The sequence below is a fragment of the Maniola hyperantus genome, chromosome 9, assembly GCF_902806685.2.
Source record: "Maniola hyperantus chromosome 9, iAphHyp1.2, whole genome shotgun sequence".
In the NCBI taxonomy this organism is placed as follows: Eukaryota; Metazoa; Arthropoda; class Insecta; order Lepidoptera; family Nymphalidae; genus Maniola; species Maniola hyperantus.
In genome coordinates this window covers 3,929,520-4,188,169 of record NC_048544.1, presented here as the reverse complement: position 1 = coordinate 4,188,169, position 258,650 = coordinate 3,929,520, and the positions used below count along the sequence as shown (strand labels likewise).

The following is a 258,650-nucleotide window of genomic DNA, read 5'->3' as shown; positions in this document are numbered from 1 at the left end:
AAAAAATAGTATAAAATATGTAGTAGACTACATAATATAATAATTACATTGCCTATCCTATAATTATATAATAATATTATGTCCTAGCTGACAGGGCTTGGCTTCACATTGTTAGGTTCCCCTATTTAAGAAGATTGATAGGTACTTAATATTATATTTAAATCCGAAAGTGTGTCTTTCTGTCTGTAACTTTTCAAGGGTCATCCATTAAACCGATTTTGACAGGTACAGAGATAGCTTGCATTCCGGAGACGGAAAATAGGTTTTTTATCCCAAAAATTAAAAGTTCCCATGATATTCTTAAAACCTAAATCCTTGTGGACTAAGTCGCAGGTGGTTAATATATTTGCGAAAGACAAGCGCGAATTGCAAGTTTAATTATGTGCTTGCTCCAATATATTTTGAGATTCTGCTCTTGGGGATATAATATAAAAATCGCATTGTCTAAAGACACGACCTTTTTAATGTCAAAATCGGTTAAACGCGGTGACTTATGAGCAACGGTGGCGGAATGCCTCGTTTTGTTACTTTTACCCTTTTTTATTATCTTGTTCAACAAAGGTTAACCTTGGTGATTCACCCGTTTCGTTCATTTCGAGTTTTTATGCCTTTTGAGTATTATTCAACTCTTTTTTTGTGGAATTTGTTTAGATCCGACCTACCACACAAATTGGGTTGCTTTTAAAAGGGTGGATAAATTTATTGATTTATCCTGTCCGATAAATTATTACCATGCAAATTAATGTTAATGCATTTTTGAATACTTACTTAGCTTACTTTTTTTTTAATTATGTGACATTCAACATTACAATAATAGAACCGGTTAAATTACTAAAATCATTTAAATGTGTAATTTTAGCCGAGATAGCCTAGTAGTTAAGAATTAAGATGTGGGTCTCCTAAGGGGTCCGCGGTACGATTCTGGGCACGCAACTCTAACTTTTCGGAGTTTTGTGCTTTTTAAACAATTAAAGTAGCACTTGCTTTAACAGTAAAGGAAAACAATGTGAGGAAACCTGCATGTGTGAGAGTTCTCCATAATCTTCTGAAAGGTGTGTGAAGTCGGTCAATCCACACTTGATGATGACGATGATGATTATTTGGTAAAATTCAAAATATACCAGAAAAAGTTATAGCACAATAAATCCACAAACGATTCATAATTGTCAAAACGCTTGGTGGGCGATTATTGTTTTCAAAATATTAATTTGAAATATTTCTTAATTAGAATCTCGCTGACAAAGGATTAATTTTGATGGGTCCCATTTTGCATAATGAAGCGTGCGAGTCGTGTTTAGGATAACCACGCGTTTTGGAAATTATTAAATGATCTCTTGAAAACCGAAAGTTTAGAATATAAGTGGGTATAGTCCGCGACAGGTCGAGATGGTAATCGGGGTAAGAGACGGGGGACGCCCCGCACACCCGCACTGCGTCAGCGCGGGGGCTGTGTGGGTGTGCAGCCTGCAGGGCGTTCCCTCCCCGATTGCTATCTTGACTTGTCGCATACTATACTGTACAGTACGTGGTAGAAAATAATGTACCTTTAGAAAGAGATAGCGGTTTCGTAGAGCATTGTCTCTCGTTGAGAGCGACAAAACATCACATAGGTATAAGTGACAGAGACAACGCTCTATAAAGCCGAAATCTCATTCTAAAGGTCAATGTACAATATTTCTTGCCGGCTACTGTACCTAGGTTATGGTACCTTTGGAATCGTCTTTACTAATTTTATTTTTTTATTCGTTTTTTTTTGACAATGTGTTTAGTTAGTCCGTCACTAAAGTTTAGCAAATTTTTTTGCATCATGAAATAAAGTTTAGATATAATATACGGTAGATAGGATACGGATACATAATATGATATTATAATATGGTATTATTTGTATTATTTATATTAATCTGTATTATTTATGTAATGTAATTTAATTTTGTTAATTAGCTTTAGGAAATGTATGTTAAGTTTATGCATGCTGTGGTTGCCTATAATAAGCTTGTCATTTTGTGAATGTATTTTACATAGTTAAAATTGTTTTTGTGACTGTATTTGTGAATGACTAAGCTGTTGGTAAACCCAATAAAGAAAATAAAATAAAAATATTAATTACCATTGCAAAATTTGTATAATCAATCATCAATATTACAATCGCAACTGTTGTGATTTGCTAAACTTATGGTATTTTTGTTATAACGATGGATTGTAACCAATACTGAGCGAGCATCGACCAATCAGAGGTGATTACGATCGTCACTCTGTAGCTGTCATTTTAGCGTAATCGGTAGGCCGATTGTCTAAAACCTGCATCAATCATTATTACAATCTCAATTGTTCTGATTGGCTGAATTTGTGAGATTCTTGTTGCAACAATGCACTGTAGCCAATAGTGAGCGAGCGTTAACCAATCAGTGATGATTGCGATCGTGATATTGTAGCTGTCACTCTCCCGCAATCGCGCAGCTGGCCCCTGATTTTTCGGCTACTGTGACATAAAGAACAAGGAAGTAATATTGCATAGTTTTTCAATATTATTTTTGTACGAATCCCTAATTTGTTAAGTACTGCATGGTAGCACTACTCATGCAAAGAATATGCGATGAACTGGTTCACAAACATTTTATTTAAGAGGTAGTAATTTTAATATTATGTATTTACTTTTACGTTTTAATCCCTTATGATTTAAAAATTATTATGAATTGTAGCTTCTGATGTACGGACTCTCCTATTATCATCATCTTCTTAATGAAAGTCCACTATTGAACATAATAATTTATTAAGTACATAGGTACCTACATCTTATCCAATATACTTATATGTTGCCTTCCCGTCCCGTCCCGTTGTTCCCGTCACCTTCTTTATGTCTCTGTACGTTATACAGTAGGTATATTATTATGATCTGTTGTTCATATGTGCTCTTCACTCTACGACTTTTCGCCATAGGTACAGTGCGACAAGGCTCTTTTGGTACTTGAATGACATTGACAGGGGGCGTTAGTTGTAGAACAAAGGCTTCTAGGCTTCTAAGCCTTAGAATATTCAAACAAGAACAAAGGGGACACTTGACGGCAACGTTAGTTCCGATTTTCGCCACGCGCCAAAAGAGCCTTGTCGCACTGTAACAGCTAACGTTTTCCAGTGAACAACAATTATTATGAACTTTAGTACCTGCCTAATGGTATAGTTGAAAGATTAGTTGCCTTACTAATGTGAATCACTGACTAATATCTTGCAAAAACCCATACTAATATTATAAATGAGAAAGTGTGTCTGTCTGTCTGTCTGCTAGCCTTTCACGGCCCATCTGTTCAACCGATTTTGACGAAATTTGGTACAGCCCGTACAGCGATAGCTTGCATTCCGGGGAAGGACATAAGCTACTTTTTATCCCGGAAAATCAAAGAGTTCCCACGGGATTTTCAAAAACCTAAATCCATGCGGACGTAGTCGCCGGCATCATCTAGTAAAAAAATAAATCTATTCAATGTATTGCAAATTCAGCAAGTGAACAGAAATTATACCTACTACAGTAACGTATAGTAGGTACCCAATTTGAATAAATGATTTGATTTTTGACTTTTGGTACTACGTATTACTACCAGTAGTTGTACCTACCTACGTAGCCCTACAGTGTTTTATTTAATTAAAAATTGCTTGATTTTCTTCTTCCTATTAGGTATGTAAAACGACCCATAAAAGGTTGCCTGCAGATAGATAGATAGATAGATAGAAATACTTTATTGCACACAAAAAATATTACATAACTATTACAGAAACTTAAACTAACAAAATTATTGTATGCAAAGGCGGCCTTATTGCTCACAGCAATCTCTTCCAGGCAACCTTTGGTGAAAGGAGAAACTAGGTGTGTTGGATAGTACTTACACGCAATACAGAAAAATGAAGTAGTATAATATTATATAATATAATTAACTATTTCAGTAATACATACATAACTATCATACATATACAGATTGAAAAGCAGTTAGAAAATTGCTCAGTATATTATCTACTTACAGAAATGAGGTTGCCTTTACATTCCTTTTGAATAGGTATACCCACCTACTACTTACTAGCTGTTACTAATTAACTTCTAAGTATTTCTAAGCCCAGAGACTAACTCAAGAATCCAGAAAGATAAGTACATAAGGTGGTTTACTATTGCTATGCATTAGTAATAATAAAAAAAAAAAAAATTAATTAAATATATCTTATGTATAAAAACGATAAGAACGGTAATCTAACGATTACCCCGTACCTACATCTAAATCAATTCAGGAGTTTAGGAGTTACGGTGGAATAAAGAAACTCACATACATTCATAGGTACATACATAATACGTCATGAACTCTGAAAACATTAGGTACACTCCTTTTTTCCGCAGTCGTGTGAATACTACAAACTTCTGCTACCTATATAATGCGTAAAAAATGACTCCTCACGCGCTATTTTAATTTATGTGTACTTGTCAAAAGTACGATTTTAGTCTTTTATTTTAAAGGTGAACCGTACTTCTAACATAGAGTTAAAATGGTGCGTGAGGAGACATTTTTTACGGACTATATACCGATGTCAAACTATTTAACTATTGCTAACATGTATCAGTAAATATCGTCGTTTATTCTTGTATGAGCCTGCCCTTAACACATTAATTAAAGTCAAAATCACGTCATTTGTACCCGTCCGTCTGTCCGTGCGCGACTGAATGCCAATTTTTCACATTATAATATTACAATAATTATTGCGAATGAAAATAAACTCCCAGCGGGAAACAAATAGAGACATTGTTGTCATGAAATGTGAATAATAATAATATATTGAATTTATAAGTCGTGGTTTTTATAATGTTAAAACTAGGGAAGCCCGACTTTATCCGCGTGGATAAAACCTCTTTAAAAACCCATGGGAACTCTTTAATTTTGCATGCAAAAGTTACATCGATCCTTTGCTTCGTTACGGCGTGATTGAAGAACAAACCACACCTAACCACTTTCGCATTTATAATGGGTAGTATGAGAAAACCATTAGAATCGACGCCACTGTGGCTATTTCTGTTGTAGATATAGTACGCAACAGGTTGAGACTTGAGATGGCAATCGGGGTATGAGGAAGGGGGACGCCCTGCACACCCGCAAAACCACACGCGCCGGAACTGTGTGGGTGTGCTGGACGTTCCCTCCCCGATTGCCATTTCGACCTGTCGCGGACTATAACATAATCTCTAAGCTAAACAAAAATGGTAGGTCTAAAAAGTATTGTTTGTAGTCACGAGGTTTGACAGTTTTTAATTAAATTATGATTGTATGTCCTTTTCTTATTACATTGGTAAGTAAAAGATATGAATACTATAAAATTTAGTTGCTACCAGAATCAGTACCAATGTCACTTCAAGGAAAAGGCGGCAACTTGGTTTCCAACAAAGTTGCAGAGTACGATGTCAATTTCGTAGTTACACTCACATAATCAATACCCTTATTATAAATGCTAAAACGTGTTTGCTTGTTGGTTTGTTCTTCAATTACGTCGCAACGGAGCAACGGATCGACGTGATTTTTTGCATGGGTAGATATAGTTTAAGTAAGACCTGGAGAGTGACATAGGTTACTTTATATCCCGGAAAATCAAAGAGTTCCCATGGGATTTTTAAAACCTAAATCCACGCGTACGAAGTCGCAGGCATGCTCGTAGCTTTAGTTTTAAGTTTGCGTAATAATTATCACCACTATATCTTACAAATGTAACACCATACCAGACCATCAATACGAGTAATTTATTACCTATTTTGAATAAATCATTTGACTTTGACTTTGACTTTGACATGAACTAGTAATTTTTATTATTACGCTTGCTAATTTTCACTTTAATCTCTTAAAACCTAATTAATAATTACACAACCGACGTACAAGATTCTAGGAAACTACAGAAAAACCGACAGAAATCGTCGCTGCATTAAAATAATTATAATAACGCTGTACCTACCTACTTACCTCTGCACTCAGTTCACAAAACTGCATTTAAGCTATAGGCAAAAACCGGGCTTTTCTTGCCTTAAACGAAAAACAATCTGAAAAATCCTGACCAACCGTTAAACACTATCATAACTGACTGCCAGGTACGAAAGATTTTGGAGGCGGCACTAGAAAAGGTAAGTATCTAAATATATTAGATATGTATAAGATATAGGATACTAGCTAAAATATTAAGAGCCGATTATTCAATCGTCGAATACTTTAGATTTTCTATACAAAAACTGTCAAAACCTCAGAATTACTCAGATAAAAGTTATTCGACGATTGAAAAATCGTAAATTGAAGCTAATACCCAGTATGCATTGCAAATTGCAATGCGACTAGGGCACCACCTATTTATAGATTGATGGTATTATATCACAAACCTACCCGCGAGTTTCAACATCTATACAAAGTTTCAACTCAATCAGATGTAGGTACGATGCGCGAATGCATAGCTAAAAAACCGACAGATAAGTAGTATAGGTACATATATTATGTTATAAGCGTTCTATATAATATAATTATACCTACTTATTATTCAACTTTACACCGCTGTGATTTTTTAAAATTGCGGGATGAGAAAAATGGAGGCGAAAAGGACGTTTGTAGCGCGCCCACAGAAAAGTCTATGTCCAACCTTGGACGAAAATAGACTGATGGTGATGATAAAGTGAGATTCTGTTTACATAGAGATCTGTTTCACACCTAACTATCTAGGTAGCTAGGTAAGTACGACCTAATCTATCTTTAAGAAATTTAGAAAGTACACATTCCGCTATACTCAGCAACAACAAGGTTCCCTATTAATTATTATAACGACCAAACAATATATTGGCTGTTGTAGTTATAACTAAGTATAAACTCGAAGTTACTTAAGTAGAGAAACAGGAGTTGATGTCACGTTGGTGTAGACGTTTGAAAGCAAACTTTTGTAATACCCACTCAATTTTTACCGACTCCATGTGCCCAACCAAATAATTCCGCCAAAGAAACGTATATCAAAAAACAATGACATACCGACAGACAGAACAAAATGAGCCTAATTACCTGCAATTGAGGCAACCAGTTCCCGACAAACTCAATTATGACTTGAAAACTGGTTTTTTCACCAAAAGAGATCTTATTTCTTACGCTACAAGACTTACAAAAAAGTTTTTCGACGGTCAAGTAATATTTTTGTACGCGTATTACAATTTTAAGCTCCACCCAAGATAGTTTTTTGTTGAAAATTTTTCGGGGCACAGGCGTGGCCTAAACGAAGCCAGCCCAAGTAATTGCGTTAAAAAAATTCCCGAAATTACTTTGAACATGGCGATTTGCGATGTTTTTTTTAATTTCCTTTTTCTCTCTGGCATTTTCCGGCCGGTTTTTATGCGGACCGTCCTCAGTCCTCACATCACACATTACATTTCAAAGTGTTGTGTCAAAAACGTTTAAGAATTAGGTGCATGCAATGTACATCTCGTGTAAGTACATGATATTATCTTTAAACGTGAAACATTTTACTTTGTTTTAGTAACAAAACGAGTTTTGTTAACTGTCAAATCAAGCGTTGATCAAGAAAACGGGAAACAGATTCTTTAATTTAACGAATCCTTGCTGCGTTACACATTTTGTACTTAATTGAAACAAATTTAAAAACACGGCTAACCTACCAAAAAACGCACTAAAAAGCAAAAAACAAAATCACATATTATTGTGTAAATATGACACCACCTCAGAATAAGGACTGTTAGAAGTAGCCCTATTGTGACACTTACTGTTAGACCGAGATAGCTAAATGCATTTAAGCTCTTGTTAGAACGTGACAAAATGATTATGTTTTGTCCTTATCACCGTGGCCACTTTTTTTTGTTTGTCAAAATGTATTTGTACGTGAGTATTTAACAAACAACGTGAAGTGTAGAAGGAATGACATTTCACAAGTAAGAAAATCTGCTTGAGCGAGAGGGACTGAGGGGGCCACGCTAGTTGCAAATCTGGACATATCTGTGGACGCCACACTGTCTCCATATTTAATTTTTTCAAAAAAAAAATGATAGCCGGTGTTACTCGAAATGATGTAAGGATTCTAACGATGCCACGTACGTCTAAATCTGTACAGGCATATGGAAGTCATAGTGGAATAAAAAACTCAGATAAGTACATAAAACATACCTTCATGAACCCTAAAAAGTCAAAACATTTACACTTCTTATTTTGGACAGTCGTGATAATACTTTTTTGAGCATTCGGTACTATAACGGTGAAGATAAATAAGCTCTATCCAAAAAATCACCAGCTTCGATGTCTGGACAAAAGCGTTGTAAGAGTATAGAATCTTCTATCCGATTGGCAGTCACATCGATGTTTTTAGCACATCGATATCTTCAAAGCTCACAACATAAAGTACCAACATTCGATCTGATAAAACTACTATGGTGTTGAAGACACTGAATCTCAACAACCGATTGCCTATCAATTTATAGCAATCAAATTTATATTGTTGGATAGATTTTCATGCTGGCTGAGTTTCACACGTTTTTTTTACATTTCGTATCTGTTTAAGTTATAGCGAGTTACTCTACATACAAGTTTGGCTTTATGATCTAGACTAGCTGGAGAGAAAATATTCATAGTTACCTATACCTACTTGACAAACAGGCTGCACTTTTGAATGAGTTCTAAGTTTTCTCTACAATCATTGCAATTATTTCTTTTCTTCCTAAAGTTTTGCAGAGATATCCGGATACTTACCTAAGTACTTGTAAATGTGTAAAATACTTAGAAACCTGCCTTATGGTATGCTCCTAATTATGGTTAAAACCGTATTCAAATCCACCCAAGAAGTTCAGAAATTATCGACAAACGCTAATTGTGGCTTGGTTTTTTTTTTATACCAAGTGATTTAGAGAAAAGAAGTATCTATTGATAAGTAGTTTTCAAACTTAGTCGTAGTTCAAAATATGCCCTTTAAATAAATAGCTCATTTGTACTTAAGTCTGAGTTACAGGTAACTTCGTACTTAGAATAAGCACGATGTTTGTAATTTGTATGACATTTTAAAGTTAGTTTCAAGAGTAGATTTTAATCCAAAGTGCAATAAGTGTTATTAATGTTACCGTGGGGAGACCGTGAGATCGTAGATCAGATCCCACTACGAGTGTGACTCTCTTTTTATTTTGTTATTATTTTACACTTTTTCAGGTTTTAAAGGAAGACTAAACAAAATTGTCCTGGATATGAATAATAACCATAGATATGTCACTACTTAGCACTCAGCACTTAGCAGGGTCCATACAAAGCGTAGCAGCACAAAATAAAATATTATTTTATAAAAAATAATTTACTTATTACGGCAATTTATAAAAAACCCGGAGAATTTTTTTCGAACCGGTTTTTGTTTCAACGGGTTTTGAAGTTGGGAGTTGGGACATCTTGCATATAGGATGGACGTACCCACTGCGGCCCTGAAGCCCGTCAAAGCCTCAGTTCAATAATATACCGACAACGAAAAAACAAGAGCAGACTAGTGCCTAGTGCTTAACCGGTGCTCTTATTGTTTTTCCTGCAACAATAAACAGTCTAGACTGTACCGAGGACAACATTGTAAATATAGCCTTTATGTTCTACAGCGCAACGCCTCATACCAATCTTTAGTAGATACATATTAAGTAAGTATGTTACTGTGATATCTATGACACATCCAAAGATATGCGAGTAAGACCTAAGATAGCCTGAGTATACACGAGATATACCTACTCTATCCGCGGAAAGAAATTATCTTCTTCTTAATTTACTTTATGGCTTTCAGTAGTGCCACACCGAAAGAAATTATTAGTATAGCGCACTTTCTGTTACGTAATCCTATACAAATGATAGAGTCAAAAACCAGAATGGGCGCTAACCATTTTGAGACACCAATCAATCACAAACAAAACTATGTTTTCTAATTAAATTTTGATTGTTTTTGAAAACATTTTCTAATTGAATTTCGAATGTTTTTTGAGAACATGTTTGTGATTTTGTTGGTGACTCCAAATTGGTTAGGTAGGTTTAGGTCAGTTAGAAAGGTTCAGTTATAAACTATATTTTCTAATTGAATTTCAAATGTTTTTTGAAAAATGATTAACACCCACTGAGATTTTTGCTTCTATCATTTGCGTGGATTTCAATAATAGAGAGAGAGCGCTATACTAACTTTTTTCTGTGGATAGAGTATAGCCGTTTAGGATTAAGTGTACCAAAATTAGATTTAGATTAGGCACTGTGACTTGAAACTATAGTAGGTACCATCTATTTGTATTTGATGTAGTTATTTTGCAATAAATAAATTCCGACTCTAATGTTTTTTCATAACCATAAACCAATTTATATTATTCAACGAGGCTCTTTCAATTTCCGGGATAAAAAGTAGTCCATATCCGCCTCCAGGATGTAAGGTACATAATCATCTCTGTAGATGAAGCGCGCAAGTTCATCTATGTGGATTTAAGTTTTTTTTTTAATCTCTTGGGATTTGGGAACACTCCGATGTTTATTTATATATTTTTCATGTTCCAAAATTGTAGTTACAAAGTAATAATAAATTAAGTTACATTGGAAATGCTTATCTCTAATCAGAAATTTCTTCAAGCTTCCCTGCGTCCTTCTCCGGAACGCAATCAACCTTTGTATCAAATTTCATAACAATCGGTAAACTCTGTCTGTCTGCTAGCTTCATCATGGATTTGACATCTTCCTAGGGTTTACGAGTCAAACCTAAGCCTTACATCCATTCAACCTTTTACAGTAACATATACAAAACAAATGTACAAGATGTCGGTACGTACAGGATCTGATGTAACTATTAAACGTAAGCCGCTTAGCGCCGGTTCGGTTCTCGAGTGAATCAAATAAAACCATTGCACGTGGTAGGGGCTACGGCAGAAGAGGTGGCGATTATAAAGGCTTTCTTGAATAGTAATCAAAAAGTAATTACTAGACACCCGTGACGCGACCAAAAAGCTGTGATAGCGTAGTGGTTAGGACGTCCGCCTTCTAATCGGAGATCGGGGGTTCGATCTCGGGCACGCACGTCTAACTTTTCGGAGTTATGTGCGTTTTAAGTAATTAAAGTTGGCCAGATCTCGTTTTTTATTACTTTTCCGTGAATTTTCTCTCCCCCAGTCGAGTTTTTTTGTTATTCTTATGTTTAGTCAAGGGCTAACTTGCATCTGAAAAAAAAATTCAATCTGTGAAAACTTGTCATTAGCTTTAATCTTCTTCTGTTTTTACCTATTCATTTTTTCATATTAGCTGTAAGTTTTCCTGTTAAATAAAATAAAATAAAAAATAAAATATCACTTGCTTTAACGGTGAAGGAAAATATCGTGAGGAAACCTGCATGCCTGAGAGTTCTCCATAATGTTCTCAAAGGTGTGTTAAGTCTACCAATCCGCACATGGCCAGCGTGGTAGACTATGGCCAAAACCCTTCTCACTCTGAGAGGAGACCCGTGCTCTGTAGTAGGCATTACGTTACGTGATAGGTAGGTACTTAAGTAATAGTTCAATATTGCATGGCATGAGTTAGTGGTTTGATTTCGTTTATGAATTAATTACCAAATAAGTAATATCGTTCTCAACGCAGTTCATTCAACTCACCTGGTGATAGTATTTGCTGCACATTTAAATAAATTTATTATTTAAAAAATGCTAATCAAAGTCTCTTCCGCCTACTACTTAAAGCTCACCCTTTATCTCTTAATAAATTAGTCGTAAGTGCTCATTTGACATTACGAGTAGAGATGTTGTTTTACTCAATGATACAAACATTTGTTTGTCCGTCTATTTATCTGTATTAAGCGCTCTATCTCGTTAACGCGAACTTTTTGATGTTGCTTTTTTGCTTCGTTATATCTTAAGAATGTTTATCCAACGAATACAGTGAAAGGATTTTTTGTTAAGCCTCGGTTTTAAAATTTAATCACGATTTATGTGTGTGTGAATATGATATTTTTATAAAGACAGTTTGGACGAAACGTTGATCTGTAGGTATTAGGTATCTACTTTATGCGCATTTTTCAAGCAAGCTTACTGCAATTATTATCATAATATCTTTAGGTACCTATGCGTGTGACGGTGCTTGGAGTTACTCTACGTGATCAAACCAGAAATAAGGAGATCCGTAAGAAAACCAGAGTAACCGACTCAGCGGGTTGCGAAGCTGAAGTGGCAATAGGCAGGGTACATAGTTCTAAAAACCGATAGACGTTGGGGTTCCAAAGACCTGGACTGGCAACCTCGCTCCGGAAAGTGCAGCGTTGAAAAACCCCCCATTAGATGGACGGAAGACATCAGAGAGCTGCTAGATTCAGGCGGCGCAAAAAAGTATTCCATGTCTACAGAGCCTACCTATGTCAATCTCCAGTGGTATACCCATGCAAAAAATTACGCCGAACCGTTGTTTCGTTGCGGCGTGATTGAAGGACGAACCAAAAAACCAAGAACCAAAAACACTTTTGCATTTATAATATGAGTAGTTAATTATGGGAAGTGACTAGTGGGGAATAGTGAGGTAGTGATGAGTAGTGATTAAGAAACAATCTCCTAAAAAATCAAATAGCAAATCTAAGTACAATGTATGTACTTAGATTTGCTATTTGATTTTTTAGGAGATTGTTTCTTAAGTATGTAAATAATTTTTTGAATATGTTTTTATTTTACACCTGACTCGCCTCAGCTTCAATGGGCTTACCTTGTTTATAAACTGGTTCCGATCTATTCTGGTATGAGGCTTTGGTCATGGCTAGTTACTACCCCACAGCAAAGCCATGACACCATAGCGTAGAAACCAATTAGTGGTATGGTAGGTAAGGGTTAAATATTACCTTCCAAGTTCCACTACCATCTTAAACAGCTATATCTTTATAAACCACCAAGTGAGATTGCAGTCGAGGAACAACGTTAGGTATTAAAAAACTTCATAAGTACAACTACAAACAACGCCATTTATTTAATCCAAATCAACGTTAGACAAATCTTCTGTTATCTTCTTGATCTCCGCCTCGCTTCGCTTCTTCTCCACTAATTTCTTTGCTTCTTCTTTCTTTTCCCCATATAACCTCTTCAGGCTATCCAGCACATACTGCGGCATGTGACCGGGTTTCGGCTGGTGTATCTCATACTCCCCTTTTTCGTTCTTAACTAGTTCTACCACGGAATCTTCTAGATTTATGACATCACCGGGTCTTGGAGCTGGCCTTTTCACAGGTTTTGGAGGATTTTTCATCTTCTGGGCCCAATTTTGTAAGTATTTCCCCGCATCAGTTTGAAGGAACTGTAACGGAGTAACAATAAATAGGATGATAAAAAGCGCGTGTATGTTTAGTATTCTTTTGTTTTGTGTGTGTTACTTAGTAGCGTTACTTAGTGGTGTTATATTATGTAAAGCTTAGATCTGACTCCTAAACCATAGTAAGATGTAAAATCCATACTCATATATTTTGCGAAAATAGTCTGCTAGCTTTTCACGGCCCATAATATGTTCATCCCATGTTGACAAAATTTGGTACAGAGTTCCGAGTGACTGAAGTCACGAGCATCACTTATTTTGTACAGAGATAACTACAAACTTAATTGCGTCTTGGAGACGGTTACTTAGGCATATCTGTTACTTATTATCTCGGAAAAGTTTTTGCAGGATATTTGAAAAATAAAGTTCAAAATGGATGGAAGTTCAAAAGTTAAAAAACCGGCCAAGTGCAAGTCAGGCTCGCGCAACGAGGGTTTCTTACTACAGTCGTATTTTTTCGACATTTTGCACGATAATTCAAAAACTATGATGCATAAAAATAAATAAAAATCTGTTTTAGAATGTAACGGTGAAGACCTTTCATATGATACCCCACTTAATATAGTTATCTTACTTCGAAAATTGAAAATATGTAGGTACTAATTATTAGTTCATGACCACAATTTTTTTTTGTGTGATGTAACCACAAATTCACGGTTTTAAGATTTTCCCCGAATGTCAGCTATAAGACCTACCTACCTGCCAAATTTCATGATTCTATAGGTCAACGGGAAAGAACCTACCCTGTAGGTTTCTTGATAGACCGACAGAGAGACAGACAGACAGACCGACAGACAGACAGACAGACAGACAACAAAGTGATCCTACAAGGGTTCCGTTGTTCCTTTTGAGGCACAGAACCCTAAAAAAGGTTTGCAGTTTGGTATATTGTGTTTGATTTGGGGCTTACCTTTTCTCTGTTCTTGTTTATTTTCGCTGGTGGTGACGGTGCTTGCCGTTTGCTGTTACTATTGCCACTCTTAGGGAACGGCTGCCCATCTGAAAAACATTGATTACAATTAATTAGAAATATGTACCTAAGTAGTACAGTTATTCATAAATAAGGAGTAGGACCTAGTTAGGTAAATATTGCATATAAGAGGTAAAATAGATAAATATTATACTTAATTTTCTAAAATAATACATTTATTGAATGTAGACAACTTGAGAAAATATGACACGTCAAGACTCTAGCACCGCACCGGTTAGGAAAGCAGATTATACAGAAAAGAGCAGGCAAGAAACTCAAGAAAAGCAGTTACTCTTTTCAAATTGCAAAATGTAACCAAATGTATTTCGAGTAGGTACCTATTACCTACGTATCGTCTCTATATATAAAAATGAATCGCTGAATGTGTTGCTGATCGCAAATCGAGCTCAGCTGAACCAATTTCGCTAATTCTTTTTTCGTAATATTCCTTGAAGTCCTACGGGGATAGTTATTACAGACCGAAATTTTTTAAAAAAATCCTGAAAAAGAATCGAGTGTTAGGCGGTACGAAGTTCGCCGGGTCAGCTAGTCTCTATATAATATATAAAAATGAATCGCTGAATGTGTTGCTGATCGCAAATCTCGAGAACAGCAGAACCGATTTCGCTAATTCTTTTTTCATAATATTCTTTGAAGTACGGGGATGGTTCTTATGGAGAGAAAATTTAAAAAAATGCCTGAAAAAGAATCGAGCGGTACGAAGTTCGCCGGGTCAGCTAGTTGGAGATAAAATTAAGTTTTCATTGTAGCATTTTAGAAAAACTCGTCCCTTTACTTCCACTTTGCCAAATGCCACAATATATTATCCTACGCTATAAAATCATAAAAACTATCCTCACTTAAACTCATCGTGTCAGTCTGTGGACCGAGCTCCAACAAAACTTGAACGTCAGCATGGTTGCCAAAAGCGAAGCCAAAGCCTACCCTCGAGTCTGTACCTGGAAATTAAAAAAAATCTTAAATATATAAATGCATAGGGTGACTGACTGACTGACTAACTGACTGACTGACTGATCTATTAACGCACAGCTCAAACTACTGGACGGATCGGGCTGAAATTTGGCATGCAGATAGCTATTATAACGTAGGCATCCGCTAAGAAAGGATATTTGAAAATTCAACCCCTAAGGAGGTTACGGGTTTGAAATTTGTGTAGTCCACGCGGACGAAGTCGCGAGCATAAGCTAGTATTACTATAATGAGAAAAGAAGAGAGGATGTTAAAACTCCACATATAAAAGTAACTTATACCTATTACAGGAATCGAAGCTGTTTTTAGAATACCTTCGTTGGTCTACACTAAAACAATAACTAGTTCATAAATCCGAAAGTGCTTGTGGATTTGTTGGTCAGTTAGTTTATCCTTCAATCACACCGCAACGAAGCAACGAATCGACATGATTTTTTTGAATGGATACCTAGATGGATAGATGGATACATAGATGAATACCTGGAGAGTGACATACCTTTTTTTTTATTCAGATACAAGTTAGCCCTCAATCTTGCAATCTTAGCTGATGGTAAGTGATGATGCATTCTAAGATGATAGCGGGCTAACCTGGAAGAGGTATGGCAGTTTTTATTAAACTCATACCCCTTCGGTTTCTACACGGCATCGTACCGGAACGCTAAATCGCTTGGCGGCACGGCTTTGCTGGTAGGGTGATAACTAGCCACTGCCGAAGCCTCCCACCAGACCAGACCAGAAATTTAGAAATTATAAAATTCCAAACCCCTGCCAGGAATCGAACCCGGGACCTCCCACTAATAAGACCACAGCGCTCACCACTGCGCCAGGGAGGTCGTCAAGACCTAGATTACCTAGTCATTTTTATCCCGAAAAATCTAAGATTTCTAATGGTTTTTTTAAAAACTAAATCGAAGGCTTAGTGCGTGCATAAAATCCTGCTCCTATTAGTTTTATAGTCATATCAAAAAACGAGGTTTACTTGTATTCTAGATAATAATCCAGCGCGGTAAAACCGAAGGTCGCGAAAAAGTTGTTTTAACTAACATCCTTTGTTTGAATGCGGTTCAAAACAACTTATTACGTAAAAAACATTAGCCTTTAAATTTGACCTTGACCTTGTAATATTAATATTTCATACCTACATGATAGCCTACTTAAGCGTGCATCCAATGATCACTAGATGATCTTTTTTCAGGTCTTTAACTAAACGTATGCAAAAAATCTAGTCGATCCACTGCTCCGTTGCGACATAATTGAAGGACAAACCAACAAACACATTTTCGCAATAAATAATATGGGTAGTGATATTAAGGTGACGCAGTATGCTCGACCGACTCTGTTTGCTTTTCACTTGACATTGTATGAGAAAGGTGAGGAGGCACGATAATTTTCACCGAAATCAAGGGTTCAGGAAAAATATTTTTGAGAAAAAACTACTAACTTTATGTTTGCAAAGTATACTTATTTCAACTAATGAATAAATAAACTATGTCTAATGTTAAATTTCTTTAGAATTTTCATACCCCTAATCTTATTTATTTACGCCCAAAGTGGTCATAAATTTAGTGTTAAAATAGGAATCTTTTGAGGCTCGTAACTTTAAAATCAATATTTTATTCATATATATCAATAAACCTAGATAATGACGAGATTAATCGATATAATACTTAGTTTTGAGCGAACAGTATCAAATAATGTAGTAATTACCCTCCTACGTTTGTATGAAGAAAGCACCGGCCTGAGCCCCTTTAAAGTAAATAGGTACCTTTCTTTATAGGTGGGATGTTGGAATACGCTACTGACAGCAAAGATGGCAGCTCTTCAGGAATTATAACGGCACATGCAGCTGGAAACAAAAAAAAAGCCAGTAGGTACCTATTAACTTTCACGTTATTTATTTTGATGTTGACAGTTTCACAAAATAAAATAAAATCGGTGAAGTGCGAGTCGGAATCGCGCACGAAGGATTCCGTACCATCGTAAAAGAAAACTCAAACCAGTAGGTATAGTCCACGACAGGTTGAGATGGCAATCGGGGTATGAGGCAGGGGGACGCCCCGCACACGCGCACGTCCCCCACGCTCGCCCGCACCGGGTTAGCGCGGGGGCTGCGAGGGTGTTCGGAGTGTTCCCTCCCCGATTGCCATTTCAACCTGTCGCGTACTGTATATGTATTAAAAATTTGCAATTTAATGACAGACATTATTCACCACCATCTTAGCAGCTATTTTGAAATTTTTATTAAGTACTAGATGATGCCCGCGACTTCGTCCGCGTGGATTTAGGTTTTTAAAATTCCCGTGGGAACTCTTTCTTTCTATCCGGGATAAAAAGTAGCCTATGTCCTTCCCCGGGATGCAAGCTATATCTGTACCAAATTTCGTCAAAATCAGTTGGACTGATGGGCCGTGAAAGGCTAGCAGACAGACAGACTGACAGACAGACAGACACACTTTCACATTTATAAAATTAAGTATGGATTTATTGCTATAGCGACAATAGAAATTTTCTCTAAAAATTACGGTTCACGAGATACAGCCCGCTGACAGACGGACGGACGGATGGATGGACAACGGAGGCTTAGTAACTAGTAAAGTACTACGGGTCCCGTTGGCACCCTGACGTACGGAACGCTAAAAATACCCGTTTTTTTGCAATATCCTATCACATAACGGGTTCCCAGTAAGTAGATATGTAATTAAAATTAATGTCAGTGGGTTAAGGTGAGGTGGACGCGCTCACGTAACTTTTAAGAAAACTTTATTTACTTAGGTAAGTACTTATTTTCAAGATAACTTTGCTTTGCACACCTTACTTAGTAATTGTCCTTCGATTTTATTACTAGTTATGTCACAGTGAAAAAACTATTTTTTAGAAAACCTCTAGGATCTTACTGGCCATCCTAGATCCGTATTTATATAATCTACGGATTAATCCATACTAATATTATAAATGCGAAAGTGTGTCTGTCTGTCTGCTAGCTTTTCACGGCCCATCCGTTCAACCGATATTAATGATATAAACAGAGATAGCTTGCAACCTGGGGAAGGACATAGGCTACTTGTCATCCCGGACAATCAAAGAGTTCCCACGGGATTTTTAAAAACGTAAATCAACGCGGACGAAGTCGCGGGCATCCTCTAGTTTCTAATATTTTTTTGACAATAATAATGCTATGCTATAAAGCGGTGGTAGCCTAGTGGTTAAGACGTCTGCCTTCTTTTCGGGAAGTCAGGGGTTCGATCCCGGGCACGCACCACTAACTTTTCAGAGCTATGTGCGTTTTAAAACAAGTAAATATCACTTGCTTTAACGGTGAAGGAAAACATCATGAGGAAACTCTGCATGCCTGAGAGTTTTCCATGTTCTCAGAGGTGTGTGAAGTCTAGCAATCCGCATTGGGCCAGCGTGACAGACTATGGCCTAAACCCTTCTCAGTCTGAGAGGATACCCGGCTCAGTAGTGGGCCGGTTAAGGGTCCGATCATAAATAATGCTATTCAGCGATATTTTTGTTACAAACTTACGCTTTGCAGTTTAAATATTAAGTAGATAAGTATAACTACTAGCAAAAAATAATCTTTTTTTTTTAAATGCCTACTTTGCTAAACGAAAGATACATAAGTACTTAATTCGTTTAGAATCTAGACTAAGCGCCTAGATTAGCTTAAAACTAGACACCTTATGGTTGTAGAGAACTCACCGAAAGAAAGTAAGAAACAGGAAATAACCAGTTGAATTTCCATATTGAATATTTCAATACAAAAAGTTTTACTATGAACACATTTTCACAACACTCGCACTTAGCTTTTTAGCAAAAATTAAAAACAAACTGTCATCGACGAGATTTGCCGCCAAACTGACCGCGCATGTATGACAAAACTTTCACTATTGCGACAAGGTTTTATCTAATGTAAAAACCTATTAAATTTCGACTCTATTACATAACATTTGGGTCGACATTCTTTTATAATGAATCATGCTTTAATCCCTTTTGATTGTCATCGGCTATTCCATAAGTTCGAAACTCTAAATCCCGAAGTGCAAATAAGGATTTTATTACAATCAATTTAAACCTTAATGCATTACTCTTTGGTTTATTTTCAGTTGCATACACATATAAAATGCACTCTTCATGTGTGCGTATCCATTCACTACTCGAACCATGATTGTATTGTAAAGCAAAATTAATTTAGTTTAAGCTTTGAGTTATTATGTTAAGGAACATTATTGATTGCGTTAATGATTGTCTTAGGATGTTCTGTCACGACATTTTCCACCACTTTCATATTTGTGAAACCAAGAGTGGTGGACGTATTTCAACTAGCTAGAAAGGTTACACACTAATTCAATATTATAAGAGACAAAATGGCACAATACGACACGGTGTCTCCGTGTCTGTTCATCAAAAGTAATTCTAGTCTCCTATTTCCGCGTAATTTTAAAGAAAGAAGATTTGTAATATTTATCTTACCGGTATAATTAAGTATATAAAAAGTTATCTAGCTCTCAGTTTAAAATGTAGTGCTTACTCACTACTTCAATCATAATGACTAATGACTTCTATATAGTACTTATACATAGAAGTCATTGCATATGACTTTACATTGGCTTTATTTTTCTCAAGCATCGATAGTGATTTACGAGAAGGCCCATGCACAGATAAACTTATTTCTGTAGGCATTGCTAATGCTGAGCCAAGGGTAGGCCAAGGTCTTTTTTATAATAGAAATAGAAATAATTTTTATTCAAATAAACTTTTACAAGAACTTTTAATGCTCAAAAATGCATCTCTGGAAATGGTTTGGAATGTCTTTCCTACCGAGAAAAACCTTGTTTTCTTAAGAGTAAAAAAAAATAAAGGGCCATTAGCATATTTCTATTCTATTCAGTCAACCTCAGTCAACATTGCACTCTCTATAATGGTATTCACCTCACATTTACTGTCCGTTTATCGTAACTTGATACGTGAGTAATATGTTGGCACCATTGCTTTGTTTGCTTTATTCCTTAAAATTTAGGGTTTATTATTGTGTGATTTGCAATGGTGCCAACATATTACTCACGCGTCAAGTTACGATGAACGGACCATAGGTCATAAGTTCAATTATAGAGCAGCAGACATTAATTAGTCGTTAAAAAACATTGATATAAAATGCCTAACAATTAGAGGAACATACAACACTTGTCCGACCGCCGACGATTAGCGACACACAAGTTGAGCTAAAAACTAGAAACGAGTTGGCGATCAACTAGAATCTATTGTATAGCTGTGATAGTTTCGCTGGGCTTTGAGCGAATGTCCGAGTTTGAAGGGCTCGTACCGATCGTCGAGATATAGGCACATACATATTTTTAATTCGTATGCGAACTGCTTGAGTATTTTAATCGCTAAAACCGCGAGTTTGCGCTGATAGCTCTTGTCGCTGCGACAAACTAGTGGTGAGCAGTTTATATATAGAAATCTTTATTGCACACACATAATTTATACAGGAAAATCTTACAAGAGCTTTTTGCTTTTTTTTAGTTTCAACTACTTAATGCAGAAACCATGATTCACATATTAAGTTTATTTTATTTTCCTTAAAATATTTAATGTGTCCTACGAGTCTTTGTTTTTTGAAATAAACTTCTATTTCTTTATATGTGAGAGGTTCGTTAAATGCCGTAACAATGTATGATAAATGATAATACATAGTCTATGCGTGCGAAAACGTGCATTATGTGTTGATTAATTACCTTTATATACCTTTGAAGGTAATCAATGTGAGAATAGCCAGGACAATACCAAACTTAAATAATAGCTAAAAATCTCACCATTAGGAATCTATCCTTCATAGATGACAGTTTAACTTTACCATTAAAATAAAATAAAATAAATTTGAAAGCTTTTAGTTGTTCGTGGTATAAAAATGGCGCGTAAAATAGTTTTCATTTCTGTTATCATTTTGATTTTGTACTGTAAGTATATCTTTTTATCATTAAATAATAAGTATTATGTGTATAATTTGTTTATCTTATACTCATACTTATACAGAATACAGGATATTTTATGTGAGATATTCTGATTTTATCCTGGATCAGCATATTAAATTAATATTGTTCTTTGCCTGAAAGAGATCACTTTAGTGATAACATCACTCTTTGTTTTACTATATTATATTTTCGGTCGTTTATTCTATAAGGTAAGCAATAAATGGCGTGTTTTTTAATTACTACCCGTAAATAAATAAAAACACGCCATTTATTGGTCAGTTAAGTTAAATTAAGCTTTAAAAAGTTGAAAAAGGTAAAGTTTTTAAAAGTTAATAATGAAATAATTTTCTTTAAAATTTCGACCACTGGAGACATTTACGTAAAGAATCTCCTATCTATTTAAAGACCTATCTATTTAAAGACTAGGTATCTAATTGCTTAGGGAAAAAATCAATGAATATTCTATCCATCCAACACAACATTACTATTGGCTTATCATTTTCTACAAAAAGAGTCGTGATAACCGTTAGATAGAGTCGACGTCCTCGTGCCTCCTACTTGGGAGGTACAGGTTCGATCCCGGGTTAACTTTTGGACTTTGGTATGTGCGTTTTAAGCAATCAAATATCACTTGCTTTAACGGTAAAGCTGAAAACACGTAAGGAAATCTGCATGCCTGAGAGTTCTCCATAATTTTCCCAAAGTGTGTGATGTCTGCTCATCCACACTTGGTCAGCGTGGCTGAATCCTTCTCATTTTAAGAGAATTTTTGTGCTCAGTAGGTACTGAGTTGATGATGGTGTGATCATGATGATGGTGATGATGATGATGATGAAAATGATGTTCAACATTTTTATGTCACCGAAACCGCGAATAAAAAAAAACGTAAACCCACGCATCACGCATGTCCACACACTATGCCAAGGTTATTTGCAATCTAGCCATTGCTACATTGTAAAAATTATGTTAAGTTACCAAACCCTGTTTTCTAAATTAAGAAAATGGTGTTAAGTTACAAAATCCATACTTATATTTTATGCATAATGGTGAAAGTAACTCTGCTTGTCTGTTACATTCTCATGTCTCAACCGCTGAACCGATCTTGATGAAATTTCAAACACAGGTAGGTGAAGTCAGATATACCTAGGACACTTTATTTCACAAAATCAAAATTTTTGAAAAACTAAAATACTCGGACAAACGCGATGTTTAGATATACAAAGAAAAGACTTCAACGCGCACGAAGCTGCCACAGATTTTAATATGAAACCGAAATTTTTCGAATAAAGATCTCCCAATATCTAATCATATTTTTTCCAGGCTCTCCCAGCTGTTGTTTTTTCCTGGTTATACCTGAAGATGTTGCTATGGGTTTCACTACATACTACGGATTTGCTCCGCGTATATTTAAAGGTTAGAAAAGATGTTGATCTACGAAGGTACCTATCTACTAGTTAATTTTTCTAAATACCTAATAAACATTTACTTGAATAATAATCTATAATCGTCTTTAATGTGCTTTTGATGCTACTTCTTTTTAGTCCAGTCAATAGGTAAGGTATTAACTTTACTAATAACCTGCCTAGATAGAAGAAAGAAAGAACTCTTGTGTTATGTTGGGTTTAAAAAAAAGCTCTAAAGGTCTAGGTAAGGTATATATTTACCTAGACCTTTTGTGCTATCTCGTTCACGATTTTCTATAGTTCTATACGGACAATGATGGCAATCTCTATCAAAGGTGAATAGGTCTACTTGCTACTCACTTCAGTTACATTTTTACATTCAGGAAATGATCATCGAGTTGGATTCGGTTTCCGGTTTGGTGAGCACGCTGATCTTCAGATTCTATACGAGTTCGGTCCCCAGACGTCGACCGCTCCTCTAATAGCTAAGGGTTTGTATGAAAAAATATTATATTAATATGTACATTTCTAAAAATAAAAACTTGTTGGCTTTAATCGTTCAGAAAATTATTTCCAGTCTACCCGTCGTAATGTGCCATGTTTAAATTAAAAAGACAAAAATGCCCGAACTGCCTTTGATAAAAAAATATCTGATGTCCCTACCTATCCATGAATTTTTGAATTACCTACAAGACTAATTATTTAGAACTTAGAATGATAGTTTAGAAAGTTATCTTTTGTGCTTAGATAAATAGTATAGTACGATATCCATAGTAGGTATCTCGGATTAAAACTATTGGTATTTTATTTGCAGTCGTACCAGGAACCCGTTCAGCACCGCAAAGACGCCGCACCATACACCGTCCTTTCCTGGAACTATTAATCAGAGCTGGCTTGCTCAAGGGACCTTCGTATCAGTACAATATTGTCCATGAAATTAAAACGAAAGATGAACCTCGATAATATCACTACCCATATAAATGTGAAAGTGTGTTTCACCTTTTGTCCTTCAATCACGTCACAACAGAGCAACGGAGCGACGTGATTTTTGCGGGTATAGTTAAAGACCTGGAGAGTGACATAGGCTGATTTTTATCCCGGAAAATCAAAGTTCCCACGGAATTTTAAAAACCCTAAATCCACGCGGACGAAGTCGCGGGCATATATCTAGTAGGTAGATAAAAAAACAAGCTTCTAAATTTTTTTCATGTTTTTATTTCTTATAAAAATGTTCGTCTTACTCTATAGTAACTATATACATTAAACAAGATTAATGTAATAAATAGCCCTTTTCAAAGTAGGTTAAAAAGAGTAACATCGCGAGTTAGTCTAGTTTCAACTACGTATTCATTAGTAAGTTAATATTAGGTATAATAAATACTTGGGTATAAAATGTAGAGCATGGACTTAAGATTTCGAGTGATGAAACAAATAAATAAGCGCAAGTAAATATACCTACTTATATATTTTCTTTTTAAAATAATTTACATACTTTTTTATTCCTCTTTATTTTATACGTATTCCACCATTTTAAAGCCTACGCAGAGGACGGACTATTACCACAAACATTTAGAATAGCGTCGCATAACGCACACGAGCGATGAATAGTACGTACGTAGCGCGAAATCCGTAGTTAGACGACAGACTTTTGTCCTCCGCGTAGTCCCTCGTCTACGCAGGCTCTTATTTTCAAGAGGTTATAGATATGGTGGTGAAGCCATGGATGATGTTGCAACTTGCTAGTAAAGATTATTATTGTATATAAGTGGTAATTTACATAATATGTAGATAGGTACATGAACTTGGCGGCTTACTGTTTTGGCGGAGGTCGCGAGGATAGGATGGTGTGAAGCGAGCAAAGATGTAGTGTAGGGTCGTTCTTATTTGTTATATGGACATCATAATCATCATCGGACAAATGTCTATTTTTTTTCGTTTTGTTCTATTTAACTATAAACTAACGTTAAGCCCGAGCATGCTATAGTCGAATTATATAATTAAACAAAGCAAATTATTGACAATTCCTTGCCTTACCTGGGCTTCCAAACTTTTTCTGCCAAATACTTAAATAGTGTTGGTGAAAGAGGTCAGCCGTCGAATTCAACTCGGTTGGGCAGCGTTCAGGAAGCTTCGAGATGTCTTATTCTCCAAAATTCCTCAGTGCTTGAAGACCAAAGTCTTCGAACAGTGCGTGCAAGCCAATTGCCATTGATGACATATGGTCCTCACAACCCGACCATTTCACATCACTATTATTTTAATGGCAATATCATTATTTTACAATTTGAGATTAGCTTATGTCAAAATGCTTTGTTTAATTAAAAATTCGAGCATAGTTTTGGAACCCTAGCTAGATCCATTTCTAAAAAGCAGCTTACCGCTTTTTAGAAGTAGTAACAACAATAATTGCAGTAAAAAAATAAGATGATATTTAAGTGTTCATTCTATGTCAAATTTATAGTTATAATATAAGCTAAATATCAGCAAACAGTTAGTCATACTCGTGGTTTAAAATAACCATAGATATGAGATAATCACAATATTGTTAAAAAAATAACAAGTATGCGTAGATATAAGATAAATTATACCTACATATTAATGTAAAGTTATGCTTCATACATAAAGCGTGCAATAAATAAATGATTGTGAACCAGTTTCTCATTTCCCGCACAATTCCATATTCATTTCAATCCTTTAAAATTAATAAATCGTTCATTAATCGGACGTAAACAGTATATTAACTTACATGTGTTATTTTACTTACCTACTTTCCCTATCATCTCAAGATCAAGATGTAATCCATGTCAATTCATACTGGATGTATGCTTACGCTGGCCATACACGATCAAGTTTACCGTCAAGTTTGCAGCGGACTTGAAGCGGCGCGGTCCACAGCCATAGCCATACACCGTTAAGTTTACTAGACGCCACTTCAAGTCCAACGCAAAACTTGACCGTGTTTGGCCAGCCTTAGTAGGTATATGACTTTATATATCACCAACGTTGATAGAGTTCAAGAGTCGAAACACTTCAGTGTAAACTAGACCTTAACTGGCTCGTTTTAAAGCTCAACTTTATCTATATATCTACATAATTGCCAACGAGCTAACGCACCAATAATTGGAAACGTCAAAATTGTAAATCGGTGGTAACGTATTTTTTACATTAAATTAAGAGTGTTTAGATCCATTTTAACTCTGCCGGTGTTGTTTCGACGCTCGAATACTAGTAACGCTGCGAGTTAGATGAAAAATCTTGTACTAAGCACATTGTTAGTTCTTAAAGATGCTGGTATACTGTTTGATAAATAAAGTCAACACAGAAGTTTTAAACCTGAGCAGTAGGCAAGTGTTATAACCTTATATTATAATAATTGCAAATCCAAGATAAATTCCTACAAGTTCCACCGTAAACGTTACCATTAAAATTTAAAGTGTGTAAGTAATAAAAAAAACTTGGTGTCATTAATAAAATGAAAAATAATTTCAAATAAAGCAATAACTGTAACCAAAAAGTTAACTGTAATAGTTTTGAAAACTACCCTCAATAAAAGGAAAATAAAGTGTAAAAAAGAAACAAAAAAATACTCTCGTAATAATTATTATTGTGTAATATCGTACATAATACTTCTAAACATTATTTATATAACATTAGTCTTTTTCATAAATGGCATTACATTTTTGAACATTAAATAAAAACATTAATTAATTATCTACAATGTCAGGTCAACGACCTTTCGTATAGTTGTTAATGTACATTTTTGAACTGTCAAATATGTTTTTACTCTTTACACCATTGTGGCTAATTCCTTTGTACACAATCTCTAAACTAAACTAAAATATCACGTATAAATCTATTGCTATCCCTTTCATAATGTTGCTGCTTGCGGAAAAGGAAAGCACTAGATTTAGACCTGTTAATTTAGTTTAGTTTAGAGATTGTGTACTAGAGAATCGGCCCCATTGTTTCTTTAAAATTAAAATGAACGTTAAATACAAAAAAAAGTGTACTGGTGAGTACTTGTAAATAATGTAATACAAAAAAATCTCACCACCTTTATTACCTTTGCTCGTCCTAAAAATGTAAAATTCTTTGATAAAATATAATCATTTACACTTAAAATTATAATCATTACTATTATTATATTACTAAATCCGTAAAATACTATTAACATTTACATATAACTTAACCTTTACAGGGCCGTCAAACTTTAAAAATATATTTGACAGTTATCAAAAAATTATCTATAATGCGTAAATTAAGATAAAGTACTTGCCATATTTAACATGACAGGAGAGCAAATATGGCGAGTCCTTTCTCAAAATTTACGCACTATATAATGCTTACAAAATAACTTCTCACGCGCCATTTTAACAAACTTCATGTCAAAAGTACGATTTTAGTCCTTATTTTAAAGGTGAACCGTACTTTTGGCATGACAGTTGACCCATGGAGTTAAAATGGCGCGTGAGTAGTCATTTAGTACGGACTATAACGTATACTCCATCCGAGTTTGTAAATAACAAAAGTTTTTATTATTAAGAATAATAATATGACAGTGAATTTAAATAAAACCAAGAAATAGCAGAGTTAAACCACTTTTTATGAAAATAGTTCAAAGAAAAGAAGTTTGTTAACCCACTTGGAATATAAGTACTACAAGTAACTAACGTAACAAATATCTCTCATGCCATCTCTTTCAGTAAATGAACAAAACGTCAGTATTAAGCTAAACAGGCATTCGGCTAATTTATTTCTATACACTCTTAACTAAATTAATCAATTCTTCTCATTCAGGAAAGTCAATTAGTTAATTGAACTTAACTATATCATTTACTAAAGCTTTCATTGATTACAGTTGTGGCGCTATTTTTCTTTTTAATTTATAGACTAGCGCTTTGCTGCTATCAGATTTGCAGACAAGTGATGATGCAGCCTAAGAAAGCGCGCTTGCCAAGAAGATGCCTATTCACTCTTAACTTGAAGTTAGCCATATTAAAATTGGAGGAGAAAACTGACGCTGGAACGGCGTCCCATATCCTAGCGGCTCGAATTAGAAACGTGGAGGAAAATCGCTCCGTACGTGTAAATGGAAAGTACTGACAAAGATAAACAAAGTTTCGAAAGAGGGACACTATCCGAGAGATATTCTACGCAACAATAATATTAATTAATAAAATGAATAAATAAGTAAAAACAGTTTGTAAATTGTGACATATCGAGACCTTACAATATAATGATAACATTGACTCGTGGGCGTTATTTACATTGACTGTTGACGGGCAAAGCTCGTACTGGCCGAGATGTCAGTCATACTGGGAAAATAATAATAATTGACAGTTATTTAAGCCGTCAATGACCGTCAAATAATCAAGACGCTCACCTGAAGAGTGGGGTGGAGTCGCAGCTTCTTTTTTGAAAACAACTCAAGGCTGAAATCTATAGAGCGTACTTTGACTTTGCTCAGATAGTGTTAAAACCAGACAGCGTTATATCACTAGCATAAATCCGTCTCGTTTTAACTGTATCCTAAGTCTGAGCAAAGTCAAAGTCAAAGTATAGATCTCAGCCTAGCTAAGACCGAGATCCGAAGAGCGCATTTTGACTTTGCTCAGACTTGAGAGTGTTAACACGACACAAACTTATGTAGAAACATATATCTGACTCGTCTTAACAAATTCTGCAGTGTAAGCAAAGCTAAAGTACCATCTATAGATCCCTGCACAAGCTTTATTAATTTTGGCACAGCGGCAGCGATTCCACCGCACACTCTTTGGATCTCTTCCGTGTTTTATTCACATCATACCAATTTCAACCGTATGAAGAAAAAATAAAGATTAATTTTTTTATCAAAAAATAATGGTTCACTCCAGAGTCGTCCGTAGACATGCGTCAAACCTGAAACCCAACCACGATACTTTTAAAACTTGATTACTTTTGGGAAGCTGAAACTGTCTATTGAACTCTCTAACCCACAGATATGCTCGTTACTATTAGAACGAATAAGTTTTAAACCAACAAATGAAATACAGTAGGAGTTTAAAAAAAAGGTACAGTAGTACCAAGAATATATGTAGTGCTGAAAATCGGAGTTAGTATATAACTAATAACTTTAGTATAAGACAAGTATAAAATATACTTAAAAAATGCTTCGCCGTTTATTTTGGAATGAACAATTTAAATGCTACGAATGACTTTAGGTGAATCTTCACAATACACCGAAATAACACATACGCCTTAAAAGAAATTCCTTCCACATTATTTTTACCGTTGAAAATATCAGGTGTTAATAAAAATTATTATTTAATAATATGATCAAATTTTGCCGCCTCTGTTAGACGATTGTGGTTGTAGAAAATGTATGATTTGTATAGTTATATACGAAATTATTTGCAAAATAACGTCTTTTTAGATTTACAACGTTTATTCTTATCTGGAGTTACCACGACCGATTATTTTTGTGAAAGGTTTCACTTTTAGTTTTTGAAAAAGCGTAAAAAAAATATTTGCAAATAACAATAATTCGAATTTTACCAATAAGCTGATGGTATTTTAAAAATACATGTTCTTCGTTACCTAATTTTCACAATTTTTCGAAGTAAAATTTTACTATCGTTCAATTATATTATTAACTAGCTTATGCTCGCGACTTCGTCCGCGTGGACTACATAAATTTCAAACCCCTATTTCACCCCCTTAGGGGTTGAATTTTCAAAAATCCTTTCTTAGCGAATGCCTACGTCATAATAGCTATCTGCATTCCAAATTTCAGCCCGATCCGTCCAGTAGTTTGAGCTGTGCGTTGATAGATCCGTCAGTCAATCAGTCAGTCAGTCAGTCACCTTTTCCTTTTATATATTTAGATACACAATAATCGAAAATACAATCAGCGAAATTTATGTCACAAATTTTCTAATAACATTGATTTTATTATTAACATTAGTCACATTAATTATTCCACAATCACAAATTTCACAATTCCAAGATCCAATTATTGAAAACATTTTGGAAGTTAATACTTCAACAACATACATCATATTTTATGTTTTAAACTCATGATATAGCATCTACAGATATACCAACTTCCAACACTGAGTTTGAGGGTAGGATCGATAAATAAACCATCTGGCCTAACTAGACTGGGCATAGTTTCCGGCAGCCAAATAGTCGTGTCTGACCTACGATGCGAGTGCACGCTCGTAAAGATATTGTTCCACGCGCTCGTGTACTCTGTACGGATGAGCACTCACACTAATGCAGATGGCGAACGCAGGGTGCGGCACGACGCGCGGGCTGGTATGTTCCGCTCCCTTGCATCGTTCACCCCACTGACGCCTAAAAATACTATTACAACGTTAATAGGCTAGCCGACCTTTAATTGGTATATCTATAATTGCTACAATTATATGCACATTTTCATAAGATTTTTGATAACATTTAATTTTTATTGAACTTTAACGATCATACAAAGTCGCCAACGTTAAAAGAACATCGAAACTCTTTGAAGTCAAAGTAAAACGGATGTTAATTTAATTACTTTAAAATCGTTTTTTCAATATCGGATATTCTTTTACCATGTTTCTGCTTTGGACGATGGCGATAAATGTATGAGCTAATTCAAACCTTAAAACAATCGCTGTTAGGTTCATTTTACTCTTTACCAGAATTTTATTTTGCACGGTTCTGAATGCCGTATTACGAGTAGTTTATTTCCAGCCAAACAGTATAATGTGCCCGTGTGTTTATCATACACGTATTTAACACCACTACCCGTTGTTCATACTCAAAAACAATGTTTATAATCGTCATATTTTCGAAAAGTTAACACTACGATTTAACACATAGTCTATTCGTTCACATTTCACATGTACTAGCTGTTCTGGTCTCTAGGAGTAGGGGGGAGACTCTGTGGACTTTGCGGGAATTGGTTGACCATTTTGCTCTGCATCATGTTCAGCAAAATGTCGGAATACTGTTCGATCAGGGACATCGCTGGGTTCCCAGAGTCGTTTGGGTCTGGGAAAAAATATGGTGTATTAAAATTGGTATCTAAGGGCTCTTTTCTGGAAACGCGGCGCGTTGCGCGTCGCGTGGTACGTCACGTCGCGCTGTTAACTCAAACGTTATTAAGGCCATGTATGAAAGCGTTTATGCAGAAGCGTTTGCTTGTTATATGGCGTAGATGACGCGCGACGCAACGCACCACACGACGAGCAACGCGCCGCGTCTAAAGAAAAGAGCAATAGTTTTAAGGTTAGGAACTGACAAATTAATGGAACAAGTCATTTAAAAAGTTTTCAAAAACCCGACTGGTTTACACTGCATCTTTTTCAGCCCGCATATTAAAGCACATAATATCCGCCATTTTGATTTTTTAAGATTTTTATGTACCTACCATTTAGTAGTTAACCATTAGTCTTACGCACCATCTCAACGGACGAAAGAATCGCGGCGATAGTCTCGCCGTGCCACCAAAGTCGATACAACTCTTACAGACCAATCTTCACAGGGCGATACTATCGCCGACGATAGTAGGTCGGACTGGTTGCAATTCCCTCCCCGTGAAGGTGGAGATGGCGCCGAGATGGCGCCTTGATGGCAGTGTCAGCTACCTATTACCGCACACGGGCATTTTCGGAGATTCTTCTTCATTTTTCTGGTTGCGGTTTAAGAGATATTTTTCTCGAGATAAAACGAATACGTGAACTAACCTCTGTTGTTCAGATGCTCCCCTTCACCATTAGTCGCTCGCACCGCGCCGCGGAGTACTTTCTGCGTCTCCAGGATTGCAGCTTCGAGCCCTGTTGGATGGCAAAACACATAAGCAACGTTAATAACGTTTCTGATACAAATCGCTAAGGTTGGGAATGTCCCTCCGGCGTCCGTATTTCCTGCCAAGTATACTTAGGTACGTTCAAGGTGAAAGCGCAAGGCAAGCTCCAACTTAGACCTCGACCATGAAGCGTAAGCCTATCCTGTCATAAAAAGCGACACGATTCTGAGAAAATATTAGATCAGTAGGAGTCAAAGCAGTATATGTTAGCACGTGAGTAAGAGTGCTTTTCACAGAAAAAAACGGTGAAGCAGAGACGTTTTTCATAGACCAATTAGATAATTGGTAAATTACGTGATAACTTTATTACGTCATCTCTCATAATCTGATTAGTCGAAAACACGTCTCCGCTCCGCTTCGCTTCAGTTTGTCTATGTAAAGGGCTTCTGAGCTCAAGCACGTAATTTCGTTTTCCTTGCTCAAGCAGCTTAATGCGCCCGTCAAGCAGCTTAAGCGTTGACCTCTCATTTCGTACTTGATCGTCCGTACTCATATGTGGTCAAACAAAGTGACGCGCGATTGAGCTATGCTTGATCAAAACGGTCGCGAACACTGTCCAACGTCGTGTCAAGCAAAAAATATAAAAACGCGTCAATAACGGGGCAAACGGGGCAATAACGTAAATGCTTGACTCAAGCATCAAGCAAGCATTGTAGATAGTCAACATACTTGGCTCGATCAAAAATTTTGTGCTTGCCATCAAGCCACTGGACGGTCTCGGGAGCCCTATATAATAAGTGAAGTCTCACCGCTAATATCCGCCGCGCAGTCGGGCTCCCTTTGCAAGGTGCGGTACAATTGAACCACTTTGCTGGCCGTCTTCGTCAACTGCTCCGTCAACGCCGAACAGAGCTGAGACGACGACACTAATCGAATTGAAACACGACATTTTAAATTAATATCAGATTAAACACAAGAGTTTCTTGTAGCGCAAAGTTGAAAACATTACATAACCTAAAAAGTCTCTAAATAGTTATTTGTGAGGCTGAAATCTGAAAAGTCAGAATATAATTTAGACTACTATATCGTACTGAGCTATAAGTGAGGCAAAGTAAATACCATATTTAAACAAACATTATGGCTCATCTCTAAACTAAATTCACAGGTCTAAATGTAGTGCTATTGTTTTGCACTGGAAGCGTTATGAAAGCAATAAAGATAGCAATGTATTTAGACCTGTCATTTTATTTAAGAAATTATGGACGAGAATAAAATATCAAATAAAGTAACAAAGGGACATAATTCAACAACAAAAATTAAGTAGTAAGTTTATATTAAAACTTAAATGAAATGATATTGTGAGTGTTAAGAATATAAATGATGTTCATGTTTCTGTACTAAGATGTATTTCAATTTGTTTTCGAAACCGGGTGCTAAAAGTAATGCGACTAATTATGTTAATATTTCTAACAATTTTACGTGAGTTTTGCGTTAGTATAAAGCTGGGTTATCTACTATATTCGCGAACCTTTATCATTTCTGATGAGAGGCTATGGCTGTAGCTAGTTACCACCCTACCGGCAAAGCCGTGCCGCCAAGTGACTTACCGTTCCGGCATCTCAAAAAGAAAGCGCAGTACCTATGCCTGCGAAAGGACGTAGACGTTTACATGAGAGAAATTTAATAGCGCGCAAGTGTGCATTCCCACTCTGTCGTGACGATAAATAGTCGTGCAGAGTTTACAGCGTCATGGCATATTATTTGAATGGAGGTGTTCACATTTAGGACAGCACGACTCATTTCTAACAACGCTACAACGATAAATTACGGTGACGACATAGTGGGGACGCGCCGTAAGACTATAGATTTGCAATTGCCTGCGTGTATAGTACAACGTTCTACGTGCTGTTAGTGATGAAAATGAAGACATACAATTCGCGTCTCCCGGTGACTCCTGCTTCGGGCGTTGCGGTTTGTTGTTAGACGTTAACCGCGCGGTTACCTCGCGAGCCTTGGCCGATATATCGCGCTCACTGCCGCTCCGACCTGAGACAAGGAGTCGGTAAGGAATGTCCGAACTACCATTACTATAAGAACTCTGTCGTGCCTACATGCAAAGCGCATGGGGCATGGCGTCGCGCAAGAGAGGTACCGGCGCACGTTCGTAAGTTCCCGGAGCCTCTTACCATACGCTGAAGATGGCCACCAAGGGAGTTTTAGTTTAGTGTGTAGAAATCCCACATAACCCGATCTCTCCTCAAAGATATTGGGTATCTTAAGATTTCCCTTCCGTCAGAAAAAAATGTATAAGTATACTTTATTTTTCCTTAGTTTGCTTAAGAGATAAACAAATCGCAGAAACCTTCTTGTAGGAACAAGTAAACCTCCTGGAGTTAGCTTTTTTTTTCACTCATATTATGATGATTTAAACTATGGCAAGAGGGATAGCTGTTAAAATATGTTTTCTTGTGTTACTGCGAGTAGAAGAATGGTCGTTAGAGTAATAAATACAGAAATAACTGAAAAGAATCAAAATAATAAAATAAAATCAGAATTTTATGACAGACAACTTCTAATAATATGCAGCCAGACTAAAACTGAATAGGTAACCGCACACTTTTTTCCTTTCATAACGCCTAGCCTACCTACCTATACATCGAAAATGGTTATGGTTGTTATGCAGTTTATTTCGAAGGGTTACTTTCATGTACGATTGTGACGATGCGATGATGATTGATTCCCAAATAGTCAATATCAGCATCAAAACTAATCTTACCTAATCTCCTCGTCCCTCGATCAGCAGAAGCGGCCCTCGGTCTCTGCACTTCTCCCTCAGCTTCTGAACTGGACTCGGAACGCGCGACGCTCGCTGAAACAGTCCTTATGCAGTGCGACATAAAGGCGACTATCGCGTGCGTGCACGTGTAGGCCACTATGTTAGCATGTTAGCGGTATAAATGAATTTAGCTTGTTTATGTCTAGATTGAATGACTCCAGTCTGTGGCTAATTATGTAGATATTTGTTGCTTGTGTTCAGAAACTTATTTCTTTATTGGCACGAGTTATAGGTACTAAGCGTTAATCAGAGAGTATAAAATAAAATAAAAATATTTTTTATGCAATTAAACTTGTACTAGAACTTTTGAATCGTCAAATGCATCTACCACTGGTTCGGAATACAATCATTTTCAGTAACTTATTAAAACCCTATCACAAAAAAAAACCGTCATCCAAAGATGAATTCTAAATTGATTTTCGTTAATTTATAGATAAGCGCTTGGCTGCAATCAGACTTGCTCGCAAGTGATGATGTAGCCTAAGAAATTATAATATTAAAAAGGTAGGTTTTCCTTGGTTCGTATGAACGCAACCCAATACACGCAATGTACGAACGCAGAAGTCGAAACCTATTAAATAGCTATAGTCTATAGTTGGGTTGTTTGGTACACACGAATGCACTGCGTACCGTGATAAAAACGCTGTGTTTTCGTTACACAGCGTTGCGTTTGTACGCACCAAGGAAACCCTACCTTAAGTAAGATTTTAGACATGTTAGGACTGAACTACTGTGAACTTAACAAATAAATCTTATTTGTAACCTAACCTTCCTCACCTGTGCTGTATGAGTTAGATAAGCCACGCCGCCTGGCTGTGTTCGCGGCGGCCTTATTGGCCGAGCTAATGGTGGGTCTCATCAGACCCCCAACGCGGGGAGGCTGCGTACGAGAGGGGGTGGGGTCGGATTCAGAATCGCTCTGTGGACAAAATGGAAAGTTTGAAGTTTGACGGACGTTTTTATCAGTTCTGGGATAGACTTGCCGCTTATACCTAAAGGTACGCTTATATAGGCAACTGAGTTTCCTCAATTCCAGGCAATTTAGTCATTATGACGTATTACTGCAATACTCAGCAATACCTGAAACTTTCAGCAATGATAAGCAAAATAATTGCTCCAGATTAATCCATACGTGTTGCCGAGCAACAATTGCTTAAAAAATTGCCCATGAAAGCGCACCATAAGAAATTTCACGTAAAATAACAAAATTACTTAGATTCACAGCCGTATTCTGTACGGTTGTAATACTTAACAACTTTTAGATTACTCTAAAGACCTATGTCCAGCAGTAGACGTCTATCGGTTGATGATGATGATGATGATGATGATTCAAGGGACGGACTAACAAATTCCTGAAAGGCCGGCAACGCATTGGCGGTTCCTCTGGTGCTGCTAATGTTCATGAGCGGCGGTAATCACTTAACATCAGGTGACCCGCCTGCTCGTTTGCTCGCTATTTTGATTTAAAAAAAGGTAGTATCTCACTTGGTTGTTCAAAACGCCGACACTGGAACTCCTAGTCATGTTGGACTTGTTGTTATACCGCGGTGCCGGTCGCACGAAGCCACTCGGCGATTTGCTCGAGTTCTGGTTGATTTGTTGGGTGGGTTTGGTTGACGCTACATAAAAATCACACATTAAAACATGTACTCTATTATATTTACAGCAAGGTACGGTGTAAAGGCGGCCTTATCACTTCTAGTGATCTCTTCTAGGCAACATATGTGAAATGAAAGGAAATTCGGTTGGAGGAGGTTGCATGGAAAATGGTTAGTGTACTTAGCAGGCGATGGATGAAATGTAGTAATAAAATTATTATGTGCCAAAGTCAAAGTCAAACGATTTATTCAAAATAGGTAATAAATTACTCTTTTTGATAGTCAGATATTGGATTTGTAAGGTATAGTGGTGATAATTATTACCCAAACGTAAAACTAAAGCTACGAGGGTTCCAAACGCGCCCAGGTCTGAGTAGAGCCCACAACAAACTCAGCCAGGTATTCTTTTTATTATCACCACTTTACAAAATTATTTAATTATTTAAATCCATCCATTTGTGCCATCTCAACCTGTCGCGGACTATACCTATAACTCTATATTATTATAATATACTAAATGATGCCAGCGCTTTCGTTCGCGTTGATTTAGTTTTTTCTAAAGAAAGGCCCGTCTCCAGGGTGAGCTTTCTCTGTACCAAATAGATAATGCCCGCGCTGCGATCTCATGCCCGTGGATTTAGGGTTTTGAAGAATCTCGTGGAAACTCTTTGATTTGCACACTTTCGCATTTATGATATTTTTATGGAGTATAGATTTTCATCATAGGTTTTGCCCGAATTATTCGTAGGTTACTCCGCAGAAACCTTTTATTTCGGGATAAAAGGCAGTCTTTAACGATATCATATCCATGCACATTGCACAATCATATCGATCGTTGCTCAGTTACTGGATTAAAGGACAACCCAACAAACATAGACAACAATTTTTTTTTAGTGGGAATAAATTTTTTTATAAAGTTTATTAGTAATTAACTAAATTAAAAGATAAAGATATTTTATAATTAGTATAAAACCATGCACAATCCACATACATGCTAAGCTTGGTAAACGGTAACGAACACAAAGATATTGTATAAAAAGACCTGGCAAAAAATTCAGATGCGGAATTCGGTTTCAACCGAAAAAAACATGTTTCCAAAGTACATATGTTATTTTTATTTCCCAACACCAAAATGACTGCCTAAGAAAATAAAAAAGTTACCCTGTTTCTTCATACTGTTACCTAATAATGTGGTAAAAAGACCGAAAATCCCAATCACCAGTAAACTAATGTCATAGGTTACGAAAGGAGAAATATTTAACTCGAGAGAAAATTAAAAAAAATAGGTGATGTGTTTGAATTTTTAGAGGTTGTTACTTGGGAGTTAACATATTAGGTTGAGTCAAATGCTATACTCTATCGGCGGAAAGAAGTTAGTCTAGCACTCTCTTAGTTACGTAATCCCATACAAATGATAAGAGCTCAAAACCTCAGAGGTTGTTAACCATTTTGAGTCACCAATTGTTTCAAAACTCATTCGAAATTCAATTCGAAAAAGTTTTGAAAAGAACATTGCAAATTCAATTGGAAAACATAGTTTCGTTTGTGATTGGTTAGTGTATCAAAATGATTAGCGCCCACTGAGATTTTTGGCTCTATCATTTGTATGAGAATATGTAAAAGAGAAAATGCTATACCAACTTGTTTCCGTGGATAGGGTATAGGAGGAAGATAGGTGTTATCTAATGCTGTGTATCCAGAATCCCACCACCACAATTACCTTGCGGCGTCCGTGGTGCCGGCACGGGTTTGGCGGCGAGGTCCGACAGTGATATGGCGCGCCTCATCCCCGTCTCTTCGGGCTCCGAAGAGGACAGGTGGTTGCGCGCTGCTGCACACGGCTTTCGTTAAACCACATGCATGGTTCATTAAACCCAACTTGGTCAAATATCATGCTAGTTACTGTTTACGCCAATCTTTTATAACGCTCAACGCCTGTTATACTATTTTCTATTGAACACATTACTAGTATTTCGGTGACGTTAAAATAGAAAAAATACTGATTTTGCGATTTCGACTGTGGACAAAAATTTGAAGTAACTTGCAATTATTATTTTTTCGATTTATTGTACGCGTAGCAGCATCTATCGAGAACAAAGTCTGTGACGTAAACTTTAATAAAACTGCACCAACAATTTACTCAATTTTCTAAACAATAATTTATTGCGTTAACTAAAAAATAATGCAATGGTTGAATAGAAAATAGATTGATAGAAGATCAAGAAGTCTATTAATAAACGTAATACAACTAGAAATTTAAATTTGACCAATTTGAGACACAGGCAACAGCAATATTGCTTTCAATAATCATAAAAAAATCGTGCGATGACAATACAAAAATGACATGCTAACATCGCAATGAAGCCATGATTTGTGATGTGTTGTGATCAGTGAAATCAAATAAACGGGGTACTGTTTCGGTCTATAGGGGAGTCACAAGATATCACAAATATAGCTAAAGCTAGACCTATAAACAAACTTAGAACCAAAGTAAAATCTAGAAGCGCAAAAAAGGATCGCCACGACATCTATGTCTCATGCGAGTCCAACCTGTTATTGGTGAAAATTTCGACGGCAGAACGGGAGTTATGGGCAACTTTCGAACTAAACCCCTTAGGACATGTCCCGAATTTAAAACCGGTCGTATTCTACTAGACGATGCAACATATTGATTTTCCGCATACATTCTGGGTGGTTCTCGAATTATTTTTCTGAACGGCACTTTTGGCCTGTTAAAACCGTAAAAAGTCATCCTTTTAGGTGAATTTGTACAGCTAGAACTTGTTGTCGACGATTCGTAGTTTTCACTGTCCAAGTGTACATCAGTTTTCGGTATTACCATTTCGTTATAAACCCTCTGTGGTAGCGACTTTCGCGGTTTCGGTACGTTTTGAAACGTATTATTTAACTGTGCCTTAGGTTCAGGGTCACTGACTTCGATATTTTCATTACCAGCGTCGTTGGATACATCTACGCCCCCAACAGTCAAACCGATTTGATCCGTATCCAATATATCTGGTAAACTCAAATTCCGTTTGATTTCTTTATTTTCGGAATTTTCAGTATCTGTATCAGCTTCTTCTAAAGTTAGAGAAGCAAAGTTTGGAACAGTATTTTGTTTATTCGCTAACTTTTCAAACTTTCTAGACAAAACTTTAACTAGACCTTTTCCATCGTTAATATTGGTTTTCAAAGGTTTCATACGCCACTCTTTTAATATTTTCTCCTGTAACATTTTTCGTTCTTCCATTTCTACCAACTTGTTAATGATTTCTAGCTTACGCTCGATATATTTGTATTTTTCGAAATCGTCATTTCCCGGAGCTATATTTTCTTTGGCTTTAATATTTTGGCCGCTATGAGAAGGGATGGGTTTATCTAGTTGATTTTTGGCGAACTTCAGATTGGTCTGATCTTTAATAGTCTTGCTATATTTTTTATTCTCTTGTTCTGCGTAGTAATCTAATGAATCTTTTGCAAAATCATGACTGTCTTCAATAACATCTAAAGAATCCATACTCACGTGAGTCATCTTTTCTGCCCTTTGCTGCATAGCACAAACTTCTAGACTATCCATTTGCATTTCAGACCTATTTTCATTTACATCCTTTTCTTTGACAAAAACATCAAAAGTTTTCTCTGTATTATCATGTGTATCTTCTACGTTTGAATTCTTGTCTTCTTGTTTCCTATTAGATATATAATTTTTATTTTGCAATCCATCCAGTTTAGCTTTGTATTGGGAGGTTATGGAAGAACTAAGTGTAGATTTTTCTAAACCGGCTTTTAATCGGTTATTAAGCTTAATGGAAGACGTTCTTTTAATGGGTTTAGGAGGTTTATGTGGCACAAATTCCATCGTTATTTTGGCATCATTATTATTTTTATTCTTTTGACTGGAATCCCTCTCTAGGCTCTTTGTTGTGTTATTATATTTAGAAACGTTGGCTTTCTCTTTGTTTTGTTGGTTCTTATTAATTTTAGTTTGAGTATTCTTTCTAATTTGTTCTTCAAATTTTTCTAGATTCTTTTTTACATGAGAATTCCGCTTTTCCATTAAATTTTTTAATGGATTTGGTTTGGATGCTGGTTCTAAGACAACTTCAAAGCTACAGCTTTGGGATTTCACCATTGCATTTGAATCGCAGCCTTCCATTTCACTCTTGTACTTATGTTTATCGATGAATTTTGGTTGGAGTGATTTACTTGTATTTATCATATAATCTGCTTTTTTCAACCTTGGTATTTCATCAACCTGTTTCTTTTCTTTGCTATACTGTTGAATGTTATTTCCATCAAAGTAATATGCAATATTTTTAGCTGGTGGTGGTTGTTTCGAAGCAGAGTCATATAAGCTTTTGGAACGCGTAATAGTTTTATGACCAGAATATTCTCCGGCTGGAACATCAAATCCATAGATTTTCTGTGCTGACGGCTTTTGACTAATAACGACTGGTGCTTGATCTTTATAATCTATTTTTGGACTACATCTTTCAGCAAGGTAATTATTATACATATACCCGGTTAAGTATGGCACATTGTTTGGACTTGAGCCATAACTTTTTGATGTATTATCAAATTCGTAACAGCTTTGGCTATTCGGGACTCCTGTAGGGTTATTTTTGTGGCGGATCGGCCTGGTTCCTTCAAAGAGCATTTCCAAGGGAGCACTTTTTGTACATTCAGAGTCATCAGATAAAACACTTTCCAGGGAGTTACAATTAGTTCTTGACATCGGATTGTCGTTGTCGAGAAATTCATCTGACAAGATTGATTCTTGACTACAACTTGGTTTCATATATTTTTTCTGGTTCAAGAAGAAACTAGCACTGCTATGTCTGTGACTTTCTAAATATTTCATGTCAGGTTCATTAATGTTTTCGGACGAACAATTTTGAGAATCATTCAAATTGTATCGACTTTCTGTGAATTTAGCTTGTTGGAATGCAACCTCATTGCCATATTTAAGGAATATTTCATTAGATACAGTAGAACAGTTAGAATGATCACTTAACACTGACTCATTGGATCGAGTTATACATCGCTTAGTTAGAACGCTTTGACATCTATACATATTGTAATTTGGATACATGTCTTCATCTATAATATCATCTAGATTCGATGGCATATTTCGTGGCAAAGTTGAACTTTTCTGAGAAGTATAAACCATTTTGACAGGCACTGCAGGTTTGTCATAATTCCCATAAATTTCATAATCGGAAACTGCTCTTCGAGGCATAGTGTTTCTTTTATTATGTTTTCTGCAAACTTTCTTAGAATAAAGTTTATTCTTGCAACTAACATCTTGGCTTAAACTACAATCTTCAAGGGAATCTGATGAGAAATTCCCATCATCTTTTTCCTCGAATTCTTTAGTCGGTTGTAAATCTAAATCACTTTGAACATTTGGTTCAAATTCATCTAAATCACCATACTTTTTTGTTATTTCTGCAATCATTTTTTCTGTATCACTCTTAATAGTGTCTACAATGTTTCTGCTATCTTTAATTTTACTATCAAGACCTATAAAAAAGCTAAGTGAATTTCTTTTTCTCGTGTCAATAGCACGTTCTTTTGGATTTTCTTTCTTTTGATTATTTTCATGTTCCGCAATTTTGTCCCCCCATTTACATTCTTCCGATACGGGTGAAACGGGACACGATTTATAATTTTTAAATATACTCCTAGCATTGGGCTTTGGAGTTTTCAGTTTGGGTTTTTCATTAAGATTTAAATAAAAATTTCGTGGCGGCAATTTAGGAGGTTCTTTTTCTTCACAAGCAGTGGGAAATAGGCGGTTAAAAACTTTGGATCCTGGTTTCTTACTCATGTCAACTGTAAATGATAAGTTCTGCTTCTTCGGTATATTATCTTTAGAAATTACTATGGGCTTCGTGTTTAATGGTACGTTCATGTTTCGTCTGTGATTTTGGCTTGAATCTAAGTTAACTCTTGGCGGTACATACGGCGGAGCGTTGTCAAAATATTCCGGTATGACTTTGTGGTTTAAATTCGCAGGAATGGCGTAGGGGTTTTTATTCCGAAAGTCCAAATTTACATTCTGATAGTTTAAGCTATCAAAGAAGTTAGTCGACAAGCTATCTAGATTCTCTTCGTGGCAAACGGGAGGGTTAGAAAATCCTGGTCAGCATTAAGGGGGAATACATGTGGTTAGTAACAGTGTATTGCTTCATTAACGATATTACATGAAAATGATTTCATAGCAATTTTGTTAAATAGTGACTGATTATAAGATAATCTTAGATATTATCATATTATAATTTTATTTTTGTTTTATAACCAGTCACATTAGCAACAGCAAACAATATACGTCTGCGAATTAACTTACCATAAGGTCTGGAATTGCTTGGTATGGCCATAGAGACTGGTCTATTGCGTCGCGAGCCATCCTTCTCTGGGATGTAGGAGAGATCTGTGGTGGACTGACTCGATTTAAGATTCGACCGGAACGCCACCTGGTGACAAAAGTAAAGCACAACATTCAAGGAAAGAAAGAGATTTTTTTTCAAGTTTCACTCCCTTCACACTATTTAGTCGGACTATATGTTTTGCTGATCGTGCGATATTGAGCAAATTGTAACGTATTTTTCAAAACGTACTGAAAATTCGGCCAATACGTGACGCCATCAGCGTATTTTCAAAACTGCAAATGCAGATCTTGCTGTTCTAGGAATTAATTTGTGACCTGCTAAAGCAGGTCACAAATTAATTAGGTTTTTAGGAGACCTTTTAAGGTCTCCTAAAAACCTAACAATTTTTAGTATGTTTTATACGATATACAATACACGGTGCCTGGTATTTGTAAACTATCCATTGTTACTAAGAAAGGATGATTCCTTCAACGTACTTGTAAATTGTGATAGCAACTCCACAGTATAGGGTAATGCAAGTGGTAGATAAACAAATTCCTAAAAAGCCGGTAACACATTGACGGTTTCTGTGACGCTGCAAATATTTATGGACTGCGGTAATAACTTAACATCACATGATCCGCCTGCTCGTTTTCTCGGTATTCAACACTGATAACTGCAATACTACTTCATTCCAAGACGACTATGACTGTTCATTATCACCGCCGGTATTCTCGCCAACCTGGAAACTGCACAAATACATACACTTTCTAGCTGTCTCCTAGTCTCCAATATCCTCCTTTGTAGTTCTTCTCGTCTTCTGGCCGCCTCGGGGTCCACCCTCGGCGCTGGACCACGGGACAAGTGCTGAGCTGATAATGAGTTGTTACCTGCAAAGATCATAAAAATGCCCTCAATAAGCGCAGCATGGTCTGCCAATGCTGCACTAGATGAAAAGACAACATTACACGAGATGCAGGGAGCCGCTGGATCCAAACGGCGCAAGACCTTGGCGTGTGGAAGCCTCTACAAGAGATATATGTCCAGCAGTGGACGTCCATCGGTTGATGATGACGACAAGCTATCAAAATCATTACGATCGTAATGTGTAAACGACAATTTGGATACCGAGTTTAATAAGTTGAAATTCACACGGCTAACATAGAACATGCACATTTACATATTAAGTATCCAGCAGCTGGACTTGGTTATTTTTTACAAACTCATGAGCGAAGGCTATACATTCAATATTTATCACGATCCGTGGAATGAAAATCCGGAATTTGGAAATCTAGGAATCCTGTGTTAATTGACATTATTAATCATTAATTGTTAAAAACCGAACTTAATTTAAGTTATCTATTGTTTTACTCACTGGTGATATGTGTGTCCGCTTCAAGACCACTAAGACTGTCGAAGGCTGACTTGATGTAACTTTCCCTTCGGCCCAAAGCGTCGATAGACTCACAGGAGCCCGACAGTGGGTTCCGTTCCGCATTGTCGCCTGATGGTGTCGATACCTGGACAAAACAAGCCAAAATAATGTTATAAATCTAAACATTTATTTGTTTGGTTGTTATTTTTTACGTTTTAACTATTCAATCATTAAATCATAATGGATTAAGACCTCGTCGTCTTCGGAGTCGTGCGGCGAGCCGCTGAGAGAGGCCGAGGCGGCGGGGATGTCGAGCCTGTTCTCTGCTCCCCAGTGCCGCGCGCGGCGCACAGACTGCCGCAACTCCAGCTGATCCATCGCGTTCACCATAAACTTACTGTGGGGAATAAATAGTAAGGTTAATTGGCTATTGGGTAAATTGGCTATTTTACATTTCGAAATTATTAAAATGGTTTTAAATAATAAAGTAAAAAGCCCAGCTTTGGTGAACTCTTTGATGTTCTCGGATGCAACTTATGCAAGGGTTTTTCAACTTTTTCGTCGTGCCAGTTATTTTATACAAAATTGAAGCGAAAAAAAAACCATTTTAGCCACTGACCTCGCAGTCTCTTCGTCATTGTTGCCAGGGTAGTAGGTGGGTCTGTTCCTGCTCTCTGACGACGATGTCCTTTCGCCGTCCGAGATGTCTTCTATATCGCCGTCGTGTTCCGTCGACTCCTGATCCTGTAAACAAAGCGAAAATTATGAACAATTGAGTGTTTCGATTATATTTATCGAGATTTCACTTACTTTCTTAAGTGTTTTACTTACAAATGTCCTGCCTCTGTTCAAATGTTATTCCTAACACTCTAATAGAGGCCCTTTGAATTTTCCACCTACCCTATCCTTTTTAATATTGAACTACAAGATGCTATAAGATATTGAAAAGGAAGAAATGGGAATGGAAAAATGGATGGGAAAAAACGTTACACAGATGGGTTTACTATAGGGCGCACACGTCAGCGTTTTTTAACGTGACGGTTTTTTCGCTTTGTTGGAATTTCAACGCTTTGCAGTACGCATTGAATTGAATTTGGCTTGTGTTTCATACTTTTTAATACATTATGTTAAAGTGTTCGGTGAACAAGGGCTAAAGAAAGTAGTTTCTAAAGAAACCAAATTGAAGCTAGCTCAAAACTATAATATATTTCTCTTATTGACAGCTACCTTAGTCACAACTTACAAATTAAACAAACAAAGAGTGCTTAAATAAAATGAAAATAAAATCAAACCTCAAATTTAAAACTGCCGAGGGACGAGTCGTCTGTGTGGTGACGCGTCCGTGCGTCCGTTGTTCGATTTTTCGATAAATTTAACGTCACCTACAATTGCCGCAAAAAATTAAATTTGAACTAAAATAAATTAAAAAAAACTGGCCGGAGTCGCACACGGGGGGGTTCCGTACCATGGTACAAGAAATCTCAACCAGTAGAATTAAATTTTGCAAGTTAATGACAGACAGCGCCATCTAGATTTATTAAACCAATTATTTGGTCAGGAACACAAATCTTTAAAATTTTTTGTGCTGTAACTACAAATTCACGGTTTTCAGATTTTTTTCCCTTACTTGTGCTATAAGATATTCTTTCATAATTCTAGATCAACAGGAAGTACCCTACAGGTTTTGATGCCCCCGAATTGAAAGACGCGACAGACAGACAACGAAGTCAAGAAGAGTTTCTTTTTTCCTTTTGAGGTACGGAACCTTAAAAAAATAAAAGTTCAAAAAAAAATTTAAACCGTAAATAATATGTTAATGTGATTTAAATAAACGACGATGTGCGTGCGCTGATGATATCAGTTGCGAACATTTTTTACATTAAGCAAGCAAATATAATACCTGCCATTTCAATATTATGTCCCCTATAGAAGCAAGCCTTGTTAAAATATTAAGTTTAAAATATTAAGTTAAAATATTATTATCTCGTATAAAATTAATTATATCAAGTTAACTTTCCCTATTCCTTTTTTAACTCTGCATACATGAATAAAGCATAAATTTTTTATTTAAATGACTTGTATTACCAAATTCCGCAGGAATTAGCGTACTGAGGTATGCGCAAGGTACAAAATAACTAAGCGAATACTTTATGAAAAAGCGTAAATACATGGAAAGCGAATGATGTGACTAAAGCGTATGAGTTTTTCAAAGCTCTAATAATCAAGAACTACCTGACGTTTGATGGTATTTTTTTTTAATTAAAATGATGCCCATGTCCTACTAAACCTGATTACGACTCTTCGAATAATAACCTTACCTTAAACTTAAATCTAAATGAACAATTTGATGTACAAGTACATTTTTACACGACTGTCCAGAAAAAGACTGAGTTATTGGATGTTCAGGTATCTTTAGAATCCTTACATCATCCCGAGAAAAAATTCAATATGGCAGAGCAGTCGTGTTTTTATTTCTTAGGTATGTACTTGTTTTAATTGGCTCAATTTACTAATCAGTACCTTTATTATAAATGCGAAAGTGTGTTTGTTTGTTGATTTGTCCTTCAATCACGGTGCAACGGAGCAACGGATTGACGTGTTTTTTGCATGGGTATAGTCAAAGACCTGGAGAGTGACATAGGCTACTTTTATCCCGAAAATCAACGAGTTCCCACGGGATTTTTAAAATCCTAAATCCACGCGAACGAAGTTGCGGGCATCAGCTAGTTACGATATAAAAAAACAACACAATCTAATTATCTCAATCAAAGTCTAATTTTAAAATGATAATAATGATGTGACAGCAAACAAGTGACACACATGATGCCAAATGCGAACAAAATCAAACCAAATGCGACAAACGTGTGAAATCAAAATTGCGGAACGAACATACAACAAATGCGATAATCGAAAAAGCGAAAATCAATCACAATGCGAAATTATAGAAAAGTAAAACCTTCTCGACCCTCGGCGATATTGACAAGATATCGTACGTTGTTTTCATGGTGGCGTCAAAATTGCGGAAGAGCGCCTCAACGCCACGCAGTTGGGATAAGTTGAGCGATTTCGGCCTCTATTTTGTATGGAATAAGGACCACAACCTTGTGAGATATGTATGTTTGGGGTACGCTATTTGAATTTCATTGATAGTAGAACTACACCGGACCCTCAGTGTAACTGAAGTTTGCAAAGTTACGTTACGGTTACCATTGACCGTCAATAAAAGCAAACTTGATTGCACAAGTAGGTTTTGTTAACTTTGAACTTTTAACCATAATCAATCGTACGTCTAAACGGATGAATACTGATTTAATGTTTACTTACTTTTCTTTTTATTGATAGTCAAAGTTTAACGGTAACCGTAACTTAACTTTAATCGCCTGTCACGCAACTGAGTCTTAGTGGTAAGACGTCAAATCACGACGGATTACGATATACTATAATTACGTTAATATAATGTGACAGATTTAACTCTAACGCCGTAGTTACGTGCAAACACGAAAAATTACCTCAATCGGATCGAATATACAGATCGTGTCGATCTCTATATCTTCTCTTTTTGGCTTAATAAATTAATCAATTTTGCGAAAAAACATGAAATAAAAAAACAAAATGAAATTCAAAGCGTACCAAAAAAAAATTAACCAAAACCACATCCAAATATTACATTACGTACAAAATATACAAAAACTTTTATTGTAATGTTCAGATGTTCCATAATATAGTTTAATGTGTACAAAGGAAAATAACAGTTATACAAATTAACGAATAAAAACCTCCACCACAATGCTTTGTGAGTGATTAGACAGCACAAGTTAGTGACTATGTTATACAACTATATACATTACGTACGCATTGAGGGTCAAACCTCTGTGGTTTTTTACAATGCGTGCTACCTATTATGTGTAATTTTTTCTTGTATGTTAATAATAAATTTTAAAAAAAAACATATTTTGTACAAGAAAGTAGGATGCTTTGTTTAACCGACTTCCAAAAAGGAGGTGGTTCTCATTTAGGCCCGTGTTTTTATCATGTGTGTACATCAAATCGAATCAATCAATCAATGTGAAATCAGTGTACCGATTTCTCCGAGATTTCAAATTAACTGCTAAATAATAAAAGTGCAAATCATCTGCAAAATTAAAATATAATTTTGCAATAAAAATTAAACGTTCTGTGCGTACATAAAAGCAAGAAGTGCACATTATATGGAAATAAAATTCTAGTGATGTACCTAACCAAATTGCATAACTTTTTGCATCTTGAAAAAAATTCAAACTACAAAAAATAAATTTAAAAAAATAGAATAAGTCGGCACAAGGTTTTTATCATAATTATCATGTACTTAAAAAAATAACTTTTAATCTATAACTACTAGGTACCACCTCGCTTAAAGATGGTCGCCTCAAAAAAAAATTTTTGTTTGGTGGCTATTTTCGGCAGAAGTGACGTATGAAAGTTACTTTCGTACGAAAAAACGTCCGAGTTTATCTCAAGCAATCTCTCAACCTAATGAGGTATTGCTTCAATAAAAATTAGTAGTTTTTTTTTTGCCTCTACCTATATTATTTTTTCCTGTAACATTAACAATACTACATCCATTGTTCACAAACATATAAACAACACACACTATTTGTGTTATCGGATAAACAATACATACCTGTTTGCCTCCCGGCTCTCTTCGCTTGTCATTATACCTTGTGTCCGTACCACTGTCGATAGAACTGTCTTTGGATCCATCTGAATCACCGCGTTTATCTGCAAAAATAAAATTAAAATTGTGGATAATTCTGTTGTATACAATCTCTAAACTACAAGTTTTAAATCCAATGCCATCCTTTTCCGCAGGGAGCATTACGAAAGGGATAGCAATATATTTAACCCTGTGATGTGAGTAAACTAACCATATTGTCACAAATACCAAATACCTACGTACCGAACATCAAGTGTCAGTAAAATTATGTGTGAGTTAATTGATTAAACAAAAATAGTGCATTTAACTTTCATGCACTTCTGGATTTCATTATTAAAAACGAGTTTGCGAAAGCCTTTTATCTAAGTAGAAAATAGCGCTTTTAATTTATGGCACTAACGACTTGGCTCTTTGAAATACCCGCTGAAATATGGCTGTCTCAAAACAGCTGTTCTGTTTGGCGGCATTGAAAACGAATCGGCGCGGCGAAAGATTTTTATCTTAGTAAAACATAGAGCTTTTAATTTATGGATTTAACGACTTGATACTTTGAAACACCTCGTTAAAAAAAGCTCAAAACAGCTGTTCTGTTTGGCAGCCATCTTAAATAATGGACGGTAATAACGTATTTTGAACTAATTTTCTTCCATCCGAAAAATAATTGATTTACTATCAGCCTTAAGTCCTAGTTTTATTACAAAAAATTACTTTCGAGACACTTTAAAGAATTTTTTTATCAAGATTGAAATCTAAATATATAAAAGGAAAAGGTGACTGACTGACTGACTGACTGACTGCAGATAGCTATTATGACGTAGGCATCCGCTAAGAAAGGATTTTTGAAAATTCAACCCCTAAGAGGGTGAAATAGAGGTTTGCAATTTATGTAGTCCACGCGGACGAAGTCGCGAGCATAAGCTAGTGGAACATAAATTGTAAAGGTACGCTCACATGGGCAATTGAAATTCCGCAATTCCAGGCAATTTAGTTAGTTATGACGTCACGACCACTTGAAGCAATTTACTGCAATACCCAGCAATACCTGAAAATTTCATCAATCTTATGCTCAGCAAAATTATTGCTCCAGATTGCTCCACTTATTGCTCCAGGTCCAATTTCAATGGTCCGTGTGAGCGTACCTTTAGGTATGGCAATTATTTTCTTACCGGGATTAGGAAATATTCTCGTAGCCCACTTCCCTCTAGAGGGTGGTTGTGGGGGCACCTGGCCGGGCGCGGGCCGCGGGATGTCCGGGGATAGCTCATCGCCCAGACTCTTCTTGGCCCAGGAAGGTAAACGGCCTATTCGAAGCCTGAAAATGTAATACGTACTTAATCCATACTGATCCATACTAATATTATAAATGCGAAAGTGTGTCTGTCTGTCTGTCTGCTAGCTTTTCACGGCCCAAAAGTTTAATATATTTTTTTAAATAGGCCCTATTTTTTTTTCAAATAAGAATATTAGCCATGTTAATTGAGTAATATTTCCCTTTCCCATCCAACTAAGTGAAAAGCTTGTGCTAGGAGTGGGTACGACAATAGTGCAACGGTTGGGATTTGAACCGGCGACCTTTCGGAATTCAGTCCGCTCCTTAACCGTTGAGCTGTTAGGGCATAATAATATGAACTTACGTATAATCCGGCACAAGGGGCGTAGTGAATTTGTCTTCCTCTACGAGTTCTCGTGGAGGCGATCCGAGATGCGAGTCTGTTTCGCTCTCCAATCCTGATACGCCATTTGTGGGTGCCACTTTCCTGTAAAAAAATATCATTCGTATATTAGCTACATTCATCATCACCATGATCAACCCATCGCCGGCCCACTACTGAGCACGGGTCTCCTCTCAGAATGAGAAGGGCCATTTATGCAACACTCCGCCACGCTGGCCTAGTGCGAATTGACAGACTTCACGCACCTTTGAGAACATTATGGAAAACTCTCAGGCATGCAGGTTTCCTCACGTATGTAGTTGCTAAACTCGCGCATTAGAGGAGAAAGGCGTGCCCAAGATCGAACCTCCGACCTCCCGAATAAAATGGCAGTTGGCACACACTGAGAAAAATTATGGTGACTTTCAAAATCTGAGATATGGTGCTCTGATTTTTCGAAACATAATATAGCTTTAACTATTGGGTATATAAACTTGAGATTCATTTTTTAATGGAAAGTAGGTTTTCAAAGTATTTTTAAAACTGTATTTAGGTGATTAGCTAGTAAAATAATCGCGTTTCTGCATTTCTTACCTTCCCTGCCGTATCGCCTGCTGTGCGAGGCGCGCTCTCATGGTCACCACCATGTCGTGCGGCACGCGCCACACGAAGATGCAGCCGTCTCCCGATGCCGATATTAAATGCTGACAGTCTGGAGTGAACCTAGAAAATAATCATCTAGGTGTTACATAGGTTGTTAAGTGATTTAGTATTTTTTAAACCTGCAATGTATAGCGTGCAAAACTCGGGTCAATGCTCCGCCTACGACGCTGCATTGACTACGAATGGCCTACTTAAACAACGTTAGTTTACCTCTAGCGTTAGTCAGATTTTTTATTTGCAATATATCGTGAACTTTAGGATTGTAAATTGTAAGGAAATGTAGGAATTTTAAGTTTTTTTTTCAGTTTTTTTTTGTGGTATCATACATCGTCATCATCAGTACTACCACCTGTCTTCGTTTTGCTAGGGTTCTGGTTACACCCTCTAAGTAGTGAAATTTGATAAAAAAATACACGATTTACATGGATGGAAGACACTCATTGAACTACCCCCTTACCTCAATCCAGTGACTATTTCAGAATGGCCATACATAGTGGCCATACATTCGCCGGAGTAGTAGTCGTATACACTGAGGATTTTGTCCGTACTTGAGGTAGCCAAGTAGATTCCGCTACTATCCAATGCCACCTGGGTACCAAACAGATAAAAGTATAAGAAAAAATTACACATAGACAAAACACTGAAAATTAAATTTGGCAACACTAATACCCTGTCATAAAATAATATGTGATTCACATTCATCATCATTATCATGATCGACGCATCGCCGGCTCACTACAGAGAACGGGTCTCCTCTCAGAGTGAGAAGGGTTTTGGCCATAGTCTATCACGCTGTCCATGTGCGGATTAGTATACTTCACACACCTTTGAGAACATTATTGAGAACTCTCAGGCATGCAGGTTTCCTCACGATGTTTTCCTTCACCGGTAGAGCAAGTGACATTTATTTATTTATTTAAAACTCCGAAATAACTCTGAAAATTAGAAGTGCGTGCCCGGGATCGAACCCCCGGCCTCCGATTAGAAGGTGGACGTCCTAACCACTAGGCTATCATAGCTTACGCTTGACTGGCGTTTGGCTGCAATCAGACCTGCTGGCAAGTGTTGATGCAGCTAAAATGGAGCGCGTTTATTTAGAAGATGCCTATTTACTCTTGACTTGAAGGTACCGATGTTAAAATTTGAAAAGAAAATTGATGCTGGAAGGACCTTCTATGCTAAAGATGGCTATTTAACATTAGAACCTGCGCAAAATCTGGCCATTTTATGCACTTATGAACCAGTTTTTGCGCTTAACATAAGAAAACATTTAAATGAAATTAAAATAGCTAGGAACCTTTATTAGGGTGCCATCTTCGGCCGTGGTCCCTCGGAAGGTTTTCGTGTGTCTGCCGTGCGCTGCGCTGTATACACGGACGTTGCGATCCTAGAAATAAATGAACTGATAAAATATTGAATAAATTGATAAACAGTTGAATAAGAATGTAGGTTTAGTTTAGTTTAGAATTTAGGAAAAAAGACAAAAAGTAACACAAAATAGAAGTACTATTAGCTGCCTTATTGCTTTGAAGCGATCTCTACCAAGCAACCATGTTGAAGAGGATTCAATGAGGAAAACTGACTGACTGATCTATCAACTCACAGCTTAAACTACTGGATGGATCTGGCTGTAATTCGGCATGCAATTAAAAGTCACGGGCATCATATAGTCCAAAATAATGTTCAGAATAAAAAACATGCTTACCTGACAAGCCGTCAGTATATGCCTTCCACCCGCGTCCACTTCCATATCGTAGAGCGTCGTCCTTCCCGACACGTTCTGTCCTCGCGCAAACTGGTAACTGCCGTCTTGCGTCTGAACAACAAACGTATATGCATTTAATGGTATTTAGAAAGAAAGAAAGAAAGAAAAACGTTTATTTTCGAAAGTTGTGCCCACACATCACCAGTTACAGCCCTTTCACACGGCGCGCAGTTTTTTGGAGGATCCCGTTTTCTGCAGGATCCCGTTTGATGGCGAATGTGTTTATTATATGCTAGCGAGCATATAAACACATTCGCCAACACATTGGCCAACACATTGGCCACTGCCAAAGTTATAAACTAAAAGTGGTCAGAGCGTCACGTCGGGCGCAATCCCAGGAGACGCGGGTTCGATTCCTGCCGGTTCGCAATTTTTGATGTGTTTAAAAATGATTAAGAGACTAAAAGTAAGTTAAGGGAGGATTATTTTTATTTTTTATTATTCAGTGGCAATTCAGCCCTTGAATGCGTCCTCACCTGATGGTAAGTGATGATGCAACCGATGAAGCACTCTAGCTTGGACGTGATATGACAACTACCAGTGTCGCGCACGTCATAGAAGCCTAAAATAACTGCTTACCCTAATTTTAATAGCCCAATTTAAGAGCCTCAATAGCTTAACCGGTAAAAGGAGTGGACTGAAAACCGAAAGGTCGACGGATCAAACCCCGCCCGTTGCACTATTGTCGTACCTTGCTTGCTTAGTTGGAGAGGAAAGGGGAATATTAGTCATTTAACATGGCTAATATGCTTTTAAAAAAATGCCATTTTTCACCATGAGCTGCCAGTAAAAAGATAACTACTTATACCTATGATTACCCTGGCTTACTCACAGTTCTGAGTTGCCTAAACAGTATAGTTTTGTCCGCACCACACGACACCATCTGCAGGCCGCTGCCGGAACTTATGAATCTGACTGCCGTGATGGAAGACGAGTGCTCATCTAGTGTCTGCAGGATTTGGTAGCCCTGCAACAAACATTTTATTTAAGAGGATAAAATAAAAGTTTATTGGTATGTAAGTGTATGTCACTTGCTTTAATGGTGAAGGAAAACATCGTGGAGAAATCTGCATGCCTGAGAGTTCTCCATAATGTTCTCAAAGACGTGTGATCCGTACTTGGCCAGCGAGGTAGACTATGGCCAAACCCTTCTCACTTTGAGAGAAGACATGTGCAAGTGTATGACTGAAGATAAATCTTCGAACAGTGCATGTTACCAAAGAAGACATGGCCCTGAACACAGAATTTTGTAGCACCGAAAAATGGTTGTTATGGCCTAATAATAGAGCTCAAGGTCACTTGGCGGATAATAGACAGAGCCATACTCAGAGTATCTCTATATGTGATGTGATGATGAAATGTACAGTACTAAAGTGGCATCGGCAAAATTCGTTTGCGTAGAAAAGCGCAACCTTACGCCGGCCAAAACCTCTAATGAAATACAGACCTTATTGCTTGACGTTAAGATTGCAAACAAGAGTGACTTGTGATCTCACTCATAATTCGCGCGTACAAAACATACCGAGTAGGCCAAATTTCTGCGCAGGTACATCGACGTAACTTACAAAAGTGGCCGTACCTGTACTTTTGTGTCTGATCTCATACACTCACCCGTTCAACAAGGAAAACGTGCACGAGGCGATCCCTTGAGGCCGAGGCGAGTAATCGAGGCGAAGCCGCATACTCGAGGCATAAAACTTCAGCGTCGTGCGCCTCGAGAGTGTGTAACAAAGACCCCGAGCTGTCGTATATCCACACGTTTCCCGCCCGGTCGCCCGCCGCTATGTGTCGCCCGCACGGCGATACACGCACGCATCTGAAAATAGAGTGTTGTTATACAGAATCACTAAGAGCCTTTTCACAATACTTCCGATGAAATTCGCACGCACAACGCATCGAGAGAATTTACATAATATGAATTACACTAAGCATTTGCTTAATTACTCTCTATGCGTGTTCTATCGCCTGTATAATGGGGAGTGCTCTGAAGAGCTTTTTGACCGCATTGCACCCTCATTTTTCTACAACCGCACCGCGCGCCACCGTAAGGAATTTCACCCTCACCCCCTGGGTGTCTGGTGCACTTCGACCGTCTGCTGTGCCAGATCCTTCTTTCCACGCACATGCAAACTGTGGAACCAACTCCCATCGGCGGCGTTCCCACTAGATTACAGTTGGGCCGTGAAAGACTAGCCAGACAGACAGGCAGACAGACACACTTTCGCATTTATAATATTAGTATGATGGATAAGTAATGCAATAAAGTACATAGCTAAAATTAAATAAAATGTATAAATGAATTTATTTTATAATGAATACACATACCTGACGCCGGTCTTGTCGTCATAGGTCTTAGATTTATCCTTATCACTAGTGGCCGTCAGATCCACGTCCTTGAGGAACTTCATCTCGGGGTCAATATACAGTACTTTGGTTAGTTCCTGTTGAAAACATACAATAATTCAGTTAAATTTAAATTTTATTATATTTTTTGTCAGTTTATATTATACTATCTTATGCTCGCGACTTCGTCCGCGTGGACTACACAAATTTCAAATCCCTATTTCACTCCCTTAGGGGTTGAGTTTTCAGAAATCTTTTATTAGCGGATGCCTATGTCATAATAGCTATCTGCATGCCAAATTTCAGCCCGATCTGTCCAGTAGTTTGAGCTGTGCGTTGATAGATCAGTCAGTCAGTCACCTTTTCCTTTTATATATTTAGATTTTTGAAATCATAAAAGTTTTCCTTTGAGAAGATATTTTAGATTGCAAAATATTGAGTGACAAGGCCTCCAAATTGGTCGGCTCAGGGCTCTTTTTTATTATGAAGCCCTCGCACCAAGCATGGGTTATCAAGTAATATCTTTTTCGATGGACAAAGAGAGGAAGGCCCTTAGAGGAAGGGCCACAGCTGATCATGTCTACTCTATACGTACACGGCGGGTACAGTGTGATTGCTTACTTACAATATTAGGTCGGTTGGGGTTGATCGCCCGCGTTAACGCTGGAGCAAGATAGGAAGGCCTCGCAGACGTCCTGTCTGCGAGGCCTTTCTGACTGACAATTTCCACTCTCCATAAACACATTAGTGGTATAACGCTGAACGTGACTGTTCACTTACATTGCTATAAATATTAGTTTGGTTGGGTTTGAGCGCCCACAGTCGCACGGTATCGTCGCTGGAGCAAGAGAGGAAGGCCCCCGCGCCGAGGGGGCCCTGGCTGATCATGTCCACTCCCCATATACACGCAGAGTGGTACAGCGCTGAGTGAGATTTGCCTACCTGTCAAAAAAAACGCCCAATTAGAAGTTTTACACAGAAAATCCACTAAGTAATTACCCTTGTATATCACTAAATTTAATACTCAAGTCACATTTTTAAACAGATTGACTGAAATCATACTTCACGACAGTTAGGAAACTCGTAACAAAACGTCGAGGCTTCACCTACACTGGCAGGCGTCAAAAATATGTTACCTACATTTGACGCTCGGTAGGCTATGGAACAACTAGGTATCTTTGATTTCACGTCACCTTAACATTGATTCAGGACCAAAACCGAGAGTTTCTTCACTCTAGTTCACTCTGCTGAAGTTCATTCTTCCATTCTTGAAACATTTTAGAAAAGACGTCTCACTTTGATTTTACTGTGCATCCATGTGTTGTAAGCCAAAGAGTCATCAACTCATCATATCATATTAATTTCCACATAGGAAAATGATCTAAACTAAATTTTGAACAGTAAACTTTATCAATACATACCCTCTTAATATCTCTGACGTCCCACACATATAAACTGTGGTCGTTATAGACACAGGTCAGCTTGTAATTGCGTTCGTCGTAGGTCAAGGCTATCGCGTCGGGGTACCTCGCGTTGTTCGGCTGACTGAACATATGGCTGCAACAATATTGAGAGCTGTTATGTGATAGCCTAGTGATTAGGCCTTCTATTCGGGAGGTCGGGAGTTCAATCCCGGGCACGCACCTTTAACTTTTCGGAGTCATTTTAAGTAATGAATATCACTCGCTTTAACGGTGAAGGAAAACATCGTGAGGAAACCTGCATGCCTGAGAGGTCTCCATAATGTTCTACAAGGTGTGTGAAGTCTGCCAATCCGCACTTGGCCAGCGTGGCGTACTAAGGCCAAACCCTTCTTATACTGAGAGGAGATCCGTGCTCTGTTATTTAATCGAAATTAGAGGTATAAAAAAAACATTCAAAAGAAAATCCAATGGTACTATCGAATGGTAATAGAAAATATATAAATATGATTAGGTACTGATAAATATGATGATGAAATTGTGAATGATTCGATTCAAATCGCAATAATTCGCCACGTATATGTTTACTATAATAACTGCGTCGATCAACAACGCGGCGCAGTGCACCGAATCGATTTGTTTGCCATATAAATTTCAATTAACGCGTTTCAGCTTGATTCAGTGCGACTCAGGCCTCGGATTGACTCCGGGTTTAAAAGTTTATAACATAGTTTAGCAAACATCCCATTGGACGTCGCTATTGATACAGTCTCAATGCGTCATGGATATTCGAATATTTCAAAACAAGCTGAAGTCTTCTTTGTGTGTTTAATAGGTAATATTGGTGATCATGGCCCATTCGCATTGATAAGACCCCAAGTACATTAGTTACAGTACTGTATGGTTGCTAAACTGTGACGTAAAAGTCCCAGTGTAGCTTTAAAATAATATGTACTACAATAATATATTGATGACTATTAATTTAAATTACTTGAATTAAAAAAATATTAATGAGCAGTAAGTTTAAGTTACATTAATTCAATTACTCAGTAACATACTTGATATTATGCCCCTGTGCAACATCGACGCCGAGGTAGTGGGTTCGAGGCAACGTTGTGACATATCGCAGCGACGCGGGCGCGAAACATCGCACGATACCATCCGCGCATCCAACGAATATGTACTCCGATCCTATCGCCATGCAGTTTGCTGATGTTGTCTGTGAAAAAATGTAAAAATGTGGAACCTTTTTTAAGAAACTCTTTAAGTACCTCATACAGACGAGTAGAGCAGACCCTGTTTGATAACAACAGAACTCAACTTTATATACTTGAAATTAGTTAACTGAAAACAAAACAAGAACACTCAAAGAACGCGCGGCACGTTAGTCTTGTACGAAGTCAATTGATTTTTTACTTAGAAATTTCGCTACTCACCCACAGATGGCGCTACATGTATCAAAACAGACTTATCTAAAAATATATTTAAATCTGTTCTGTTGTTAGCAGCCTCGTAAGTTTGATAGTTGCTGCTGACTTCACTTACAACTTTATTATGTTATCAACATTTATAGAAATATTACAGTCTGAGGCTGAGATTTATAGAGCGCACTTTGACTTTGCTCCAACTTAAGCTTCAGTTAAAACGAGACAGATTTATGCCAGCGATATAGCGCTGTCTCGTTTAAATAGTGTCTTAAGTCTGAGCAAAGTCAAAGTGCGCTATATAGATTTCAACCCGAAAGCTGGAAATAAGGACCAATGTCATCTCTTACCCGCAACTCCACCCATTTGTCGAGCAGCCTCCTGCTGTTGAATTCACACAGCAACCCTCCCCTTGTGATGGCATACGTGCTGTCAGCCGCCTCGCCTCGGCCGCATACAACGTCACAGAACTCATTGTCTTTTTGCTCGCCGAGGATGGCTGACCTCCCCATGAGAGGTACAGGTTCTTTGAACTGTAAAGAAATATCGAATTAGATTTTATTTGTTTCTCAACTGCCTAGTAGCTCAGCGAAGTGATTCGCTAACGCATTTTACATTGGATGATTCTACATTGTTGCTTCACTGAGTGATATTAAAATATTTTTTTCGTAGAAAACGTTCAATAGATAAAAATACAATTCTAGCAATACTGAGTTTGCAAATCATCCTGTTGAACAAAATAATTTAACCTGCTTCCTTTAATGTGATCTATACTATTCATGTAATGTATGATTAGTTAATTTTTGTCGAAGTATTTCATAGGTTAAGTTATGACATAATTATCAGATAATGGTAGATGGTTTTCTCGGGATAATAATGAAGTGGGCTCTATATACGAATACGACTCGACTGAGGCTGAAATCTATAGAGCACACTTTGACTTTGCTCAGACTTAAGACACTGTTAAAACGAGACAGCGATATAAATGGCACAATTGTGTCTCGTTTTAACAGTGTTTTAAGTCTGAGCAGTCAAAGTGCGACTAGACTAGACAAAGACTACAATTATTACGACTCCTAGGTTAAACAATTTTTATTAGATGTGATATGATAATAACTGGGACCAACAGTGCTTTATGAATGGTAAATGCCACATTCGGATCTCCAAAGTAGTTCACCCATCTTCATGATTTGGTCAGGTGCTTAGCCAGCATAATCGATTACTATGTGTTGTAAACATATAGTAATCGCTGTGTTTACAACGCATGACAATCGAGTACTATAACGCAGTACTAAACTATCCTCCCATCAAAATTCAATCACGTGTCTAACACACTTTAGATAAGAAATTGAGCTGATCAAAATTGTGTTTACATGTGGTTATGATATTATCACAGTAAAAAAGATTTCATGAATTACGTAATTATATAATCAAAAAGTTGCACCAACTAATGAGAATTAATCATGTAGATAACTTTATTACTGTCTAGCTTATCAGTACAAGCAAAATATATTTCATGTTTGCATAATACCACTGATAACAATTTTATAACTGCAAATTCTAGGATTTTGCTATTACGAGTATGTAAAGCCATTGTTTGAATAGCATAGAGATACCTACTGACTAGTGCAGAATATAAATATTAATAACTATATGATGCCCGCGACTTCGTCCGCGTGGATTTGGATTTTTAAAAATCCCGTGGGAACTCTTAAATTTTCTGGGATAAAAAATAGCCTATGTCCTTCCCTGGGGATGCAAGCTATCTCTGTACCAAATTTTATCAATATCGGTTTAACGGATGGGCCGTGAAAGGCTAGCAGACCACCAGATAGACAGACAGGCACACTTTCGTATTTATAATATTAAGGATTTCAGTATTCTTTGACAGTGTGGCTAATCCTGTTGTACACAATCGCCAAAATAAACTAAAATGACAGGTCTAAGGATTGTTATCCCTTTCATAATGCTCGTTACGGAAAAGGTTAGCACTACATTTTACAACTGTTAGTTTGTTTCAGAGATTGTGTGCAATTTGCTACAATGTAAATAATTAGATTAAGCAAAAATAAAACAACATGACAAACCTTAGCATTTCTAGAATATTCCAGATACCAAAACTTCACGTGCCTAAAGCCGACTGTTACAAAGTAGTTCCCACTTTCTGAGAAACTGACTGCTTTGACTCGAGATGACACCTGAAGAATAATAACATAATTTTACACTTCGACAATTACAATTGGGTATTTTACTACTTTTGAATTTGATAAATATTATAGTAATTTTGGTTTAGACTTAATAGTAATAATATTACCTTATTGCTAGCAAGTTTAAGGTTGGCGCGCCAGTCCCAAACATTGACTATCATGTCATGTTGCGAACCGACCGACACCAGGTACTTGGAAGATGTTGAAAACGCCTGGAAAAAAAATATGCATATAACAAAATTATCACTACCACTAGATACCACCGAGTCCCAAAGGGACCTCTTGAGGCCCTTTTTTTAACACTTACATCTAGCCTTACAGGATAGTTCCTAATTCGTTAGTGTAACAACAAAAATCGTATATAATATAAATAGGGGTGGCATATCGAGCCAAAACTTAGAATCCTATATAACCTGCTCTTTAACCCCATATGATTCACTAGATGATACCCGCGACTTCATCCGCGCGAATTTCAGTCTTTTAAAAATCCCGTGCTAACTCTTTGATTTTCCGGGATTAAAGATAGGCTATGTCCATCCCCGGGATGTAAGCTAACTCTACCTTTCATCAAAATCGGTTAATCTCTTGGGCCGTGAAAAGCTAGCAGACAGACGGACACACTTTCGCATTTATAATATTACTATGGAAGTATGTATTATGTACACATTAACTTTAATACCTTTGGATGGCCCCCTGAAAAAGGTACGCTTGTTCTGACATGATACACTTATTGCGATATCCAATTAAAATATAAAACTCACTACACAATTAACTCCATGCGTATGCCCCGGAAACTCGCCAATCTGAACCGCACCAGATGCGCCTGGATACTGTAAAAAAATTTAAATATTGTCTTTGCCTACTCAACACTAGATGGCGTTAGTGCATGCCTGTTAGGAACTTTAGTTAACTTGGTATAGTACGCGACATGTTGAGATGGCAATCGGCAATGCACAGGAAAAGACAGGTCCCGCGGGAAGTGAACTAAATCACGAGCAACAGCTAGTCTATCTCTTCTCTATATATAAAAATGAATCGCTAAATGTGTTGCTGATCGCAAATCTCGAGCTGCACCGATGCTAAACAGCTGAACCGATTTCGCTAATTCTTTTTTTATAATATTCCTTGAAGTACGAGGATGGTTCTTACGGAGAGAAAAATTTAAAAAATTTGAATCGACTGTTAAAATTTTTTTTTTTTTAAATTATCAATTACTGATATACTGGACTGAAATTTTTTAGGCAACCCGTATGCAATATATTTATTGACATATTAAATTGAATATAAAATACGTTTCATCCATTAACCAGTTCGGTGAAGGTCGTTCTATAGCGGGATCTTAGACCACTAGCACTGAATGATAGCCACCGAATTTGGTTGGTTCTACATTGCTGCTTCACTGGGTGATATTAAAATATTTTTTCGTAGAAAACCTTCAACAGAATAAATATGAGCTCGGTGGCTATCATTCAGTGTTAGACACTGAGTTTGCGAATCACCCGCAGGTACCTATAGTTTATGTGTGTTTCCGTATTTAAACAACAATAATAATATTAATGTTCGCAAGTAGATATTATGAAATATCTATAGACTGACCGCTCCGTTGGAATAGGCCTCTGTTCGCTAATAACATGCAAGTCACGTTCGGTTTGTGTCTAAGACAATCTTAGCGTTCCTAAGAAAACAACTATATTTGTCTCGTACATTTGTACTTTTTGCACGTGCAAATTGTGGTGATGTGGTCTAAGGTTGGAGGTTCTAAAGCCTTTAAACTAAATAATATTAAGTATATCAACTTTTTTATAATCTAAATATTATACGTTTACGAATTTGTCAATAAACAGGCATTTTTTATTATTTTTTTGTGTAACGCCTGAACAAAAACATAAGGCAATATTTTGGTGTTAGCCATTGATTTCGAATATAAAAAATATATAATTTAACTATATAAAAAATAACAAAAACCTCGGGTTTCTGTCGGGTCTGGGTCACAGATGATCCTTCTTCTTTGTGCAATTCTTGTTGCAACAATGCATTGTAGCCAATAGTGAGCGAGCGTCAACCAATCAGAGGTGATGGCGATCGTGACATTGTAGCTGTCAATCTCCCACAATCGCGCAGCTGTATATTATGAGACTTGCTTCATCGAGTGGCGAACATTGCATAGAGACAGAAAGGCACTAGCTAGTTTAACGTAGCTCACCTGAAGGTCCCAAACGCGCACGGCGGGCGCATGGCCGCACTCCCCAGTGGCCAAGTACCGGCCGTCCGGGGAAAACGCAACACATGTGACGCTCTTCCTTGACGCGTTGAGCACGTGAGTCTGCCGGTTCTTGCGTGAGTTGTATAGAACCACCGTACATCTAGAAATTAAATGAACTATGTTTAGTGAACTGGCCTTATATCTACTTAATGCCTAAGAGGTTTTATAAAGGTTAATCAAACATTGGTACTGATTCTGAGCACAACAAAATTTTAGAGTATTCGCATCCTCCTCTTACTCCTCTTAATATAATATGAAAAGAATAGGTACAGTTTTAAATTTAATTTAGAGCTGTCAAACCTCCTGACTTTAGCAGCCAATCGCGAACGTATTGTTTAAATTTGTGGTGTGCACTAAAATTTTCAGTCTTTAAATGTAAAATTCATGTACCGTCCTTTTTTAGCAATATTAAAAAGACGAGGATGCAGATACTCTAAATTTAGTTTAGAGAAAGACAACAGAATCGGCGCCATTGTACTATACACTGTAGTCTGTGATTGTACCTATAAGCACAGAATATATTGCTATAAGGTAAACAAAATAGAAGTGTCAGATACTCCCTAACACTTAGGTATACTGTTTCACTTATAATACTTGTTTTGTTATATCTTTGCACAAGGCTTATAAGACTAAAATGTCCTTGTGAATTATTTCAACCCAGACCTAGCGCCTAACTCTAATAATATAGTCATTAAAAGTATTCGTGGTTCCAGCAACAGACACGATGGCATCCGTCCGTGAGAAAGGCCACACATTCGGCATACATACAAATAAGGCTGTTCTGTAATAAGCGCAGTTCACATTAATGTCTAGAGCGGATATAAAAGGAGAGACAGCATAAATAATGCCAATCATATCCTAGCATACCTTTTATGGTCCGCAATATTTTTCGTCCCTACCACCATTTTGGATTTTACGGCCACTATTTTAGTTTTATAAAAATAAAACCTAGCCCAAAACCATCGCATTGTTTAAACTTTAAACGTACTGATACCACCACATTGATTAAAGTCTATCCAGCCGTTGGAATGTTTCAAGCGTTTATAAGCTCCCACAGAATCCCACATTCATATCCTAATAATGTTATTTATAATTCGATGCCTATAACATGGTTCAACATGAGTACAAGGTTACTGTTAAGAGCAGCGCTGAACAAAATCCAGTAAGCCTTAATGACTGGCAAACTCTGGTAGGAGATGACACTAGAAGAAGATAACATGGCTGTCGAGGCAAACAAATAGGCATGGAATTGAGAACCCCTGCCTCTTTTATGTCGGTTAAAAAATAACTCGCTTCTCTTATCACTAACACCATACTAGACCATAACCTAAACCATGGTAAGTTCATGTAAATATTCACATACTGGCGGACGGTTAACCACTTTGTATGTATTGCATAACGTCGCGCCATGGGACGTGTGTGGACTGTGGTGGTATATGGTACCTTAATACTATTAAAAGGTGGTTACTTTTTCGACACTAACTAATATTTAAGCGGTGATAGCCTAGTGGTTAAGACGTCTGCCTCCTATTCGGGAGGTCAGGGATTCGATCCCGGGTTACACACCTCTAACTTTTCGGAATTATGTGTTTCTTGCTTTATCGGTGAAGGAAAACATCGTAAGGAAACCAGGATACCTGAGAATTCTCAATTATGCTCTCAAAGGTGTGTGAAGGCTGCCAATCCGCAATTGGCCAGCGTGGTAGACTATGGCCAAAACCCTTCTCATTCTGAGAGAAACTCCTTTGTTTAAAGAACTTTCACATTTAGAATATGGGTAGTTGGATAATGATTATTTAGAACGTTTTACTCGTCTTGCATTCCAATTAAAAAAAAAACACAAAACTTGGGCAGGTGTATTTGGGTTAACTAGGAGAATATTTTTGTTAAGAACCACGTGAACAAAATCTTTTCAACACTGAGTTCTCAAAATAGCTTAATTTAAAAAAAAACGATACAACTGTGAACCTAGAAATAAAATATAACTTCGAATTAAATAGAAACTGCATTCAAATCGGTCAAGCCAGAAGCGAGATATGCGAGCATAGAAAATAACCTCTTTTTTAGAATGTTTGAACTTTGAAATCTGGTAAATAGGTACGTAGTGCACACTATCATTATTTATTTGTATTGACGGAACCCAACTTTATGTTCTCATTTTGAGTTCTCGTGCTGAGTCGTAATCACGGAATAGCCTCTCAAACCGCATAGTTACAGTTGATCCCTGCGCGCCGTGAAACTCTGGTCAATTTTACGGAAGAGGAAGTCGCTGGGGTCGTTAAACTGAGCCAAGTCGTATTGTGTGCTCGTTATTATGACGTTTTGTTGACATTGTTTACTCGGTTATTATGGAAAAACACTAATTTTGTTTATTTACAAGCTACAAATCGTCCAACATTTTTTAAACATGATTTTTTTAAGTTTGACGGACCAAGGAAGGTGGATGTGCTGGAAGACAAGATAGTTTTTTTGTAGTGATGTGATATCAGTATTATCTAGAACTGGGTGAGTGGATAGATCATATCTACATGCTTATGATGACTGAGGAATGTCTGGTGGCTATTTATGTGACTACGAGAAACCCGCCCCGGGTTGGCACGGGTAGCTTATTACAATGTTCGTAGGGATCTCTAATTTTTTTGAAATAAAATATACCCAATGTCACTCAGGAATAACGTAGCTTTCTACTGGTGAAAGAATTTTCAAAATAGGTTTACCCCCTATAAGCAAACTTACAAACTTTACCTCTATTAAGCCATTTTCGCAGCAAAAATATTCTACGGGATCATTTTGTGATAATGATAAGTGATAACATACACGACCTACGTTTTTTGTAAAGTCACTGTTTATGATTTATATAATTTAAAATTAATAAAAGCAATCTAAGTATTTACTAAAGTAAAGCAGCGTTTTAAGTAGATCAGTTTAAATAATTACAAAAATATCTATGTAGATCTTAGGTAGGTATACATGGTGTAACCAGAACGCTGGCAAAAACGAAGACAGATGATAGTACTGATGATTACTGATCTGATACCATAAAAAACAAGAAAAAATCTGTATTTTGTAAAAAAAATCACGATATATTGCAAATAAAACATCTGATTAGCTAGAAGTCAACGAACCTAACGTAAGTAGGTAGGTCATTCGAAGTCAATGCCGCGTCGTAGTTGGGGCATTGACCCGATTTTTGCACGCTATACATTGCGGGTTTGAAAAATTCTAAGGCACTAAAACTACAAAATGAGGCAAATGGTTATTGGTGTTAGATTGTGTTTAGGTAGTATAACAATAACGCTAAGTTTTTGCTAGCGTTCTGGTTAGTCCTTAAGTCGTATTTTGAAATAAAACTTCACTATAAAGTCGGCTACCTATTGATTTAAGGGCGCGCCCACCGCGCCCCCGGCCACACCCGCCTGTCTGTATGTACCTACTCAATTACCTACTCTAAAAGTCTAAACTATCCAACCCCTGCCAGTCCATCATTAAATACTCCGAAAACACTCATGGGGTTCGTAGCGTGGCCTGGGGTGAAATAATGAAGTGCTTGATTTTTTAAGTCTATTGTTGTGCGTTTAAATAATAAAATATAGAATAGAATAGAATAGAATAATGTTTATTCGAGGTATATAGGTGGTACATGGTGTAGGCAATATCGTCCTGTACAGCAGTGCAACACCTCGAACAGGTAGGCCACTCAGCTTGTGTTGAGACGTCGGGCCCCTCAGACACAAACCTCTAGAGCAAATATCTGAGGTACCAGTTGCCCCAACGCTGATTTTCAGTGACCGCCTTTTAAATATTACCTAAACGTCAGTGGCATAGAATACATAAAGTTGGCGAGTAAATGGATAAATAAAATGAAAAGTGTTTACAGTTTTTAAATTTAAAGTGATATAGGACATAAAAGAAGAAATAAGAAATAATACATTGAAATAGATGTTGTAAATTGTAAGAATAGGAAAATTGTACGATAGTTTTTTTTTTTGTAAGTATAATAAAGAAAAAATAAAATAAAATAAAATAGCTCGCAAGGTGTGGATGAGAAAGTAAAGTTTGGTAAGATAAATAAATTAAATAAATTTTGACTAAATCTGTAACTTTTGAATATTTAAAAGATGTTTTTTGAATTTTACTTTAAAAGCGCCAGAAGTCTGGCATAGGCTTGGCAGGAAAAACGTTTTCTTTATTATAACAAGGTAAATATCTAAATATATAAAAGGAAAAGATGACTGACTGACTGAAATTAGTTCTCACACGCCATTTTCACTTAATGTGTCAACATATCAAGCGTACGATTTTAGTCCTTGTTTTAAAGGTGAACCGTACTTTTGACTTGTAGTTGACACATACCGTTAAAATAGCGAGAAGTTCTCATTTTATTATCCCGAGATGCCCCTAATGTAATGAATAGCTGTAGCATTCAGAACCGGCGGAAAGTCGATCACGTAGGCTCGGATGACTCGGACACGGCACGGTCTAGCGTAAATCATCCCTAATTCATAAACATGTTAAAGATGACGTACTATTCTGCTTTCCCCTCCGACTAAGCGAAGAGCATAATCGAGAATTAGGCAAGACATCAGTACAATGGCTGCGATTATATCCTAAGCTATGCTTAAACTGACGACATTTGAACATTCTTTAAAACCACAAAGCAAGTCGTCATATTAAAACCTTCCGTGCCCTATGTATGGCGTCTCTTACTGTTAAGACGTTAGGTGGTCAAATGCGGTCGATGACCATGCATCGCATAACAATGATGCAATACAGCGTCACAATCACATCCGTGCCCTAAACTTTATGCTAACCCAAGAGAAAACGTGGACTGCATGAGAAGCAATTATTTTGATTAATATTTAGAATATTGTTTGTAAATTGAAGACTCAATAGCTGAGCGGTCAGGGACAAGACTAAAATCAGAAAGGAAGACGGTTCAAAGCCCACGCTTTGCACTGTTCGTACTTACCTACGCTTAGTAAGGAAGGAAAAAGGGAATATTAGTTCCGTATCTCAGCGATCTAAAGTGGATACATATATTCACATAGATAGTTCTGCGCCACTTCGCGTCGCTCCAATCGACCCTTCCGAGGACTTGAAGGTCTTTCTACGTTTATTTCATTCAACGACACCTGACGTCGAACAGGGCCTCTTCCCCTCCTAATCATAGATAGAATTCATCATCATAATTAAACGGAACTGGGCAGATAATGCAACTGTATGCCACATGATAGGTAAAATCTGCGTCTTGACGTCCCAAAATCATTGACGCCACCGTGCCATGATGGATGATGGCGTAATAACCCCAAGAGGCACAGAATAGGCAATTATGGAGAAATCGGAGGGAAGTCTTTGCCAAGCACAGATAATTCAACCTCAAGAGTACGCATATACAAAGTTTTGCATGAAAACAAAATCGTAAAATGTTGGCGGGGTACAGGGGAGAATGCTTTGTTGTTATTGGTGGACTCAAAAGTCACGTAATCAAGACAATGTGCGGAATGACGGTACCGAGCCGGCGTGGGTCGACTTTTATGCTACGCAACTGCCTAAGCTTGGCGATCGGGGGTATCCGGCTATTAGGCGTCTATAGGTGATAGTAGGTATGTGTTGCCAAGTCATGGGACAGTATAGACTAATTTAGATTACATTAGATAAAATCCTAAACAATTATTATTTGCAGCCAATCGTATGCTTAAAATCCTCGAATATTTCATCTATTCCAAGTGAAATCAAATAGTTAAGTAAAAGCATAATTATTCCGCAAGTTTGAGCTGCTGTTTGTTAGCCTCTTTTTGAAAGTCGGCCACAACAAGTACGTGGGTCAACAGCTTTATCCACTCACTTTAATATTAAAAGTGCTTGCTAGGTTGTTCCGCGGATTCGTTTCAATAGACTTTAAATATATAATAGGTTGGTATCTACCTACCGAATCACTTAAAAAATCTTGTAAACAAACATGTCAAATATATGTATTGTAACGATATATGTATGTAATGAACATTGTCATTATTTTAAATATATTTTATTTTGTGTAACTTTAACAGACTTTTAGAGCCAAGTAAAGTTTTTTATTACCTGTTACAAAATGTATTTCTCAAATAGTAAAAACGTGTTAAAAATGGCACACTACATATAGTACAGGTTACATGTTTTAGACGACGATACGTATTTCCAATAATTGTTTCTACGTAGCAAGTAACAGAAGCCCGAATGCAGAAGAATAAGTGTTAGAACCATTAAGCAACGTAAAATCTGGGCGATATTTACAGATACGATACCTGCCTGCCTGCTACATAATAATGATGGGTTAAATCGCAGGAATAATAAGAGTAGAAGAAGGTAAAAGTCATGGCTAAACGGGGAGTGGACCGGAATAAAAACAGTCGGAGAACTATTTACTATTATTCTAATAACTAGTAAGTTAGTTGTAGCTATGAGAGAAGTAATTTCCTAAGGTACGTCCGCAATATGCGATTACGGGCGCTAGATGAAACTGTGATAAGCTCTACATACTAAAAGAGTCACTATAGACATAGAGTATAGGTATCTACAAATAGCGGACGAAATGATTGCCACAATATTCCTCAATTCCAGAAACTCAATTTTTTTAGAAGAGTCTTGGGAAGTTGGAAATCATCCAACATATTCGCTGCTTAGAAATAAACAGCGCAATAAAATCTGGGAGGCCTAGCATTGGCCCAGTAACCTTTAACTGCTATATAACGGAGATAACAAGTTTAATCTTAGAAGCACGGTTACTATACCGTACCTATAAACTATATTCATCGTTTAAATTAAAAGATAACAAGACAGTAGTGCAAGTTTTTGGGCCGAACAAAACTAGGTCATTGAAGGGTAAGTACTGTCAATAAAATCAAAATAGCAGATCCTGAAAAATCATGAATTTTTAAGCAGCCAAGGGCACTGTCACGTTCCCATAAATGATAAAGGTTTCCTTCGCTAAGTGACGAGTCTAATGTGTGTGTTTTATTAAACGTGACAGTGACTCTGGGTGAATTACGAATTGTTGTGTGTGTACGAACAAATTGTCAAGTTACGACGTCCACATGACATGACTTCAAAGCCGATGTCCCGTTTGTTAACTTGAAAACTAACAACAGTGAACACCAGCCTACTCTTTCGCTTCTAACACTGAATGATAGCCAAAGAACTCATTTGACATTTAATTTTAGTCCATTGAAGGTTTTCTACGAAAATTTATTTTAATATCACTCAATGTAGAGCCAACCAATGGCAAATGAGCTCGGTGGCTATTATTCAGTGTTAGACACTGAGTTAGCGAATCACCCCGCAGACCTCCGACCTGAGTAAGTATATCTCTAAGAATCCAATAAAATTCCTTACCCTGCAGGATAAGCCACCAGTTCGGTGTTGGGATTGCAGTCTAGTGCGGCATTATTGCTGACTGTTATCCCGAGGACGGTTTCTAACTTGATCTGTAAACAAAAAAAACAGCACGTTATTACAAGTGTCTAGTAACTTATATTTGAGAAATATTTATTCGATGGTTCTTTTGCAGATACAAATCATTAATAATATCATGTCCCATCTTTCCGTCAGGTGTGCTTATGGTCAAGCGTGTACCAATAGTAAATTTAAAAAAAAACATTATCATGATATGCAAATTTCATTTTGTATTTCACAAAGCCATATCATCATGTTTGGATTCCTAGATAAGAAATCATACAAGATATTTCGAAAAGTTAAGTATGGCTTGTTTAGTAAAGGTTAGATAACACAGGGCCTCGAAGGTTACCTGAAAACTACAACGCGTATGTAGATTAGGTGCAAATAGAGGTGCAAGGTTATCCTCAGTATTCAAACATCCTACACCTTGAGTGTAAGGACAAGTTCACAAATTTTAGGTGGGTATCCAGTATACCCACATCTGTCTTGGTAAGGAGATAATAAATAGGTCTACCATGCAATTAGCAATACCGGCACATGTTGATGTTTAATTTGGCAAGCGCAAAATTCTCTGAAACAACGGTATGACCGTCTCTAAATCAAGAAATTATGTAATATCCCGAATCCCGAGGATTAGGATATTATTTCTTCTGAAATTGGCACACGTTTTAGAAGACGGGTACGGAGGAAGCAAGAACGTAACCTTATCTTCTTTCAGAAAGAATGCTTTTTTAAAAATCGCGAACAAACGAGCAGGCAGGTCCCCTGAAATAACTACCAATGAACATTTGCAGCACTAGAGTAACTATCAATTTAGTAAGTAATGAATAATGATGTCACTGTCCCGCATCTTTCGCACCAAGGACGCCCGGTCGCAATTCTGTACCCGTATCGTGTTACCCGACCTTGAGAGTCGAGGCCCAGCTGTTTTTTGCAAGTCATATATTTTTAGAAATGATTTTGGGCTTATTTGAAAGTCAAAGTTAAATATACCTAATACTCAATTAACAGACATACTTATAACACCAAGTTGATATTTGTTTGGTTAATAATGCAGTATGGAGAACTAATATTGTTAGTGTTAACCAGTAACCTAGAATGTAAACAGAAATACTTACATTTAGATGAATACATAATAAACCAACTTTTATTCCTTTTACTTAGGTTTATAATGTTCCTATATTAGTAAACCGGGTATCAGAAACATTAATTATGTTGAGATATCAAATGAAACTGGACTGGATCTAACATAATCCGGTCATCCTTCACACATTCAAAGGCATTATAAAGGCGAGATGAGCGTCCTTGCCATTCTTGCCGTATTATATTATGATCATACATTGTATTTAAGTCCTTGAAGCACTTCTCAAGGTTTAGCTTTGTTAGAGACAAGCAAGCGTCTATACTATCTTAATACCTATTCCTTTTATATGTAATAAAGGGGATGTTATTTTAGATAGATCCTAAACGTGTTTGAATGTAATGTTCAAAGGCTAGAGACATTATTTTAAGCAGCCTTATTTTCTGTAGTTACATATTATATACCTACCTACTTATTGCAAAGAAAGGATGCTGCGTCTACCTGTCTGTTTGATATCTCACCAAAAAATGAGCTTTTTGCCAAGCTTGAAAAGTCAGCTAGTTCGTCATGGTCATAAATAATTTGTAATTTAATAATTCAGTCATTATTTTTTATACTTATATCATGATAAGCCCTTTAAGTTATCAATAGTAGGTACATAACTACAGAACTAAATAAATAACTATTTTACTTTCAAATTGTAAATCAAGAGTTAAAAGATTATTTTTAGTATTGAATCAAATAGGAAAACAATTTTATAAAATAAACTTAAATCTAAATTTAGTCAAACAAAAAAAAAACGGCCAAGTGCGAGTCAGGCTCGCACAACGAGCGGAACCGTACTACAGTCGTATTTTTTCGACATTTTGCACGATAATTCAAAAACTATGATGCATAAAAATAAATAAAAATCTGTTTTAGAATGCACTGGGGAAGACCTTTCATATGATACCCCACTTGATATAGTTATCTTACTTCGAAAATTGAAAATACTAATTATTAGTTCATGACCACAATTTAATTTTTTTGTATGATGTAATCACAAATTCACGGTTTGCAGATTTTTCCCCAAATGTCAGCTATAAGACCTACCTACCTGCCAAACATGATTCTAGGACAACGGGAAGTAACCTGTAGGTTTCTTGACAGACCGACATACAGACAGACAGACAACAAAGTAATCCTATAAGGGTTCCGTTTTTCCTTTTGAGGTATAGTGCCCGGCAAACAACTTGGGCCTGCAGCAGCGTAGTGGGAGAAAGATGGCGAATCCGGGAAGTGAAAGTCAACGTATCAACCAATCGCGTGCACCCGCCATTCGCCAGCCAATCGCGTCAATACTCAAGTTGTTTGCCGGGCACTATACGGAACCCTAAAAATTTTTTAAAATCAATTAAATCTGTCTAGAGTTAAGTAATAACAATTTAACTAGTTATCAGCAGAATTTATACTTATACCACAGAATATATTATTATAACACACTAAGCACCGAATAAAAAGAAATATCAGGGACCATAACTTTGCTACAGAATGCGAAGTGTCACTATTAAACAAGAAACCACTCGATCCAAAGCAAAACCGGTCGTCCTTAGCACTTTCAAAGGCCTTATAACGACTCCGCGTCCTTGCTGTGGTGGGTAACTCAAGGTCTTTGTTATAAGTTACTTAACAACTTCAAACTTTAATTTAATAGCTCGTTATATTTGAAAACTTTAGATTTTAATTTAATTTTCAAGGCTTATCGCGAAAATACTCTCTTATTCTTGCAGTGCCGGTCCCTCTCGTAAGTTGGCAACCTTTACACTCTGAAGGTAGCTCTAAAAGAGCTACGTTGCATTCAAACGTTGTTGTAGAAAATAATGTTCAGAGGTCGTCGGATACTTTTTCCGTACTATTGGCGGAGATTCCAAGCAAGATTGTTTTCTCCGACAAGGTGGGTATAAAGCAATATTTACTCCGATTTTATTGGTTCAAGGTCACATTTGCTTTTTTTCTGTTGCTTCTCTAGCTTTGTTTCTAAAAGGCTTTCAGTTTTACCTAACTAATGGTCTTTTAGAATATTTTAATCACCTACGTTTCAAAGGACAATTTCATTATAGGAACGAAAAAAGTCAATCGACAGTATTGATTTTAACAACCCAACGCCAATGTCTAATGATACCGTAGCTTTTTCTATAGATTGTAAACTTTCGAACGATTGTTGAATGGTAATTAAATTAATAATAATCATAACGGAATCAGACTACTTTCACTCGTGAATCAAGATCATGATGCACCATTACCCAGGTTATGTACACCGCTATTTTGTTTTAATGTAATTTTAAAAATTCCTTTCGTCGATTTAAATTTTCAGCAAGTCCACATAGCTGGGCTGCATCAAAACTTACATGCTGCAAGATATTCGAGTGGTCATGTCACTCGTATATTTTGCAATGTTAACATGATGTTGCAAATTACATTGCCAGCTACTGTTGGCTAGTTCAACAAATATTTCCGAAGCGCTTTGCTTTAAGTAGCGTTGATTTAGTTCAATTCAGTTGAGTTCAGGAGATGATTTTTTTTAATGAAACTCGGCATGTTTTGATGGTATTTTTATAAATTTTATAAGTAACTGGAACTTGGAAGAATGACGATTCTTAATTAGGAAGAAGCGTAGAAGACTAACTTTTTAAATGATATCTATCGAGCGTGTTCAAGGAAACATTAGTTTCAATTTGGCTTTCCGAGAATGAACTTGTGATAAGCTAAATGTTGAGCTTTTGAACCTGCAAAATTGCGAAGCAGTGCAGATGGAATAATATTTATCAGAACAAACCTATTAAAACTCAGAAGTCAAAAAATAGAAAGCTCTCAGATAAATCCCGCGTGGGCGATCATGGTCAACTAATTTGTCTCGATGTGCGTCTGTTGAAACTATTCTCTCGGCATTTCGTCACATGTTATTGAATGGACCTTCAGATTTGCATAACTTGTTATGTTGATTACATAATTCCTACTTAATAGTTAAGTTTACCTACTGGTTTAATATTTTGAACATTCTTGTAAGAGTCAAAAAAGGACATGTTGTGTTTATAACTAAGGTTTAATATTTTGGCCTATATACATATTTAGACTAATATTGATCCTTTTAAAAAACTTTTTAATAGGTTGTTTTGTTCGTTATGTGTTCACTGTCGAAATTGGTAACTGTTTTTTTTTGCCTAATTCCAAGTGTTCGACTGAGTTAAAAAGTGGCAAACACGTGTGGTTTGGATGACAATAGATGATTATGGTTCCATTATATCTCATGATGGACATAGGAAGTGGACATTGGAACACTGTGATGGCATATGGCAAATCAGTCAAAGTACTCATTTGCTCTGCATATTAGTATTTTTCAAAAAATACAAGGATAAGAGCTTGATGATAGAGCTGGAAGGTGGGCGCTTGAACATCCTATCTAATATATATGAAAGGAAAAGCTGACTGACTGATCTATCAACGCACAGCTCAAACTACTGGACGGAATGAGTTGAAAGTTGGCATGCAGATAGCTATTATGACGTAGACGTCCGCTAAGAAATAATTTTTGAAAATTTAAACCCTTTGGGGTTAAAATAAGGGTTTGAAATTTGTGTAGTCCACGCGAACGAAGTCACGAGCATATGCTAGTAGCTTATATGATAGGATCATATAGGTCACACAGCATTTCTTTCTAAAAGTATTTTGTGATAATAGGTACTAACTCATATCAAAGCCCATTTAGACATAATATGTTCGTTTTCTAGATTAACAAGGAATTCAAATCGGGATGTCTTGCTCCGTTAGGTAATACAAGATGCTAATCTAGCTACTTGTCAGCCAGCCATCATCCAGGTGTTATTATTTACGCCTAAATGAAAGCAAGTGCTCCTATTGGTCATTGACACGGAACATACTCATTACGGTGTGCCCATTACGTAATGTAGATTCTACATTAAAAGAAGCTACTATTTATCGATTGCAAACTTGATATTTAGATAAACGTGTGAAGTCGTTGTTTGCATTTGAATACCGGTGTAATTTGTTATGTAAAACAGGTAACTTCGAAAAATTGCAAATTCGGGTCGAGTAGATACGAGAAGTTATAATTGAAACGGGTAACACTGAGAGCACGAGAGCGAAAGGTTAATATATTATAAATACTAAATAAAATGATCGGGACCAGTAGCTAGTCCATTTATAAAGGTCAATGGAAAAATCTGACCCCCCTTGGCCCCTCGAGGCTAGAATCGCGCCAGAGCCACGGTCTTCAGTCATAAAAGAACGAATAGAAAGAGAGAGAGAGATACGAAGAAAAATAACACGCAACTGCCGCAAAAATCAAGCATCGGAAAAGAAAATGATAATACCTTACGAAAGTGCAAGATAATAAATGGACTAAAGCCAAAAAAGTGATAAAAAGAAACTCACGAAACTGACCAAAGACGAAGTATTTCTTACTAGGTACAATACATTGCTGAAAAATAGATATATAATCACAAACTATGATCAACAACATAGCATTGCAGCTAATTTTACATAAGACTACAAGTGAAATATTATGGAAGGTCAAATTACTTCCGCAAGATAAGTAACTAAACTAAGTTCTACATCTGACGCATTGACGTGATAAAATAGTAAAACATAGTACTTTTTAAGTGAACTTATTTGTTTAGCAGCGAAACCTTAGCAATGGCTTATAGTAAATAGCTAATTCCAATCCATCCGATTAGCTTCCGTTACAAATCGATTATGCGCATCGACAATGGGTAAATTATTTTGCGACCTTGCTATGTGTCAGCAGAAAACGAGAAAACATTTTTAATTAATCCTTTTATTAGATACGCTCACTAAGACAATTCGAGAAGTGCTATTAGCTATAAGTCCTGCAAATTGCTAATGCGCGTGGCCGTGACGTCGTTTCGATGTTAATGAGACATGATTCCAGCGCAATAGCAATTTGCGGAACTTATAAGCGATTTTATTCTCATACAATAATTGTTTTTAGTTTCTTTGTTTATCTCATGTTTTGTGTGCAATAAAGCATTTCTATCTATCTATCTATCATTTGTGGTACATATGGCCACTGTAGCTAGCTGGTTGTTATATACAGTTCTAGAATCATTTCTTAAAGTATTTCTATCTATCTATTTATCTATCTTTGGTGGCACATACTGGCCACTGTAGCAAGCTGGTCGTTATAAAGTTCTGGAATTATTTCATTTAAATGCTAAGGCATGATTGATTGATGACGTATTTCATTTACATCGCGTCGTGTATTCGATCAGCTCAATGGCATAACAAAAAGAAGTCCTCATCGAATATAAAGTGCAGGTGACAATAGTTATTTATTTATTGTTATCTGGAGTTGGCATGTTGAAGGTCATGAATTATACAATCTTATCTTAGGTAACTAAGTAGTTTAAATATCAACGGATTTTTTAACATTGGTTCATTCTCTTGATAACTCTCGATATAATTTATGTAGTAGGTACCTGAATAGCGATTACCTACTGAAATACAGTACCTATAGGTAACTAAGATTCGTTATTTTTCTTTGCCTTATAATATCATTTTCTCGATATTTAAAAGTCAAGGTTTATACTTCAAATTAAATATTTTTTAGGTCATAGAGCATACTTTATAAGACAAGTCGTCCAATTTGAAGTTGCATCGTGATTTATGGCGTCTGTCTTGAGCAGGTAAATAGAATTATGCCTAACTAGCTGCCCTGGCAAACTTCGTTCCGCCTAACAGTCAATTCAAATTTTTTTAAATTTTTCTCTCCGTAAGAACTATCCTCGTACTTCAAGGAATATTTTAAAAAAGAATTAGCGAAATCGGTTCAGCTGTTCTCGAGCTTTGCGATGACCAACACATTTAGTGATTCATTTTTATATTATAGAAGATTTCACCAAGCAAATTAAGCATGGTTTAGTTTCAGCAGCATTCGATTTTAACTATGAGAAATGTAGCAGTAAATAAAGTACGTTTTGCGTTCAATTTCAATATAACAGGTTGTCGGTTACGGTCAATTGATGACAAACACACCTATAAATGGTAGATCCACCCACCAGACCACATTCCTCGCGGCACCGTGGAAGGAATTCATAGAATTTGCCGTAGGACTTCTGATATAGACTATAGTAGGACTGAATGGTAGCGACATTACAGTTACAAAATACCTATCGGAATTATGCAATTCAACTTTAAGTCTCCCAAGATACCATGATTATGTACTAACAATATTATAATAATATAAATATAGCATTGGGAGAGGATTTTAATTTTTAGTCCCTATAACTTAAAAATATAAGTTTACAGTATAGCCATAAAGGCATTTCAAATCAGCCAATTACCGAAGATTTTTTTGTCAATTTTTTATGTAAAAAATCTGTAACAAAATTCCCATAGATAGAAGATTGATTTCATGTTGTAGTATCAAAATTCCAAATATTATATCATAAGTCATTTTAGTCATTTTACGATAATGACGATTAGTCTTTGATAGTTACTTACTATTAGTCTATAATGATTCAATTTGATTTCCAATCAAACACCTAATATGCTCTTCTACTGAATTTAATTTACATCCACATTTCATAACCATCATAACCATTCAACTAATTCTGTAGGCAGTAGGGCAAACTCTAGATTGTCAGTCTATCCTTGGCACACTCACTTATCTCTCAAACATTGAATATTCATTAGACACGAGACCTACTTACGAAATAAAAGAACTGCATAAACCCACTCACACTTGACCGGATTTTGCACTAACGCTATTCGGATTTGATTGGTTTACAGTAGGTACACAATAGGTAATATCATTTTAAAGACTACCCATGTGTTTAAGTTACATCATCTTCGTTTAGTTAGGTAGTGATGTAAAGCAATTATTTACCAATCATGAACAGGTACACGCATAGTTAGTTATCTGCAAGATTGCAAAATTTTAATTTCTGCCATCCTATATGTATCCAAAAAGCCGTTAACTGCAAAAGATAGTTAGTTTGTTAGTTTTTTGAGTTATCGCCAAAAAACGTACGAATTTTCAAATACTATTGTATCCAATAAAGAAGGCTACGAGCGACCAATATTTGTAGTTAGATTTTAGTTTACCTCTACTACACAGCAAACAAAAAACATCAGTTTTTCCAAATTAACATTTTTTGGCGATAACTCTTGTCCTGACTGACAGACTGATCTATCAACGCACAACCTGAGCCGCTGCGGTGACATGAACATGAAATTTTAACAGTAGGTTCCTTTTATAACGTATCACCCTCTAAGAAAGGATTTTTGGAAGTTCAATGCCTAAGTTAGATGAAAGTTTGTATGAAAGTCTTTTTTAAAGTTAGATCGATGAATATTTAGGCTTTCGGTTAAAATAAAAATATGTATTACACGATTTTTGAAAATTCGACTACCAAGGAGGTTAAATAGGAGATGAAAGTTTGTATGAAAGTCCGTCATTTTTCAAGTTATTTCCATGAAAATTGGGTTTGGGTTTTCGGTGACAGGAAATACGTGTTTCGAGATTTTTAGAAATTTCACCTCCACGCTGATTTACTAAATTCCACCTGAGCGAAGCTAGTCAGCTAGTATACAACGGTCAGCTAGTATATGATAAGAAACAGGTGTAGAAGAGTAGATGAATGAAATTAATAATGTTTTATATTAAGTAATTAGGGAAGTCAAATTACAAGTTCCAAAGTCAGTCCTATGTGAGCAAACGTAAAGACGTAAATATTTTTTTAATATACATTTAATAATAAACAGATATTTCATACAGAAAAGAATACAATATAATTTTTTGCCGTTCGTTGAATTGAAAACATTATTAAGTAACAATAATAAAATAAAATTAACGTAATATTATACAATTAGATACCAGCAATAATTTAATACATAACAGTCGTATTATTATCAACGTTACAAACAAAACAAAGAACACGTAATGCCATTCAAATCGTGATAAAATGATAATAATCAAAAAGAGTAATGAAAAAAACTCAATTTTTGCTTTAATAACGCTTATTTTAGATAAGGAAATAAGAGTAGGTAGTGGTCATATTAATAACCTATGTAGAATAAGTCAAACCTGGTTAAAATCGCTTGCTCACACTTAGTACAATATATATCATTAAAATCATCGATGTATAAACAAAATATTATACTAATTTGTTGCCAGTGCATAGTGCTAGTAACATACTCGTAGAACAGAACATACCTAACAAAACAAATCTTTACTGTGCGAGAATTGAGCATACAATTCGTCAAATAAACATTCAGAAGTAAAACCTATTAAGCTGGTCACTCACTGGACGGAATGAGGTCACTTGAAGCTAGTGTAACCACAGTAATAGTCTTGAAGAATTTATTATTGATAAGAAGTAATGCAAAGAAATGCATCAGTAATTCGGGAACTTTAAGACTTAGGAAACAAAAAAATCCATAGCTATTAGTTCAAAACACACGCCATTGTGTCCAGCCAAGTTCTAATAAGTAGTATATACTTATAGGCTTCAAAATGAAGAGAATGTTTAAGAAACTTTCGATTTCCAAAACAAAATAATTGTGAAATCTACAATAATGATATTTTAAAAAATCGATATTTTTTATATATGGTCAACCTATTCTCGAGAACAAGCAAACCGTCATAAACGGAATGAAGTGTGGGCGTTGCACTTGAAATAGCAGCTGATTCAACGTAAATAGGATAATGAGATGCATTATCAAAGTGCTATCATCCTGCTTAGGGTGACAATCTGTTTGTAGGCAACACAGAAAACCTGCCATCTGTCACCCGTGAGTGGAGGTGTGACAGTGGTAGCGGCGTCGGACGGACGGAGCGAGAAAAAAAAGATGGACGATATAAAAGTAATTAAGCGAGATATAAGTACTAGGTGATTAATTAAGCTAGATATAAACTAAGTGGATGTTACAAGTGTACCTGAATATAAGACTGTGGACATCGGAACTGCGTTTGATTCATATTAGGGTCATCCCAAGACTAATAAACCCGGATTGGAGGTTAAGTTGTTTATATCAGAAGATTGGATGTGATTCATGCCCAAAAATGCGGGTCTATCCTGGAAGATGTTAAAAGTGCCTGTACAAGACGCATAGCAACATATTTATTAGGTACTTATATCGGAAATTATATGAAGAAACCTACCTGAACGAATAACAAAGTGAATATGAAATATATACAAACTGCAATGGTGCTACACTATTACTTTGGGAGTACTTGAGTAGACCTGTATCGAGTTGGAGGGCTTGTCTCCAACGCAACTACTCAAGAGATTGGTTTGAGGAAAGCACCTTATACTGTCTGGAACAAGCAGAAGTACGTAGGTCGATGGGTCCAATGCATCCATAGGTTGTATTGAAACGGTGAATCTGTGTACTTACCTTCTTACAGTGGATGTTCATTAAAGCATGGGTGAATATTAAGAGTGCCTAATGTTAGATTACTGCATCAAAATACCTAAGTAGGTATTTGATAAGTTACAATATTACCAATTGATACTTTTAGAACAGAGTAAGTGAAGGCTATAATTATTAATAGTAAGTAGATATCAGCATTATGACTTATTTGAGAGTTCAAAGTAAGGGATTATAGTTTTGTTCTGACCGCTTTAATGGATTATTATGTAGGGACATACCTAGCCCAAGATTTGATCTATGAAGTTATAAGTAGTTTAATTTCAAGACTGGATGCAACGCACCGTAGTACTAACACCTTGTATTTTAAAATCGAAATAAGGTAATAAGTGATATGAAATACTTTAAACCAAATAGGCACCTACCTATATTAAAGTAGAATCAAGAAAACAATTAGATTATTATGTAGGTAAGTACTTGATACATGAGCTAGTGTAGAAATATAAAAAATAGAGTTTATTTGCTAGAATGTGGTACAATTTGGTCTTAAATCTGTTTTGATCTAACACATTCAACCAATAACTGAGTGTGCAAATTATTACCTATAGTACATTATCATAGCATAATAAAATGTGAAAATTTAGAATGAATATCTACTTAACTTTATCTATCTAGGAAGTAATGTTAACAGTATAATTTTATTCAAGTCTTAATTTAAATCATTCAACAATCATTTTAAAAAAAGAAATATGTACATGTGCTTTAGTTAAAAATAGAAATAATAATCTTACAATAACAACGGTCATATCTACATCAATGGGTCAATCAATGGTTTTAGTGCAAAATTTGGGTTATATACAGGGGTCTGATATAATCAAGTAGGTATGTACTTGATACTGGTGTCACTTAAATGAAATATTTCCGAGATTATTCAACTGTTACCATTTTTTTCATGTTTTGACAACTTTTCTGATGATGTCCACGACCCTGTGACCCCGACTTGACGATGAGGTCGACGAATGTGAGATGAACAAGTGGTTTTGGCCTGCATCTGTGGTGGAGAAGTGCACATAACCTTCAAGTTGTGATTGGAAGCAGTCATGTACCTGCATGGATCGGATAAGAACACAGTAACTCTTGGTGTGAGGCCTGTTGTAATGATACAAAAGAAAAAAAAGCCATCCCGGCCTGCCTCATTATGATGGAGGCTGTAACCTCAAGGTATTGTTATGTAATACAGTAATAAGAAGGTAAGAAACATCTGAATACTACTATGGTTAATTGAGGCAAATCTAGTTTACCTAGTAACTAAAATAAAGTCTTAAAACTTTGAATTGAATAGTCTCAATATGAGTAGTTATTCTTCTTTAATTAAATAATTACATACTTAACTATACACATAGTAATATTTTAGTACAATTTAAGGATAGAATGCCTGAAATATGTGTCAGGTGCATGTGTTTTCATTACCTACCATTTAATGTAAGATTTTTGGATTTGGGTCTATGGTAGGCATGGTATGGTTGTGAGAATGATAGACAGTGATAGGGAGACTAATAGAGTCGATTGCCAGATGCACCCATTGAATACCTATCTACCGACTGAATAGTCTGTATTATGTACTGACAGACATAGATCAACCCGCAGGCCCTGCATAATCAAATATGATTTGAGTTCTCTACTAAGCTACTACTGGACATAAAGAAAAGATTTTGGAAAATTAGACCTGGGGTGGATCAGCTAATAAATAATTAATTGGTCCACTAGATAAAGTAGGTAACATTGAACCTATTTTGAATCTGTAGGTTTACTTATTCGACCAAATTAGAGTTATTAGATTACTTTGAATACCTAGTAAGTATAGGGTATGAAATATCAGGTTTGAATTAATCTAACTATGTACATACCAGAAACAGAAAGACATACAACACTCATGCTCACGAAAGTAGCCATGTGGATGTTGGAATTTTATTTGATTCTTATACCAATAAAATTTATATTAAGTGCTAGTATGTACTTTTGTTCCGTTTGCTCACCCTTGTGGAAATTATAAATTACATTTGCTGCAACCACCATTTAAGGAGAGGTGAGGTTATGAAAGGAAAATGAATTGAATCATTATTATATTAACCTAAAGTGAATTTAACTGATCAGATCAGATGAAAATAAATAAATGGACTTGAATTAAAATATTTATTTATCAGCATAACAGTGGTTCTTTCAAATGTTCTTAGAGTTTTATAATTAAAAAAGGTAAAATTATGTGAGCTATCACATTCATATAAAGTCACTAGTAGCTGACATCCTCTTATACTAATAGATGACATGCATTCGTGATTTTAGAATTTGGAAAATAAAAATAATAATAAAATAAAAACACGTTTCCACTTCTCATGCTCGTAAGGTTCTATTTTACGCAGGCTATAAGAGGACTAAAGTGCGTTTCATGCTGTTATACACAAGGTATTTAGAGGTAAACAACAGTCTCTCTGAATGACATATGGATGAGAAAGAATTTATGTAATTTCTATGGTGCCAGTGAACTTTTGCACTTGTATTGAGGTTGCGACCTATACCTACCTACAAACTCATTACAGCACCCTCATTTAATCCCTACTCTTTTCGGTCAATCTATAGATATGTACTTATAGTAATATTATATTGTTACATTTCCTCGCAATCGAAGTGAAAATCAGTGTTTATAACTCGGCTCAAGTGGCTTGTTTGGTGCCCTTGTTGTACAATCTGCTTTCATAAATCAAAGCCTTTAGGTACTTACTACCTCGGAAAAACACACACTGAACAACAGGTTAACTACCAAGTACATCATATTTACTGTTGTTATTATTGGATTGGCTTACCAACTTAATAGATGATACTATCTGCTGTAATAATAGAAATTAGAAAGAAATACTAAGTTACGAAGTTCAATTTTTATGTACGAGTAAAGGAAACTTTAAAAGATGTGTCTCTAATAACAAAAGAGAGTTACGAAGGTGTTATTAAATGAAGCGGCAATGACTGTGGCAATGTTATGTATAACAGGGTCTGGATTGTTGTATTTCTTTATATAGCCTACTAACACATAATTTTATCATATCGTTGTTTCTCGGGTATAAATAATGCACGAATAATTCGATCTCTGACTTAGGTTTAGATCTGAAATAAGAAATGAAATTGTCAGTATACAGAGAAGTGTAAATCTTAACCTTGCAAGCCCCATCGGATAAATAGTGGAGAAACGGATTCCCTACCTTTACTGCCCAAATTTTGACTAGCTATTTGACTTTGGAAAAAGGAGCTTATGAGATGCATATTTTTACTAAATAAATAAATTATTAATATAATTATTATAAACAAAAGACGGATTTGTCTCTTGTGTGTGTGCCCTTAAATTATATTAAAATTTCAAACGAGTTGCACAATTATTATCACCTGCAGACATTACACGTAGGGCGATTGTCTAAAACCTGCATCAATCATTATTGTTCTGATTGGCTGAATTTGTGCGATTCTTGTTGCAACAATGCATTGTGGCCAATAGTGAGCGAGCATTAACCAATCAGAGATGATTGCGATCGTGACATTGTAGCTGTCAAACAACCGCGGTAGAGCCCACGGTGAACTAAAGATGTTTACTACTGTAGATACTCCACAAATAGTTGAGAATATCGATTTGAGTGTTGAGTTCAATAGTCTCGATAACTAGTCTTTCAAATCATTAATCAAATTACTGAAAGCCATAAAGCAAATTAAGAAGAAGATTAATCAAATGAGATATTAAGGGAGCAAACACTTAGCGGGTTTGCCATAAACGTTGACACTATAATATTCATTCTATTGACTGTACACAAATAATCGCTTCTGGTGGCTGTCTTGGGGAAGCTAATATAAAAAAAAATGGTGTTTAATATTGTTATGATATAACGTGTCATTGTTATGAATGTGATTATTATTTTTAGACTCTAAACGAACTGACAACCAGTGAATAAGAGAAAAGGATACCGACTTATGTATGGACTTAGTCCTGGTGCGATAAGCGGTGATCCCTGAGAATATTAGAAACGAATACCGACTTATGTATGGACTTACTCCTGGTGCGATAAGCGGTGATTCCTGAGAATATCTGAAAAGAATACCGACTTATGTATGGACTTATTCCTAGTGTGATAAGCGGTGATTCTTGAGAGTATTTTATGATAACCTAACGAGCAAATAAGAGAGAAGAATACCGACTTATGTATGGACTTATTCCTGGTGTGATAAGCGGTGATTCTTGAGAGTATTTTATGATAACCTAACAAGCAAATAAGGGAAACGAATACCGACTTATGTATGGACTTATTCCTGGTGCGATAAGCGGTGATTCCTGAGAATAGTTGAAAAGAATACCGACTTATGTATGGATTTATTCCTGGTGTGATAAGCGGTGATTCTTGAGAGTATTTTATGATAACCTAACGAGCAAATAAGAGAGAAGAATACCGACTTATGTATGGACTTATTCCTGGTGTGATAAGCGGCGATTCTTGAGAGTATTTTATGATAACCTAACAAGCAAATAAGGGAAACGAATACCGACTTATGTATGGACTTATTCCTGGTGCGATAAGCGGTGATTCCTGAGAATAGTTGAAAAGAATACCGACTTATGTATGGATTTATTCCTGGTGTGATAAGCGGTGATTCCTGAGAATATTTTATGATGAACCAACCGGCAAATGAGAGAAAAGAATACCGACTTATGTATGGACTTATTCCTGGTGAGATAAGCGGTGATTCTTGAGAATAGTTTATGATAAGCCAACAAGCAAATAGGGGAAACGAATACCGACTTATGTATGGACTTATTCCTCGTGTGATAAGCGGTGATTCCTGAGAATATTTTATGATGAACCAAGTGGCAAATGGGAGAAAAGAATACCGACTTATGTATGGACTTATTCCTGGTGTGATAAGCGGTAATTACTGAGAATAGTTTATGTAATATAACTTGTCCCAATTGTGTCAAAGCAATCGTGCCAAAGGAGGGCAGCATTGACTATAATATAGACCTAAGAATAAGGAATCAAGAATGACAAATGGAAGGTGGCAATACTGACGTAAACAATGGATCGTATTCCGGTGACAAAAGCTGGTCCTAGTAAGAACCAACAAACGAATTGGAAAACGGCTGACGAAGCGTCTGAAAAATGACGAACAATAATAGTCTGGTAAAACCTGATTCGATAATCCCGATGCGAGTGGACGGTGATCTTCAGTATGAACTTCAGCAACTGATCGGGTCGCGATGGTGACAAGAGGGAGTCTAGTTAATTTGATGGAAAACAAGCAGACTAATTCGGGGTCGGCAAGTGGAAAGGGTGTATCCTTTTTATTAATAATAATAGATTTATCTACAGAATAGAGGTACAGAAGTAGATATCATGGTTGGAAATCACTTTACCTGTTCTAGCAGATACTCACTAATGTTCAAGGGTTACTTAAATTCAAATTAAAGTTCTTATAATTGACGTATTCCGTAATGATATATTAATTATGTCTTGCTGAATTCGGTACGTAGTAGCTAGAAGTTGTATAGACCCTTTAAAGTAGATCTAAAATGGCATGCTGATTGTAAATGCTAAATATCGGTTCATGTTAATGTACATCTTCGCAGTCACTCATTGTATTACGTTGATGTTTGGTGGAAACAGCACAGTAAAGAGCAAATTCTTAAATACTATTTCAAGTAACATCTATTCCAATAGACTATATAAGCAGTTCGCGCACGAAGGCTTGCTTACTTCACTCGCTAGGTATTAATGTATGGATCGCTGATATGTTATTAAAGCGTATAAGTACACCAATGTATCACGAAATAATTTCCTACATCTTTGTCATTCATTTGTTACACACTGACACGAGACAAGCAACGGTGACCGATGCGGCAATTCACGGCTCAGCATGACGCTGGGTTGGTGCAGCGTTTGGTGCTGTTTGTCCTCAATCACCGTGTTCAAGTTAACCATATTATCATAAGAGGACGAGGGTCTCTGGCATCGTTCGTCCTTACGCGCTCAAGAATGTACAAGAATGGAAGTTTCCAGAAATCAGATTTTATTGTATGTTACATCAATTAAGTCTATAGTGCCATGAAGGACTCGTTGCTTGCGAGACAATAAAATGGGGCAACAAAACGCCGTCTGTTGCGCTCTCTATCGCACTTACGGGGCTTATGGTAGACACAGTTATGCATGCATCTGCCCCTAGTGCAAGGATGATATGGGGCATCACAGGTAACGAGTTTATAATAATACAATAATACCTTGGCTAACATCATTGTGACTTATTTTGTTATATTAATAATAGTATTTGTTGTGCTACAATCGAGATACAGTCAGAGGCAGTCGTCTCAGTTATTTGAAAATATAGGATTACATTTTACACATTGTAGATCTCATAGTGATCTGTACTGTGTGTATCATTATCAATTAGTGGATTCATGTTTCTTTAAATTTCTGGAATAATATGATTATTGGGGTCTCCTTAGAATACATTGTGGTTTGTTTCGATCTTAGTACTTATTAATAATAACAACTACATTTAACCATATTATTTATCTTGACTTCGTAGACATAGGTTCAATATTCAATAACTCAATTTGATAGGTAATTATCTTTTATTGTTATTCAAGTAGAGTACAAAATATGGTCACATAATATCTGTGCCGACATCTCTGCCTTTCTGGTCTGCAAAATTATTTTACAATCATTATTCATATACTTACCGATATTGCTTAGTATAATACTACATATATGCAATTAAAGATTGGCATATTGTTTTCTTATTATTTGTTTTACGTTACATACTTATATTGTAATATATATATATATTTTTTTTATTTTATTTTTTTTTCAACGGTGTCAATCAGTAGGTACCACTTGAGAATAATTAAATGTCAATTCACGATAATCAAATTGGTAATGCATGAAACACTACAAAGACATTATAATCAAGGTCAACTCATATCAAATATTCATCAATTGTATGAGAACATTGGATTATAAGATATTCTTTTAATTTATTTTTAAGTTTAAAGAAATTATGAAGTCTACAGAAGTAGTTAGGTTCATTAGTATATTGTAAAACTTTGTGATTAATTTTGTATAAAGTGTTAGTAATGGTCAATGGGATCCAACAACTCTTACCATATCTCTTAAAATGTATATACTAGTGAAAATATTGTAATTTGTGTTGCATTAGAGCATTATGTAGGATTAGAATTCATGTCATTACAGTGGTAAGAAGGAAAGGGCAAACAAACTTACTTTAATTGAAAACTGATAGTGACATTGTTTAAAATCATAGAGTACTTAGCACTCAGAATTCAAGTTGGTGATAATTCACTATCCTTCTTTTCTTTCCTCGTTGTTGTTTTGTTTAAGGTTGATTATATTTTATTCGCTTTAAATGCAAATTACCAAAGATGTTTTATAATTCTCATAATTAGTATTGCCACATTTGCCATGCAAATATTTATTCACGTATTACTAAATACAAATACAAACTTGAAGAATATGTAGTTCATAATAATATTTAAAAATAAAATTATTGATTTCACTATAATTTCCTTGTATTAAGTATTAACATAAATTGTGTTGATTTCAATATTTGATTATACTATTGTGAATTGGTTGTATACGTATATCACTAACAATAACTAGATCATACAATTTTCTTAATATCAAGCTTAAATCAGAATGACTTATAGTATTTACTATTTACTTATCTCAGTGTGATTTGTTGTGTATTTATAAGAATTAGACTTAAAGATGTTGATTGCAATGTACATAATGATTATTGATACCAGTATTTTGTAGGTCTCATTGGCACTTGTTTTGTGCACTTGTTAAATCTAACAATGTTAGCTTTGATCTGTTAGAGGAATTATTATACTAATCATATTAATTATAATATAGGACTGTTAAGGTATTCTATGTTGCTCCTATTGAGTTATGGGTATGAGGGCATTACCCTCGGTTGGAAGGCCGAGTGGTCAGATATGAGGACATATCTGGAGCAGGATGGACGACTGTAGGCAACACAGAAAACCTGCCATCTGTCACCCGTGAGTGGAGGTGTGACAGTGGTAGCGGCGTCGGACGGACGGAGCGAGAAAAAAAAGATGGACGATATAAAAGTAATTAAGCGAGATATAAGTACTAGGTGATTAATTAAGCTAGATATAAACTAAGTGGATGTTACAAGTGTACCTGAATATAAGACTGTGGACATCGGAACTGCGTTTGATTCATATTAGGGTCATCCCAAGACTAATAAACCCGGATTGGAGGTTAAGTTGTTTATATGTTGTTATCTGTTGTTATAGCAAAGAAATTACGCTTGTCTTATTTAAGATCAAGTAAAAACAAGCATGTGAGTACTAAGGCTGAGACATATAAACTACTAGCTTATGCTCGCGGCTTCGTCCGCGTGGACTACACGTATTTCAAGCACCTATTTCACCCCCTTAGGGGTTGAATTTTCAAAAATCCTTTCTTAGCAGATGCCTACGGCATAATAGCTATCTGCATGCCCAGCCCGATCCTACCAGTAGTTTGAGCTGTGCGTTGATAGACCAGTCAGTCAGTCAGTCAGTCACCTTTTCCTTTTACATATTTAGATAAAGCGCACTTTGACTTTCTCAGCCAGTCAAAACTAAACAGATTTATGTAGAGACAAGTTACTGGTAGAGTTATTGAAACGAGAAAAAATTATGCGACAAATTGACATCTGTCTCGTTTTAAATCTGAGCAAAGTCAAAGTGCGCTCTATACATAGATTTCAGACTAAGCATCCAGTTCACGTTACCCCAAAGCGTGCCAGCCAACAAGTGACTGATGTTTGTGAATTACGTCAAGATCATTATGTTAATGTGTGCGCCGAATCTGATACCAGGCGTCTTTATTTTATGTGACCCTGACAAAACTCGTCGAGCTCGTTGTGGCAACGTTAGGCTATGCGACAGCAATAGTGATTGTTGCTGTCGCGTGGTCTACTTAATTTCAACATTTGGACGCATCTATTGTCTATGTATAATACGGACCCAGCCGTAGATCAAAATGTCCTAAAGCAAGCAGCTTCCAAAATCTCTCGAAGAAATCTGTTAACTAAAACTTTAAAACTTCTACAAGTTTTATATTACTAAAATATTGCAGAGAAATTGCCATTGACATAACAATGACAGCGTATCTGCAAGTTTTATTACTAGTGGCACAGTTCACGACAGTAAGGCCTGGTATCCACCTAAGCGGAGCGGAGAGGAGATGTGTACAATGTAAACCAATCCGATTTTTAAAAAATGACGTGATATTTTTTTCACGTCATCTATTTTGAATCAGTGGCCCTACCGCGGTTGTTTGACAGCTACAATGTCACGATCGCAATCATCTCTGATTGGTTAATGCTCGCTCACTATTGGCCACAATGCATTGTGGCAACAAGAGTCGCACAAATTCAGCCAATCAGAACAATTGAGATTGTAATAATGATTGATGCAGGTTTTAGACAATCGCCCCGCTGATTGGTCGATTGAACGCATCTCCTCTCCTCTCCGCTTAGGTGGATACCGGGCCTTAGGGAACTTCTAACCACGTCGAGGCTTCCACGTCACTGGCAGGTGTCAAAATGTTAGTACATTTAAAGCAGGTAGCCCTAAAGCATTAATCAGCTAGGTAGAGTGTTAACAAATCTTTTTAATAACATCCTAGAGCAAGAAACTGTCCCTACCGAATGGCTGAACTCTACAATTATATTACTATTTAAAAAAGGAAGTATCAATGACGTTAACGATTATCGCCCAATAACTCTGACCAGCAACATATACAAGATCTTTGCAAAAGTTTTACTGTCACGTTTAACACCTATCTTAGATTCACAACAACCGGTCGAGCAAGCAGGATTTCGTAAGGGCTACAGTACGAGCGATCATCTACATACAATGCAACAACTGGTTGAGAAGGTCCAGGAGTATAAACAACCGCTCTACATCGCCTTCATTGATTTTACTAAAGCCTTCGACTCAATAGAGCACTGTTACCTCTGGCAAGCCCTAGAGAGAGACGGAATACCACATAAATATATCCGGCTGCTAAAAAACATGTATGAGCATAGTACAGCAAGAATACAACTTGATCAGTTAGGACATCCGCTGAAAATAGAGAGAGGTATAAAGCAAGGCGACTGCTTATCACCAAAATTCTTCAACTGCGTGCTGGAGTATATTTTCCGAGAGTTAAAGTGGCAACACAGAGGTATAAGAATCAATGGCAGATATATGAGCAATATAAGATTCGCAGACGACATCGCGTTGTTTAGTAACAATGAAAAAGAGTTACAAGAAATGTTAGACGAACTAAATACATATTGTGGTAAAGTTGGCTTACAAATGAATAAAAGTAAAACTAAGATCATGTCCAACACAGGTTGCTCGACCTCTATAAGTCTGGAAAATAATGTCTTAGAAACAGTAGATAGTTTTACATATTTAGGAAAAACTATATCGTTCAAGAGCTCTACCCAAGTCGACGAACTAAACAAAAGAATATCGAATGCGTGGAAAAGATACTGGAGTCTGAAATACATTTTTAAAAACAAAAAAATATCACTTTCCATTAAATCGAAGGTATTTAATACGTGTATACTGCCAATTCTGATATATGGAGCACAGACCTGGGCACTAAATAAAGATGAGGTAAAGAAAGTTAAGATAGCGCAAAGGAAAATGGAAAGGAGTATTCTTGGAGTGAAGTTGGCGGATAAATTAAGGAAGGAATGTCTAAGGAACAAAACCAAGTTGATCGATGCTATAAGACAAGCAAGAAAACTGAAGTGGAAATGGGCAGGTCACGTTATGCGACAGTGGTACAATAGGTGGACGCAGGAGAGCACAGTCTGGTGTCCACGCTACATAACGCGTCGCCGTGGCAGGCCCCGCACGCGCTGGCGCGCAGATCTGGAGGATTTTGATGGCCTTGGTGCGCTCTGGACGCGTCTGATCGCTAACAGGGATACCTGGAAGAAAAAGGGGGAGGCCTTTGCCCGCGTTTGGGATGACCTCTGAAAACAAAAAAAAAACAAAAAAAAAAAAAAAAAAGGTACTAATAATTTGAAAAAAAAAAAAAAAAAAAAAAAACCTAATAATTTGAAAAAAAAAAAAAAAAAAAAAGTATATTTATACAAAAAAAAAAAAAAAAAATTTAGAGGTAGGCTTATTTATTTATTTATTTATAGCCCTAAAGTAGCCCTATTTTTCTTTGATTTTACGTCACGATAGCCTAAAATTTGACATATTATTATCGTCGATTCAGGATCAAACCTAAGAGAAAGTTCTCTCACTCTAGCTCACTCTGCTAGTAGGCCCTTAGCTTTGCTTTAAATATTTACAATAAACGCACCCAAGTCACCCGAGATCATCAGAAACTTAATATCTCACATTCAAACTGAAATTATCGAAATCGGTCACCCATCAGAAACAACTTCCCATAATGGTGTAACTTAACCCGTTCCGCTTGGCCGCAATGGAAGACAGGTGAACGAACTTACGTGATAGAATGCGAACAATTTATATTAATCTTGCCTAGGTCTCGGTGGATGCACTTGATGATTTTGTTTCGGAAGAGATCACAACTCTTGCGGTTTAGAGTTTAACCAATATTCGTTCCAATTTTCTTACTACTTTGTCGTGTCTAGAAACTAGGTGATGTCCGCGACTTCGTCCGCGTGGATTTAGGTTTTTAAAAATCCCTTGGGAACTCTTTCCTTTTCCGGGATGTAAGCTAACTCTATACAAAATTTCATCAAAATCGGTTAAACTGTTTTGCTGTTGGAAAAGCTAGCAGACAGACAGACACACTTTGCATTTATAATATCAGTATGGATTCAAGAAAAGTTTTGCTGTATTCGAAGATTGGAGTTCATCCGTATGAACTCATTACGAGTACATGTTATAACAAAGTAAGCGGCCACAATAATTACATTGCCCGAGAAATTCTAAAGCTCTAATTATATATCACCTTTTTATCACATTCACTATCGCCGGCCCAGTACTGAGCACAGGTCTCCTCTCAGAATGAGAAGGGTCATCACACTTATCATTGATAACAAATTGCAGGTGACGCCTCTTTTTTGTAAATTCTGACTGAACGTTTTTATTTTTTTATAAGCAGAATTTTATAAGCAAGTAAATGTCATGTGTGTCTCGATATAATATGTCGTCTCGTCTCGTATTCAGTTGGTAAATCCAAGGGTTCAGTTGGTAAATCAAACTAAAAATTTCTTCAGCGTTGTGTCCGCGCAAATATGGCGCTGATTTTATTGCAGAGAACTTTCGCTAGATTTGTCGATGGCTTACACCTTAAAAAATGTGGATCGTTAAAGAAGAGTCATCTCACCTCATAGGCCGGCATATGCAGGCTGTCCTTAATGACAGGCATGCTGTTCCGTGGCCCGATGATCGCCATTTTCTCATTTTACTCGCGCTCACATTGATATCACTAGCACACACAAAACCGCGCGTTTTCACTGTTTTCACTGCACAACACACTATCACTTATTGGATATTGATATGTTACGGTGCTCACAAGAGATTTCAATGCTGGTTGACTAGAAAATTATTTTTATGAGAAAAATAAGTCTTCTTCGTCTTAGCAGTTCCCGGTATTTAACCAGGTTGCTAAAGCGAAGAGGAATGGAATTAAAGAAAACAATGAGATTTATTAGTCTTAGGTTTTAACCACTAGAAAGTGGAAATGGTAATGTAGAACCAGGATCAATTATTACTATTCGGATTTCAGTCCTCCGGCACAGCTAACACTTTTGATAAATTATTTAGAAAGCATAAATATAACTCAAGAATTGTTTTTTTACGTGGACTAGTGTCGTGTCGCGTCGGTAAATAATAATATTACAATAAAATATGAGGCGCCTTTTATTTCCTCATAGAGGGTGATGAAAAGTAGAGTGTATCACTCGGACGCAAAATATATTTTTGGCTCGGGCGACGTACTTTGAATCCCTCGCTACGTTCAGGATTGTACTAAGGAATCCCTCGCTACGCTCTGGATTCAAACAAGCGCCCTCGCCGTAATAATATTATTTTGTTCCCTTATGATACAATCTACTATTTTATTCCGTCACAAATTAGCCCTTGAGTGCGATCTCACCTGGTGGAAAGTGATGATGAAACTTGGAAGGGTATGGCAGTTTTATTAAACCTTATACCTCTAGGTAGATATAAAACAATTTGCAGCGAGTTGCTGCACACAAGCGGCACGAGAAAGTGCAATATGGAAATCCCTTCAAGAGATCGTAGAGCCCCCATCATCCTAAGAAATGCTCTATTTAACTTCCTACAAATGTACATAGCTTAAGCTTTTTAGTGTTAGTCATCACGGTTTGGCAGTATAATACGGTCCAATTTGTAATTTTCACGGTCTTTACCACTATCTGGCGATTACGATTTTAGCACTCGTATGACCTAGTGATCGGAATCGCATTAATACGGTGCTCAATCGAGCGTGACGGCTACGATTTTGAATTTAGGTTAAAATTGGAGCTGGTATTTGACAAATCGTGATGAGACGAACTTCAGCTAGATCGATATGGTGATATTTTCAAAATGACGTTAGATTGAACGTGGATAACATCTGATTGTATGATGTTCCGGGGAGTTAGCACGGTAGTTGTGATTAATGATTATCTTATTAAAACTTTTGTAATTTAACCGAATTTATCGTATTGTTGGTGCAACTGTTTTTCGCCAATAGAAAGAAAATGTCGTCCATTTAGAAGCGATTGCGATCACTGTAACTGTTAGGCTGAGTAGCGTTCTTCGCATTTGCTCAGATTTGTTACAATTAAAATGAGACAGATTTATGTCTCTGAGATAAATTGAAACCTATGTCTTGCTTTAACTCTAAGTAAAGCTGAGCAAAGGCAGAGTACGCTTTATAAAGCTTCAGACTTCAGTGACAAGCCTGGCACGCTAAAGGAATTTAATGTTAATTTACACCAGTTTTACAATTTCATGTCGATCAGATCGTCAGATTTCTTTAGTTCACGGTCATGGACTGAACTAATGCCAAACTGAGCGTGTTACCTTCGTCTGGGGTTTTATTGAACTTGATTTACTTTTGATTTTTTATAAATAACATAATGTTTTAAGGGTTATGTACCTCAAAAGGAAAAACGGAACCCTTATAGGATCACTTTGTCGTCTGTTCGTCTGTCTATCTGTCAAGAAACCCGTACTTCCCGTTGATTTAGAATAAAATTATGAAATTTGGCAGGTAGGCAGGTCTTATTGCACACGTAAGGGGAAAAATCCGAAAAACGTGAATTTGTGGTTACATCACAAAAAAAACTTTCAAAGTTAGCAAGTGGGGTATCATATGAAAAGGCTTTATCTGTTCATTTTAAAACAGATTTTTATTTATTTTTATGCATTACAGTTTTTGATTTACCGTGCAAAATGTCGAAAAATACGACTGAAGTAGGTACGGAACTCTCGGTGCCCGAGTCTGACTCGCACTTGGCGGGAATTTTTTACAAAGAAGCTACACGTAATCTGACAAATATTATCTTCTTATGTGCTAGTAGGTAGTATACTAAACAGTTCCTTTAATACTTATCTCTAACATTGACCAAGGCCAGAGGAAATTAACACTTTTTGCTAACACCTATGCTGTAATCAAGTGTTTATTTAAGCACTTTGCTTTTAATAATGTAGAGTTGAAAAAAAAACAAGAAATCATCCTGATCATGCCTATTAATATTTAAGCTGTAAAAAATAAGCTCCGATTACGAATTGTGCCCATTAAGAACGTTGAAAATGCGCAGTACGCGCCAGAAAATAATGTACATCGATCTTTAGAATGACATTTCGGCTTTGTAGAGCGTTGTCTCTGTCACTCATACCTATGTGGCGTTTTGTCGGTCTCAACGACAGAGACAATGCTCTACAAATCCGCTATGTCGTTCTTAAGGTCGATGTGACATTATTTTCTGCCGCGTACTGTACTTGAGACGTCCGTTGGCTACTATCATCTGAGCGATCATTATGACTGTATGGAGCCTTATTTTGAGCAGTTTAAGCTTCCATCGAGATACTCAGAAGCCAATTGGTTGATAGGACTTCAGACGGAAGCATTTGATAGCTGACGCGGTTCTTCTGTGACGCTCGCTTCTTCGAGAGGATTAGATGCAATAATAGCCAATGTGCGCTAAAACTCAAGGACATTTCCAGTGCAACCCACCCGGTTATACAAACCATATCAAGAATCCTGCACTATTCAGCTCTCATTTTGTGATGTCTGTTACGACCTAACAAACATCACAAAATTACTTGTTACACAATGTAACACATAATCCATCCATACTAATATTATAAATGCGAAAGTGTGTCTGGCTGTCTGTCTGCTAGCTTTTCACGGCCCAACCAGTCAACCGATTTTGATGAAATGCTACTTTTCATCCCGGAAAATTGATGAGTTCCCACGGGATTTTTAAAAACCTAAATCCACGCGTACGAAGTCGCGGGCATCAGCTAGTATCTTTATAAGGTTAATTAGAACGTGCAACTCCTGGAGGCAACGACGTTAGATCGAGAAAGTGTTTCAATTTAACCTACCTACTAGGTTTCTCCGGTGAAAGTCTGCACAACTCTAGGGTGCTTACAACCTTTTATGGGTAGAGCGGTATATTGCAATTTCCGATTATTATTTTATGGAATTTTACTAGATACGGTCCTTTCACATTTTAGGTCCTAGCACCGGTATAAAAAAATCTATTCATCCTATTACTTAATCTTCAGATAAAAGAGCAGGAAATCCAAAACAAGATTCTGACTACACCATAATAATATAGCCTTTAGGTTTTGGCTGGTCCTGTCCTTCGATTAGTACAGTCACCGACCCCTCGCTCACTTACACAAACAAGTTCGACCCCTGTCGAATACTGAGCAGTGATCAGTGAGGGCATATCAAAAAGTTGCCACAAATAACCGCCACCGGTGCCACGTATAGTCCGTACAAAATGAGAACTCATTCGCCATTTTAACTCTATCAACTGAAATGTCAAAAGTACGATTTTAGGTGGATTTTAGTTCTTATTTTAAAGGTGAACTGTACTTTTGACATGACAGTTGACACATAGTCTGTCTTATCTATATTAATGTGCACTAGTGCTAACTCGTGCTTAGAAACAATGTAACGTACGAAAAAAGATATTTTGTTCTATTCTAAACCTTATTCTATAAACGGTAAGGACTACCAACAAGGCGACAAAGTCATTACTCAAGAATCAGAACAATCGTATCGGGTCAAGTGCTTGAAAGGCGTTTTGCGTGTGGGTTGCCACTTGGATACCAGATTTTTCAGATGTAGGTAGCTGTAAAACGTATGTCTTAAAATGGCGAATCAGTATCGAGCATTGTCGCGCGTAAATTGCATAAAAACACGTAACCTAGGCAACTGATAAATAGTCAATAATTTACGGAAGACTTCATTTCGCTAACTATGGGCCTCATAAGAAAGCTCAGAGGCAGCGGGCGATGGAGAGAGCTCTTCTTGGAGTTTCATCATATCAGAAATGAGGAGATCCGTAGGAGAACCAGAGTAACCGACATAGCTCAGCGGGCTGCGAAGTTGAAGTGGCAATGGGCAAGGCACATAGTTCAAAAATCGATAAACGTTGGGGTCCCAAGGTGCTAGAATGTCGACCTCGCACTGGAAAGCGCAGCGTTGGAAGACCCCCACTAGGTGGACAAACGACATCAAACGAGTCGCAGGAAGCTGCTGGAATCGGGCAGCGCAAGTCCCTTGCGTGTAGAAGTCCCTACAAGAGACCTATATCCAGTGGACGTCTACCCGGTCGATAATACAGGATTACTCAGTATGGATAATTGAGATTTTCTAAAGAAAATATTTAGAGTACTGCACCACACTGCAGTTGAGCGAAATACACGTGTACAGGTAGAGAACTGTAGATTTCAAAAGCCTTTTCATTTGCATTTAATAAACGAGCTACAGCGAGTTGTGTGAGAAGTAATTTATTAAGTTGTGCAAATGGAAGAAACTAAAAATTGTTATGTGGTAATGATTGTTCATGTGCGAGTTGGACCGTGGAATTAAAATGGATAGTTAATTAGTGTACTCTCACGGGACGAAATTCGACTTTAAAAACTTTGACATTTTCCCTTTACCTCTATTTAGTCTTTATCATAATTAGTTGGGGGGAGTCAATGGACAGAAGCGGCATAGGACAGTGTTTCCTGTCAATTATAATACGGGTATCTTTAAATCAAGAGTGAATAGGCACCTTCTAGGCAAACGCGTCCCATCTTAGGCCACATCATCACTTCCCATCAGGTGTGATCGTGGTCAAGCGCTATAACGAATAAAAAAAAAAAAAAAAAGTTGCAAGAGATCCATATTCAACAGTGGATGTCTATCGATAAAGAAGAACGACGACCCACCTGTACGTCACCCGCGCTATCCCGCACCGGGTTAGCGCGGGGGCTGTGCGGGTGTGCAGGGCGTCCCCACCCCGATTGCTATCTCAATCGCGTCGCGTACTACACATTTCTGACATGAATGTAAGAATCCCGTCAATCGAATAGCAATCGCGTCTTTTACGCATGATCGACTCGGTCGTGAATCGCAACTTGCTCTCTCGGTCTCGGTGATCAATAGCGGATAAATCGTCGAGGAGAGAACTCACTAACTGTATCATGAATAATCTGAATTACCTACTTAACAGTCTGTTTGTTCGTTACTAACAAGTAAATCTACTCTATTAATATATCAAAGGATTGCATACATTAGGTATTGCTACCGAGATGTCAATACCGACTCAATAAATTGTAACTAAATCGTTTTAAGATCTGATTAAAACACGGACCTGGAAGAAATTTTTGGATTAGATTCATCCAGAAACCACGGACAACACGGACCTGGAAGAGATCATTGGATTTTTAGATTGGATTCATCCAGAAACCTACCTCTTGTAATTGATATGTAACATATTATAAATTCCACGAGGTTTCCAAAACTAAATTGAATTTTAATAGCATAACTTAGTTCTGAAAAGGTTCTTCAACGCTGGGTGTAGATGTATGGGCAGACTTGAGCGTTACAACATGTAAAAACAGTAAAGGCCGTTTTACTTTAACTCTGAAGTGTTTCGATGCTCGAATTCAAAGATGTGAGATTAAAATCTTCTCACTACTAAAGCCTACTGAGCACATCAAATAACTCGTTCGCTCGTCTATATCAGCAACAATATAAATAGCAAACCTTGTGCAACAAGCTAGCAATATGAAACACGCTCATCAAGCATCGCTATTTATTATGCGATTTCAAGTAGACATGTCACGATTACGGCCGCGGTCACGAATACGATTCTCTTGCCACGCCTGTGATGATGATCTATTTTGATCTGAGATATATATCTGACAATGACTGCTATGCGTATGAGAAAGGTACAACCTTTATTGGAAGTTAAGTACCTACTACATACTACAATATTCCATTACTAAGCATAAACGCCAAGAAATGTTTCACGGGGGGGATTCGATAACGGGATGAATCATCTTGCACGGTTTTTTCAATGAAGCGACGTATCTGTGATATAGATCGTTCTGGCGCTAATCTTTGGTGCCACTTATAAGAATTTCAAGATAGATACTCAAGCAATAAGGCTAGTAAAGTTTTAAGTAAGTAGTTACTTAAAGTAGAATTTATTGATAAAACTACTGGCAAAAGCAAGTCCTAATAAGTTACACCTCTATAGGTATTCTCTAGTGCAACGTACCACGGAAGTGTAGTAACATAAGACAACAAAACCTGACGGATTGCGTAGACACTCAGCAGGTAGGTACGACTTTCTGATTGCCAGAAGGTATTTCCGGCGCCAGCGCGGAAGTCATATCTGTACGCATCGTGCCTACGTTATGAACTTTTCCATCTAACTTATAAATTACAGCTACGACTAAATTGTAGAAGTTGAATTGTAAAAGTTTCTTTCCGGCAAGGAATATAAAATTTTTGTTGAAAAGAGTTATAAAATACGATAGCGAATGGGAAAATGCTGCGAGGTAAAGTTTGAATGCAAAAAAACACGATCGAATTTTTTCCCCTTTTGCTTTGGGGACTTTCTTTTCTTTTTCTAACATAACATGAATAGCAAGCAAGCACGTCAGGTAATGAATACCTGATGCTAGGTGTTTGCCCGTCATCATACATGAACAATATTGCAGAACAAGAACCGCATTTAAAGGAGATATCTATACTAATAAATAAAATTGACGCTGTAATTTCGAAATAACTACTTCATATTAAGTTCGAATGGTTATTTGAACGGTACCATAACTGAATCACATATTTTTAAAATTTTTGTGTCTGTCTGTTTGTACCTAGCAAGTAGAGACTTTATCGTTGAACTCGAGGACCCAACTTCTCAACCCTAATGCTGTAAGGGATTGTATTCCTAAATCGTTATGATCCCATTTGATTTTTAAAGAATCATATGTTTAAATGTTTTTACGAAATTTGGTACAGAGATACCTTGCATCCCGGGGACGGGCTGCTACGTATAGGCTGCTTTTTGTCCTGGCAAATCAAAAGTTCCCACGGGAATTTCAAAAACATAAATCCACGCGGGCGAAGCCGCGGGCATCATCTAGTTTCAAAATAAAACGTTTGAACCTTTCACTAAACGTGCTACATTCCAATGAATTGAACAGGTCACGAGAATTTGGTATCACATAAGTAACTATTGCACCTTTTCAGATATAATATTATCCAGCACTCGAGAGACTAACGACTATACTGCACACATACAACAAGAAATCAACAAAAACTGTTGTGTACAAGGCGAGATCGAAAGTGGTTTGCAAGTTGTAAGCAAACAATTTAATAAAAAGGTAAGTTCACTCTCGAGTAGGTACCCAGTATATTACATTTGTATATACAATGTAGCTACATACAACATATAACATATTATTATTTTTCATGAATACAATAAAAGGACAAAGACAAATTATTATTTAATGGTTAGACACAACTAAGTTAGTGAATGAGACAAAGAAATAAATATTCGTTTCGTAGTAAAATATCAATGGGCTCGTCTTGGCCGTCGCGAGGGCCACCGTGCCCCCTGATTTCGTATTTTATGTCAACTTCAGGCTGATTTACAACGATCACATCATCACTAAAAAGGATACCTAAATCAGGCACTCTGTATTTAATATACCTATTTCAAAAGAGCTACTAATATAAGTAAGCAATAAGTTTAATTTCAAATAGTGTTTAAAGAGTTTTATCCAATAAAACTTTTTCAGCACTACCTAACCGTGCAATACTTTACTACTTAAGTCACACGTATTGTCATATATACAAGCACGGTGTATACAAGCCTACTATTAATGTATTGTACACTTGTAATAGAACAAGATTAGAATTGGTTTCCTATTAATACTGTTGGGCAGTTAGTCGAAACCGAAAGTGACGGACAAGTAGCAATCTAATCTGTTAAAAGCAAGCTCACTTTGAACCGGTAAGACCGCTGGATATCGATGTTTCACACTTTCTATCGTTTAATTAGATTGTCTTACTCGTTTTGTCTGCATTTATTTTGTAAATTATTGAGACTGAAAATTATTGTGATTTGATTCGCTAAATTTATGAATCAGAATAAAAGTATGATCACATTTTTAGGGAAAAACGACATCCGAAGTTTTTTAGGGTTCCGTACCTTAAAATGAAAAACGGAACCCTTATAGGATCACTTTGTTGTCTGCCTGTCTGTCAAGAAACCTACAGGGTACTTCCCGTTGACCTAGAATCATGAAATTTGGCAGGTAGGTAGGTCTTACAGCAGACATTCGGGGAAAAATCTGAAAACCGTTAGGGTTACATCATACAAAAAAAATTAAATTATGGTCATGAACTAATAAATTAATTAGTATTTTCAACTTTTGAAGTAAGATAACTATGTATCAAGTGGGGTATCATATGAAAGAAACAGGTTTTCATTTGTTTTTATGCGTCATAGTTTTTGATTATCGTGCAAAATGACGAATAAATACGACTGCAGTACGGAACCCTCTTTGCGCGAGCCTGACTCGCACTTTGTACTGTAACAATTGTATTGCATGAATGAGGATAATAACAGCAATCACATGCCTAAATTGATAAAATAATGATTATAAATAACTGCAATCACAGTAGTAAGCCCATAAAGGCTTTATAAAGGTGATTCCGCAGAGCCAAGTCTCCAAATAGGGTTTTATAGGGTCCTAAAATGGAGGTTTAGGTTGACCAGTTCGGAGCTGGTGTATCCGGCACCAAGATAGCAATGTTTCCGGTCGTCTGTCGCCATCGCCGTTAATGGTCGGGTTAACGGTATTGTCAGAGTCAGTTTACTGTAGCGTGTCTTATTGTTTTGTTTTCTCCAGTTTTATTGCTAAGCTAGAATACTAAGCAATATTTGAAAGTTATATAGATAAGTTGTGGATGTACTGGTAACAGCATTAGATTATGAGCGTACTCCATCTATTTTAGCTGACTGACTCAACGGCCCGGCAGAGTGAACTAGAGTTAGTAAACTCTCGGTTTGATCCTGAAATCTATATCTTTCAAATATTAGGCTAGGAGTGAAGTTAAATCATGGAAGTAGAAAGTAATAATTCTTATCGTGGAATCAAAGATACCTAGGTCCTAGTCATTTTATACCTACCTAGCGTATGTAGGTAACATTTGACGCCTGTCAGTGTAGGTGAAGCGCAAGTTTCATAACTGTCGTGAACTATGCCGTCCGACGACGGCAAAATCACAGATTACATCTGTGAATAAAAAAATATATTCAAAGCCTGATCAGCAGACCTTAGTTGAAACCAATTCAAAATTCGTCAGCGTGATATAATTTATAGCCTATAATAGCACTCGAGGATAATGTAGCCATCTATGTATGTAACCAGTTAAAAAATTCAGAATCGAATCTGGAGATTACCCATAGGTATTAGTGTAGATTTAGTTAGTAGTTACTGACTATAATAATTCCTACTCGAAGTCATGATGGTTCTTGGCAACCGATAAGTTACATATACTTTAACCATATTTCTCGAACACACACACTGGCACCATTGTCTGAGAAGCATATTGTTTAACATACACGCACATTAAAAAAGAAAGTCTACGTAAAAGTGTATTCGATCATCTGTTAAAAACTACAGCAAAAGTGAAAGACAATGTACGATGATGAGGCATACAACTGAATCTAATAACTTACGAGTACTTTTTGCATGATTGACGCGGGCGATGCATTTTTCATTAAGAATTTTTCCGATAATTACGAATAGTTTATCAAGTTCTTATAACTCTAAATAAGTGTGTTAAATTCAACTTGTTGGAGGGTTTACGATATTACTTTAAGGACTAAAAGCTATTAGATACTAAGCAAACTGAGCTTGAGTCAATTAAGAAGCAATTTATAAATCACCACACCCTTCTGTAGTCGAGTAAAAAGAAAAATCTGTTTCTTTAATCAATAGCAATTTTTTAAAAGATAAAATAATCCTATGGTAATCAAAAAAAGAATTCATCACATAATCCTCCACACAATCTATTCATTCGTCCATTCACAGATGGCGCAAAAAAAAACACCTGAATGGGTACTAACGAGATGCGCGACCTTGTACGCTTCACTGCTCCCACATGGGAGAGCCAGTGAAAAGCGCAATAGAGTTCTAAAAGATAAGTCAATAGGTATATTGAATCGATAGTAATTTATTAATAGACAAAATAATCCAATACGAATCAAAAGAAAATATTAATTCATCACATAATCCTCCACACAATCTATTCATTCGTTCATTCACAGATGGCGCAAAGGAAAACACCTGAATGGGCACTAACGAGATGCGGTGACCTTGTACGCTTACACCCACATGGGAGAGCTAGCCGGTGAAAAGCACAATAGAATTCTAAAAGATAAAAAACTCACCTTTACGGTTTATTCATTACTTTTTTTTTCAGAGAATAGTGAACTTTGATATTTGATCCTCAGCTACTTTATCTTTAAAAAATTATCAATTTAATTTAACCCATTAGTAGTTAGTCTTAGTACAACTCGAGGTATGACTAGAGCGTAGGTAAATTTTCTTATTAAAATCTAAGTCTCCTAAAAAACTTTAACTCCAAATTTCACCAGTATTATTAAACAAGCCTTCGATGGATTGGGCCCTGGGGGATCCTTGCAATCGATGTGATTAGCTCGCTGGTTGTCATCTCTGGGAATTCAAGCCAATAGAGCAACGAGAGGTGGGAAATTGTAAGCAGTGAAAATACCACAATGTATGAAGAAATCTGACCTATGTCGACCCTATGTCTATTTTAAAATACCTTACCCGCGCTAATGTAAAACCGATTCTAGGAGCTTATAAAAGTGGGTTAGAATCGTGCTTACCGCTGACATTTCACAGTTCACCCGGCTGTATGATTGCTTGTAAAATTGCCTCCAGTTAGGTTCAATTTAACTGAAATGTATTTTAAAAACTAATAATACCTTAGTAGGTACTATCATATTAATACTCTACATGATAATGCTGATGATTTTTATTTTAGGTCCTGTGTATCGAATCCGTGAAAATACGTTACGAAGTAGTCACAACTATTTGTATGGTAGCTTACGCACTAGCTCCGACTTTCATCATCTGAGTTCTCTCCGACTTCCATCAACCGAGTTCTCTCTGACATCCTTGAAAATATCTCGAATGTGCCTCGGATTCAAATCGTACATATGACGTAGGTCGTAGATATGTCAAAGATGTCTACTGAATAGCTAGGTTTTCGATTAGAGATCGGATTAGTGCGTAAGCAATATCCGGGTTCGGTCCGAGTTTTTTATATCCGTATTTTCACGGACTCGGATCGGGTAAGTGCGTAACCGCTCTTAGGCAGTGCTATTCGGTAACTATCTTACGTCACCTCTAGTGTAATTATAGACCATTTTTAGATTTGCAATTCATTCACATTATTGTTCTCACTGTATTGAATTTTTATCTTAAAGATTACTTAAGTTCAGTGCGAATTTATCTATATTATCAACTAGTTACTTAATAACTTAAATAATTAGATGCATTAAAACTACCGCATATTACTGGCTATTCTATTACTTAGATATCGCTAATCACTGTTATGCCCATTGTTATAGTTTTTCGTCGGGTTTTTGTCACCATTGGCAATTCGGAAAAAGACTAGTAGGTATTTGATAAACTATCCTTCATTAAGATTTGAGAATACTGCATTATCTATCTAAACCAGGTGTATAACCCATGGAAATAATAATGTACACGTAACATATTCTAACAAAATGAATGATTATGATTACAATAATTATTGCAAAATCACAGAACATGGTAAGCTAAGCTGTCTTAATTCCAGTTATTTTTAAACGCAAACGTTCATAAAGGAATCTAAGACATTAGAAAAGTAAAAGTAAAAGTAAAAATGAAATATGGGATTTTCTCAAAAAACTTATGTTTCATACAGAATATTTCGTAGAACCAAACCAAGAACAAGTTTTGTACAGAACATTTCGTAGAACCAAACTAAGAACTAACTAAAAATCTTGCCTTACAAAAGCATTATTTTTTTAGAAACAATCAGTTTTTGAATGATCCCACGTTTTTTGGATATACCTAACTCTAAAACTACTTTATGCAGTTAACGGCTTTTAGTAATAGGACGGCAGATAGTTAATAAGCACTGTAACAGTTATTACATGTTACGTAGTGAGGCTTTTTGTTTCTCGTGTAACTCCAGTTACTTCACGCTCAATTATAATGCGAAATTATTCAATTGCCTTCCGTCCTATCTACTGTGACTACGTGGGCGTATGTACGCACTACGGGGGCTTCATAATTAAGTATAGTTAAGTAATAGCTTGGTCGCTAACTATGGGCCTCATAAGAAAGCTTAGAGTCACTCAGCGGGCGATGGAGAGAGCTATGCTTGGAGTTTCTCTACGTGATCAAATCAGAAATGAGGAGATCCGTAGGAGAACTAGAGTAACCGACATAGCTCAATGTAAGGTTTAGCCAGTAGGCTGCATTGCCATTTTAAAGTAACAATAATGGACCGACACTTTTTGCATTGGAACCTCCAATTACAATTTCCGAGTAATTTCAGATTACATCAAATTGTCAATTTCCATGTAATCGGGTATAAATACGTAGTTACGAGAAATTATCGATATCGGGAATTCATTAGAAGCGTACTAGTAACCAGCCAGTAAATTATTCAAATGCTTCAGGCACCAAAACGTATAATTAAGATCGAATGAAGTCTCGACATGCCTCTCGAGTACACCTCGTTAGGATATATGACGTAACGAATCTATCACAGAATGCTAATTTTTGAAGAGCCGACAGGAAATTTAATGAACTGAAGGAACTCTACATATAAAATATATTGTAAGGGTAATGTACTGAAAAGAGAACGTTAATAACTCACAAATTGTAACTCCAGATAACGAACTAGAACGATGATGTCCTAAACAGCCCAAATGGTTACGTAATGTGGGTAGTAAGTAATTCTTTTGCAGACTTCCAACTACACTAAAATGACAGGTCTTAAATATTGGTATCCCTTACATAATATGCTATATCAGCTCGTAAGCCAGCATTGGGGCGATGCTGAAGAGCACTGAAAGCTTTCCAATTCCATGTTCAATAGTACCCAATGATAACAAATCAAAATGGCGACCTTGCAGACGGCCTCTAGTTGCAAGGCGGGAACTACTTGGTGCATAACAGCATAACTCACTGTCTTCACACGTCACGGTCTGGTGCGTCGCTTGCGTGAGTGCGGACTACTTTTTACTTAGTTGTTTTAACTGCTAAAAGATAGTTTAGAATGAGCAATCGCGTTCTTAGTAAAGTGACTAAGGCTGAGATCTATAGAACGCACTTTGACTTTTCTCAGATTTAAGTTTTATTTAAAACGAGACAGATAGACAGGCGATATAATTCTTTTAACAGTATCTTAAGTTTGAACAAAGTCAAAGTGCGCTCTATGAACTCAAATCTATAGAGACGCTAATGGGACTCTATTACTATGCCTCCGCTGTCCGTCCGTCCGTCCATCTATAACAACAAATATTTTATAATATTTTCAAAATGACCGCCATGAAAATTCAAAAAAAAAGTAAGAACTAAGTGTTATTTCTTGTACGATGGTACGTAACCCTTCGCGTGCGAGTCCGACTCGCACTTGACAGATTTTGATTGGAATATGAACAAATCACATACGACAAACAACGCAGGTACATAATATATATATATAGTAACTGCGATGATCAATATTCCGCTGAGCAAATCTTCGAATTACTCTAATGAGAGCTGCAATTTTAAAACTCATTTTTTTTTATCCTCACGCCGACCTTCCTTCGTTTAACAGGAAGCATCATATAAAATGGTGGAGCTGTAAACAAATTGAGATAAGTGGGGTTAGATCATATCTATCTAGGGAGATGCGAATTTTATTGCGTTTGTTTTGTCTGATAACCAGTAGGTAGGTGAATGAATAATGTGTACGGCTCTACCTTACTTTTAACGCCAAAAATCAAAATCAAAATATTTTTATTCAGTACTTTTGAATCGTCAAATACATCTTCCACTGGATCGGAAATCGGAATGGAATACCTTGTCTTACATTTCTATTTTTTTTATTTTTTTTTATTTAATATAGACAAGACATCAAGAACAAGATATCCTTAATTGTTAAGTTATAAAAACCTTATTATAGAAAATAACAAAATATTCAATTGTAGTAAATAACATAACCACATCAGAAACATTTATCCTAATATAATTTTTGCGCATTATTATTAAATTAAATGGGCAGTTATTTTTAACCGACTTCAAAAAAGTAGGAGGTTCTCAATTCGTCGGAATCTTTTTTTTAGTTATTGGCGCATTGCAGATAAAATATGTGCACACAACCTATTAACCTAAAGCTTGCTTAATCGAAATGGTTCTTAGCTATGGTGTAGAAAACTGTTCAATCATGAGGATTATTATCAGTTTTTTTTCAGCCGGTTTTTTTTTCAGGGACCTCATCACCTCAGTCAACAAACTGTTATTTTTTTATATGCACGTATCTTATGCACACAGTACTTAAAGCAAGCATTTTTAATATATTATATTCAGTAGTGGCAGGTAGTGTATTAGAATATTTTGGAAATCAGAACACCTGTTAAAACGCCAGTTTTATTTATGCATAGAAATATAAGTCAACTTCACATACCGGGATCGGAATGTCGGACGCAACTACCTTGTATTCAATAGTGTAGATTACAATATGAATATATAGCATTCATCGTATTTCACTAGAATATTTTGGAATTTAGAATACCTGAAAAAACGCTGATTCAGTAGATAACTTCCGATTCCAGGGGCGTAATGGCGGACGCAACTACCATCCTAATCTTCATAGAAAAGAAATAGGTTAATAGCTATTATAATCATCACAATATTAAATGACATCACACTAGATCACTACGCAGCACCATTAATTTAATAGTGGTCGGCGCTTGGAAATAATGGATTTTATTACGGGTTTAACGTAGCTTGAAATATTTAAATGAACACCTGCTCATAACGTCTTATATAATTTTATAACTTATCGATGCTTAGTTTAAATACTATGTTCGTAGATATATGTAAAGTAACGAGTTATTTAAGTAGGTATTTGAACATAACACAAGAACTGAATGATCTAAGCTAAATACCTACTTAACTATTATGAAACGAGAAACTTACTATTTTACATATTGTATCGATATACAACTGCTCTAGCAAAAAAAACCAGTCAAGTGAGAGTCGCACTCGCATCACGAAAGGTTCCGTGCCATCGCACAAGATATAACACTGGGTATATTTTTTTACTTGCATATGAACATTTTAACGCCTACCTAGTATAGACTACGGTTCATGAGATACAGCCCGCTGAAAGACAGACGGACGGACATCGGAGGCTTAGTAATAGGGTCCCGTGTAGTAAGTAGTTAGAACCTTTCGGATACGGATTACGGAACCCTAAAAACTTGTGATTTTTTTTATTGGTTTTTAATGTAGATCCCACCAGAAGGATTTTCATAGACATAGGTAGCTAAGCTTAGCAACTCAGTGATACGAATACACGCCACACAATATAATTATTTGAAAAGAGCAACCGCCGAGTTTCTTGCTGGTTCTTCTCGGCAGGAAAGGCATTCCGAACCAGTGGTAGATGCATCCGACTATTCGTAAGCACTTGTAAAAGTTTATACGAATAAAAAGGAAGATTCTTGCCAATACCGTAAGATCTCAAAACACATCGCTCGGTACCGGAACTCGTCAAAGATCTTTACGGCAGACTCCCTCTCACGGAGTGTAGCCAAGCGGATTCGAGATAAGACTGACCAATCACTTTACCACTTGAAAAGATACCCAGTTATCCAGAGAGAAAAATCAAATAAAAAAGATACAACTTCATTTTACAAAGTTTTGCGTGCGACGATAACAATCCTCGTCCATCCCACAGCATGCATCTACTGTTGGAGATTGGGCTATTAGATATTAGGTATACGGTCTATCCAATCCGCACTTGGCCAGTAGACTATGGCCAAAACCCTTCTCGCTCTGAGAGGAGACCCGTGCTTTGTAGTGAGCCGGCGATGGGTTAATCATGATGATGATGATACGGTCTATACTTGAATGCGCCGCCAAACAAACCGTCGCATTTATTAACATCATAAATTCAGATAAAACGATGATTGTAATTTGCAATTAATTATTCTACTTGCTTAATCTGTATTATAAAATTTAAAGTCCTGACTGACTTATATATATCGACGCACAGCCTAAACGGCTTGTCCTAGAGACATGGAAAATGTGTTCTTTGTAAAGAGTAGGTATCAACTAAGAAAGGATATTTCGAAATTCTACCCCAAAGTGGGTTCAATGGGGGTTTGAAATTTATGTAGTCCAAGCGGACGAAGTAGCGAGTATAAGCTAGTAAAATTAATAAATATGCGAAAGTGTGCTTGTTTAAGCTGTGTAAGTTGGTGTTTCCTTCAATCACTGTCATAACGGAGTAATACGTAAACTTATTTTTTTGATTTGCGATATATAGGTTACAGACCTGGAGAGTAACTTAGGCTACTTTTTATCCCTGAAAAGTGAAATGTTTCCACGGAAATCTAAATCCATGCAGACGACACGGAATTAAAAGTTGTCTAGTGCTAAACGCTAATCAAGTTTTATAACCGACAAGGTTGGGTGGGTCACTTAGATCAACTTCTTATCAAAAAGCCAAATAAGACTACAGTTTTTTTTTAACGAATATTAGCCAAGTTTTCTTACAACTCTTTTGTTTTCAGTTTCCTATATTGCCCGAGTTAATTAAATACGTTATACAAAGCAGTGCATTTTAACTATTAACCATTTAAATACTTCTTTACCAAGTAAATCATGTACCTACCTACCTACTTTACATTTCAACAAGTAATTTCATTAATTCTTCCGTATAACTAACACAAGCAAACAGACCTATATAAGGCAGTAAGCACTGTACGCATTCTAAGTGTAAACACAACTCCCAGGTCTAATTATGGCGTATAGGAAGTCATTCAAACGCCATTAATTATGTGTTTTGCCTTCTTATGGAACATGGAGCTAAGAATCAGCATGGAATCACCTTCAAATTACTTATTAAGGTATTTTTATTTTTGCAAAAATGGAACGCATGATATCTTTGGTCTTCACTTCCTTCAGCACTGAATATTAATCTAGTTACCAAGGATTATAATCTAAATATATTTAAAAAGGTGACTGACTGACTGACTGACTGATCAACGCACAATTCAAACTACTTACTGGACGGATCGGGTCGAAATTTGGCATGCAGATAATAGCTACCACGACGCCGACATCTGCTGAGAAAGGATTGTTGAAAATTCAACTCTAACGGCGATTACGCACTGCACTTCCGTCATCCGAGTTCTATCCGTAATCCGTGAGAATGCCAGCGATTATGTACGACATATGTCACAAGCTGTCATACAAAACAAAAAGGAGCGTATTTTCACGGACTCGGATCGGATGAGTCCGTAACCGCCGTTAGGCTAATTTAAATTATAAACACGCGTAACTCATATTGTGAACGTTCTATCATAAACTGTAAACCTGACGTCGTACTAAGTCAATTTCACAGCTTTTCATGTGACAACTTTCAGTCTTCACGCGACGCGTTCAAAGCCTTATTAGCGAAGGGATGTGTGATCATAAATCGTGATAAATTGCAAGCTTGCCAATGATAAGCCAAAGTATTCGGAGGACGACCTCGACAGGAAATGGGTCATAGACGCGAATATCCCACACAAAACGATGCTATTAGTATGTCATTATTAAATAGCAATACATCATCGTTTAACAAATACGCACCTAATGGAAGGCCCGACCTTAGAGACACGCCAAAATATCAACCTACTAGGTTAGCTACTAGGTTATTAAAGCCCACAGGTTGAGGAATGTCCCTACAATAACACTGTATTTATTGTAATATCTTACACAATAATACAATATTATTCAATCTAACGATATAGGTACATTTGTTTAGTCCCAAGTCCCAACGCATACCTACAGAGTACAGACGGAGTGGAATGGGAACGAGTCTTTTTGATAGGTCAACTTAAACCCAGCTTGAGTCGTTATAGGTAGACCTGAATCTCATGAAAAATCGGGAAATGCGCTTTATCTCTAAATATATGGTTTGTTTATGTGTATATATATATAGTACTATGTGGTGAATTTATTAATATTCACAGAGTACAGTGTTGCTAACTTTGGAATTGCATTTCCCTATTTTTCATAAGATTCTAGTCTACCTACATATCGTTATGCAAAAATAAAGAAAGCTTAATTAGTTTTGAGTTATATCTAGGTACCAGTCAGCATCGACTTTAAAAAAAATTCAGAGTTGAGAAGCTGATTTCTATTTCAAACCATATATTTAGAGATAAATACCCCGCATTATAATAGAATACCGCGTGACACATAGCAAATAGGTCCCATGGGTCAGTTTCTGGTTAAACGATATTTAGTAGGTAGACCCAAAGGTCGACAACCTCTCAAAGTCGCTAATTGGATAAAATTAGTCTTAGGTCAATGTTGCATAAAACGCAATCGTTTGTGATAATTTAAGCACTGACGTTATATTCCTTGCGCGTGAAGGAACCCACAAAATAAAACGACATCTACGCGTTTTATTTTAGTATCAATATTATATAATAATCCGCCGTAGATTTTCTAGGTAGGCACTCGTATCATCTCTTCTCTGACATTGGGGCCGATTCTCTTGAACACAATCTCTAAACTAAACTAAATTAATCGGTCTAAATCTAGTGCTATCCTTTTCCGCAAGCAACAATATGACAGGGATAGCAATAGATTTAGACGTATCATTTTAGTTTTGTTTAGATATTGTGTACAAGGGAATCGGCCCCATTATATCATTTAACGTTGTGCCTACTCCCAAGTCCCACCTATACGTGAGGTTCACTTTTCTGCATATTCTAGACATCTAAAAAAATCCCGGTCTTAAGCATCCGATTTTAAATTGACCATAACATAATATTCCTACCTACAATTTAATTATTCAGTAGGTACTAAGTATATGACATTAAGTAACTGCAGATTTATTTTCGTGGCCTCCTTAACCGTAGGATATTTGCGAACGTTATCGGTATTTGCTCACCATCTTCGTATTGTTTCGTTATGGCTCGAAACGGTTACCTAAAGCTAGGCTCAGACAAATGAACCCAAGATATGTACGTAGTACGTACGCGGCCAAAAGTGATGAACATCGGCCTTTCGAATGACATTTCATCTTTGCAAAGCGTTGTCTCTGTCACTCATACCCACATGACGCTTTGTCGGTCTCTACGACCGAGACAGTGTTCTACAAATCTGTTGTCTGTACTTTTGGCCGCGTACTGTACGTCTTATTCTTACAATTATCCGTCTGCCCGATGGTATAGTGCGCGCAAAACAAGTAGTTCAGTCTGAACACGACGCGTTTGACTGCGCATTGTACAAAAACAGATCTCAGCCGGCCTGTGTATCCTTAATCTATGCAAACGGCCATGTTGCAACTTCAGATTGGACTAAGTAAATACTTGTTTTGGCGCGCACAATATTTATCATCATCCCCTATTAAACCCTCCAAGGGTTGATTCACACTGGCAGAGAACCAAACCGAGCAAATAAAGTCGCGCGAAAATTGTTAAGTAACAAACTACATATAGGGCCGATTTTCTTGTACACAATCTCTAAACTAAACTAAATTAACAGGTCTAAATCTCGTGCTATCCTTTTCCGCAAGCAACATTATGAATGGGATAGCCATAGATTTAGACATGCCATTTTAGTTTAGTTTAGAGATTGTGTACAAGGGAATTAGCCACACTATAGAAGTAAATGGGAGCAGAGGTCCTCTTGGACCTTGGAGAGAGCTGTCGGTAACCGGTGTCGAGTGGATGCCAGGGACACTATTTTTTACCTGTTTTTGTACATAAATTCTGTTCAGGCTTTTTATAGAAAGCCCTTTAAAAATAGGTAGGTACATTTCCTGAGAATAATAGGAAAAATTATGAAGTAATTAAGTAAGTAACTATAGATTAGTTAAGTAGTAAGTAAGTACCAACTTACAGCGGAAGTAAAACTTAGTGTTATAACTTTAAACTTAAGCAGGCAAGAAAATATCTCCTTAACAGTGTATACTAACCTTAACTCTCATAGTTATCTCAAGCGAAAATGATCTATTTTATAACGCTGCGAAATTACAATATACAGCTTGAGGAAATTAAAGCTAAACATTGAGATTTTAAAGGCTAAAATCGTGTGGTCATGTGTTGAATTCCTAAATACATTAGAAAAATTGTGTTTACCCGATAAAATAGAGACTGTTTGGTCTTATTCAACTCATATCTTTATAGCGAAACTGTTACATTTTTTATTACTTATGAATTTTTATAATTTCATCATGTTAGGAATTGAATCAAAGTTGGAAACGACTGCCATTTATATCGTAATCTTAAAGTAGGTGGGTACTCGAGTAAATTATACGATTCTTTATTACGAAGAAATTAAAAAGATTTAAAATTTAAGTAACTTAGGCCCACTTGCACAAGGACTGAACTGCACCTCGATTGCGATAAACAGACAGCTACAATGTCACGATCGCAATCACCTCTGATTGGTTGATGCTCGCTCAGTATTGGGTACAATGCATTGTTGCAACAAGAATACTATAAATTCAGCCAACCACAAGAATTGCGATTGTAATAATGATTGATGCAGGTTTTGCGGAATCGACCTACTGATTTACCTACTTAGCTAATTTTTTTCATGCTGTGTCACTTTTTGGCAACCGCATTTTTTTTAATGTGTTCCTCCCTTTTTTTCCTCCGACATGGCGGTCGCAGACTGTTCTAGGCATTATGCTGTTGCCAAAAAGCACCAAAAAGTGACAGCGTTAATAAATTTAACTACATCAATCAGTAGAGTCCTTGTGCAAGTGGGTCTAAGTAAGTTAGCAGTTATTTACATCTTTGAGTGTGATCCAATGAAGTATTTACTTAAGAACATAGATTTAATTTAAATATTACTGCGTACATTAACATCGATGTATATGAAGATACAATTACAAGTAGGTACCTAGCATAGAGCAGAAACAAAGAGGAGATGTTGTATTAAGATTTCCCTATGAAATATCGAGTGACATTTTGCGGGGTGAGGGGTTGTGGAACGCCGCCCACTTCTCAATTTTCCATCTGCGGGTTAGTAGCAAAACTACTCACTTAGCGACCTAACATCGATATATTGATGTCACTACATAGTTCAGCTATCTCACACTAGATGTCAATAATCTAGAACTATTTTAATAATTACGTATAAAATTACTTACAAATGAAATGTGATACCATTCATAGCATCAGAACGTCTGTCTGAATAACTTTGACACGATAAAACACAACACTTCATCCTTTTGTTCTTAAAAACGCGAAAACACACCGATAATACGAGTCTCAATATATGTGAACCTGACGAACGCAGACAGCATACTAACTAAGGCCCCGCCCACAGTGATGACGTCAGGACCTAGTTGAAAATCACAGTGCACAGTTGCTTAGGCCAACTCCTCTTTGTTTCTGCTCTATGGTACCTAGTCACGAGAAACTAAGTACAACTGTTATCATTTTATGTGACCTTTTTACAAAGAATTTGACCCATAAGATAATAAGCACACAATATGTTTGAACGCCCCCTTATGTGCTGTCTATCAACTAAAACGACCACGTGTGAGTTATTAGGATACGCAGCTTAACTGAAGGATTATATTGAGGTGAAGGTCCGATATAAAATATAGCAGTGAACTACCTATACCTCGTAAGTACTAGGTGGTGGCGCCCATCTTTGGCTACTTTTGGATAAACATAATTTGACAAGGTGTTCACGATTATTTTATCCAACTACCCTCCATTTTTCCCTTCGTGCATTTTTGCCTATCTTCGGGGCGCTAAGTTGCAACGCCCCGATGTCCGCGTCATAGAGACACCAGTATGTTCTGCACGCTCCACGATGACGCACGTTGACAATTGAGTCGCGCCTTCGCGTTCGTTTCCACCCCATAAGGATGGTAAATCCGTGTTCGCCGCTGTTCGTCTGAGAAAACGCCCCGAATTGACCCGTGATGATGCATACGCATACTGATGATATTGATAGATAGTTGGGTCTATGTTGTTATGTTCATATTATTTTCTGAAGCATTTATTAGTAGATGTAATTTATTTAGGCAAAAACGAGTTATGTGAGAGAGCCTTGAAGCTAATAATGTCGCAAAAACAATGAATGCGTATAAAATGAGTTTTCGCGCGCCATTTTAACTTTTTGTGTTAACTGTCATGCCCAATGTACGATTTTAGTCCTTATTTTAAAGGTGAACAGTTGACACGGAGTTAAAATGGCGTATGACTACTCATTTTGTACGGACTATGCATATCTATACCTACCTCTTTGTAAAAAAATGCTCATAAACTAATGATGAGCGCTATTCAAATTGATTAATTCTTTAGAAATAATAATTGCGTCTCTAAACTTTTTGCTGCTTAAGGAAAATTATCTTCAACAATAAATATCTAATAATTACGTAAAATTCTAAGGAATTCTTGGTTATCATTGGCATATTTTATAATTGATTTTTGGAACAGCGTACACATTACTAGATAGTAAAAGAATAGATTGAAATCCGAATAAATTGATCCAAGAACCTTTCTGATCCCAGTCCGTCAAATTATTTTGTATACCAAAACAAATTACAGTAATAACATCATAGTTAAAGAAACAAACCAATTCCATATGGCTTAAAAACAGTACATCAATGACCACTGTAAACTCAGTACCTAAGAACTTTTCGGCACAAAACTCAACTGCACTGAAGATCACTTTATCCGAGCAATTGTCATCAGCGCGGGTAACTTTGTTCGATTCGATTTTCAGCAGCAATAAAAATCCGTGTGCGATTCGATTTTTAAAAGCAATTATAAAATCTGTGTCCGATTAGATTCGATTTACAAACTACTCGCAAGGAGCAATTATTTTCGAATATTGTGAGGCACCGTGTGGCGCGCGCGGCGCTTATAGCTACACTGGTTGGTACTCCGCAGTCCGCTAGGTTCAGTGGGAGCTAAGTTATTATGGAGTTTGTTTTAAGCTAGGTTTACATATGGCAGGTTTTAATAACAACTCTGTTGTACCTTTGAATGTTTATCTTTAATATAATACTTCTGTAACATGGATGTATGTAGTCACGTCGTTTGCCAAGAATCTTGGGTGGTAGGTGGAAGTGGTCCCCTGCGCAGCGAGGTGATTCGCTAACTCAGTGATCATCACCGAATGAAAGCCACCAAGCTCAATTGACGTTTATTTTTCATCCATTGAAAGTTACGAAATATTACTTTATGCAGTGATAGCCTAGTGGTAAAGACATCCGCTTTCTTTACGGGAGTCAGGAATTCGATCCCAGGCACGGATCTCTCACTCTGCTGTCTGTCTGTATGTCTGTCTGTCCGCCAGACACGGGTCTTTAGCTCAAAAACAAAATGAGCAAACCTGTAGTATTTGGTGTAGAACGTTGACCCAAAACCGAATATTGAATTAGAAACATACCCGTTAGTATGGATAAATTGAAAAAATAAATGTCTCAAGATTTTAAATAATAAGCGAGACTAATATAACAGAATAATATAATGGAAAAGAAATGTGGAATGGAGAGGAATCTTACTTTATAGTATCGGCTAAATAGCGCCAGTTAAACCTCAGAAATGCCTCTAAACGTGAAGCTGAGATTAGCTTAACTAAAAACAACCCTCTAGAATATTTTCAAGATGACCCCTTCATCAGTTGAAGTGCTCTCCTGTCCGCCAAAGGCCGGCCTTTAGCTTTACTTTGTATCTTTGTAAAGAGTTATAGTTAAATCGTGTCACCTTACCGAGTCGGAGAGTGTATACTTATTTCACTTACCTACCTTTAAGTCCCGCAAATTTCTAATGCGCGTGACCGCCATTTTAGTGATGTCAGCACTAGACTGAAGTTTCGAGCTGATGGTATATTTTTACTTAAATATACGTCAAATGACGTCATTTCGATGTTAATGAGACATGGTTCCAGCGCAAAAGCAATTTGCGGGACTTACTTATTTTTATATCGATTTATCGACGAAAATACTAGTTTTAAATATATACTCCCCAAAAATAGGAGTAGTGTCAAAAGAAATGAAATTTTTCAGTAGATGCTATTTCACAGGGCTAATTTTTCAATCGCTAAATAAATTTTTAGTCACAAAAAAAATTCACATTTTGTCAGAATTCCAATACAAAACGTCTTTATTCTTCGTTTATAGTTACGTTTATTACTGACGATTTAAAACGCTGTCTCAGTTAAACATTTATATTTATCGGCAATAATAAATGTGTAACCGAGATTAATTTAAAGAGAAACGTCTCAAAATACAGGGTGAAATTTTGAGAAGGGTCAGTGAACAAAAAATAATCTATATTATCTACTCCTCCAAATTTCTATAACTATAAAAATATATGAAAAAATGTATGTAGCATACATAATATATTATGTATAATAACTTACCCGATCCGAAATAGCTTCTTCCATTTTTCCGCGTTTCAGCCCCGGAGCGCGAATTACGTTCACCGGTGGCGCCACGACGGCGGGCGGCGGAACAGTCCCGCCTACATTCCCCGCCGTCACCGGTATGAAACCGGCCTCCATTCTCAAGTTAACATCACCACTCGACAATAGATGGCGTTGTACACGAACCGCGCGAACAAATCAATTTCCCATAACGAAATTACAACAAATAAACTACAACTAGCACTTTAATTCACTTGTAAAAACACTTCAATTCACTGTATGGACGTATTAAAATATGTAAGTCACTAGCCATGATAAGGAACTGCTTTTGTTTAGCTGTATCGAGATTTGAGATCGACGTTTGCGTAAACGAATTTGAGCGTATTAGGAACGGAATGCGACGTTTTTAACAATTAGAAAATCACTATACTACGTCTCATATACTGGAATCACTGTTAAAAACACATTTCACTTATATTTATAGCAAAATATTATTTTTTTCACAACGAAAACAACGCGTTTACAGGGCAGCGGCGAATCGTATTCTGCAATTTGGCGAGACGAACGATCGCTTTCTCTTTCTACTGGCCGTACCTGGAAAAGAGACAGACATATCATTATAATAATTGACAAACTAATGTGAATGGGACAGGTTCTTCGAATAATAATACCATAAATTCTACGATTATTATTTTATCGAAGATCAAGGCTTTTCAGATGAATTGTGTCTTATGAATACCTTGGATCACAATATTGAGCTTGAGATGGAAGGTCATATTGAAATCAGCGAGTTTTCTAGGTTGACAATTTTTTTAGGTACCTACCTAAATAATTTTACCAGAAGCTGTTCATTTGGATGTTATACCTATTATAATTAGGGTAATTACGAGCAATTTTTATATTAATATTTAGGTACTGCATGCTGCAAGATGCCTAGTTTAAATTAATAACCTTATCGTATCTTCTAAAAAAAGTAATATAGGTAGGTATATGAAATAATTTGGAATATATAAGTATCTTGAACTTTACGAAATAATATATTCACCTTGAATTTAATACGACCTACGTTCGATGTTGAAATCGAACCATATGAATAAAACAATCTACCATCTCAAATATATCGGGTTTTTCCTATATTTATGTTATATTTTTGTTTAATAATAATGTTGACTATGATTGGAAGTCGTGTTTTTAAAAATTATCACACTTTAACACATTTTGCCTAAAAATCAAACCTCTACCATTCCGAAAATGGCACCCCGTACAAAACTAAATAGCAAACTGTACGTCATAGAAAATGCGTTATTTTACTGTAAATGTATACTGCGTAGTCTAAGTAGTATTTAAAAAATAACCAATAACGCACCCTTATAGGATCACTTTGTTGTCTGTCTGTCTGTCAAGAAACCTACGGGGTACTTCCCGTTGACCTAGATTTAGAATCATGAAATTTGGCAGGTAGGTAGATCTTATAGCTGACATTTGGGAAAAAATCTGAAAACCGTGAATTTAGGCTTACATCACACAAAATAAATTCCAGATCACTTCAAAAAACCTGTTTTGTCTTTATAATAATATGGTAAGTTTGTCATTCTCAATTCTCATGCATTTCACCCATTATTATTTGAATAGTAATATTTATTCCTCTTTATTGTCTTTTAATTGACGATTGTCTTTCTAATAATTTGGTCAATAAGACGTCTAGTACGTTGAGATGAAGTAGTGCGTGGAACTCACAAATACGCATTTTGATGTAAAAAAACCGGTCAAGTGCGAGTCGGACTCGCACACGAAGGGTACCGTACCATCATACAAAAAATAACACTTTTAAATTTTTGTACGTAACCACAAAATTCACGGTTTTCAGGTTTACTTCCCTTTACTTGTGCTAGTATAAGATATTGATTGCTACCTAGTAACTACCATCATGATTCTAAGTTAACGGGAAGTAGGTACAATATAGGTTTTGATTCCCTTAACGGTTCTTGGCAGACAGACAACGAAGTGATACCATAGCATAAGGGTTCCTTATTTTCACTAAAGATACGGAATCCTAAAAACGTATAAATAAATATGAAGTTTTTTTTAATTAATAAATTCACACTTCACGCAACATTTCTTCCGCTACGCTCTACAAAACTCATAATATAAATGACATAGCTTATCTGTAAACTTAAAAAAAGTCTTAACTTGTGACTATCTAAACAGAACAATCAACTTTTGTATTTTTTTATTATTCAAAAATAAATTGCCTTTATAAATAAATAGGAAATTGGTGTCTTTCGGTAACAGTTGAGTCTCGTGAGAGAAGATAGCATCTGATCAATTTTAACGATAGCGTATCCGGCGAACATGAAACTTTCACTTTTAGCGAACGATTTAGAAACTGTTCAGCCTAATGGCCATTATTGAGTTTAATCTGTTATATGGATCTACTTACTTTCTTATAAAATCAATGTAGAGTACGACTTGCGAGTACAATATCGCGATTCGCGGGCTTCTAACCACGAACTTATCCGCATTGTATCTACCCTTACTTTTCAGGAGATACAAACTCTCAATAACTTAGTTGTTGTAACAATCATACGTAAAAAAATATTAACTAATATTTTTTTACGTATGACAGAAGGGCTGGCTCATTTTTTGCGCAACGGATCAGCCTGGCTGTCCAGCGCGGAAATGCAGCCAGTATTCTTGGCACCATTCCACGTGGGCATGATTTGTATAGTAATTAGATAAGGCTAGCTTTAAGTTTTATTGTAATAAAACTAATATTTAATAAAAATATATTAACTAATTTTTGTTATACTTTACTTGGTTTTAAAAAGGCAAATACAAATCTATTAAATAAACTTAAATCTAAATTGACCTCGACCTTGGGGCCGTGGGGCCCGGGGGCTCGAGCTCTTTTTGAGGGAATTTCGAAAAGGGTTATCGAGTCAACCGGGGGCCATATTGTGTTAAACCACGGAAAATAAACCACGGAAAATAAAAATGCATAAGAAATATGAGTAGACTCGCTACATAAGAGTTAAATCAATTTTCTTTCTACATAAGAGTTACATATGTATAAATAAAGCACACATACCCCACATTATTATAATCGAATAATATGTATGACTGCAGTGGCGTGCAACTCATAGAGGCATAAAAGCGCTGCTTACCCAAGAAATAGTTAACTCTGTTGAAATTGCTTAATGCTCATTATTCTTTGACTTGCTTACCTAACTACTGCTTACCCTGGCTTTAAACCCTATGCACGCCACTGTGTATGAGGTATGTACTCGTCGTTCGTACAATCGAATTAAGAATAGAGCTGAAAGACAGTATCTATGTGCAGCCACATCGATTACAAAATCGAATACTATTCAGCTTAGTCTATTGTTCCGGTCTTGCTACAGTAAACTGAAACTCTAACCGTAAGATCAAGATGAATATATGATGAGTTAAGAATTAGGATTGCGTAGTTGTTTGAAATTAAGTACACATAACAGGCATCCGTAGTACCTACTTGTTATTCTATTTAAAGTTTTGTCATTTTATGCAATGAACCAAAAGTTTCGCATGCTGCATGTTGCATCATACAGATTCGACCTGTTTCAGCGGATTACAGCAAATTAAGTTTTTGGTTCATTGCATATCATGGACTTCCGCAAAGTAACGCCTGCTTCTATACAACATTTTGTTATTTTGTTTTATTTTCTTCCAGATCTTATTTTTCTACATCATCATCATCATCATGATCAACCCATCGCCAGCCCACTAGTGTGCACAAGTCTCCTCTCAGAATGAAAGGGGTTTAGGCTACAGTCACACTGGCGAAGTGCGGATTGGCAGCTTCACACAACTTTGAGAACATTATGAAAAACTCTAAGGCATGCCAGTTTCCTCACGATATTTCACCTTCACCTTTAAAGCAAGTGATATTAAATCTCTGAATACATAAAAGGAAAACTGTTTTATTTATCAACGCACAGCTCAAACTACTGGACGGATCGGGCTGAAATTTAGCATGCAGATAGATATTTTGACGTAGGCATCCGCTATGAAAGGATTTTAGAAAATTCAAGTCCACGTGGGCGAAGTCGCGGGCATAAGCTAGTTGCTTAATAAAACGCACACAACTCCGAAAAGTTAAAGGTGCGTGCCCGGATCGAACCTCCGACCTCCCGAATCGGAGGCGGACATCTTAATCACTAGTCCAGCACGGCTCTATAATAGCACTAGGGTCTAGTATAAAATAATATAAAAAATAAGATGACTAGACTAGCCTAGTGACTAGGCTATCTTATTTTCATGAATCGTAAATACATTGTTTTAAAAATTCAACCGTATTGAAGCAATCACACATGTCCGTCGAGACGTGTCTGTCTATCCGCCCACAGCTTCCTGCTTTTACCGGGCATCGAACGCGCTATAGGTCAATGAAAGTTTTTCTAAACAGATCGCATAGAACTTTTTCTTCCGCACTTTCCTTATAAAAACAATGTGGGTGTAATCGATAATGTACATAAATATTAAATACAGGTACTTGTTGGGGTGGTACTACGGCCTATACTCTATCCACGGAAAGAAGTAAATATACTGCTTTCTCTGTTACATATTTCAATACAAATGACAGAGACAAAAACTCAGTTGGCGTTAACCACTTTGAGTGACCAACCAATAACAAAAGGAGCCTATGTTTTCCCTCTGGACACTGACTTTTTTGCCTTTGTCTTTTATATGGCATTGCGTAACAGAGATAGCCCTATATTAACTTCTTTCCGTGGATCAGTACCCTTATTATAGATGCGAAAGTGTGTATGTTTGTTGGTTTGTCCTTCAATCACGTCGCAACGGTGCAGCGGATTGGCGTGACTTTTCGCATGGGTATAGATAAAGACCTGGAGAGTGACATAGGCTACTTTTTATCCCCGAAACTCAAAGAGTTCCCACAGGATTTAAAAAAAAACCTAATTCGACGCAGACGAAGTCGCAGGCATCAGCTAGCAATCAGTACCCTTATTATAAATGCGAAAGTGTGTTTGTTTGTTGGTTTGTCCTTCAATCACGTCGCAACGGTGCAACGGATTGACGTGTTTTTTTTGCATGGGTATAGATAAAGACCTGGAGAGTGACATAGGCTAATCCCCGGAAAATCAAAGAGTTCCCACAGGATTTTTAAAAACCTAATTCCACGCGGACGAAGTCGCGGGCATCAGCTAGTTAATAATAAGATATGCGCCTTATCAATTTTTGCCTCATACATATTTAAGTATAATATACATAAAATGCATATTTAAATGACCTAGACAGGACAAAGGATATTTAAATTGGAAATTAAATTATTATATTCAATACAGACTAACTTTTCCTGTTAAAGCTGGTCATTTTAAGTTTTAACACATCTGCGTCAATTGAAAATTGCAAGCAAGGCAAGCCTAACGCTGGCCATGTACATTGTACGATCAAGTTTACCGGTCAAGTATGCAGAGGACTTGAAGCGTGGCGTCCAGGGGCCCTATAACCACCGCTTAAGTAATAATGTTTCAATATTGTTTTGACATTTTCATACAAGTCTAAATATATAAAAGGAAAAGGTGACTGACTAACTGACTGATCTATCAACGCACAGCTCAAATTACTCAACGGATCGGGCTGAAATTTGGCATGCAAATAGCTATTAAGACGTAGGCATCCTCTAAGAAAGGATTTTTGAAAATTCAAGTGAAAAAGGGTTTGAAATTTGTGTAGTCCATGCGGACGATGTCGCGAGCATGAACTAGTTTTGTTTAAGAATGTCAAAACAATATTAAAAAAATACTACTTTAAGCGACGGTAGTAGGGCACCAGTTAACTTGACGGTGTATGGCTATCAGTTGACTGAACCGCTTCAAGTCCGCTTCAAACTTGACAGTAAACTTGATCGTGTATGACCAGCGTAATAAAATCATGTAGCTGTATCGTCGTCATCTCAATTGATATACCTACGTGCATAGTAGAACATAGGTCTCTGATACAGATTTTCATAATCCAAGTCTTGTAAAAACCGTTACAAAATATGATTTCTTGAACCAAACACAGCGATAAATTAAGCAATACGTTTCAGTTTATTTCAGTTCAGTCCGCGGTTCAAGAGGGACGGCTATTTTTTTTTTTATAAAGAATATTAGCCATGTTAAATGACTAATATTCCCCTTTCCTCTCCAATTAAGCATCAGGCTTGTGCTAGGAGTAGGTACGACAATAGTGCAACGGGCGGGGTTTGAACCGTCGACCTTTCGGTTTTCAGTCCACTCCTTTACACGTTGAGCTATTGAAAATTTTAATGGCAAAATTCCGTCCATTTTGAGTCTGTATTATATAAAGGTGAGAGTAAACAACCTATTTCCTTTCAAACCTCAAGAGTCAAGATAGATATACAATCGGATTCAGTTAGAATAAAGACATATCTGCTTTAATATCCTAGATTGACATTTTATTCTAAGTTTAAGCCGTTTAGTCTAGTTTGATTTCAGATAATATTCATCATCATCATCGCGTGCCTTCTTCGAAATGAAGTTATCGGTCATCATGCGAAATGCTTCTCTATTTAATGCCGCCTCTTTTAACTTTGGGTAACTAAGCCCTGTCCACTCTTATATCGTCCAACCATTTGCGTCTTTGGCTAGTAATATATCTCGTCTTCGGCTAATAATATATCTGGCTAATAATAATATATCTCTCAGATAATATTATCTGTGAGATTACAATTTTGCTATTTCGGACGTATCACTTTTAGGGTTCCATACCCGAAAGGTGCCAACGAGACTATTACTAAGCCTCCGTTGTCCGTCCGTCCGTCTGTCCGTCTGTCTACCAGCGGGCTGTATCTCGTGAACCGTAACAGGTAGAGAGAATTTTCTTGTAAGACGGTACGGAACCCTTCATGTGCGAGCCGACTCGCACTTGACCGATTTTCCAACCTGTGTGTACCGTTACCTATCATATTATATGGATGCTGGCATCTATCCAGCAAAGTTTAAGCCCTTAGATATCAATTTCTGGTACAAATTTGCATAGTAAACCAAATTAAACATTAAATCCAATGCGGCAGAATTCATTTTACCAAATTGGAATCACCTATTATGTTGCCATATCAAATTCAAGAGAATTCATACCTTAATGCATTGAAATACGACAGCAATTATAACTGGCATATTAATAACAGCTGATATTATATTTCAATTTGGATCAGCGAAATTTTGACTTTAATTATGCACCGATAGAGATTAAATTGGTTTGAATATGTAACATGGATCTTTGTTTAATTCCAATCTAATGAGAGATTCGAGTTCAATTTTGCTACATTAGCGCTTTGGTTATTCTGGCTCGATACCTAAAGCAATATAATTACCCTGTATGTTTTACACACTGTTTGTATTATTAATAAGAGAAAATGAGTTTATCAAAGGCATTAAGATTTTCTAGACAAAAATTAGACACAGGGACATCTTGCACCCTGAAGACATATACATAGGATACTTTTATCCTAGAAAAAACAAAGAGTTTCACGGGATTTGTATAAATCTGAATCAACGCGGACGACGACGTCCGCGTCGCGAGCAAAAGCGAGTACCTATAGTCTATAAACTTTGCTCTCAGGCAACTGCTAAATCTGTCCACACGATTTGTAGCTATGATGCCAAAAACAAACAGACACAAAAAGATCAATAAGGAATCCTGTGCGCCGGGGGTTATAAATGTCGTCTATCAATAATGTCCCCAGCGGCATCGATCAACTTACATCAATAATAATTAGATTAACAATGCTTCATTGTCTCACGTCGCATGCATGTATGTCTGTATGCCTGTTACACAATACACAATAAACCGCGATGGTTAGCGAAGCGAGTAAACACAAAGGCAGGATATGGACGGGGTAATAAATTTTTAATGCAATCTCTTAGGGGGGATCGGGTTCCAAAGCAAGTGCTATGCTATATGAGACTAAGGTGATGCTATACAATCACTACCCATATTATAAATGCGAAAGTGTGTTTGTTTGTTTGGTTTGTTGGTTTATTAGTTTGTTCTTCAATCACGCCGCAACGGAGCAACGGTTTGATCTGATTTTTTATTTACATAATATATAGTTGAAAACTTGGAGAGTGATATAGCCTATTTTTTATTCCAAAAAATCAAAGCGTTTCCACGGGATTTTTAAAATGTTAATCCACGCGGACAAAGTTGCGGGCATCAGCAACTAAGTAATAAAAACTTCCACGTAACGCTATTTACATACGTGAGATGACATGTACAGCTGCAGAATGCAGTAGAGCCGAGGCGCAGCGTATTTTTTCATGACAACTCAAACTAAACTTTATTTACTTTGCCATAATGAGAGGCGTGGGCGAGCGGACCTTTTTTTATTTTACTCACATTCAATTAATTAATTTTTTTAAAGTATGGTAGGTACAATGAAAGTCAAATAGGTGAACTAATATAAGCGGGTAGTTACTTTTGATAATTTTTAACGTCAATTAAAAACTTAAGTTAGGATTCGAACACGCGGTAGTCTTCCACATGAAACTCAGCTAGGTATCTCGTCTTTTTACTATTACCACATCGCAATATTAATTTAAACTAATTAAGTACTTCCTGTAAGTACATACAATTATGATCAAATCATACTATGAAATACTACATTTATTATGAAATCAAGCATAGTAGATGCAATGCAAAATCCTTTGTAATTAAAGCAAAAAATATAAAATGACGCAGCTGTCATTCGACATTCAGTGATTTAATTTGTACGCCTATTTTAATACGCCCTGACCTAGTAACTGGAACAATTGTTAGATTCATTTTTCCGTTCGGAGTAATAACATAGATAGTTACAAAATCTATAGTTGCAAAAACTGATACGATACGTAATGTTTGAGAATCAAAGATCTTCAAATCTACGCAAGAGGAAAAGAAGATAGGAAAAGAGCAATTAAATGTAGCGATAGAAGTTAGCTTTCTCATGTTTGTCGAACCATTACCTAAATTGTAGAGCTATAATTCAAATAGGTAGGTACGTAGAACCGCCGGCGACTATTGCTTGAATTCTTTATGAATCCTAAGAAGAATCTTCTTGGAGTAGAATAAATGTTTAAGTTTAAATGTTTAACTAAAGCTACCTTCGCTTCTGTTTTATGGCTTTTCTAACACTTTTCTAACTCAGAGGGTACTTTATAATGTTTATGATTTCCGCTTTTCGATAAACTGTACCACATACCTACCCCCCCCTCAGCCACCCTCACAACGGGCGGTGCGGGCAGCGGCGCGCAGTCTCAACCATAGATAATATACTAATACGGGGTCTCAACCGCGACGCGTGCGCAAACGTACCTACTCCTTGAAAAAAGACCCCGGATGGGTGCGAAACTAGTCGGGCTAGCCGCTAGCGTCGATTAATCACGTGAGTATAGTCGGATGTAAGATATGTATAATATGTATTCTAATTGTTAGAATTATGTATTTACAATTAAACCAAATAAGTTCCTGAGCCCTGAAAGAATCAGAAATCGCCAAAAGTACTTTCGTACATTTCACAATCGATCTCTTATATAAATGGATGGATAAACGAATTCTTTCACCAACAATCACCGTACATAACAATTATAAAGATAGGAATCATTGAAAGAATCTTGTCTTTCATAAGTCGGAAAGTAAGAAGGTTCCTACTAACTGCCGTTTATCGAAGCAACGAGCAAAAACTCTATTGCATGCAAATCTCTATAGAAAACGAACAAGTAGGTAGGTACTGTAGATATCATAAAATAATGATATGATTGAAATAATGAGAAAACTGAAAAAATAAATTGGTTTTAGTCTTTTAGAATGTATTTTTATTTATTTAGTTATGTGAAAACGTACTATTAGAAGCAAGTAGGCATATAGGACCTATTTTGGCATTAAACGGTATCTGGTTTACCTGTAGCAGTAGTTATTTGCACAGGTAGGTATGTAGCCGCATTCGGGGGCAAATGGGACGAGGATTGGATTGTATTTTCCGTCTCTAATCGTTCCCTACCGTATAGTTTCCTTTACTGTCGTTAAATATGCATGTCACATGTTAGGTATCTGGTAAGCGTATAAGCGGTGCAAAGGCTGCAAATAATGGCTTTTTATGGTTCCGTACCTCAAAACCAAAAAAGGAACCCTTATAGAATCACTTTGTTGTGTCGTGTCTGTGAAGAAACTTATAGGGTACTTACCCGTTGATCTAGATTCTAGAATCATGTTTGGCGGGCAGCAATGTCTTATAGTAAAAGTGAAGGAAAAATCCGAAAACCGTGAATTTGTGGTTCCATCACAAAATAAAACATTTGTGCTCTGTAAATAAATAGTTTAAGTACTATATCATATCAAGATTGCATTAACTTGCAAATTTTTATTATACTCGAAGTACTGGGTTTGAGATTTCTTGTACGATGGTGCGGAACCCTTCGTGTGCGAGACCGACTCGCACTTGACCGGTTTTCTTATTGGGACCGAGAATTTGTATGATTTTAAAACTGCGTGCCTTTTACGTTTTACTTGACACTTGGGGCAATCATGTTGTAAACAAAGCTTTATGGTCAGTTCACATTGTACCAATGTGCATAGTCCAAACCTATCCACTAACCTCATTCTAACGTTGAACTGGAATGAAGTATGAACCGTGTCGTTTACATTGTTCTAGTAATTTGTAGGCAACTAAGTTACACTGTGGTGGTTATAAACCCGCTTCGAGTAGAAAGGCATCTTAACTTAATGTGCAGTAACCAGTTTCATTAATTGAACAAAACCGCATAGGTAGCGTGTCTATTCAGATATAAATATAAATAAATAGGTAGATAAATAAAATAATGTTTAGCATAATATTATATTTTATAGTGAAGTTCACGTCGAATTCGACTGATCGATTGATTCAATTCACTCAAAACGCTAGAGCTAGAGCTAGCGCGCACCACGGTAAACCTACGTTTTTTTCCCGCAAAATCTGTGAAGTGAATTATAGAAATACATAGAAGCGCGCGCACTTCAAAATTAATTCCGCAACGGATTTTAATAGATTTAAATTAAATTATACGAATTTAAAAACGACCTCCGAACGGACCTCTCGTAGGTTATAGATATATATATATCTTCTTACTTTGTGCTAACTATGCACATACTCCAGTTTGAATAACAGAACACTGGGCATTTTAAGATGCTAGATATTCTAGGAGACTGGACTTTGTCAGCCGGAACCAAAAATACGAACAATGGATTGCTATACCTACTGCATATCATTCTACAGTGTTTTTAAGCTGAAAATCGCCGACCCAGAAAGTCGTCGGTTGTATCACTTATTCGCAATACCTATAGAAAATTTTTCCTTTACATCTTCTATAGCAATAAGTGAAATAAAAACCTCGAAAAAAATGTAGTAAATGTTTTTGATCATTGAATAAAATATGACAGCAAGATACAGTACGCCGCCGAAAGTAATGTGCATCGACCTTTAGAAGGACATAGCAGATTTGTAGAGCGTTGTCTCTGTCGTTGAGACTGACAAAACGTCATATATATAGGTATGAGAGACGCAGACAACGCTCTACAAAGCCGAAATCTTTCTAAAGGCCGATGTATCTTTCTGCCGCGTACCTCCAAACTTCAGTTTCAACTTTCAAACTGACTGGGCACCAAACGATAACGATTAGGAGAATCTCGTCTGAAAATGGCTATTGGTTATGATGGGATACGACAAGTACAAAGCAAATCTCTTAAATAAAAACAAAAAGACATTAAAACGTTATTCCATACGTGCTACGACCCATTGTCCGTTTCCCACACGGCAACGGTACACGTCGCGAACTAGTTCGATGCCCGTTAAGTGATTCATACTCTCGTACACTCGTTAGCGTGACTAAGGGCTAAGACAAAAGACGTGCGAAAATAGCCCAAAGTTTATCGCTGCATCAGATTTTTTTGTTTGTTGATATGTATAGGACAAAGAAGAGGCAGCCAACTTCGTACGATTACAAAGTCCTGCTAAAAACCATAAAGTAGAGAAAGCTTTTTTTTATTTTTTTTATTTGATTGCGGAAAAACTGCATAAAAAGTGCTTACAGTCTCAATCGTTGTGATTGACTGAATTTATACTATTCTTGTTGCAACAATGCATTGTGCCAAACCGCCAACCGCCAACAGTGAGCGAACGTCAACCAATCAGAGGTGATTGCGAATCCAGCCGCTGATCTCTTTGGAGAGAGGTCGGTTTATGTGGGATTTCTACCCACTAAAACCCCTTCGGTGGTCTTCATTATAGCGCATATTATGAGGTTCCGAGAATTCTAAGGAACATGCGCCGCCGATCTCCAGCCAGCGCTTTCTTGGGCGCTCTCGGGATCACCCTCGCCCTCTAGGGACGGCGATTTTGAGATATCTATGATCGACGTAGCTTTGAATCCTCGAATTGGACATCGCGACTAATTCAAACTCCAGACGGGACGTAGTCGTTTATATGAATTACGAAAAACAAGACGTTCCATCTGATGAATTTTCCTGCTTCCTATTATTAGACTGTTTTCAAATAAGACAAGATTTTTTCCCAGACGTGGCATACATAATACCAATTATATTAATACTTAACTTATGTTATTCATCAAGGACGAATGAGTTATCATTAAATACAACAAAATAACAATTAAAATAATGTAACTGGCATTATACAATAACCTACGGTATTATCCATAATATTTTATTGCATAATAGAATTGAATTGAACAGGGCCACCATGACTTAACAAATTAGAAAGTATTAGTTGATTGCTTTTGCGGATTGAAACGAAAGTCTTTCTGTTAGGGTGAACGTCCACGGGCCAAACAAAATAAAACCTTAATCCAATAATAGGGCTCGCACTCAGCCGGTGGCCTTCTCTTGGCAAATCTGTACAGTACAAATTGAAAAGCTACATCTCTATGAGCTACCCCTTTGGATGGTCAAAGGGGTAATGCTGCCAGCATCTTGGGTACAATGCCTCACTGCGGTGGTCTCGATGAGGTTTTAGGTTTAATTTAATTTAATGTAGTTTTTTTTGTTTACTTTTAATTTAGATATCCATACTAATATTATAAATGTGAAAGTGTGTCTGTCTGTCTGTCTGCTAGCTTTTCACGGCTCAACCGTTCAACTGATTTTGACGAAATTTGGTACGGAGGTAGCTTGCACCCCGGGGAAGGACATAGGCTACTTTTTATCCCAAAAAATTTAAGAGTTTAAATAGGATTTTTAAAAACCTAAATTCACGCGTACGAAGTCGTGGGCATCAGCTAGTAAAAAATATTTCTTTGTATACCGTTGGCTTCCTATTAAATAAATAATCAAATAAAAAAAAGCTACCTGTATGTAATAAATATAATCTGTTATCGCTCTTGATGCTATGACGTTTCTAACTTTTACTTGATGATGCCCGCGACTTCATCCGCGTAAGTTAAGAAGGTACCCAAATACGGTTTTTAGAATCGCTTGGGAACTCTATAATTTTCCAGGATAAAAAGAAGCCTAGTATTCCCCGGGATGCAAATTAAAAGCTAAGAGACAGACAGACACACTTTCGGTATGTAATCAATTTAGCAATGATATGGCAGTGATGGCACTGACTTCCCGCAAATATTTAGGGTTCTAATTTTCTAGATTCAGCTTTAGAGGTAACAATGTAACTTCAATGTAAACTGGTCTGTCAAATCAGGGTTAGGACAACTAACAGAGCGTGGTTTAAGTAGGCAAATGATACTTGAATCAAAAAATATAAATAATATGCTGTATCATTACAAAGTGATTAAGGAAAATTACCTTTGACGATCTCTCTGGTGTCTTGGGTTAGATTTCCGGTAGAGAACCTTTTTTAGTTTACTTGATAGTTACTCCTAATAATATTAAGTATAGATCTAAAACTTTGAATGTTTGTTACTTACTCCTTCACGCCACAATGGCTGAACTGTAACTGAAATTTGGAATGAAGAGCGCTTATACACATAAGTCTATATATATATAAAAGGAAAAGGTGACTGACTGACAGACTGTCTGACTGATCTATCAACGCACAGCTCAAACTATTGGACGGATCGGGCTGAAATTTGGCATGCAGATAGCTATTATGTCGTAGGCATCCGCTAAGAAAGGATTTTTGAAAATTCAACCCCTAAACCCCCCTGCGTTAATATAGACATACTGCGTTGCTCTGCACTAATGGGCGCAAAGCCTAAGAAAATTATAACACAACGCTCGTTAACAAATTAAACCATGTAACTTGTAATTGCTTTCCCAAACAACTCCAAAACTAATTTTCATTTTCATAAATAGAGTTCTCATGAAATTTTACTCATTAACAAAGTGTAACTTTTGCTGAAGGTTAATTGAAACACCCAACGATCTCTTGTAGTATCTAGACCTACCTACGCACTGGATTGGCCATTCTAATTTTTTTTAAATTGATGTACCTACCTACGCACTAGGTTGGCCATTCTAAATTTTTTTTAATTGTTGCAAGTTCTGCTTATAACTTGACAGCCAGTGTCAAGCGCCGAAAAGTTAGAGGTGCATGTCCGGGATCGAACCCCAGACCTCGCCAAATGGAGGTTAATTAATGTTTTAAGGTAGTCTATCACCGCTTTTATAAACTACAGTACGCGGTCAAAAGTAATGTACATCGGCCTTTAGAATGGCATTTCGGCTTTGTAGAGTGTTGTCTCTGTCACTCATACTGATATGACGTTTTGTCAGTCTCAATGACAGAGATGGTGCTCTACAAATCTGCTATCTCCTTCTTAAGGGCGATGTACATTACTTTCGGCCGCGTACTGTACTAGATGATGACCGCGACTTAGTCTGGGTGGATTTAGGTTTTTTAAATCTCAACTCTCTGATTCTAAGTCATCGGGAAGTTCCCTATAGTTTTTGATTACCTTGACGGGTCTTGCCAGACACAACAGACAGACAAACAGACACAGACAGACAGACAATAGAGTGATCCTATTAGGGATTTTTTTTTTCGAAGAATATTAGCCATGTTAAATGACTAATATTCCCCTTTCCTCTCCAACTAAGCGTCAGGCTTGTGCTAGGAGTAGGTACGACAATAGTGCAACGGGCGGGGTTTGAACCGTCGACCTTTCGGTTTTCAGTCCACTCTTTTACCCGTTGAGCTATTGAGGCTCAATTTCTTTTATTCTCAGGAGATATGGAACCCTAACAACAAAAAAATCATATCTATAGCAATTATTATTTTTCTTTCACGTTTCTAATGGCGATCATATCGATTTTTAACAAAGTATAGCTCCCCAGCCATTGACTTTAGTAGGGTAATCATATCACTGTCCCCAGCCGTAATATTTCCTATACTTAATCAAATCTACCATTATCTCTGTTATGTAAACCATGGCTTTGACTGATAAGAAAAATTAGTATCATCACTTCTATGACTATCTTTTCTGATAAATAAGGGAAACCTGCTTACTGATTAAAAAATGTATAATTTGTATAATAACTACAGACTAATTGATTGCCTAACTCCAACTGTGTAACCATCAAATGTATGTAGGGAACGTGGGTGTATGTATGTAGGTATTTTCAAACACAATAGATCAGAGACTGTCGCAGTGATACAGGGATATCAAGAACCTGCATAGCCCCAAATTAGAAGAAGATGTAGGGAACACAGCATAGGTACCTAACACATGTAGAGCAGTGAATTGAACAATTATTAGAAATTTTAGTGTTTAAACTATTGTGAGTGATTTTCATTATATATGTATGACATACCAGCTTCACTCACATATTTAGTCGACATTAGCCTGACTAGTTTCGAAGCCATCCAAACTGATTCCGTGTGAAAAAGTACCCCGGATGGTTCCGAAACTACTCTGGCTAACATCAACTAAATACTTGAGTAAAACCGGTTTGTAATACATGTATAATAATTAGAAACTGACTGAAAAGTGAAAATGCAATAAGTAACTAAGTAAATAAATATTTTATATAATTCCAAATGCAGTGTGTAATTTGACAGTTTTCGGCACTGCTTGTTTTGCTAGATTTTGTTATTTTGCATAGTCATATCAGAATATTTTCTGATTAACGATTTCCAATAATATTCGGCCAGCCTAAGAACGATCACATACTCATCCAATATGAATCCCTGAAATTACCTACGTCATATGTCTTAAGCTACCATACAAATAGTTCAATGACTACTTTGGAATTTATTTTCACAGACTCAGATCGGATGAGTGCGTAACCACCTTAAGGCTGAAATCCACAGAGAGTACTTTGAATTTGCTCAGACTTTAGACACAGTTAGAACAATATACATTTATGTCATTAATGAATCTGTCTGTTCCATATTAAGTAGGTAGGTTGTGCACTGCACAACCTACCTACAGTGTGCAGTACACAGCCGAAAGTAATGTACATGAGCCTTTAGAATGACAATTCGGCTTTGTAGAGCATTGTCTCTGTCAGTCATACCTATATGACGTTTTGTTGGTCTCAATGACAGTGACAGTACTCTACAAATTTGCTATCTCCTTCTAAAGGTCGATGTACATTACTTTCGGCCGCGTACTGTACTGTAGTATGTAGTCTCAATGTAATCTATAGATCTCAACTTGAGAAATTAAAATTTAAAATCCAAATTGACTTACTTAAAGGTTCAACCAAAATATTAAACTAACACCTGCTGCAGCTATAGAGATAATGAGATGTATGAAATTCACAGCTAATAGAAGAAGTTGAAAGTTATCCAACCTTGAAACTATACCTAAATGTTGAAGATATAAGTAACATAATACTCAACTACTCATCATAAAGTGTAGTGTATTTACTTGAGTAAAATTTTCTAATTTCACACTGACATGATAATTTGCTCTTTGATCTCCAGTTTGAATAGAATTATGCAAAATTTGTTTGATAATTTACAAATCAAACAATTTCTGTTTCGGATAGAAGATTTAACGATCTCGTAGGTATAAGTAGGTACGTGAAAGCCTGAAAGGTCAAGATATGAAACCCCCTTTTTCTCAAATTACCTAATTTGAGACCTTTAACAAAATACTTTCACCAAGCCAGTAAGTTCTGTAGAGTCCGGTTATCAGGAGTAACTCATAAATTAACCAAAAAAACCGTTGACTTTGTTTGTTTACAGAAACATAGAATTGCATTAAATCCACTCACCTGCGGCAATTAGGTACGTAATTTGGACGTTAGAGTTGCAGCTGAGTAGGTAATTATGATAAGAATGCGCGATAAGAACTAATTTTATTTAACGTAAATTCGTCAAAAATTGTGCGTTGCTATAACAATATGTCGCAGTCACTCACATTGTTCTTTAATATTGTTCACTGCACAAAAAAAAAACAAATCCATGGGCCGATACAATTTAAATAATAAATTGAGTCATATTTAATATCTCTATGTATTTAATTTTCTATATGTAAAAAGTACTCTGTGTTTAATGCTGTTCGCGGCTGTTTGTGACATGACAACAACCTTTACACCACAGACTACAGTGTATATAGGAGATAGACTGGTAAGTCGGGCCGTCAAGGCGCCCACTTGAAAAGCGCCATCTAGGAGACGGGTTTGGTACTAAATACAGCCAATACCCAGTATATATACCTACCTATATACATACTTTATAGTTTTTTAAATTAGGTAGGAATGTGGTGTTTGATTTGCGGGAGTTTTGAATGGATAATGGTACTTATCTTGGCAATACTGATAATTACCAATATCACAATGGCATTTAACTCCCGCCAATCAAATTTAATTCAAAAATTAAACACAACTTATTATAAGTTATTTAAACTTTTTCAATTTATTTTTTTTATAATAAATATCAGCATCACATTTAAGTGGATCTCTTGAATCAAAAAAGTGAATTTTTCCATTTAAAATAAAATTAATATCTTTGCACCAGTTATTTATAAAAAAAATGACAGTTTCCTTGGTCAAAAAATTAATAATTTTGTCTCTATGTGAGCTACATGATATAAAGTTAAAATTTATATTTGATAATAGTATTAATTTTACGTACTCTTGTATTTTATTTTTATTACTTCTGTTTTTCAAAATTTCAATTACGTGATTTTCGATCTCAGCGAAGCAATCAAAAATGTTTCTCGTCGGATAACATAGCCATCCTTTGTCATTGTATTCGCTAATTTTAATATGTTTATGAAAAGCCTCCAGTTCCTTACTTTTAAACACTTCAATGCATTCAGGACAACTTTTGAAAACTTTTTTTTGCACTTTTGTCACAAGCCATCCACTGCAATATGCTACTGCCGCACACCTCTCTACATCTGTCGGAGATTTGCCTTCAATTAGTTTATTTGTATTTATATTTTCAATGTTCAAATCATTAAAATCTATTTCTATATTTTCTGTGTTTTCTTCGTTACTCTTTTCGCTACTTTTTATAAGATTTTTTAAATTGTTTAGGCAAAAGTCCCCATCTTTTTCACAATTTGCCCCGACAGAATGAGGAGATGTTAAATTATTTACCATTAACGTCTTATATGCTGTTTGTAACCCATATGTATTTGGCATATTGTTTGAATGGCCCTGTGCTCTTATTGCACCAAAAAAGTTTTCCAAGGGGTCCTGATTGAAATGTCGTAACAAAAGTGAAGTTACATTGAGGGACTTTAAATGATTGATTAATAACTGGAACCCTTCAATTGTTTTTATCCAGCTCGAAATTGATGGAACAGAGGCTTTTCTCCCATCCTTTGTAACAAAGACCATGGACTTCAATACTGGCAAACTTTTTCTCCATAACTGGTGATGAGGAGATTTGGGAGTTACAGCAGTTCTATAAATTTTACCGTTTCTTATTTTGCTGTAACTCCCATTTACAGAATCAAATAATTCGTCCATCAATATTAACAAATCGGCCGTGTCTTTATTTTCAGCTGGAAGTTGCCCACAATCTAAAAAGAATAAAAGGACATGTTAAATACTCATAAAATAAATTATAATAAGTAAAAATTAAAATATTCTATTCTACTAATTAATAAGAATGGAACACAATACACAAATAAGCTGGATAGCCTAGTAGTTATGACGTCGTCTCCTACTCGGCGGTCACGGGTTCGATCCAGGGCTTCAGGGATCCAGCGTGATAGACTGCCCAAAACCCTTCCCACTCTAAGAGGAGACCCGTACTCTGTAGTGACCCGGCGGTGGAGTGATCATGATGATCATGATGAAGTAGAAAACCTTGCATAAAGAGTAAAATCCACCAACTTTGACAATGGTAAAGAGAGCAATGTACATCAGTATACAAATCAAGTAGGTACCTGCCATATATCCAAGAGCAACGCCGACTGTCCGACTGAATACCTGAGTGCAGTGTTTCACTTTCATTTTAGGTATTAGTTTGGGCACAACATGTTGCGCCGTTAATTTAGGCACCAAGCGGACACCTTTATAGCCTGGCTGCCTGTGGTACATTTCTTCTAAATGCTGCCATTTTGCAACTTTTTGCTTCCCATCTTGGGTAAACATTAAATTTTTGTTCAACAAATTATTTCTTATACCCTTCATCAGATGGGGTGCATCAAATAAAGGAAAAATCTTTTTTTTATTTAATTCAAAAGCGTCTTCCTTTTGCTTTCTTTCCAAATTGAGTGACTTGCATAGCAAAAAAAGTTTTTGTCTCTTCACTCATATTTTTCATCAAAAGCTCAAATGCTTCGGTCTTTTTAAGTTTAATAGCAGCCTTCTTCTTAAAGTAGTCTTTCTGTATTCGACATTTTTTTAATTGATATCTCATATTTGAAATTTCTTTGCAGAGTTCCTTCTCTTGTTTGGTGTGAACCCACTTCTTAGCTGAAAGTAAAATGACATCAAATATTAAAAATTGCTGTTCATTAAGTACCATCATGATTAATCATGGTTCGTCATTAAGTGCAATCGTATAACCATTATGTTAAAAAGCAGTGACAGCCTAGTAGCTATGACTTTTCGACAGGTTGGGGGTGCAATCAATTCTAACTTTGCAGCGTTATGTGCATTTTAAGAAATTAAATATCACTTGCTTTAATGGTGAACGAAAAAATATCTTAAGGAAACCTGCATGGCAGACGATGGCCTAAACTCATCTCACTCTTAGAGGAGACCTATGCTCAGTAATAAGCTGGCAATGAGTTGATCATGACTAAAGATATTATCAATCAATCAATCATCAATACTTATAATAAAACTGTAACAGGTCAAATTCTGTACATTGAAGATATTTTGAAAATTTTTTTTCGAGGGCACTCTATAATCGATACTGAACCCAAAACTGTAATTTTTTTCATTTTTGTCTGTCTGTCTGTCTGTATCACGGCCGCGCATCACGCTGAAACTACTGAATGGATTCCAATGAAACTTGGTACGATTTGAGGTCATACTATGAGGAAGAATATAGGATACTTTTTATCCCGAAATTCAGCATGGTTCCCGTAGGAGAGGGGATGAAAGTTAAATGTATACTGAGTTGTAATTCATTAACGCGTAGTCCGATTTCATTCATTCTTTTTTTGTTAGAAAGGGGATATTTTAAAAATTGTTCCGTAAATATTTCAAGGCTTTTAACCGTCTGTCAAAAAGGAGGTGGTTCTTTTTTCTACATCGATTTTTTCGAGATTTCTGGACCGATTTGCAATTTTTTTTTTAAATCAACAAAAAATGTTTTCGTGGTGGTCACATAAAAAATTCTGGATTCAACTCCTTAATCCTGATGCTGCAGGGTTACTGCCCGCCTGAGTTATCAAGATTCAGGAAGTGTTCATAGTGAATTCATATTGTAGGTACCAAGCAACGACTTTATTCTCAGACTTCAAGTCTCAACTCCTCAAACCTGATGATGTAGGGTACAGCACTCCTAAACTATAATGTTTCAGGAACTGCGGATGATGCAAAATTATTTTAGGTACCAAGCATTGGCTACATCATTGAACTTCGGATCCTAACTCCTCAATCCTGATGCTGCAAAGTACTGAAGTCCTAAATCGTGGGGATTTAAAAAAAAATTAAAAAATTTGAATCGACTGTTAGGCGGAACGAAGTTCGCAGGGTCAGCTAGTGAGCAATAAATTCTTAGGGTTATCAAAATAGAGCCTTTTTAACCGACTTCAAAAAAAGGAGGAGGTTCTCAATTCGTCGGAATCTTTTTTTTACTGTTATTCTGCTGCTAGTCTTTCTGACCGTGTATAATATTGTTGTCTTGAAGTCATATTATACAGAGTTATTTAGACAACCTGGCATTTTTGGGGCAGAAAAAATATTGATCCCAACTTAATATGCCTGAGACTTTGTCCACATGAATTTGTTTTAAAAAGTGTCTGCTACAGACAGAGTATGAAGCATGGCATGATCACCACAGTAAGTTATAATATTTAACTAAGCCAAGTAAGTTATAAAAACTTTTTAGTTTAAAACTAAGGATTCTGATATACCTTTTAAATTGTCCTTTGAGTTTAACTTAATAGCAACTGCAGGTACTGCTTTACTTGATGTTGCAACAAGTCCTGCAAAATACCAAAAATAACACATGAGATAATAATACGATAATCTATACCAACCAATTTAAAAAAAATCTTTTACAAGTAGAAATCTACATTATTCCTGAGTAACATAAGCTATATTTTATTTTCAAAAAATTAGAGATCCACATGAAAACTGTAATAAGCTACCCATACGAAGGTAAGGTCACTAGTTAATACTAAAGCTACCAACAATGGAAATGAAAAAATGATGTTTGATTTCAAGGTATCAAACTTTCACATCAGTAGTTCATTTAAGTTATACTACACTATTCTATTAGTATCTAATTAAATTGAAATGATATGATCATGTAAATCAAAAACACTATTTTTTTGCATTTCCTATTGTATGGCATATACATATCTGCCATGTTAAAAAATAAACTTAAAGGCGATTTAAAATTATAGGGTACTAGCTTATGCTTTCGACTTCGTCCGCATGGACTACACAAATTTCAAACCCCTATTTCACCCTCTTAGGGGTTAAATTTTCAAAAATCCTTTCTTAGCGGATGCCTACATCATAATAGCTATCTGCATGCCAAATTTCAGCCTGATCCGTCCAGTAGTTGGAGCTGTGCGTTGATAGATCAGTCAGTCAGTCAGTCAGTCACCTTTTCCTTATATATTTATATTTAAGATTTATAATTACCTGGTGCCATTTCCATTTCATTAGAATTTGATATGAAACTGGAGCTAGTATGCGGTTCAGAAACAATTATTGCTTCAGCAGCAGCCATATTCTCTAAAATAAAAATATCAATATCAAAACCATAATAAAGTAAATACATTGAGATATGAATTATTCACATTAGAGAGTAAGACTTGTCCATGTTTCTACATAAAAAAGTTCTTTTAAATAATTAACTTGAAACCATAGCTGTCTGATATTCTGTGACAAGTTACATAATATCTTTAAATATTCTATAGTAAGTCTGCTATAGAATATTTAAAGATTCATTTTGAAATTGTAGGGTAGGTACTATTGTTAGTCTTAATTGTAGTTTTTATTGTTAGTTGTAAGAATCATCGTAGTTTTAACTTATTTAGTAATTAATTTAATTGTTATAGATTTTAGGTACGTAAAGAATGTCTTAGTTTAAGTTTTACTATTTAGAAGTTCTAGTTAAGCATGTTGAGTTAGCCTGTAAGTGAGTATACATTGATAGTCCTAAGTTTATATAAGTCGTCATAATTAGTTTTCTTTGTATACCGTTGGCTTCCTATTAAATAAAATAAAATAAAATAAAAAATCTAAAATATACCAATTAGCAAGTGACAATATTTGCTAGTTACAAAGGTACTTTAAAAATCTCTAACCAACCTGCTAAACAGAGTGATGGGATGGCTAGGGAACACAACTTTGTTGGGTACAAATAAATGTCCTCAAAATGTCTACGACAGACCCTTCTGTTGCTGTAAATGTAATCTTTATCTAATTCTGCTACATGACCCCCAATCTTCTTCAGCCACACTTGAAACAAATCAATGTGCTGATTTGGGTTGGGGAAACGGTGCAGTGAGATACCTGGAAATACATAATGAAGTAAAGATATTAAACATCAAGCTTATCTAATTATAGTGATCCGACTAATAGCTTATTTCTATTGAGAAAAGTGCTAAAAACATTAAGTCACTGTTCAAACATCAACATTTTAGGGTTTAGTACCTACATCTCACGTTTGCAATTAAACAAAACTGTGGTGCTAGAGCTAACGCATCTTGTCAAAAAGGCATCCTTGCATCACTGCATCCTTGAAATGATAACTTTCAAGGGCAATCTTCCGATTGAATCAATTGAGTATATGAGGCAGCAAGCAATACTTTCTGATATAAAACAGAACGAATTTACTTACCATCGCCTGCAACAGTTGAACAGCCAGGCACACAACATACTTTTTGAGACATTTTACAAATCTAAACTTCTAAACCACTAAACAAAATCAGATTGCAACAGAGTTCAGGGGGAAAGCCAAGTTATCGTTTACACAAGAAACAGTAGTCCAAAAAACAAGCCAAAATAATAAACGTAGGGATCGTCGGAGTCCGAAAGCAAAGCAAAAGTCGTGAAATCTTTAATATCAAATAAAATTACTCCCAAAACTGTAGAACCACCGTAGAATTTCGTGTGAATTTCGTTATGAAATGAATTCAAATTTCAAACTTTTCTGACACTTGTCACCAGTTTTCTTGACCACAGATATGAAAATCTAGAATTTGAAGAACATTTAACTATTATTTTAAAAATAAAGCTTAATTTTAGCAAAATTTATAATAATTGAATATTTCTTTTTTCCAAATAAAAAGAAAGTATGTTTTTAATTTAATTTTTCACAATATTGGAACTTGAGTATTTTTTATTATGTTAACACTGTCATTAAAAATGACTCACATGTTAACACTGGAACATTATTTCTAAATCCAGCTCCTAGATGGCGCTATTAATCTAGTTTAGCAGCAGAGTTCTAAGATAGCATACCATGCTTTACACCAATTTTGATCACAGACCAATAACATAATATGATTTTGATTTTATTGATAATTTATTACTATTAGCCGTAGACTGATTAAAAAGCTAGACTAAAGTACTGTGTAACCGCGTGTGAGATAGTGATAGCACGACGTAATGATGAATAACACGACAATTACCATTGTTTAGTAGTCAATATTTGTATAAACCGCTCAACAATATTTGTATTAAACGTTTTTTATGTGAAAACAAGTACTAAATAAGAACTAAATAATGAGAAATACAATGATGCCACGAATTCTTAAAGTTTGTTTTGCAACTAAAGTTGTTTTCCTTGAAAAAAATCGGTTACACGGTAAGGGACAAAAAATAGGTTAGCTACATCTCTGTTTATCTGTGCTCTCTTTTTAGTGTGAATGAGAAAGCAAACGTTCTTTTGTCTAGCTTTTTACTCCGTCTACGCTATTAGCTATAGTTCTGTGTTGCCAGGTTTTAATTTCACTTACACATATATTATTGTAATACATATAATACATATTATATAACTCTTATCTCTATGGTAGGTTCCTATAAATATCTATGCTATAAATAATATGTCAAATTTGTCGGTGAATAAAATACACAGAGTACCTACATTGAATAAATAATAAGTTACCAATCTTATTTTAGTTTTATTGTGGAGAAAAAAATATTTGTGTATATTCCAAAATGTCAGAAACTGATAATATGGGTGACACCACAGATGTTGGGGCCGAGTTCAAGAGGCCTATGATATTTAAAAAGCCCTCGAAAAAGGTTACAGTGGGTATTGAGAAGTCTGGAAGCAGTGAAGAGAAAGACCGGAGTGAGAGCCAGGAAGATGTTCCACTATCCCCTGAGATACCCTATAAGGTTCCAACATGGTCAGGCATATGCCCCGAAGGTAAACTAACATTAATAATTTTGTTTCTAATTCTAATTGCTAGGGTATGGAAAGCCATTCTGGCATCAGTTCTTCCGTCCACTTTAATTTAAAACAAGATACCTTTTTGGTCACAAGTGAATAGGCATACTAGGCAAGTGCGCTCTGTATCATCCATCACTTGCCAGCAGACCTGATTGCAGCTAAATGTTAGTTGATAAATTAAAAAAAATGATTTTAAAAATATGTTGAAATTAAGTCCATATAGAAAGCTCCCAACCTATTTACAAAGCTCTTTACTAGATTATTTGAGCAAGGCTAGTTTTAGTAGATAGGTTAATAATTATTTAGAACTGATTCTAATTCATTGAAACTTCTTGTATGTTTTCAGGTACAGATTATGCTCTGGAGGTGCTCAAATCTGGTATGATTTTAGAGAAAATAGAGTTAACCAGTAAACCCTATTACATGTTTGGGAGATTAACTAACTGTGAAGTCATGATGGCACATCCTACAATATCTAGGTAATTTTATGGAAGTTATTAAGTATTAAATTGGTTAACTTTGCACTACATGTACCACTACATATACCAAGCTATTATTAAGAACTAGTGCGAACGAGGAACGGCATTCTGAACCAGTGGTAAATTAAAACTACCCGACGATTCGAAAGCGCTTGTAAAAAGTCTACTTGAATAAAAACATATTCTATTCTATTCTAGCTTGTGCCCACGACTTCATCCGCGTGGACTACGCAAATTTCGAACGCCTGTTTTACCCCTTAGGGGTTGAATTGTCAAAATCAAAAATCCTTTCTTAATGGATGTCTACGTCATAATAGCTATCTGCATGCCAAATTTCCGATCCGTCCAGTAGTTTGAGCTGTGCATTGATAGATCGGTCAGTCAGTCAGTCACCTTTTCGTTTTATATACCTATATAGACTTTTGTGTATAAGCGCTCTTCATTCCAAATTTTAGTCACAGTTCAGCCATTGTGGCATGAAGGAGTAAATAACAAACATTCAAACTTTTAGATCTATACTTAATATTATTAGGAGTACCTAACTATTAAGTAAACTGTTCGTTTCGTTTTATATATTTAGATTCACATCTTTTGTATGAAAATAAATACATTTTTTTTAATGAAACCACAGACCCAAGCAACCGGCCACACCAATATCAAGCCCCGCACCAATATCTATGTCCATCCATTACTCTCTATGCATATGTGTGACATAGACACATAACCTTAATTTTTCTTCACAATTTAAAATATACTTGTATGAGCTTTGCCTATCTGGAGTTTTATAATATTATCTATGGAAAATACCAAGTCGTATGAGCACCCTTACCACAGGTTGAGATTTAGATGAAGAGCTAACTTACACCTGAATAAAAAAACCGGCCAAGTGCAAGTTGGACTCAAGCATGAAGGGTTACGTACCATTATCTATAAAAACGGCAAAAATCATGTCTGTTGTATGGGAGCCCCCTTAAATATTTATTCTGTACTAGATGATGTCCGCGACTTCGTCCGCATGGATTTAGGTTTCTAAAAATCCCGTGGGAACTCTTTGGTTTTTCGGGATAAAAAGTAGCCTATGTCCTTCCTGGGATGTAAGCTAACTCTGTACCAAATTTCATCAAAATCGGTTAAACTGTTGGGCCGTGAAAAGCTAGCAGACAGACAGACAGACACACTTTCGCATTTATAATATTAGTATGGATTTTAGTATTTGTTGTTATAGCGGCAACAGAAATACATCACCTGTGAAAATTTCAACTGTCTAACTATCACGGTTCGTGAGATACAGCCTGGTGACAGACGGACAGACAGCAGAGTCTTAGTAATAGGGTCCCGTTTTGCCCTTTGGGTACTACAAGAAATAGCTTTTTTTAACAGTCATTTTATTTCCTGGTATTGCACAGGTATCATGCAGTTCTTCAATACAAGTCTTCTGAAAATGAAGAGCAACCATCCGGCTGGTATTTATATGACCTTGGCAGCACGCATGGCACATTCCTAAACAGGCAAAGAATTAAAGAGAGACATTACGTAAGGGTCAGAGTCGGGCACCAAATCAAATTTGGGCTTAGTTCAAGGATTTATATCATGTTGGTGAGTGTGATTCCTCTAATCTAATTCAAACTCTAGTTTTATAATATCGAGCTTGTTACAGATTTGATCTTTTAGTTGGAACTATGTACACTTCAGACTGAAATATTTAAAACATTTGCAAACCCAAGGAAAGCAGATTTATTTGAGGATTCGAAAGCACTAAAAGTTTGTTTGAATAAATACTTTTTATCCTGAATAGCTGTTATTGTACAAAAAAAAAACCTAATCAATTTACTTAGTATAATATTATTATATTAGGTGATGGCCACAACTATGTTTGCATGGATTTAGGTTTTTTAAAAATTCTGGGAGAATGTCCTGGGATAAAAGTAACATAATTGTCCATTTCCGGGATGCGAGCTATCTCTGTACAAAATTTCGTCAAAATGGTTTTTAGGGTGAGCATTTACAATACTAGTATGGATAAGGATTATATTATTTACTTACAGGGTCCAGACTTCGACGCTGAAGGTGAATCAAGTCTAACCGTCACTGAAATAAAGAAGCGAGCAGCAGAAATTATGTTAGAAAGACAAAAGATGATAACGGAGTCAGGAGAGGGAGATGACAAATTAGATGCAGAATCAAGAAGAGAGAGAGAGAAGCAACTACGTTTACAAGATATAAGAGAAAGAGAGAAGGCCAGGTTAAAGGAGGAAGCTTTACGAAAAGAAAAAGAGAAAATGAAAGAAAATGAAGGGATTGATTGGGGAATGGGTAAGTATAGACTGTTTGATTGAGGATACAGTATGTTTATTGAGTTATTGAATATATTTGTGCTGTTTCTTTCTATCAGGTGAAGATGAACCAGAAGAAGAACCAGATCTGGCTGACAATCCATATGCGTCAACTGCTAATGAAGAGTTGTATCTGCAGGATCCTAAGAAAACACTACGAGGATTCTTTTCAAGGGAGGGTATTGAACTTGAGTATGATTGTGTGGAAAAAGGAGTAGGACAGTTTGCCTGTAGGTCAGTATATCATGATAGTGCTTATTTTCAGTTTCAGCAACAGTTATATAACATTTTAATAAACTATACATATTATATAACAATGTTAATTAGTGTGAAAGTTTTGTGCCAAACAGCATGTTAGATCTAATAACAAACCTTCGCTTTTTTTTAAATAAAATGAACTGTAACATAAATAGTATATCATTTTACTATCAAACTCAGTATCCGATTACAGTATCCAGTTATCTTTATGGTGCGTCCAGACAATAATATAACATCAGTTAGGTATATATTTTTAGTGGTGTAGTAATATTGTACTCAATGTGAAAGTTGATGCTTAATCAAAAATTTAATTTTCACTTTCATTTTAGTGTGGAGCTACCAATAGACGACGCTCAAGGTCGTCCAGTAATCGCAGAAGTGATACATCGCGGGAAAAAGAAAGACGCAGTCGTGGCCTGTGCTTTAGAAGCTTGCCGCATACTGGACAGAGTTGGCCTTTTGAGACAGGCTAAACATGGTGAGTAATGTAACATTAATTTGATATGCTCTTACTGAAATATTTGTAAAATTATCACAATTTATCAGATATTTTACGGCAGTAATTTTATCTGTATCAGTTTCTAATTGTTAAGTTCTTTCTTAACAATTTTCATAACTATTCCCTAAATCCTAGATGAATTGAAATTTAAGGTGTCCTGGAAAGGAAAGGTGTTTAAGCAAAGATAATTCATATTAGCCTCAATAGCTCAACCGGTATAGGAGTGGACTGAAAACCGAAAGGTCGACGGTTCAAATCCCGCCCGTTGCACTATTGTCGTACCTACTACTAGCACAGGCCTGACGCTTAATTGGAGTGGAAAGGGGAATATTAGTCATTTAATATGGCTAATATTCTTTTAAAAAAAAATTAGAATAATTTCAAGAATAATCGATATTTTCAGAATCACGCCGTCGCAAAGAGCGCGACTGGAGCGCGGATGACTACTACGATTCTGATGAAGATACTTTTTTTGATCGCACGGGCGTCGTGGAGAAGAAGAGGAAAACGCGCATGGTCAAGCTGGGTGTGACAACACAGTCAAACAAACCACTTGATTACTATGAACTGGTGAGACCTAACCTAATAGTATTGTAGGTATTTGTTTTTTTTTAATGTGGCTGATTCTGTTGTACATAATTTCTAAACTTAACTAAACGACAGGTTTAATGTGTGCGATTCCTTTCTTTAAATTACCGCGGTATTGGTCTGTCAGTCAACTTTTCTAAACCAGACCAACTATATTCCAATTTTATAATATTGTCATAGTCATTTTTACTTGATATACCTAAAATGCTCTAAGATTACATTTGAAATCGTGGCTTCAATTACCTTATAATATTTTCAGGTCAAAAAAATAGAAGAACTAGAGTCAAATATATCAAAAGAAGAAGCGTCAATGGAGAGTATGCGCGAGGAAATGAAACAGAATCAACAATATAAGGAACATTTAGATGATTACAAAACAACTGATGCAATTCCTAATTACTATCAAACTACTGAACACAAGGAGATGATTTCAAAGTCTAAGGTATAATATATATTTTTTACCAGTTTTTGAGTTGGAGTCCAGATTTACTAGCATGTTAAAAACTTTTTTTGCATAACACTTAGAAAATGTTACACAACATTATCTATCCTATTACAATCCTAGCTTACTCTCAGCCTTTTCATTTAATGCTCAACCTTTAAGAACGCGTCACACGCGCCTTCTAAATGTTCCCAAATCTAACTCAAATTATGCGCGAAATTCTATAATTCCACGCTTCGCTCAGCGAACTGATTGTTATAAGTACGTACTTATAACAATCAGTTCGCTGAGTTTGACTTATTTTACCTATCAAACAATAAATTTAAAAAGGAATTAAGAAACTATCATCGTAAAACAAAAAAAAAGTAGCTAACATCTAAATATGCATGCAATCATACACTCCCAGTTACACACACACACACACATACACACACGCTCACACACATATAAGCACACACTCACACACGCATACACACACACACAATCATACACACACTGTTGTAATTTTATTTTATTATTGTATATACCTACATTTATTCTAACTCTATTCTGTTAAAATAGTTTAATTATAATTTTAAGTAATCTCTTTTGCCCTTCTGTTATACCTAGATTTAAATTTAAATAATAATTATGTATTTACGCTGTTGATTACTTTCAAATAAACAAAATAAAACATAAGAGTACAACTACCATTTTTTAGTACTGTTCAACAATTATAACAGACAACAATAATTAACAATGTTATATAACTTATTATGCAAAGATGTTTAGTGACATGTTAATGTTGTATAGTTCGAACTCACCCTAAGATATGAATTTTTAGGTTCATTTGGATTTAGTTTTTTTTAAATCCTGTGGTATATTTGATTTTCGACATAAAATTAAAGTGTCTGTCCGTTAAACCCCCTCTATTCGTTATAATATTAATATGGATTTGTAATGCATTTTTAATAATATTTTCATTTCAGTTAAAAATAAAAGAAATGCAAGCAGAGTTAGTAGAAATGCGGAGGCTTGCAGAAGTTGCAAAACCTACTCAATTACCAGAACTTATTAAAAATACAGCACCTACCATTCCTGTGAAAAAAACAAACTCTGTTATCTATGGGAAAAGGTAAGTGTAAATGGCCCTCCTTCCTTCCACCTGGCCTGGCCACCTTCTTAGTTGATAATTAATTATTGTAAGACTTGAAGAAGAATAATAAATATATTTTAATTTCAGGATACGGTTAAAAGGTGATTTAATGAAAAAACTTCCCATTAAAAAAGTAGCAAACCAAGAAACTCAAGAATTTGTGGAAGAAGTAGACTCTGATGAAGAAATAGAACCTTCTAGTAGTATAGAAAAGTCTACTTCAGGAGCAAGACTTTCTAATAATATAGAAGTTAGTGGAGACACAAAGAGTTCTTCAGAAATATCTAATGAAATCGGGCCTTCTAGTAGCATGGATATTTGTAATGAAGAAAAAAGACCTTCAAGACAGAAGAAAAGCTCAGACAAAAATGATGAATCAAAACAAAAGAAAATGTATGGTCCAATGAGACCTCCGGCAGACTATGTGATACCAGAGAGTTATTTTGACCAAGAGACTGACAGAGATTTACCTGAAATCACACATGAAAATGACACATAATAAAACATATTTTAAAACCTCTCTGGTTGATTTTAATTTCATTACCTTCATCACCTTACTACTTAGCCACTAACCACATCCCACGATGTGGTTAGTGGCTAGGGAGTAGTGGAATGATTCAAACATAGAAGGAATATAAATAGCTCTTTTATTTGAATAAACATCACAAGGCTTTCAAATCAAGTAAATCCTACAATTCAGTATCATAATTTGAATTCAATGAATGCTCAAGATATGTAGGTACTAAGTAATAAAAGTTAGTAACAGAAACACAATATTAGTCCACATCACATCGTTTTAATTACTCTTACATAATATTTACAAGCAGTTCAACCACACGAACTAGAAGAAATTTGAGGGTTTACAGTTTACACTAAAGTTTTAGGTTATAATATTATCTTGTTGAAACCGTCGCTTCCTTCCTCGCCGCGTCTTGGAGTAGCTGCGTGTCCACTTCATCAGCTGGTAACTGTACGTAGCGCACCACGGAACCTCTTATAAAGCAGTTTTTTACCGATAACATGTGAGGATATTTGTCTGGATCTATGACGCTTATGTCCGACAACTTTATATTAAGATATTGGTCCACAGAATGAAGGGTACCGCAAATACTAAGGTCATTTTTGAGCTCCACCACTACGTCTTTACCAACAAGCGATTTGAAGAACGAATAAAATAACATTTTTGTTTATTTAGAATCTAACACCTAACAAGCGGTGAGACAAATCAACAAATGCTCCAAATTTTTACATTGACAGCTTTTTGACATTACAGGCCAGCTGTAAAGTACTGTGGTACGGACGAACCGTAGATAGAATAATAGGTAAATGAAAGTATTGTGTAACCGCTTATGAGATAGCGATAGCACGACGTAACGATGAATAACACGACAATTATTACTATTGTTTAGTAGTCAATATTTGTATTAACCGATCAACAATATTTGTATTAAACGTTTTACAAATACAATTACGCCACGAATTCTCAAAGTTTGTTTTGCAACTTCTTGTATGTATTCTTGAAAAAAAACAATTACACGATAAGGGACAAAAAATTGGTTAGCTGCGTCTCTGTTTATCACATTAGTAACTTTACCTGTGCTCTCTTTTTAGTGCGAATAAGAGAATGAGAATGAGCAAACGTTCCTGCATCTACCTTTGTTACTCTATCTACGGGACGGACCAACGGACTATGAACGGACGTAGACTATAATAGATGGACGATTCCACAGAGTAAGTTATACATACAGCAGACTATTAAAGACTTGAACCCGGAAGTGTAGACCAGCTTTATAGTTTTAAAGTCTTTCGTCTGTGGCTTTTGGATGCACACGCCACATGCTTGCGACATACGGACACATTATAGTCGTGCTCGTTTGCACGATTTGAATTTGAAGTATGAGCGGAGCGACACCAATAATTAATCTATGACTTGAAGCAAATGGTACTTGTCAGCTAATACAGCTAACATACAGTGCGACAAGGCTTACTTGGCGCGTGGCGAAAATCAGAACTAACGTTGTCGTCAAGTGTCCCCTTTGTTCTTGTTTGAATATTATAATTTCTAAGCCTTTGTTCTCCAACAGCGCCTCCCTGTTAATGTCATTTAAGTGCCAAAAGAGCCTTGTCGCACTGTACAGCAAGCATCGGCAAACACCACAGATTACTTTTTACACACTGTGTTGGGCTTGCAGCCAATCGGGCCGGATGGCCTGTGGCCCTACCGCGGTTGTTTGACAGCTACAATATCACGATCGCAATCATCTCTGATTGGTTAATGCTCGCTCACTATTGGCCACATTGCATTGTTGTAACAAAAATAGCACAAATTCAGCCAATCAGAACAATTGAGATTGTAATAATGATTGATGCAGGTTTTAGACAATCGCCCTACTGGTGTCACTTCATGCTTGTCGCAAACAACGAACAACAAGCATGTAGACAGATGTTTACGCGTGCTTGCCAACGCTTGTCGTTCGATTCGATTGGCTGCAAGTCAAAGTGTAGCCAAATACTTGTATAAAAAGTACTCTGTGGTGTTTGCCGATGTATGCTGCATGGCTCAGGGCATGGCTGCACTGCATGTTGTTTGTCACAAACATAAAGTGACACCATGAGGAATTCTTGTTTGTCTGTGCTATTTTTTGCAGTACTGCCACTATGATGCAGATCATGTTGGCAACACTAATTTTTGACAAATTTGCATATGTGTGAAATGCAGTGAAATTGTTATTGGTCATTGGTCAGTGGTGAAATGTATGGCGTGTGTTTTCACTGTTACGTATTTATAACATTTGTACATTTGATCAATAATTCGTGTGTACCGCTGTAAAATAACTACTTTTTCCCTATTACCTTGACCACGACAAGTTTTTAATGTACAAACAAGTTCTTTATTAGTAGACGCTACCAATATGACAGCGGACGAAAACGCCGAAATTGTAAGTAAAGCAACATAATTTTACTATGAACGAGTAAATCTCTGGTTAAACTTAAAAGTAAAAGTCCAATTTGTTGCTATTTCCCAGGATTGGGGAAATGAAAGGTTGACTCGCGCCCAGCGGGCAGTGGAAGCAAATCTCTATGACGTCGACTCCTGGTCCCTTTTGATCCGGGAAGCACAAACAAGGCCTATAAATGAGGTCCGGTCTATGTACGAGAAGCTTATTGCAGCGTTCCCGACTACGGGGAGGTACTGGAAGATCTACATTGAGCAGGAGGTAAGTGTCAAAGATAATAATATAACACAGATGTAATTGACTCAATGCAACATTGGTTAAGTTAAAATAATATTCTTAAATTATGCTGTGTGTCTTAAGCAATTATATATCACTTGATTTAACAGTGAAGGAAGATACTGTGAGGAAACCTCTGTGTTTGAAGGGAGTGCTCCATAATGTTCGCAAAGTTGTGTGAAGTCTGCCAATCTGCACTTGGCCAGCATGGGGGACTATGTCCTACACCCTTCTAATTCTGAGAGGAGACCTGTGCTTTGTAGCAGGCCAGCAATGGGTTGATCATGATGATGATTATGATACTTATGACCAAACCATTTCATCCAGAGGTAAAGGCTTTTTTGATGCCTTCAACCATTATTGACTCGAGATAAATCTTAGGTTCTTCTGAAGATTTCTTAGTGAAATATAATAATACATATAAACCTTTCTTAAACAAAAATTTGATATTAAGGCCTCTTAAATCAAAGAACATTCTAAGCCTATGTTAAATATAATCATGTAATACTTAATTAAAAGTATAATTTTTCATTTTCAGATGAAAGCAAGAAATTTCGAAAGAGTAGAAAAGGTCAGTATGGTATTAGTGTAAGGCTAATTAATTAAAAGTATTATGTTTGTGATATTAGTATTAAAAATAAAGAATTAAAAGGCAAACTATAAACGGCGTAAAAATAATTATTGTCTCATAGACAAAAAGGACTGATTTGTGTATAATTTAGTTATAAGTTGAAATAAATGTAAAATCGAATCTGAATTATGTTTTTATTCAGCTAGGGTTGTTGTGTTCAGACATGTTGGAGGTGATTTTCTTTGGCAAATTCATATACTAATTAAAAAATACAGAATTGTTCTGGGTGTTTGTGCATACTATTTTTTAGAAAAACAAGTATTAAAAATATTTCAAGTACAAATATCTATGTTCATGAGATTATTTGCCATTGAAGGTCATTTTTGACATGTAATTATCCCTACAATATTCAATTACTATCTATTTTCTGCTTTTGATAAACCGTCAGGTAGGTCCGACCCAACATGATAAAAGATAGTATATTGCAACTTAACAATTTCCTAATTGATGAAATAATGAGGTTTAGTTAGGTAAATCCTGAATTAATTAGACACTGTAGAAACCGATAAGGGTATGAGTTTGATAAAAACTGCCATACCCCTTTCAAGTTTACCTTGGACTGCATCATCACTTACCACCAGGGGAGATCGCAGACAAGGGCTAACTTTTAATGGAATTTAAAAAAAACTTTGGCATAACCTTTCATTGAGTCTACTCAGAGTTTAGTTTCCGTACACCTATGTCAAAGTACGTGCGGGTGAGTTTAAAATTCTTCGCCCATTACACAGATGTTGTTGACCCGACTCACAGTAAAACATGGAAATGTGAGCTCTATATTGTGTGACAGTTGAATTTTCAAAGTGTACAAGTGTGATGCGTGCAAAAATTCCAACACAATATAAAGCACACATTCCTATGCTTCACTGTGAGAATAGTCAGCGTCGAATCTGTGTTATGTGCAAAGACTTTCAGTTGTTATCAAAATGATTCTGATACACTTCACTCAGGCTGTATGTGTCGACCCTAAATCGCTATCATTACCATCAGCAAGACATGTCAAGTTAGAAATTTAAAAATAGTTTATAATGACCACACCAGCCCGCTAAGATTCCAAAATAACATTGTAGTAGATAACTACTGAGATAACTAAAAATAAATCAAGAAAAATTGCCAATTTTTAGCCTCAACATCTTCCTGTTATTGGCACATTGGGTATGTATTAAATTAATATTCTACGTCATATCAATATAAAGCAAGCAATCTGTCTATTACATAGAGTTAATCTCAGAGTACTGAACTGATTTTATTCTAGTTTTTTTTAAAATTTCTAATTGTTCTTCAAATAGCCTTCTTCTAAGCCTGGACGAATCAGTGTTCTTTAGAACACTGATAATAATGGTTCCATTACACTCCGCCATTTATTGGGATGGACATAGGCTGATGACCATCTGTAGATTAATAATATTGTTGAGTACATTTTTAGAAAATTTTGACACTCTTCCGTAGATGGCATCATTAATGTATGGTCTGAGTTCCCACTCTAATCAGACGAAGCAGGGTATGCACTATATCAAATGTGCATCGATACAAGTGTTCTGAGTAGTAGTGGCGGCCAGACGGTGCATAGTCTCTTGCTGGTCTCACCGCACACTTTAACGCCTCTGACGCCCTTATAGGTCCAAACGCATTTGCACTACGCGGCAGTGCAGCACCTTGCTCCATACAAACTCATATCTTCTCTTTTAAATATATAAAAGAAAAAAGGTGACTGACTGACTGACTGATCTATCAACGCTCACAGCTCAAACTACTGGACGGATCGGGCTGAAACTCTGCATCCAGATAGCTATTATGACGTAGGCATTCGCTAAGAAAGGATTTTTGAAAATTCAACCCCTAAGGGGGTGAAATAGGGGTTTGAAATGTGTGTAATCCACGCGAACGCAGTCGCGAGCATAAGCTAGTAAACTATATTCGCCACGCCGCGTCGCGCAGCGCTGCTCAAGTGCGTTGGGACTTGAGTCTATACCTCTAAATTCTATGCTGCGTGTCGGGTGTCCAAACTCAGGTTAACGCTAACGTCTAAGTGTAGTTATGCTATACAGACTACTTAGAAAAACTAATCACTTCAAAATTCTCTGTGCCTGCGCCAGTTGTTTCAGAGATGCTTGATGAAGATCCTGAACATCGAACTGTGGCGCCTCTACCTCAACTACGTTAAGGAAACGAAATGCATGTTACCTACCTACAAGTACGTATTCTACATCGCAAAATAGCCTTGTATTGCTTATATAGTGATCAATGTATATCAGAAAATGTAGGCGGCCCAAGACACTCCCTTCCGGAACTCCATACATGAATGCCACAATTTCTATTAATGTAATTATATATATTTAAATTTCCAAACATGTTATTAAAGATATTGAAGACCAAAAAGTAAGTCAAAATTGTTGGGCTAGATAAGTGTGATGAATTAGCGTTTGACACGTTGCGACGATCGCAATTGTTGGAAATGACTGAATTTATGTCATTCTTACTGCATCTGTGCAATCTAGTCAATAGTGTCGGTCGTCAGAGGTCATTTCGATCATCACACAGAAGCTGGCAAACTTTGGTAGCACGCCTGTCCATGTAGACTACTGAATGAGTATGAAATAGTTGACTGCTAGTACTCCCACAAGACTGAGAATGCAGTTTCTAAAATTATCGATTACTAGGCGATTAAAACATTTACAGCTAAATACCTGTTTCAGAGAAAAAATGGCGCAGGCATACGACTTTGCGTTGGACAAGATTGGCCTGGATATCCATGCTTACCCAATCTGGAACGACTATGTGACATTTCTAAAAGCTGTCGACGCCGTGGGCTCGTATGCTGAGAATCAGAAGATATCTGCTGTTAGAAAGGTGAAAATAATTTGGTCGCGGCATACTTCTAGCTTTCTCTCAGAAAACTAAAAATATGCCAAAGATTAAATACCTACTTCCGATCACAAGTAGAGTGGTATTACGTTATGATGATCACTGATTTCGCATCACGGATGAGATGCCCGCACGTTCACACCGCAAGAGCTGAATGCAATAAATTTCCCAATACCGAAAATGCGTTTGGTATCAGCAGCACAAGACTGACAACCTGCGCTTCTAAAATAAAAATATACGCTATTGAAAAATAATTTCAGAATATTTGTTGCAATCAATATTGTATTACCTGGTAATACTGGTAGAACATTCAGGAGCACCCAATGAAGGTTCGTCTAGAAAGTTCTACAGTATCACGAGATTTAATGAATTAATCAATACCTACAATGAAGAGAAGATTGATAATAATGTATAACTCAATACGAGATAAAACTTGTTTTACAATAATAATCCAATTATCTCAATCACAGGTTTATCAACGAGCTGTTATAACACCTATAATCGGTATCGAAACTCTATGGAAAGACTACATAGCATTCGAGCAGGGCATCAATACTATTATTGGTAAGATTCTAAATAATTTTTCTTTGAAGCTTAAATTTTTTTATACAAAAATTATTCCTAATACCTAACACATTTTAGCGGAACGTATGGCAATGGAACGTTCTCGCGAATACATGAACGCACGAAGAGTTGCGAAGGAATTGGAGACAGTGACTCGAGGATTGAACAGAAACATGCCCGCTACGCCGCCCACCGCCGACCGAGAGGAAATGAAACAGGTTCGATAGTATATAAGCTGCTGCAATCCAGTAAAACATCCAAGGAATTTGACGATAATTTTAATGTTTTTAATGATTATGTCGATTTTGAAAAATTCAGCTGGTATGTGAAAAGTTACAAAACTAGTTCAACTGTTTTGGTCGAAGGAATCAGAAGTACTTATTCACGTAAAATTGAATACAAATGGCATTATGGCTAGTAACAATATCACTAGAATATGGATGTCACTTAGAATTATTGCGAAACGCACTAGGGAAACGGTTTATTCACTTTAGGATATGCTTTAATTATAACCAGAGGCTTCATTCTTTCGCGTGATCGCATTTTATAGATCAAGCAATGATCTATAAAATGCGATCACGCGAAAGAATGAAACCTCTGGTTATAATTAATGCATATCCTAAATATGGAATTTTACTAACCACAGTTATAAATTAAGCTCTATATCTTCCACTCCAAATTTTCTTCCATGCCTTATTAATACCTTATTATTATTCTTCCATAATTTTCACATCAAAGCAAACTGTCCTTTGACAGGTGGAATTGTGGAAGAAATACATAACCTGGGAGCGATCCAACCCTCTACGCTCGGAAGACACCGCGCTCGTGGCCCGACGCGTCATGTTCGCGATAGAGCAGTGTCTGTTGTGTCTAGCTCACCACCCTGATGTATGGCATCAAGCCGCGCAGTTTCTGGACCATTCTGCAAAGCTTTTACAGGAAAAAGGGGTAAGATACCAATATTTCTATCAAGATTACCATAGGGGCAATTAATGTACTTTGCTAATTTGTTCGTCGCGATAGAGTAGCGTTTTTTATGCATATCTCACCATCCTTATATCACAAAGCTTTTATACATCAAGTCACTCCTTTCTAGAGTCTAATCGTTTCTGGACATGCTGATAGGTTTACAGATTAAAACTATGAACGAGTTCGAAACTTGTCAGACATAACAACAACGTCGACAAAACCCGTATATGAGTACAGCCGGTAACTTAGTTGTTTATTCATAAAGACTTGTCTTTGCAGGTCCGTTTAAGTAAATTTATTTTGAGTTTGAAATATTTCAAAAGTTATTATTGTTCACATAATTAGGACTCAAACGCTGCCCGCCTGTTCTCTGACGAGGCGGCCGCTGTATACGAGCGAGCTACGAGCGGCCCGCTCAAACAATCCACACTGCTGCACTTCGCCCACGCGGATTACGAGGAGAGCAGACTGCATTATAATAAGGTACTTAGCACTTTTATTTCAATCTTTTTAAATTTTGTCTTTTGACAACAGTAGGTCGATTTTGAAAAACCTGCATCAATCATTATTACAATCTCGATTGTTCTGATTGGCTGAATTTGTGCGATTCTTGTTGCAACAATGCGTTGTAGCTGATAGTGAGCGAGCATCAACCAATCAGAGGTGATTGGGATCGTGTCATTGTAGCTGTCATTCTACCGCAATCGAGCACCAGGTACCACTGTTATATAAGAATAAAGTCCTGTTCTGGAAATTCTCATTCTCATCATTTACTCCACCTGTTTGCCTCTGATCATAGTAATCTACCTGCCATATTGTATTATAGCAAGGCCCAAGGCAGAAAGTAACCCTTACTTTCTGCCTTGGGCCTCTAACTCAAAGCGTAAAGCATGTTCTAGTTTTTACGGCAATAACACAGGGTGTGGTTGAAACTTTGACTTCAGTCTCCTCCCTGATCACTGAGCTGTTAGGTTATTTTTTAGCTCAATACTCAATACTTTACGAAGGGTGTACCGCTTGGTCGAAATGGGATAGGGTGTGAGCCAACCCCATCCTCTCCCTCCCCCCTTCCACCGACTCGCTCCTAGTCTCTATCTAACCGCACTGGGTACAGCTTAACTAATCTAACTCTTATTTATAGGTCCATCAAGTGTATACGCGCTATCTGGACATGGAAGACATCGAGCCCACACTAGCCTACGTGCAGTACATGAAGTTCGCGCGCCGAGCCGAGGGCATCAAATCCGCTAGGACCGTGTTCAAACGCGCCAGGGAAGATCCCAGGTAAATCATGTTTTCTTTATACCGGTACTAAATCCAAAATGTCATAGCATACGCAATGCAATTAATTTATTATGTTTCTATTTATACAGTCTACCAATTTCTGCACCAGATTCTTCCTAACAGCATTTTTTTCCAGTCCATCCAACCATCCAGAAACTACCTTACGGCCGAATACTGCAATGTGTTTTGATGTTTAAGAACGTATTGGAAATGTTAGATTTTTGTCATTTTATCCACACCACAAATGCCAAAAAACAGCGGAACCCTCAATGTTAAAATCCGTTTCATTATACAGCCGGTATGTCCATAGTTCGGCCTCCAACCTAAAAGTCCAAATGCACTTATTCTGCGCTGCGCGACGCGGCGCGGCAAATGTATTTTATATGAGTTTGTACGGAGCAAGACATGGCCGCGTCGTGCAGCGCTGCGTAAGTGTGTACTATATAATAATAACATTATTGCCGCACGATCTCTGTAGGTGGACAACTGGGCGGTAATGTTTTATTGCATGTGTGCGGTAATAGTGGACTTTACAGTTTCGATAGCGGTGTAATAACAGTCACTTTACTAGATAACGTGTAGATTTTTTCTTTGACTTAAACATATTACGTTGTGTGGTTCAGGTCCCAGTACCACGTGTTTGTCGCGGCGGCGCTGATGGAGTACTATTGCTCGAAGGACAAGAACATCGCGTTCCGTATCTTCGAGCTCGGCCTCAAGAAGTTCTCGCACTGCCCCGAATATGTACTTTGCTATATTGACTACTTGTCGCATCTTAATGGTGAGCCATATTATTTTTACTATACCTACTATCTGATGACCGCGACTTGATCCGTGTAAATTTAGGTTATTAAAAATTCTGTGGAAACTCTTTGATTATCCGGAAATCGGGATAAAAAGTAGCCTATATCACTCTCCAGATTTTAGCTTTAAAAATCTCGCGCCGATCCGTTGCTTCGTTGCGGCGTGACTGAAGGACAAACCAATAAACCAACAAACAACTTTCGCTTTTATAATATTGGTAGTGAATTTGGTTCTATAATAGTAATTTATGTTACAAATGCGCTAAGTAGAAAATTAAAGAGAAGGCGAGGCAAGAAAAATATTTCCGCACGATCTTTGCAAATAGTTAAAAAAATTGTCTTATCGATGTTTTTGATTTCATTTATTGTCAGTGCTACAACATCCAAACTTCAAAAAAAAATCTAAATAACTCGCAACACCTTTTAGTTTCGAAATGTTTAGAATTTTTTGATGAGAAGTATATTTTGTTTTATTCAAGTTTTTGCAATAAGTTCACTATGGATCTCAGTAATTTAAATTGTACACTTCGACAGAGGACAACAACACGCGCGTACTATTCGAGCGTGTTCTTTCGTCGGGCAGTCTCAAACCGGAGAGCTCGGTGGATATTTGGAACAGATTTCTGGAGTTTGAGTCCAACATTGGTGACTTGGTCAGTATTGTGAAGGTGGAGAAACGAAGACAGGCGGTCCTTGAAAAGGTACGTTGTACTCACCATCATCATCATTATCAACCGATAGACGTCCACTGCTGAACATAGGTCTCTTGTAGGGACTTCCATACGCCACAGTCTTGCATCGCCCGAATCCAGCGGCTCCCTGCGACTCGCTTCTGTCGTCTGTCCACCTAGTGGCAGGGTCTTCCAACGCTGCGCTTTCCGGTGCGAGGTCCCCATTCTAGCACCTTGTGACCCCAACGTCTATCGGTTTTTCGAACTATGTGCCCTGCCCGTCGCCACTTTAGCTTCGCAACCCGTTGAGCTATGTCGGTTACTCTAGTTCTCCTACGGATCTCCTCATTTCTGATTTTATCACGTAGAGAAACTTGTTGCATTTTATTGAATCGATATATATAGCTACAATTTTTTTTTAATTTGAATGACATTTATTTAACGTAGCTTTTCTTAACTGACGTTTTGGATGGGAACTTAAATGGCAGATAGAGAAAAATCGAACGAGCGCGACACCTCATTGGCTGGGTAGCGCGTATTACGCCCCATATGAGAGAGCGAGACAGAGTAAACCTTCGCTTGTGATGGAAGTTCGCCTTAGATTTTATATTTGACTAGCTTATGCTCGCGAATTCGTGGACTACACAAATTTCAACCCTGTATTTTACCCCCTTAGGTGTTGAATTTTCAAAAATCCTTTCTTAGCGGATGCCCACGTCATAATAGCTATCTGCATGCCAAATTTCAGCTCGATCTGTCCGTAGTTTGAGCTGTGCGTTGATAGATCAGTCAGTCAGTCAATTTTTCCTTTAATATAATATTTAGATTTTCAATACTTGGATTTTTTTCTCCGATTCCTATCATATTATCAGACCTTAACAGAAATTGTGGAAAACACTATTGTCTCAACAATTTTTTTTTTAAATTTGTACAGATCAAAGAGTTCGAAGGCAAAGAAACGGCTCAGTTGGTAGATAGATACAAGTTCTTGGATCTCTACCCTTGCAGCATCGCCGAGTTGAAATCTATTGGATATACTGAGGTAAGCTTTTTAAATTAACATATTATTAAAAGAACTGCTGTTGAGATTTTTCATTGGTTCTGTCTGTAACTTAATTCCTCAGATACTTTTTAGCTTTCCGTGCCAACAGGAACTAAAAAGCGTCTGGGCGTACAGACTCGGCAACTTCCATACAAATCACAGAATTTAACTGTCGCCGTCGACCGAGTTGCCGGGCAACTATTGACCGGGCGTATAGGCTCGTAGCTATGATAGCCTAGTGGTTAGGACGTCCGCCTTCTAATCGGAGGTCGGGGGTTCGATCCGGGGCACGCACCTCTAACTTTTCGGAGTTATGTGCGTTTTAATTAATTAAATATCACTTGCTTTAACGGTGAAGGAAAACATCGTGAGGAAACCTGCATTCCTGAGAGTTCTGCATAATGTTCTCAAAGGTGTGTGAAGTCTACCAATCCGCACATGGCCAGCGTGGTAGACTATGGCCAAAACCCTACTCACTCTGAGAGGAGACCCGTGCTCTGTAGTGAGCCGGTGATGGGTTGATCATGATGATGATAGGCTCGTAAACAGACAGGCACCTGTAATAATATGATAATACATAGGTATTTTTCTTGCATTGCTCAGGTAGCATCGATGTCCAACAAATCGTGGGCTCTTGGCGGACCTCTGGCGGGCATATCGCCAGAACTAGCGGCGGTCATTTTGGGTCAAAAGTATGTATAGTACGCGACAGATCGAGATGCCAATCGGGGTAAGAGGCGGGGGGACGCCCCGCACACCGCGCTATCCCGCACCGGGGTAGCGCGGGAACCCCGCGAAGAAGAAAAACTTTACACAAAGATTTTTCTTCAGAAGAAAAAATCTTTGTGTAAAGTTATAATAAAAAATATTTTACTTTATTTGTGTTTTAGAGATAATGATCCGAACAAGGATATAGCGAGACCCGATACAAGCCAGATGATTCCCTACAAGCCAAAAGCCAACCCACTGCCAGGAGAACACCCTATATCAGGTGAGTTAGTCATAGGTTACATCAATAGGTAAAACAAGTAGCTTAATTAATAAAGTAATCAATTAACTTTAAAAACCAACAGAAATCTTGTTTTACTACTAGCTGATGCCCGCGACTTCGTACGCGTGGATTTAGGTTTTTAAAATCCCGTGGGAACTCTTTGATTTTCCGGGATCAAAAGTAGCCTATGTCCTTCCCCGGGATGCAAGCTATCTCTGTACCAAATTTCATCAAAATCGGTTAAACGGATGAACCGTGAAAAGCTAGCAGACAGACAGACAGACACACTTTCGCATTTATAATATTAGTATGGATAAAATAAAACAGGGTTGTTGCGTATGCCAATATTTTGACATCTGCGGATGCGGATGCCTATGTCCGAATTAATGAGAATGTTTCTCATTTGCGGATGCGGATGTGGATATCCGTAACACCCCTGTTGGGCACCATTATACACTTTTTGATTGGTCAGTTAGCGGACGAAGATTTCAACTAGGAAACACGCGCCACTCAAAATCAAAGAGTTCCCACGGTATTTTAAAATCCTAAATCCAGGCTGACGAAAACGCGGGCGTCAGTTAGTTTATAATATTTTAGTATGTATAATAATAGGAAAAAGTATCAAAATACTTGGACCTGGCTCACGAGATTACCGCCATGTGGAGTGTTGACTCAACGATTATTGTACCGATAGTTGTATCAGTCCATGGTCTTATTGCGAATAGTTTCGACCAACATCTTAAGAAACTATCGCTTAATTGTTGGATCAAGGGTAAGATACAGAAGGCAGTGGTTCTTGAGACGGCACGCATTGTGAGGAGGTTCCTCACTCTGGAGCCCTGACCATTGGCAGCTTGGATCCTAGCCCGCTGCTAGTGGGATCCATTTTATCATATTTTTAATATTTTTTTTTATTTTTTTCTTGTTACTTTAATTTTTATTGTTCTTGTTATTTTAATTTCTGTTGTTTCTGTTATTCTATCGTTTGTTGTTTCTGTTACTTTATATTCTGTTGTTTATTTTATTTTATTTTATTTTTTGTTGTTCCTGTTATTTGATTTACTGTTACTTTACTTTAATTTTTTTTTGTTGATTCTGTTATTTTATTGTTTGTTGTTTTTTTTAAAAATATGATAAAAATGAGAAGAATAAATAAATGAGAGAATGAAGATAATATAAATGATCCCTTATTCCAGGCGGCACGTTTCCGATGCCACCGGCCGCGGCGCACTTATGCACGCTAATGCCGCCGCCCGCGAGCTTCCGAGGCCCCTTCGTGGCCGTTGACAGGCTCATACAGCTCTTCAACAGGATCTCGCTGCCTGACAAACGTAAGTGTCTACCTAGGAAGTGGTAATTATGTATCTCCCGACCAATCTTTTCTCGCTCATAGAACATAGAAATAAATCTTAGAAAGTCTAGAATAGTATGCGTGAAGTGTAATCCTTTGGTATTAACCTTATTTTCTTTGATAAATAATTAGTGCATTTTCTTAATGCACACGACGGAATTTTTACTAATTAATAATTAAGTGTAATTAATAAATAAGCTGTGATTATAATTAAGTGTAATCTATATATATAAAAGGAAAAGGTGACTGACTGACTGACTGACTGATCTATCAACGCACAGCTCAAACTACTGGACGGATCGGGCTGAAATTTGGCATGCAGATAGCTATTATGACGTAGGCGTCCGCTAAGAAAGGATTTTGGAAAATTCAACCCCTAAGGGGGTGAAATAGGGGTTTGAAATTTGTGTAGTCCACGCGGACGAAGTCGCGAGCATAAGCTAGTTAATAAATAAGGGTGACCAATCAATTCACAAAAAACAAATAACAAAGTATCATTCCACAAACTCCTTATTCTTCCTTCCTTAGGAACATACATTACCAATATCGACGGGTAACACTGTTTTTCTTTTACACAGCGCCTCCTCCAAGCCAAGAAAACGGTTGTGACACCAAACTGTTCGACCTAGCGCGCTCCGTGCATTGGATTGTGGATGATGACGGCATCAGCACTAATAACAAGGTAAAAACTTATGACATCGATTTTTAGATGGAGACAGCATATTTGTAGAGTACTGGCCCGGTCATTGAGACCGACAAAGCGTCACATGGGTATGAGTGACAGAGACAATGCTCTACAAAGATGAAATGTCATTCTAAAGGCCGATGTTCATCACTTTCGGCCGCGTACTGTACCGATATATTGACGTTTAATTAACCTTTAATCTTATGGCAAAGGCAAGGAAGATTGATCATATTGCGTTAATATTAATTTTTAGGGTTCCATATCTCAAAAAGAAAAAAGGAACCATTATAGATTGTCTGTCTGTCTATCTATCGTGTCTGTCAAGAAACCTACAGGGTACTCCCCTTTGACCTAGAATCATGAAACTTGGCAGGTAGGTACCTATATCTTATAGCAGACATGAAGGGAAAATCTGAAAACCATGAATTTGTGGTTACATCACCAAAAAAAATGTGTTCATGAACAAATAATTAGTATTTTCAACTTTTAAAGTAAGATTACTATACGAAGTGGAGTATTATATGAAAGGGCTTTACCTGTACATTCTAAAACAGATTTTTACTTATTTTTACGCATAATAGTTTTTGATTTATCGTGCAGAATGTCTAAGAAATACGACTGTAGTGCGGAACCCTCGGTGCGCGAGTCTGACTCGCACTTGGCCTGTTTTTTCCTAATACTTTGTTTGGTCTACAGACTCGTCGAAGAAAAGCTGGTGAAGACTCCGACGACGACGACCTGGGCGTGGCGCCGCCACTCAATGACATTTACAGACAGCGACAGCAGAAGAGAGTCAAATAAGATCGTGTTTTATGGCTATATAATATATAAAATGACGTGTTCCAATGAAATATTGCTATAAAGAAAGTGTTTCAATGAAGTAAAATGATTTTTTAAAGAGACTTGGGTTTTATTTTACCCCATTTGCACGTCAACCATTCGATATGATTGTTGTCAGTTTTCCCACTGTGTACGCTGTAGCTAAGGCGCCACCTTCACGGGCGAGGGAATCCCAGTGTCCGATAGTAGTTATCGGCGATAGTATCGTGTTGCGGAGATTGGCATATAAGAGTTGTATAATGCGTAAAAAATGGTTCCTTACGCGCCATTTAACTTTTTGAGTCAAGTTTCATGTCAAAAGTACAGTCCTTATTTTAATTAAAAGTGAACCGTAAATTAGACATGACAGTTGACCCATAGAGTTAAAATGGCGCATGAGGAGTCTTCTTTTACGGACTGCTTATATCGAATTCGGTTGCGAAACTATCGCCGCGATTCTCGTCCGTTATGGCGCCTGATGGTACAAAAGTGGTCCATTCTAAAGTTGCAGCATGGCAGTCTGCGTAGGTCGTAGGCTGGGTGGCTGGGATCTATAAAGCGCACTTTGACTTTGTTCTGCTTAAGACAGCGTTATATCGCCGACACACCAAATGTGTCAAATTTCATGTCAAAAGTGCGATCTAAGCAAAGAAATTGTATGTACTACTACATTTTAGTTCTTGTTTTAAAAGTGAACGGTACTTTTGACATGACAGTTGACCATAGAGTTAAAATGGCGTGTGAGGAGTCATTTTGTAGGGACTATTTGTTTTTGTACAATACACGCCGTCCATCAATCACGCCGCAACAGAGCAACGGATCGGCGAGATTTTTTACATGGATATAGTTAAAGACCTGAGGATGAATGGCAGAATCACACTTCACACTAATATTATAGTTTGTATGTTTGTTACTCTTTTACGCAAACACTACTGGACGGATTTGGCTGAACTTTGGAATGGAGATAGCTTAGGTATTATGGCTTAACACCTTAGCTACTTTTTATCCTGGAAAATCAGAGTTCCCGCGGGAATAAAAAACTTATATCCACACGGACGACGCCGCGGGTATCATCTAGTTGACAATAAAGTAAAACTACATTTTTTGCAATAATATATCAAATATGGCAAAAATATCTAATATCACATTTAATATACGTTATGCCTGTCTTGTGTTGTTATTAGATTTGAAAAGATAATTAGTTACTACGATTAACATAGTTCAATGGTTTTCCTATGTTGGTATTAGTAACACCTGTTTAGGAATATTAAAGTTAGAAATTACAATAAGCAATATCAATCTATGCTCATGTTATTATTGGCCTTAAATAAGCATTGATTAAAATAAATAATATAATTTAAAGGGGTTTTTGAAATTCCAAAAAGAAAATACAGTGATATCAATAATTAGAACATTGCATATTCCTTATAATATTATGTTAAGGTTAATGCTTTGGTATCACATTAACACATATTTTATTAAAAAGAGACATTTAATAATTCAAACATGGTGATCTTTACAAATAATTTATTAATACTTAAACTTAGAAATGTACAATTCAATCTACAATGATCGATCGCTTATTACGTAATTATTTTATTTATCGGTCTATTTCGCCGAAGACGACGTCGAGCGTGCCGATGATGGCGACGATGTCGGCCAACATGGAGTTTTTGCCGATTTTCTCTAGAGCAGCCAGGTGAGCGAAGCCGGGTGCCTTGATTTTGCATCTGTAATATAGGATTTTATAGTTTGAATTGGATTTTGAAATAATTAAATCGGCCATTTCAAAAACCGCATAAATCATCCAATTAGATTTTTTCAGGAATCAATAAAAACTGTTTAGTTTAAAAGTAAACGGATTTCGAAGGTCATTTTTGGGCTAACTTTATGAGGAATGACTAGCGAGACAAACATTGTGAATCGGACGGTTCATGGAAGTAATGATATAAAATGATAGAAAATATGAAACTGATGAAGCATTTACAAAAAACAATTTTAAAATAAGCTAAAAGCATTCTTCGTTAATGCATTCCACACATGACAAAAAAAATTAGTTATTTTGTCAAATAGCGTTTTAAACAAAAAATCTTCGACTATTTATCTTTTCTTTTGTATTGTAAATTGTTCAGTAACCTCTGGGAACACCTTATTCCGCAAAACATACAACATTTAAGCAAAATACATTAGATATCATTCTAAAAACGCCCGTTATAATACCAATCTTACCCGTCTCTACCGTACACTGATCAATTGTTTAATTACGTATTAAACGCGTCATATTTAACACCCCACGCGCCATTTGTGTAAAATTTCATGTCAAAAGTACGGTTATAGTCCTCATTTTTCAAAACCGTATTTTTGACATGACAGTTGACCCATAGAGTTGAAATGGCGCGTGATGAGTCATTTTGTAATTTTGTTTTCTTTTAGTTTCATCGATCAATTTCACCGAACACGACATCATTTTCAGTGCCAATAATCTTGTCGATATCGGCCAGCATATATAATGTTGTTTTTTTAGTTATAGGAACTAATGATATTAAATGTTCCATTAATAAAATTACCCCAAATGGTGGGGTAAATATTTGCCATAGCAAAAAACAGATTTAGGGCTTTTTATCTTTTCTTTTGTGTTGTAAGTTGTTTAGTAACCTCTGGAAACACCTACTTTCGCAAAACAAACAATTAAGCAAAAAAAAAAAGCTTCCTAAAAACCCCTTTTATAATACCAATCTTACCCATCTCTACCGTACACCGATCGATCGTAATTACATATGTAATTTTGTTTTCTTATAGTTTTATCGGTCAATTTCACCGAACACGACGTCAAGAGTGCCAATAATCGTGACGATGTCGGCCAACATGGAGTGTCTGCCAATTTTCTCCAGGGCCGCGAGATGGGCGAAGCCAGGTGCCTTGATTTTGCATCTGTGTAAAATAAAATTTTTGAAAATTCACGAATGGTGGACTTTGAAACATTCTTTCTCACCAGTGATCGGAGTTGGTAGAGTACAAATACCTAAAATTGTAGATAAGATATTGAGATATAAAATTGAGGAACTGGCGAACAAAACGTTGTAACTACACTTCTGAGCAAAATACTTTTCTTTTTAATCCGGACGTTTGGCTCACTGCATACAAATCTGAACTAATTTATGAGCAGTTTTGGAAACTATTGTTACTGTACTGTTTTGAACGAAATCGTTTTAGGTCGTTTTGCTTGGAAGTGAGTCCAGACTTTACTTTGTTATTTTACATATTTATTTGGCTTCCAAAACAGATTATAATAAGCCATACTAATATTTTAAATGCGAGAGTGTGTCTGTCTGTCTGCTAGCTTTAGACGGCCCAACGGTTTAACCGATTTTGATGAAATTTGGTACAGAGTTAGTCTACATCCCGGGTAAGGCCGTAGGTTAAAAAATCAAAGAGTTCCCATGGGATTTTTAAAATCATGATTCCATACGGACCAGTATATTACAATACCGTATTTGACAACTAGTTAAATCAGTAACTTTTTATCAAACGTCAAAACGCGCGCTTAGTATGCGAGATTCTATGGAATACCGGTGTGTGACGTCACAATCATTTGACGTGCTTTTTTTTAGTTTAATCGATAATTTAAAATGGTTATTACACTTAAACCAACAAAGAACGTGGATTTTACGTATTTTGGAAGACCCTCTATTTAATAATCACTGAGAAATAATTCATTTTTGATGTAGTCAAATACCCAATTCTTTAAAGGCTATCTATTTTATTGATTGTAAGCAGCGATTGAAACCACCAACTTAGGATTTAATTTATAATGAACTTTGATCTCAGTTTTAGTAATGTTAAGTCGTTTTGCTTGGAAATGAGCTCAAATTTGTATACAGTGGGCCAAAAACATCTGGATCAAAGAAAAAATCTAATTTTTATCTGAAGTGAAGCTACACCGTTTTGCTCATCAGCTCCTCAGTTATTTTCGCGACGGCACTTTCGCTGACTTATATTGGCTTTAGGTGAAATGTACCTGTAGGGCTTAGAGCCGCCGTCGGAGACGAGGTAGATGCCGAACTCCCCCTTGGGCGCCTCCACGGCGGTGTAGGTAGCGCCCGGCGGCACCTGGTAGCCCTGCGTGAACAGCTTGAAGTGGTGGATCAGCGCCTCCATCGACGTCTGCAAGGATTTATTGGAAAAATTGTTTGCATTCAAGACAAGAAAATTAAATGGCGAATATATCACGGTAGACTGAATATTTGTGTGTATGTTGTGGAGCTAAATATTAGTTTGCGGCATGGGCGTATGATGTCTGTAGTTATATCTGTAGTTTTCGATATTTTAGAGGTAGGCGCACTTACCCCAACTGACTTTACTTGTGTTGGGTCAACAACTACTTTAGATCGGTAACGGGCTTGCCGTCTCGGAGACTCGATATCTCTTCTGAGAGAGAGGGAGGAAGGGAGGGAGAGAGAGAGGGGGAAGCAGAGAGGGTGGGAGGGAGAGAGGGAGAGGGGAAGAGAGAGGAGTGAAATAGAGGGAGAGAAAAGGGAGGGAGGGAGGGAGAGAGGGAATAACAGTTACGCGATAGACAGAGTGGCTTTTTGTGTTATAAGTCCCGCAAATTGCTATTGCGCTGGAACCATTCAATTCAATTTTCAATTACGTATTGGCTTTTAGGTGTGCCACGCTGGAATCATGTCTCATTATCATCGAAATGGCGTCATTTTGACGTCAGCCGAAATAAAAATATACCATCAGCTCGAAACTTCAGTCTAGTGCTGACGTCACTAAAATGGCGGCCACCCCCATAAGCAATTTGCGCGACTTATAGACTTATGGGAGGCAGCGCTGTCCCAGCTAATTAGAACTTTATTACGTCGTAACAAGAGTTGCTATTTATTTGAATATCTTTGCGGATTGAGCCTGCTGTACTTGGAAGGTAAGTATTCTGTGACACTATCTCACCTTCATTTCCTCACGGGACGGGGGAGTCAACTTGGCGTCATCTGTCTTGACCTCTCCGGCAGGCATCTGGTTGAGGCACTGCTCTATAATGCGTAACGATTGACGCATCTCCTCCACTCGGATTAGATATCTGAAAAGATTATTTTGATGAAAAAAAAACTGTTCAAATGCGTGTCAGAACGTGCATAAGGTAGGATTTCGTAATCATGTTAGTTGCAAAAACTTTGCTGATCATCACTATCATCTCATCGCCCGCCTCTGTGACACTTACGTATCGCCGTACCTAAATTGTCACAGCTACTTAATTGTTTAAAATGCACATAATTTCGAAAGGCCTTCTTCTTTGGGGCCATGCAGGTCCTTGATATCCCTGTATCACTGCAACCGTCTCCAATCTATTGTGTTTGCCTCCACTTCACACTTCCTTGTCAAATCCTGTGGCCGCCAAATACAGCAGCACCTTTTTGCCTGGAATAATTGAAGTAACATCCTCAGGGTAAATGATAATATGTTTCCCTAGGTGGACGCTACGTTTGTGCATCAGAGCAGGGCAGAAGCGGATAATGTGCATCAGAGTCTCGGTAGACTTGTGGCACAGTCTGAAGGTATTACCACTAGGTTATGTTTATATCAATTTCACAGAGAATTCAACCTCAAGAGTGCCCTGTGAAGATTGGTCTATAAGAGTTGTATCGAATTTGGTGGCACGGCAAGACTATAGCCACGATTCTCTCGTCCGTGGAGATGGCGCCTTAGACATAGCCGTCCGCTGTAGGTGACGATACTGACCTGTCGTAGCAGTCTCCGTTGGTGCCGATGGGCACGTCGAAGTCCACGAGGTGGTACGCGTCGTAGGGCTGGCTCTTGCGCAGGTCCCACTTAATGCCCGAGCCGCGCAGCATTACACCGCTGAAAATCGACAGATCCTGTACTTCCTACTAATATTATACAACGCGAAAGAGTGTTTGTTTGTTGGTTTGCCCTTCAATCGCGCCTCAACGGAACAACGAATCGATGTGATTTTATTATATGACATTTAATTGCACCGAAATCGGCGCCACCGGCGATACCGAAAATCTGTAGTCCCCACATAACTTTCAAAAACCTAGATCTAATAAAATAATAATATAAATTTATTAGGTTTTTAAAATCCCATGGGAACTCTTTGATTTTCCGAGATAAACAGTAGCCTATGTCCTTCCCTGGGATGCAAGCTATCGCTGTACCAAATTTTGTCAAAACCGGTTGAACATATCACCACATAGATTAAAATGCTGGAGCTAGAAACTTGAGGTTTTACATCTAGGTTTTTCACTATAACAGACTCCAGAAAATGATTTTCAGTTTTATCTAAGTGAAGTTAAGACTGTAGCAGGATATGTGTAAAATCGACAGTCTTTACTTTTGTATGTCCCTGGCTGAGAAACTCTGTAGTATTGAAGTTTAATTAAGTTTTGTAGGCTTCTGTGCAGTCTGATTTTTTATTTAATAAAACCAATTTTTATTAATATCACATTGGAAGCATCAGATCTTACAATCTTTACACATGTTAAAAAAAGTACTTAAGTTTTTCTGATTCTCCTGGACTGATTCCAATCCAAAATGGTCCATAAATCTATGCCATATTACATTTTGAGTTTGCGCTTGATCCTTACCTGAAGCCATAGTTGAGCGCGTCCTGAGCGGTGACCACGCCGATGTCTTTCGTACGTTGCACCCAGATGCGGTTGGTAGTTAGAACATCCTCCAGCTCGTCAAGCCGCTCGCTGTACTTGCTCGAGAAATCGTAGATGTCATCCATTAAACCGAGCGGCATGTCCTGATAACAATATAACAACCAAAACTCTAAATCTCAACATTGTGGTTATATCTGATTTCTGTTGTACACAATCTCTAAACTAAACTAAAAAGCTCAGTGAAAAATACGGAAATGAAATTCCAAAGTTAGCAACACTGTACTCTGTGAATATCTTCTGTGGTGAATATTGTTACTCAGTGTCATAATGAAAATTTGTTGTTTTTTTAAATGCGCCGTGATTAAGCCGAAAATTTGCGTATGCCTATTTGCAATGATTTGACTAAACCAACTTATTTAGAGATTGAATACAACAGAATTAAGGATGTGCTATTAAATACATTTTTAGACTTGCCAATTGGATCTAAAGATGTATGGTTGATTACTGTATTTTCTTAATAAGTCCCTATCATTGTGTAAACCTAGGATATATTTAGAAGATGAATTGTGATCAAGTGCTTTTTGTAAAACTCCTACAGTTCACCCATTTTTCCTTCTTTCATTTATCCTGTCTTGAATGTATAATATAATAATAATATGGTTGACAAGAATGGTCAGCTCTTACCAAGGCCACTCCGCCGGGGCGTATGTAAGCGGCGTGCATTCTGGCTCCGCTGACTCTCTCATAGAACTCCATCATCTTCTCGCGCTCCTCGAACAGCCAGAAGAACGGCGTTAGAGCACCCACGTCTAACGCGTGGGTTCCCACTGCCATTATGTGATTGAGGATACGGGTTATCTCTGCAAACAAGGCTGCAAAGAGAAACATAAAACTGAATTCTGAAAGCCTCCAAAAAATCTGATATTGTTCATTTATCAAAATCCATTAAAGACTGAGGCCACACAATGCGTTTTGGCGCCGCACCGCTGTGGATTTGAGCACTGTGTTGCCGTTACGGCAAAAAGTATGGTGTTGCAACGCACCACCCTTTCCGCATCTCCCTGGTCCCAAGTCTGTTGCGCTTGCGGTGCGGCGATGCACGACGTCGTAACGCACTATGTGGCTTACAGCGATTTTTATGTAGGATGACGCAACGGCAACGCTCAAGCGCCGCGCCGCCAACGCAACGCATCGTGTGGCTTCACTCTAGTTACAACTAGTTACAAGTCAGGTATTTTAGAGATACCTTACTTTACCTTTTAGAGGTATTTCCAGGTTGGTGCAAACTGTCCAGATGGTTGGGTCTAAGTTCTTTAAGACCCATTGTCCGAATAGAACCAAAAAGTTCTCTGCCCATACTTTCAAGCTCATGGAGGAGAGATCTGATATCGTCACCCCAGTAGGTGGACGGACGACGACGACATCAGACTGAGTCGCAGGGAGCCGATCAGGCGGCGCAAGATCGTGGCGTGTGGAAGTCTCTACAAGAGACCTATGTCCAGCAGTGGACGTCTATCGGTTGATGATGATGATGATGTATTTACAAACTTATAATACTTATACTTACTCCGAATGTATTTAGCACGGAGAGGTATATCGATGTTCAGGAGTTTCTCTACAGCCAAGCTGTAGCACTGTTCATTGCACATCATGGACACATAGTCCAGGCGGTCGAAGTATGGTAATGCTTGAGTGTAGGTCTTGTATTCTATCAGCTTCTCTGTGCCTCTATGTAGGAGGCCTATATGAGGGTCGGCGCCGCGGACAGTCTGTAATTATTCGATTCCAATAAATAATTTATTTTGACTAAATAGATTTGATATATTATGTAGTATGAACTTTGTATTTAAGGCAAAAAAAAAACAAACACAGTATCTGCACACAAAATATTTCACTGAATTTATACATTTCTGACCAGCAGAGTTGTTCAGAAATGTATAATGGAATAAATTGCCCAAGTATGTGGTTATGCAAGATCTGTTAAGTTCAAGAATAGATTAGACAAACATTTGGAAAACTCAAAGCACTTCTGATATAGACGCATCAGCTGCTTAGTCCATTAACAATAATAATAATAATAATAATTTTTTGAAAGCGGGCCTCAAAAAGTGTACTTCAATAAAATGGACAATTTGAATATTCAGAAATTTAAAGAATACTAGCTTATGCTCAGGACTTCGTCCACATGGACTACAAAAATTTCAAACCCCTATTTCACACCTTTAGGGGTGGAATTTTCAAAAATCCTTTCTTAGCAGATGTACACATCATAATAGCTATCTGCATGCCAAGTTTCAGCCTGATCCATCCAGTAATTTGAGCTGTGTGTTGATAGATCAGTCAGTCAGTCAATCACCTTTTCACCAATCAATCTATATACTTAGGTAATGTAAATAGTATGAATAGAGTAGAATACAAAGAGAATGTACTGGTTGAATATATTAAATGAAATAACGTAACTGATGATGTTTTATTGGGGAGATTTTATTTTCCTACAATACATTTATATATGTCAAATAAAATATTGAACATTACCTCACCATCCAGTTCAAGCACAAGTCGGAGCACACCGTGAGCGGCAGGATGCTGAGGCCCAAAGTTGATGATCATGTTACGGACATGCTTTTCACCTGGCGCCACTATGCCTGAGGGCCAAAGAAACAGCTTGATGGATAGATTTCAAAACTTTTTCAATACATCATATCAATCACTGCCTTATTACAATTTTATTTACAGCTTGGATAAGCAGGTATTTTTATTTTATTTCTTAGGTCAGCGGCAGACTAAACTCATTGGAGGCCCAGCGAGTCATCCCTAAATGAAGCAGCATTTTCTATATAATATTTAGGGTTCTTATTATTCATAATAATTATTATTCAACAATAAAATAAAAGAAAATTTTACTTCAACTCTAAACTTGCTCTAATTTACCATAGTTATTTGGTATTTTAAAAAAGGATTTCATAAAATTTGGAGGCCCTTTGACCAGAAGCTTAGGGCCCCATCTTTCCCACCCTTAAGTGTCCGCCTGGCTTAAGTAAGTATAGCATGTAGTTAGTCTTTTCACACAATGTTATTGAAAAATTTTCTCACACAGAAACCCTAAAAAAATAATTTTATTTACTTACTGTTATATGGTGGGTGCTTCATTAAGGCAGTTACACCTTCCGGAAACATGACAGCCCCCTCGAATTGTTTCACAAAGTCCGTGTCGGGCATCCATCGATGGGCATTGCGTTTAGAACTACGAATTACGAACTTTATTCAATACATAAGTAAATTATGGATTAGATCATGTTCTTAAGCTATTTCATACACTTTCCTAAGGAAATATCGACCTACTACAATACTTACAGTTTTAAAATTAAATAAGGAAAACCAACAAAAATATGAAATTGCGCATAATAACCTTAAAATGTTACATAATTTTAAGGAATGGTTTAATCAACAAACTACACAAATTATATATCTTTGAGAAAAACAGCACTCACTTCACATTATTAATTGCTGGTAAATTAAATAATAGGGTCTTGGAAGACCCGAAATTTGGAGATTTTCGCAGCAAAACATTTACCAACGAAGCCATTTTTGAAGGGACTGTGTTCCGTTCCACGATGAAATCTGAAACTTCATAAGAATATTTTGTTTTAGAAAATAATTTAATATAGATTATTTTTATTGTGGTCTAAAATAAATTAATTTCGTCAATCAGATATCAGATGATATCAGTAAAATGAACTTGATACCTATTTCATACTTAAAACTGCTTAAATATTTATGTCCAGTTATTTTAATGTTATTGATTTACCGTGAAACTGATTGTTCTCTAAGAATGTCAAATATTAGTTTGACAAACATAAACATTGACAGTTGACACCACGTTGACACCTTTTAGCTGCGTTCGATAGTTCATTAAAAATGGGCCTAGAAAACCACCTTCTTTTTGGAAGTCGGTCAAAAAATGGTACGTATTTGTACCTCCATCGTAAAGAAAGATCGTTTCTTTTTAGCTTAAAAATTCATAAATATTATGAGAACTTTTTCAGATAACAGAAGCTAATTTTAATAATAAGCATTTTGGGAAGAAATCAAATAATATCAGTGTTGTCACAATAATATTATTTCCAGTTTTTGGTTTTTTTTGTTCCGTATTTTGTTTTGTTTATCCGCAAAATCATAAATTTTTTAATATAAGTAGCTAACTAGGTATATGAAATAAAAATTGTTATAAATTTCAAGTTTTGAACAATCAAAATTAGAATAACTTTTATTTTAAATGTCATCAAGATTCGGTTAGTGGAAAGCATAGCGATAGGTGGAAAGTCATGGAAAGTGTAATGTAAAGGAGAATGAGATTATGACATAGTAACACTTGCCGCTTCATTTTCATGTTTGTCTGCCGTCTCACGTCTGTATTCTTCTGTTGTTGGTGTTTATTTAATCTGTTTTTCAATTCAATAAATTGAATTCTGGAATTCTGCCTTCACTTTAGTAGTAAAAAAGATAATATACTCTCGTTGCGAGTGATGCAAGGTGCCTATGTTATCGCCGCGCCGTTTAGAATGAAACTATTTATTTTTCAAATAGAGATTTACGTATAATACTCAATTGTTGGGCTCATTGGTCTACTTAACATGTGATTACAAATGTTAATATTTAATTCTAATATCGCGCAAAATGGACGTGAAAGTTGATAATCGTGGGTGTGATGTGATGTGATTAGAGTGGTGCAGTGCAGGATTTATTGCAGGTTTTTCTTTTTTTGTTAACCGAGGCGAGGGATCGTTGCACTTGTCAAAGCTGCACTTGTTCGAGTTTCAGAAAAAAGTAAGTTGAATTTATATTAATAAATTGGAACTCGCATATAGAAGCGAACGCTAGTTCCGATAATTTTGAAATTGTATTTTTACGTACTTCGATTCGTAGGCTAGCTGCTAAGTTCACATCTGCCTTCAGCATGTGTGAATGAATTATGACTCATCCTCGTAAACTTTGATTTATTGTTTTTGTTTTACAAACAATACTATGCGGTGCTGGGACCGGCGGGTACCTACGATGATATTTAATAAATTACGATTAATTAACACAAATGATTTAGAGAAAATGTGCTTATATAACAAATATACATCTATCTTAAATCGTCTGGTGATGCTTTATTTGATAAATAATCATCTGACTATTATTTTATTCATGAGCCTTCCACAATGTTTTTAATTGAATATTAATGAATTTCCTGCTTATCATAATAAGTAGCATATCTTGCAGACATCTCTATAAGCTATGCCATATTTAGAACCTTTGGTGACAATAATGAATTCATAATTATTCTACTTTATGAATAATGTAAGTACATGGAGCTTAATTTTTTGAAATCAAAATACATTAGGTGAATTATTATGAGCTGTGTGGGCTATAGGTGTCAATTATGTAGATATTTGACTATAGAGCGATAGGTCATTGATTGTAGGTACATTGTACAGCTGAAACTAATAATCAATCTATATCTGTAATCTATGGGCAAGTTAAGAACTTAGCAATACATGGTTAAGTGTGAGTCAGACTTGCTCACTCTCTGCCTATTATGGTTCATGAGATACAGTCCACTGACAGACAAACAGATGGATGAATAGTGGAGGCTTATGGGCTTATTCCACCTTCCTAAATAAGACAATGGTATAGTTACCAGCAAACTAGCCAATTTTGCCACTCAATGATACTTTGCCCAAAAAGCAAATTTACAAGCAAATTCGGTGCTTAATTTTTTTTTGATAAATTAACATTTAAACCAAAATTTGTTCGATTTTGATGGCGGGCTCTGGGATCCGGACTTTCAGCCAACATTGCAAAATATCGATTATTCATTCAAATATAACTCTTAAAAATTTGTGGAAAATACCATGACTATAATTTAAGGTTATCTTGGCTTAGGTTTCAAAATTTTGATTGTAGTATAAATATTTGTAGTAAAACTAAAAAAATATAGGATGTACATTACCATGCAAACTTCCAGCGAAAATTGCTTTGAACGAGATCTAGTAAGTAGTTTTTGATTTATCGTGCAAAATTTCAATAAAATACGATTGTAGTACGGAACCCTCAGTGCGCGAGTCTGATTCGCACTTGGCCGGTTTTTTTAAATTGTTTTCACCTGTAGTATAAATAAGCAAACACTGCACGTATGTGTTTCCCTAGGTGAAGACTATGTTTATGCATTAGCGCCTGACATTGACTGATAATATGTAGGAGGGTTTCCGCATCCTCTTGACAGAGCCTATACTTACCATTATTATTATTATTTTTAATAGACTAAGCAGCTTTCGCTGATCTACTATCGAATAACTATATCAGAAGTGCTTCGAGTTTTCCAAATGTTTGTCCAATCTATTCTTGTACTGGTTAACAGAACTTGACTTAACCACATCCTTAGGCAATTTACTCCATTTGTGAACGACTCTGTTGGTCAGAAAGTGTTTTAATGGATTTGACGATGGCAATTGATATTGTAGCTTCATATCATACCATACCATATCTTGGAGCTTGAGGTTGTACATGTGTCAGTTCAAACCACAATGCCCCGTTAATGCCTGCACTAGAGTGCATAAATTGTTTCTACTTAGCGCTAGTACTTCCGATTTCGGAAACAGGCCCTTAATGTTGTAGCCATTAACTTATATATTTCTTTGTATGGACAGGACTATTGAACAAACAAAATGGTACAGACTCAGTGGTGCTTTAACACCAATGCAACCTCAGTGACGTCTGAATTTCAAACAGGTCGTTCATTAGTATCTAAGAGGTTGTGCTGATTTATTTGGTTCCAAAACTGTGAAATATTTTGTTCGCTTGACCATACCTTGTCATTTATATTGACGGTTGTAGCTATCTATCACTGAAAGAATTTTCAGAATAAGATCATTAGTTATGGAGATTATCTTTTACATTTAAACTTATAAAATTTACCTATTTATAATGATGTAGACTAAGTACTACTCCTTAATGTAAGTATGTATTACTTACTTAGCACTGCAATAGATAACAACAAGGCCTCTAGTAGTAATTAACAGTGAATCAGAAAGATTGCATTAAGTTAATTATATTGACTACATTACACATTAATTAGTTAGCAATGTTTACATTCGAGTATGGGACGATTATGTAATAGACATACAATTAGACATAGTTATATCAAAATTGTATGAATGGAGCATGAATACACACATTCCTCTTAATTAGTATGAGAAAATGAAAGTTGCTTTCATAAGAAATGTCATAACATTCCATGTTAGCCCGCTACCATCTTAGACTGCATCATCACTTACTACTAGGTGAGATTGCAGTCAAGAGGTAACATGTATCTGAATTTAAAAAAAAGAAACATTCACTTCTATTGCCATATCAAAGATAAATCACAATTTATGTAAAAATCATACAGCCACTAGACGTTGGTAAGAGATGTAGGTCTTAGATCAAGGACTGGTTTGGTTTTATCTTAATGATTTGGTTAGTAAACCATTTTCGGTAATGATTGTTGTTTGTATGGACGTAATTGGATTTGACGACCTCCCTGGCACAGTGGTAAGTGCTGTGGTCTTATTAGTGAAAGATCCCGGGATTCCAGGAAACTCCTGGCAGTTTTCGAAATTTCTAGTCTGGTCTGTCTTACAGATACACAGATAAAACCGTCTTGTTTTATCTGTTTTAAGTCTGAGCAAAGTTAAAATACGCTGTGTATAGATCCTTAGGATCTGTATAGATGTGAAGGGTTAAAGTGTTGACAGACAGTTCCGAGTGTTTAAGTGTGTGAAGAGCCCTTACGGGGTTAAAAACAGTGCTAGAAGCGCAAACATCCTCAGACTGAGGCACTTACTTTTGTTTTAGGTTGGTTCATGCAAATTCTCTCACTATTACTATATGGTATGTCGATCCACATAGCAGTGATGGCCTAGTGGTTAAGACATCCGCCTGCTTTTTGGGATATCGGCGGTTCGATCCCGGGCACCGTTATGGGTGAAATCTACTATCTTTAAAACACAAAGTTAAAGTGTGTTTAAGTGCTAAAGTTTGCCATTATTATTATGGTACAGTATGGTGCAGAAAATAGTCTTTATCGTTATATATCTTTATAGTTTCTCTGTCTTAAGTCTGTGCAAAGTCAAAGTGCGCTCTATAGATCTCAGCCTTACTCTCAATGTGTCTCTTTCCAGCTATTTACCCATTATTAGGTAAAAGAGTCTTTATCTATTATGAAATTGAGATTACTATCACTACCTATAATATTATAAATGTATTTGTTTGTTGGTTTATCCTTCAATCACGCTGCAGTGCAGCAACGGATTGACCTGATTGTTTTATATGGATATAGTTGAAGACCTGGAAAGCAATCAACCTATGTTTTTAGCGAGAAAAAGTACCAACCCTCTGTAGCTTGAACAGAGATAAACATAATTATAAAATTACCCTTGATATGTCAATGACCGCTTATCTGAAGCCAAAGGTCTGGAGGAAGCCGTGCATCACTGCAATGTCCATCAATCATGCGAAAATGACGGCTAATGAGCTTCTAGGCCCCGAGCCCGCCTTAACATTTCCTGTAGATTGATTACATCCATGATAAGCACTAATTTGCCGCTAGCTTCATTTGCTGTTAGCAATGTTAGCATAATGAGTTCATTCATGCATTCCTGGCTAAATAAATTCATATATATAAAATTTTAGAACGACTGATTAGTTTTCTTATGCATTATTGTAGATTTTTTTGTAACTTTAGTGTACGTCGATTTATTATGTAAACGATAAAATTGCAACCTTGGTGACGTGCTTTGGCTAATCTAGCAACTATTTTTTGGCTGATACCCACAAGAAAATGCTCGTAACTTTCTAGCCATTGTCGTTGATTCATGCGTGTATATATTAGTCGTCGTCCTTTATAGGATTCCGTACCCAAAGGGTAAAACGGGACCCTATTACTAAGACTCCGCTGTCCGTCCGTCTGTCCATCTATCACCAGGCTGTATCTCATAAACCGTGATACTAAAGACAGTTGAAATTGTCTTTTTTTGTTGCCGCTATAACAATAAATACTAAAAAACAGAATAAAATAAATATTTAACAGGGCTCCATGAAAACGTGATTTTTTTGCCGTTTTTATAGATATAAAGGTACGGAACACTTCGTGCGCGAGTCCGACTCGCACTTGGCCGGTTTTTTAAAACTTTAATAGACGTCGTCTATTAAAGTCCCATCAGATAGTCGTGACGTCTATCTGATGGGAGGGGTGGAGGGTCTCCTAAGTTGCGTTTTGCGACGTAGATTGCCATTCCAGCTCCTTGAGGTCCCAACGCTCAACGTTTGTCATTCAATGTGAGCCTCAATAGCTCAATGGTTAAAGAGCGGACTGAGATCCGAAAGATTGCCGGTTCAAACCCCGCTCGTTGCACTATTGTCATACCTACTCTTAGCACAAGCTTTTCGCTTAATATTCTTTTTAAAAAAAGTTGTAAGTTGAGCTACGTGACGACTAAAATTACAAAATGACCATTGTGTTAATATGATGAGTATGACAGTTTAACGAAGCCAAAACGATGCTTCCGTGGAAATTGTGCGAATATTTGGAGCATGACGTGGGCATTACAGTTAATACGGTTAGCTATGCTTCCTCGAAGTTCGCTCCCTAGCGGGTAGCGGCTTAGCAATGATGCAGAATGACGTTACGTATGCGTTCAAGGGATGATTCGTAATATGTAACATATTATGTAGCTGTTACATCCCGTTCCCACTTGTCGTTTATCGGACACGGATTTTTATCGGATGTTGCAGTGGCAGAGCATTGTATATGAAGCGGGGAACGATTTTGTGTCAAAATGTACAGCCACTGGATTATCAAGCGACAAACGACAAGTGGGAACGGGGGGTTAGGGTAATAAATTCATTATTATGCCCGCTATAAACTCGCGTGTGACGCAGCCGTGAACTACGATCGATTCGCGCGGGGATCTTTTCTAGTTTGCGGTCACTTTGTTGCGGAAAATAAAACTGACATCGTACGTGAAATGCGCGTGCCGTGAAGCTCAACCGCGAAGCTGTGAAATCGTCCAATAAAATGTCTTATTGTTTCGCGACGTTCGAGTCGCAGTGTAGAGCTGGCTTTAGATAAGGAGCGTGGGTGATTTTCAGCTTATTCTGCTTTTTCTGGATATGCTGTATGAACCCAAAAATCCCGTGGGAACTCTTTAGTTCGAACCTAGCCTATGTCACTTTCCAGATCTTTAACTATATCCATGCAAGAAATTACACCGCGCCGATCCGTTGCTCGGTTGCGACGTGATTGAAGGACAAACCATTAAACCAACAAACAAACACTCTTTCGCATTTATAATAGACTAGACAGTATGTAAATATATAAAAGGATTGACTGACTGACTCACATCAGCACACAACTGATCAACGCACAGCTCGAAACTGCTGGACGTCATGATGACGTAGGCATCCGCTAAGAAAGGATTTTTGAAAATAAACCCCTAAGGGGGTGAAATAGGGGTTTGAAAGTGTATTCCACGCGGACGAAGTCGCGAGCATAAGCTCTTTCGAACACCGAAAGTAGCGTCAGAATCGGCCATAAGCCACTTGGACTTTATCATTACACATTTATATCTAGGTATGCATACTAAGTAAACAGACAAACCAAATTACATAGGTACCTATGTGCGATAAGGATAAACGTACATAAGCCAATGTGTTTCATTCATTAGATTCAGTACGGTTGCTTCACTTGCTATCAAAGTCATAAAAGAATGCATTTCAAGTGTATTGTACCTACTGCTAATTTTCACGCTTTTGGATGCGCTAGCTATTCTTATTTTAGGTCTAGGTCTCAGACCGTCTAGACTGTAGAGCATACAAAGTGTGTGTGATCGGTTTATTATCTAGTAGTGACTGACTGACTGATCTATCAACGCACAGCTCAAACTACTGGACGGATCGGGCTGAAATTTGGCATACAGATAGCTATTTTGACGTAGACATCCAAGAGAGGATTTTTGAAAATTCAACCCCTAAGGGGGTAAAATAGGGATTCGAAATTGTGTAGTCCACGCGGATGAAGTCGCGGGCCTAAGCTAGTTGTGGTTTTTTAATATTGTCTCACTGTGACCGTACTTTTGTATTAAAAATTAAAATACCCACACTTACTAGATAAATTACTGATAAGCAGGTACCTACTGATTAAGTAACACAGAAAACTATTACGTATACTAGGCATCATATCTAGCTTTTTAAATTTAAATACATCAAAACAAAAGAGAATGGCATAATAAAGCAAATTTGAATGATAAAGAATAAATTCTTATAAAAATGATATAAAAAAATAAAACGGTATTTTGACAGCGGTGGGATTCGAACCCACGCCCTTTCGGACTGGTGCCTAAAACCAGCGCCTTAGACCGCTCGGCCACGCTGCCTCATGTCTGCCTGAGCGAAATTAGCATACACTAGCTATCGACGATTTGTTTACTTAGCGATGGCATTGTTTCTATGAAAATGAGGTAGGTAATGTTTTTATCATTCGCTATATCAACATCTTGCAATTGTGTTTATTGACTGAATTCACGGAACTCTTGCTGAAACTGTGCGTATAATTCCGTAATCAGAAGGATTATGAAATTATGATAATCCATAGTTAGTTACTAATATTATAAATGCCAGATGTGTCTGTCTGTTAGCTTTTTACGGCCCATCGGTTTTTACGAAAGTTACAGATATAGATTGCATCCCAGGGAAGGACATAGGCTACTTTTGCTCCCGAAAACTCAAACAGTTCTCACAGGGTTTTGAAAACTTAAATCCACGTACAGTAATACTTATTCTGAAATCATTATTTCGCTCTGCGGAGTGATTCGCTCCCGGTGTCCTCTGAATGATAGCCATTAGCCACCAAGCACATTTGACATACATGGTGGATTTGACCTGCAGCTCGTTCCAGCAACGCACAAGACTGCAAATACTATTTTATACATGGCATAATCTTGTACCTATATCAAATATTTGAAAAGAGCAACCGCCGAGTTTCTTGCTGGTTCTTCTCGGTAGGAAAGGCATTCCGAACCAGTGGTAGATGCATCCGACTATTCGTAAGTACTTGTAAAAGTTTATTCGAATAAAAAATTTTATTTATTTATTTTATTTACATAACCTATGTAAATAAAATAAAAAAAACTTTCTATATTGCTGCTTCATGTAGTGAAATTAATGTAATTTTTCGAAGAACCTTCAATGGATTAAAAATAAATGTCAAATGAGCTCGGTGGCTATCATTCAGTGTTAGCGAATCTGTATAGGCAGGTACAGCGGGTATAGTGTTCAGTACATATTTATTTGAGGGGTTATTCGCTAACTCTGTGATCATCACTGAATGAAGCTCATTTGATACTAATAATTTTTAATCCATTGAAGGTTTCCCACGAAATATTATTTTTATATCGCTCAGTGACGCAGCACGCGACGATCCAAACTACGGGAAAAATCTAGAAGTTATTGAATGTCAAAGTGTCAGACGTCTACATACAAAACGGATTCTCAGGTTTAAAGGTCTAGGTCGCCGCCGTCTCAGTGAAGCAATAGCTACGATAGGACCTAGAGCTAGACAGGAGTTCATAAGACGATTTATATTGCATTTCTTTTGAGAGGAGTAAAAAGGTCGTAGGGTCGTAGATCCACCGTTCAAACTTGTTGGAATTTTAGTACGCGACATGTCGAGATCGCAATCGGGGAGGCAACGCCCCGCACACCCGCACAGCCTCCACGCTTCTCGGTGCGGGTGATGTGTGGGTGTGCAGGGCGTCCCCCCGCCTCATACCCCGCTTGCTATCTCAACCTGTCGCGGAGTTTCTTGCCATTCTTTTACTCCTCTCGGATACCGGAAGGGTTCGAAACTAGTCGGGCTAACGTCGACTAAACACGTGAGTAAAGCCGGGTGTGAGATATGTAATAATGGAAATACTCACGATAGTTTAAACGCTAAAATAAATTTCATTTCATTTACAGCTAAAAATTAAAAAGTCAACTAATGATATCAACCCCACATAGCTCCCCCTCTCGTAAAGCAAGCCGACCGAATGCTAAATCCCAATGATTCCAACCCCTGCGCTATCGATTGCGACGAGTCGACGACCCTCAATCTGCGAAGCCTTATTTTATAGGCGCGGACGTCTGGCACTCTTGACTTATGATAAGTACGAGGGATATACAGCCACTGGATGTGATTGTATCATAAAGCTGGAAGTAGGGAACGCATTTCATGGTTAAGTTTAAAGCTTTTAAAGAATTAGTTGTGATATTTTCTAGCGTAAGAAGTAGCATCAATAAAATCACTCTTTGCAAAGTCATCTCAAATGCCGTCATGTTTCCATCAAGACGTGTCCAGTAGGAACTTTTTATTTACTCAGACGAGTACCTAACTAGTAACTACTAAAGCATAGATTAATTATTGGTCTCGCCTAAAGTAATAAAACTAATATAATAAAGGCGAAAGTAACTCTTTCACGCAAAAACTACTGGACGGATTTGGCTGAAATTTGGAATGAAGATAGATTATACCGTGGATTAAAACATAGACTACTTTTATCCCGGAAAATTCCTACGGGATTGAAAAAAAACTATATCCACGCGAACGAAGTCGCGGGCATCAGCTAGTAGTTTATATTGTTCTATCTATTGGTAGTATCTATTGCAAAAAGTAATTAGCTATAAGCAAATGGATAGCACTACGTTTTTAACGCTCGCGACTTTTTCCGCCTTGAATTACCATTTAATTTTTTGTGCCAAATTTCATGTCCAAGGTACGATTTTAGTCCTTATTTTAAAGGTAAATCGTACTTTTGACCTGACAGTTGACCCATAGAGTTAAAATGGCGCTTGAGGAGCCATTTTTTATGGACTATACAAGATGTGTGTTTTGGATGTGGTCTATTTTAATTCTACGGATTCTAAAATAGATCTAATTCTGTAGAATTAAAATAGACTTCTCCAGGATTATTGCATTAATAATCATCCTTTTGTTATAACTAATTAAGTAATTAGTAATCATCCCTATCACCTCCTTTTCCTCAGTCATTTCAGGTAGGTACCTAAAAAGTAAACATGGCTTCCGAAATGAAATGCGTGTATTCAGAACAAGCTCTGCCTATATTATCGTACAGTCAACATAGTTCAACTATAGCTTAACTATTATATCACTTAACTCACAACCTTATCGCTTTAACAACAAGTGCCATATTCCAATGTCTGTAAATTGTTCTAGTTTATCAGTTTGTTTGCCGTGCGCATAACTGGGGAACAAGGAAACAGTGGGACCGGGTAAATGGTGTATGGAATATTTCTGTTTGAATGGAGTTTGTTTTGCTATGTTCTGTCCTGTTGTTCCTGTAGGACTTAGGGCGCCTACACATACTTATATAAAAACTTATTATGAAATGAAACATCACATAGAGTAAACACTAAGTTTAAAATAGGTAACTATTTTGATCTAGAATAAAGGTTATATTTCATTGACAAGACAAGATATCATAATGTTAAACCATAAAGTGGCCCTTAATTAAGTTGTCGTATTCGCATATTCTGAAAGACGTTACAATATTATTTTATTTTCATACATTCTGGATATCGGGAAGATACTTACCTATTTAGTGCCGGGTAACAATTCCTGTACAGTACAGTACGCGGCAGAAAGTAATGTACATCGGCCTTTAGAATGACATTACGGCTTTGTAGAGCGTTGTCTCTATCACTCATACCTATATGACGTTTTGTCGGTCTCAACGACAGAGACAATGCTCTACAAATCTGCTATCTCCTTCTAAAGGTCGATGTACATTGCTTTCTGCCGCGTACTGTACCAAATTGTATGGAGATAGATGCCTACTAAATTCTGGGGCTAATCTATCGTGGTTATTTAAGTTTCCTTCTCTCTCGCACATTCTAACATTTGCAGCGATTGTGAAAGAAAACTGAAAGAGTCAGTGCTTTTTTAACAAATGTGGCTCAGCCAAGTCCTAAACAATAAAATTGCGTCCACTTTAGACATATTTTATTGTAATATCTCTAGTAAGTATTTCAAAGAAAAAAATACGAAACATATTTTTCATCACCATTTTTCCCTATCAAAACTAGGGATGTTACGTTAAAAATATAAATCTAAAATGAACGTAATTTTCAATGAAAGTTCAAACGGAAGGATTCTAATACACCACACATACCATACAGTCTGAGGTACCCCCCGCTTATCACATTCCAGTGGAGATCCGTACACCCTTTGGTATTATTTTTCATTCTAGCAATCCCAGCGCACATTTTCGGTCCATTCAAATACGACTCTATCCATTCATAAGCTCTTCTTTCAACACCATATCCATCTAATTTATCCAATAATATTTTATCATTCACAAAGTCAAAAGCCTTAGTCACATCCTGAAAAATAATAGCAATAGGTACCCTGTCATTCAGGCTATCATTATCTATTCCACTTAAACAGAAACAATCCTCAACAGTGGAGCTGTCATTGCAAAAACCAAATCGTTCATCCACGAGCACACCATTGGCATCGAATTTTTTTTTTTTGAGACGTTTCACCATTACCTTTCCAATCATTCCCGCTAATATTGGCACCAATGTTATAGTACGGTGCCACATCAATCGCCTTTTTTTTGAACACGGGCTACAGGAATGGTAACTATAGAAATGTTTAAGTTGCCTAGCAACCCCTAAAACCCCTCATTCAAACTACTGATTCACTATGTCTGCAAATACACTGCATAGGCGAATAGCGCACTCCTCTACAGAGCCAGTCCTCATCTCATCTTAGCCCAGCTTCAGTGTCACTCGGTGACTCTATTATACCAAAAATCCCTTCAGTCAACCATACCGTTTTATTATTACAATTATCCATTTTCACCTTCTTAAAGGGTAAACACAGCACATAGAAAAGTTATACAACATCATGAAAGGAATCAAATGCCTCGCCGACGCTTTCCGAATATTCGAAAATGTAAGGGACAAGATAAATTTCATGAATAAAATTATTTCGTATTATCCCCGTTGTAGTCCCTCCCATATTAAGACCATGCAGACCTATATCGCACTTTTTTTTCAACCCTTACTGCCAATGCCCAAGTAGCATCATGATCTGAGAGTGTCTAGATAGTCAATCTCAGCAGCTGAAAACATCAGACCACTAGCTATTAAATTAGATAACAACCGTGCTGGGACATCACACTCCCAATGCTATAACCATTTAGTAAGGAAACCAAGTAGTTTGGAACCCTCGTAGCCTTAGCTCCAAGCTTACGCAATTCACCATCACCACCATACCACATAACTCCAACAACTGACAGTCAAAATTGTAAATTAACTAAACTTAACTATTTTGAATAAATGATTCGAGTTTTGAGTTTAACTCCATTAAATCACGGCCACTTTCACCACTCCTTAGCGCATCTCTACACAAAATAATCCTTCTTTCTTTCTCTTTTTATTCAAAACACACAAAAGTAAATCAAGCTTTTCAAGAAAGACCACGTGTGGGTATTAAAATTGAAAACATGTCTTGCACAAATAAATAAAAAAAAAAAAAAAAAATCTTGTAACTTTTTTTTTTTTTTTTAAACAAAGCTAGTGTTGCAATGATTTTCGAAAATGTGGGCATAAATCGTGTATCCCACTTCTGATGTCGGAGAACAGGAGGATGGCTGATAATTATTATTCATCTTTAGCCGACATCAGAAGGTAGTAATTAATAAGTAGGTACTTTAATCCATGTTCTTTACAAATAGTTCTCAGTAACGTATCGCACATGGAAACCATCAACGTAACACAACCAGATCACCCTAACCTAACCCTACCTATGGTCGCCTCCAACCACCCCTCACAGCGACCCCTCACCTCACTCTAAACTAGCTAACCTAAGCTAAACACTACATCGTGTGATTAGGGCGCAATTGCTATTGCAACCTCTCAATCAAGTCACGACCTACTCCGTTATCTAATCATCTCAAGGTAATCAATCACAACTTCATGAACGCTCTTAAAAGGATCATTGCATCGACTCTCTTACGATCTAAACCAGATCTTATAATTGACTTCTCATTACTAATTCAGAATATCGCAATAGCTCTACCTTCTCCACTCTGTGCACATCTGCATACAGAACACCATAGCATCGTGCGCCACACGCGCCACGACTACTATATCCACCCAAATAAGCGATCACAACAGAAACCAGGTAGAATGTAAGCTATTCGATCTCATGGGCAACTCATTGTCTAATCCATTTCAACATTACACGAGAGTCATCAATGATTCTTTATCAACCGGGTTATACGATTCTAAAGCGGGTACCTACTATCAAAGTTAACTTCAAGTTACTATCACACTAAACTATCACTTCAAACTAATCACTATCTCAACTGCCGGTATATCTCCAATTACACTCTAAATCACTAGCGTCTGCACAAATAACCTTAACGGATGTCCTTATAATAATCTATCCACTGAGCCAAACGTTAACTCACGAATTACTCTAATATTCACCAATAATTAGTACTCCATATTCGTCAAACAACTACGCGAACATTATTAATTGTGCTTTGCAGACAAAGTCACCGGATGGCACTAGATGTTACGATTTAACACAATGTACATTAGCATCGAACAATTACTGTTCTAACTATATCACAATCACCGAATTAAATATCACGATTAAGAAACTACCTACCTATCTCAAAGAATAATAATTAGCTAAGCTATAATCTGATACTTAATTAATTTAACGCGAGAGAAAATTGTGAACGACAACAAAATTCGTGCGTGTCAAAGTCCAACTCTGACAACTAAAATAAAGATGGCTACCTTCCGTAGAGTAAAACTCATACGTTTCTTTTCACGGAGTCTATAGACAGTAAGAACTCTTTCAATATCGACCCTCCAATATACATATAATATATGTTAATAATCAAAGTTATAGGTAGGTTCATGCACTGAGCGCACGGCTATCCCAGGCGCGCAAAAGTGTGATTGTCCTTCCTGTCCTTCGTACTTGCCCGGTGGCTGCTTCTTCCTGCATGTTTAGCAGTGGGAGGGCGGGTGGTGCATTTCGCATGCTGCATGTTGCACCATACAGATTCGACCTGTTTCAGCGGATTATAACGAATTAAGCTTATGGTTCATTGCCTGTCCTTCGTGTTTTGTTTCAATAAAATATAACAATTTCAATTGTATTTCAAAGTATCTACAATAACTACATATATAAAGCTGAGTTTAAGTTGTCATGGCTCTATCTACTCTGCCTGTTTGTACTGGCGACCCGCCCCGGCTTCGCACGGGTAGCTTATTACGATTTCGTAGGGATCTCTATTTTTTTTTAAATAAAATATAGCGTTTGTCACTCAGGAATAGTTTAGCTTTCCATTGGTGAAAGAATTTTCAAAATTGGTTTAGTATTTCCAGAGATTACCCCCTACAATAAGCTTACAAACTTCTTTATAATATTAGTATAGATTTAGATACAAGGGACAACATGGTTACTTACGTATGCTATAAAATAAACCGATTTTCTCGGATTATTCCTATCAAAGTAGCTAAACTGTTAATCGAAGCTGTTTAACTACTGTTTGATCCGATAAGTAGGTGATGCCTGCTTCTAACAATTTAAGCATCGCTTTACGCAAAGCCTGTTAATCTGTTGAAAATTACAGCATGGGGTAGATTACTTAAGTATTTATTACATATACTTAAACGTACCTATAAGTACCTAATGGCACACTAATGGGCAGATTACACCTACCGAGTAGTGAAGCGAGACAGTAAAATGTCACTCGGCCGAGACAGTGCTGTCGCTGAGAAATTGCGGCGAAATTGCACTCGTTAAAGTGCTTATACCAACCGAGTACTCGGCCGAGGACACTGCCTCGCCACTGTACTCGGTAGGTGTAATCTGCCCATTAGTGCTAAGTGTAAAAGAAAAATTTGACTGACAATATCAACGTAACTATAGTAGGTAAGTACCTACTACAGCTGAAGCACTGAGCCTAGAAACGTGAGATTACTGATTAGTCTAAATATGATCCAGACTGACTGACTGAATGACTGACTGATCGGGCTGAAATTTGGCATGTAGGTAGCTATTATAACGTTGGCATCCGCTTAAAAAAGGATTTTTGAAAATTTCACCCCTAAGGGTGTAAAATAGGGGTTTGAAAGTCGCGGGCACAAGCTAGTTTGCTATAAAGTTTCCTTGAATTTTACCGTATTTGTTCAGGTTTCTTACCCGAAGGGTGCCAACGGGACCCTATTACCAAGACTCCGCTGTCCGTCCGTCCGTCCGTCTGTCTGTCAGCGGACTGTATCACGTAAACTACTGATTAGGTAGAGACTTGAAATTTTCGCAGAATGTGTATTTCTATTGCCGCTATAACAACAATTACCGAAAAAAAATTAAAAAGTGTTATTTTTTATCAATAGTACGGAACCCTCCCTGTGCGAGTCATTCTCGCACTTTTTGGGGCTAGTTTGTGGCAGACGATCTCAAATATTGTTTCCCCGAAATTTTCATAAGTTTTCTAACGGTCCATAGCAAGAGCAATCAACTAAAAGTCGCCCCAGTTTATCTGTCTGTCGCATCGATGTCTATCGATATCGATACACTATCGATAGTTAGTCGATACAACGAACGTAGGTATCTATTAGACATATATCTTACAATACAACTCGTCAGATTGAAAAGAAATTCACAAAGTAACGATATAGTACTTTCTGACCAACATAGTTGTTCATATATATGTGGAACAAATTGCCCAAGGATGTAACTTTATGTTAAGGTAGCTCAGTTCGGTGCTTTCTCCATACAAACGTAGGAGGGAAAATACAACAATATTCGATATTGTACGCACAAAACTAAGAATTATATCGATTTATCTCGTCATTATCTAGGTTTATTGATATATAAAATATTGAAAAAAATATTGATTTAAAAGTTACGAGGCTCAAAAGATTCCTATTTTAACACTAAATTAATGACAACTTTGGGCGTAAATAAATAAGATTAGGGATATGAAATTTCTAAAACAATTTATCATTAGACGTTGTTTATTTATTCATTAGTTGAAATAACTTTACTTTGCAAACATAAATTCAGCAGTTTTTTCTCAAAAATACTTTTCCTAAACCCTTTTCGCGCGCTTGATTTAAGTGAAAATCATCGTGCCTCTCAACTTTCTCATACAATGTCAAGTGAAAAGCAAACATGTTACCTACGTGCGCTGTCAATTTCGGTCCTGCGTCCTGCGTCACCTTAAGCTCTGTTAACCAGATCAAGAATAAATTGGACAAACATTTGGAAAACTCGAAGCACTTATGATGTAGACGTATCAGCGAAAGCTGCTTAGTCTATTATAAATGTACCTACCCATATTATAACTGCGAAAGTGTGTTTGTTTATTGGTTTGTTGGTTTGTCCTTCAATCACGTCGCAATGGAGCAACGTATCGATGTGATTGTTGCATGACCTGGAAAGTGACATCAGTGTTCCCACGGGATTTTTAAAAACCTATATCCACGCGCACGAAGTCGCGAGGATCAGCTAGTAAATAATAATAATAATAGTAGTGCAGTGATGGCGTAGTGGTTAAGACGTCCGCCTCCTACTCGAGAGGTTGAGGGTTCGATCCCGGGAACGCACCTATAACTATTCCGTGTTATGTGCATTTTACGCAATTAAATATCACTAGGCTTTAACGGCGAAGGAAAACATCGTGAAGAAAGCGGTGCCTGAGAGTTCTCCATAATGCTCTCAAAGGCGTGTAAAGTCTGCCAATGCGCACAAGGTCAGCGTGGTGGACTATGGCCTAAACCCTTCTCATTCTGAGAGGAGACCCGTGCGTGGGTTCATCATGATGAGTCTACCTATCTACTAACTTATATCTAGTTAATCACTTTTTTTTTTTTTTTGTTATATAAAGAATATTAGCCATGTTAAATGACTAATATTCCCCTTTCCTCTCCAACTAAGCGTCAGGCTTGTGCTATGAGTAGGTACGACAATAGTGCAACGGGCGGGGTTTGAACCGTCGACCTTTCGGTTTCAGTCCACTCCTATACCGGTTGAGCTATTGAGGCTCATATCACTACCCCTATTATAAATGCGAAAGTGTGTTTGTTTGTTGGTTTATTGGTTTGTTGGTATGGACGTAATTTTTTGCATGGGTATAGTTTTAAGACCTGGAGAGTGACACCGGCTACTTTTTATCCCGGAAAAACAAAGAGTACCCACGGGATCTTAAAAACGGGTATCAGCTAGTCTATCTATACTTGTATAATAAAAAGTTAAAATACCTATTCGAATATCCCAATATGAATTCCCGTTCTACGGACGCTTTTCTGAAAGCTTGCACGCTACGTGACCTTTGCTGCGGATTTAATTTGCTACTTGCTCGCTTAGTATTTTCTATTTTATTGATGAATGTCTAGACTCTTGAGTTCTATATGTCCCTATGTATTTAAAAGCTTCAGTCAAATGTAAAAATCAGCTTGCAATCTCTACATAGCTCGAGATGGCAATCGGGGTATGAGGTGGAGGGTCACCCGCGCAATCCCGCACCGGCGCGGCGGCTGTGCGGCTGTGCGGGTGTGCTGGGCATCCCCACCCCGTTTGCCATCTCGACCTGTCAAGCACTATACAAAGTCGCTTCTCGTCTGTGCCTATGTAGCTTAGATCTTTTAAACTACGCAGTGAATTTTAATGTGGTTTTCATTAATAGATAGAGTGGTTCAAGAGGAAGGTTTATACATTTTAATATTGTTTTGTGTTCATTTGTTGAAATATGACGATAAATTGTTCAGTCGATGATGTCGAAAGAAATCAAGCCGACTTAGTATGTATGTAGGTATAGTCCGCGACAGGTTGAGATGGCAATCGAGGTGTGACTTGGCGGGACGCCCCGCACACCCGCACGTTACCCGCACTCGGTTAGCGCGCGGGCTGTGCAGGTGTGCGGGGCGTTGCCTCCCCAATCGCCACCTCGACCTGTCGCGTACTATACATTGCACACGTGCGAAGCCGGGGCGGGGAGCTACTCGCTAGTAAGAAATAAAGATGAGACATCATCAGTAAATAATTGATCTGCAGAATAAATTGAATGAAAGAATAGTCTTATGATATCATCATTATTTATGTTGCGGATATTTGTGTGAAAAAAATTGTTTATGACCCAAGTGTACAAAGTTAGTAATTGAAAGCAATGGAGAAATACAAAGGCCGTGATATGATAACGCATTAAATCGATACCCGCTGGCTGTGATGTAAAGCCACGTCACGTGCAAATAAAATATTGAAATAATGACATTATTATTTTAAAAATCTCAAATAGGTAGTTATCAATAAATAATGATATGCCTGTATCTCGAAACGACTCCTCACGCGCCATTTTAACTCTATGGGTCAACTGTCATGTTAAAAGTACGGTTCATCTTTAAAATAAGGACTAAAATCGTACTTTTGACGTGAAATTTGACACAAAAGTTGAAATGTCGCGTGAGGAGTTAAAGTTTACGTGTTACACGACTTACGTTTCGTTTAGTTACAAAATTAAAATAATTTTATCGCTAAACGTCTAAAAGTGTAAAATATGTATACATGTAGGCACAGCACATTATTTATTGAGTATCATTACTTTAAATAGCGCAAGTTCAACATACTGTAAAAAATTTTAATGAACCGTAACCATTTTTGACGTTAACCAATGTAAACATATTCCTTACCGGAACGAGTTTAATGTCCGGACTTTATTGACTTGGTCATAAAGTCGGTTTTGACTGCAACACAAATGCTATTATAATTTCTTAGACTAGAGGAAAAAGATAGACCGGATACTGGACCGATAAATTATTCAAATGCCAATTATTTTAACAGCCTCACTGTTTTTGAATAACACTCCTCTCTTCTCTAAAGTGAACCTAGCTGACATTTTTTTAGAGTCATGAGTAATTTGCTAACTCAAGAGTTTCGTTTTCTTAAAACCTTAAACTGAAGGCTCTTGCTACACTTTTCTTTTAGTGATGGCTCAAGATATTGAACCAGACAAAACACTTTCGACGTGCTTTCGAGGAAGACGATTTTAAATCCAACTTCGCATTCTCAGCCTAGGTGGTTTGCCAGGCTTCTGGAGTTAGCTCGGTTGCGGCGAGGAACTTTACTAGCGTGTTTACTTATGTATAACACACGGGTAACGTTTTGTTCTACGAAATGAAACAGCCCTAGAAAGGAAGAGTACGCTTGTCCACTTTTCGCACGAATGCACGATTGCTCAATGCAACGAATCTATATTATACGCGTCGCGTATACGTAAATAGCTCACTTTATGTTCGCGAGGATTCCGTCTATGTTTTCCTTTAGTCTATCTATTTAAATAATGATTTGTATGCAAGGTGTGTCGGTTGGTTAAGTCAGCAGTTGCGTTTACGTTTCGAATGCATTGTCAAGATTTTAATGTAAACATTGGATGATTATCTATGCTTGACTAGATTCATGCTGGATGCATCACCTGCGCCGTTATTACAAAACAGTTATGTATGAATAACTAGCTGTTGCCCACAACTTCGCGTGGATTTTTTTCACCCGTTTCGGTTGCGATTGTTAAGCAACGTTGACCTAAGTCGGTAACCGGATGGGTGACCAACTTTGGAGGTCCGAAAGCTCTTTTCGTTTCCTCCGTGCCTCGGAGAGCAGGTTAAACTGTTGGTCCCGGTTATTATCACTAACATCTGATAATAACTGCAAATTAACCTAAGAGTCGAAATCTCGTTCTTTTGCTGGAGTTGTATGCGGAAGGATCTGGGAACCCACCGTATTATTATCCCAAGAGAACTCCTACCATTATAGGATTAATGGAAAGGGGCCACGACCCTCAGTAATGAGGAATACTACTATAAAGAATATCATACTCAAAACAAACCGGCTGAGTTTGTTGTGGGCTCTTCTCAGACCTAGGCGCGTTTGGAACCCTCGTAGCTTTAGTTTTATCACCACTATATCCGTCATCTTACAAATGCAACAACCGACCATCAAAAAGTGTATTCCGTATTTTGAATAAAATATTTGACTTTTGCATAGAGTTATGATACATCACTGGACTTTTGACACAAAGTTGCTTAAAATGTTTCACTGTCGAAAAGCTTGGCGTGATAAATAAAACACTATTGTTGTTACAAACGTGTAGAACCGGCTTAACACATCACTCTAAAAAAAGTAATAACACTCCATCTGCGTAGAAAAGCGCTCGTCTCCCATACAAGTCCGTTGAGCTTTAGTACTATTTCATTCGTACGTGTTAAAAAGAAAGACAGTCAAGTACAAGGAGGACTCATCCCTTCAGAAGGTTCCGTACTTTTATTATTTAGGTACAATTTACATAAAGCTCCAAAACTCAAGATCCCCATAAGTCCTCCCAAGTGACAAACTTATTTCTCGGACACCACAACAGTGTATGAAATTATTCGATGACAAAACAAACTTATTGTACTTAATTATCCATACTCCATACTAATATTATAAATGCGAAAGTGTGTCTGTCTGTCTGTCTGTCTGTCTGTCTGCTAGCCTGTCACGGCCCATCCGTTAAACTGATTTTGACGAAATTTGGTACAGATATAGCTTGCATCTCGGAGAAGGACATAGGTTACTTTTTATCCCGGGAAATCAAAGAGTTCCCACGGGATTTTTAAAAACCTAAATCCACGCGGACGAAGTCGCAGGCATCATCTAGTTACTTATAATATACAAATTTACAAATGAGATTAATAATTTTCCGATCTGTTTAAAAGACTTCGTGCCAATTTTCAAAATCGTAGATAACCGTGAAGCCAGTGTACATGGTAGGTATACATTTATGCGAATTTAAAATACATATTATTCTAAATAGGTAATTTGTTAAAGCTATTCCGTTAAAGTAGAAACTTGATTTTGTAGAGCAGAATGAATGTGATACCTCAATCCATTTTAGAGCCTCAATAGCTCAACCGGTATAGGAGTGGACTGAAAACCGAAAGGTCGACGGTTCAAACCCCGCCCGTTGCACTATTGTCGTACCTACTCCTAGCACAAGCCTGTCGCTTAGTTGGAGAGGAAAGGGGAATGTTAGCCATTTAACATGGCTAATATTCTTTAAAAAAATAAAATTTTTTTTGAGGCCTTTGATAAGACATATATAAATAAGATTCTAAAAGGGCACAACATGTCTTTTTCTTCCACTTCTGTCATCCGTCAACGTATTATCCACCCCTTTGCACGCATATCCTCTTTCACGCAATCTATCCACCTTTTCTTTGGCCGTCCTTCCTCTTTTTTCTTCCACATGCATATTTAACATTCTTCTAGTGGCATGGCCTGGTGATTCCGCAATCCATTTTTCAGGGCTTAAATACGTTCCTATAAGGGTTCCGTTCAACATGATCGTAACCCTAAAAAAGTTACTCTTCACTTTGATGTAACAGCAAATGCAAGACGAGCCTAGCACATTGCTCTATAAAAAACTATGTAATAATAATAGCAAGTAGCAAGTCCATGTTGAAAAGCCCTCTTCCCCATACAAGTTCGTTGCACCGTGGAACTTTTTTATTTGCACGTGTTAAATTATGCGCGTACATGAAAGCTGGATAACACGAGCCCGTGCCTCGTCATAATAGAATGGGAGCTCTCATACGAATTTCGAATGAATTTGAAAGGCCGGTGTGTGTCCTAGGGTTGCGTTCCTTTTTTATATCGATATCTCTACTAATTAAATTTAAATAAATAAACGTTTATTTTGGAAGTTTCCATCCATAGATTGTTAGTATGTTAGTTACAATATTTCCTTTATTAGTGAGTTAGTATTGTTAGTTCATTAATGGATAGGTACAATTAATTTTATTTTACTGACCCAATAGCTACAGCCACACTGTGGTGTAGCATGGGACACTCGGGCCTGGCCGCAATTACTTTTAGGATGCCGTTGTCGCTGGTACGTAAGCGCTGCAGGAGAGATGTTTAATGTTTTATAAATTCATATATATATATATATCCGTATTACTATAAGTAAACTAGCTTATCCTCGCGACTTCGCCTGCGTGGACTACACACATTTCAAACTCCTATTTTAAGATGTAACCCCTAAGAGGTTGGATTTTCAAAAATCCTTTCTTAGCGAACGTCTACCTCACAGCCCGATCCGTCTAGTATTTTGAGATGTGCGTTGATAGATTAGTCAATCAGTCAGTCAGTAAGAAAGTAAGCTTTTTAGGGTTCCGTACCTCAAAAGGAAAAACGGAACCCTTATAGGATCACTTTGTTGTCTGTCTGTCTGTCTGTCCGTCTCGTCCGTGACTCGCACTTGGCCGGTTTTTTTATTAGGTGTGATGTCTGTTTCTCTGTCTGTCTGCTACGTTTTCACGGTCTATCTGTTTGAATTATTATAGAGAATAGATAGAGATGTCAAAGAAGACTAGTTGTTTTAGCGGTTTCAGCTGATACAGTTACCCTTAAAAGTAAGGAAGGTAATGAAATGAAAACCTATAAAGCTAAAATTACCAACTTTATCTGCTGCCTATAAACATTTTATACATTGAATTTATATCACATTTCCTATCTAAGCATAAACAAGTCAAATTATTTATGTCACACATTAGTTAGCCGCTAACTAACATGGTCGTAACAAGGACGTATTACTAACTTGCATTTAAAAGAACTTATATATTTAACTAGCTGATGCCCGCTATTCCGACCGTGTACATTAAGGATCTTCTTGTCCAAAATTTCTCAATTACATACCAACAAACAAACACACTTTCGCATTTATAATATGGGTACTGATTACTTTGTACAAATAGACATGAAACATCACTACGGGAAAGGCACGTTCGATTTTCAGTCCATTGTTCTAAGTTTTATTAGTTCCATCAGACTGGCCTGGGGGGGTTTTATTTATCGTCCGTTCATACCGCGTTGCAGTAGTATATGCTGCAGCTGCTACGTATATACAGTCACAATCTGTTATAACAACATTGAAGGGATCACGATTATTAGGTCGCAAAAGATGCTAGTTGTAATAACTGGTGTTAAATCTTCACACTACAAATAGCCGGGACTTATATTTTGGTATGATGTCGTTTTAAACAGTTTTGACTGTATTCTTTAATCTAACACTGGCTCTAGGGATCGTCTTCACGCTCGCACTCGCCGCCGCTCGCCTTCACTCGGCGAGCGTGAAGAGCTAGTATAAGCGAAAATGTGACTAATTTTGACAATGACAGGTCTAAATCTTTCGCTATCTCTTACATACTTTCTTGCTGGTTCTTCTCGATTGGAACGGCATTCCGAACCAGTGGTAAATTAAACTAGTTAACGATTCAAAAGCACTTGTAATAAGTCTACTTGAATAAAATAAATTCTATTCTATTCTATTCTATTCTATTCTATTCTATTCTATTCTATTCTATTCTATTCTATTCTATTCTATTCTATTCTATTCTATTCTATTCTATTCTATTCTATTCTATTCTATTCTATTCTATTCTATTCTATTCTATTCTATTCTATTCTATTCTATTCTATTCTATTCTATTCTATTCTATTTTATTCTATTCATAACTCTACTCTACTCTACTCTACTCTACTCTACTCTACTCTACTCTACTCTACTCTACTCTACTCTACTCTACTCTACTCTACTCTACTCTACTCTACTCTACTGTACTCTACTCTACTGTACTCTACTCTACTCTACTCTACTGTACTCTACTGTACTGTACTCTACTGTACTCTACTGTACTGTACTCTACTCTACTCTACTCTACTCTACTCTACTCCACTCTACTCCACTCCACTCCACTCCACTCCACTCCTCTCCACTCTCTCCACTCTAATGCTCCGCGTGGGAAAGGATAGCTCTAATACGTTGGTATTAATTTAGTTTCGCAAAGAGATAGTGTTCAACAGAATTAAACACAATATGCCCACAGCTTCTTTTCAGCAGTTGATTGTCTGATTTTTGGCACGATTGTTGGTTTTCAGCACGGTGCAACGATGCTCGAGAATGACTCGTCGAAACCAAGGGTTTGAGTATTTCATAGCTCGTAGATATATTTTTTTACTAGCGCTTGGCTGCAATCAGATCTGGTGGCAGGTGATGATGCAGCCTAAGATGGAGCGCGCTTGCCTAGAAGATGCCTATTATTCACTCTTGTCTTAAAGGTACCCATATTATAATTGGAGGGAAAACTGATGCTGGAAACTTGAGCTTCTTTAGGCGCTATGGCTGCAAGAGAGGCAAGATGTTGCGACAGAACCAATGCGCCAGTCTCAATTACATCACTATGTCACGTAGTAGTATATAAGTTTTAGTTCTAGTGTAAGAATGCGAGGCTTGCGCTTGCCTAGTAAATGCCATGCCTAATCGCTCTTGCCTTAAAAGTAATCAGATTATAAGTATATGAGAGTAATTATACCTACTTTATCACCCTCACCTTGTACTGAGATATACTTTATATACGAGGTGTATGTCTAAAAATACTACCTACATTAAAAGAACGAACTAATAATATAAGTCGTTTTAATATAAGGTCAGTCTTGGGTCTGAACTCTGAACATCAAGTGTAATTTTTGCGTGGATGTTCTGCTTTTTCCCCCATTTGGGGAGGAGAAAAAATCCTCATGGATGTCTCCAGTATGCTCAAATGTATAAGCATCTACTAGGCAAGCGCGCTCCATCTCAGGCTGCACCGTCTGATTGCAGTCAAAAGCTAGTCTATAAAAACTTTGATATACCTACCTACCTAATATTAATTACAGAAACCACAAATATTAAGATGAATCGAGATGAATTCCTTTGATCTTAAAAGCAGTACTTTTTATACGTTAGGTAAATATTTTCATTCTAATTTGGGTCGATTGGAAGGTTTCTTAATCGAAATCGACCCAAATTTCGAATCTGTGTTATGTTTGGAAATTGGGAATTTCCATTATTAGTTGTAATCACTGTAGTTCACACGAGCGGTATCCAATAGCCTAGTGGCTAAGACGTCGGCCTCCAATTCGGAGGGTCGGGGCTTTGGTCCCGAGCACGCACCTATAAGTTTATTATTATTATGTATTCAGATACAAGTTAGCCCTTGACTGCAATCTCACCTGCAGGCCTAGCATGGGCCGGGAAATTTTCTCCCCGAGGAAAGGATAAAAATTTTATCCCCTCCGATAGTTATTTCCACTCTCCGAGCATGGGCACAGGGTTGGATATAATTATCCCCGGTGATAAGGCGGGGAAAGACTAGTCCTCGGTTAATGTCAAAGTGTTATTATTTTTTATCTGTGCTTTTGATTTTGCTCGTTTTCGTTACTCGTAACTCGTCTGTGGCTGCTTTTTATTTTAAAAGAGCTAGAAGCCGGAGCCGTAAAATAGTTTAAAAAACATTCACAGAAGATTATGCACGTAAGTATTGTTATTGTTTGTGTTTACCTAACCTAACTCCACTTTTGAATTATCCAAATTAAAAAATAATCGAATAGTTGAAATTCCTAGCTATCACAGTAAGTATCACAAAGACAATTTGTGTTAGTCAGTACACAAAATTGAAGTGATAATATATTGATATTGTTAGCGACAAAGAAATGCATAAATTGTTGTTTTATTTGCAGACATGGAAATATGTACTTGAAGAAGGGCACTGGCCACTGACTGACAAGTATGATGAGGCAGCTCGGGATGTAGGACCACCGGGAAATGTCTCAATAGTGCCGTCGGTCACATATATGAGCACATAAGTGTTCAATATTAATTATCACTGTTGGGCATAAATGCTCAACAGGAATTGGACCTGAAGACTCCATAATGGGCCAGCCAGAGAGATGCGTGTATTAATTTAGTTCTATTATATGTGTGTCTTGTATAACAAACTCAAAATAACTTTAGGTACCTACCTATTGGAATAGGTAAGTTAGGTACACATCTTATCAACATAAAATATTTTCATTATTGTTTGAGATGATGATAAAACTAACAGTTCAGCACACTGCACTGAGAAGAGTTCAATATCACTTAAATTGGTTAAGCTGGTATGGTTTGAGCTATTAAACTAACCTAATTTCTTTATAAGCATGTCAAGCCAATGTTTTTTATCTTATGGCAGGAAATCTTTGAAGTGTCGGTGGTGGACTATGGTGAGACTGTCGTTTAACCCACTTTGTACACAGTGGGTACTTTATAAAACCAATAGCCCCGAGTGGTTTTCCTATAAATGCCAATAAATAAATAAAAAGTAAGTAGAGGATATGTACATTTTTGTAATTTGTAAATAGTTATGAATATAGGAAGTTATTCTATGGCAGTGTGGTTTGATTGAACATTAAACTTGTTACTTCCTTTTCTTAAGGATAATAGCACTACTTTTAGATCTGTTAAGTTAACATCATATTTGATTTGTGTACATCCAAATAAGCATTGTTTTAATTGGTATTCCTAATATTATGCCTAAAAGTTTGTGTTTGTTACTCAATCACACAGAAAGAGTACTTAAAGCAAAATTATTTTTTGAAGAAACTTATTTTTTGTTATAGCAGCAATAGAAATAAGTACAAAATTTCAACTTTAACCTGTTACGTTTCAGGAGACAGACAGATGGAGAGCTGAGACTGTAATAGGGTCCCATTGGTACCCTACAGAACCCTAGTAGTAGTAGTAGATATAAGGATGGGTTTGCACAAGGTGGTTTTAGGTAATAGGTACTTAAAGAAATATATTTTAATGCAAATATGTATTTATTATTCCATCCCTTTTTCCCTTTTATTGTCGGGCAACAGTTAGCAGTCTGGTTTGATCCATAGATATGTGAGATTTCTTTATTTGTTACATTTTCTAGTCTGTCCTTTGGTTGTTCCATTGGAATTCTGAAATATACAATTAATACATTAATGATTTTCAATAATAATAAATTAAGAGTAAGAGGATATACTGAAATGGTCTATAAAGTATAATAGGCTAACATATTTACTCTTACAAAACACTTATGATGAACCATTATAATTTGTAAAGTGTTATTGTGTTTGTGTATCATTATGTATATAACTATGATATAGGTGTGTATTTTAATTTAAGAATTGTTTTGTTAAATTAGACTCCTGCCTATTTTGTTCAAATAAATGATTTTATTATAATGAGTCATTGTGTTATTTTATATTTCCAATAATCCATACTAATATTATAAATACGAAAGTGTGTCTGCCTGTCTGTCTGCTAGCTTTTCACAGCCCAACAGTCTAACCGATTTAGATGAAATTTAGTACCTACAGAGTTAGCTTACATCCCGAGGATGGACACCGGCTACTTTTTATTCTGGAAAATCAAATAGTTCTCACAGGATTTTCAAAACCTAAATCCACACAGATGAAGTCGCGGGCAATAGTCATCCCATGACCTTGACTTGTATCTCACTGGTAACTACCATCTGCCAAGAGTCTTATAGATGTGAGGACGTAGGATAAATAGGGAATAGCCGCATGTAGGACCTATTTGTAGGTACCTACTACCTACCTAAGTAGGTAACCTAAATTAGGTACCTATTCGTTTGCACAAGATGGTTTTAGGTAATAGGTAAGTACTTACTTACTTTTATGAATCCATCCACCGAATTAATCGGCTTTAGTGCTTCATTAAGCTGCTCGCACAAGTACAGCACATAATATTTGTCCATCCGAAACAAGTGTCGGAACTCAGCGTCGGGAAATTCAAAGGGATTACTTCCATCACTAATTACGTGCTCATGTTATTTTCGTTCTAAATTCTCTATTTCAAACTAATAAAAAAAGCGCGAGACATGTTTTTTGATCTTTTAATAATTGAGTTAAAGTTCTATGAGCTTATACCCACCTCTAATCTCGATGATAAAATTATCCCTCTCAAATGTCAAAAAAGGACAGTTTATCTTCTTTTATTTGGCCCCATGCTATAGACGGTGGATAAATAGTCCCCCGAGTCCCCGTGAAATGTCAAACGGGGATAAACTTCTCCTCTCCCCTGTTGCCGTGCTCTGAGGGGTGGAGAAGTTAATGTTATCTCCTGTGCAGTGGATAAAATCGGGGGATATAATTTTTATCTTCGGCCCATGGTAGCCGTGCTGATGGTAAGTTTTTGGAGTTATGTGGGTTTAATTAACAATTAAATATCACTTGCTTTATCGGTGAAGAAAACCATCGCGTGAGGAAACCTGCATGCTTGTGAGCTCGCCATAATCTTCTCAAAGGTGTTTGAAGGCTGCCAATCTGCACTTGGCCAGCGTGGTGGACTATGACCAAATCCTATTTCTCTTTTCACATTTCTATACGTCAAAACAAATAGGACTCGCTCATTAAATATCTTTCGTAGTATTTTTTATTGTTACAAATATTTATGTACTTACCCTAGTACCTAAGATTGCATTCACACATGCGTGTGGCGTTTTGTATTAAATCCCATAAATCTCCGTATCTAATACGTTAAAAGGATAGTCTATATTTAAAGTATTACGTGACAACTGCGCAGGGCACTGCAGTGGCCAACGCAATCCGAAAGGTCACTACTTCGATTCCCGCTCGCAAATTATGTACATGTAGAGACTGAGGTGGCTACTTGCCATATTTAGTCAAAAGTTAGTCTTCTCTTGTCAAGTCTAGACAAGCCTGTTTCAATATAAATAAAATAGATTTTTTTAGAGCTCCGTACCTCAAAAGCAAAAACGAACCCTTTGTTCCTTAGACTCGCGCAACGAGGGTTCCGTACTACAGTCGATTTTTTTCGACATTTGGCACGATAAATCAAAAACTGTTATTCATAAAAATTATTAAATTATCTGTTTTAGAATGTACAGGTAAAGTAAAGCCCTTTCATAATATGATACCCCACTTGGTACAGTAATCTTACTTTGAGAGTTGAAAATACTAATTATTTGTTTATAAACACATTTTAATTTTTTGTTGGGATTCACGGTTTTCGGATTTATTCCTTTACTTGACCTACCTACTACCTACTAAACATGATTCTAGGTCAACGGGAAGTACCCTGTAGGCTTTCTTGACAGATACGACGGACAGACGGACAGACAGACAGACAGACAACGAAGTGATCCTATAAGGGCTCCGTTTTTCCTTTTGAGGTACGAAAGCTTAAAAACTGCTAATTCCATACGAGCGAAGATTGGGCGGGTCAACTCATGGGCAATACGGTATTTGACAACTAGTCAAATCAGTAACTTTTTATCAAACGTCAAAACGCGCACTTAGTATGCGATATTGTATGAAATACTTGAATGTATATCAAATATCAATATAAATATGATCAATATTTATATATCAATATAGATATAATTGTATATCGATAATTTAAAATGGTTATTACACTTAAAACTAACAAAGGACGCGGACGTGGATTTTACGTATTTTGGAAGACCCTCTATTTAATAATCACTGAGAAATAATTTATTTTTGATGTGGTCAAATACCCAATTAGCATCTTCAATCTCTCCCAGAATCCTTTGAAGCCTTATTATTAAGCATCATATTAGATCATGTAACAGAGAACTACAAAATAAGCTTTCAAACCACTGTACATAAATTTCCCTAATTTCGCTCGTCTGTTAAAAGTTGAGTCCCCTTTTCAGATATCCACCCCTTGCATAGTTGAGCACCTTGAATTTTTTATAAACATCCGGACGTCCGAACTCCGAAGTAGATTTGGGTATTCCACGTATTTAACTAGGGTTCACCTTATATTGGGGCGTTCCTGGGGTTTCCTCGGGAAAATGTGGCATGTTTCCGATATAATCAAGTTCTACAACTTATTTCCTACACCCACACTGAATAGGGTACTAGGGTAATTTTTATACGAAGTTATTTTGCTGGTTTATGCAAGTGGTTATTAGTCGTTCATACTTGATAGGTACACTAGAAATAGTTCTAGTGTATCAAGTTACGACAGTGTATCAAGAAGAAACGCCAGCTTGAAACCGCCCCAACTATACTCTATCCACGGAAAGAAGTTAGTATAGCGCTCTCTCTGTTACGTAATCCCATACAAATGACAGAGCCAAAAATCTCAGTGGGTGTTAACCATTTTGAGCCACAAACCAATCACAAACATGTTTTCAAAAAAACATTCGAAAATATAGTTTCGTTTGTGGTTGGTTGGTGCCTCAAAATGGTTAACGCCCACTGAGATTTTTGGCGTCATTTGTATGGGATTACGTAACAGAGAGAGCGCTATACTAACTTCTTTCCGTGGATATAATATAATATAATATAATATTTATTTATTTGAACAACTCAGTACAGTAATCAACTCTCTGGAAGCCTGACCCCTAAACTAGGAAATCCCGTGTCTTAGGGGCCAGTGCCTTCCCAAACATAAGATATGAATAGTTAATAAGAGCCTCAATAGCTCAACCGGTATAGGAGTGGACTGAAAACCGAAAGGTCGACGGTTCAAACCCCGCCCGTTGCACTATTGTCGTACCTACTCCTAGCACAAGCTTGACGCTTAGTTGGAGAGGAAAGGGGAATATTAGTCATTTAAAATGGCTAATATTCTTTAAAAAAAAAAAAAATTTAAAGCTAGGTATTACAACTATTTAAAATAAATAAATAAACAAACCACAAGTTTAAAGTGTGAAACAAACTATGGGACGCGTCCGCCGTAAGCTATGGCTAAGAACCGCGATTGATAGGCGTCCACAGTCGTCTTGCGAGATATTACGACTCGTACGCATCCGCGACTTTTGTTTCACCCTTTAGAATTTTATGCTAATTATGTTTTACGATTTTACAAAAAGAAAAGAACATAGGATTAGAATTTAATATATATGAGTATAGTTATCTCTACGCAAAAAATCTGTGTAGGTGTGCGTACTCACAGGAAGGCGATAGTTAAAATAATTATAATAGCAAAGAAATTATATGCATTGGCATTTGAAATGAGTAGGCGAATCGGAAATATGTAATTTCCGCCTCGCCATATTGGTAAGGAAGCTTAATAAACGCTTGTGGGTTCTAAATTCAAATTATAATTTGACATTGTAATAATAATGATGGAAGGTGTTACTTCCTTGAAAGCTTGAAGGTGTTACGATGCCAAACTTAAACTTATCCTACGACATCTTCAGTACGTAACTTGCAGAAGATAAACATGCAATCCTAAACAAAAGAGGGTATTAATTACCGACGTTATCGTTTCCGAGGAGCCTTCCGACGTTATTCATTCTTTTAGACTTTTTAGAATTTATTATGAACAATACTTGGAAGTTGTAGGGCTCTGAATGAAATGTGATTTTATGACGGGAGAGTGAGTGTTCTTATATCCAACACCGAAGTTATGCAGAATAGTTTGAATTGCCCGCAGTTGTAATAGGCCCGCCTCACCTTACATAGTTTTAATAAAAATTTCCATACAGGCCTACACACCTTTCCATCTTATTCCATAGAAGAATTTTAGCTCCTGCTATTGTAGGTACAAATTAGAAATCCACAATGTTCACAAGTAACGTGACAATTAATCTTGCGTACTTTAGCCACCCTGTTAAGATGATCATCATCGTACCTCTAACTATAAAACAGCACTTAAAAAATAGTTCTTGTGCTTATAACTCTAAAGTCTAATTTTCCGATTTTCTTGCATTAAAAATGCATTTCCCTCTCAATTCTCAATTGCCGGAAGCTTGCCGAGAAGCAATTTAAAAAAGCTTTATCTTTGTTTTGCCAATTTGAACTTTGTATTAAGATTTATTACGGTTCGACTGATCAATATAATATAAAGTATGAATTCCAAAACCAAGTGTACAATGTAGACGTCTATGTATTATACTATAATTTGAGGATCTCAACTCTCAATATATTATGAGAAGGACCAAGTTAGGTCTATAAAACTATAGAGAGTCTCATTGACCGCAAAAACTATAGGAATAAAACTATAGGAATTTGTGTCTACTATTTCACAGCCGTGCTTACTTATCTAAATATAGTCGTTCTTGAAGTTAACCGCAAGACGCGTCGCAATAGTATTTTTTAGGCATCAGTGGGGTGCGCGACGCAAGGGAGCGTTACCCACCAGTCCGCGCGCCGCGCGGCATCCTGCGTTCGCCATCTGCATTAGTGTGAGTGTTACATTCGTACAAAGTACACGATTGCGTGGAACAATACCTGCGCGAGCTCGCACTGGCATCATATATCAGACGCGACTATTAAACTACCGCGAACTATACAGTAGGTATTTTGTCGTAGAGTTAGTATATTAGTTATAGAATCGTCGAAATATAATGATACAGTTTCTAATTTCTATGGAGGCTGACTCACCAAAATAAAAACCATACAGACATACTTAGTTGTTATTATTAGTTTGCGCTTGACTTTATTATTATTAAATAGTAAGTACTACGCTAGTATAATAGCATCTTATAAATACACAGACATAATAGGATTGGAAAAGACTGTTAATAAACTGTTTGAAATAACCTTTTGAAAAGCGCAACCGTTTGCTGGTTTTTCTTGGTAGGAATTAAGAAGGGCATTCCGGAACAGTGCTGTGGTAGATTCACTTGAAAGTTTGCAAGTAGGTTAGTAAAAGTTATTTAAATAAAAACTTTTTTTTATTACAATTTCTATTATTTTGTTAATGATGGGAACTTATTCACTCTGTCAATGAATTTAGTATGTTAAGAAGTCCTTAAATGAAGCAAAGAACAAGAAATTGCAGATTGTAAAATTATTAGTCACGAGCCGCTTGAGAGAGGAAAAAATATGTAGCATCCGCAAAATGACTAGCACTTAACCAGTTTTTATGTCGCGACCCTATTTCACCCCCATGAAAGAGATGAAAAGCTATTGAGACACTAGGGCTTAGCCTTTCAGTGGCCTTACAAGACCTAGATTACGTTGTATTATGACGGGAAAGAGAGCATTTGGCGTAAAAATAATATCTCGTTTAGATTATCTCACGTATTTTCGAAACGATTTTGCATAAGATATTTTCCTGATAACGATAAAAACAGTGTTTCTTCCTAAATATTATAAGTACCGAATATTTGGAAAGGAAAGGAAAAAGTAACTCAACAATTAAAGTAATTAAACAGAAAAAATACCTTTTTTGTATTCTGAGGGTAGTTTACCTGTAACTTAAAGGACAGTATTTTACAGGATAAAGTCCTGTCCGTTATAGCATAGACCTGTTTGACCAATTTGACCAATCAGCAGATTATTGAGAGACTATATTGTGATACAATCCAATCAGTGTTTGACTAGTCAAATCAGTATCTTTTTATCAAACGTCAAAACACGCGTCAAACTTAAGGTTCGTACGCACCTGAGCGGCGCGGCGCGGCGCTTCAGTCCGACTGCAGAACGCTTCACCTCAGGCCGCTCGACGGTGCCTACCGCACTACAACTTCAGTACGCGGCACCTCGCGTCACTTGCGCGTCACTTTTACACCCGTTCGCGTACGAGCAACAACGTCGCAAGATGAGCGACAGTGAAGAGGATTTGATTATTATTTCTTTGTTGTGCAGAAGAAGAACGAATTATCGAAGAGAAAAAACCGGCCAAGTGCGAGTCAGGCTCGCGCAATGAGGGTTCCGTACTACAGTCGTATGATTTCGATAATTTAAAAACTATGATGCATAAAAATAAATAAAAATCTGTTTTAGAATGTACACATGTACAAGACCTTTCATATGATACCCCACTTGGTATAGTTCACTCACTCACAGACAGACGGACAGACAGACAGACAGACAGACAGTGATCCTATAAGAGTTCCGTTTTTCCTTTTGAGGTACGGAACCCTAAAAAAGAAGAAGAAATGGATTGCTGACATACCAAAGTCACGCTATCAAGAAGGATATCACATTTTGTTTCCTCGCCTTCTTAATGACTCTGTACCATTTCACATTTACTTCAGAATGTCGAAGACAAAATTCTTTATGCTATTGCCTAATAGTTTTTGTGGAAATTACATTAGAAACAATAGGTATACCACACAGGTCGGTAATATAATCCTACAAGAAACCTATGTCCAGCAGTGGACATATCTATCGGTTGATGATGATGATGATAGTTTTTATGGAAATTATAAAAAAATATTTATGCATATCCATACTTATATTATTATCAACGCAAAAGTGTATTTGTCTGTCTATCTACTAGCTTTTCACGGCTCAACAGGATGAAATTTGGTACAAAGTTGAATTACATCCCGGGGAAGGACAGGCTCCTTTTTATCCTGGAAAATGAAAGAATTTCCACAGGATTGTTAAAGGCCCATTTATATGAAGTTTGGACCAGAGGTAGCTTGCATTCCGGGAATTGACAGAGGTAGGCAACTTTTTATCCCGGAAAATCAAAGAGTTCACACGGGATTAAAAATCTAAAAAAAAATGCAACTAGATGATGCCTGCGACTTCGTCCGCGTGGATTTAGATTTTTCTATAGGTGAGCACATTTCCGGGAATTACCTACTAGTACCTATATACCTGAGATAGATTATACCCTGTAGGATAAAAGTAGCCTATGTGTACCTACACATAGGCTAGTTTTATCCCGAAAATCAAAAAGTTTCCACGGGATTTTTAAAAAACCTACATCTACGCGAACGAAGTTGCGGGCATCAGCTAGTCCCTTAGGTTCTGTGGAAATTACATTAGAAAAAGCATTTTCGCAAAATGTCTTTGTTTTATGTGCAATAGATATAAAATAGGCAGGTAAACACAGGTACATATTATATCTAAATACCTATATAAAAGAAAAAGGTGACTGACTGACTGATCTATCAACGCACAGCTCAAACTACTTGACGGATCGGGCTGAAATTTGGCATGCTGGCTAGCTAACTAGCTAATATGACGTAGACATCCGCTAAAAAGGGATTTATGAAAATTCAACCCCTAAGGGGGTAAAATAGGGGTTCGAGATTTGTGTAGTCCACGCGGACGACGTCGCGGGCATAAGCTAGTATAATATAAACACAAGTACAACAATAGGTAGGCATATTTCCGAAACTATTAATTCTACCTAGATGAAGTAGGTAGGTATAATATGTACATAATATATTATAGTTATTTAATCAGGATTATTTTTACCATTGATGTTTTCTCATAACGCTCGGAGAGACATTTTTATACATTTAGACACTGGGAAGGGGGGAAGCCGACATCCTAGGGGTTGGGACCTTTGAGGATATACTTCTAAGAGCATGAGGAACACGTCATGTGTCAAAAATTAAACCTACGTTATTTATTTTGAGGTCTATCTTGCCGATTCTTGCCTGTACTAAGTACTTTAAATACCTAACAAGATGCGCGTGTATCTTATTCGAGCGACGTACGCATACTGAAGCGCCGCGCCGCGCCGCTGGGTATGTCGCACTAGCGTCACTGCACTGCGCGTCGCTTCGGTGCGCTTCAAAATATTCTCTCCAGCCGTGCCGCGCGGCAACGCGCGGTGAAGCGCCGCGCCGCGCCGCTCTAGTGCGATATGCGCCATACAAAATGATAGAAATGATATTTTGAAGCTCTGTGCCGCGACATGAAGCTCACTGAAGCGCCGCGCCGCGCCGCTCAGGTGCGTACGAACCTTTAGTTCTAGAGCTTCTATGAAATACTGGCATAGTGACGTCACAATAATCTAACGCACTTTTTTAGTTAAATCGATAATTTAAAATGGTTACTACACCAATGGTTTTGGAAGACCTTCTATTTAATAATCATTGAGAAAAAATTAAAAAAAAATTTACATAGGCAAATACCGTATTACCACATATCTCCATAAACTGGTTATTATTTCTATAAATATCAATAGCTTGATGCACTTTGTCAATAATTTTGATGTGAAATCGATTTACTTAGTAGTTAGTACCAATCAAAGATCTCTAATAAAACGGGATAAATAATCTGTAATTTTTTTTAAATAGATATAGCGAGCAAACGAGCAGGCGGGTCACCTGATGTTAAGTGATAACCGCCGCCCATGAACATTTGTAGCACCAGAGGAGCCGCCGATGCGTTGCCGGCCTTTTAGGAATTTGTTGGTCCGCCCCTTGAATAACCCCATGTTATAATCTAGTTTAGTTTAGTTAGTCTATAATCTAATTTAAATTTAACAAGATTTTTGTTTTGTTTCCAGGCAGGCTGAAGTTCGGACTCCATCATGTCTCATCATCAAGTAACCCAAACAAAACACTATTCGTATTTAGAATGACTGGAATCTCCTTCGAACCTCACGCATGTGATAAAAACCTACATAGACCTATTTTAATATGATGAATCTTTTGCAAAATCCGCGTTCCTCTAGAATTAGTGTCAATTAGAACCAAAGTACCCTCCCTTCAAAAAGGGTGGTGATTTGAAATTATTTTTTCTAATAACCAAAGTTAGTGTAAGATGTCGAATATGCCAATTTATAGTCAAGTGGTGCCCAAATCCCAGTATAGGGCGAAGAATTCCAAAGGTCAAACATCTAGAGAACCACGAGCTCCGACTACGGGTCGGGAATTCGATCCTCTCAATTATAATCACGGGGGGAACATACAACTTTTGAACGCGCCTTTGGAAAGTAGAATGGAGAAGTTGGAAAAACGGGAATCCAGAAGAAAAGACGAGGCGAGGTCTAGAAAGATGCAGAATAGAAGTGATAATGCAAATGAAGGGAAAGTGGAAGCTTATTTACGGCAGAACCAGGTCAGCATCAGGCAGCAGCAGCATCGGCATTCTGCTGTGAGGCAGGCTGAACATCGGGTTAATTTAAGGTGAGTGTACTTTATCGGCTACTAGTTGATGCCCGCGACTTCGTCCCCGTAGATTTACGTTTTTCAAAATCCCACGGGAACTCTTTGATTTTCCGGGATAAAAAGTAGCCTATATGTGTTAATCCAGGGCATAATCTATCTCCATTCCAAATTTCAGCCAAATCCGTCCAGTAGCTTTTGCGTGATTGAGTAACAAACATCCAAACATCCACACTTTCACAAAATTATTAGGATTTAGGATTAGGATTAGCCGAAAAGCGGTGACAGCTGAGTGGTCAAAACGTCGGCGGGTCCGGGGTTCGATCCCAGGCACGCATCTCCAACTTTTAGGAGTTTTATGTGCGCTGTAAGCAATTAAGTAGGTATCACTTGCTTTAACGGTGAAGGAAAACATCGTGAGGAAACCAGCATGCCTGAAAGTTGTCCATATTGTTATCAAAGGTGTGTGACACGCACTTAGCCAGCTTGGTAAACTATGGCCAAACCCTTCTCATTCTGAGAGGAGAGCCGTGCTCAGTAGTGAGCCGATAGGTTGATGGTGACGTGATGGTACTTTATCTAGGTACATTTTTCATCTACGCTACGACCCGAATTTCTTATTCCGAGTAAGCAGTCTTGAATTGAAGCCAATTAAGATAACTGTTTACGTAGTAATTACGTGACTTGAAATTTAAGGAACGGACGCGGGAATCCAACTTAATAGTTGCATTGGGGCTTTGGGATTTTGTAGTAAAGACGTGTCAAACTATGAATATTTGAAAGGCACTACGTGGGTCGCGAACGAGTTGCATTTGAGATGAAGATTCTGTTCTAGTTAGTTACAAGCATTTATTTATTCAATGTATTTATTTAGAATTTGCTGGGAAGAACCAACTCTTTCGGGTCGCCAACTTATTTTCTGATCATCGTCATCATCAACCGATAGACGTCCACTGCTGGACTCTTGTAGGGACTTCCACACGCCACGGGCTTGCGATCCAGCGGCTCCCTGCGACTAGTCTGATGTCGTCCGTCCACCTAGTAGGGATATTCTGATATCTATTGTTAATTTAATGTACAACAATTTTCATACTTTACTTGTTTTTGGAAGGAATTGAGTATAATATTCTCTATTTCTTCCTATACTTATGTGTTTTTTTTTCAGATCTCTGCCCCTTAACGAGGTGTCCTCACGAGGCCACGATCGGACGCCAACTGATCGGCATCGTGGTTTCCCAGGCGACAGGGATGCATCCAGAGATTATCGACGCGAAAGAGATAGGGACAGAGAAAGAGATCGAGAGAGAGACAGAGAAAGAGACTTTGATTTTGACGGTATGTATATAAGTACTTAACACAAATACCATGGCAACATATTATTCTGTGCTGAAATATGCCGCCTATTTTAAACTAGCTTATGCTCGCGACTTCGTCATATAAGTATCTTAGCAGGGCAGAATTAGGTGTGACTCCAAACCAAGAATACTACATTACAGATTTTTAATAATCAATTTTATCGCTCCGTGACATCGATGAAGACAAATTTAAATCCATTACACTATTATACATTTTGCATAGAACAAAATACTACTTGGAACTTGCGCTTGTAAACAACAACAACTACAACAATTATTAATCGTTATAGGTTCGCCACTCAGTCCAATTGCTCCAAAAGGGGACAAGGACCGGGTGCGCAAGTCAACGTCAGCGCAGCGCGTATCCGAGATGATCTCAGCGGACAAGCGGCGGTTCTTCTGCAGGGAGTGGGTGTTTCAGAAGATCGCGCATTGTTTGGAGCAGCGGGCTGTTAGCAAGACTGCTGGAGCTTTGATTTTAGGTATTTATGATAGTAGTATGGATTAATTGGTTGACTATTCAGTCCGATGGTTCCAAAAGGGTACAAGGACCGGCCATCAGTGCGCAAGTCAACATCAGCGCAGCAGAAACACAAAAGAACAGAATCTTCATTTCTCATTTCAGTCTGTTACAATATTCTCAGACATCGCTTGACTCAAGTTTTAGATGAGCGAAAGCGAGATTAAGCTGAGACAGAGTAGTTTGACTTTGCTCAGACTTTACTTAAAACTCAAAAGAGACATATTTATGTAAGAGATATAAATCTGTCTGAGCAAAGTTGAACTACGTTTTATAGATCTCAGCCTAAAATCTAATGTCAATTTTATAGGAAATAAAAAGGTATAAGTTCTGCAAATTGCTATTGCGCTGGAACCATGTCTCATTAACATCGAAATGACGTCATTTTGACGTCAGCCGAAATAAAAATATACCATCAGCTCGAAACTTCAGTCTAGTGCTGACGTCACTAAAATGGTGGCCACGCGCATTAGAAATTTGCGGGGCCTTTTCTTTCCTATAAAATTGACATTACATTTTAGGCTGAGATTTTACGTAATTTAACAGGTGACGCGGGGAGTGGCAAGACGGCATTGTGCCAAGAACTCAGTCAGCCCGGCAGCGGGCCTCAGGCGCGGCAGCAGCGTGCACTGAACAGAAGACTGCTGGCTAGGCATTTTCTACAGGTTTGCTTTTTCTTCATATTATCAACCCAAGTTTATAGTTTAATGGTTCAAATTCTGGATGTTTTAATGGAGAAAATAAATGTGTGACGTTTTTCAAAAAACTTTTTGCCTCAACTGGGCAAGAATCCCAATGGTTGAAACTTGAAACATTCTAAATTGATGATTGGTACGTAATACTGTGGCGGCAATAACGCTGCCCTTTTTCGCTGTACCCAGCGAGAAGCGACTTTGCAGTTTCGACGTTTGTTGGTCTGTGGTCACGGACTCAAGATTATTATGTTACGACGATTTACGATCTACAATAATTATATATACTTTGTGAGTGAATAATATAAAATAAAGCAACTCAAGTGTTTTCGTGTGTAAACCTCGCCTCATACAGCAGGACGGAGTACAGACCTCTGCGGTCGTACAATACCAATCTCAATTTGGAATTGAGTATTAGGTACTCTGGGAAAAGAATATAAGTCACATTCCCAATGATATTTTTTTAATTTAAAATATAAAATGCACTACTGCAACAGTTCACAAAACCATAAACAGAAGCATTGGCGCCTTCTTAACGATTACATCGCGCATTTTTGAAATTCATTGCATATTCTGTATCCCAAAACCTTGGGCATTAAACAAATCCGCCGTTAGTCTTTCTGTTACAGCATTAATATTTGGAAAACTAAAATTTAATATAATTTTGTTCTTTTCCCAGGGTCCAGGTGAAAGCAGTCAGCGTCCAGGCGAGTTCGTCCGCTCCCTCGCCATGCAAATACTGAGCCACTCGTCGCACGCCCGGCCCAACGAGCGGGACCACTCGCCTAAAGACGACGCCACACCCAGTAGCAACAGGTATAATGCGTACATTTTAAGTTCACACTTGCCATTGTTGTTCTGTGTAATTCTGATAGACTAAAATCGTACTTTTGTCATGAGTCATGACAGTTGACACACACACACACACACACACACACACACACACAGACACACACACACACACACACACACACACACACACACACACACACACACACACAGATTTAGATTTAAATAATAATTATGAAATTACGCTGTTGATTACTTTCAAATAAACAAAATAAAAATAAATTTACATTTGACTGCAACAGGCGAAACTCTACCGAAGAAAACTTAATACAACGATTTAGGGAAATGGGCGACGACGGAGAAGAAAGCTCGAAACCTCTACTAGCTGATAGTGAAGGTATAAATAATATATTTTTTATTTATATTAATAAGGTTTGCTAGTGATTTTTACAAAAATGATCTTCAATTACATTAAATTAAATTACATACGTTCATATCTCCACCATTAACGTATTATTGCTTATAGATCAAAGAACGGACGAAGAGGATATAAACGCACGCCAGCGGACCGCGGAACGTATCCACGAACGCGACGCGTATCAAGACTGCATGCCCGATGCACAACTCAGCGGCCAAAACGTGAGTGCATAATATAATTAATTATTACTAGCTTATACTAGCGACTTCGTCCGCGTGGACTACACAAATTTCAAACTAATATTTCACCCCCTTAGGGGTTGAATTTTCAAATATCCTTTCTTAGGGGATGCCTAATTCATAATAGCTATCAGCATGCCAAATTTCAGCCCAATCCATCCAGTAGTTTGAGCTGTGCGTTGATAGATCAGTCAGAAACAATGTACAGTAGAATAGTTACTCTTATGCGAAACCAAATGGGTCGCTAGTAGCAGATAAATAAAAGTAATTAGTATTGTAAACTTTCAGCCATCATTATCAAAAATTTTTCCTTTCCAGTTGCCAGAAATCTTGCCCAGAGCAAGCGTAAAAACCACCAACCCATTCGTAAACAACGAGGAAGATTTCCGCCTGTACGAAAACCACGAAAATCTGTTCCTGCGCAACATTTCACAACGACAGTCCAAAGAACTACGGAACTCCCGACTTTTACGACAAAGCTCCGAACCGCTATCCGACAAAAAGCCTACGGCACTCCAAAAAAGCCTGTCCACCGAACAGGAGGAAAAACCGAAAGAAATCACCAATAGCCCCCCAAAATCCAGGATTCCAGTTGCGAATTTCCGATATCCAAACAAAAGCGATTTAAGACCCAGTTCCGCGGAAAATTCTCCGAAAAAATCCGATGCAAGACCAACTACGCCTAAAGAGTTGGAAACTAAAACCGAACAGCCCGAATACCAAAATGTTTTGAACCCGAACATACCAAAAGATGATTTGCAGACGGATTTGGAAAAATTGCTGGAGAAAAAGCGTTCAGCTTTGGACGATGTACCTCCTCCCATACCGAGCTTACCCGTAAACCCAAGGACGTTGATAGCAAATGCTTACTACGATAGGCTGTTGTCTGAAACTGAGATTCAACAGGCGTTATTGCCGCAGAATTTGGACAAAAATCCTGATGAGTGCTTCAAAAAGGCCATTTTGTTCCCCTTGCTGGAGATAGATCCGCCGAAACAGTGTCTGTTTTTGTTGGTGGATGCGATCGATGAAGGTGCTCTAAATGGTAAGGAAAATATGAATCTATTATATTATACAGTATTAGTATTATGATATTGAGAATTATATTGCGTGAATATTGAAAATAATCACTGAATCATTGTAGATCAATTTTTTTATCTTATAGTTTCAACTGTCATAAACTTCGTTGTTTAGTTGGGCGTGTAGGTAATATTAGGATTATTAATTTGTACAGTAGCCTGCAAGAAATATTGTACATCGACCTTTAGAAAGACATTTCGGCTTCGTAGAGCGCTGTCTCTGTCACTCATACTTATGTGACGTTTTGTCGGTCTCAACGACAGAGACAAAGCTCTACGAAACCGCTATCTTTTTCTAAAGATCGATGTACAATATTTCCTGCCGGGTACTGTACAATTAATAATCCTAACATTATTATAGGAAGGTATTTTTTTTCTAGGGGATGTAAATGAGGACGGCACCGAGGGTTCCGTGGCAGCTCTCCTAGCGAGACATCAGCATTTATTGCCACACTGGTTGCTGCTGGTTGCGACTGCCAGGCGGCATTCCAGGCAATCTCGACCTCTCACTAAGATGTTTACAGGTAAAACCTTTGGATCTAAGGCCCTTATTCTTACATTACGATACTTACAGACGATCAGTATCCTACGCGATTCTCTAAGATGAGTCGCTGAGGAGTATCTCACATACATTGTGACACAATCACAATGGTGATTCGCACACTTCGCTACCGGTATCCGACGCGTCTGTTACTAGGCTCACTATTTGGCTAATTATTGTAATAATTACTCCGCCAACGACGCAAATGGTTAGACGATATAAGAGGTGCTGGACGGGAAGAGTCTGGCTAACGAAAGATGAGACTAGCCAGACTCTAACTAAACAGTTACCCGAAGTTAAAAGAGGCGACTTTAGACAGAGAAGCTTTTCGTGTGATGACTGCTAAACTTCGTTTTGAAGAGGGCACGAGATGATGTTTTGTAATAAAATTAAAATAAAATTCGTTTATAAAAAGCTAGAGCATTTCCAGCTTGTCTAACTAATTGAACGTGCGACTTCTTCAGTGGTCAATTATCTGTAAATATGTTTGTGTGTCAAAAAAATTACACTGTACCATTTGCGTAGCGACACGATAAAGTTCACCGTCCAGTTTGCAGCGGACTTGAAGCGGCGTCCAGTAAACTTATCCGTTGACTGGATGCCGCTTCAAGTCTGCTGCCAATAAACTTGATCGGTATGGCCAGCGTAAGCAAATAAACGGAATCCTACTAATATTATAAATGTGAAAGTGTGGATGTTTGTATGTTTGTTACGCAATCACGCAAAAACGGCTGAACGGATGTAGATGAAATTTGAAATGGAGATAGATTATACCCTGGATGAACACATAGGCTACTTTTTATCCCGGAAAATCAAAGAGCTCCCGCGGGATTTTGAAAAATGTAAATTCACGCGGACGAAGTAGCGGGCATCAGCTAGTATTAAATAAATGAATGTTGTATAAATAAAAGAAAAAATGAAAGAAAAGACGCTTATTTTACAAACTGTGGAAAATATTTTGTAGGGTTCCGCAAAATCACCCTGGACGAGTTGCAACGGGCGCACGTGTCGGCCGACGTGCAACGATACGTGCTCGCCAGACTCGACACGGAACCTAGATTGCGGTTAGTGCTTATATTTCTTATAGACTTTTTTTCTGAAAATAGAACATTTGGTTTATTAATTACTTTAAAAAGTCGGTACAGTACTACCACTTTTATGAGTTACCTATGTCCCGAAAATATCTCAGCCAATCATAGCGCGCGTCCGTCCGCTATTGGTTGTTGCCTACGCGCCGTGTTTTGTATGCGCAAATTATGAGCAAGAACAATAGAGACTCAGTTGTTCTTGTGTTCTTATGTTTAGAATCAATGTCATGCAAAGGTATGTATCGGTTTTAATCGGCGTTAGGTTGTGCAGAAACTGCGCGAACAATTAATGATGTAAAATGTATATTTACAGAGCTCGAGTTTCAAGTGATTCTACTGCAGCCGCGGCCGCTGCGGCGGCGTTAGATCATTTACGTATTAAAAGCGATGGGTGTTTGCTTTATTTAGAAAAGGTATGTGTTTGTTAACTTTGAGTCGAAGACTGTTTTCTGTCATTTCGGCCTTTAGCCTTTCATGTTTGTTGTTTCATGAACGAATCACTACCCCTATTATAAATGTGAAAGTGTGTTTATTTGTTGGTTTGTCCTTCAATCACGTTCCAACGGATCGACGTGATTTTTTGCATGGGTGTAGTTTAAGATCTGAAAAGGGACGTAGGCTACTTTTTATCCCGGAAAATCAAAGAGTTCCCACGGGATTTTTAAAACCTAAATCAGCTAGTTTTGAAATAAAGTATTTCATCCATCCATCCATCCATCAGCCTGTTTGCGTCCACTGCTGGACATAGGCCTTTCCAAGAGCGCGCCACCAAACACGGTCCTCCGCCTTCCTCATCCAACCGAACAACCAATGAAATTAATAAAGTATTTATTAATTTCATTTCCTCGCCAGGAATTTTTCAGTATCTAGAATGACTATTTAGTCATTCTCTGTAAATTAATGGGGTATAAAACTATTCTAGGTACTCGACGGTGTAGCGGATGGTTTCATAGCACTGCGGGAAATTCGTGAGATACCCGGAACACTGAACGGACTCTACTTGTGGCTGGCACAGAGGTTATTTCACGGACGACGATTTAATAAGGTCTGTACTCAATACCTTTTTTCATACAGGTTTTGACCAGGACGCTAGCAAAAACTTAGCGTTATTGTTATACTATTAGGTCAAGAGGATCAAAGCAGGCCTCTGGGACCGGACCAACGACGTCCGCACAACATATAGCGTCGCCCTCTCGGCCCAGCACGCCGCAGCATACGTAACCGATGCTACATAGGTACCTTAATAGAGAACGCGCAACGCTGGGTATCGAATGCCCCTGGAAGAGGTCGACACACGCGACATTTTCCCGAAGCAAATAGCGGTGCGTTCTCCAATCGATCGCGCATGCTCGGCGAAGGACAAACTTGAGTCGATTGTGACGCCCAGTACAACGGCAGACCGCACCGCCTTGATCGACGCACCACCGAGGTTGATGACCGGAGCCCGCTGGAGCCTGCCCCTGAGCGTTACCGTCTGCGATTTCGCAGGGGCAAAGGAGAGGCGGTTCCGTTGCGCCCAATCCTCAAATAGGGAGATGGAGTCGGCCGCAGCAGACTCGATCTTCCGTCTCGTGGCGGCCTCAATCAGCACGGCAACGTCATCCGCGTACGCGACAATTTTGACAACCCCCGGGAGCGGCAACCGAAACAAGTCATCGAGCAGGACGTTCCACAGAGTGGGCCCCAGCACAGAATATTGGCGGGGGACAGGGAAGAATGCTTTGTTGTGATTGATGGACTCAAAAGTCACGTAATGACAATGTGCGGAATGAGTGTACCGAACGGGCGTGGGCAAACTTTTATGCTAAGCAACTGTCTATAAGCTTGGCGATCAGGGGTGTCCGGCTATTAGGCGTCTATAGGTGGTGATCTGTCTCTATTGCTCTGTTTAGATGGCTTCATCAAACCTCTGTATGTAATATCATATCTTTACTCTGTGCTGTAGGTCCGTCTGCTATTGGACGTGCTTCTGGCCGCGCGCTGTGGGGTCACGGAGGACATGTTGTACAAGTGCTTGCTGACCAAAGAGTACAGCGTCACTAGAGACGACTTCAACAGGAGGGTGCATCTATTGAGGCGGTAAGAGTTTACTCCTCATTTAAATCTAATTCAATAAAATGCAGTATGCGGCAGAAAATAATGTACATCGGCCTTTAGAATGACATTTCGGCTTTGTAGAGCGTTCTCTCTGTCACATATACCTATATGACGTTTTGTCGGTCTCAACGATAGAGACAATGCTCTACAAATCCGCTATCTCCTAAAGGTCGATGTAATTATTTTGTGCCGCGTACTGTACCTACCTTTTTAAGGGTTCCAGGGTAACAGGACCATTGCATCTATTAAGTCAGAAAGAGTTTACTTATAAATCTATTTCAATAAAATACGTACTGTTTTAGGGCGCTGCATCCAAACAGGACCCTATTACTAAGCCTCCGCTGTCCGTCGGTCTGTCTCGTAATTTTTCCAAAGTCTCTGTATTTTAGCGTTTAAACTACCTTGAGTGATTTCCATTCTAAATAATATCTGTCCCGGCTGTACTCACGTGTTTAGTCGACGCTAGCTCGACTAGTTTCGAACCCATCCGGGGTCCTTTTTCAAGGGAGTCCGTTCGCGCACGCGCCGCGGTTTTGATACCGAAATCCAGGCACGCGGAGCTCTCTCTGTATTTTGCCTATATTCCTTTGTCAATTTTCCTGAGTAATAGCAGATACGAGTAGGTGGGACTTATTTATGTTCTTGGTTTGGCAGAATCTTGGTGATGGAGCGTGCCACCGGGTACCTCAGCCTCTTCCACCACTCGTTCGCGTCGTGGCTGGTGGACGTGAAGCACTGCACGCGGCGCTACCTGTGCGCGCCGCCCGATGGACACGCAGCTTTAGCCATGTACTACACTCTTGACGCTAAGCGGTGAGTTGTGACGTCACACGTGTGACTAGTTGCGTGGCGGATTCCCGGCTGAGTTTATTGTGGGCTCTTCTCAGACCCGGGCGCGTATGGAACCCTCGTAGCTTTAGTTCTTAAGTTTGCGCAAAAATTATCACCACTATATCATCTTACAAATGCAACAACCTACTATCAAAAGGTGTAATTTATTACCTATTTTGATTAAACCATTTGATTTGATTTGTGTGTGTGGGGCATGTATGTCACTTGCGGAGCGTCAGTGACGCATGTGTGAAGCGTGTATAATGCGTTTGTGCAGCGTGTGTAGAGCGTGTGGGGCGGATGCTCAAAAAGCGTGTATGGACAAACGATGTATTTTGGAACTAAATGATGTTATTTTTTTTTGAAAATATTAGCCATGTAAAATGACTAATATTCCCATTTCCTCTCCAATTAAACGTCAAGCTTGTGCTAGGAGTAGTAACGACAATAGTGCAACGGGCCGGCCGGGTTTGATCCGTCGGTTTCGGTTTTCAGTCCCCCTCCTTTACCCGTTGAGCTATTGAGGCTATTGAATTGTTGTTTTGATTTACTCCCTAGTAATGCATTTACAAACTTGAGCTTATTTAAAAAATCTTTTGCAGGTTAACTGCTTTGGAAATCCACAACTATGTATATCACATGACACATCTTGAACAACATATGGCAGCGCAGAAGAAAAACAAAACTTCTACAATGTAAGATTTTTCATACATCACAATATAATTTAATAGGAACCTCAAAAATAGTGAGGAACCAGTCGACCAGAGCCTAAAATATTCGCCGTAAATCCAGTAGATAAAATTGGAAAGCTGATAGAAGTGAAAACATGTGTATTATGTAAAAACTTAAAACTATGAAAAAATTAGAAGCTGTTACAAAGTACTTCGACGGACAACATATTAAACAACACTTATATTAAAAATTGATCCTTAATTGGTTGCATTAAGAAACGAATTTTAAAAGTTCATAAAATTCGTATGTCTATATGTACAGTGCGACAAGGCTCTCTTGGCGCTTAAATGACATTGACAGGGGGCGCTGTTGGAGAACAAAGGCTTAGAGTATTCAAACAAGAACAAAGGGGACACTTGACGGCAACGTTAGTTCCGATTTTCACTACGCGCCAAGATAACTTTGTCGCACTGTATGTCTGTTTGTATGTCGTGTCAGAAGTTTTCGCTTCAAAAACAATTTTTTTCTGAATTTACGGTTCTGGATTCTAGCCCTTTTGACACTTGTTAGGCTATTTCGTGTATTGAACTACTTCTAAATAGTTATATTCTATTTCAGAGATGAAGAAGAACATTTAGATCTGCATACGTTAATACTGTTATGGGTGTTGGACTCGGGATGTGATGTCGAAGCGGCTTTAAAAAGGGAGAATGATATCAAACTCGTTGATGTTGATAATAACCAGGCAAGTTCTTGTGGTGCGGTTATTTTAATGAACCAGCCCCACGATTGTCTAAGAAACATGTATTCATCGATTTCGTAATTGGTTGATTCGCCGTTTACAGTTTTTTACAGCCAATCACGAGGCAGAATTTGATAACGATTACGATAACGATGAATAAAAAAAATTATCTACTGCAAATCTGCTATAGTAATAACTAGCGGTCCACTCCGACTTCGCACGAGTACAATTCATTGATAAAGATTTTACAAAAAAAAAAAAACAAAAATCCTTACATTGTCCTGAATGACACTGGCTATAAATTTCCGAAAAAAAGGTATTATGGCCGAGCAGTCATGTTTTTAATTTGTTTTAAATTATTACTTGCTTATACATGATTTGAGTTGTATAAGTATTAAGTGTATGTTTTGTTTTAGAATGAAGACCAAAAATTGGAAGAAAAGGATGGTGATCCAGAATCTGAAGGAAAGGAATCTATTTCATGTAAATCACGTAAGTTTTATACTGTATTAACTTACCTACTACTTTGTTAACCTACATAACTTCCTCTAATGGAGAACGTAAAGCTGCAGATCAGAAAGTCAAGTTAGCCTTTGACTGCGATCTCACCTGATGGTAAGTGATGATGCAGTCTAAGATAGAAGCGGGCTAACTTGGAAGGGATATGGCAGTTTCATTAAACCCATACCCTTGATCGGTTTCTACACGGCATAGTACTAGAACGGTCAATCGCTTGGTGGCATGGCATTGCAGTTATGGTGGCAACTAGCCACGGCCGAAGCCTCCCACCAGACTAAACTCGAGACAATTTAGAAAATTTCAATCCCTAAACTGCCCCTGCCACGAATCGAACCCGGAACCTCCCATTTATAAGGATCGCAGCGCTTATCACTGCGCCAGGAAAGTCGTAGGAATATTCCTTCCTTATACATCTATAATACTGGTTCGGGAGTTACTGAAGTACGCTGAGAGCATTGCATGAATATGTCATTCAATGTTCTCAGCGTACATATTCAAAATTCTTTGATCTTTTATCGTTTTGTATTTTATGTCTTTCTTCTTGTACCTTTATTTGTATTTAAATTTATTATTAATCATCTAGTTAGTGTAAGTGGCACTGCCGTTCTAATTAGATATAAAAAAATAAAATAAAATAAAAATACATTTACTATCAAAAAATAATTTGTATACACAATTAAATATATTAAACTGTAAACAATTGGCTTACTAAACAATTAAATACGGAAATTGTTGTAACAAGGAAAACAATAATATACTGTGATTTTATTATGCTCATTTAATGTTTCCCTGAAAATACCTTACGTGTATATGCGGATAGCGAAGGAATGTGGGTATTTTATAAACCCCAATATTTTTTATGACCTTTGATTTTGAATAAGTTATATTTACCCTGAGTGGATCTATTTTTAAACGTTCAGGCACATAACTATGAATAAGTACCCCTATTATAAATTTTAAAGTGTTTGTTTGTTGGTTTGTTGATTTCTCCTTTAATCACGTCGCAACAGAGCAACGAATCGACGTGATTTTTTGCATGGGTATAGTTAAAGACCTGGAGAGTGACATAGGCTACTTTTTATCCCGGGAATTCAAAGAGTTCGCACGGGTTTTTTAAAAATCTAAATCCACGCGTACGAAGTCGCGGGAATCAGCTAGTTTAATATAAATTAATATTTATGTAGCTAGAGGCAAAAGCATTTTCTTCGGACATAAAAAAATACTTTCCACTTTTCATACTCGTTAAGTGCTTCTTCACGCTGGCTGTAAGCGGACTAAAACTGCTTTTCAAGCTCTTGTGCATAAAGTGTTTATAGGTAAACAAGAATCTATCTGATGGATGACACATGGATGACCAAAAAAAATTGAAAGTATGTAATTTCTATAGTGCCAGCAACATTTTGCACATATGATGAGGTTGCATAGGTCTCCCGACTACATCCTCATTACAGAATTGCTCGAATTTCACTTTAGACATTTACTTATTATTCTTTCATTTCCTCGCAATCGAAGTGAAAAGCAGAGCGTATAACTCGGTCATAAATTAATTATTTATCACTTGCTTTAACGGCGGATGTACATTGTACGGTATGAAATCCGCGAAACATTTGGCGCCGCTTGCTGATAAAAGTCGCGATAGGAAGCACTATCGCCATTAACAATGACATAGTACAACAATTCTCCTAATTTTATCTATATTGAAATTCATTTACATCAGTGTTTATTAAAGAAAGCTCGAAGTTATACATAATATCAGCACTGGCTCATGCCCGCGACTTTGTCCGTATTAATTTCAGTTTTAAAAGTTCCGTTGTAATTTCTCAAAATCCTACCTTAGTGCACTCCTAGGATACTCAAGGACTATGTCCATCTAATTTTAAATGTTTATCTTCGCCTATTAGGCTGTGCGCTATCTGTATGTCAGTCAGTCAGTCACAGTACTGTACTTTTTAAGTTATCGTGCGAGGAAGCGCACACAGTCAGTTGAATGTTAAAAGGTTTGTTTGCCATAGTACAATGCAAAAAGAAAACGTATATGGGCTTCTATTATAGTATAACGACTAAAGAAAACCCAACAAAAGTCGCGTAAATTAATAGTCTTAATCAGTCTAATTACTGCTAATTCTTTATCATATCCTGCCATTGTAATATGTGTCATTTGTGTTTCAAAATTACTCTTTATGTCTATGGGAATAGGCTATAATTTTGCCTTTGAGACACAATACAACATGTTCATCGGAAATAAATTCGCTTGCAGTTTAATATAAGTCATTAAAGGATAACGACGTGAAATATTAAATTGCTTATAATAACAATAAGTTTTAATTGTGTTTGTTTCAAAAAAGTGTAGTTTTTGGAAATGACTGCATTAAACACTTCCAATACGACATTTACTTTAAAAGATGTGATGAATATTTATGATTTTATTAGTATGTATACTTCAATTTTTGTGTTGATCCCTCTTTAATATTATAAATGTGAAAGTGTATATGTTTATTGGTTGGTCCTTCAATCACGGCGCAATAGAACAATGGACTGACTTGATATTTTAGATAATTTAAAAATCTGGCGGGTGACATAGGCTTTTATCCCGGAAAATCAGAGTTTCGACGCCAAAACCCTAAATCCACGCGGATTAACTCGTGGGCATCATCTAGCAGAAAACAAGCTCTTATATACCCATTATTTTAGACAATATGAATTAAGCTATGTTTTGAATCAAAAATCAGTTTATACTTTATTTTAATATGACGGTTTTACATAACAATAAAACCGATATTATGTGCCGAGAGGGAAAACATACAGCATTTATGTATGAAGAAGCAATTATGTACTCACCGCATATATGCGCGCTTCATCCATAAACATGTATATTCCTATGCAATAATGTAGTTTACCTTACCGGATATAGGGGCGCTAGTGTCTCACCCAGCAAGGCAGTGAGCCGCTGCCATCTTGGATGTCATAGTCTTCACCAGGAAGAAGTTCCTGCAATGCTGTATGTTTTCCCTCTCGGCACATAATATCGGTTTTATTGTTATGTAAAACCGTCATATTGATGTGCCTCCGGAAAACATACAGCATTTATGTATGAAGACGTGTTTGTTATCTGCTGGTGAAATGTATTACCCACAACGCTATGATGAATCAAAGGGAGTTAATCTGTCAATTGAATAACAAAAATATTAATCGTTAAGTTAGATCAAATAACCACGTCCCCTTCATTCATTGTCACCTATAAAAGTTATTGTTATTTCTAACCAGGGTTAATAAGTTAAAATATAATGTCTAATAGACAAACAATTTAAATGATTTATGTCTGTAATTTTGATAAGGATTACTAAAACTCAAACCGGACCATATAATGATTATATTGAAAAATAAGCTTCAGTTATTTTTAGGTCTCCTCCGGGCAATAATGATTTCAACAAGAGTGTCTGGTAATCTCCAGTTACCACGAGATACGAGTATATCGTCCATTGATTGGTTATCTGTCCCCAAAGAAACTACTGCTGATCCACTGATGAATCCCTGGGGATACAGGAATGCTGCCACATTGCTTAAGAACTGAACTGTTCCAGTGATCTATTACAGTACGTGATGCGGCTTCAGTTTCATTACAGTTGGTGATAAAAAGATTACAATATATTTAAATTCTTAACTTCATTCTGCTTGACCTATTTTCCTGTGTCAAAGACATACATGTAGTACTACTGTAGTATACTAGTACATTAATAGAGAATTGTTTTCTGTTATGCTATTATGTTTTGAAAGTGTCCATCCGTATTTATGTTAAGAGTGAGTGTCAGTCTTTGGGCTAAAACATTTTTCCCGGTGACACAGACTTTCAGTTGTCAACCCTTCGTTCCAGGGCAACAATTGTCCATATAGGTTCGTCTAGATATCTCGGGAAGTGTGTGCTTAAATGAGAGCTTCTGTAGTTAGCGCTTGAGCTCTACCTTAAGGTCCTGTATGATAAATGGTTTAGTAATTTTGAGTTTAGCCACGTCAATAATTGCCTAGTGTCCACATGTGGATCATAGAAAGTTAACCGCCACCAGGTTTCGCACCAGTTTAACCATTTTGATGTCTGGTAGGTAGGTAGGACAAAAATTGCTTCCAACAAGCACCTGTTCTTTACTTCTCGTATAGACTACTCCTTTATTTGGGCACCCATCCTCAATTTTTTCAGCTTCCGTGTAAATGTCTGGTGGACACTGTAATGTCGTGACATCTATCAGAGTCCCTGATAGGTTCTATAGTTCATTTGAGCTCTGCTTTCAAATCTTGAAGCCCAAAGGTCTTTCACGTGCCACATTTAAGTTCACCCCAGCTGCACTTGTTCAAGTAAGTCAGTACTTTTGGCGATTAGTTTGGAGAAGAAAACACCCATGCTAAATTGATGTCTCAATGACCTGTTGAAAGCATCTATAACTTGCTGATCAATCTTTGCAGTCGATAAAGACATCACACCATCTTTATTCCCTACTACAGTAATCTGTTGTGCTGCAACCAAATCGATCTCGGACGGCGCTTGAGGGAAAAGATGACACTCTGTGGGAGGTTTTCCTCGTGACAGCCTTGAGCCAATAATGTAATCTGTATGTGCGGGAGTTCGATTGTTAGAATCAGTAAAACCCACGACTTTGTTCATTAAAATGAACGTTAGATCGAACGAGTGAGTGAACGAATGAGTGTTCGATTGAACTAAGACTTGCGATTTTTACAGAGTTCTTGTGCTGTCTTCAATTGCCACTATAACTGCATAAAGTTCCTTCTATTGCTGTGCTATCATTTTTGATGCACTCACCAAGTTTCTGGCATTAATTTCCCGTTTAATTGGGCACTAAAAGCCAATCAGAGGCATTATTCGCCAAGCAGTGGATGGCAGGTTTTAGGTGTACATATTGGCAGCCTGAGACATGTGGTTCCGCGCCGCCATGTCATTCCCCGTTCCACGATTGTGGATTCAGCAGTCTAAAACATATTATCGAAACGTTTGAGGCGTATTTGGATCTGATCAGAATGTAGTCTGCTTCTGGGAGTTACTAAACTGGCGAAGTCTGACTGTCCTAGCAACCGTTGCATTTCGTGAAGAGTGATTTCAGATATTTTCAGTAATAATTCTCTCAAAGGTCTCGTTGATAGTTTTTTACTCTTTATTATGGGCAAGAACATTGAATTTTCTTATAGTCTGCCAACGAATACCCAGGTATTGTAGGTCTTGTGTGAGTGTTAGAATTGACTTTTAGTAATTGATCCCGATGTTGCTTAACTTCGGTGATCGGACGAGAACCGGTGTCTTCAACATGGTATGGACGTTGGCTTTTGGTAATTGATCCCCCTGCCCCGAAGTTCCAAGGACCTCACGCTTCCGCAGCGTGAAGGCATAACCTGGATTGTTCTTAGTTGACCAGAATTGCCAGCCCAGAAGTTCCAAGTGCCTCACGGCTTCCGCAGCCTGAAGACATAACTTGGATTGGTCTTGATTGACCAGAAGGAAGTCGTCTAGGTAGACTAGCACTCGACATTCCTTCGCATGCAAGGTTTCCGCAACCGAGCATGTTACAGGTGGGGCGCTGCCGCCAGACCCAAAAATTAGACAGGTTGTCCAACTTTTGTTGTAGAAAGCTACGAACCGGTATGACAAATCAGACGGGATAGTTTTGTTTCGTTCTCGAGGGTCGAAAATCAGACGCATCGATCCAACGCTTTCCTTCCGCAGAAGAAGCTCGGAGATAAAACTGGGCATTTCCTTGTGAACCACTTCTACTAGTTTTGGTCCAGTAATTCTTGTGTCATTTAAGTCGTGACAGGTGACCAGGTTGCATGTTGCATTATTTGTTTTGTGGGCATTACCGGGGGTAGTTTCTTGTATTAGGGTATTCGAAATACCGTAATTGACATTTTACAAAAACTGTTTGCACCAAAAGCTTGCCAACGATATTAGAATGTCATTACATAACCTGTAACATGTGTTGGATAGGTTTTTCGATTGTAGGCATTTATAGCTGTAATATTTATAAATATGGGCCACCAGGGGATTGCATAAACGCAGTGAGTGTTGCTTTATCCAAAAAGAACCTCGTCACTATTGTTAAAAGCCAATCCGGTATTTGACAACTAGTCAAATCAGTATCCTATAAAGCGTTAAAACACACGCTCAGCACGCGAGGCCCCATGAAACACTGGCATGTGACGTCACAATGATTTGACGTACTTTTCCAGCTTAATCAATAATTTAAAATGGTTATCACACCCAAAACTAACAAAGGGTGCAGACCTCACATATCAGATATGTGAGGTCCGAGAGGCTTCCAGTGGAAGACCCTCCATTCAGCCATCACTGAGAAACCATTCACTTTTGACATATGCAAATACCGTATCCAAAATTTCCTTAGAGTATTTAAAATAAACATCTCCATGAAAATTCTGTCTGATATTCATCTCCTGCGCCTTACATAATATATTATGCTATACATTCGCCTGTTACCCAAGCAATTTGTAAAGTTTGTTCGGATAATTTTTAAGACAAAGATGATTTGCTGAATGTTATTTATTTATTTAACCATCTTTATTGCTAATCATTATATTCAAAAGAATAAAAATGCAGGAGATACTTAGACCAAAGGGCGACTTTATCATCTGAATGTTTCAGTAATTTATTAAAGGGGGTATCTGGATTCTTAACTGAGTTCTGTTTGGTATAATAAAGCATTGGTGGTAACGGCCATGATGTCCTCAGTGGGGCCAAATAAGTGTTAGCTATTGTTTAGTGAGTACAGTTCTCCGTTATTTTCAGTTTACGAAACCCCTTTAAATGAGCAATTTAACCAATGTCTTGTTATAACCAACATCTCGCCACGTGGGCGAGATAAAATGTTATCATTCGATTCACTGGCGTAAAATTTAAATTGCACTCAATTAACTTTGTACATAAAATAAATAGATTCAATAACCGATTATAGGTAACCATTGGGACTTTTCCTCGCCAAAATTTGTATTAAAGAAACCTAGATCCAGATTTAGATTTCGGTGTCGGTGTCGACACGTTCGTCAACCAAATCGCCATTTGTTTAATTTGGTTTCTCAATTAGCATCTCATTTGCATTAGATACACAATATGGTAGATGCATTATAAGATATGTAAAAAAAACTCACCTGGTTGTATAACGCATCGATCCGAGGATCGATCGTTACCTGGTAATTTCTCGCCGTTTCTCTCGGGAGTCACTCTCAATCCTGCTCGTTGCTTGAATCGCTGCTGGATGTCGAGGTATCCCCTTTTTCAAGAGCCCTCTCAGGCACCAATAAGCGCGAAACACCAGATCGATTAGCTTACGTAGCCTATCGACATTGTTCGCGCACGTGGGGTCCAACCAAAATGTCCCCACGGTAATATTACGAAATAATAAGAAAATATATATCATGATCACCGTATTATCACATTTATTGCACTTATTGAAAATAATTTTTTTGCAAAGGAAGACGGATTAACGATATAATTTTAGATTCGACGCGCACGCGGCGAAAGTACACAACGCTATGACATCCAAGATGGCAGCGGCTCACTGCCTTGCTGGGTGAGACACTAGCGCCCCTATATCCGGTAAGGTAAACTACATTATTGCATAGGAATATACATGTTTATGGATGAAGCGCGCATATATGCGGTGAGTACATAATTGCTTCTTCATACATAAATGCTGTATGTTTTCCGGAGGCACATCAATAAATGTATATGACATATCGTCCATTCCTTGAAGTAGTAGGTAGTCGTATTTAATTTATGCTACCGCAATATCAACCCTAGAAAAGTTCCACCATTGGATGAAGTGACGACCCTAAAGCAATGAGCATTATGCCGTATAGAGATCTGTTTACGGCATAATGAAAAGAGATATAATACTATATTGAGTAGCCTAGTTGGTAGCGCAATGCATTTCAAGAGTTTTTTGCTTGACTAAGTTTACTCGCGGTTGCACTGGGGTAAACCTGTTGTGGCGACTACTGACGTCATAGTACAAACATTTAAAGAAATTATATTAGTAAAAGATATAACCAGGAAAGTTCTAAGTCAACTTCAATTCACAGAAAGTAGGCTAAAGCATTAGTCAGTCAACTATAGGTATATCGTTTCACTGAAACAGGTCGTGACTCGTGATGTACCGCTGATTGTGGGAGGGTGACAACGACCAACGGTCAATTGTCACTCTCCCGGAAACCTTATCCGCAAGCCGTCTCAATCAAACAGTACACCTATTTGCAACTTTGTTGATAAATAAATTAATTCTTTTTCCACAGTGGAGCCGTCGACCCTAGAGAACATAATGCCGGAACTAGTCAACGGTAACACGTCACGATGGCCGCGCGACAGGCGCGTGCTGAGGGCTTTGTTGGAGTTGAGCAGGACTGATTCTATTCCCACTGAGCCGGAGGGAGAAGATCTCAACGATTTGGTAATTCATAATTATTATATTCTCATGTAATTTAGCAATACTCATCCTTGTTCATTATCTATTTCCATGCTTAATTCAATCCATCATCATCATCAACCAATAGACGTCCACTGCTGGACATAGATCTCTTGTAGGGACTTCCACACGCCACGGTCTTGCGCCGCCTAAATCCAGCGGCTCCCTGCGACTCGCCTGATGTCGTCCGTCCACCTAGTGGGGGGTCTTAAAACGCTGCGTCTTCCGGTGCGAGGTCGCCATTCCAGCACCTTGGGACCCCAACGTCTATCGGTTGTACGAACTAATCCATACTTCCATAAATGCTAAAGTGTGTCTGTCTGTGTGCAAGCTTTTCACGACCCATCCGTTCAACCGATTTTAATGAAATTCGGTACAGAGATAGCTTGCATGCCGGGAAAGGACATGGGTTACTTTTTATCCCGGAAAATCAAAACGGTATTTTTAAAAACCCAAATCTACGCGGATGAAGTCGCGGGCATCATCTAGTATTGATGATAATATATAAATGCGAAAATGGTTCAACTGTTTAATCGATCGATCTGGGCACAAAGGTAGCTTTCATTCATAGGAAGAGTATAAGATACTTTCTATCCCTGAAAATCAGTTCTAACATAGAAAGTTGTGGAAATCAGGGATCCTTTTCCAAAAAATCTGATTACAAATAGTGCTGAAATACCAGGCAAAATCAGTAATTATGTGATGTTGAAAAAGATGTCGACGGACCAAGTGCTGGAAAGCGAAGACAATGCGGATGCCACGGGTGATGAGCATGAAGAGACGTTGCTGTTAGACCCCAGCACCATACACGAGCTCGCCACCAGGGGGGATGAAGATACGCTAGCTGCTTTGTTGAAGGTATTTGACTATACATATCTTCTAATTTTTTAGGTTCACTCACACGCACACACGCACGTACTCACGCACGTACATCGACCTTCAGAAAGAGATAGCGGTTTTTGTAGAGCATTGTCTCTGTCGTTGAGGCCGACAAAACGTCACATAGGTATGAGTGTCAGACACAACGCTCTACAAAGCCGAAACCTCAGTCTAAAGGTCGATGCACATTATTTTCTGCCGCGTACTGTACGGAATGTGTGGTATGGTATGTATGGTATGGAAGAACTATACTAGGAATAAAACTAAACTGGCATGTTTTCGGCTTGCTTATAACAATTTAAAAACGCATATTTTACGTCTTCGTACAGTCAGACACTACGTCGTCTTCTTCTTCTTCTTCACCCTGGGCTGGTTTCCGCACTCCGTCTGTTGTGCGTGCGCACTACGTCGTATGCATGTAGATATTTTTGAAGTAAAATTTTGACAGACGCGAATTAAAAATGGCTTGGATCACTCCGGCCAGCAAAACAAAATAGCTGTTATGTCATCATATGGGGTCCTCCCTTATCATCGGGGTATTTTAAAGTACCAAGTAGTTAGTGCCATTGATTAAAAGATCTATTTTTTACTTGCATGATATAAAACACAGTATGTGAACTTATTTTCATTAAAGGAATCTGCGTGCGTTTAGTTTTACTTCAACCGCACATAAATGTAACACGTCTTTTTAAAAGCGACAATAATTTTCAGCGTTGTCCAGAACTAGCAAACGCGACGGACGCAGCGGGGAGCACTCCTCTCCACTCTGCAGCTCGCAGTGGCCGCGCCGGTACTGCCGCTATACTGCTGCAAGCTGGTGCTTCTGCTGCCGCTGCCGATGCTGACGGCTGGAGCCCCCTGCGTGCTGCGGCCTGGGCGGGGCATACTGAGGCAAGTCTAGGCTACACAAGTCCGATTTTATTCAGGCCTAAAGGCGCCTTTACGATGACTTACTCCCAGGTAAAATTTCGCGCTCGCCATCCCACCCGGTGACGCTGTAGCGGCCAGTAGGGCTTACGCGGTATGCTCAATTAGGAAAAAAACAGGCTTAAACGTTGTACAGAACTGGCAAAGGTGACAAATGCAGCTTGAAGCACTCTTCTCTAAGCCTAGACCTATACAAGACCGAAGTTGGCATTGTCCAGAACTAACGAACCCAACGGATCCACCGGGAAGCACCCCAATCTTCAGCTCGAAGATGAAAGGCCAATACTGCTGGTAAACTGCTGTAAGCCGATGCATATGGCTGGATCTCCCTGAGAACCATTTAGTCAGGGATATACTGAAATTGGACTCTGAAAGTAGTTTTTTTTTGTATGAATTACTTGTATGCTGCTAACATGAAACTTTATTTTGGTTTAGGTTGTTGATGTATTGCTGGAACATGGCTGTGATGTCGATTGTGTGGACGCGGACAACCGGACAGCTTTAAGGTGAGCCGTTTGGCGTTTAATAACAAACTAGTCATTCTTAATTATTCTGTCGCAAAAATCTTCTGTTCAAATATTTTCATCTACCTAACCAAATTTATTTGGATTTTAGAAATATCTTCATAACAGGAACATTTAAAAAAAAAGCTGTGCCTCTTTTATACAAGTTTGGTCGCGCAGAAGACCTCAATCGTCAAATCTTAGAGATGATGCCAGCGTGGATTTCAGTTTTCTAAAAATTCCGTCTCTTTGATTTTCCGAAAAGTAGCCTATGTCCGTCGCCGGAATGCAAAATTTTGTCAAAATCGGTTAAACGGGTGGGCCTTGAAACCTAGAGCAGTCAGGCATACATAGACACACTTTCCCTTTTTTAATATTTAAAGTATTGATTGTATCCAATGGTAAAGTTTAGTAGTTAGTAATTTATCTGTAACAGGGCGGCAGCGTGGTCGGGCCACGAAGCAGTGGTGGCGCGGTTACTAGCGGGCGGCGCGGCCCCGGAGCGCGCGGACGCGGAAGGCCGCACGCCTCTAATGGCCGCCGCGTACATGGGGCACGCGGACATTGTGCGGCTGCTACTTGACGCCGGAGCCAGTCCTGATCATGCTGATCACGATGGTAAGTTTATGTAAAAAAATAAATCGGTCAAGTGCGAATCAGACTCGCAAACTAAAGGTTCCGTACCATCGTACAAGCAATATTACTTTTTTAAATTTTCACGGTGGCCATTTTGAAATTACCTATTATTATTTGTTGTTATAGCGGCAATAGAAATACAGGTTTATGAGATATAGCCCGCTGATAAATTGTAATAACATTTATTCAAGTTTTTAGAAATGGAGAAGGCAACCCACTGTAATAGTGTTTACTAGTGCAGGGGTTGCCCATTCATACGTCTACTAGACCTAGGTCTACTTAATTATTACTTGTTTTTTATCTGTATTATAAGTTTTTTTTTTTTAATTATGATAAAATATTCTTCATTGAAAAAATAAAAATATTGAACTGATAGACAGACGGACCGATAGACAGCAGAGGCTTAGTAATAGGCTCCCGTTGGCACCTTTCAAGCACGGAACCCTAAAAAGACGTTTTTTGCTTGATCATCGCAAAAGATCGCATCTGTGCGCGGAGTTTCAGAAACCAATAGACATATTTTAAATAATTCAACTTTTCTATTTATTTCAGTACAATATAGTACTCTTTAGATACTACATAATTCTAAAGTCGCAAATTATATTCTGTGGACTGAGGTTTCAATTTTATAAACGCCACGTTATGTATATTAAGTAGCTCCAATGAGGGTTGTATTGCGAGAATCATCAATTTCAGTTAGGGATTTCAAAAGATTTTTAAAAACGAGTGATATAAAGAAGATCAAAGTGCGTATTTCTTTGATAAATCGCTGATGCACTATGACGTCACAACGACTGAGACGCATCATATTTCATGCTCCTATACTCTTAAAGGCCTCAAAGCTAATAAATAATGATGATTTGTATGCACATAGGTCGCACTGCATTAGCCGTAGCAGCGCTGTGCGCGGCGGGCGGCGCTTGCGCGTCGTTGTTGCTGGAGAGGGGCGCGGATGTTAGCAAGGCGGATCGGGACAAGGCCACGCCGCTGTTGGTTGCAGCTTTTGAGGGCCACACGTGAGTAAAATCTGTGTCTGTAAATTCAAGTGAAACTTTTTAAATATGTAGGAGTTTGATGAAGAGATGCGAGAGCTCAGTGATTCGTCCCTTATGACAAGTGACAACTGTCACCCTCCCGCATCGTTGCACTACTGCAGGAGCCTCCAGCTGCGCGATTGCGGTAGAATGACAGCTACAATGTCACGATCACCATCACCTCTGATTGGTTGACGCTCGCTCACTATTGGCTACAATGCATTGTTGCACCAGGAATCGCACAAATTCAGCTAATCACAACAATTGAGATTTTAATAATGATTGATGCAGGTTTTACGAAATCGCCCTACTGAGTTATGCGCTATCGATAATGGAATGTGTTTAGATAGTATAACAACACTAAGTTTTTGCTAGCGTTCTGGTTACACCCTGTATAAGACGTATATTAGGTACAGTTGAAAGTTCTTTTACAGAGAAATCTGCGAGCTCCTTCTGGAAGCGGAAGCGGACATAGAAGCGTGCGACAGCGCCGGCCGGACGGCGTTATGGGCCGCCGCGTCCGCCGGACATGCGGACACTGTCAGGCTCCTGCTGTTCTGGGGCGCCTGCGTGGACAATATGGACTGCGAGGGCCGGACTGTGCTTAGTACTGCCGCTGCGCAAGGTGTGACGGTTAAATATGTGAAAATTTTAACAATCCGGGATAAAAAGTATCGTATGTCCGTTTCAGCATGGTAGCTATCTTTGTGTCAAGTTACCTTGACATATGAAATCTCTAAACTAAACTAAAATGACAGGTCTTTTATTGCTATGCCTTTCTTAATGCTCCTTGCAGAAAAGGATATATCACTAGATGATGTAGCGACAACTTTTTTTTAAACTCATACTCCTGAATTTTTTATCCTGTTACGTAAATCTACGTTTTTATTTTAAAGGTAACGTCGAAGTGGTCCGTCAGTTGCTGGACAGAGGTTTGGATGAACATCACCGCGACAATTCCGGATGGACTCCGCTGCACTATTCCGCTTTTGAAGGTGATTTTATTGTTAAAACTATCCTCTGCCGAACATTATTCGCGTGGAGTTAGATTTTTTTTGGATCCTGATGGAATTTCGCTAAATATTTTCTTGGTGGGGTAACCATTACAGAGAAAACCTACGGTTTGAGCTGCACGTTTATTCATTAGTTTCTCCTTTAAAATCTTAAACAGATATTCCATACCCGAAAAAGGTTTTGGGTTGTCACATTAATTAACACACTTTTACGCAGAAAAAATGTTAATTTTTTTGGGAAAGAGAGACAGAACTTGGTAAAAAATTATAGTAAGAAAAGGACAGATAGCTGTAATGTCTTACATTTTACAGGTCATCTAGAAGTTAGTGAAGCTTTACTAGAAGCGGGTGCAAAAGTTGATGAAGCAGACAACGATGGAAAGGGTCCGTTGATGTTGGCGGCTCAGGAAGGCCACACTCGACTTGTGGAAGTCTTGATAGACCAGTGGGGAACTCCCGTGGATCAGAGAGCTCATGATGGGAAAACTGCTTTACGGTACGTTACTTAAGAATATATTATCTTATCTTGTCTCTAAGGGTGAAATCTATAGAGCACACTGGCTTAGCTTGGAGTTAAGACAGAGTTTTAACGAGACAGAGATATATCTCTGACATGTAGTAAACCATTTTTGAAGTAACTGATAAATGCTATTCTATATTAATCAATTATTATTGTTAAATCTAACCAATCACAGCACAACAATGTTTATAGAAATAAATGATTTGATTTGATTTAGTGAAGGACGCAGGAATAGTTTTTCAGTGTTAGCAGGTCATAATGTCCATTTAACTTTTCTTTAATAGGAAGTCTAAGTCGAGAGAGCTCATGATTGGTGCAGTCTCCTGTATCACCTCTAGTCTGTCAGATTCGTGATGTGCCACTGTCAACGAAAAACCTCCAAAATGTCTTGATTTAACGAGCTCTCAAAAACTTTTGAACAGAGTTATTCAAATTTCCGAGATATATCTTAAAAAGCAAGCTGCAGCTGATCGCCTAATATGAATTTCAAGATGGCAGCATGATAAAGTCAATTAAGCACCTATTCAAAGGCTAAAACAGTTTTGGATAAATTCCCTGGTTTGTGAAGTATGGAAAGAAATCACGGTGCATTGTTTTCACAGAAAACAGTTCAGGATAAATTCCCTGGTTTGTGAAGTATGGAAAGAAATCACGGTGCATTGTTTTCACAGAAAACAGTTCAGGATAAATTCCCTGGTTTGGGAAGTATGGAAAGAATTCACGGTGCATTGTTTTCACAGAAAACGGTTCAGGAAAAACTCCCTGGTTTGGAAAGTATGGAATGAATTCACGGTGCATTGTTTTCACAGAAAACGGTTCAGGATAAATTCCCTGGTTTGGGAAGTATGGAAAGAATTCATGGTGCATTGTTTTCACAGAAAACGGTTGAGGATAAATTCCCTGGTTTAGGAAGTATGGAAAAATTCACGGTGCATTGTTTTCACAGATTAGCAGCTTTGGAGGGGCAGTTCGAAACTGTGACAGCATTACACTGTCGAGGGGCGGACGTTGACGCGTTGGACGCCGACCGACGAAGTACGCTGTACGTACTAGCGTTGGACAATCGGCTGGCGATGGCTCGACAATTACTTGCGTGTGGAGCGAGCGTGCATTGCAGTGACACTGAGGTGAGACCAGGAATCATAACACTTTCGAAGGGTTGCGTTAGTTGGCGTCCAACGCATTTTCTATTGGACGCCGACGGACGCGAAATCCTTAAAAGAATTTAAAATGTAATATTTTTTCAGGGTCGAACACCGTTACACGTATCGGCGTGGCAAGGGCATACTGAGATGGTTAATATGCTTATTAAAGTTGGTGAGTTTCCCTTACTTATCTAACACAAAATTACAGCAGTTCTGTATGCGCGTGAACATGTGTGCGTGCGGTCATGTGGGGGGGGGGGGGGGGGTTGTTTCACATCTTTCGTTTGATATCTACTTTGTACCAAATACTCATGTCAAAAGGAGGATTAAAATGAAAACAAGTTGTATATGCCGATGTTTTAGTTTCATAAATTTTCCGTAGGTGGTGCGACGGTGGACGGCCGCGACCGTTGTGCACGGACGGCCTTACACGCAGCCGCGTGGCGAGGCCGCGCCGCAGCCCTACGAGCTCTATTGCAACATGGTGCTTCGCCCTCCGCTGTGTGTACACAGGGTGCTACGCCCCTTGGTGAGTACTGGTTGCTTAAGTTGAGTTTTGCTGCTTGTCTAGTTGTTTGTTTAAAATCTTGCCATTATGAGTACCTAGTTCAGAAGTTAAATGCATATTTAAATAGGCATTTCGGGGACGATTCTCTTGTATATAAACTCTAAACTAAACTAAATTATCAGGTCTAAATCTAGTGCTATCCTTTTCTGCGAGCAACATTATGTAAGGGATAGCAATAGATTTAGACGTGTCATTTTAGTTTAGTTTAGAGATTGTGTACAAGAGAATCGGCCTCATTGGCTAGGAATTATCCACAGCAAATATAATAGATTTTTAAGTAAAAGTGCCCTTCATTTCATTTCATTTCCCTTTAATTTCATTTACTAGGCATAGCAGCTCAGGAGGGGCATGAAGAATGTGTTCTATGGCTCTTGCAACATGGCGCTGATCCCTTGCAAGCTGATCATTGCGGTGAGTTTGTAATCACACCTATCTATAGTCCGCGAAAGGTTGAGGTGGCAATCAAGATATGAGACGGGGGACCGCCCACACCGTGTTATCGCGTGGGCTGTGCGGGTGTGCGGGGCGTTCCCTCCCCGATAGCCGTGTCCTATATAAAAAAAACTGTTGGCCTTCATTCATTAGGGGGCGTCCATAAATTACGTGAGATGTTTATGGGGGGGAGGGGGTCGAGTTAAATCTTATCTAATCTTACGTTGGAGAGAGGGGGGGGGGCAAATATCACGCAATTTTTTTTCTGATTGAAACAAAAAAACGTAGGTATACTATTTTGGTCCATTTAATCCAGATTGTACATGCTTAAGATTTAATCTTAAGCGTCATCGTAATACGATTTAAATGTTCTATTGTTAAATTTTTATTACACTTATAACTCTCAGCAATATTGATTACTAGTCTTAACTAGTCGTAAATAAAAACACGAAGCAAATTTTTTTCTTTTTACAATAACAATCCAACGCGTTTACGTAAGAACCCCGCATTTTGAAAAATCTCACGTGAGATTGGAGGATGGGGGAGGGGGTTGAACAAAATCTCACGACATCTCACCAGGGGGGGAGGGAGAGACAGAAAATTCAAAAAAACACCTCACGTAATTTATGGACGCCCCCTTATAAATGTTATATATTCTACTCCTCACCGACTATTTTCTATTTACATACATAAAGTGTTCACGAAGTAGAAGTAAATGGACTTTTTTACTTTCAAGAGACTGATTTTACCCCCAAAACCAACGTGAAGCAAATACCTACTTATTGCTATCCCATTTCGACTGCCGAGCGAGAGTTTGAACCCCGCCGGCGTCCGATCTCGCTTTAATTTGTTAGCGAGTTAAAGAAAACAATGATGAGGTCTAGAATCTAGACTAGCCAGTTTTTCTATCTCGTGCTTTGGTCAACAAAAGGGTGGTGTTATTTATGTTGAATTTTCTTTTAATTTTTGAATGAACTAGCTTATGCTCGCGACTTCGTCCGCGTGGACTACACAAATTTCAATCCCCTATTTCACCCCCTTAGGGGTTGAATTTTCAAGAATCCTTTCTTAGCGGATAGCCTACGTCATAATAGCTATCTGCATGCCAAACTTCAGCCCGATCCGTCCAGTTGTTTGTGCTGTGCGTTGGTAGATCAGTCAGTCAGTCAGTCAGTTCCTTTTATATATTTAGATAAATTAAATATTGCTGTAGGTCGTACACCAGCGAAAGTGGCGTGGCGCGCGGGACACGCGAACATATGTCGTCTGTTGGAGCGCTGGGCCGCGCCCTCCGCGCCGCCCGCCGCGCCGCCCGTCGCGCCTCATGCCGCGCCGCCGCCTGACGACTTGCTAAAACCTACGAGGACTGGTATGTAATCCTATACTTTCTTTATATTCGTACTAGCTGATGCCCGCGACTTCGTTTGCGTGGATTTAGGTTTTTAAAATCCCGGGGGAACTCTTTGATTTGAGATGAAAAATAAAATAAAGAAATAAATTCTCAGGGTCACCAGACTACAAACGGCGCAGTGTCCACAGTTCCAACTCGACCAAATCATCTTCCAACATGACGGGAGGTTCCAACAGATCTCACGAACACGCCGAAGAACCAGCGCATGATAAGGTATGGCAATAGTGTAACATTGTGGCTAATTCCGTTGTACACAATCCCTAAACTAAACTTAAATGGCACGTCTAAATATATTGCTATCTCTTTCATAAAGTTGCTTGCGGAAAAGGATAGCACTAGATTTAGACCTGTTAATTTAGTTTAGTTTAGAGATTGTGTACAAGAATCGGCTCCAATGTACGTTCATTAAAACTAAAACAAGTTGCTCAAACTACGAATAGCAATATCTAAAGAAATGTATCTCTCATGACGGCATTAAATTTGGAACCATAAGGGCGGTTACGCACTCATCCGATCCGAGTCCGTGAAAATACGTTCCGAAGCAGTCATATAACTATTTGTATGGTAGCTTATGACATATTATGACGTAGATATTTTTTGTACCCGTATTTTCACGGATTCGGATCGGATGAGTGCGTGATCGCTCTTACGCGTACCAGCATACAGCAATACAATCAAACTCTCAATGGCAATTACATTGAGAATTTTGATCTCTTCATACTGACATCTGTAGTATATTTTTGAGTAATTTTTGATAAGCTCTGCATACTTTTTATTTTATTCGTTTATTACAATACAATTTTACATAATAACAGATTAAAAATAAGGCCAAATAGGATTACAACTTTGTCCATTGTCCAAATACCGCGGTACATTGTGTACCTAAGCTTTGGTTCCATTTTTAAGCTTGATTTACATTTCCTTACTATTTTATGCGCTCAAACTTTATATTTAAACCAAAATTGACTTCTTTGTTGCTATATGAGGGTGCTGGTTAAGTTTTTTGAATGGTAACAGATATTTCGAAAAATTCATAATGTTCACAGGCGAACCGCGCAAATCTATCCCTCTCTTTCGCACAACAAGTGGCCCGCTGTGGTCGGACTCGTCGTGAAATAGACAGAGATGAACCTATACCAGAACATCACGCGGTGGAAAAGGACTCAAAATTAAGGTACTCGTATATGGTATCTACTACTACTCGTATATGGCATTCTATGTAGTACTACTGCGATTGCCGATTAATCGGTTTCGGTCAGAAATAATCTTCGGCCGGACATTAAAAATGTATAAAATGTGTTGAGAGAAGAATTAAATAAATAAATAAATAAAACGTTTATTTTTCAATCATCTAGTTACACACATACATGGATTTGATGTTGAACAATTTGCGTGCTTGTTGGAATAAGCATATACAATATTAAGAATGTTACAAGATCAAGAACTGGCTATCCTAGCTAGATTTTTAGATCTGTGTTAAGGATAGCCAGCCCTCTCCCTCGGTTATCTTAAAAGTAAATAAATACATTAGTGAATTAGAAACGGTTCCAGTGGCTGCGCCAGTATACCATGGGATACTTACAGTACGCGACAGAATATACATCGGTCTTTAGAATGACATTTCGGCTTTGTAGAGCGTTATCTCTGTCAGTCATACCTATATGACGTTTTGTCGGTCACAACGACAGAGACAACGCTTTACAAATCTGCTATCCTCTTTTAAAGTTCGATGTACATTACTTTCCGCCGCGTACTGTACATCATAACACATTTTGATAATGTAACTATAAGAGTAAAAATTAAGGAAGTATTGTAACATTTTTATAATTTTACTGTCGTGGTCATTTAATTTTTTTTTTTTAATTTTTTTTTTATTGTAAGTACCACATATATTGCACGCCATACATAAATGGCAAAATGTGAAAGGGACTATCTATGTATGTACGATCATTCACTACTCACATTTAGCAAAATTAAATGATTTCATTTCATTTCATTTCATAATATTGGCGCAGTCGGTCGGATTATATTTGACAAAGATCTGCATTGTAAGTGATGGGCCAAAATAAAAAAAAATCATTTTTGTAGGAGTTATGTAGCAAACGAGCGAGACGGCGAACTTCGTGGCTATGCGAGAGAAAGGGACAGGAGACGGGAGCAGAGGCACGGCACCGCGAGTCCTTTGTACGCGTCCCCTCCAAGGAGTCCTAGCGAACCAAGGAGTCCCTCGCCTATATTAGCTGGTGCGTTTATTTATATTTACTCAATTATTTAAATTTTGCGTATAATAAAATGAAATATATATTTTCACCCCTCTAGCTTCAAAAGCGCTATTTCTGTTCATCTATGAAAAACAAGGAGCAAAATTCAATTTTCTTCACTCATTCAAACTCGGCACTCAAAAACGAACTTTGCTTTCTTGTTGCGCAGATAACTTTTATTTGCCTCAACATCACTATCCATATTATAAATGCGGAAGTTTGTTTGTTTGTTGGTTTTTCCTTCAATCACATAGCAACGGGGCAATAATATATCGACGTGATTTTTTTTTATGGATGGCGAGTGACCCGAAAATTTAAGAGTTCCCATGGGATTTTCGAAACTAAACTCACGCGAAGTTGCTGTTATCAACTAGTGTGGGGCAACAACACAATTGGAAAGTCCCAAACATATTTTTCACAATATAGGTGTACAAATGTTGATCATAAACTCTCTGTCCCACTCACTCTGCGAACATAAGAAGCGTACGTCCGATCCGGCAACATTGACAGTCTACAAGGTCTAGTACAAAATGTTTGAGCAGAGTGCTTTCCGAAGCACGTCCTAATTTTTTCTGACAGCTGATATTGCAATGAGGCTGACCTATTTTTTTTTAACTATAATACACCTCTAACTTTTCGAAGTTATGTGCGTTTTAAGTAATTAAATATCACTTGCTTTAACGGTGAAGGAAAACATCGTGAGGAAACCGGCATGCCTGAGAGTTCTCCATAATGTTCTCAAAGATGTGTGAAGTCTACCAATCCGCACAGGGCCAGCGTGGTAGACTATGGCCAAACTCTTTTCACTCTGAGAGGAGACCCGTGCTCTGTAGTGAGTTGGCGATGGGTTGATCATGATGATGATGATGATATAGGCTTGCGCTGGACTGTAATGACACTAAACAGGATAGGAGGAGCCTAAAAGAAGTGATTTTTTCCTTCAGGATCTCAACCCCCTAGTCTCACAAGCATGCAGCCGATGGTCACGGACACACACTTCAACCGCGACACACACATGCGCATTATCCTCGGCCGCGAAAACAAACCCGCCAACGAGCGACACGACAGGTATGTCTTGTTATATGTTGTTTTATTTCCCCTTCAGGATCTCAATCCACTATACTAAGGCCATTACGAATATGCGAACTGGCTCATAAATCATTTTTAGCAGGCCTCCCGCTCGTACTTCCAAGCGCACTTGCTAGACAGAGCTATATCTCTCACATAAATCTGTCTCGTTTTAACTCAATCTTCAGTCTGAGCAAAGTCAAAGTGCGCTCTATAGATCTCAGCCTTAGTCACCCGAAAAATATACCTAAAGCGGTGCGGCCCCTCGACGGCGTAACTCTTAGGTTGAGATCTATAGAGCGCACTTTGACTTTGCTCAGACTTAAGATTGAGTTAAAACGAGACAGATTTATATGAGAGATATAGCTCTGTCTCGTTTTAACTCTGTCTTAAGTCTATGCTAAGTCAGAGTGCGCTCTATAGATCTCACACTTATAGACGGATTAATATTGCTATGTGTTTGTGTATAATTGTGTTTAGTCATAATTTAACCTATGTAATGTGGTTATTATAATAATGTGATATAGCCCTATGATTTTTAATTTGTATTGTTTTGTTGATGAATAATGCTTGTTTTGTGTTAATATTGTCATTCCGCATGTCAATATACAAACAAAGGCCATGTACCTATGCTATTAATATTAGAAATGCGAAAGTGTGTTTGTCCTCCAATCACGCCGTAACGGAACAACGGCGGGGTGATTACGTAAAACGTTGCAGTAGCAATGCTGCTCGTTGCTGTCAGTGGCTACTACTGTCAGTTCATTTGCTGTCTCTCTTCTACTTCTTCTTATTTTCCTTTGTTGCTATTGCTCTCTCTCTCTCTCTCTCTCTCTCTCTCTCTCTCTCTCTCTCTCTCTCTCTCTCTCTCTCTCTCTCTCTCTCTCTCTCCCTCTCTCTCTCTCTCCTCTAATACGTAATCACCACGCCGATCAACGTATTTTTTTGCACGGAGTTAATTAGTTATTACCTGGAGACCTATTTTTATCCCGGAAAATTAAAGAGTTGACACTGAATTTTTAAACAATTTAAATTTTATTCACGTGGACAAAGTCCCGGGCAACATCTAGTATAAGTATATTTTGTATTACAAGAATTCAATATTTATTTTCTTCTCCAGTTAACACTTTATTATTAACAGTGAAAAAATTATAGCCGTGAATATTAATTAGATGTGCATTTGATGTTCTGGGAACAAAATTAATATATTATGAAAGTAACATTTTTTTTTATTTATTTATTTAAAGAATGCAGTAATCGTACTTTGTAGTGTAGAATAGCCATTTTTATTCAAGTCAATTTTTAATTTACTAATTTAATTTTTACTAATTTAATTTTTTTACACCTTAGAAGTCCATTTAGCCCCTTTATTACTTTTGTTTTTTTTACTATCCCTTTATTCTTTTTATTATCCCTTATTTTCTTTTCTTTTAAAAATACGAACATAGTGAGGTGGTATTGGCGACGCGGTTCGTTTACAACAGAATAGTCGGCAGTTTAGGAAGAGCGAGAGGCAAGATTTTTAAGAAAACGTGAGTGAATAAGACAGATGAACTCGATAAAGTTGTGTATAGGGTAAATAAAAAAGCTATATGTATTATGGGGTTAATTGGATCCTACTTTGTGGAACTTACATAGATTGAGATTGATTAATTTTCGTTTAATTTAAATTTCTTTAATATTTAATTTACTCAGAACACGTCATGTGTTTTTTAGTAGTTTTAGAAAAAGTGAATTTTATACAATTGCAACATAAAAAAAATATAGATTTCATAACCTTGTCGAGTTTCTTTGTCTAGGTTTGGCTGGAACAATGCTGTAACTAAGTTAGACAGACTCATCTCATCATAAATCATCTTTTTTCCTATATAATTTTAAGAATCAATCAAAAATATTTTAGAACTCCAGATAGACAAAGCTCATGCATTCGTATTTTATAAAGTGAAGTTAAATTCGTACGCTTGTGTTACATGTATGTATGTATGTATGTATGTATGTATGTATGTATGTATGTATGTATGTATGTATGTATGTATGTATGTATGTATGTATGTATGTATGTATGTATGTATGTATGTATGTATGTATGTATGTATGTATGTATGTATGTATGTATGTATGGATGTATGTATGTATGTATATACTTTATTGCACGACAAAACACAAATGACAGGTTACAAAAAGAAATTTTAAAAAGTAGGTACAAAAAACCGTAACCGTTTTTTACAGTAATCTGTAAAAAAGATCGCTATTTAGCGATAAGATCATGTCATGTCATGTCACCTAAGTGTAACGCGCATGCGCGTAGCGGCACAGACTACAAATATGCTGGCGCGGTTTAACGAACCTTTGGGTCAAACGACACCTACGGACATGCTTCAATGGACCCGTTACCAGTCTATACAAGTAGTTGGAATTATATATTATATACAAAATGTTTGTTAGTATGAGTGAGCGTGCGTGTGTGAACAGATTTAGATGTGTGGATGTGTGTGTATTGATGTGTTACACAAGAGAAAAATTGTGGTTTGAAGTGTGGACTGTCAACTGTGGGTTTCGGGAAATAACTAACCAAACTGTTATTTTAAGCAGGTATATTGCATATTATGTACTTATTATATATTATATATATTTTAGTATCATCTCATTTACTTAAGCAAAATAACTTAGTTACAGTGTAAAACTAACACAATTGACTTGGTTTTTTTTTTCGCTTTAACACTTGGTAACACTTTGTAGTTTACTTAAACCATGCTTGCTTTGTGCGTTCGTTTAGTATAGTTTAAAACTATTAAGGTTCCAGGAATTGAGCTTGAGGTTGAGTTTGGAGATTGGAGTAAATAAAGGTCATAGTTATTCGGAACGGTGTTAAAAAGAAGACTGATCTATCCACGCACAGCTTAAACCACTGGACGGATCGAGCTGAAACGCAGATAGCTATTATGACGTAGGCATCTGCTAAGAAAGACTTTTTGAAAATTCAACCCCTAACGGCGATTACGCACTGCGCTTCCTTCATCCAAGTTCTATCCGTCATCCGTGAGAATACCAGCGATTATCTACGACATAATATGAACTTATTTGTTCGCAGTAAGAACAAGCGCAACGGAATCGTGACCAACCCAGCGATGCGATTGGTTGCCAACGTTAGAAATGGACTAGGTAAGTTTGCTTACTTTCTCTATGGGTATAGCGCAAAACTGAGTAGGCTCCTGCGGGAGTATATTCCTCTCCAACTTAGCGTGAAGCTTGTGCAAGGAGTAGGTACGACAATAGTGCAACGGGCGGGGTTTGAACCGTCGACCTTTCGGTTTTCATTCCACTCCGAGTCAGAAGTTGACGAATCACTGAGCTCTCGCGTCACCCTCTGATTCGAACCACTAAGATTTGGAACACCCTTCCAGCATCAGTTTTCCCCTCCAATTATAATATGTGTACCTTCAAGTCAAGAGTGAATAGGCATCTTCTAGGCAAGCGCGCTCCATCTTAGGCTGCATCGTCACTTGCCACTAGGTCCGATTGCAGCCAAGCGCTAGTCTATAATTTAAAAAAAAAGTTTCTTTACACCCCTCTCGCACGTGTAGTTACTTGTACTTTTGTGTAGTATCTTGTAGTTACGTCTGCGACATTACAGTATTGCCACTTTTATAAGTACCTGCGAAGAAATCTTTTTTTGAATGACGCTAAAATATCTCAGCCAATCATATCGCGTACTGCAGTATTTTGTACACGCAAATTACGAGCGAGATAGCACTTGTGTTTAAAATCTTAACGTCAATGGCTCAATGAGAAGTTGGGTCGCATTGTTCACGCGTTATCACTAGGATAGGCTATACGAAATTTCCTAAGGTACCTGATTCCTAAGGAACCTAAAATTAAAAGTTCTCCTTGCAGATAATGCAGCTGCAAACATACGTCGTACAGGCGTAGCTTTAGCGGCGAGTGCTAGTTCCGCGAACCCAGCCGTGAAAACCAACGCCTTTCAGTGGAGGAAAGAGACGCCGCTATAAAATGTGTTAAAGAAAGAAAGGGATAGCATTAAATTTCCTTGTACAGCTTTAAACTCCTTCTGTGAGAGAAAAAAACGCTGATAAAATTTTACTAAATAAAAAAGAGAGCATTAAATACTGCAAATACAGTTTTTTAGTGCAGGAGAATTACCCATATAAATTTAAAAAATAAAGAAAAGAGATAGTATTACATTTCGGAGGAAAGAGACAATGTTGAAAATTAACTATGTAGTAAGTCAAAAGGAATAACATTGATAAATATAATTAATAACTATCGTAGTTGCTCGTAAATGGGGTAAAAAATTTTTTCATTGTAAACATTGCAGATTTATTGTGAAGACTAGAAAAAACTAAAAGTTATTGTTTACTGGGTTGTAAAGACAGTAACTCGCCGTAACATCTATAAATCTAGCCTGTTGTGATAAAAAAGTGTAAATGTAACATAAATCGGCTTATTTTTCTCATGGGAAGAAGTAAAATAAAAACTGCGCAAAATATGAATTATTGCCCCAAACTAAAAATGTATAATCTTATTATTTAGAAATACTTTTAGGTTTATTTCATACATTAGGAAACTATTCAAATTGCTTTAAAGTACCATAAAAGCATGCGCTTCTTAGGCTAAAGACACATTGCGTAGAGGCGAAGCGACGCGGCTTTTTAGTAATGTTGAATAGAAGCAGGCGTACTTTGCGGAAGTCCATGATAAACAAGGAATAACAAACTTAATCTGCCAAAACAGGCAAATCTGTATGGTACAACGTGCAGCATGTGATACATATTATGTACTGCCCGCCCTCCCATTACTAAAGAAGCACGAAAAGCAAGAAATACGTACCACAAACACACAACTCCACACAGGTCTTCTAGAAAACACTCATCATTTCATGATAGAAAAGACGCATCAAATCGCGTCGACTCTCCCGCAGTGTACCTTTAACTTTACAAACTATAAGGCGGTTTGCGCACTCATCCCTGAAATCACGGATTCCATTAAAATACGAATCGAATGAGCACGTATTTGTATGCCGTTCACTTCGAAGAATCACGGATACGAACCGAATACGGATGAGTGCACAGACGCCCTTAGGCACCGCCTATTTATAGCATGCTGATTGCTAAATTAGGAATGGAGTCATAAAAAGTTTAAATATAAATAGATGGTACAAAAATAATGTTTAAAAATCGAATTAATCTTTAAAAAACTGATTAACGCGTTAATTGCTATAAGTATAATAGCTTTATGGTATAAGTATTATCTATGGTTCACCAGATGTACCTAATATAACTTAATTCATTAAACAAAATAATGGCTAACTGCCGTACTCAGAGTCGCTTAATCGTTACTTAAGTTTAGTTAAAACGAGACAGAGCTATATCTCTCACATAAATCTGTCTCGTTTTAACCCAATCTTAAGTAACGATTAGCGACTCTGAGTACGGCGGTAAGTAAACTATGTTAAGGCATATTCTCACTACAGTAAAATAATTGCCATTTTGTAAAATGAAATCAATGAATCAATTATTAAATTATTAAGTCCCGCAAATTGCTATTGTGCTGGAACCATGTCACATAAACATCGAAATTACGTCATTTGACGTATATTTAAGTAAAAATATACCATCAGCTCGAAACTTCAGTTTAGTGCTGACGTCACTAAAATGGCGGCCACGCGCATTAACAATTTACTGGACTTATACCTCTAGAATTATTTAAGTACAAATCATCACTTAATCAACATTCATATTCACTAACTTTTTAGAAATCATAACTAGTGTATAGCTGAAAAACTAAACAAAAAATACTTAATGTTGCCAAGCCATTTTTGAAAAAAGCTACTAAATGTTAAAATCATGCTTAGCTTTTGTTTATTTTAGAATTTAAATTACAAAAATTTTAATAATTTAACAGTATTATTTATACTTTAAATTTTATTAAACATTTCAAAGCATTTGTTTAAAATAGTACAATTTTTTTCTTTTTATTAATCCCGATTGCATTTTTCATATCACACGCACGGTCAGATGGGTGCAAGTTTTCCTGATCTCAAATCGAACAAAGTTAACTAACTTAGATTTTTTTAATAATTGTAGTCTAAAATTCTTTATAATCTTATTAAACTAGTCCATATTATGTGCAGGTGCCTATTTCTGAAAAAAAAAGAAACTGCTGAAAGTGATTTAACTGCCGCACTCGGAGTCGCTTATTTGTTACTTAAGGCATTAATTAGTATGGATAAGGAATGCCTTAAGTAACGATTAAGCGACTCTGAGTGGGGCTGTTAGTTATAGAAATATGTAAGAAACTACGCGATTTACCTAAATCTTGTAAAGTATTATCGATTTCATAAATGAAACGTATTTTTCAAAAAAATTGTTGCAATGCTTGCGTTGCTTTGGTTCGAATATAATAAGTTCCTTAAAATTGCAAAAAAAGTGTTATTTTTCTAATTTTTTTTAGCAGAAATAACAATAAGTAACGAATAATTTCCATCACAAAATCGCGTAGTCTCTTCATTGTGCTATTTAGATTTAAAATATATTATGAATTAGTAGAATTAATTAGTTATGATTATGGTAACACCAATACTTGTAGTACGAATCTTTTTATTTTTCGTGACATTATTGTGAATAAAATAATTATAATATATAGTCTGTAAAAAATGACTCCTCACGCGCCTTTTTAACTACATTAGTCAACTGTCATGTCAAAAGTACGCTTCATCTTTAAAAAAAGGACTTAAATCGTACTTTTGGCATGAAATTTGACATAAAAAGTTAAAATGGTATGTGACGCGCAATTTTTACGCATTATACTTAATAGTTACATATTAGAAAGTAATGTAATAGTGTATTTATTTTTTATACGTTAATCTGTTATAGTTTATAATTTACTTTTGACATTTTACATAACATACCTACATGTTTTTCAATACATGTCAAAATAGAATCAATAGCGAACTTTTTTTTAGTAACTAGAATTTCCTAAAATCATTTCTTATAGAAACGTTCTACAGTAGCCGGCAAGAAATATTGCACATCAACCTTTAGAATGAGATTTCGGCTTTGTAGAGCGTTGTCTCTGTCATTCATACCTATGTGACGTTCTGTCGGTCTCAACGACAGAGACAACGCTATCTCTTCCTAAAGGTCGATGTACAATATTTTCTGCCGGGTACTGTATAGAGAAAACCTAAATGTAAAATCTGAAATTTCTAGACCCAGCGATTTGACCAGTCAGTCAGTTCCCCTTTTATTTCTACAGATGAAGCCAAATAACACATATTAGTATAACATGCAATTTCTCAAGAAAGTTATTCATGCTGTGTACAGTACGCGGCCGAAAGTGATGAACATCGGCCTTTAGAATGACATTTCATATTTGTAGAGCGTTGTCTCTGTCACTCATATCCATACGACCGACGCTTTGTGGAGACAGTGCTCTACAAATCTGCCGTCTACTTCTAAAGATCGATGTTCATGTATTAACAATTTTCTGCGGCTACGACCCGGTACTCCTCGTAGCTGCTTACTTCCAAATTGTGATGAAATTACCTACTTTTTATTTCGAAAAGTTGGTAATAAAAATGATTCGATGGGACAGCACAATTCCTTTTTCTTTTCACTTCTTTACGAGTTAAAAAAGTTGAAAGTAGGATTATCTGTAAAGAGCGTTATAAGTAACTGCATATAGGAGCATTTATTCATTTATAATCGATAGAATCTAGGTGCTGTAATTTTTATTTTAATAATAATAATTTGATAAAATGTACAAAAATGAATTAATTTTTCAAGGTAACGAGAATAATAATACTATTATAGACTCTATAAATATGGTAAATAAATAAATACGTAATATGGAGTGTAAAATGGCGGAGTTGCCTAAGAAAAAGAGGGTTGAAGAGTTACTAACGGTAAAAAATTTCAAATTCTCGGTGGATAGTAGTGGTAGATGTTTGGAATTCCTAAATTGAATGAATTTGAATGTCCTAGTTATTGGAGCTTTCGTTTATGGGACGAGATACTGTGAATACGAAATGTATGGAGCTTTACGACCTCTACTAATACGCTAGACTTGCGATTGCCGAACTGTTTTTGAAGCAACTTGAGCGCCATTCTGGCGCTGATAGCAGCTGTGAGCGTCATGTAACGAACTAAATGTTAGTGATGAGACATCTGTAGGTCGATTTCGTAAAACCTGCATCAATCATTATTACAATATCAATTGTTGTGATTCGTTGAATTCGTGAGATTCTTGTTGCAAAAATGCATTGTAGCTTATGGTGAGCGAGTGTCAACATGATGACGATTTGACTCAGAGTATCAAAGGTAAAGTAGTAAAGGTCGTTAGGTCGCTTCGAATCGGCACAAAAAACAACTGTAATTTGGTATGGCACGCCTCTTCCAGCGTACCTACTTGTATATGTACTAGGTCCCTTTCAGTGATAAAAACATGCGCGGTGTGTATAATTCGTTCCATACATTTTGTCTTCAGTGTCCAGTCTCTATAACATATAATTGCCTAATGATATTTTAATGAAAGTCCTTCATAAATTTTTATTCCACTAAAATAAAACTTAAAGCAAAAAAATGCAATAAAAAAAATTAAGGTTTGCCTGGCAAGTTCCGAAAAGATTAATTAAAAAGGTTAGGAATAAAAGAATAAAACAAAATAGTAAACAGGAAATAAAGTTTGTGGCTTATAAAATGGCTACTTATTCCAAAAAATATAAGCACAATTTATAATAATACTTCATAATTATGATTTTAGAAACAAAATTAATAAAAAGATTGCGTGTTATTTTATTATTTTGCCACTAGAGCAAGTACAATTATTACAGTAGCCGGTAAGAAATATTGTACATCTCCCTTTAGAATGAGATTTCGGCTTTGTAGAGCGTTGTCTCTGTCACTCGTACCTGTGACATTTTGTGGGTCTCAACGACAGAGACAACGCTCTACGAAACCGATATGTCTTTCTAAAGGTCGATGTACAATATTTTCTACCGGGTGCTGTATTTAATTTTTCGAAGAAGATAAAATCTTACAACATTAATTATGACCAATATTGTGTTAAAATTGAAATCAAGTGTCATATTTTGAGGCTACAACGTTTTAGTGAATAATTTTTTTAATTCTTGTATTATAATAATTATTATTTATACTTTTATGACACTCAGCTTCTAAAGATGGATATGTACTCACGTGTTTAGTCGACGTTAGCCCGACTAGTTTCGAACCCATCTGGGGTCCTTTTTCAAGGGAGTCAGTTCGCGCATGCGCCGCGCCGATGACTAAACACGTGAGTACAGCATGGACAGATATTATTTATAATGGAAATCACTCACTGTAGTTTAAACGCTACAATGGATATACTATATTACAAATGTACAATATATATGACATCTAAATCCATGGGTGTGATGTGAGTATGCCCGACTAGTTTCGGACCCGTCCGGTCTTTTTTCAATAGGCCTTTGCTTGCGACGCGGCGCGAAGAAGACTAGTCGGGTGTGTTCCATCTAACATGTGAGTTTCGCCGTCATAATAATATATTTATATTAATGATGGATATATAAGTCTACTACAACCAAGTACAGTTTATATGTCCCGAAAGTGTGACAAAAAAACCTATTATAATATTATACTACTATACAGGGTGTAACCAGAATGTTAGCAAAAACTTAGCGTTATTGTTATACTACCTAAACACAATCCAATACCAATAACCATGCCCCGCCTACGATGCGGCATTGACTCGGAGTGGCCTACTTTCACAACGTTCGTTGACCTCTAGCGTCAGTCAGATGTTTTATTTGCAATATATCGTAAACTTTTACAAAATTATAGGATTTGTTTATATTTTTATCATATCAGTAATCATCAGTACTATCACATATCTTCGTTTTTGCCAGCGTTCTGGTTACACCCTGTATATTATTTGGAAACTGAGTGTCATATTTTAAACGCAATTTCTCAAAACATTAGTTACTTTACAACATTACATAATATAGTTACATGTTTGTATAATGATCTTTATTTCAACGACTTAGGTGCGCTTATTTTGTTTAATGGTGTTTTTCGTATGTTTGTGAGTTTGTATAGAACTTTTCGTGATATTTACTTACTATATTATATTATAGGTGAATCGATTCTTGCTATTTTGAGTCAATATGTTAAGTTGTACGACTTTATATGTAATTTTTATCCGGATGGATGACAAAAAACAGGTTTCCCTTTTAAACTGATAGATCCAAAAACAATATTTTCATTCCATATACTTCTCAAAAGGAAACATTGTGAAACACTTCTCATCTGGATAAAAAAACAAAGTTTAGTGTATGATGTGTTTTGAACGAGGATATTATCCATCCTAAGCCATAGTAATATTATAAATGCGAAAGTGAATCTGTCTGTCTGTCTGCTAGCTTTTCACGGCCCATCCGTTTAACCGATTTTGATGAAATTATAGTATAGGTATAGGTATAGAGATTGCTTGCATCCCGGAGAAGGTCGTAGGCTACTTTTGATCCCGGAAAATTTAAGAGTTCCCACGGGATTTTTAAAAACCTAAATCCACGCGGACGAAGTCGCGGGTATCATCTAGTTTATTATAATTACTAGCTGATGCACGCGACTTCTTCCGCGTTTAATTTTTTTAAATCCCGTGGGAACTCTTTGATTTTCCAGGATAAAAAGTAGCCTATGTCATTCTCCAGGTCTTTAACTATATCCATGCAAAAAAAATCACGTCGATCCTTTGCTTTATTGCGGCGTGATTGAAGTACAAACCAATAAACCAACACACCGACAAACCAACAAACAAACACACTTTCGCATTTATAATATTGGGTAGTAATTTTAAAAATGCCAAGCTATATTTTCAATTGCAAACCTTACTTATTCTAGAAAATAAATGAGCTTTTGTTAAAACCGCAAGATATTCTCGTTCGAAACACATTCAGTAGTTTTATGTGACGCTTATTTTGTATAAAAGAATAGCAATATTTATTTATTTAACGATACAGTTTTGTCTTGTAATCGCGTGTGAGTTGAGATATTGTGATTTAGGAGTTATATTGTAACGTAACGAAACACAGAATTTGTACGATGTAACGTAGTTGGTGCAGTGCGGTATAATGTTGTGAAGAAATATATTGAAATATATATAATTTCTCTTACTTTTTGTTTTATTTTAAACTTATTTGCCCTCGACTTCGTCTGACTGGAATAATAGAACGAATAGAAGCCCTTTGGTTTTTCCGGGATAACATTTTTTTTATTCAAGCTAGGCCCTGACTGCGATCTAACCTAGTGGTAAGTTGTGATACAGTCTAAAATGGATTTGGATTTGATAACTTGGAAGGGGTATAGCAGTTTTTTTATTTTCTATGTAACAATGCTACTTACTACAAGATGGCGCTATGAGCTATCAGTTAATCCTGGAATTAGCTATTATAATAATTATTTGTTCTGTACAACACATTCCAAAATAATTTAAATGACTACTTATTCTCATCCGCGGTAAACGCGTCCCATTTTAGGGCACATCATCACTTTCCATCAGGCGTGATTTTTTTAATATTCATTATAGGTATATGCTTGACCACAATCACACATGGGAAGTGATGATGTGCCCTAAAATGGGACGCGTTTACCTAGAAGATGAAAATTCACTCTTGTTTTAAAGATTGTGGGCAAGCGTACCTATGCCTGTGAATAAAAAAAATCTTTTCTCATTGTCGTGTCGTTGTTTACAGGTACTACTAGGTATGTGTAATATCACAGCAGCTGTACAGAAATATCACTCCGCAAAGATATTGTTTAAAAAGTAAATAGCGACTCTTGACTTTTTTTACGAAAAAAAAAATGACGTTTTCTTGTCGTTGCCGTGTCGTTGTCTTATGGTTGCTGTGTCGTTGTCTTGTCGCTGTCCTGTCGTTGTTTTGTCGTTGCCTTGTCGTTGTCTTGTGGCTGTGCTGTCGTTGCCGACTGCCGTGTTGTTTTTTTGTCGTTGCCGTGTCGTTTTCATGTTGTTGCCGTATCATTGTCTTGTCGTTGCCGGGTCGTTGTCTTGTCGTTGTCCTGTCGTTGCCGTGTCGTTGTCATATCGTTGCCGTGTCGTTGTCTTATCGTTACCATAATATCGTTGTCCTGGAAGTGTCTCCGTCCGTTCATTTATCCCGGCACAATTAGTTCTGAAATAATGTGAAGCTCTTTGAGTAGTGTTTAAACCGCATTCAAACATTGCGGTTTACCGAAATGTTTGAATGTTTCACAGAATGTGTGTTCCATTGCCACTTGTTCTTTACTAAAAATGGCCGCCATGAAAATTATAAAAAATAAAGTGTTCTGTACGATGGTGCGGAACCCTTCGTGTGCGCGTCTGACTCGCACTTGGCCGATTTTTTTTACAAAACCAAAAAACTCGTTCACTAATTGGTCATAAAAAATAGCCACATCCTAATCCTTAATCGTTCAACTTGTCTTGTTAGTAAATGGTATCAAATTACAAGAGGGTAGTTCCGCTACCCGCCGCGTGGCGCGCGCGTGTCGTCTCGAGTTGCGGCTCGAGAATCTATTGTTTTGATTTCCTGCCTTTTGAAAATCTTTTGACACGTCGTAAAGGATGTTTGTAAGACGTGTAGGGGTTTTTGGAGATGTGAAGGAGACGCTTCCAGATTCATAGAAACCGGTTAAGGGCGAGTCAGACTCACACACGAAGGGTTCCATGCCATCGTACAAGAAATAAAACTTTTTGTATTTTTTTGTGATGTAACAAACACAAATGCAGGGCTTTCGGATTTTCCTTTTGTACCTATTTGTGCAATGTCTCATAGCAGCCTGCCAAATTTCATGATTCTAGGTTATCGAGGAGTACCTACGATACCTACGGTACCTACTCTAGGTTTTGATTCCTTTGACGAGTCTTGACTCATGACAGACAGACAACGAAGTGGTCCTAAAAAGGTTTCTTTTTAGGGTTCCATACCTCAAAAGGAACCCTTATATGATCACTTTGTTGCCTGTCTGTTTGTCCGTCTGTCCGTCGTGTCTGCCAAAAAACCTATAGGGTAAGTAGGTAGGTCTTATAGCACTAGTAAAGAATAAATCCGAAAACCGTACCTACATCACAAAAAAATGTGTTCATGAACAAATAATTAGTATTTTCCAGAGTAAGATAACTATACCAAGTGGGGTATCATATGAAAGGGCTTTACGTGTATATTCTAAAACAGGTTTTTATTTATTTTTACTCATAACAGTTTTTGATTTATCGTGCAAAATGTCGAAAAAATACGACTGTAGTACGGAACCCTCGGTGCGCGAGTCTGACTCTCACTGGGCCGGTTTGTTTTCTCTGTAGATAGGTACGGTATATTAATAGGTACCTATTATTATCTGATTGTGCTGAAGCGATGGAAGACGATCGGAGTTATACGTGCGAGGCACCGAAGAGCCGATTGCGAGCTGTAATAAGTAGGTATATCTCTCTTACTCTTACCATTGAGCTATACACTTAATTCGCTACAACTAGCTACCTACACAATTGGTATTCATCGACGCGAGGCCGCCACGCGTCTCCAATCAATATAAACGAAGCTTTCTCTAAAGCTAATTTGTTTTGACAGCAATAATTTGATTTTTGAAACAATTTACTGAGGGGCCATATCAAAAGAACAATGGAATCTCCTCTATTGAGTAGAAATTGTAATCAAAGGCCATGTAGTATTGCTACGATAAGTTTAAAAGTCTTTTTAATTTGAAGTGGTGACCAGGGGTGTTATGGATATTCGCATACGCATCCGCAATGCGCAACATCAATGCGGAGCTTTTGCGGATGCGGATTCATATTTGCAACAAGTAATGACCAGCAAAGAAAGTGGGCATGGCCAGATTGGCACGTGCCTTGCGCGTGTTTGCTAGTGCCGAATGTACGCATTAATTCAGACATCTACATCCGCATCCACGGATGTGAACTTCTATAATTGTCAAAATATTAGCATCCGCAACAACCCTAGAATAGACACTTACATTTTTATTCAAATAAACTTTTACAAGTGATTTGGAATCGTCAAATAATTTACAAATTCTATCGATTTATTATTATTCTATCTATATACTTAACATTATCCTAGACAATTATCAGAAAAGATTTTTCGCGATCTATACGATCTGGCAATATAAATAGTGATGCCGTGCCAATTTGTAGACGTAGCGTAGCACGTTGTAGCAACTATAAAAATGATCGTAGCACTATACGACTTGATCAAATCTAGCATTTCGTTATTTTATGTTCTTGTGAACAACTTCAAAATAATAAACAAAGATATATTATAATTTACCAAAGAAATTAATTACATAAGTTACTTTTTTTGTTGTTTTTGTTTCCGTCGGCAAGTTTGACAACGATTAAGCAGCGTTGGGACTGTTTTAAGCAAATTTTAATATTAAAAAAACAGTTTTAAATCATGTTTTGAAGAAGTTATGACCGTAAATAGTTTTTTTAAAGAACCTGGTTTTTTTGAAACCCTACGATCAAGTAGGTACAGAGAGTAAAATTTGAAAGAAAATAGGAAATCAGGTTCCTAAGTATAGTAAGTAGATTAACTACAACCGGTAATTATGTCTGTAAAAGGTGAGTTTAAAATCGTTTTTGCTGTATCAGAAAAGTAGGTATCTATTTCCGATTCATCATGATCTACCCATCGCCGGCTCTCCTCTCAGAATGAGAAGCATTTAGCCATAGCATAGCCAAAAGTGTTCGTTTGGTTTTCTCAAACTCTCTAATATAAGCTGTCGCTAGCTTAATTAATTTGAGGTTTTTTATTTATCACTAGCTGCCCCGGCGAACTTCATACCGCCTAACAGTCGATTCTTTTTCAGGATTTTTTTAAAATTC

At 37.2% G+C, this 258,650-nt stretch overlaps 7 protein-coding genes, 2 long non-coding RNA genes and 1 other non-coding gene across 24 annotated transcripts; 5 read left to right on the top strand and 5 right to left on the bottom strand.

Annotated features, from left to right (window-relative positions):
- Nucleotides 1-12,953: 12,953 nt before the first annotated feature.
- snsl (snustorr snarlik) lies at nt 12,954-19,128 on the bottom strand. The gene is made up of 5 exons (XM_034972355.2): nt 18,982-19,128; nt 17,045-17,125; nt 15,150-15,248; nt 14,230-14,318; nt 12,954-13,304 (listed from the first exon to the last, which is right to left on the bottom strand). Exons 1-5 carry the CDS (start codon nt 19,022-19,024, stop codon nt 12,981-12,983), a joined length of 636 nt encoding a protein of 211 aa, XP_034828246.1. The 5' UTR covers nt 19,025-19,128; the 3' UTR covers nt 12,954-12,980.
- A 3,384-nt stretch (nt 19,129-22,512) lies between these two features.
- Nucleotides 22,513-23,683, top strand: LOC138402730 (uncharacterized). Its single transcript, XR_011237074.1, has 3 exons — nt 22,513-22,667; nt 23,041-23,148; nt 23,472-23,683. It is a non-coding gene; the product is annotated as an uncharacterized lncRNA (long non-coding RNA).
- Nucleotides 23,684-29,465: 5,782 nt separating this feature from the next.
- Nucleotides 29,466-134,722, bottom strand: Wdr62 (WD repeat domain 62). 12 transcript variants are annotated; one of them, XM_069500678.1, is made up of 36 exons: nt 134,440-134,722; nt 117,229-117,825; nt 69,410-69,501; nt 61,982-62,141; nt 60,540-60,608; nt 59,886-59,990; nt 59,659-59,769; nt 57,922-58,104; nt 57,206-57,366; nt 56,148-56,283; nt 55,507-55,668; nt 54,709-54,824; nt 53,995-54,199; nt 53,216-53,350; nt 52,324-52,434; nt 51,916-52,005; nt 51,076-51,206; nt 50,550-50,678; nt 49,938-50,060; nt 49,470-49,615; nt 48,271-48,368; nt 46,567-46,683; nt 44,903-44,992; nt 44,230-44,354; nt 43,863-44,007; nt 43,611-43,755; nt 43,001-43,125; nt 42,214-42,340; nt 38,415-42,005; nt 35,752-35,885; nt 35,044-35,185; nt 34,207-34,299; nt 33,363-33,476; nt 32,240-32,356; nt 31,369-31,458; nt 29,466-30,673 (listed from the first exon to the last, which is right to left on the bottom strand). In XM_069500678.1, exons 2-36 carry the CDS (start codon nt 117,367-117,369, stop codon nt 30,528-30,530), a joined length of 7,905 nt encoding a protein of 2,634 aa, XP_069356779.1. In that variant the 5' UTR covers nt 117,370-117,825; nt 134,440-134,722; the 3' UTR covers nt 29,466-30,527. The 12 variants fall into 12 exon arrangements, with proteins under 12 accessions (XP_069356779.1, XP_034828241.1, XP_034828243.1 ...); XM_034972350.2 differs by lacking the exon at nt 38,415-42,005 and adding an exon at nt 37,585-37,695 and having other exon boundaries at nt 134,440-134,720; XM_034972352.2 differs by lacking the exon at nt 38,415-42,005 and adding an exon at nt 37,585-37,692 and having other exon boundaries at nt 134,440-134,720.
- Nucleotides 134,723-141,870: 7,148 nt separating this feature from the next.
- LOC117985349 (kanadaptin) lies at nt 141,871-148,467 on the top strand. The gene is made up of 10 exons (XM_034972042.2): nt 141,871-142,192; nt 142,563-142,695; nt 144,102-144,291; nt 144,741-145,008; nt 145,088-145,262; nt 145,616-145,764; nt 146,189-146,355; nt 146,633-146,815; nt 147,784-147,929; nt 148,038-148,467. Exons 1-10 carry the CDS (start codon nt 141,979-141,981, stop codon nt 148,447-148,449), a joined length of 2,037 nt encoding a protein of 678 aa, XP_034827933.1. The 5' UTR covers nt 141,871-141,978; the 3' UTR covers nt 148,450-148,467.
- Nucleotides 148,468-148,726: 259 nt separating this feature from the next.
- LOC117985015 (U6 snRNA-associated Sm-like protein LSm2) lies at nt 148,727-149,203 on the bottom strand. The gene has a single exon (XM_034971691.2). The coding sequence runs from the start codon at nt 149,129-149,131 to the stop codon at nt 148,844-148,846; it is 288 nt and encodes a 95-aa protein (XP_034827582.1). The 5' UTR covers nt 149,132-149,203; the 3' UTR covers nt 148,727-148,843.
- A 1,430-nt stretch (nt 149,204-150,633) lies between these two features.
- su(f) (cleavage stimulation factor subunit su(f)) lies at nt 150,634-163,938 on the top strand. Its single transcript, XM_034971919.2, has 18 exons — nt 150,634-150,889; nt 150,977-151,168; nt 151,722-151,754; nt 153,908-154,005; nt 154,508-154,661; nt 155,147-155,240; nt 155,319-155,458; nt 155,997-156,188; nt 156,555-156,692; nt 157,351-157,493; nt 158,117-158,274; nt 158,831-158,997; nt 159,902-160,009; nt 160,613-160,701; nt 160,900-161,000; nt 162,197-162,331; nt 162,930-163,033; nt 163,733-163,938. Exons 1-18 carry the CDS (start codon nt 150,863-150,865, stop codon nt 163,835-163,837), a joined length of 2,178 nt encoding a protein of 725 aa, XP_034827810.1. The 5' UTR covers nt 150,634-150,862; the 3' UTR covers nt 163,838-163,938.
- Nucleotides 163,939-165,367: 1,429 nt separating this feature from the next.
- ND-49 (NADH dehydrogenase (ubiquinone) 49 kDa subunit) lies at nt 165,368-241,615 on the bottom strand. 3 transcript variants are annotated; one of them, XR_011237099.1, is made up of 11 exons: nt 173,976-174,111; nt 173,613-173,728; nt 173,020-173,129; nt 172,052-172,253; nt 171,169-171,356; nt 170,464-170,627; nt 169,598-169,717; nt 168,809-168,938; nt 167,874-168,019; nt 166,597-166,786; nt 165,368-165,585 (listed from the first exon to the last, which is right to left on the bottom strand). XR_011237099.1 is itself a non-coding variant. In XM_034972213.2 (10 exons), exons 1-10 carry the CDS (start codon nt 174,068-174,070, stop codon nt 165,456-165,458), a joined length of 1,401 nt encoding a protein of 466 aa, XP_034828104.1. In that variant the 5' UTR covers nt 174,071-174,111; the 3' UTR covers nt 165,368-165,455. The 3 variants fall into 3 exon arrangements, 2 of the variants coding, with proteins under 2 accessions (XP_034828104.1, XP_069356823.1); XM_034972213.2 differs by lacking the exon at nt 166,597-166,786; XM_069500722.1 differs by lacking the exons at nt 166,597-166,786; nt 173,613-173,728; nt 173,976-174,111 and adding an exon at nt 241,610-241,615.
- On the top strand, nt 174,876-251,547 carry LOC117985479 (ankyrin repeat domain-containing protein 50). Of its 2 annotated transcripts, XM_069500685.1 has the most exons (39): nt 174,876-175,311; nt 210,684-211,305; nt 212,450-212,619; nt 212,930-213,121; nt 213,706-213,824; nt 214,531-214,667; nt 214,943-215,037; nt 215,167-215,279; nt 215,616-216,342; nt 216,757-216,900; nt 217,882-217,981; nt 218,319-218,418; nt 218,928-219,050; nt 219,951-220,084; nt 220,757-220,915; nt 221,536-221,628; nt 222,224-222,350; nt 222,764-222,839; nt 231,171-231,325; nt 232,055-232,198; nt 232,931-233,110; nt 233,582-233,652; nt 234,086-234,267; nt 235,160-235,301; nt 235,754-235,944; nt 236,216-236,314; nt 236,645-236,828; nt 237,799-237,979; nt 238,100-238,169; nt 238,380-238,526; nt 238,893-238,976; nt 240,211-240,366; nt 240,503-240,621; nt 241,455-241,582; nt 242,497-242,651; nt 243,614-243,737; nt 245,186-245,269; nt 246,829-246,899; nt 247,632-251,547. In XM_069500685.1, exons 2-39 carry the CDS (start codon nt 210,941-210,943, stop codon nt 247,745-247,747), a joined length of 5,757 nt encoding a protein of 1,918 aa, XP_069356786.1. In that variant the 5' UTR covers nt 174,876-175,311; nt 210,684-210,940; the 3' UTR covers nt 247,748-251,547. The 2 variants fall into 2 exon arrangements, with proteins under 2 accessions (XP_069356786.1, XP_034828101.2); XM_034972210.2 differs by lacking the exon at nt 245,186-245,269 and having other exon boundaries at nt 174,877-175,311.
- TRNAL-UAG (transfer RNA leucine (anticodon UAG)) lies at nt 181,861-181,940 on the bottom strand. Its single transcript has one exon. It is a non-coding gene; the product is annotated as a tRNA-Leu (tRNA).
- On the top strand, nt 200,430-200,845 carry LOC138402726 (uncharacterized). Its single transcript, XR_011237071.1, has 2 exons — nt 200,430-200,482; nt 200,680-200,845. It is a non-coding gene; the product is annotated as an uncharacterized lncRNA (long non-coding RNA).
- Nucleotides 251,548-258,650: the final 7,103 nt, after the last annotated feature.

Excerpts from the sequence above, each read along its gene's own strand:
- snsl (XM_034972355.2), bottom strand. The coding sequence starts at position 19,024 with ATGGAAATTCAACTGGTTATTTCCTGTTTCTTACTTTCTTTCG. Across the intron at positions 17,126-18,981 it reads CTGTTTCTTACTTTCTTTCG|CTGCATGTGCCGTTATAATT; the intron begins GTGAGTTCTCTA and ends TTTTGTTTCCAG. Across the intron at positions 15,249-17,044 it reads CATCCCACCTATAAAGAAAG|GTACAGACTCGAGGGTAGGC; the intron begins GTACCTATTTAC and ends TTTAATTTCCAG.
- Wdr62 (XM_069500678.1), bottom strand. The coding sequence starts at position 117,369 with ATGGAGGCCGGTTTCATACCGGTGACGGCGGGGAATGTAGGCGGGACT. Across the intron at positions 53,351-53,994 it reads ACGTTTTCCTTGTTGAACGG|GGCTACCAAATCCTGCAGAC; the intron begins GTGAGTGTATGA and ends TGTTTGTTGCAG. Across the intron at positions 50,679-51,075 it reads GAAATAGTCACTGGATTGAG|GTTCACTCCAGACTGTCAGC; the intron begins GTAAGGGGGTAG and ends ATTATTTTCTAG.
- LOC117985349 (XM_034972042.2), top strand. The coding sequence starts at position 141,979 with ATGTCAGAAACTGATAATATGGGTGACACCACAGATGTTGGGGCCGAG. Across the intron at positions 142,696-144,101 it reads GCACATCCTACAATATCTAG|GTATCATGCAGTTCTTCAAT; the intron begins GTAATTTTATGG and ends GGTATTGCACAG. Across the intron at positions 144,292-144,740 it reads CAAGGATTTATATCATGTTG|GGTCCAGACTTCGACGCTGA; the intron begins GTGAGTGTGATT and ends ATTTACTTACAG.
- LOC117985015 (XM_034971691.2), bottom strand. The coding sequence starts at position 149,131 with ATGTTATTTTATTCGTTCTTCAAATCGCTTGTTGGTAAAGACGTAGTG.
- ND-49 (XM_034972213.2), bottom strand. The coding sequence starts at position 174,070 with ATGGCTTCGTTGGTAAATGTTTTGCTGCGAAAATCTCCAAATTTCGGG. Across the intron at positions 173,729-173,975 it reads CCAGCAATTAATAATGTGAA|TTCTAAACGCAATGCCCATC; the intron begins GTGAGTGCTGTT and ends CGTAATTCGTAG. Across the intron at positions 165,586-167,873 it reads GGCGGCTCTAAGCCCTACAG|ATGCAAAATCAAGGCACCCG; the intron begins GTACATTTCACC and ends CCTATATTACAG.
- LOC117985479 (XM_069500685.1), top strand. The coding sequence starts at position 210,941 with ATGTCGAATATGCCAATTTATAGTCAAGTGGTGCCCAAATCCCAGTAT. Across the intron at positions 221,629-222,223 it reads AAAAACAAAACTTCTACAAT|AGATGAAGAAGAACATTTAG; the intron begins GTAAGATTTTTC and ends ATTCTATTTCAG. Across the intron at positions 246,900-247,631 it reads CAACGTTAGAAATGGACTAG|ATAATGCAGCTGCAAACATA; the intron begins GTAAGTTTGCTT and ends TTCTCCTTGCAG.